The sequence below is a fragment of the Lepidochelys olivacea genome, assembly GCF_965140295.1.
Source record: "Lepidochelys olivacea isolate rLepOli2 genome assembly, chromosome: 1".
In the NCBI taxonomy this organism is placed as follows: Eukaryota; Metazoa; Chordata; order Testudines; family Cheloniidae; genus Lepidochelys; species Lepidochelys olivacea.
Genome location: NC_140411.1, coordinates 283,458,657 through 283,747,014, shown reverse-complemented (window position 1 = coordinate 283,747,014; position 288,358 = coordinate 283,458,657). Strand labels below are relative to the sequence as shown.

General features: G+C 42.8%; 2 protein-coding genes across 2 annotated transcripts; one reads left to right on the top strand and one right to left on the bottom strand.

Moving 5' to 3' along the window:
• Positions 1–73,186: 73,186 nt before the first annotated feature.
• On the top strand, positions 73,187–201,257 carry ZDHHC17 (zDHHC palmitoyltransferase 17). The gene is made up of 17 exons (XM_084635334.1): positions 73,187–73,304; positions 93,720–93,823; positions 116,163–116,285; positions 119,853–119,930; positions 121,359–121,503; positions 133,244–133,308; positions 133,963–134,125; positions 145,568–145,693; positions 148,570–148,712; positions 156,805–156,907; positions 173,016–173,138; positions 179,339–179,401; positions 184,940–185,033; positions 187,764–187,847; positions 188,488–188,645; positions 195,934–196,028; positions 198,150–201,257. Exons 1-17 carry the CDS (start codon positions 73,242–73,244, stop codon positions 198,286–198,288), a joined length of 1,869 nt encoding a protein of 622 aa, XP_084491460.1. The 5' UTR covers positions 73,187–73,241; the 3' UTR covers positions 198,289–201,257.
• An 11,763-nt stretch (positions 201,258–213,020) lies between these two features.
• Positions 213,021–227,748, bottom strand: CSRP2 (cysteine and glycine rich protein 2). Its single transcript, XM_084642746.1, has 6 exons — positions 227,592–227,748; positions 218,681–218,799; positions 216,067–216,235; positions 214,338–214,470; positions 213,705–213,798; positions 213,021–213,334 (listed from the first exon to the last, which is right to left on the bottom strand). Exons 2-6 carry the CDS (start codon positions 218,790–218,792, stop codon positions 213,258–213,260), a joined length of 585 nt encoding a protein of 194 aa, XP_084498872.1. The 5' UTR covers positions 218,793–218,799; positions 227,592–227,748; the 3' UTR covers positions 213,021–213,257.
• Positions 227,749–288,358: the final 60,610 nt, after the last annotated feature.

Below are 288,358 nucleotides of genomic sequence, written 5' to 3'. Positions count from 1 at the left end.
GCTGCCCCACCCTGACTAAGGGCCTGGGTTTATAGACTGTGTTACTCTGCCCTGACTGCAGGCCAGACCCCTAACTGTTCATGGCCTGCCCTGCCTGAGGGCTGGGGTTCATAGACTTGCTATTGCCCAGATCAAGCAGACTGAGCTCTAAAGACTGCTAATTCCCCACTAATTGATTGCAGTGCTAAGGGCTTGACAGTGAAGAGGTGTGGCCTCCCTCAGAGAGAGACCAGGAGGAATGGCTATGCAGGTTTACGGACAAAACAAATATCTTTTTTTCCCCCCTAATCTGGGTCTTGGAAATGGCTGAACTATTTTAGGTGAAACTCTCAGAAAAATTTAGCAGGAGGCAGACACCCAGCATGGAAAGTTTCATCTCAAACAGTTACAATTTGACAAAGTTATAAGCAACTGAAAATGGGATCTTGCAATGAGATGTGTTGGGCAACCTTAGCTATAGGTATCACCACTGGAGCTGGCTGGGAAACAGAATTTCTGTTTTTATGATTTTTTTATGATTTACGATTTATTTATCAATTTATGATTTTTGAGTTTCCAGCAAACAAATGGGGACAAAAAGCAAAAAACTCAAATTTTCATGGAACTGAAATCCCACAATATTTTGTTTTGGAAATGCCAACAGATTGTGTTTCTGAAATCAGATATGCTCCCTTGGAGCCCTGGCAACTGCTGACTGAAATTGACAAGAATCCTATAATATCACAGCTTATAGCACCACCTTATAGCAGTGGTCAGTTTCAGGACTGCCTGGTGCAGCAGGTGTGCACCACCTTATAGCAGTGGTCAGTTTCAGGACTGCCTGGTGCAGCAGGTGTGAAACTGACATGTCAATGTCAGTCAGCTGCTGCCTGGGCTTCCAGGGTCCCTGACTCCATGGTAGCCGCACCATGCTAACTGTCACCACATTGGAGATTGCAGGGTTGACAGATTCTCGGGACAGCTGGCTCCCTGAACTTCTCAACTCTTGTGGCAGCCATGTCCCCAGGCTGTGGGAGCCTGGTAGCTCAGGAAGCAGGCGAGTCCAAGGGTCTGAAAGCTTGGCTCCAGGTCAGTCTGATATAGGATCTGCTGTTCTGAGGCAGCCCTGCTAAGTACTGGGGTCCTAACTCCAAGATAACCCTTCAGGCAGGCTACTGAGGAGCTAGGCAGGTTAGCTAGCAGGAAACAAGCCTGGCAGCTGAGTTTCAAACCATGCCTGTGTTCTGTTAAAGATTTGTCAACTATTGACATGTTTCCATGAAGTGTTTTGCTTTCAATAAATTAGCAGTTTTGCATGGAAAAGCATTCCATCAGAACAGTTCTGGCCAGCTCTCATTACCAGCTGTGCCCTATAATACCCATCATCATTTGGTAGGGTAAAGGAGTACTAATTTAATTACTATGTGAGTTGCAGGACAAAGACACAGAAAAACACATTAGTGCACTCTCATTTTTTCCCCTCACTAGCTCCTTTGCTTCTAGTTTCTATCATTGTTCCTTCCACCTCCTCTACATGTGGGCTGTATTTCTTCTCCTCTCCGCTTCTTGTCTCTTTCCATTTTTAAGTGAAATTCTGGCCTCATTGAAGTTAATGGAAGTTTTGCCATTAACTAGTGGGATTGGGATTTACCCTTTCTATTTATTCTGAGAAGCTTGGCAGCTGGTACTTCTGCTTCACACTTTGAGAAACACTTTGCATGTATTCTTGCCATACTGAGCAAGCCTTAAGCAGTTCAATATCTCAAGTCGTGTCTATAAACAAAAGTTGCACCGGTTTAATTAAATGATTTAAATTTGATTTAATTAAACCAGTGCAAACCCCTTGTGTGGGCACACTTAAATTGGTTTATATTGATTTACTTTCAGCTGGTAATCAAGATAAGTTAAGTGTAAAATGATTTAACTGTGTCTACATAAGAACACTACTTTAAGTCCATATAAAAACATAATTTGATTAAATCAATGCACGTGTGTATTCAAGCTTAGTGATGGCTCTTCATTTACAATTTGAATTACCCAGGCTTGGGTGGCTAATATAAGAAAGCCTGGCTGTATGCGGTGTTGTTGTAGCTATGTGGTTCCCAGCGTATCAGAGAGAGACCATGTGGATGAGGGATATCTTTTACTGGACCAACCTCTGTTGGTAAGGGAGACAAGCTTGTGAGTCACACAGAGCTCTTCTAAAGGTGAAAAAGATTGTTTAGCATAAGTAGTTAATGCATTTCAAGGGACCATTCAAGGTGAAGTGGCCAGTTAAAACCATTGCAGTCATAGGGAGGGAAGGGGTAGGATGGGAGAAGAGAAGCAGTTGGGGTGGTTATTTTTGTGGGTTACAGATTGTTGTAATAAGCCATAAATCTAGTGTCTCTGTTCAGTCCATTATTTTTAGAGTCTAGCAAAGTTAAGCTCTCAGGCTCATCTTTTGAAAGTGTTATGTGGATTTGCTTTGAGGATGAGGACTGATGGCTTTGTGAAAAGTGCTCAACCACAGGTGATAGGGTGTGTTTGTCTTTTATCATTTTCAGGTATCAGTTCATTTGGGAGGGTGTAATGATTGTCTGGTTTCACCCACATAGTTGCTATTGGGCAGGGGCGGTGGGAATAATAGGCTGGGGAGGCCGGACCCCTGGTTGCGGGGTTTGGCAGTGAAGTTTTTGTTTTTATTATGCCCCATGCAGGATGTGGGGCTCCTGAGGAAGCACATACATCTCAGCCACGCGGAACCTGCATGGGGCATATCAAAAGCATCTTCTAGGTAACAGAAGATTTCCCCCAGGTGGGTTGGGTCCAGGGAGGGGAGGCATGGCGTGGCTTCGGCCAGCCTGGGGCTTCTTGGGGCAGGCAGGGGGCTGGGGCTTCAGCCAGCCAGAGAGTGTGGGGCTGCAGCCAGGCTGGGGCTCCTCCAGCCAACGGGGGTGTGTGCTCCAGGCTGTGGCCAGGCCAGGGCTCCTGTGGGTGGCGGGGAGGGGGCGCTCCTGGCCTGTGGTGGGATTGTGGCTCTGGCTCTGTGTGTGTGGGGGGGGGGGGGGCAGGAGGTCTTGAGGCTCCACCTGTGGGGAGAGCATGGGCGGAAGGGGCAGAGCTGGGGGGTAGCCGCACCAAAGGGGTGGAGTGGGGGTGGGAAGAGGTGGGGTAGGAGTTTGTGGGAAAGTGTTGGGTGGGGGTGGAGCCTGGGGCAGAGCAGGGTGTTCAGCATCTCTGGGGCCCAGAGAAAGCCAGTGCCTGTGGGGGGGTGTTGATCATTGTAGCCGTGGAGATATGCCTGAAGGTTTTGTATCTGTTTGTTTTTTCTGGCAGGGTCTGGTGCTGCTTTGAGTTGATGTGTCCTGGTCTACAACTTCAGCAATGGAACCCTACAGCCAACTATATACGAGAGACCCATGGATCACCACACCCACCTTCATAGAGCTAGTAACCACCCCAAACACACTAAGAAATATGCCAGGCATTCAAATACCAGAGAATATACTCTGGGGAGAAAGTCTGGGATATATGTACCTTAAGACATTCAAAACTGACTTCACCAAACAACGACGTTACCAGAGAAGTAGATTGCATCATGAAATGAGCCGCCCAAATATCCCGAGAGAACCTACTTCAATACAGAAATAAACCACCCTCTGACTGCACACCCCTAGTTGTTACCTACCACCCCATAGTGGAACCCATACTGGTGTATCATCAAGCAAATACAACCCATCCTCAAGGGGGACCACATCCTGAAATAAATCTTTCCTGAACCCCTGTCTTCTGGCTTTTAAACAATCCCCCAATCTCTCCAAGTTTACCATCAGGAGCAAGCTCCCCATAGACCAGAACACAACAACTCAAAGTGGCACCAGAAAAACAGATGCAAAACCTGCAGACATATCTCTGCTGCTACAATGATCAGCACCCCCACAACACACTGTTCAAGATCCATGGGTTTTACACATGCCTGTCAATATCTGGTATACCTCCTCCAAGGTGCTAAATGCCCTAATAGCAACAATGTGGTGAAACAGACAATCGCTTCTCTCTCATGAACTCCCACAGGAAAATGATACAGACAAAAACACCCTGTAACCTATTGGTGAGCACTTTTCACAAACCAGTTGCTCTGTCTGTCCTCATCCTCAAAGGAAACCTGCACAATGCTTTCAAAAGACGAGCCTCGGAGCCTAAATTCATAACTTTGCTAGACACTAAAAATCATGGACTGAATAGAGACACTGGATTTATGTCTTATTACAACAATCTATAACCCACTAGCAACCTCTCCCTCTTCCTTTCCTCCCTATGACCGGAACATTGTTATCGGGCCATTTTACCTTGAATGGTCCCTTGCAATGTGTTAACTACTTGTACTAAACAGCCTGTTTCACCTTGTATTTAGCAGTAATACTGTGAGCTGGCTTCCCGGATGTGAAGAAGAACTCCGTATAAGCTCACAAGCCTGTCTCTTTCACCAGCGAAAGTGAGCGCAATAAAAGATATTACCTCGTGCACTTTGTCTCTAATAAAAAAGACTTAGCAGATATTCAGCTTTACTGATTCTTCCACATCTCCCCTTTGTACACCTCTTTCACACATCCCAAAAGAAATTCCTAATTTGGCTAGATGGCTGGAAATGGGTACGTTTAAAATATTTCAAGTTACTGTACCGTCTTGGGGCAATACCAGCTTTTGAAGGTTTTAATTTGGTACGTTGTGTTTAGATGAGCTAATAGAAAGATAGCTCAAAATCAGTATATTTAGAATATGCCAGAGTCTGGTCAATCATAATCAAAACCAACATTCCCCTTGAGTAAGTAGTATCTCCTAACTGTGTATATATCCCTCTTAATTCTTTAACAATACCGACACTGCTTGAGTGTATGATGCTTCCATTAAGTGTACATACAACGCAGCTAAGGAACTGTTTTATAGATTGATATTTTTCATTTACAGGGCTTCAAATCAAAATAATTAATTATCATTCTAACCTATGGCACCACACGGGCCCTGTATTGTTTTTCTGGCTGTTCATGAGGCAATTATAATTTACAGCAGCAGGATCACGCTTGTGGGGGGGAGTGGGGAGGGGAATTGTCCTGTCTCAGGCGCCTTGGGTATTAGGCGGAAGACCATGAAAAATGCTAGGACATTGTAACTGTACAAAAGAGAGAGCAACTGAGGTGTACCACAGCTGCTACTACAGGTTAGAGCTTTGTGATAAAATTTCTCAGGCTCCTCATTCACTGTCAGCATGCACTTGACCTGTTGTATATAGTAAATTTGTTAGGAACTTCCTGGTCTGCCAGAGCTGGATTTGTTAACCTTCTGGGTACACTGGAAAGTCTGTCTTTACTCTATTTTCACCAGCTATTTAGGCGAGAACAGGCTGTGGATTGTGTTGGCTATCTTCATGGGCAGCCCTTTTGCGCTATTTTGTATTTTTAACCTAGGAGATAAGTTCCCAGACCATAGGATAAGCGCCTATAGCTGTATTTTGTACATTTGAAGAAATAAATAATAAATAGGACTGGTGCTACTTACACTACCTCGTTCTTTATTTTTATACTGTCCCTGATTGTTTTATTACTTCGTAACATAGGCAGTTGTTCATCAGGACATAAAAGATCTGAGTTTTTGACAGTTCTAAATGTGCACTAAGCAGAGTACCAATGTTTTCAACCTATGTAGCTTTAGTGTTTTGTTTGCTTGATTTACATGCCACTGGAGTGACTAACAATGTTTTTGATTTGAGAGACAACACTGCCACAGCGACTGCAAACAGCCATGTTTATGGTTCTGATTTAAAGAATTATTTAAGAATGGTACTTTTGGAAACTACTGAATTATAAATTAAGGTTTTCAGAATTGGGTGCCTGCATTTAGGCAAGTATAGGCACCCACCTGTTTGGCCTCTATTTCTAAGTTGTGGAACTGAGCGGGGGAAAAGCTCTCTGACCTCCTGAGGTCCCTTCCAACCGTGATATTCTTTGAACTCTCCATATGTCTAGCTGTATTGTTGCTGTTTACAGCATAGTTGGATGTTGCATCATACTGAAAAGCCAGGTTTATTTTGGGAGTAAATATCAGCAGTGTTTACAGAGAAAATAAAAGCTTATTTTGCATTTATATATGTGTTGACAGTATAAAGGGGCTCTGTAAGACTCTAGCAACCACACTCAATTTATCTCTATTCTTGGGCTTAGTACAGAATGGAGAATGACTCGCATTAAAACGGGTACAAATGAAACAGATAGAAGCCTGTAGCTGTCAAACATACATTACTGGGGGAGGTCAGACAGGAAACAGGACGTGTGGGTACACACGTGCCCTGTGTTTGAAGCACCTGCTTACTGAGGCAAATGTGATGGCTTCTGTTGTCTTTAATAAAGCTGTAGAATAATACCTGCTTTCTAGGGTAAACAGGGAAGCACGATTTAATATTTTTTTTCAACTGAACTCATGCTATAATCAGTGTGTTCTCCAGATAGCCTCAAAAAGTTTAAACAGATGCCAGATACCGTAGGATGGAAAAATCTATCAAGCCTGGTTTTTGTGCTTTGTCTATGGCACGTGCTAGCTTGAAGTCCTGCAGAAAGACAGTAGTGCCAGGGATCCCAAAAGAATTGGGTTCCCACTGTGAGAGCTCACTTTCTGAACTGGCAATACAAAACCAGTCAGAACCTACCAATCTTTTACATGAGTCACTGCATTGCACTGCAAATGACAGGCAGTATAAAATAAAGCCAGCCCTACGTTGGTCCCTGCTGGTTTTTGCTGTATTGCTTCCTAAAGAAAAGGCAGGTATAGTTTTACAGCTGGTGAGGATGTGCAGAAATTAGACCTATATTCCTTTCTTGGTTTTCATTCTTAGATAATCTAATGCATGGAAAAGCATATTTGCTGAAACAGGCACAGCTGTTCAGTTAAGCTGCTCAGCCCACCTGTACTGTGGTTGAACAAAGGATCTAGGGCAGCTCCGTTATTTCCATTGATGTACTGAGGCATCCAGAAACTACTTCTTCTTGCTCTCTGAGTGGTCTAAAGAGATGTTGTGGGTAAAGCCATTAATAAAGAGCTGTAGTACGTTGGAAAACTGCTCTAGGATATACGACTTTGGATGCTGTTCTAGTCAGCTTGACAAGCTGGTTTTGCAGGAATATTGTATTAAATTGATTCATGCTGTGCCTAAATCAGTATAAAGAAAATACTGCAACATAAGCCCTTTTGTCTATAACCACCTTACGGTCATGTTAACTGGATGTTTTATGCCCAACCACAGTGGAGAATTATGCTCCATGAATGTCCTCAAAGAGCTAATTAGTCCTGGAAGTTTGAGATTAGAGCAGAACATTTAAGACAAAATGTTAGTAGATACAGCACATAAAAGGAATTAATCAAGAAACTACACCCACAAGATGATAAAACAATCAGGAGTAGCACTGTAACTAATAACAAATAACTTACTTTTAAAAAAATCAAAATAAAAACTGTGACCAGAACATCTGGCTTTGGAGGAAAAAATAAGAAGGTACAACTGGAGACAGCAAATAAAAGGGAGCCAGAATAGATCTTCTGTCCAGTAGAGGGCAGGGTGTTCTCACTAACACAGCCAGCTAACAGAGGGCCAGATCCAGTTTCTTTTTCAATCAATGGGAGACTGCATTTGCTTTGGTAGGGATTGGATTGGATTCTCCAACCTAGGGATATCAGCAAGGACAAGTAGTTGCTTGTTAAGCCCACTGCCAGTCGACGTGCATTTCAGACTCGAGAGAGCAAGGAAAGCTTTTCTGATGATTCAAATGTTGTGCTCAAATCCTTATTTTAAGTTGAAAGCCACATTTCTAATTTTTAAAAAATCATTTACAATGATGATTGTGCAACTCTGATTATTTACTGGTGTTGTCCACTGTCTTGTGGCTAAGGCATTAAACCAAGACTCAGGAGATGAGGGTTTTAACTCCTGGCTCTGCCACAAACATTATTGTGTGTGTCCTCAGGTATGTTACTTAATCACTCTGTGCTTCAGTTCCCCACCTGTAAATTGGGAATAATACTTCCCTACCTCGCAAAGGAATTGTGTGGATATCTTAATATTTCTGAGGTGCTCAGTTACTACAGCAGTGGGACTATTCATTTCCTTGCTAGAATGATAACTATAAATTGGAACTCTATTAGGGCAGTTCCTTTGTATTTACTTTATTGCTTCTTAAATCTCTCTTTAAACCTCTTCTTCTGCAGCGCTGCTCAATGCTGGTCTGCTAACTGACAACATCTGCAACCCCTATCTCGCTAAAGTGGTATATCAAATATATCTGAACTAGACTGAAAACTCTTTACAGCAGTGTAAGCCCACTGGCATAAAACTGGTGCAAGAGAATGGAGAATCAGGCCTATAGTAAAGCACTATGTACACTTGTGGCATTCTATACACAATAGAGATCTTTATATATTATAAAAAGAAAAGGAGTACTTGTGGCACCTTAGAGACTAACCAATTTATTTGAGCATGAGCTTTCGTGAGCTACAGCTCACTTCATCAGATGCACGCCGTGGAAACTGCAGCAGACTTTATATATACACAGAGAATATGAAAAAATACCTCCTCCCACCCCATTGTCCAGCTGGTAATAGCTTATCTAAAGTGATCATCAGGTGGGCCATTTCCAGCACAAATCCAGGTTTTCTCACCCTCCACCCCCCCCACAAAAAAACTTCAAATCCAGACTCCAGCGAGAAACTGCTGAATTGGAATTCATTTGCAAATTGGATACTATTAATTTAGGCTTAAATAGAGACTGGGAGTGGCTAAGTCATTATGCAAGGTAGCCTATTTCCTCTTGTTTTTTCCTACCCCCCCCCCCCCGATGTTCTGGTTTAACTTGGATTTAAACTTGGAGAGTGGTCAGTTTGGATGAGCTATTACCAGCAGGAGAGTGAGTTTGTGTGTGTATGGGGGTGGGGGGGATGTGAGAAAACCTGGATTTGTGCTGGAAATGGCCCACCTTAATTATGCACATTGTAGGGAGAATGGTCACTTTGGATGAGCTATTACCAGCAGGATAGTGAGTTTGTGTGTGTGGTTTTTGGGAGGGGGGTGAGGGGGTGAGAGAACCTGGATTTGTGCAGGAAATGGCCCAACTTGATTATCATGCACATTGTGTAAAGAGTTGTCACTTTGGATGGGCTATCACCAGCAGGAGAGTGAATTTGTGTGGGGGGGTGGAGGGTGATATAAGCCTTAACTGTAAGAAGCATCACACTCCACCAACCCATACATGTTGCATAAACTGAGAACATGGATTGATTCTTGTCTCCTCTCATTTTAACCTCTAGGTTCTAATCTATAACCAATATAATCCCAAGACCATTTATAAAAGCAGCATTACATGGGGTAACAGCAGTCCTCCCTTATAATATTAGAGTTTTTTGTTCCAGCAATTTTAGAAACTCCAGCTATGTCTACGTTTAAAATGCCAATGACACAGCTGTAGCTGGGCCTCTGTAGCGCTTCAGCGTAGACCTGCAGTTGACGGGAGGTACTCTCCTCTTGCTGTAGGTAATCAGATGGTATCTAGGCTAAGGGAAGAATTCAGTCACAGCAGCTAGCTAGGAATCCACATTGTGGCCTGGACACTTCCTGGTATGCACCATGGATTTATATAGGGACAAGGAGCCAGCCAGGGATCACTAAGACCACTGTCAGTCAGATCTCTTGAGTTGGAATGTCCAGTAGTGTTGCACCTCTGTGGACTGTGGGTCACAGGGAGTAACAGGTTACAGCTGCTTCTGGGTGGCAGTGTGGTGCTATTGGTTGCCAGATCGCTCTGAGTTCAAGTCCTGATGATCCTTACAGTAACTTGTGCTGAAGGGGTTTTTGTGTTAATTGGTTTTACAATATGTGATAAATAGTAAAATACTTCTTAGTAGGGCCTGATTCTACTGTGCTTACTCACTTTAAGTACCTTATTTTGCAAGCTGTCACGTTAAAAGCAATAGGACAACTCAGAAAGTAAGGTGCTGTCACCTACACCCCTGTACACAATTTAAGAAGAATGGTGATAAATTGGAGAGGATTCAGAGAAAAGCCATGAGAATGATTTAAGGATTAGAAATGTGCTTTATAGTGAGAGACTCAAGGAGCTCAATCCATTGAGTTTAGCAAAGAGGAGGTTAAGGGGTGACTTGATCACAGTCTATAAGCACCTATATGTGGATCAAATATATATATAATGGGCTCCTCAGTCTAGCAGACAAAGACACAACATGATCCAGTGCTGGAAGTTGAAGCTAGACAAATTCAGACTGGAGATAAGATGTAGTTTTTTAACAGTGAGGGTAATTTAATAATTGGAACAATGTACCTGGAGTTCTAGTGAATTCTCCATCACTGGCAATTTTAAAATCAAGAGACGGTGTTTTTCTAAAATACATACTGTAGTTCAGACAGGAATTATTTGGGGGAAGTTCTGCGGCCTGTGTTATACAGGAGGTCACACTAGATAATCAGATTTCAGAGTAGCAGCTGTGTTAGTCTTTATCCGCAAAAAGAAAGGGAGGACTTGCGGCACCTTAGAGACTAACACATTTATTTGAGCGTAAGCTTTCGTGAGCCACAGCTCACTTCATTGGATGCATGCAGTGGAAAATACAGTGGGGAGATTTATATACACAGAGAACATGAAACAATGGGTGTTACCATAGATAATCAGAGTGGTCCATTCTGACTTTACAAACTAGGAATCTATAAGAAGATGCTAATTCATCCCCTTACAAATGTGTAGAATCTTACTCCAGCAGATAGCCAAGGGAGCAAGAAGGAAAAGAATGTGACTCCAGTGTGTCTCCAAGGCACAATGCTTCCTGGGACAGCCTAAGCCACTCCTTGCTCAGGGCTGTAGCTCTAGTCACAATGTAACCCTCAGAGAATGAAGAGGGGAAACAAGAATGAATTGGTTTGAGTTGTCCACCTTGTCTCAGCTGAGGGGTCAGATTGGAGACCTTCTAGAGCTAGATGTGGAGCTGGCTAGGGCACTGCCCTGGGACTTGAGACAGCCCAATTCAGTTCCCTTCTTCACCAGAGATTTCCTATGTGATATTGTACAGGTCACTTGGTTTCTTTGTGCCTCAATTGCCCCATCTGTAAAATTGGAAAGAACTCTTATCCCATCTCACGAGGGTGCTGGGAGGATAAAGACACCAGAGGCTGCGAGGCACTCCCATAGTGTGATAAAGGGGGCCAAGATAAGTAGCTAAGATAAATATTCAAGACAGGTGGAATTATTGTATGGGGAATAGGGAGTATTACAGAGTACTGGATCAAGCAATACCATGTGGAAAGGTTGCTGTAACCTCACCCTGAGAGATGATAAACTGATATGAGATGACCCTGGATCCAGGGATTTAAAAACAAGTTGGCTGAAGGAGTAGGGGAAAGATCTGGGAGACAGCCTGTCTGACTGAAGAGAGTCAAGGAGAGTAGACATTTCCCCCAAATTCTAGAAAGGTAATGTATTAACCATTTATTCTTCTATCACTAAGCGAAGAGTACTTTTAAGGGCTGGTCTACACTGAAAACTTTCATTGGCATAGGTATGTCTCTTGGGGGTGTGAAAAAGTCACACCTCGAGAGACATAGCAATTCTGACCCAACCCCTAGTGTAGACAGTGCTAGATTGACAGAAGAATTCTTCTGTTGACCTAGCTACTACCTCTCTGGGAGGTGAATTAACAATGGCAATGGGAGGACCCCCGCCCGCCCCCATCACTGTAATAAGTATCACATACTCGGCCGCTCTAGTGCTTTAAGTGTAGATGTACCCTTAGTTAGCGTAGTCATTTCACTTTGTGTAGTCATTTCTACCTGCGTAAAGTGGGTGTAAAACACAGACAATCTAATTTGGTATTGTTTTTACACCGACTTTGCACACTCATTTTCCACAGATATAAATGCCTATAAAAGATGCCAGGCAGAGGAGAATTGGGCCCATTGGCTACTGGTGGGAGGTCTGGTTCATGCATAAGCTATTTTCATTTACCCAATGCCCTCTCCTCTTCTTTAAAACTCACTTTCAAAATGTAGTAGTTTCCACCATTTTTCTCCAAAAGTGCTGTAGAGAAGAGGCTTCTACCCTAGTCCTCTTCGGATTCTGATGACTTTGAGGTAGATGCTCTCTATTCTAACAAGTAATGAATAAGCTGGAAAAGTTCAACAGGGCAAACTGCACCTTAGGGGGAAATGCCCATAATGCTGTTGGTGCACTTGATCATTGTGCAATAATAGTTTCTGTGTTTAACTCTTTGCATCTTTCCTAGAATCAGGGATCATACATTTTTTAAGATGTCAGAGGCACTACAAAAATACAAATTAATAATAATAAATATTGTATAGTAAAACTCCAGATAGCAGTTATAAATGAGGAAATGTGTACATGGTGTGATGCTGGTCCACAGACAAGACAGCACATTTCATTAACATGTATTTCTTTAGTAGCTTAGTTGATTTGTTAAAGGCATTTCTATCTTCGCTGAGTTCACCTTGGAAAACCTTTTGAGAAGTATAGCCAGCTAAGAGGCAGAATATTCAGTGATAGCATCTGCAATTGTGTTGTCTGACCATGGAATATGAGTTGCTTCTATGTCTATTGTATTAGAAGCTTTATAGGCTCAAACTGTGTTCCACAGAGCAATTGTTGATAGTCCATGGAGAGCTGTTACATAGTGCTGGTTCCTCCTCTTCATTTCCAGTTGCTAAGATGTATTAATAGACAGTTAAATTATATTACATACTTTCTTAAGGTTACTTTTCCATCTAGGCAACTGCAGTATTGCCGTGTGGATGTTAAGTGATTCTGAATGGGAGAGATGGGGGCTCTGAGACAAGTTCTCTATGAAGATGTGCTACCTACTACGAGAGAATTTGAAGCGCCCTTAAGCGTTTAAGGGAACAATGACCAATGTGGAGAGGGAGGAGGAAGCAAAGGAGAAAATACCCCCTGGTCTCAGCAGCCAGGAAGGTGAGGGAGATGAGTAAGAGTAGCTACAGCAATGAGCGGAGTTGCAAATGATATGGTGGCAATGCATTATAATACTTGTACTGGGGTAGTGCAGCAATATGGAATGTCACTGCATTTTGACCCAATTGTATTACTCAAATTCTTTATGACTGAGTACCAATGCTCTCAAGGTTTTTATGTAGGATACAGCATGGCAGTCTTCTGGTTTAACACGCTTTTTACTAAATCAATGGGCCAAATCCTTTCATCAAGCTGCCCTTAGTAATAGGTGTTGTCAGTGCATGGAAGGGACAGGCTTTTCCTGTAGCTATTTGGCTGGTCCTGCTAATGTTCCCTTTGGCGCTGAGACAGTCCAACTGCCCTCAGCACTACCTGGCTGAAGCACTGTATTAAATGTAAACACAACACTTACTCCTTCTCTTCCATATGTGGTGAAGTTTCCATCAATGGCATGGTTTAGGGGCTGATAGGCTGATGGGAAGGAGAGAGAACACAGAGGGGAAGCAATTGTTTTTTCCTTTGATCCCTGGGAGAGCTTGCCTTACACACTGAAGACTGTTCTCCACAGCTGCATTCATAACAGTCACCTCTGGTTGAATGTGCAAGGTCAGTTTTTCATTTAATGTGTCCAGTGAAATATTCAAAAGTAGCATTGTTCATTTTACCTGATCTGTGCCAGTGCAGTTCCCTGGGATTGGGATGTTAGACTAGACCCAAAGAGAAGTAGTGTGGTTGCAGTTATCCTGGCATTTCTAGTGTCTGAGTAGGATTTGGTCAGTTTACATTAAGATACGTCATTGCTAGAAATCTGCACATGGTCTTCAGGTCCTTGGGATAGCCAAACTGCAAGTGTTGCTACTGTACATGGCAGTGAACCACTCAAGAAATATCCTTCTGGCATGTCATAGACATGACCCCACCCAAATCTTTACAAAAATATTATTATAAGCATGGCCTTTGTCTTTACAAAATATGGAGGGCTCGGTCTTCAGCTGTGCTCAATAAGCTTTGGGATGGAGCCCCAAAGGAGCCACTTGCAGCTCCCTGATCACAGGGACAGTTTCCACCAGCCCTGGTATATTTTACAGCAGCCTATATTATTTCTGCTGGCTATGGCTAAGGATCAATAGAGTGCAGCAGCACTCCAGCCATGTTCCCATAGAAGCCTTACACGGTGGGTCAGGGAGGGGGCATAGGAGCCAGCTACACCAATTTTAAGCAATAGAGGATTTGGGGAATCCTCAGCTGGCCAGTTATGCCTCTTCTGTTGCCAAAGTGGTGTACAAAGAAGATGCAAAAGTGCAGTACAGTATGTACTGCCTGGGGACACCACCTACTCAGATAAAAGCAAACCAAAGCTAGGCGAGCTAAAAGCAAACCTTCCTAAGTTTTCTCTAGTAGTAGGGGAATGTCACTCATGACCAGGATGTTGGAACAAATACTGACTACACTGCCCCCAGAGAATCCATCCCAGGTTTTACAGCAGCTTGGTGAATCCTGGGGCAAGATATTGGGAGTTTGGTCTGTGCTATGTGAATATTCAGTACAAACATGGCCTGAGTTCTTCAAAGGAGCCTAAAGGGGTTAGGCACCCAACTCATTGAATTTGCTCTGACTGAAGAAGATTCCCAGTACCCTGGGACATAGATTGACATCCTCTTAGGCTAGTCACTATAGGAAAATAGGAGTACTTGAATGGGAGGAACATACTTCATCTTCACATCTTATGAGAAAAGGGGTCGGTATTTGGGGGTGGGAAAAAGAGCTGAGTGGAAGGGAGCACACAATCACTTTCTTTTACAGATCAATCACTGGATTAGACGATGACGGACCACAAAACACTCAGTCCAGTGTGATTCTGTCCAGCAGAGGGCAGTGATACACATCGACACAGGCCAGCACATTACCAGAGTTGGTATGATGAGCTTCCACTATACAGTGTGCTCTTTTTGGCAAGAAAAGTGATTAGAATTAATGGAGAGTCTGTGATTATCTCCTCATTTGTGCACTGGCTTAACTATGCTGATGAACTGTAGCCTTCTGAGATTTGAGTGTATAAGGCTGGTCTGTCTTCTTTGAGCTGCTATGACATATAGCAGCCCTTTATGGATTTTGAAAAGGATCAGATAAATGGAGGTTTTGTGTTACATTAACTCATTTTCCTGTCTCATTAGTTGCTGCCTTTGTAAACTTGTATACCTTGCCTGAGATTAATTGACTCACTTCACAGAAATTAGAGATGAAAAAGACTCATCAGGTCATTTTGTCCATCTCCGTGCCACTTTGAATACTCATTTGTTTCATTCTACTTGCCTTGTGACTAATGTGCATGGAACTAAATGGATTTCTAGTATACAAGCTCCTGCTCTGTACTCTATTGCCTTATTTAAATGTTTGCTGATTATTTTTCATATTGCTCAGAGTAATGAATCTTACTAATTATAGGGAGAGCTTATAGCACTGCTTATGGATAAGGCTGCCTGACACATCCTGTTATGAGACCCTGTTTACAGTGGGTTATAATGTTTACAGTGGCTTATAACGTTGCCAGATTTTACCGAGTCAAGCTAAAATTTTCCATGCCAGGTATCTGGTCTCAGGCTGAATTTTTTTTGGAAAGTTTCAGCAAAAATTGTTCAGCTGTTTCTGAGAATAAAGTTAGGGAAAAATACACTGTTTTGCTCAAGTCAAAAAAAAAATTCTTGATGCCAGTTTTTTGAGACATTCCAGCACCCACCTCCAGGCTTTGGAGCAGGGACTTGAAATCTGGCAAGGGGGCCCTGCTTATGTCAGGGATTTGTCGTGGGCTGTTTTTCACAGGACCAGCACAAATGTGGCCAGGCTAGCTGTCCCTGAAATATCTCAGTTCACAGATGCTCAGTACAGACTTCTTAGAGTTCAGCAGCTTAATTCTCCAGTCTGTCTGTCTGTGCTGAGGATGCTCCAGCCCAGGGATGCAAGGGCTGAGCAGCACACTCTAGACCAGAGGTGGGCAAGCTACGGCCCACGGGACCGTCCTGCCCAGCCCCCGAGCTTGTTGCCGGGGAGGCTAGCCCCCAGCCCCTCCCCTGCTGTTCCCCCTTCCCCCACAGCCTCAGCACTCTGGGTGGCGGGGCTGCACGCTCATGCAGGGCAGCGCATCTGGCTCCAGCCGGGCAGCGCGGCTCCAGACTTGCTGCTCTGAGTCACATGGTAAGGGGGCCAGGGCGTTGGATATGGGGCAGGGGACTCTGCGGGGCAGTCAGGGGACAGGGAGCCAGGGGCAGTTGGATAGGGCAGAGGTTTAGGGGGGCGGAATGGGGAACAGGGAGGGTAGGATGGGGGTGGGGTCCCGGGAGGGGGTGGTCAGGGGACAACTAGCCAGGGGGGTGGTTGGATGGGGGGGTATTCTGACGGGGGCAGTCAGGGGGCAGGAAGTGGGAGGGGTGGATCGGGGGTGGGGGCCAGGCTGTTTGGGGAGGCACAGCCTTCTCTACCCGGCCCTCCATACAGTTTTGCATCCCGGTGTGGCCCTCGGGCCAAAAAGTTTGCCCACCCCTGTTCTTGGCTCAGGGGCAGAGGGCGTAGATTAGGACCAGGAGCTAGTAGAGGACGGTAGGGGTTGGGAGCTAGGACTGTATGGATAAAGAGGCTAGGACTAGGAAGACATTTCAGGTGTCCTGAAAGATGATCCTGGGAAACAAGGAGATCATATGAAAAAGAACAGGACTGTCCTGGTAAAATTAGGACATAGGGTCATTTTACAAATAGACTAAAAATTAGTTTGCAAATAGAAAAAGTGGCAAAATTCATCAAAGTGTTTTTAAATGAATTGTTTACCTCACCCTACATACTAGACGAAAGTAGAGGAGACTAGAAACAGAAGAGTAAACAGAAAAAAGGCACAAAGATATAGGGGGGAAACATCAGGACTATGGGAAGAAAAGAGTTTGAAATTATAAAAAGGAAGACTGGCAAAGGAAATAAATGGAAAAATGGTTATAATAGTTCCTGTGAGACTTTAGAAAGTCAGTTTTAAAGTGAGAAATCGCAATTTGCCACACATTTAAAGACTGTGCCAAATAACATATTTTATACAAATGTTTCTTTCTAGAAGAATTTGCCCTCAAGATCCCTAGATTAAGTGCTGCTTCAGGACAATTATGCCTATTACTTTTCCTGCAATGTTGGCTGTGCTGAAGTAACAGTAATGTTCAATCATCAGTGAAATCATCTAAATTATCCATTCTATTCTGGACACAAAACAGAAAGGAAGACAGTTGAAGAAACAGGATGCTGGTAGTGCAAGCTTCATTACACTTTCTTTATGACTGTGGGATATTCCAGAGAGATTAAATACAATTAACAACAAGAAACAGAAGGAAGAGGGTCAGGAGAAAAGTGGAAATGGACTTCTTAGCATAAAACTATGTGACTAACTTTCAATGCCTAGACAAAATGCAAATTTATCCTTGGCAGAGGTGGACTAGTGCTGAATTTGTGGTCAGCATTCTAGAATCAATGTGTTCTTCTGTATCCAATAGTAAGCTTCTCAGATGGTTTTGTGTATGTTTAAAGAAGGTGGTGAAAGAGCCAGGACTCCTGGGTTCTGTTCCCAGGTTTGCTACTCACTAGTTACAGCTAGATTGTACCTAGCCTTCTGTGGATAAGGAGGGCTCAAGAAACCTTTCCCACCGTTGCACTCCAGCAATAGCACTCCAGAAGCAAACATGGCAGGATGGGGCAATGGTGGGATTCTGATTCTCCTGCCCGCTCCACTTTCCAAGAGCTATATTAGCGTAGGCAGAGCACAAGCTCACTCCGTAAAAGGATGTAGCCATAAGAGCTGCTGTGTGTGCTTCTCCAGTGCTCCTGGGGCCATTGTGATTGCTTCTGATGAAATGCCTCTTGGAACAGCCCCAGGCATACAGCTCTCCTCACCCCTGCAATTCAAGCAATGGCAGAAAGCTACTATTTTATCCTGAGCCTCTCTGTGCCTCAGTTCACCCATCTTTAAAATGGGCATAATAAAGCTTCCTTCACAGGAGTTTAGGATGATGTAGGGCTTATCTACACAAACATTTTGCTCTCGGCAAGCTGGGGTGTTAATCTGATCCTTTGTTTTCGATTATCTGACCGAAGGAGAGTTGTGTCCGTTTACTACTGTCAGCAAACCTCTTTTTCTCACACACTAAAATCTAGCTTCAGGCCTTCAGAACACCTTTGTCTAAGTCAAAAATGAGGCTTTATTTGTGCAGATTCACTCATGATATATTCTCATCTGACATTACGCAGTTTGCCATTTTGCATTTATCTAGCTATCTAGGGTTGCCAACTTTCTACTTGCACAGAACCGAACACCCTTACCCTACCCTCTGATCACTCCATCCCCCCTCCCTCTGTTGCTTGCTCTCCCCACCCTCACTCACTCATTTTCACCCAGCTAGCACACGGTGTTGGGGTGCGGGAGGGGATGAGGGCTCTGGCTGAGGGTGTGGACTCCGGGGAGGGGCCAGAAATGAGTTCAGGGTGTGGGAGGGGGCTCTGGGCTGAGGTAGTGGGTTGGTATGCGAGAGGGGGTGAGGGCTCTGGCTGAGGGTGCAGGCTCTGGGGTGGAGCCAGGGATGAGGGGTTTGGAGATCAGGAAGGGGCTCCAGGCTGAGGCAGAGGTGTGGGGTGTGGGAGGGATGTGGTGACTGCTGCTTCCCACAGCCCCTATTGGCCGGGAACAGTGAACCGCAGCCAGTAGGAGCTGCAGTCAGACGAACCTGTGAACGCTGCAGGTAAACAAACCGGCCCGGCCCGCCAGCGGATTTTCCTGATGGGCCGCGTGCCAAAGATTGCCAATCCCTGGTTTAGTGGATACATTTTTATATCACAAAACCACCACTACAGTTTTAATTAGTTGATTCCTCTTGTACACTTGGATGGTGGAATTTATGCTCATCTTTATCCAATAACTTCCACTAGCATTAACTGAAATGTGCTGCATAAATCTCCCATGCAACAAGGGGAGAGAGACCGTTCTTTAGACTGACTTTTTATTAGAGCCATTACTTTATCCATATGTAAGTTCTAAAGTGACATCAAAGGGTTTTAGTTTAAATTGTGTTTTATGAGAACCAGCCATTAAGCATCTGGTGCCTCTAATGACAGTAGGTTCCCCATGAAAGGTCATAGATGTCAGAGTTTTACCTTGGACCACCTCTGATACTACAATATTTAATGCAAGTGTATAATTTAGATATTCCCAAGGATCAAACTCTGAATTTTAACAGTAGACTCCAAATTTTTAAAAATGAAATCACTAGAATTTTTAAAGGGGGACCACCCTGTCAAAGGGTAGCTGGCCCTTTGAAGGAGTAGGGGCCAGTCTACCTCAGGCAGGCTCCACATAGGGGGAATGAGGCAGCTCAGGTTCACCTGGGAGTAGTTAATGTGCTGAGTAACTGGGAGGCAGTTAATTAGGCAGGGAAGGGCCTGGGCATGATAAAAGATTAAGGACCTCTGTTAGAGAGGAATCTCCTCAGAAGAAAGGCAGCTGTTAGAGAGAATGGAGAGGGAGAGGATCCCTCCAGCAGACTGGTGAGAAGCTGCCTGGGAAGTCAACCCTCCAAAGAGGAAGAAACAAAGAGGCTGGGAAAGCCCACAGAGGCAGAGAGGTAGGAGGTATCTCAAGGTGTGGCCAGGGACTGAGAAGGATTTGTTCTGGCTGTTCCAAAGAAAGGCCCTGAACTGGAACCCAGTAGAGTGGATGGGCCTGGGTTCCCCTACCTCCTTTAGCCAAGGACTTGGGAGAAGAAGCCTCTAAACCCAGGAGATCTAGGTCTGTCTAGCCTCCACTAGAGCCATGGAACTTCCAACTCCCCATTGTCCTGAGGCCCCGACCCAAGGGCCGGATGATGAATTTGACAAACACAGAATTGAGTGTGGCTGCGTACGGGGGGTGGAGTCACCTGGTGTAGCTCCCCATCCTTTTGCAAGGTGGTGCTAACAGATAAAGGCCCCTTCCTACACCCACAAACATTTATGATCCAGTGGAGTAGGATTCCACAATTCTGTTTCTTTTGTTTTTTGTTCTGTTTGTCAATTTCTCAATGAAGGAACAGTGACAGTGACAAAAATGAGAGCAACCTGAAAACCACTTAGGAACATCCAGAGAGGTTTAGAATCATAGAATCATAGAATATCAGGGTTGGAAGGGACCCCAGAAGGTCATCTAGTCCAACCCCCTGCTCAAAGCAGGACCAATTCCCAGTTAAATCATCCCAGCCAGGGTTTTGTCAAGCCTGACCTTAAAAACCTCTAAGGAAGGAGATTCTACCACCTCCCTAGGTAACGCATTCCAGTGTTTCACCACCCTCTTAGTGAAAAAGTTTTTCCTAATATCCAATCTAAACCTCCCCCACTGCAACTTGAGACCATTACTCCTCGTTCTGTCATCTGCTACCATTGAGAACAGTCTAGAGCCATCCTCTTTGGAACCCCCTTTCAGGTAGTTGAAAGCAGCTATCAAATCCCCCCTCATTCTTCTCTTCTGCAGGCTAAACAATCCCAGCTCCCTCAGCCTCTCCTCATAAGTCATGTGTTCCAGTCCCCTAATCATTTTTGTTGCCCTTCGCTGGACTCTCTCCAATTTATCCACATCCTTCTTGAAGTGTGGGGCCCAAAACTGGACACAGTACTCCAGATGAGGCCTCACCAATGTCGAATAGAGGGGGACGATCACGTCCCTCGATCTGCTCGCTATGCCCCTACTTATACATCCCAAAATGCCATTGGCCTTCTTGGCAACAAGGGCACACTGCTGACTCATATCCAGCTTCTCGTCCACTGTCACCCCTAGGTCCTTTTCTGCAGAACTGCTGCCTAGCCATTCGGTCCCTAGTCTGTAGCTGTGCATTGGGTTCTTCCGTCCTAAGTGCAGGACCCTGCACTTATCCTTATTGAACCTCATCAGATTCCTTTTGGCCCAATCCTCCAATATGTCTAGGTCCTTCTGTATCCTATCCCTCCCCTCCAGCGTATCTACCACTCCTCCCAGTTTAGTATCATCCGCAAATTTGCTGAGAGTGCAATCCACACCATCCTCCAGATCATTTATGAAGATATTGAACAAAACCGGCCCCAGGACCGACCCCTGGGGCACTCCACTTGATACCGGCTGCCAACTAGATATGGAGCCATTGATCACTACCCGTTGAGCCCGACAATCTAGCCAGCTTTCTACCCACCTTATAGTGCATTCATCCAGCCCATACTTCCTTAACTTGCTGACAAGAATACTGTGGGAGACCGTGTCAAAAGCTTTGCTAAAGTCAAGAAACAATACATCCACTGCTTTCCCTTCATCCACAGAACCAGTAATCTCATCATAAAAGGCGATTAGATTAGTCAGGCATGACCTTCCCTTGGTGAATCCATGCTGGCTGTTCCTGATCACTTTCCTCTCATGCAAGTGCTTCAGGATTGATTCTTTGAGGACCTGCTCCATGATTTTTCCAGGGACTGAGGTGAGGCTGACTGGCCTGTAGTTCCCAGGATCTTCCTTCTTCCCTTTTTTAAAGATTGGCACTACATTAGCCTTTTTCCAGTCATCCGGGACTTCCCCGGTTCGCCACGAGTTTTCAAAGATAATGGCCAGTGGCTCTGCAATCACAGCCGCCAATTCCTTCAGCACTCTCGGATGCAACTCGTCCGGCCCCATGGACTTGTGCACGTCCAGCTTTTCTAAATAGTCCCTAACCGCCTCTATCTCCACAGAGGGCTGGCCATCTCTTCCGCATTTTGTGATGCCCAGCGCAGCAGTCTGGGAGCTGACCTTGTTAGTGAAAACAGAGGCAAAAAAAGCATTGAGTACATTAGCTTTTTCCACATCCTCTGTCACTAGGTTGCCTCCCTCATTCAGTAAGGGGCCCACACATTCCTTGGCTTTCTTCTTGTTGCCAACATACCTGAAGAAACCCTTCTTGTTACTCTTGACATCTCTGGCTAGCTGCAGCTCCAGGTGCGATTTGGCCCTCCTGATAACATTCCTACATGCCCGAGCAATATTTTTATACTCTTCCCTGGTCATATGTCCAACCTTCCACTTCTTGTAAGCTTCTTTTTTATGTTTAAGATCCGCTAGGATTTCACCATTAAGCCAAGTTGGTCGCCTGCCATATTTACTATTCTTTCGACTCATCGGGATGGTTTGTCCCTGTAACCTCAACAGGGATTCCTTGAAATACAGCCAGCTCTCCTGGCTTGATTTGATTTAGAGCATCTGCTAATGAGGCTAATGAGGCTGCCAAATGCCTGTCCAGTTTCAGATGTTGTGATTGAAAACCCAGGTAATAAGGGCTGCCAACGGATTGTTAAAAATAACACCGGGAACCCACCCTTTCTAGGGGATAGCTGACTGTTGGACTGAGTGCACGGTAATTCTAGTGCAGTCAACGAATTACAGTTTGAGCTAATACCCTACTGAACTAAAGAGCTGTAATTACACAGAGATCTAATATCAGAAGGGCAGGATTTTCTGTGGTGATCAGACCGCATCTGGTAAAGCTAAAAGTCCAGCTTGGTGGTCACTGCAAGCCAAGGCTCAGATGGGCCAGTTTAAAATGTGGTAGCTAAAACAAACCAAGTCCTGTGCTCCATTGAAGAACAAAACAGGGGGGTCCTCCCTAGAGGAGGAGACCTCCATTGCTAAGTTTGATGTAAGGAAAAGTCTAGATGGCAAGAGCATATTAAAATTGCAGGCTCAGCAATGCAGGATCCAAGTGTGGAGGGGCTTAGTGTATGGGGATCCAGGTATGGGTTGAAAGGGCTCTGTGTGGGGCAATCTGGGTGCGGGCAGGACAGTGGGTGATCTGGGTGCAGGGGGAGATCTGGATGCACAGGGGCTTGCTGGGGGGGGGGGGGTTCTGGGTGCAGGGGCCATGGGACTGTGCAGGGGCGTCCCGATGAAGGTGGTTGGGGCTCAGTGTGGGGATGGGTCTGGAGTGTGGGGGTATAGAGCTCAGCAGGGGAGTCTGGGTGTGGGGAGCTCTGGGGGCGGTTCCAGATGCTGGGGGAGTGGGGCTCAGTGGGATGGGGAACTAGGTGCAGCTGGTTGGGGCTCAGTAGGGTGGGGATCCGGATGTAGGTGGCTCATTGGGGTGGTCCAGGGGCAATGGGACTTGATGGGGGGGAGGGGGGTTCTGGGTGTGGGGGCAGTGAGGCTTGGTGGGAGGGTCTGGGTGTGGGGGCAGTGAGGCTTGGTGGGAGGGTCTGGATGCGTGGGGATTGGGCAGATGGGTAGTAGCTCCCTATACCTGAGGGTAGCAGCTGACGTGTGATGGGCGCAGAAAGTGGGGGCATGGGGGGGGGAGGGCTTGCAGAGCATCGAACAGCTGGGGGAGAAATCTGCGGGAGGGGAACAGGAAGTCCCATGCTCCCCAGCTCAGCCGGGACTAGTAACTGAGTCCGGCACAGGGTAGGAGCCACCAGCTGGGTCTTCCCCAGTCCTGCCCTCTGCCCTACAGTAGTCTGCCGGCTGCCCTGTGCACCCAAAACATACTGCTGGGGTGGGTCATATGACTGCTTTTGTGGCTTCCCTGGCAGATAGTCATTTTCTGTGGGGAAGCAAAGAAATCTGTGGGGGACATAAATTCTGGGCATGTGCAGTGGCACAGAATTCCCCCAGGAGTAAAGATGTAGTTGAATTTATGGTAGCCTGGGAAGCACTAGGCATCTGACAAAGGGAGAAGTGGCATCCTACACACACACATGCTGTTGCTGAACTCATTGGCCATGAATGAGAGAACTGACTGGAAAGGGCTATGGAAAACAAGAATGGAGGAAAGAAAATGAAGACATTAGTGTCAGCAGGAGTTTGTCAAGGTTGTACAAGTCCCATAGGGAAACTAGACCCCTTTGAAATAGTGGTGCTTGGATTATACAGTCAAAAGTATCTTCACAATGTACAGGGTGAACAATTAAACATGCAGGAAGGTTGTCAGAGGCAGAATAACCCTCCGCAATTTACAAATGCTTTCTAAGCTTCCGAAAATAGTGATCAAACACTTTAAAACCCCTCATCCTGTCCTCCTTCTCACATCAGCTATCCATCTCTGTGCCCTCTTGCCTTGATCCCTAAGTCAGCACCTAGAAAAGCAGTTCCTTTAGAGTGATTGACATAAAGCCCTGTTTGGTGGTGCGGGTTTTACACAGCAGAAAAGCAGCAGACTTTAGCAGAGAAGGTGGGATGGAATAACAAACAAAGGCAGGAAAATGAAGAAGGCAAGATGAAAACTGGTGTCATCGGGCTCTTAGGACAATAAACCCAAGGACTGATCTCTGTCCCTGTCCTAAAAGATTCTCTAGGTGCATAGTATGAGGCATAATATTTCACATAAATCTCATTAACCCATTATAGTGTCATGACTTTCTGTGTGAATTTGATGCTCATGGAAAAGTGTTATTAAAAACACAGTCCAGAGCCATTATGAAGGCAGGGCCTACACAGATTCTCTCACACAGCTTAACTAATGTATCCCCAGTTGTGACCTGCAAAGCCCTTGGTACTCCAGTTCTGAACCTTTCCTAAAAAATAGTTGCTAGCCTTACACAATGGCGAGGGGATCATGTTTTCCTTCTCCGTTTTCCTGTCCTGAGACCTGGAGCATGCTGGTACCATTGGGCCCCCAAAATAGATTCTTTACATTGATAGACTTCTTTGGTCATCCTGAGATTCTCAGATGAAAAGCACTATATAAGTGCAAAATTTTGATCATTATTATCTTTTACTTTGTTCCCCAATCTGGTTCATAGTCAAAATATTCCTGACTGAAAAGCCTGCATCTGAACACCCTCAAACATTGTGGAAATACAGAACTGGGTTCAGACCTGAATCTGTAGCTCGGACAATTCTCTAGTTCCTCTAAAGCAGTGGCTCTCAGACAGGAGCCTGCAGGCCACATGTATGGTTGCCAACCCTCCAGGATTGTCTGGGAGTCTCGAGGAATTAAAGATTAATCTTTGATTAAAGATTATATCATCTGCTGAAACCTCCAGGAATATGTCCAACCAAAGTTAGCGCACAGCTCAGCTGTGCGCTAAAGGCCGGACTGCTTGGCGGGGTCCAGGTTCCTGGCTGTCCAGTGCCGTGGGGGCCGGGCTACCCTGCCACCCAGTGCAGCGGGGTCAGGGTTGGGGCTGATGGCCAACCCTGTGTGTGGGAGGGTTTCAGGGGCGAGGCTCCCAGCTGGCCCCGTGGGATTGGGAGTTGGCGGGGGGGTGACGAGGGGTCTGGGGCTGCTGGCTGGCCCAGCAGGGTCAGGGATCTGGGCTGCTGGCTGGCCCCACAAGCTCCTTTTTCCTGTGGGTTTTTTTTATCTTCACTCTTTGTACATTTCAGTCTTGGCAGCTAACTTGATGTAAAACTATCACCCATAATACAGACCCAGAGAAGTGCTAAATGTCTTTGTTTCACAGAGACAAGGTGGGTGAGAGCAACAAGATTTCAAGCCACACAGCGCTCTTCTTTGGGTCACAGTTTGTTTCACAGTTTGCTCTTGCTTGTGGCAGTTTGTAAAGTCAGTCTTCTGAGAACACTGGGCGGGCCAAAGTCTGATCTCTATTCCCTTAGTGGAAACCCATCAATTGTACAAGTTTAAAGGAAAGTAAAATGTAACCCTGCCAAGTTAAGAAACTTTTTTTTGTTTCTTTCAAAATTCCTTATAGGTCCATATTTTGGGGTCTCATGCCCTTATTTCAGGAGGGAAACCACTTTGATTAATAAGTTATTCTTAAAACGCCTCAGAATGATTCAGTCCTATTCTTTAAAGGGTACCGAAAGGACATCCTAGACTTCAATTGCAATTTTCTCTTCTGAAGCCATTGGAGGAACTGGCTTTGCTTTAGTGTCCTCTGGTGTTGAGTGAGAGCCACTGTTTAGAGTCCCTTTGCGTCACTGGCAATGCTATTTAGTTTCCATTTTTGGGTGCTAGCTTTTCGCTGTGCTTTTTATAACTTCATTTGATATCAGTCTCTTAGGAATTCAGAGTCAGATGCTGGTACTCTGGCTCACACTAAATGATACTGCAATCATTGCGCCTCATAGGGGAGTAATACGGCCATCAAACTCTCTTGAAACAGTCCCTAGTAGTGTGCCAGGCATATCATGTCTCAGATGAGCACTGTAGGCACTTCAGCTGCTAAAGCTCTAGCACCTGGTGAGTCACAAATAGCACCCAACCAAGCTGTCTGCAACCCCACACTTCTCCCAGGGCCCCCCTACCAGCCCAGGCTCTGAGCCCCACTCCTCCCTAGCCCCTTTCCAACTTGCACAGAACCTACCCTGTTGGTGAGCTTTGTCCTCTCAGAGCAGGATTAAGAGCGCACCAGCCAATTTACCCAGTGCAGATTCCTTGCAGTAACTTGTCCCACGAGTGGTCCCCGTTGACTTCAGCAGGACTACTCCTAGAGTAAGGCGCTTCTCATGGGGATTAACATCAAATGCACGGAGGTCTTGACATCTGAATGAAGGGGAGTGACTGAAAGTTCTTTATGTCCTGCTATCTTAGAGCTTTTATAGTTCTCCCCTTGGGCCCCCTAGCAGCCTGCCTGCATAGGCACTTCAGGCAGCCACAGCTATCCCTGCGAGGAAAGGTGGCAGTATCTTGCCCGCATTGATGTTGGTAGATTTGGATGTTCCACTACTGCATTTTTTGTTCCATGAGACAATGTTTCTCAGTATTGGCATATGTGTTTTTAGAAACCGATATCCTGTAAGCCTCTTTGTGCCCCACTCAGTTTCTGATTCTGTTTAATGATTCTTTTTCAGGACAAGAGACAAATCCATCAGGGTAGATGATCTCTTGGCCTATGTACTAATGCCAGAGTGTAAGGGACAGTAAGACTGCCCCGTATCCATAAGCCCCTGCATGGGCTACCTTAGATTAGGTTGCACAGGGATAAACAGGCACTGTGCATCTTCTGCTTCCCCATCTCCTCACAGAATGGGGGAGCAGGCAGGATCATGGCTGTCCCACCTTGTAACATGCCAGCTGGTAGAGTGGAGCAAAGACAGAAATCTACTGTGGAACAGGCCAACAGAAAACTACTGCGACCTTGGAGGCAGTGTAGAACTAGGCTGTGAACTGGTGGCACACGCTAGCCCTGAGATGCAGCTCGAGAGTCTCTAGGCATTCCGTTGCCTTAGGGTAAACCATCAGATGTTCTCCCCTCACCGGCCCACAGCTACCCAAACAAAACCAGTTGCTGAATGTTTTGTTGACCTGATGTGCTGCTGTCTGTTCTGCTTGCAGAGTAGTGCCACCCCTGGCACAAGCTAGCACGTGTTGTAACGTAACAAAAGGCACGAGTATGAAATTTACAAGAATCCAGATCCCCATAATGCTGTGCCTTGGACTAATGACCATTTGTTTCCATTTGCATGAAGTGTCTGAGGAGGTGGCAGAGATCTCAGGTGAACACAGACCCAAACCCTTGGATCTTAAGAACAAGGAAAAAGCAATCAGGTTCTTAAAATTAAGAATTTTAATAGAAGAAAAAGTAAAAGAATCACCTCTGTAAAATCAGGATGGTAAATACCTTACAGGGTAATCAGATTCAAAACAGAGAATCCCTCTAGGCAAAACCTTAAGTTACAAAAAGACACAAGAACAGGAATATCCATTCCATTCAGCACAGCTTATTTTATCAGTGTCAAGGTTCCTCCCCCCCCTCTGAACGCTAGGGTACAGATGTGGGGACCTGCATGAAAACCTCCTAAGCTTATCTTTACCAGCTTAGGTCAAAAAGTTCCCCAAGGTACAAAATATTCCACCCTTTGTCCTTGGATTGGCCGCTACCACCACCAAACAAATACTGGTTACTGGGGAAGAGCTGTTCGGAAACGTCTTTCCCCCCAAATACTTCCCAAAACCTTGCACCCCACTTCCTGGACAAGGTTTGGTAAAAAGCCTCACCAATTTGCCTAGGTGACTACAGACCCTTGGATCTTAAGAACAATGAACAATCCTCCCAACACTTGCACCCCCCCTTTCCTGGGAAATGTTGGATAAAAAGCCTCACCAATTTGCATAGGTGACCACAGACCCAAACCCTTGGATCTGAGAACAATGAAAAAACATTCAGTTTTCTTACAAGAAGACTTTTAATAGAAGTAAAGAAATCCCCTCTGTAAAATCAGGATGGTAGATACCTTACAGGGTAATTAGATTCAAAACATAGAGAATCCCACTATCAGAGAATAGGTATTCTATTCCAGCATAGCAATATTTTACAGCCAAGTTTTGTTTGTTTATTTCTAAACCTCAGGTGTAAAGTTAGTTAAAAACAGAGAGATTAGAATGACAAAATCCATGGCTCGACAAAAGCTGGAATTAGCCAGATTTCAGGCTGAGGAAAGACAAAGGGTTAAGAAGCTAAAGGTAACCTCACTGGCACCTGACCAAAATGACCAATGAGGAGACAAGATACTTTCAAAAGCTGGGAGGAGGGAGAGAAACAAAGGGTCTGGGGGTCTGTCTTTATGCTGCCTTTGCCGGGGATAGACCAGAAATGGAGTCTTAGAACTTTTAGTAAGTAATCTAGCTAGGTACATGTTAGATTATGATTTCTTTAAATGGCTGAGAAAAGAATTGTGCTGAATAGAATAACTATTTCTGTCTGTGTATCTTTTTTGTAACTTCAGGTTTTGCCTAGAGGGATTCTCTATGTTTTGAATCTAATTACCCTGTAAGGTATCTACTATCCTGATTTTACAGAGGGGATTTCTTTACTTCTATTTACTCCTATTTCTATTAAAAGTCTTCTTGTAAGAAAACTTTACATCATCTCTGCATTTTCCCCCAGTCCTGAGGCTGGCTGGGGTGCAACTTAGAGCAGCTTCCAGGGTGCTTAAAAATGTATTCAATGACCTATAATCCCAAAGGACTGTTCCAAAAGTCAAAGCACTGTAGAGAAAGGGGGCATGGGACTTTAGAGTTAGGTGTGCTTGCTCTACATCATCTGAGGATTGTTCTGCACTGGGGGAATCTTTAGGAGACCATTTAAACTGGTTTTACAATCCCTTTTTGCTGCTAGAGTGGTGCAAAGGGGATGTAATAAGCCACAGAATCTGTCCCAGCAATTGAAAGGTCTGAATCTGAGCTTTAAAATTACGCCCTTCCTACCTTGATATTCCAAATAGGTAAATAGATTTAAATTATTGGTATATATTTAATAAGAGATCTTGAAAGTGTTTCATTATTTTGAAATACAAGTGAGCTCTGTACAATCCCACCCCCTAGAATTGCTGTCTGATGTGCTTGCATGATCAGTGCTTCATCTTTGGTACACTAAGTAGCAGTGGCTTGTCTTAGCTCAGACTCAGTGACTGTATAAACAGTGCTTTGTTTAGAACACCAGGAAGAGATTTCTAATTCTTAGGGATGAATTTCACCCCTGTGCAGAGAGCCAAAATAGGGCTGAAGTGGGGCTCAAGTGGCTCATTGGTTCTTAACACCAGGGTGAATTTCATTCTAAGAACAGGTGTAATTCTGTAGTTTTCAAGGATTGGTGTATTTTGTTTGACACTCCATTGGAAGTTTTGCAGTGATGTCTACTTGGAAAACATTCATGTATTTGTACTAACTTAACCCTTTCACTGCAGATCCTCTACACAGCATGGTGCCTGCTGCTCTAATATGGTCCATTTAGTATGTCATGGAAATCGGAGACCAGATATATTCAGCAGTACAGCAGACAGATTCACAAGGAAATATCTAGAATAGTCAACAGCAGCAGTCAAATGGATAATAAGTTAAAGGATCCAGTGGAAAGGGTTAATCAATATATGTAATATATAGAGTCTAGGATCAGTGTGATTCTCAATCCTATAGCTTTCAAAATCCTGTCTACAGTTGATCTCATACTTTTTATATTAATCAAAATGATCTATTTGCAATTGGTTCAAGTACAGGAAAAATATTCGGCCAGATTCACTGTGCCTTGATGTCAATGGAGTTACACCTGGAATGAATTTGGCCCTCTGTCTTCTGCTGTCACCTGGGAAGTATACCAAACGCAATATCCCAATTAGGTATGCAATATTAATGAGCTATGTCTTTGTTTAAAGGATTGTTCTACATTAATAAATCCGATTTTTGTATTGCATGGTTAATGATTGTCAACACAATTACCATTACTAGGTTGGATGGATGACTCTGAATTACAATGACAGTTTCCAAGATTTGACAGAATTGCCTTAATGGATCATTAAAACTTATTTCCAGTTTTCAGTGAGTACAGTTACATCCCTTCCCCTCAAGTGTGCAATTTTAAAAGATCACAAATAGCAAACTGGAGGACTGGGAGACTGGAAATTGATTCAGGGGCTACTTCTAGTAATCCCAATGTCTCTGGTTTATCATTACTGCACCAGTTAGGACAAAACTCCCAACACTAGCAAGCTGTGTGTGTGGCTTAAAAAAAAAGTGACTTTGATGTATAAAAGATGAATAGTGTGACAAGTATATATTAGGGTTACCATACGCCCATATTTTCCCGGACATGTCCGGCTTTTTGATTCTTAAATCGCTATCTGGGAGGAATTCTTAAATATCTAAAAATGTCTGGGATTTTGCCACTATTATTTTTTCCCAAAGAAGAGTTGATCATTCAAGAAAGAGACTGAATGTTGATCACTTGAGAGAGTGCCCACTTTTTCACCCTAGCTCCCAGTGCTTGCGCCCCGAAACAACTGTTTCACATGGCTAGGAGGGAGAGGGAGGAGGGGGAACACAGCGCACTCAGGGGAGGAGGCAGGGCTGGGGCAGGGATTTGGGGAAGGGAGGGGGTGGAGTTTGGGCAGGGACTTTGGGGAAGGGGTGGAGTTGGGGCAGGGCTGGGGGGCACAAGCAAATACCCCTCACCCCCCCGTGGAGTGTCCTCTTTTTTTTTTTTTTGAATGTTCAAATATGGTAACCCTAGTATATATGTAATTATATAGCCCAGCTAGGTAAATCGGTGTAGCTCCAATTCTGTAAATGACCCCTACCCCTTTCTTTGACCATGTCCATTGTGTCAGTGGCTGAGAGGAGTAGTATAGGAGATACTACAGTGCAATTATGCTACTCACCAATTCCCCCATGTAGGGAGAAGTCTCTGTCAGCAAGACAGACTGGCATTTTGGCTGCCTGGCTGTACCCTAGGAAGGGTCCTTCAGATTATAATATGAGAACCATTAGAGTCTGATATGTGTTGTGCTTAAAACTAGTTTGGAGGGAAAATGCTTTGGACACTTTTTTTTCTTTTATAACTAGATTTATCACTTTGCTTTAGCCCACGTATGCCTTGTTTGTTGTAAATGGTTCATTATATATTTTCATCTTTTGTGCGTTTGCAATTAATATAGCTTGTCAAGCGGGAAATTTTCCCAACTCCCAAATGTCGAAAACTGCTTGTTTAAATCAGAAATATTTACTGTATATGGCTAAGGGAATCTCCTTAATTATATACAGAATTGTAGGAAGTATGTACATTTTTTATTGCATTTATTTTGTCTTACAAACTAAGGTTTTATTGTTTTCTTATCTACCTACCAGAGGTTTAATTTATTCTTCATTGGGCCTATATTGAACTAAGCTGTTTTTTTTTTTTTTTTTTTTTTGTTCAACACTACCATATAGGCATTTTAAACTCTAAGGGGGCAGTTTAATTTTCCACTTGCTAAAACTGATTTTTAGGATACTGAAAACTAGTTATATTTCCAATTTCTCCACAACTTAATTTGTAATTGGACAGAGCCACCTTTGTGACTAGCAGGAATAAGGTAGGAATAGTTTTGTTGTAGTTTAGTCAACAGTATTAGTGCATCTACCAAGTACTTTCACTCTATGAACTGAATGTCCCTAATTTTGAATTCCTCAATTTGTAAGGTGTATCACCTTAATAATTGAACTTCCACAGTGATTTCCATCTGAGGATATTCCAGTGCTTCACATATATTAATCAAATAATCCTTCTAAAAGCCCTCCCTCAGGTCATACCCGTAGTCGGTATCAGAGCTAGGATTAGAGTCTCCTGACTCCCAGCCCTATGATTTATTATTATTATTTATTTGTTTTTTGAGCACCAAAGCATTCTCAAAACTGTACAAGCCCCAAAGGAAGACAGAATGTGCCCAGGGGCCGGCAATTAGAAAAGCTGGACCACACAGATTGGACTCACAATACCCAGAGGATTGTTCTGTCTCAGAGTGCACCTTTTTAAGAAAAATGATTATTATATTTCGTAGAAATTTTATATTATTGGAGGAAACTGGTCTTAAATCTTATCCCCAAAAAAGGCTTGCTTGTTTGGGCTCAATCTACTAGCATTATTAGAACATGGACCAGTGGCTCTGCAATTACGTTGGCTCTCTAAATTTGTAGGCCTGGAAGCTGGGGGCTATCAATGAGCCTTTTGAGGCTTGCATTAGAGTAAAGGTTTGGGAAAGTTTCCAGTGATATTCCTAAGACCATGAGCTTAGGCTGTGAGCTTCCTAAGGCTCATCAGAGTAGCTGGAGGGAACTTGCATGGGGCAGGATTGAGCCCTATTGTTCTACATCTGGGTTTAGGAATCTAGTATAAATCTAATCCAAGAGATATTATGGACAGTTTTGTAAACTAAAGGAACTAGACTTGCTCTTCCAATTATTTTATTGTTTAATATTTATACTGAGGTATCACCTAAAGGCCCAATTTGGTAAGTGCTGCATAGTCATAAATTATAGTCCCTTCCCCAAACACCTTACAGTTTAAAGGCAAGATATAAAAGGTGGATGAGATGGGGTAACAAGTATAATAGGTTGTGCAAATTCTTAGCCATTTAACGGTAGTGATCACAGTTCGCCACCTGCCTAGTTGTTTTCAGGCTGTACGTTACCATAAGCATTCTATCCAAGGTGAGCTGTGAGGAAGGACTTGGAGGAGAAGGTAATGGCTCTGTTGATTTTGTCTGGGAGCTCTTCCATCTTGTAAGTAGTGGCATGGAAGTAAGTACCGCCATGCTTCTCAGAGATATGAAGGGTGATTGAGGTCAGCATCATTGGCAGCATAAAGGTGGAAATTGACCTTATGATAAGATAGGCAAAATTGTCCTTTCTTTCAAAGCCCTGCACAATAAGCTTGTGTTTGCTACATAGTAAGAAGGAGAGCCAATGGAGAGACTTAAAGTGCACAATGATGTAGTCAATGGTGACCCAAGAAGAGACTTTTAGCAGCAGCATTTTGAATGGATCTGAGGGAGAGAGGCAAGATTGCAGGGATTAAGGCCAAAGAGATGGAGATGACAGTAGACAAGATACGAGATGATCAGGGTTTGGACAAGTTTAGCAGCATGGGTAGAGGGGAATGGTTGTGTCTTGAAGATGTTGGGCAGGAAGAAGCAACAGGATTTAGACACAGTCTGGTTGTTGGGGTCTGAGAAGAGGGATAAGTCCAAGATGAAGCCAAGATGATGAGCCTGAGTGACAAGGAGGATAGCTTTGTTGTCCAGCATGATAGAAATAGGTGAGGGGAGTGCTTGGGGAAAAAATCAGTTAAGTTTCATTTGACACTCCATGAGGAGATGCCAGAAAGACAGGACAAGATTTTAAATTTGGATGGAGAACAGGTTGAGAGTAGAGAGGTAGATTTGTGATAGCATAGATCAGCATAAAGGTTGTATTTAAAACATGTTTGTGCCAGAGATAGGATACAGAGAGAGAAGAGGAGGGGGCCAAGAATGGAGCACTGAGGGATCCCTCCCTGAAAGCAGGAGAGGGGAGGAAGATGACCCATAGAATGAGACGGTAAAGGAGTGAATTGAGGAGAACCAAGAGAGGATGGAGTAACAAAAGCCCAGGGATGTTAGACTTCTGAAAAGAAGAATGTGGTCAACACTGTCAAAGGCAGCCAGGAGGTCAAAGAGATTGAGAATGGAGTACCACCCCTGAAATTTGTCCAGAAAAAGCCAAAAGGAGCTGTTTTGGTGCAGTGTCGGGAGCAGAATTTAAGATGGTCGAGAAAGGAATGAGAGGAGAGGAACTACAACTGCTGTCTTAAGACTACATGCTCAGTAACTTTGGAAAAGAAGGGGAGAACAGAGATGAGGCAGTCATTTGAGGGAGAGATGGAATTGAGGTTCATTACTTTTTAAGATGGGTAAAACCAAAGCATATTTGTTTTGTGAGGGGAAGGAACGTGATGAAAGTGAGAGATTAAGGAGAAAAATGAGGAGGGGTAAGGCAAGTTAAGATCTTTAGATAGAAACAAGAATTCTGTAACCATTCCTGAAGCTCTTAAACCTCTTACCATAAAATAGAGAGACCGTAGACATGTAAATTATTTTTACTTTGCAAGTTTATGTTATTGTTCCCTTGAAAGTTGCAGGAAAGCGGTATCTCTACCAAATTTAGGAGAAAGAGGAAATGGCAGTATATAGAATTAAAATCATCCTAACTTTATCCAGTCTATTTGGGCCACATTCTTCCCTGATTTGTAGTTGTCATGGGGTACAAGTCAGGATAGTATATGGCATATTATGTTTAATAGTCATTAAGAAGATGTAGCTATTATTTTATTCATAAAGGGCTAATAACCCATCCCACACGGAATGATGATTATTATTATTCCATGTAGACCAGGTAGGATGGAATCCTTATTAGGCTGCACAGTGTGTGCTTCTGCACTAATACTTCCATTCTCACTTGTAAGGACAATGACTGATGGATCCACAAACTTGCCCTACTCATTTCCCCCACTTGCCTCTACCCCGCAAACCCTAGTGTGTAAGAAGGACATACAGAGACATCCCTGTGGACTCCCTATGAGGGTTCTCTATATCTCTGACCCTCCTATCCCTCACTGTGAAGTAGAACTACACTGGTTCTGCTACATGTAGGGCCTTCTGCACTGCAGAGGAAGAAGCAGGATTTGCTTCTTAGTAGTTTCTCATTTAAATAAATGTTAGCGAAAGATGAAAATATCAGTGCCTTGTGTGCTCAATTTCAATGGGAAGGAGGACAAGTGGACTGGAAAAATATATTAATTTAGTGCAAAGCTTCTGATTTTTGTCTACTTCATTTGGTAACCAGTGATTTCAGAAAAGCTTTTATATAAACAAGAATATCTATGCAAAACTAAGGCTGTGTTAAGAAATCATTGACATAAAGTGAAATGGGGATCAGTGACCTGAAAATTCTGTCAGAATCCAGTTACATAATATTTGAACTAGAGTGTGCTTTTCAAAGGCTTAAAGAGGCAACTTTACTCCTCTGTTTTGGAAAAGGGCAGGATAACACACCAAAATTATTTACCCCGGCGGGAATTCTGTGCCAAAAAATTATGTGCACAATATTTTTAAATTCTGCATATTTTATTTGTCAAAAGAACACAGTATAATCATGCCAGTTTCAATTATTTTGGTCATTGATTTCAAAATACCTATCAGCAAGTATGTCTAACAGTATAGCCAACAAAAATTCAGGAAATGTTTTTTGACAAATAGATTCCTTACTAGGCATATTAATACAGAACTTTGACTAATTCATTTAAACTAAAACACAGAAATGTATTTCCTGCACCCCACAGAAGCAGTGCAAAGACCTGGGGGAGTCAGGGGAATGGAGGAGCTGAGGGAAAAGGAAGTAATTGCTGGGAAAGAGCCTGGGAGTGAACTTGGAGAGTTGTTGGGTATGGGTGGGAGAAGTATGGAACAGGGTGGGTTTTTTGGGGGTGGGGGGATTGTTAGGGAACTTCCCCATGTGTTCCTGCACTCCCTCCCCCTGTTCCCATGTGTTCCTGCACCCCACTCAGCCACCCCTCCTCCCCATCCCCATGTGTCCCTGCACCCCCACACCCATTCAGTCCCAGTCTGTCCCCCCAACTCGCCCTTTTGAACCACAGTCTGTGATCCCCCAGCAGCCCCATGTGCCCCCTGCAGTCCATCCCTCCATATCCCATGCCTCCTGACCTGGCCCCATGGTCAGGGAGCTGTGAGGAATGCAGACTGTTCTCTTCCCTATCCACAGCTGGGGCTGCTCCTGCCCAGGAAGGACTGGGTTCTTGCTGTTCTAACACTACAGCAGCCCCTGGTGGACAAAAGGCATAACTGCAGCGCTTGTCTGGCAGAATGTATTTTCTGCAGAGAAAAAAATTCTACGCAGGACATAAATTCTGCACATGCACAGTGATGCAAAATTCCCCCAGGAGTAAAAATTAGTCATATGAAAGTGTAGACTGGAAGATAATTCCAATTGATGAAAAATTTCAAACAAGATGTAACTTTTCCAAACTGACTTTTGGAGTGGAAAAGAGGCAAAATCAAAGCCACTGGAGAGGAGACATGCACACAAGAGCAGAGATTTAGAAGTTTTTCATTCTTTCTTTGCAGCCAAATTTATTGTATTTTACTAAAGAGCTACATTTTCCACTTATATAACTGCATTTTCTGCGTAAGTACCTAATCAAGGCAATTTTAATGGTGCATCAAATGTACCTTAACTCTTTGTTTAAAAGTAAATTGGGGAACTCAATTGGGGAACTCAATTGGGGAACTCTAAAATGTCTGTGGAACTCATTTTATGCTGAATAGTCTGTTTATAATTATCTGCATAGAACAAATGTATAATTCATTAGCTGGAGTGATGTAATCAGCATGTGTGTAGAAAGAACTTTAACTGAACCAAAAAGATTAGAGAGGTTAACTCCCTAAAACATGGTTCTTGGCAGGTCTGGATGGTTCACGCTGCAGTCCTTTTAATAGACGTGTGCATCACTGTACTTGTGTAGATAGCCATAAATGTCCAGTGAAATACAAGCCAATAAGTAACTTCTACTTCTCCAGATTATATTAAAATCTTTCATACTACAACATATTATAGCCTGCATGACACTTTTTTTCCTGGCTCACTTTATATTCAGAAATGTTCTTTACTCTAAGTTTGCAGTATTTTCAAGAGACTTTCTTCTTCTCTGTTTCATCTTTCAATGGCAGGCCAAAAAAATTTTAAGTGCAACTAGAAAAAGACACAAACTAACAGCGAATTTTTAAGTACTTCAGAAGCAGGAAGCCTGCCAAACAGTCAGTGGTGACTGGATGATTGAGGTGCTGAAGGAGCACTCCAGGAAGACAAGGTTGTTGTGCAGAAGCTAAATGAATTCTTTCCATTAGTCTTCACTGCAGAGGATGGGAGGGAGATTCCCACACCTGAGTCATTCTTTCCTTTTTTATGACAAATCTGAAGAACTGTCCCAGGTTGAGGTGTGAATAGAGGTGGTTTTGGAACAAGCTGGTAAATTAAATACGGCTGTCGGTTAATTTTTTTTGAGGTAATCGCGTGAGTTAACTGCAATTAATCGTGATTAAAAAAATTAATCCTGATTTAATTGCAGTTTTAATCGCACTGTTAAATGGAATGCCAATTGAAATTTATTAAATATTTTTGGATATTTTTCTACATTTTCAAATATATTGATTTAAATTACAACACAGAATACAAAGTTTTCAGAATACAGCACTCACTTTATATTATTATTTTTATTACAAATATTTGCACTGTAAATATGATAAACAAAAGAAATTGTATTTTTCAATTCACCTCATACATACAAGTACTGTAATGCAATCTCTTTTTATTGTGAAAGTGCAACTTACAAATGTAGATTTTTTGTTTGTTTTGTTACATAACTGTTTTGTTTTTTGAGTGCAATGTAAAACTTTAGAGCCAACAAGTCCACTCAGTCCTACTTCTTAGCAAATTGCTAAGACAAACAAGTTTATTTACATTTATGGGAGATAATGCTGCTGGCTTCTTATTTATGTCAACTGAAATTGGGAACATGTATTTGCAAAGCACATTTGTAGCTGGCATAGCAAGGTATTTATGTGCTAGGTACGCTAAACATTTGTATGCCCCTACATGCTTCAGCCACCATTCCAGAGGATATGCTTCCATGCTGCTGATGCTCATTAAAAAAATAATGCATTAATTAAATTTTGACTGAACTCCTTGGGGGGAGAACTGCATGTCTCCTGCTCTGTTTTACCCTTATTCTGCCATATATTTCATGTTATAGCAGTCTCGGATGATGACCCAGCACATGTTGTTCATTTTAAGAACATTTTCACGGCAGATCTGACAAAACACAAAGAAGGTACCAATGTGAGATTTCTTAAGATAGCTACAGCACTTGACCCAAGGTTTAAGAATCTGAAGTGCCTTCCAACATCTGAAAGGGATGAGGTGTGGAGCATGCTTTCAGAAGTCTCAAAAGCCTAACTTCTGTACCAGCCAAATTGGCTGAAACTATAGTAAAGAACAGAATTATCACACACATAGATGAATATAATATGTTGGGGAAGAGTCAACACAGCTTTTGTAAAGGGTAATTATGCCTTCCCAGTCTATTATAATTCTTTGAGAGGGTCAACCAACATGTAGACAAGGGTGATCCAGTAGCTCTAGCATTCTTGGACTTTCAAAAAGCATTTGGCTAGATCCCTCACCAAAGGCTTTTAAGCAAAATAGTCAGTCATGGGATAAGAGGGAAGGTCCTCTCATAGATCAATAACTGTTTAAAATATAGGAAATAAAAGGTAGGAATAATTGGTCAGTTTTCACAGTGGAGAGATGTAAACAGCTGGAATGTCCCATAGCCCTTGCTTAGCAAGTGCCTTTATCTCCTTTTTTTTATATATAGTTCTCTCTAGTTGTATAGTAGTTAGTTAGTTGGGGGTTTCCCCACCCTTCCAACTCTCCAGAACCAGGGTATGCTGTGGTCCCCAGGTTTCAAAACCTGTAAGTCTGCACTAAGCGCATGCCAAAGAGTGACCCCCACACTTCTTGTCTAAGGTGCCTAGGGCAAGGTCACCAAAAGGACCAGTGTAGGATCTGCCACGAGTTCCATCCCAGAACTCTTAAAGAAAGGGAACAGCAGCTTAAGGTTTTCCTAAGGGAGGCAACTCTTCACCCCCACTCAGACCCCAGGGTGGGGAATACAGCACCCAGCACGTCTTCGTCGAAGTGAAGTGCCCTGGCACTCAATCCTGGGAATCTGTGCCGAAAAAGGACTCCTCCCGAGATGGTTGGCGCTGGCATGGCTCCTCCTGTGGCCAGTTGGCCAGGCACCGGTCTCAGTCACCAGTGCCTTAGAAGAAGCTGGAGAGGGACCATTCTCCCACGGCTAAGTATAAGGAGCCAATGGCTGTGAGATCCCAGTTGGGCCACAGCACCAGGTCCCCGGGCAGGGCCACCTCGACTCCTGCCCAGGCGAGGCAGTTGAGTCTGGGCCCATCACAATTGCCGGACCCTACTGGCCAGCAACTGCCACTCCCCTTGACACCGGAGGTTTTTGAGGTGGTTCATGACTTGCTGCATCTCATGGTGCCGCTCTCGCCCCCTAGCACAGAGGTGGCTCCAGCCCCCTCTGCACCACCGCGACCCCAGGTGCAATCAAGAGGGAAGCCGGCGATGATGTCCCGGTGCTCTTTCACAGCACCCTCCGGCACCGACACCTCCAGAGAGAGAACCCAGTCAGTCCCTGAGCTCTGGACGCTCAGTGCCCTGAAGCACAGCTCCTCCGTGGTCTTTATATTTGGAGACCTCGGAGTCGGACTCCTACCGCTCTTATAAGAGCAGGAGTTCCAAGTCATGGCGAGAGAGCACTCAGGTTCTTACAGCAAAACAATCCTTTTCTAGAACACTATCACTATTCAGTTACTGGAGGAGTTCTTACCCTTGCAGTTATATTCCCAAGGTAAGTCACATATAGAGTTGGTTTTAAACACTTCATTACAGGTGAAATCCTGGCTCCGTTGAAATCAATGGAAGTTTTGCCATTGACTTCAATAGGGCTAGGTTTTTACCCTACAAATTTAGACCCTTTCTTAATAAGTGAATTTGTTGATAAAAAGACCTTTATCATCTTCAGCTGTATTCATTATTGGCAAATATTCATCAAATAGTTTAGATGAATAATTTTTAGGCTGTGAATTATTTCTACTAATCTGTTTGTGTTGTGTGGTTGGTTACCTAAATCACATCACACTGTTTCAACTCCCTGAATGGATGACTGAAATGTTTCTACCAAAAGAATAACTAATAGCAAAGAGTGACCATTATGGATAGTCCTATATTATTCAATGCATAAAAAACAAACAAGCCTTTCTATGGGTTGTTTTGGGCCATCCAATAGAATTTATGAGAAGAAAATTGGATCCCTTCTATAGGATGGCTTAAAAAATTAAAACTATAGAAGGGATTTCATTGTCTAGTAAACTATAGATTGTAAATTACTTTCATATCACCATATTAGTTTTACCTATATTACATTCTATAGGACTTTTCATTGTTCCCTTTACAGAAATAATTAACTACTTGTCTTAATTTTCAGACAAATAATTATTTGTGTTAAAACTTAGGAAACTTTCTGGATTCACAAAAACGTCCCACACAGCTGCTAGCAGTTTGAAAATTGACAAATAGCTTGACCCTTTGAATCACAGCCAAACAAATTCAACTCTTCATCTATCACATTCTTTAAACTATCCACCCAATTCCTGTTAGTTTGATTGAGACTAAGCCTCCCTCTTTCTGGTACTGTCCCTTCAGCAAGGTAGCCACGTGGCTCAATAACAGCCATGCAAAGTGCCTCTTGTGTCTTGGGGAGAGGCACATCCCTAATACATGTTTTATCTGCAAGTCCTCTCAAAAAGGACCCAGAAGTTGAGGGATACTTTCCTTATGTTGTTCCTGATAGGTCTATGATGCCTGCATCAGACCTGGGTAGTCTAGCCACCCTCTCCCTGCCAAAAATGTCCCCACAGTTTTTTCCCAGCCAACTTAACCAAATTCCTAAAGGGCTTCTGGATGTTTTACTCCCAATTAGAAAGCCACCTCTTCCCTGGAACCTTAGTGTGGTCCTGGCAGGCTTAAGACTCTTCCACCGCCCTCCCCCCACAAGCTTTTGGCAACTTATTCTTTGTTCCATTTTATCCATTACAATAGCATTTTCAGTTGCAATTACCTCAGCCAGGAGAATTGGAGAAACTCAGGCTTCTATGGCAGGGCCTCCCAAAAGGATAAAGTTACCTTTATGTCCCATCCCAAATTTTTGTCCAAGATAGTCCCTGATTTTCATTTATGAATCTAAGTCATTTACCTGTTTGTTTTTTTTGTTTTCTTCCCCCCCCCAGTGTGTGAATGAATCAAGGGGAGGCTAGGTGGCATATATTAGCTGTCCTTAGAGCACTATCGTATCTACACAGGACTAAATTGTTTAGAGTCTCCCTGACATTCTTTATAGCATTTATTGAAGGGAAGACTATTTCAGCCAAAAGGCTTTTGAAATGGGCATCCAGCTGCACTAGTGTCTGTGATGAGCTAGCAAGCGTAGATTCCCCCGGTCAGATTAGGATTCTTTCTATTGGAGCTCAGAGAGCATCTGCACCTTTCTTGAGGAGCATGCCCACCTCAGAAATACACAGAGCAGCAACTTGGGCTTTAATCGATGCCTTGAAGAAGCACTAGTCTCTAGTGGAAGCATCAGTATTTGCTGCTTCTCTTAGCAGAACTGTAATACATTTTCTGTTTGGGTAGACTACAAGTACCTGCTACCAATTTGTGAGGTCACTTGTGAGTCACCAAGAGTAGAATATTTATGGGCAACGACTCGAAGAAGAAGAAACACTTACTTAACTTACAGTAACTGTGGTTCTTTGAGACGTGTAGTCCATAGTGTGTGTGTGTGTGTGTGTATACACACACACACACACCGAGCATGACCCACCCAGCCTCCTTCCCCAGCACTACCAGAGTCTTTAACATTTAGATTCTATATTGGTGAAGGAGCTGAGGAGTATTTGGGCCCACTCTATCCTCTTTGCCCTTTGTATAAGCATGAGGATGCTCAGAATTCATGTGCAGCTCCAATGGATACTGCTGGCCAAAATATTCAAATCTAGGGCACATGATCACTGAGAGTGGAATATATGTGAACAACACATTTTGCAGAACCATCGTTACTGTAATGTAAGTAACCATCTCTTGTGTATTTACAGTATCATAATATTTGCATTTCCCTGCTGCCCTCTGTTTGTAAATCTCACAAGAAAAGAGCTATCCAAGTATTAATGAACAGGAGCAAAGAACAGCAGCAAACAGGGGAGTTTTGTGAGGGTGTTCTCCAGGTGAAGGCGACGAGACTAGATGATCGTTGGGGTGAGTCTGTCTGTCTGACTTCCTGTTCAGTTTTTGCTTGGTTGAAGATTAGTGTGGTCTGTTTTGGGAGCTGTGTGCTGAGCCAAACAGCCTGAAAAACAGGAGCAGCAAACAGGGGTTTTGTGTAGGAATGTGAGATGTATTCCTTCCAGGCCCCACTCTCAAGCAGACACAGCCCTATGACAGAGTGAGAGAGCATAAGACAGAGCAAGCTACCAATGTAAGGGGAGTTTGGTTGAAGTGAGAGTTCAGAAGCAGAAGGAGGAGGCTGAGGGACTATAATCTAACAATTAGAGTGCTAGAAAAGTCTCTTAAAAAAGAAACATGGGGTGGGGGAAGAAACCAATACACCTACCAAACATATTCTAAATTTAACCCAATAAACCTTCACATGTCATTTCCCTCCACCCCCACCCTCCATCAACACAAATCCCTGCAAGAGTAAAAATTAATGTAGCAGAAATTGAGCAGCAGAGTGAGGGCAATCCAGTTTATTGAACACAGCATGTATAATTACCTGCCTTGTGGGAAGGTGGCATGTGTGTGTATGTGGTGCAAGAAGCTCATGGCCCTCAGGTTATGTCTACGCTGCTATTTAACACCTGCTGCTGGCTGATGCCAGCTGACTTGGGCTTGGGATGAGGGCCTGTTTAATTGCTGGAGCCTGGGCTCTAGGACCTTGTGAGGTGGAAGCGTCCAAGAGCTCAGGCTTCAGCCTGAGCCCAAACCTCTACACTGCAATTAAACAGCCCCTTAGCCCAATCCCCAGGAGTCTGAGTCAGCTGGCACAGGCCAGCTGTGGGTGTCTAATAGCAGTGTAGACACGCCATCAAAGATACGGTATGGGCTCTTTACACCAAAGTGGCTGAACTGGAGGAGCTAAGGGGGAGAGAGAGTGTGCACAGAGGAGACTTTCAGGGATACAGTAGAGTGGTCCCAACCTAGTCTGACAGCCACTGTCCTGTTGAGGATGAAAGTCTTGGGGAAGGAGAACAACAAGCTGGAGTGGAGGGAAATGTTCCTATAATTGGTACCCTCCTTTCAGATGTCATGGTAACCTCTCGCACTGAGGTTACCTCTTTGGGAGGGAACCCCAGTTAGTAAGAAGAACCAGGTAATAGGAATAGGGAGATTTGATTATTAGAAATATTGATAATTGGATTTGTAATGACCAGGAGAAGTGCATGGTAAATTGCCTGCTGGGTGCAAAGGTTGCAGATCTTATGAGACATCTAGACAGATGTATGTGCAGTGCTCGGGAGGAGCCAGTGGTCGTGCTACATGTAGGTACCAGTGACATAGAAAAAGGTAGGAGACAGGTCCAGGAGGCCAAATTTAAGATGTTAGGTAAGAAATTAAAGTCCACGACTTCCATTGTAACATTCTCCTATATGTTTCAGAGTAGCAGCCGTGTTAGTTTGTATTCGCAAAAAGAAAAGGAGTACTTGTGGCACCTTAGAGACTAACCAATTTATTTGAGCATAAGCTTTCATGAGCTACAGCTCACTTCATCGGATGCATTCAGTAGAAAATACAGTGGGGAGATTTATATGCATAGAGAACATGAAACCATGGGTGTTACCGTACACACTGTAACGAGAGTGATCACTTAAGGTGAGCTATTACCAGCAGGAGAGCGGGGGGAGGGGAGCTTTTGTAGTGATAATCAAGATGGGCCATTTCCAGCAGTTGACAAGAACATCTGAGGAACAGTGGGGGGTGAGGTGCAGGAATAAACATAGGGAAATAGTTTTACTTTGTGTAATGACCCATCCACTCCCAGTCTCTATTCAAGCCTAAGTTAATTGTATCCAGTGTGCAAATTAATTCCAATTCAGCAGTCTCTCGTTGGAGTCTGTTTTTGAAGTTTTTTTGTTGAAGAATTGCAACTTTTAGGTCTGTAATCGAGTGACCAGAGAGATTGAAGCGTTCTCTGGCTGGTTTTTGAATGTTATAATTCTTGACATCTGATTTGTGTCCATTTATTCTTTTACGTAGAGACTGTCCAGTTTGACTAATATACGTGGCAGAGGGGCATTGCTGGCACATGATGGCATATATCACATTGGTAGATGTGCAGGTGAACGAGCCTCTGATAGTGTTGCTGATGTGATTAGGCCCTATGATGGTGTCCCCTGACTAGATATGTGGACACAGTTGGGAATGGGCTTTGTTGCAAGGATAGGTTCCTGGGTTAGTGGTTCTGTTGTGTGGTGTGTGGTTGCTGGTGAGTATTTGCTTCAGGTTGGGGGGCTGTCTGTAGGCAAGGACTGGCCTGTCTCCCAAGATCTGTGAGAGTGATGGGTCGTCCTTCAGGATAGGCTGTAGATCCTTGATGATGCGTTGGAGAGGTTTTAGTTGGGGGCTGAAGGTGATGGCTAGTGGCGTTCTGTTATTACCTTTGTTGGGCCTGTCCTGTAGTAGGTGACTTCTGGGTACTCTTCTGGCTCTGTCAATCTGTTTCTTCACTTCAGCAGGTGGGTACTTTAGTTGTAAGAATGCTTGATAGAGATCTTGTAGGTGTTTGTCTCTGTCTGAGGGGTTGGAGCAAATGCGGTTGTATCGTAGAGCTTGGCTGTAGACAATGGATCGTGTGGTGTGGTCTGGATGAAACCTGGAGGCATGTAGGTAGGAATAGCGGTCAGTAGGTTTCTGGTATAGGGTGGTGTTTATGTGACCATCGCTTATTAGCACCGTAGTGTCCAGGCAGTGGATCTCTAGTGTGGACTGGTCCAGGCTGAGGTTGGTGGTGGGATGGAAATTGTTGAAATCATGGTGGAATTCCTCAAGGGCTTCTTTTCCATGGGTCTAGATGATGAAGATGTTATCAATGTAGCGCAAGCAGAGCAGGGGCATTAGGGGACGAGAGCTGAGGAAGCGTTGTTCTAAGTCAGCCATAAAAATGTTGGCATACTGTGGGGCCATGCGGGTACCCATAGCAGTGCCGCTGATCTGAAGGTATACATTGTCCCCAAATGTGAAATAGTTATGGGTGAGGACAAAATCACAAAGTTCAGCCACCAGGTTTGCTGTGACATTATCAGGGATATTGTTCCTGACAGCTTGTACTCTATTTTTGTGTGGAATGTTGGTGTAGAGGGCTTCTACATCCATAGTGGCCAGGATGGTGTTTTCAGGAAGATCACCGATGGACTGTAGTTTCCTCAGGAAGTCAGTGGTGTCTCGAAGATAGCTGGGAGTGCTGGTAGCGTAGGGCCTGAGGAGCAAGTCTACATAGCCAGACAATCCTGCTGTCAGGGTGCCAATGCCTGAGATGATGGGGCGTCCAGGATTTCCAGGTTTATGGATTTTGGGTAGCAGATAGAATACCCCAGGTTGGGGTTCTAGGGGTGTGTCTGTGCGGATTTGATCTTGTGCTTTTTCAGGGAGTTTCTTGAACAAATGGTGTAGTTTCTTTTGGTAACCCTCAGTGGGATCAGAGGTGAGTAATGGCTTGTAGAAAGTGGTGTTGGAGAGCTGCCTAGCAGCCTCTTGTTCATATTCCGACCTATTCATGATGACAACAGAGCCTCCTTTGTCAGGCTTCTTGATTATGATGTCAGAGTTGTTTCTGAGGCTATGGATGGCATTGTGTTCTGCATGGCTGAGGTTATGGGGCAAGTGATGCTGCTTTTCCACAATTTCAGCCTGTGCACGTCGGTGGAAGCACTCTATGTAGAAGTCCAGTCTGGTTCGACCTTCAGGAGGAGTCCACCCAGAATCCTTCTTTTTGTAGTCTTGGTAGGAAAGTCTCTGTGGGTTATTATGATGTTCAGAGGTGTGTTTGGAAATATTCCTTGAGTCGGAGACGTAGAAAATAGGATTCTAGGTCACCACAGAACTGTATCATATTTGTGGGGGTGGAGGGGCAGAAGGAGAGGCGAGATAGGACAGATTCTTACGCTGGGCTAAGAGTATAGTTGGATAGATTAATGATATTGCTGGGTGGGTTAAGGTAGCCACTGTTGTGATCACTCTCCTTACAGTGTGTATGGTAACACCCATTGTTTCATGTTCTCTATGTATATAAATCTCCGCACTGTATTTTCCACTGAATGCATCTGATGAAGTGAGCTGTAGCTCATGAAAGCTTATGCTCAAATAAATTTGTTAGTCTCTAAGGTGCCATAAATACTCCTATTCTCGGATATGCTTCTGGTACCATGTGCAGGTCCAGAAAGACAGGCAGAACTGCAGGGTCTCAATGAGTGGATGAGGGTTTTAGGTTTATTAGCAACTGCCAATGGAGAAGCCTAGAGAGGAAGGATGGGCTCCACCTAAACCAAAAATGCAATGAGACTACTTATATATAAAATTAAAAAGTTATAGTGGATTTTTTTAAACTGAGGGCTGGGGGAAAGCCAACAGATGCAGAGGACCACATGGTTCAGGTGGAGACACCCCTAAGGATGACTTTATTAAAGATTGAACTCTATATCCTAGTAAAGAGGAGAGAATAGAAGTTGGTAAAGTACAGGTAGGAGCTAGTGAGAAACGTAAGAATCCCGTTTAAATATGTCAAAGTTTGACTCAGACTCACAATTTATCAGACCACTCTGTTTTATTAGCAAAGCTGCTCTGCTAATACATTTAGAAGTGAGCCCCTCGAGTGGGGCTTGTCTCTTAATTTATACAGTTTTTGGAGAACAAGTTACAGAGAAGTTACAGACAAAAGAAGAAAAAAGATTTTACTCACCACCCTTCGAGATCCCTGAGACCAGTCACGTATCTTCAATTACCTGCCACCCTTAACAATCTCCTTTAACAGCTTCCAGTTAACTTAACTAATTGCCCTTCACACCTTCCATTCTGATGCCTGCTTCTTAGACGTGCTGGCTCTATCTTAATTGCTTCTCCATTCAAAAGGTAACTGTCCCTACATGTGCTCCCTCAGATACTTTGTAACATGTTTTGGCATGCCCTCTCATATATCATGTATCCACCATGTCCCCTTATACAACGCTATACTTATACAATGTTATACTTCCACAAATATAACACATGAAGGCAAGCAAATGACTATTGACAAAACGTATAAGTGCTTATATATAAACACTAGCAGTCTAAATACTAAAAAAAATTATATTGGAATTGGAAATTCACACAACATGCAGTCAGCCTGTGGAACTCATTGCCAGGGAATGTTAGGAAGGGCAAAATTACAATTGGGTTAAAAAAAGAATTAGGTAAGTTCTTGGAGGATAGGTCCATCGATGGCTATTAGCCAAGATGGTCAGTGATGCAACCCAGTGCTCAAGCTGTTGCTAAACTTTCAGCTGCTGGAAGCTGGGACTGGATTACAGGGAATGGAACAGTCAAAATTACTATATATTGTTCATTTCCTCTGAAGTATTTGGCACTGGCCACTGTTAGAAGACTAGATACTGGGCTAGATGAACCATTGGTCTGACCCAGATGGGCATTCTCATGTAATTTTATAACAGGATGAATGGCAGGTAAGTATTGTTATCCCTATCATACAGATGACAAACTGTGGCATAGAGTAGGGTGACCAGACAGCAAATGTAAAAAATAGGGATGGGTTGGGGGATAATAGGAGCCTATATAAGAAAAAGACCCAAAAATCAGGACTGTCCCTATAAAATTGGGACATCTGGTCACCCTAGCACAGAGACTATAGATCAGTCCTGCTTTTAGTGAAGTTGATGGCAAAACTATCTCTGACATGGTTTCAGCCTAAATTAATAGAGATGGTCTTGTGCTGAAGATATATGTGAGAGTTATATATAAATTATATTCCCAGTGCTGCCACAGACTGTGTGAATTTAACCAAATCACTTATGCTTTTTGTACCTCACTTTCCTTCTCTCTCTCTCTCTCTCTGGAGTACTTCAAATTTATTCCTTCTTTGTTTTTGTAGTAGTTCATATTAAATACATATTGGATATGGATATATATTCTTATACACTAAGAGAAAAATAACAGAAGCCTTGCAAAAGCAACTTAATAAATGTGATAATGCCATACCTTGACATTGGTCATTCTGATTATCATCTTACTATACACTCACATACTTCCATTCCAGCATTATTTTAGCAGCCAAGATTCCCACAAACCGATAGAGCTGGAGGATAATACGATAAGTTTTCCGAGGAAGGGCCGTATTTTTTTCACATGCAAACCATTTTTGAGACAGCAGCCACTAAAATTAGGTCAGAGTTGATGTAAATCAAAATGGGAAGGGAAGATGGTATTCAGAGTGGCCTGGTTCAATATCTCATGAAACAAACTGCCATATATCTTTGGAAGACTGGGATTCTCCGTTTTCCAGTGGCCTTTAAATAGTCAATGATTCATCAGACCAAGCAAAAGTACAGGCCTTTTACTAGACAGAGCATGATGCTTTTAAGCATCTTGTGCCAGTTACCTAATTCTATCCCAACCCTGGCGAGATGACCAGGAGCAGATAGACTCTTAAATTAATATCTTTTGTTCATGCAGTTATGCATGAGATGTGTAAAGCTTTTTATGCACACGCTCCACCTCTTTTGGAACTGCAATAATCTCACACTGTGCACACAGTCCTTGGGTTTGATAACAGCTGCTTATGTGAAAGGGAGGCTCTGCTGTCTGCTTTTCTAATTCTATTTGCATTTCTTTGTAAAACATCATTTCCATCCTGAGCCATTTGGAAGAAGAGCAGCTACTTTTCAGTAGTGGATGCTGTGAGTTTCTGGAGAGGATGGACAGACCACAGCCACAGACACTATTCTTGGCATTTCAAAGTCAATTAAGTTTAAAACTCAAATACTGTGTAACCAGCAAAAGGAATTCTGACTCATACTCCCCATAAACTTAATGAGAACTCGTTATCTCCCCTGGCTACATACATTTCTATGTGAGACGATAGAGAGCGTATCAGAAAAAGGGCAGTGACTTTGACAGGAGAGCAACTGATGAAAATATAAAGGTTTGCACCATTAGACAGACTCTGACAAGGAATCCTTGTTTTCCTCTATGCACCACTGCGCTCTCTCTTTTCATTATTTCTTCCCCATATCTCTTACGGTCTGCCTTCTTTTCCTTTGGCTCTCTTTCACTTCATCTTTACTGATTTATTTTCTTCCCTGTCTGACCACCATTCTTCTGGTTTCTCTTGTGCTCACCTGTAGCTCTGCCTCTTCCGGATTATCTTATCCTTTCCCTGGCTTTACTTCTTGGCAAATTCATTGAGACGGAACCAAGACAATGCTAGGCTACTAGCATAGTGCAAGATCTGACTCCACACCAGAGGATGGACTCTTGAAGGCTTTAGCAGCGTAGTATACCTAGTAGACTTAAGTACTCTGCACTGTGCCCTTGTAGACAGAAAACTAAGCAAGTAACACGAGCATCTTGGAAAGTAAGTACCTTATCACAGAATCATAAAATCATAGGACTGGAAGGGACCTTGAGAGGGCATCTAGTCCGATCTCTTGCACTAATGGCAGGACTAAGTATTAGCTTGAGAAGCTCTGGTCTAGATATCTGATGTGGGGGACCAGCAATTTTTTTTTCCAATGTGCGCGCAGACCAGCACCGGTCTGCGGACCACCACTTTGAGTAGCACTGGTCTAGACCATCCCTGACAGGTGATTGTCTAACCTGCTCTTAAACACCTCCAGTGATGGCGATTTCACAACCTCCCTAGGAAATTTATTCCAGGCCTTAATTGCACTGACAGTAAGGAATTTTTCCTAATTTCCAACCTAAGCCTCCCTTGCTGCAATTTAAGTCCATTGCTTCTTGTCCTATTCTCAGAAATTAAGAAAAACAATTTTTCTCCCTCCTCCTTGTAACAACCTTTTACGTACTTGAAAACTTATCATGTCCCCTCTCAGACTTCTCTGTTCCAGACTAAACAAAGCCAATTCTTTCAATCTTCCCTCATAGGTCATGTTTTCTTGACCTTTAATCATTTTTGTCACTCTTCTCTGGACTTTCTCCAGTTGGTCCACATCTTTCCTGAAATGTGGCACCCAGAACTGGACACAATACTCCAGTTGAAGCCTAATCACCTTGAGAATGTTCTCCTTCTCCCTCCCTCACCCCCCTCTCCCCCACCCCTAACCTGTTTAGAATCCATCTTACTCTATCATAGCTCTTAAGATTGTAATTATTTATTAGTGTCTAATCTATTAAGCACAGATACCTAATAATGGTATTCCACTGGACTGGGAAGGGCAATGGGCAGCAGGTTCTGATCTCAGTACATCAATGTGAATCTGGAATAACTTCATTCATGCAAGTGGAGTCTCACTAGATTTATATTGGTGTAACTAAGAATTTGCCTCTGTATGTTAACTTTAAGAAAAGATACCGTCATTCACATCCTGAGCCTGATTTATCAGTTTTACACCAGTAACTCCATTGATTTCAATTGAGTTATTTTAGTTTACACCAGTGTAACTGGCCTAACAGTGGTGGCTCAGGCCCACCGATTTTTTTTCCAAGTATTTTCTAAAATTTTCATTGTGTTTCGCATGGGTTTTTATCACTTCAAACCATAGCAGTTAGATTTTACCCCAGTATTTATGTGCTTTTAGAGGTGGCAACTCCAGGTTCTGTCTCAAAAACAGAGAAGAAAAATAATCCTTAAATCCTTGGAGAAAATATTTGATCATTGCTTTCTGTTCTTTCAAGACGACTGACAAAATGAGACAAAATTTATCAGGTTTTAATTCATGGTTCAATGTATTATGAAACATCTCAATTAATTATGTCTGTTAAATGCAAGGTATTAGAACTATAATTTCATGCCTCATAACCCTACAGCATCCTCAGTGTTTTACCATTGCTAAACAGTTATCAGGATGTTATATTTTCTCCCTTACGGATTCAAAAATTTTTTCCAGTCACTAGATTTTATTGCGAATTTAGATCAGGACAACAGAGGCATATTGTTTCCTTGCAATTGTTCCCAATAGAAGTCACAACTATAAATCCAGAAAAAATGAACCCCAGTGATAAATCAGGTTAAAAAAAGAACAATGTATATGTCCAATGTTCCCATAAAAACACACTTCCTGCCATAGATTTCCTTTTTGTGGATTCATGACAGACAAGCAAATCACCTATTTCTTTCTTCTTCCTTTGCAGCAAGGACATCAGTCATTAGAACAAAAGCTTTCCATTTCCCTCTTTTCAGCCTAACTATACATAAGGGATGCTATGGGAAGGCAGTTCACTGCTTTTTAATTTTGACTACCATTTCTCCCTGTTCTAATAAATGTGTCCCCTTCCTATACTGTAAAGCTTCATCCATAGGGCACTTATGCTAGTGCTACAATAAAAAGCTCACACAAACACCTGCAGACAGTGTTCTTCCGGGGACAATCTTCATAACCTCTCTACAATTCTCCCAACTGTCCATGGCCAATACAGCAGAATTTCCAAGAACCCAACCTCAGATTCCCTGTTTTAAAATAAAGGCATCAAGTGTGACTGTGGTTAGAGTTGAATATAGAATTCCATCCTAAGCCCTAGTTTCTACTCTTCTCTAACTTTGGATGGCAATAAGTAATTTGTTTGGAAATTGGGATACCTAAAATATGTAGAAAAAGATTCCTCCGCTCCCCAAAGAATTAAGAAAACTGTTAGATGATTTTTTACTTAATTGAAAAATGCTTTGCATCTTATTTATTTCACATTGTGATATTTTTGGGCATTGCTATGTTCTCAGCAGTAATAATTTTCAGAATTCCCAGTGTCACAACGGATGCTCCTCACATGCTCAGCACAGGGCATGTCTCATAGATGCGGCATTTTCAAAAAGAGATTTTTAAGAATGCACATCCTACTGGATTACAGCCATATCACCTGGGAAGGAATCAGGCTAGACAAGCCATTTTCACGATCTTGGGAAACGTCCTACCAGTTAGAGAATAGTAGCTATGATTATGTTGTCTGATTGTAGAGGACTACAGAAGTTTATTAGAATCAGAGAAGAAGATGGGGAAAAGGCAGATAGCGGGGCAGGTGGGACTGGAGAGAGACACCTGGAGGAGAGAGGACAAGATGAACACTGGTTGAAAAATAAAGCTGCAAATCTTAAAAACAATAGCTATTCTTGCAATATTTTCAAAATTTCCTGGTTTTGGTAAGGTCAAACTTGCAAGAAGGTAGGGTTTTTTCGGGGGGAGGGATTATCTGGTCCTGGCCAAGAATAGAAAGTGGTGTTGTTACAAAATATATATTTTAACAAATTTTCTTTTGCTTTTTCAACCCTCAGAAAATTATTTCAGTTTGGTTCAGCTCAAGCTGTGGGCAATTCCCATTTTGTCCGTACAAATTTACTCATCCCTAATTGCTTTTGACCTTGTTCGCTTTGATTCATAGAGGAAGGATGGTGAAATTGATTAGGACTAGGAAAATGAGTGTGATCATTTAAGAACCTCTTGAGATATGACTCCAAAATAAAGTCTGGCCTTAATTCAATCCAAAAGCTTTTAGTTAGAGCTAAAATTTCAAAAGCATCTAAATGACTTAGGAGCTTGTCACTTTTAAAAATGAGACTTGGGTTCCTAAGTCACTTAGCTGCTTTTGAAAATGTTATACTATAACAGCGTTACTATTAATACTTGAAAGTTTGGTTCTGATATGAAGCTATCAATGTCACTAGATGGTGCGGCCAACCAATTTTGCTTTGCTTGAGGGAAAATGGCATATTTCGAGTGGTTTATAGTTACTTTATTCCGGAGATATGGATTATGCTAAAATAAATTGGATTGCAGTTTATTTTTCTCTCTGTTTAACTTTGGGTAACTTAAATATAACTGAATATTTTCCATGCACTTTGAAGATGAAAAGTGGAGCATCAAGTGCAAAGAGACCTTTAACGTCTATATCTAGTCAACAACAAGCCTGTCCATTTGCCAAGCGAGGAGAGGAGCTACAAGATTTGGGAACTGAAGATTCTAGACACAGGTAGACTGAGATTATAGAGGAAAATGAAGATATTTCTAAGATCTAAGAACTTGAATAACATAGAATATCAGGGTTGGAAGGGACCTCCGGAGGTCATCTAGTCCAACTGGTCCTTTAAGAGGGAACAGGGTCAATGCACCTGTGCCTTGTTAGCTGACCCCAATTAAGTTTAAAAGAGGGCAGCTGGGCTTGGAAGAAAAGGGAAATTCAGTGAGTCAAATATAGGAAGCTAAAGCACCAGCCTTCCCTGGGAGGAGCTATTCTTAAAAGGGGCCTTACTGGAGAAAAGCCTAGGATGGTGTTTTGCTCTGAGAGCATAGCATAGAAGCAGCACTACCAGAGTTGCCTGGGAGGGGAAGCAATGAGAGCCTGAGAGGTAAATCTTTGGGGTTTGTAGCCCAAGCTTAGCTGAGGAACTGTTTTTTTGTTTATGTTTGGACAATAAAAATGCTCAAGAGACTCTGGGCATGGCAGTGGGTTATTGGAAGCTGGGGAGAAGCCCAACCTTGTTACAACCTGGAGCATTTTAAATATGTTGATCTGTAGCTTTGTAAATGCCAGATTGAATTTTAATGAGAAGAAGGTTGACAGCAAAAACAATCTTCCAGTGCAGCTTTCCTTGCAGACATTTTTGAAAGCATATGTATAAGCTACTAGAAATTGCTACGCCTAAGATAAATAGGGAACAAACTAACAGCAGCAGGCTATGGTATAAAAATGCCAGTGCAATTATTTTCTATTACTGTACTACAATATATATCCATTTGTAACAGCTAAAAGTGCTATTATACTCTCCTCTGTTCAATGCCTGTGCTCTGTTCATGCAGTGTGCCAAACCTTGCAGTTACACTATCTGAAAGCCTAAGTGGGGGAGGAGGAGGCAAGGCCCAAGCTAAAAATAAAAGATTTAAGATGTACCCACAGCACAAAATGAGTGAGGGCCTGATCCTGCAAGATGGAGTGCTGTGAACTCCTATGTCTACACTGCATGCCTCCTTCAGCTGAGTGTAGAGTACCCACATGTCTAGCCCCCTTAGCATGGGTAAAAATAGCCATGTACACCATGAGGCATTGTTTAGGTGAGTAAAGACATGCCTGAAGGGTGGGGGTCTGAATTCAAGTACATACCCTGCATGGTTGTTTACTCACCCACAGTGTGGTTCCCCATAGCAGCGTAGTGTCCGGCTGCCTCCCTGCTTCTGAAGCTTTTCCCTGCCAGAGGGTAAGACACTCCGGCAGCAAGGAATCCAATGCCTTTCCCAACTGCCTTCCTCCACCACAGCCTTTCCCCACTGTAGTGAAAGGCTCCGCAGCAGGGTGCTGCCGAAGCCTTTGCCTGCTGCCTCCCCTCTGCCAGAGCCTTTCATCGATACATGTCGCTACACATGCTGCTGCCAGTGATGTGCAGTGTAGACATAGCCCATGTGATCTGAGAACAGCTAGCACATCTCAGGGGGTATTGCCTTACAGGATTGGAACCTAAGAATATTAAACTTGCCAGTGGTGCAGATTCGCTATTGAATAAAAACTTTCTTTCAAATTGTTTTGTTATAGTAGAATACAGAAATAGTACAAGACAGACACTTTAGTCTAAGCATATTGCTCTAACACATAGGCACACTTTCAGAAAAGCTGGGAAGGATAAGACAATTAACAACTAATTGTTTCTGGGATCAAATATTTTTTCCCTGTAGCTTTCAAAGTTTCTGATCATAGGTATTGTCTTGTTATCATCTGAAACAGTGAACTAGTTTTGGAACATGAGATTTATGGATTTCCATCATCTTGTGGCACTGATCTTTGTACTTAAGATTAGAATGTGGATCAGTATTGTCAGCTGTAAAGTGATAGTCAAGTTCTCTTGTGTAATTCCAAAAAGTGAGCCTCATGCAAATGGTTCATTTTCTGCCATTTCTAGTATGGAGTTGATTATCCTATGTGCCTCCTAAACTTAACATTTTAGTGAATTCAGTCTTTAGAGATCCAGAATACATTATATTTACACTACTATTTTTGTTCGTTTTACAGATGAGATATAGAAGTTGCATCATGTGTTAATGGTGATTGATTGTGTTAAAGTGACTGGAGTGAAGCATATGTTCTAACTGGAGATGCCTTTTATTTTAAAAGTGGTTTGATTTTTTTCTTAATTTAGCATTTTGAGCACTCTCCAAAGGGCAAAAAGATCGTTTAGCTACCACCAACTTTCCTTGTTGAAGCACAGCCCAGCTGATTGTGTTAGGGCCTACACATATTGTACTTGCCTGCATGCAAACATTTTAAAGAACAATTCTTTTAAATGAACTGGGAATCTATGCGACACTTTGCCTCCCATTTTTGAAAGGGTTTTGTGAGTAGTGTTGGCTTATTTTCTTTTTGTCCAACAATCTAAATAATCCAGAATAGCCAGCAGTTTTAATATAACAAATGCCTGGACCTTTTGCCTTACAGCCTCCTCCATTTTGTGGGGAGTGGCTCTGGGGTTGCCCAGATTCTATTTGGATACAGTGTTGCACAAGATGAGCCTTCCCAGCCAGAAGACAAACACCTTTTGAGAAGGCTTTTACTAAGCCTCTTACCTGGGCCCTCTGTTCTGGGTGAAGGTGAGCACTTGAGCCCTCAGGTCTGATGCAGGGGGATAAAGAGTGGTAAATAAGCTCTCTTGCTCCTTCCAGGTGTTGGGAGGTTAACATGGTAGACCTGAGTTAGTTTAGAAGTCAGTTAGTTTAGAAGTCAGGTTTAGAAAACTAACTGATCACACAAATCAGGGTTAGAAGGCTATACTGAGAGAGAGTCTCACAACTCAGTGAAGCTTGAATTGATTGGGGTTCCCAGGTGTTGATGGCAGCTGAGGGTCCAGAGTGCTGGAGACAGGCAGAGCCTCCAGCACGATCAGTCAGGAGAAGATGAAGTCCCAGTGGAACTGATGCAGATTTTGGATCCAGTTATCAGAGCACTTACTTGAGCATGGGTATGGGTTTTTGTAGGGAAAGAACAATGGTTCAAGGGAGAACACTAGATTTGTTTATGGGTAAACTGATGGCTCAAGAGAGCATACCAAAGTTGTTTTCTTCAGGGTAGACAGTAGGAACTGATCGTTCTAGGCTATGGGCGGTGTTCCTTCGAGGGAGCTCACAATGCAATTAGGCAGCTTCAGTATTTTGGATACCAATAAAGGATTCATTACTAGAACTGGTCTGATAACTACTGAGCTGGGAGTGTGCAGGCATAGGTTCATTAACATCTGGAGCAGAGATTCCCCATCATTTCCTGCTTTTCTGGTCCCAGAGTTCAGTGCGGTTCTTGCCTTGCATCTCTATAAGCATACAGAATGGAGAAGAGAGATTCCCTCCCTGTTCCATCTTTGATGCAAATGAGGTATGGGGAGCTTCCTTAAGCCTGTCACCCTTGTCTGGAGGGGTTTAGGTGAGTCTTCTACTGCCTTTTCATTGCTTTTTGTAAGTCTTTCTTCAGATCGGCTTTGGTTCAAGTAGAGGCTGGGCGGGGAGAAGGTCTTTCATCAGTCAGACAGACTGGATACTGCGCCCTGGTTCCCCAAGAACACAGAGCTCATAAGTAACAATACCCCAAGTTTAAATATAAACTGTAAGAGGACCCCCTAAAAAACAAGCCACTTTGGCTAAACAGAGTAAAAGAGGCAGTTAGACAAAAAGACATTTTGAAAAAAAAGGGAAATCAAATTCAACTGAGGAAAATAGAAAGGAGTATAAACTGTGGCAAGTGTAAAAGTATAATTAGGCAGGCTAAAACAAGCATCTGAAGAGTAGCTAGCAAAGACACACAAATTAAGAGCAATTTTGTTTTAACTACATCAGAAGAAGGAAAATCAGTGGACAACTGAAGTACTTTTCTATTGTGGAAAAGCTAAACAAATTCTTTGCATCAGACTTCACTGCAGAGGAAGCCATTCTTTTTAGGTGACAAATCTGAGGAACTGTCCCAGATTGAGGTCTCAATAGAGGTGGTTTTGGAACAAATTGAAGAATAAGTCACCAGGGCCAGATGGCATTCACTCGAGTCCTGAAGGAACTCAAATATGAAATTACAGAACTAATAACTGTGGTATGTCAGCTATTGCTTAAATCAGTCTCTGTACCAGATAACTGGAGGGTAGCTAATATAATGCCAATTTTTTTAAAAGACTCAAGAGGTGATCCTGGTAATTACAGGCCAATAAGCCTAACTTCAATACCAGGCAAATGGGTTGAAACTATAGTAAAGAATAGAATTCTAAGACATATAAATGACAATGATATGTTGGGGAAGAGTCAACATGCTGTTCAACATAGTCATAAATAAGGTTAAGATTTTGACATGGATATTTTTAGTAAAAGTCACGGACAGGTCATGGGCAATAAAGAAAAATTCATGGAAGCCCGTGACCTGTCTCTGACTTTTACTAAAAATATCCATGACAAAATGGGAAGGGGCTGGGCAGCTGTGGGGTGCCTGGGAGCTCTTACGGCCCCCACCCCCCTTGGGGGCTCAGAGCTACAGAGTCCCCCTGCCCTGCTAGAGAGCTGCAGGGATCCCGCTGCCACTACTGCAGTGGAGAGCTGCGGGGATCCCCCTTCCACAGCAGAGAGCTGGCAGGGTCTCCCTGCCCTGCCATGGTGGGGGGAGCTGCCCGGGTCCCCCTGCCCCACCGCAGCTGGTGGAGAGCTGCCAGGGTTCCCCTCCCCCGCCACGGCTAGTGGAGAGCTGTGGGTGACCCCCTGGCATGGCAGCATCTGGGGACCTGCAGGGATCCCCCTGCCGCAGTGACAGCCGGGGACCTGTGGGGATCCCTCTGCTACTGCCGCGCCAGGGAGCTGTGCGGATCCCCCTGCCACTGGCAACGACTGGGAGCTGCGGGGTACCCCACCGGGGCTGAAGTCACAGAGGTCTTTGGAAGTCAAGGATTCCATGACTTCCGCTGCCTCCCTGACAAAATCATAGCTTAGTCATAAATGATCTGGGAAAAGGGGTAGACTTTGAGGTGGCAAAGTTTACAGATGTTACAAAATTACTGAAATAATTAAGTCCAAAGGTGCCTGCAAAGAGTTACAAAGGGATCTCACAAAACTGGGTGACTGGGCAACAAAATGGCAGATGAAATTCAATGCTGATAAATGTAAAGTAATGCACATTGGAAAACATAATCCCAACTCTATATACAAGAGCCCCTGGGGTCTAAATTAGCTGTTACCACTCAAGAAAGAGATCTTGGAGTCATTGTGGATTGTTTTCTGAAAACATCTGTTCAATGTACAGCAGCAGTCAAAAAAGCTAATAGAATGTTATGAACCATTAGGAAAGGGATAGATAGTTTCTGTCTTATCATAATGCCACTATATAAGTCCATACATTGAGTACTGTGTGCAGTTCTGTTCACCCCAACTCAAAAAGGATATTAGAATTGGAAAAGGTGCAGAGAAGGGCAACAAAAAGGATTAGAGGCATGAAACAACTTCCATATGAGGAGAGATCAAAATGACTGGCACTGTTCATCTTACAAAAGAGAATGAGATGACAATGGGGGGATATGATAAGAGGTCTATAAAATCATGAATGGTGTGGAGAAAGTGAAAAAGGAAGTGTTATATATTCCTTCACAGAACACAAAAATCAGGAGCAGGGAGGACAGGACTAGTTGAGCCCAGATTTCCAGGACAGGGCAATCTCTTTCTTTTCCTCCTACAGCCCTGGTAAAAAGGGAATGAAAGACATAGTGATTAAAATCTTGCACTGTACTGGTGTTGGTAGAAGAGGTTGGAATAAGATACAGACTGCACATTAAAAGAAAGTGGGTCTGAGTGGTTTCTGGGACATCAGAGGAAGGGTACAAAGCATTGCCCTGTCGCGCATGGGAACAGCTATTAGTACTACAATGGCTCCCCAATATGCTAATCTCTTCATGGGTCATCTTGAGGAAAAATTTCTGGAAAAATGGACCAGGAAACCAGTGATATACCTGAGATATATTGATGATATTTTCACCCTCTGGACATATGATCTAAACTCCCTGATAGAGTTCCACCACAACTTCAAAAAAATACCATTGTAGCCCAAGTCTGTGGGAGTCCAGTCCTCCTCAAGATGTCTGTTTGTCACCTACCATGGGGAATTAGTGGGCTGACAACAGTTTACAGCTCAAGTCTATAGCTCAGGCCTGCGGTCAGGGCCAAATAACAAATACAGTTGGATAGCCCGGGCCCTTAATCAGGGCAGGGCAATGAGGATCTATTGCTCAGACCTGTGTTCGGGGTCAAGCAACAAGGGGTTCAGGCATCCTAGATCTGGCAGATGGCTGACAAGCACTGGCTTCTCAGCCTAGAGCAGGGGGAGACTGCCACCCCAGCCCAGGGCCCTAGTGTGGCAGTGGGATTTGCCACTGGGTCAGCAGGAAACGTGACAAGCAACATGCTGACCTAAGCTCAGGTGGTGCTGCAGCCAGACGAGGGTCTGCTGCTCCTGCGCCACTTCCTAACTTCCCCTCAGGGTGTTCTTGGGTCTGTAGAGGGTTGTCCAGATCATCAGGGTAGAAGGCTTGCGGTAGTCCTAGCAACTCCTCTGTCGTCTGGTCAGCAAACAGCTCTGGTGGCTCTGGCCAGTCCTCAGCTCCCCAGGGGCCTGCAGCAGTCTCCCAGCTCGGTAGCAAGCAGGAGGTGTCTGGATCCTCCAGCAGCTGCAGCCCAACTGAGTTCCCAGACCTGCCTTTTATACTTCCTGTCCCACCCACAGACTTCCAGCAGGAGGGGTGAGCATGGCCTGACTCTGCCCACCAGGGCTCAGTGAGGGGCTCGTCCTCCTCCAGGTCCGTGGGAGGCCACTCCACCTCACTGCACACACACACTCCCTCTAGTCCAGCTCCCGGTCTTCGGGGCTGGCTTCTTGTTTCCCCCCTAGGTGGGAGAAAAAGTCAGCATTGGCATTTTCCTTACCTGCCTGGTGCCTGACTGTAAAGGCATATTGCTGGAGGGTAAGGTACAAGCGCATCAGCCTGGTGTTGGAGTTCTTCATGGTGTTTAATCACTTAAGGGGTGCATGGCAGGTGATCAGGACAAAGGGCGCTCCCAGAAGATAGTACTGGAGCACGTCTATCACCCACTTGACAGTGAGGGCCTCCTTCTTGGTGACCGAGTATTTACATTCACAGGGGAAGAGCTTGTGGCTAAGATAGAGGATGGGATGCTCTTCTCCATCCACCTCCTGGGAGAGGACTGCCCTGAGCCCCACCTCCAAAACATCTGTCTGCACCAGAAACTCCTGGTTGAAGTTGGGGCTGAATAAGACAGGTTCCTGACACAGACTTTCCTTGATGGTCCAGAAGGCATCTTCACAGTCAATCAACCAGCATACCCAGAGTGGGCTGTCCTTCGTGAGGAGTGCTATGAGGGGCATTGCGATCGATGCAAATTGGGGTACAAACCATCAGTAGTACCCAGCCAGACCTAGGAACTGTTCTACCTGTTGCTTTGTCGCTGAGGCTGGGCAGGCCTGTTGTTACCAGAGGTTTGCTTTTACCTTTCTTCTTCACTTGTTTAACTTCTGAGAAATACTGACAACTGTGTGTGTGTGTGTGTGTGTGTGTGTGTGTGTAAAACACTAAACAATTCACCTCTCCCAATTAGCATTTCAAAGGTAGTGTTAGCATCAGAGTGCTTTAGTGTGCAAGGAATAGTAGTTAGTTTTAAGCTAGATGCTTTAGGGAAAGTATAATTAATGATAGTTTGTAGTTAAAAATCCACCATGGCCACCACTATTTTCTATTAGGAACTCCCAAGATGGAGGACGGACTAAACTGATGAATAGCAAATCAGAAACAAGGGTCGAACAAAGGAGTAGCTATGAGGTAAGGGTAAAGCTGACTGGCTGAATGAGTTGTCACCCATGCAGGGAGCAGGCAGCTTGAAAGGTCAACCATTCAGAGAACTGAATAGAAGGAGATAGCTGGCAAGCTAGAAGTTGTCTGGTAGGAGAAGATCATTGAGAAGCAGCAGCAGAAGAAAACTAGAGAGATCGGAGGAAGAGGAAGGAGATCGGAGACTGGAAAGTGCACAAGAATGACAGAGCGGAAGGACCTTAAGATGAATCAGAGGAACTGAGACAAGAAGTAAAGGAGTACTTGTGGCACCTTAGAGACTAACCAATTTATTTGAGCATGAGCTTTCGTGAGCTACAGCTCACTTCATCGGATGCATACCGTGGAAACTGCAGCAGACTTTATATACACACAGAGAATACGAAACAATACCTCCTCCCACCCCACTGTCCTGCTGGTAATAGCTTATCTAAAGTGATCATCAAGTTGGGCCATTTCCAGCACAAATCCAGGTTTTCTCACCCTCCACCCCCCCCCCCCAAATTCACTCTCCTGCTGGTGATAGCCCATCCAAAGTGACAACTCTCTACACCATGTGCATGATAATCAAGTTGGGCCATTTCCTGCACAAATCCAGGTTCTCTCACCCCCTCACCCCCCTCCCAAAAACCACACACACAAACTCACTCTCCTGCTGGTAATAGCTCATCCAAAGTGACCACTCTCCCTACAATGTGCATAATAATCAAGATGGGTCATTTAAGTCTGATTTTTGCTTAATTCAAAAGGACCGCTTGTGTGTATGCCTGTCAATAAAGCCGGATGCCTGCTGCTGAGTGAGAACTGCCCCACCCCATCTTGTAGGCCAGTGGTCTCCAAACTTTTTGGCTCGCGTACCCCCAGAGTGAAGACCAGAAGACCTGCCGCAGATGCGCCGCTGACGGAAAAAGACCGGAAGACCTGCCACAGGTGCGCTGCTGACAGAACAGGGCTGGAAGACCTGCCACTGGCAGTCCGCTGGAGGGGAACACCAGCCATGGACATGCAGAGCTGCTGCCGAAGAAAAAAAAAAAAAAGGCAGAGTACCGTCCGGCGGCGCACCTACTGCCGCGCACCCCCTGGGATCATCTCGCGCACCCCAGTTTGGAGACCACTGTTGTAGGCAACCTGCCACTGCTTGCAGAATGGTAATTGTTAATTGTTTCATGTTTGTTTAATGCTATATTGTAACACTGTTTTATGCATATGTATCAGCTACTTGCATGATACACTGTAGTGCATTTAAGGTTATTGTATTATAGGCCTTAAGCAAATGTATGAAAAGTTCAGAGTGTACTGATATTGCAACATTGTAGTTGTCTTAACAGTCTGTGTAGTCTCTTAAATACATGATTTTTTAAAGTAATCCAATTATGCCTTATTGCCTACATTGTAATTTATTTTTCTTTTCCTTTTTCCGCTTTATTAGATACATCGTAACAATCTAACTTTCCTTTAATAAATAAGACTCTGTTTTCGAAGTATTGCTGCTTGTATGCCTATTCTTGATCAGAGGGCTTATCCGTGTCCTTTCAAGGGTTAGCAGGATTAGTTTGCTCTGGGGAGTCCTCTGTGGGTCAGAGACAAACTTCCTGGTAATATCCTGGCAATTCCCTTAGGGCGGGTCACTACCTTTCTCCCCATTTGGACAGAATAAATTAAGAAATCAATTTATAATTATAGGAAGACCAATATTGAAGTGCCTTGGGTCAAAAATCTGGGGTAACACTAGCGCCTGTGCCTTTCCTATGAGGGGGCAGACAGGACCCCGGCCAAGGGTATATCCTAGGTACGTAGTCTCTTGCTAGTTGATTCAAAATTTTTTTTGGCAGCGAGTCCAACCCCTTGCAGGGTCCAGAGGACAGCAGCCACCTGGTTTGTTCCCCTGATGGCTGTAGATCACTACTTTGTCCAAGTAGGCCATGGCATGCTCCATGTGGGGGTTCAGGAGACGGTCCATCAGGTGCTGGAAGGTCGCCGGGGCTCCATGGAGGCCGAAAGGCATCTGGGTGAAATGATATAACCCACTTAGAGTGGCAAACACAGTTTTCTCCCTGGAGCTCAGGTCCAAGGGTATCTCCCAGTACTCTTTCATAAGGTCAAGTGTCGTGATATACCTGGCTGTTCCAAGGCAATCCAGGAGCTCATTGATTCTGGGCATCTGGTATGCATCAAATTTTGAGATCGCATTTACGCTTCAGAAATCTATGCAAAATCAGAGGGTCCTGGTGGGGTTTGGAATCAGCACGATGGGACTACGCCACTTGCTCTGTGCTCACTCTACAACTCACAGTTCCATCCACACTTCCTTCTCCCATGTCTGATGCAGGAGTGGGCAGGTGGTCTCTTGAACCACCTCCCCAGGGATGGTGTGCTGTACGACATTAGTCTGGCCTGGGAGTGCAGTGAAAGTAGTATGGAAGGCATTCAACAGGCACTGAGCCTCTTTCTGTTGTTCTGGTGAGAGTGTCCCCCAACTGGGGCTCCTCGGTCTTGGACATGTCTGGGACCTGGGGAGCTAAGGCTGGCTCAGGAGGATGAGGGGTGACCAGCACTCCTTCCCATGCATGCCAGGGCTTCAGAAGGTTCATGTGATAAACCTGCTTTTTCGTTCTTCGGTCTGGTTGGTGGATTTCATATGTGACCGGCCCAACTCACTGGACCACTTCATAGGGGCCCTGCCATTGGGCAAGGAGTTTTGACTCCTCGGAGGGAAGAAGGAGTACTCGGTCACTGGGCTCAAAGGTTCGGTCTCAAGCCTCCTGGTTATATTATCACTCCTGAGACCCTTGGGCTGTCTGGAGATTCTCCTGGGCAAGGGCCCCTGCCTGAGCAAGTCAGTCCTGCAATCATAGGATGTATTGTAGAAGCCCCTCTGAGGCTGACAGGCTGTTCCTAGGCCTCTCTCCTTAGATCCAGTACTCCACGGGGTACTGGTCTGGCTGCCAACCCGCGACCACTGTGACCCGCTCAGAGGTTACGAGGAATGCTTCGGGTCCCATCTTGGAAAGTCTTATAAACGGGGGGATTCACCACACCCCCTGATGGTGGCCCACTAGGTCTGGGCAGAAGAGTCACGAGTTGCTGGAGGCACTGTTGCTCCTGGTGTTGGGCCCCAATTCCCGGACCAGTTGCTGCTGTTGGGCCCCCAGCTGCTGCACCAGTTGTTGCTGTTGCTGGCTCTCGGACAGATATTTAATGAGTTTGTCAAGCTCCATTCTTTTTTCCATCAGGGATCTTGATGGTGGGCTGCTGCGAGACCCTTTATTGAAGGGATTGGACTGATGCCTGTATTCTCCACCAAGTGAGGTGGTTTAGTGGCAAGGGCTCTCCCCCCTCTGGGTCTGTGGGAGGCCAGTTCGCCTCACTACATCTGTGTTTGTTGCCAACAACAGTCTACAGCTCAAGTCTATAGCTTGGGCCTGTGGTCAGGGGTCAAGCAGCAAAGACAGTCAAGGAGCCCAGGCTCTTAGACAGGGTGGGGCAATGAGAGTTTATCGCTCAGGCCTGTGTTCAGGGTTGAGCAACAAGGGGTTCAGGCATCCTAGCTCTGGCAGATGGCCAACAAGCACTGGCTTCTCAGCCTAGGGTTGGGGTGGCAGGGGAGGCACAGGCCCACCCACTCCACAGCGCCCTGGCTCAGGGCCCTAACAGTGGCAGTGGGATTTGCCACTGAGTCAGTGGAGATCCTGACTGCAACACGCTGACATAAGCTCAGGCGGTGCTGCAGCCAGAGTAGGGTCTGCTGTCCTTGGGCCACTTCCTAACTCCCCCTCAGGGTGTACCTGGGTCTGTAGAGTGTTGTCCAGATCATCAGGGTAGAAGGCCTGTGATAGCCTGACAATTCCTCCATGGTCTGATCAGCATATGGCCCCGGCCAGGCCTCAGCTCCCCAGAAGCCTGCAGCAGTCTCCCAGCTCAGTAGCAGGGAGATGTCTGGCTTCTCCAGCAGCTGTAGCCCAACTGAGTTCCCAGACTTGCCTTTTATACTTCCTGTCCCACCCACAGACTTCTGGCGGGAGGGGTGAGCATGGTCTGGCTCCGCCCACCAGGGCTCACTGAAGGGCTACTCTCTCTCTGGGTCCATGGGAGGCCACTACACCTCACTACATTCACCCATCTATCAAATTATCCCTAGAGTGCTGGTTCTTCTTCGAGTAGATGCAGACATGTATTCCAAGTAGGTGGGTGTGTGTCCCTTGTGCACTGGAGACTTTTGCCTAGCAGTATTTATAGTGGGGCAGTGCTCATGCCTCACGCCTATATCCCTTCCCCTGGCTGTATGAGGCAATGCTGCTCTAATCACACCCCCTCAGTTCCTTCTCACAGCCTGTTGGCTGGAGTCAGAGATCTGTGCTGTTGTTGCTTGTAACCTCATGAATGTATATCTTAGGCTACCACAGTCGACGCCGCAAATGGTTCCTTGGAGGCTGTTGCTGCCCTCGACATCGAGGCACACAGTTGCCCTGCTACCATTGTTTGTACTGGGACCAACTTTGCCTGTGGAACTGACCTTTTCAGCACTCGTGGTGCTGACTACTACCTTCATCCACATCAGGAGCACCAATCCCGACATTGTTCTGGGCTACGTATAAGTCAGATTGCCTTCTAGATCTCTCTGGAGTCTCTCTCCCCATGTCTCCAAGGTCCCAGGACTCCTCTGCTTCAGAATCAGGCTCCTCATCCTCCCGCTCTACTTCACTGGGAGCAGTGTGGGGGCTACCGATGGATGAATATGGCTACCAAGGTTAGCATGTGCCTCAAGGGTGGGATGGGGGTCCCTGGTCCAGCGCCTCTTGGCCACCAATGCCTAACCCATACCAGTGGCTGCCTTGGGCCTAAAGGGAAGCTCCTTGTTCCCGGAGGTCACACTTGCCATCAAAGTCAAAAGCGAGATCCCCTGCCTATGCTGCATTGGTGGCTGCAGACCATCTGCAAGTACAGTCGCCTGTTGTTCCCATTCCCGTGGAGCCACAGGAGTTTCCTTGTCTGGAGACCTGCCTTTAATCCAGCCAACAGCCTCGTTCTTATCCCTGGATGATGTGGTGTTGCTTGGTTCATCCTCCCTGTCCACCTGGAGGACTTCAGGGCATACCAGGACATGTTACATCAGGTGGCCTCATCGCTGGGTATTTAGGCAGAGTTTCTCCAGGAGAATACCCATAAACTTGTGGACATTCTCCAGCCTTTTGTCCCTGTGGGTCTGTGAGTTGAAGCTGTGATGGCTGGATCTCGTTACATGCAGTTCTCCAGGGGCAAAGTGGCACATCTGAAGTTTGTATCCAAGGTGGTCTCTCAGGTGGCGTATTTGCCTGTATTTTTTCCCCAAGCCCCATTCCTCCCCGGAGGAGCAATGCCTCCATACACAAGATGTTAGAAGGCTAGACAGCATCTGTCTGAACAGTTTCATGCTTCACCTCACCTGTTCATATCATATGCAGATTGCACGAAAGGATATGCAGTCTCTGCGTGGACCATCTCTAGGTGGATAACGTCTTGCATCAAGACTGCATAAAAGATAGTGTCGGCTATGACTCCTCAGCAAACATGGGCACATTTAACAAGAGCACAGACAATGCTGGTGGTGTTCCTCAATGACATTTCAATATTGGACATTTGTAGGGTGGCTACGCAGTCATCCACGCACATGTTTATGGACCATTATGTGATCACAATTTTCCAGAGCAGATGCTAATGTTGGAAGCATGGTCCTGTGATCCTTACTCAAGTAGACTCCAAGCCCTGCCCCCATATGTGGGTACTGCTTGCTAGTCACCTACTTGGAATACAGGTCTGCATCTAATGGAAGCAGAAGAAACGGTTACTTATTGTGACTGTGGTTCTTCAAGATGTGATGCAGACATGTAATCCACGATCCACCCTCTGTCCTCTTTGCATCGGAGTCTTCCCTGGATGTTCAGTGCGAACAAACTGAGGGGGATTAGGGAGACGCTGCCTCACAGGACAGGGGAGGGGCTACAGGCATGAGGCACATACACTACCCATCTACGGGTACCGCTAGGCAAAAGTCTCTGGCTCCAGCATGCGGGACACGCATATACCTACTTGGAATACATGTCTGCATCACATCTCTAAGAACCATAGTTACAGTAAGTAACCATTTCTTCTGCACCAGCATTAACTTTCTGGACACTATAATCAGCTTCAACAACAGAAACCTAAAAACAACTATATATAAGAACCCCACAGATCACCGTACTTATCTCCACAGATCCAGCAACTACCCCAGACACACAAAGAAATTTGTTATCTACAGCTAGGCACTCAGATACCACAGAATTTGCTCTGAAGACAAAGTCTGGGATACACACTTAAAACTGCCTTCACTAAACGATGACACTCCACTAGAGAAGTAGATTACATTATGGAATGGGCCACCCAAATACCCTAGAGCCAGCTCAATACAGGAAAAAGAAACTCCACTGACTGCACACCCCTATTTGTCACTTACCACCCCACCATGGGCTGCGAGTCTAATAAGCAGGGGAAGGCTGTGCCTCCCCAAACAGCCCTGTGTGGCCCCAACCATACTCCATCCAGAGGCCCCCTCCGGCTGCTAGTTGGCCCCAGCCCAGCAGGCTGCTCCTCTTCTGGGAAGTGCGGCTAGGACTTGGGGTAGCTGGGGCTGCCCAGCTCCAGGGCTGACAGGGAGGGGGGACTGCACGCCGTTCCAGGGCTGGGGCGGGTCTGCCCGCCCAGTGCTCCGGGGCTGGGGGGCCTGGCGCCTGCCTGTTGCTCTGGGGGGCTGTGCACTGCCCTGTGCTCTGGGGGGGCCGCACGCCAAAAGGTAGTCTAGGGCTTGGGGGGGGGGGGAATGATGACTGTTGGCTCTGTATGTGTGTGGGGGGAGGAATCTGGGCTGGCAGGGAAAGGGGCCTCAGGCAGAAGGGGTGGGCCCCAGGCTAGCCTCTCCAAACTGGTGGTTCACCCCCATCCATGCAACCCACACTGGACCCCATACTGGGTATCATCAAACAATTACAACTCATACTTGATGGGGACCACATCTTGAAAGAAATCTTTCCTGAAACCCCTCTTCTGGCCTTCACACAACCCCCGCAATCTCACCAAGCTCATTAGAAGCAAGCTATCCACAGACCAGGACCCACCGACTCAAAGTGGCACCAGACCCCTGTCAGAACAACAGATGCAAAACCTCCAGACATAGCTACACTGCTACAATGATCAATACCCAGCCACAATATACCCTTTAAGACCCACGGGTCCTACACATGTGTATTACAACATCCAGTGCTTAAAATGCCCCAACAATTACGTATCTTGTTCTTTGTTTCTGTGACTTCTGTATCTCAAGGCTTCATACCTGTGGTTTTTGTCATCTTTCCCACCTGCTGTTTCTAAGTCTTATATCCTCCTTTTTCTTGACAGTTGTAAATATAAATATGTTTACGTAGCAAAAGGTATTTATAGCTTTAACATTATTAGAATGTTCTATATTTTTACTGATGCTTTTCTGCTACATTTTATGAAACCAGTAGTAAGTAATCAACAGTTGTATCATTTGTCTCTTCACAAAGACAAATGAGAGCACTGTAGATAGTAACAACATAAAGCAACAATCAGCAATAACATATTGTAATTAAAAAATAATTATAAAAAAGTTAATTTTAAAGGGTGTTGGTTTTGACTACTCATACAGTCTCAGAATTTCTACCATGGATTGAATGTCTATTGCTTAGCTCATAACAGAAAATATGAAAAATAAAAAACCTAGTTCCCAGAAGCTCTAATTTGACTCCTGAAATCTGCTGTATATATAGTAGCTTGGCGATATGGAAAGGATATATGACAGGATACAAAAAACAATCAGTTTAGTTAGTTTTGAAGGATCAGAAAGAACACTTTGTGGACCTTCATATAACTAACAGGATTTTAAAATCTATTCTTAAAGTTGATAAGGAAAATATTTTTTTAAAATTCTTTCTTTCTATGTAGACAAAAGATATTATAAGGGTTCATCAAGAGAACCTCAAGAGAAGATTGGAACGATCTTACAAAAAGGATTAATCAGTGAAATGAATATGGTAGTCTCATTTAATCCCTTGTGCAGTGGTTTCCAACCTTTTTTCATTTGCCGACCCCTAAAATATTTCAAATGGAGGTGTGGACTCCTTTGGAAATCTTAAACATAGTCCGCGGACCACAGGTTGAAAACCACCATTCTCATGGACATTTGTGAACATCACAAAACCAACACATAATTTGGCAGAATACGCTATGACTGCTGTCTTTTCCAGAAGATCTTCCAGAGTAGGTAGCCAGACATAGCTATGTGGGGAAGATGTGAAAGTCTGCCAGTAATGTGTCTGGCTCTAGTCAATGCTACAACTATCTGATTTGCATGAACACCAGATTTTTACAGAATAAAATATTGCCCCTTACTCTAAAAGAAACATATTTTAGAAAAATATAACTAGTTTCTAAAATGAGCCACTGCCTACCAACTTTCAGCCTTCAAGGGTAGCATGTTGGCAAATAAAATAGTTGCCTGGGGAAGTACAATTCTAAGTGAGAGTTCTTTCTTTCTTTCTTTCTTTCTCTCTCTCTCTGTAAGACCTGCAAAAGCCTTTTGCTTTCCAGTTAATCTAGATCACTAAAAACCTCTAATGATTGCATTATAAAATAAGAATTTAGAAACAGAAAAATAGGGCAAAAATTTTTAAACATGTCCACTGGCTTTAGGTATCCTCTATAAGAAACCTCAGACCTCTGAAAAGTAATAGCAGCTAGATATTTGTCAGTAGATCTCAAAGCACTTTACAAAGGAGGTTGGTAACATTATTCCCATTTTATACATGGGAAACCTGAAGCACAGAGAGGGGGAGTGATTTTGCCTTAGGCGGCACAGCAGACCTGTGGTAGAGCTAGGAATAGATCAGTGATCTCCAGTGTCCTAATCCAGGGCTCTGTTCACTAGACCACATTTTAGCCCTTTTAAACCTTAGATTTCTCAAGTTGGATGCCCAACAATGAGGAAACACAATTAAACCATTAACTACCATCTAATAATGTAACCCTCTACTTCTGCTGGGCTCAAAACATATTCAAACAGTTATAAATAATTTGCTCAAGTAGTTTTCATTTGTTTTTAAATTAATTTACTGTTCAGGAAAGATTTGACAGCCCTTGATGAAGTCCTAGCAGTATAGCGGAGAAAAGTATAACATGATCCAATGGCTAGAAGCTGAAGCTAGACAAATTCAGACTGGAAATAAGGCATACATTTTTAAGTGAGAGTAATTAACAATTGAATCAATTTAACAAGGCTTGTGGTGGATTCTCCGTCATTGGCAACCTAGTGACAGAGGATGTGGAAAAAGCTAATGTACTCAATGCTTTTTTTGCCTCTGTTTTCACTAACAAGGTCAGCTCCCAGACTGCTGCGCTGGGCATCACAAAATGGGGAAGAGATGGCCAGCCCTCTGTGGAGATAGAGGTGGTTAGGGACTATTTAGAAAAGCTGGAAGTGCACAAGTCCATGGGGCCGGACGAGTTGCATCCGAGAGTGCTGAAGGAATTGGCGGCTGTGATTGCAGAGCCATTGGCCATTATCTTTGAAAACTCGTGGCGAACCGGATGACTGGAAAAAGGCTAATGTAGTGCCAATCTTTAAAAAAGGGAAGAAGGAGGATCCTGGGAACTACAGGCCAGTCAGCCTCACCTCAGTCCCTGGAAAAATCATGGAGCAGGTCCTCAAAGAATCAATCCTGAAGCACTTGCATGAGAGGAAAGTGATCAGGAACAGCCAGCATGGATTCACCAAGGGAAGATCATGCCTGACTAATCTAATCACCTTTTATGATGAGATTACTGGTTCTGTGGATGAAGGAAAAGCAGTGGATGTATTGTTTCTTGACTTTAGCAAAGCTTTTGACACGGTCTCCCACAGTATTCTTGTCAGCAAGTTAAGGAAGTATGGGCTGGATGAATGCACTATAAGGTGGGTAGAAAGCTGGCTAGATTGTCGGGCTCAACGGGTAGTGATCAATGGCTCCATGTCTAGTTGGCAGCCGGTATCAAGTGGAGTACCCCAAGGGTCAGTCCTGGGGCCGGTTTTGTTCAATATCTTCATAAATGATTTGGAGGATAGTGTGGATTGCACTCTCAGCAAATTTGCGGATGATACTAAACTGGGAGGAGTGGTAGATACGCTGGAGGGGAGGGATAGGATACAGAAGGACCTAGACAAATTGGAGGATTGGGCCAAAAGAAATCTGATGAGGTTCAATAAGGATAAGTGCAGGGTCCTGCACTTAGGACGGAAGAACCCAATGCACAGCTACAGACTAGGGACCGAATGGCTAGGCAGCAGTTCTGCGGAAAAGGACCTAGGGGTGACAGTGGACAAGAAGCTGGATATGAGTCAGTAGTGTGCCCTTGTTGCCAAGAAGGCCAATGGCATTTTGGGATGTATAAGTAGGGGCATAGCGAGCAGATCGAGGGACGTGATCGTTCCCCTCTATTCGATATTGGTGAGGCCTCATCTGGAGTACTGTGTCCAGTTTTGGGCCCCACACTACAAGAAGGATGTGGATAAATTGGAGAGAGTCCAGCGAAGGGCAACAAAAATGATTAGGGGACTGGAACACATGAGTTATGAGGAGAGGCTGAGGGAGCTTGGATTGTTTAGCCTGCAGAAGAGAAGAATGAGGGGGGATTTGATAGCTGCTTTCAACTACCTGAAAGGGGGTTCCAAAGAGGATGGCTCTAGACTGTTCTCAATGGTAGCAGATGACAGAACGAGGAGTAATGGTCTCAAGTTGCAGTGGGGGAGGTTTAGATTGGATATTAGGAAAAACTTTTTCACTAAGAGGGTGGTGAAACACTGGAATGCGTTACCTAGGGAGGTGGTAGAATCTCCTTCCTTAGAGGTTTTTAAGGTCAGGCTTGACAAAGCCCTGGCTGGGATGATTTAACTGGGAATTGGTCCTGCTTCGAGCAGGGGGTTGGACTAGATGACCTTCTGGGGTCCCTTCCAACCCTGATATTCTATGATTCTATGATTCTAAATCAAGATTGGATGTTTTTCTAAAAGATGTACTAGAGGAATTATTTGGGGGAAGTTCTATGGCTGGCTGTGTTATACAGGTCAGACTAGAGATCAACAAGCCTTGGACTCTATGAATCTATTTGCCAAAGAAGGGGTAGCAGAAGCTTCTGTACACAGCTGTCAACCTGCCTCAGGCTGGGAGGAGTAAGTCAGCATCCTGTCCCTTTTCAGTCCTTGGTTTGCATGCTGAGCATGCCGACACTCATGCCAGTTACAATGCTGGGTGTTTGACTAGGCTTCAAGCCCCTGGAGAGAAATTTGGAGCCCTCCTACATCATATTCATGACGCCCCCACCTGTCCCGTTTTGGTTTAGTTACACAAATATCACAGACTAGGGGGGAAAGGGGAGGATGAGCACAGGCTCCTGGTACAATTGTTCCCCCTTCCATCGTCCCTGCCAGGCTGTGAGGCGGTGCTGGAGCCCCATCACTGAAGCCTTGCCAACAGTACACCGTTTTGTGGCCAAAACAGTGGAGGTGTACACACTGAGATGCTCCTCCCGCTGATGTAACTTCCCTGCTAAGCTGCCATAATAAAACCACCTCATCCAGAGGCGCAGGGCTTTTGTCGGTGCAGCGAGAGGAGGCGGGGAGGCCGTGTTCCTTACACTGACGGGGGACGGTCATTCTTGCCAGTTTCACGGCGGAGCCCTCAGCTGTAAGTCGACCTGACCTAGGTCGACTTACCTTTGCAGTGCAGACGTAGCCTTATAACTCACTGTGACAGGCGGCTGGGGGCCACCAGCTTTCTCACCGCCCCGACCTGGCGCACGCCGACTCCGGCTCGCCGGGAGGAAAGACCCTGGCCCTGCTCGCGCCCCCGCCCGCTGGGGTCGGCTCTTGGCTGGCCCAGGACCGCTGCTCCCGGGGGGCTGCCCACTTGCCCGCGGAGGGAGCGAGGGCTCGGGACCAACCGGAGCCGCGGGGGAGCAGAGAGCGGACCCCGTCCCCGGGCGGGTCATTGCTGGGCGCGCTCCCCACCCAGCTCGCGCCACAGGGGCTCGAGCCGGGGAGGGGGGGCGAGTCTGGGTCACCAGCTTCGCTCCTGCCGGCCCCTCCCACAGCGCAGCATCCCAGCCGCGGCCGCCCGCTGCGGGGCTCCCTCCCCGCCCCAGCGCGAGCTGGGGGGAGCGCGCTACCCAGCATGCAGCGGGCGGCGGGCTCGCACCAAGATGGCGGCGCCTCTGGAGGAGTACGAGAAAGAAGCGGGCTGCGTCCCCATCCTGCACCCCGAGGTGAGCCCCGCCGCGCCCTGCTCTCGCGCCGCCCGGGGGGCCGGGCTGTGGGTGGCGCGGCTGCCGCCCGTTCTCCGCTCCCGGCCCGGGGCGGCTGCTGTGCGGGTGGCTCGGCCGCCGGAGCGGGGGTGGAGGGCGCTGGCTGCGGCTGCCTTGGCCCGGGGGCCGGGCGGGGAGCGGGGGCGGCTGCGCTGCGGGAGGAGGCCGCCGTTTCCCTTACCCCGGGGCGAAGGGTTGGCGGGGCGGCGCCCTGTCACCGCCTCGGGACGCCGAGGGGGAGGGTCCCGCCGGGGTGCGCCCGGGGTGGCGAGCGGCCCTGCGAGCGGGGCGCTCGCCCGCTCCCTGCCGCGGGGAGAGGTGCGGGCTGTGGCATCCCTGCCCGGTCCACAGGTGAACGCTCCGCTGGGCGGGCACGGCCCTGCAAGGCCCTGTGGGAGACTCCGCACAGCCTCGCTCCCCGCCGGGCGGAGCTGCACCCTCCTCCCCGCCATCCGTGACACCGCAGGGCTTGTTTATACAGCATGGGAGGGTTACCGCTAAGCTGCTGGTGGCAAACGGTTCAGACCTGGAATAAACGCTTCCTGCTCTTCTTGAGCTGCAGTTCGCTGTAAGAAATTGGGCCTGGTCCGACTCAGTCCTGAACTTGCTGGGCTGTGTGTGTTTGTCTTTACTCCACCTCACCCCCTCAGTAGTATACTGGACAAGTGCTGGAGTAATTGTACAGATGCTCTTTTCTTAATCTTGTGTACTATATGTTTTTTAATATTTGCTTTAATAAAACTGTAACCTCTCTTGATAATATGTAGAGGTTACTTTCAGTAATGTATCATACTGAAAGAGAGTCCTTTTTTGTGTGTCAACCATGTATAAACATTATCCAAATCCCCTCTGATGGTTTTGAAGGACATTGTAAATAGTATAAACAAAAGTTTTGTGTGTGATCTCTTACCCACCTAATATGGTGAGGATTGTAAGACTTGTTTTCTTAGCCTATGAAAAGATAAATAGGTGTGCCAAGTACCAGGTTTTGTCAAACAGATGGTATTACTTTTCCATAACAAATATTTTAAAGATGCTTTTAGGTTTCTTGATATCTAAAGAGACACTATAGTGCTAAATGTGACTGTTTGTCCTTCTCATTTTCATCCAGGCTTTTGACACTTAGGAACCACTCACAGTCAACAGGAGTATGCTCCTAAATCTCATTTAAAAATTAGATCTAGACTCCGAAATCAGACATTGCAATGCCTAAGTGTCTTAAAAACTCTGGGCCTAAGTGACAAGCAGTGCTCTGCGAACGGGTCCTTTGGTGGTAGCTTGGGTGGAGTGCAAGTAAATATGCTGCATGTTGCTTATTGTTGTCCGTGCTAGGAGATCACCTCCTTTCTAACTTTGAATAAATACTCTTGGTATTAGAAGTTCTACGTCATCTCTTTTTATGAATGGAGTTTTCAAAGTTGGCCTAAGGTATTTGTCTAACCTTCTTCTGTAGCTGATACTTTCTCCTTTGGAGTGAGATGTAAAGGAAAATATTGGTCAAATATTCTAAAAATTGCAGAAAACATGAAGTCCTCAGAGAATTGCAAAGGTCTGCCCATGCTGATCGCATTGCAAGGTCCGAACCCTAATTTACAGACAAAATATGAAGGAACAAAAAAATAAAGCATGTTCAAATTGTTAGGAGAATCACTGCGAGCTGAAAATTGTTTGCTGATTTGGAATAATTATATTTGCAGAGTTCATAGTAAACAAAGGTATTCTCAACATTGCTTGCATATTTGTTTTATATGCCAAGGTGGTGGTGATAAGGCAGTAAAATCAGATACTGTTTCTTTGGTATCTGAAACTGAATAGTTTACAAAGTAATGATAGAATAAGTAGCGTAAACAATAACTATGCTCTTCCTCCTAGCCTCTACCCAAACCAAACTTTAAAATTTTACCAAAGGAGACTTCTGTTTAAATCCAAAGAAGAAAATGACAGTCCAGAATTACTTTGTATGGTTAGACTTCAACCAGAGGATTGAATTTTAGACTCTCTCTCCTTTAGTCATCTTGTCGTCTTTTCACTGATTTCCTTGGGCATTGGATCGGGTCCTGGAATCCTTAATACAGATGATTTTTAAAGCAGAAGAGAGATGAATATGGATGATGTTACTGGAATTGAAAAAGAGACATTCAGTAGTTGTACTCACAGGATCCTGTGAACCGTTTGCTTGCGTGACAGAGCTCTGCACAAGCATATCTTACTGAAGACAGTTGGGGCTACTTGTTCAGTGTTTGAAGGATAGGGGCCTAAATACTCAGATATCCCCAGGTACTTTTAAAAGAATCGTTGACTCCAGATCTTTAGAACATAAATACTGAAGTACATACTGCACCTTATAATCAATTTTTTTATTTGCGTAAATTCAAAATTGAATTGTTTTTATGTGAGAATGTGGACGATCCTTTCTTGTTGCTGAGATATATTTTTTCCTGCTAGAGTAATCCATTTCTAATAAGGGTCTTTCATATATTTTTCTTTGGTATTTTTTTATAATTCAGTATTTTTTTTTTTTGTACAACTTGTTTTGTTTTGTGTCTGTTGATTTCAATGTTTTGTCCAATTACCTTATGGCTAAGGACCGAGCTATGTTGGACACCAATGCTGCCAGCTCAGTATTAAGGAGGATTTTGTAGACTGTGGAACATTACCTTTACAGAAAAGCGTTGAAGGACACACATTCCTGTCCAAGTGACAAAACTTGATATTTTTGTGTTGACAAGAAGCTCAGCTGCAAAACAAGAGATTAATAATGAATTTTGGCAGAAAGGACGGAGATGGAGAAGAGTGCTTAAAATCTAAACTCGTTAGTTTGATAGTAAGCTCTTTGGGGGCAGAGACAAAGTGTTCCCTCTAATTTTTTACATCCTTGTGCGGAATGAATTGTGTTATGTGCATCAATATGGGGGTGATGTGTGGCGGGGGTGGGGCAGAGAGGTTCGGAGTGTGGTAGCGGGCTCAGGGCTGGGGCAGAGGGTTGGGATGCAGGAGGGGGTGAGGGCTGTGGGGTGGGGCCAGGGATGAGGGGTTTGGGTGCAGGCTGCCCCGGGGAGAGAGGAGTCCCCCCCAGCCCTCTCTCACTGCAGCAGCACTGGGGGAGAGGCACCTCTCCCTGCCAGCAGTCCTGCACCCCTCCCCATCCACCCCTTACCTCTCTCCTCTCCAGGCCCCTGTGGCTGCACACCTGTGCGGCCCTTTACAGCCTGCTGTGTGGCTGTGCAGCTTAGAGGGAACTTAGGCAGGGACCATCTTTTTGTTCTGTGTTTATACAGTGCCTAGCACAGTGAGGCTCCTTGGGGCTACACTATTAAAAAAAAATCTGCATCTAAACTAAAGAATTTTAGAGAAAATGCTCATATATTACTGCAAGTTCATCTGTGTCTGATAGAATATATTAATCACATTATTCTGTTACTCTTTTAGGGTTGACAGCTTGCTCAGTTCTGCCCAAGACCACAAAAAATAAAGGCAGTTCCTGCTTCAAGGAGCTTACAGTATAAGCAGTATAATAGATTCCTGTTTATGTACAGGATAGTATGTACTGCTTGACTGTAGAAATGTTGGGATTCTCCACTGGTGTGTTGCCACATCACTAATGATGCAGCAGCAAATTGCAAAAAAATGCTTTCAAATATTGAAGTGCTGTTGTTTCTAACAATAAATATTTCCCTCCTCCCCTCCACACATACACCTTAAATTAGCTGAAGTTAGCAGTTGGATTTAGTTTTTATTTCTAAATAGTTTTTCAGTATTTGGCATTTTTTAGGAGTGGAATTTGTTGCCATTGCCTGTTACTTGAAAAGATTCTTAATGGATTAGGTAATAAATTTACTTGAAGTACAGCAGTGATTTCATGACTGTCCAGGATTGCATTGTTTCCAAAGGCTTGTGTTAGCCTCTTGAGTACATTCCCAGGAGGTCAGGGGAGTATGCATTTGGGCTGCTAGCTGAAGCTGTTGCCTTTGCTACCCTGGCTATAGTGGTATTTTTAGCATGTTAGCTCAAGGAGAGCTATCACGGGTATTGCACCTCCCAGCACATATGTAGACGTTCGCTGTGGTTGATTGTGATCTTTCTTGTAATTAAAAAAAACAAAACAAAACCCAAAAGCAAAATACAGGGTATGTGAGAGAAATTCTCATGAAATAAAGAGTAAAATGTCTGAATTTTGAATTTTTTTGTAAAATATGTAATATTTCATAGTGTTCCTCTGTTTTCCCAACAAAATAACTTTACACTACAAAATTTGACACACATAAGTTTTAAGAAGAGGTAGTCTTCAAGGGTAGGGATAGTACAGTGTTTTAAAAATGGCTGTTGGAAAACTAGACACTGTTCTGTCATTGAAGTTGACAGATAGGGGAAGTAAATCTTGATGATGGATAATTTCATGACATTTCATGATAATGACATTTGCATTGTCTGGGGCTACTTTTCAAACCCTAAAAGAAACAGGATAAGGTAAAATTACTTTTCCTCACTCTCACGTTCCCTTCAACTGCCCTCTGACCTGAGGGAGCAGTTGCACAAGTCTGCTATAGGTGAGTGTCTGAAGAACAGAAGGATAATTGTCCAAAGGTCTAAGGGAGTTTATGGAGGAGCTCTGAACAAATCATGATTTCTAATGCCCAAAAAACTTGGCTTAACCATTATGCTACAGTGTCTCTCATGCAGTTCTGAGATCAAACTAATAATGCTTATCCACACTTGTAAAGTGCCCTGAGCTCTTCAGATGTACTAGGTATATGCATAGATGATTTTTTTTTTCTCTCCCCAGTCAAATTCCCCAAGAACAAAGAGAGTCAGTGGCTTGGTTCCACAACTTTGACCTAATCTATGGTTAGTTTCTCTCTGCCAGAAGTCTTTAAAGGGAGGATTTCAACAAAATTTTTCTCAAACTAATTGAAGAAGTTGCATTGGTGTTGGCACCTGTGAAAAGTGTTGTAAGTTGTTGCTATTGTAAAGAAAAATGCTGGGTTAGAATGGAGTAATCAGTTCATTTACAGTATTTTTTGGTGTTGAGCAGATGCTGCTGCCTTTGTATAGTTTAGTCACAATCCCAGGAGAGAAAGGGGACAAATCACGTGTACGGAGGGAATTTCTACAACGCTTCTCAGAACCTGTCCAACCTGGCACAGCTTCACCATAGTATTTTGTTGTTCACTAAAACTAAAACCGTGATCGCACTACCAATATATTTCTGAAGAAGCTTCTACCTCTCGTTAACAAAGTTCTGCTTTTAGCACTGTGTATTTTGTATCAAGTACCATACTTAAACTAAAGTTTGGAGACATGTTGATATGAAATACTGCGTTACTTACAGCCATGGCAAAGGTTTGATTCAGTTGCTAAATATTGCTGTATAAGTAGATTCCTGTTAAGTGAGGATTTGTGCATTGTTAAAATTTTAACAAAGCAGTAAATAACATACAAAATATTTTAATTCAAACTCATTAGGAGTTAATATTTTTGCTTAAACATTTTAAGATGAATATAAAGAGCTCCTGTTGGAAAATAATTTTTGATCTTTTATATAGTTTATAAAACACAATACTAATTTATTATAAAATACTATTTTAACTTTTTGTCTTTATTCTTTTGTTTACTTCCTAATTTAAAAAGAAAAGGAGTACTTGTGGCACCGATGAAGTGAGCTGTAGCTCACGAAAGCTTATGCTCAAATAAATTGGTTAGTCTCTAAGGTGCCACAAGTACTCCTTTTCTTTTTGCGAATACAGACTAACACGGCTGTTACTCTGAAACCTTTCCTAATTTAAATAGCTCAAGCTTTGTACTCAACTTTTAAAAAAAAAAATTGCCTTGCCTATGTTTGTAAAACTTCAATGTATGTATGTTTGTCTTTAAATAATACCTCACGATTCTAGTGTGTGCTCAAATATTGGATATTTTGGAAATACCATTTTAAAATGTCTTAACTTTTTTTGTGTATTAAAATGAATATTATCCTTTAATTCTGAGGTGCTTTTAAAGGCACTGAATGACTAGAAGTCAGCTAATCAGAATGGTCCAATTTTGGACACTTACGGCTTGTCTGCACTAACGCTTAAGTCAATGTAGCTTATGTTGCTCAGAGGTGTGAAAAGGCCATCCCTCTGAGTGACGTAAGTTGCATCAACTTAAAGCGGTGTCCACGCTGTGCTATGTCAGCGGGAGACACTCTCCTGCTGACATGGCTTCTGCCTCTCATTGAGGTGAAGTAATTATGCCAATAAGAGAGCATTCTCCCATGGTCATAGCTCATCTTCACCAAATGCGCCACAGGAACGTACTACTGTAAAGTAGACTATCCCTCAGACCTGGTCCGCACTACAAACTTATGTTGATATAACTGTGTTGCTTAGGGGTGTGGAAAATCCACACTCCTGAGTGACAAAAGTATACCAACCTAACTCCTGGTGTAAACAGAGCTCTCATGTCGGCGTAGGTGGTGTTTTCACTAGGTGCTACAGCACAACAGCAGCACCAGTGTAAGTGTAGACAAGCCCTCACTTTTGAACAAGCATGACTTACTCCTTCATTTCTTCATGAAATCCCATGATTTTTCTGACCTCCAAATACAGTGATTGGCTTAATGCAGGGGTGGGCAAACTTTTTGGCCCAAGGGCCATATTATGGTTGCAAAATGGCATGGAGGGCTGGGTAGGGAAGGCTGTGCCTCCGCAAACAGCCTGGCCCCTGCCCCCTCCCACTTCCTGACTGCCCCCCTCAGAACCCCCGACCCATCGACCCCCCCCCCCGTCCCCTAACCGCCCCCTCTCAGGACCCCATCCCTAACCGCCCCCCTGGGACCCCACCCCCATCCAACCCCCCCGTTCCCTATCTCCTGACCCCCCCCCCCACCTGAACCTCCACCCGATCCAACCGTCCCGAGTGCCCCCCGGGACCTCCTGCCCCTTATCCAACCTCCCCCCGCCCCCTTACCATGCCGCTAAGAGCGGCAGGACAGGTTTATTGGAAAGCATGGGAAGTAGACGGGTGCAAGCTGTGCTGCCCAAGCGGCGGCATGGCTGTGGGGGAGGAGGGACAGCAGGGGAGGGGCCGGGGGCTAGCCTCCCTGGCTGGGAGCTCAGGGGCCAGGCAGGACAGTCCCGCAGGCTGCATGTGGACCACCTCTGGCTTAATGTCTCCAGTTGAGTATCTTTATCCACCCATTTATAAAGTAAAAATTTGCATCTGCTTTGGGAAATGTGCAGGATTAATCATTTAGTTTGGTGGTTGACTTTGCTAAGAAGAATTTTTCCACTTTCAATTTTTGCATTCAGTGAAAGGATTATTTTGGAATGCTTGAAATAACAGAAGGCTTTTTCAAATACGTTTTTCTGAGTTCTTTTGACTTTTTTTTTTTTTAAGGAAACGCTGTCCACTTGAACTTTTTTTAGTTTCAAAAAAAAGTTAAATCTTGTTTCGGGTACAAAACTTTCCCTGCAACTTTTTTACAATCACACTTTCCAGCTTTAATTTTTTTTAAAAAGTGTTTTCCCTTATTGCTGTGTGAAAGACCCCCACAATTAAGAGAAACTGATGTACAAGGGAAGTAAGTTATACCCAAAGTGTTTTCAAATGCACAAAGTAAACAAACTGAATAATGACTATTGGAGAATAAAGGGCTTATTTTTTTTGTCATTTTTGCTACTCATCTTGTAGCAGTAAAAATATTGTGATACAGTAGGAAAAAAAATTCCCAATGAAAGTGTGTGCGCACGTGTATGCACGCAAGATAATGGTATCTCTTTAAACCAGGGTTTTATCTGGTTCAGTTTTAGCCGAGGCTACCCCATGACCAGCTAAAATCATGCTACCTTTTTCCTAGCATAGCTACAGGGTATGTTTAGGTCAGGCTTAAACCTGACCTAGGAAAAACTTTTTCACTAGGAGGATGGTGAAGCACTGGAGTGGGTTACCTCAGGAGGTGGTGGAATCTCCTTCTTTAAAGATTTTCAAGATCAGGCTTGACAAAGCCCTGACTGGGATGATTTTGTTGGGGATTGGTTCTGCTTTGAGCAGGGGATGACCTCCTGATGTCCCTTCCAACCCTGCTATTCTATGATTCTATTCTTTGGAGCTTTGCAGACCACAGTTTGAACTATAGTTTTAAACAATCAGGACATGATCATGTAATTGTACAGGAGCTGTGTTTCTCTAAAGGAAAAAAGAAAGGTCTACTGGCATATGAAATTACTAGGAATAGATTGAACATCATTGCCCATGGTTAGCCAAGGTCTATGTCCTGAGTCTGGGATTTAATTAGAATGACTAATGATTCAGGCCTGGATTCACAAGGGATTTAGGCATTTAATCCCCAGATTTAGGTGCCTATATCTGGGTTTAGGCAGTTAAGTCCCACTTTCAGGCTCCACTGTGATTCACAAAACTCCACTGAACCCTGTAGGTGCTTAAACTCATTTGGCACTTCAATTTTCAGAGCAAAAGCTCTCAAAGCACCTACGTTTCTGCCTCTGAGCATGTGCACTGCTGCCTCACTCTGGGAGTCTGAACAAGTATCTCTAGCCTAAACACCAGAGCAGTTTGCTAACCAGGGAGGATCAGTGTTTGGCTGCCTACTGGGTTGGGTCACATTAAAAATCTAGCTGGTGGAGGTGGTGGTGCCCACCTTATAATTTTTAACCCAGTGGGTAAAGCACTTGCATGGGATGTTGATGACCCAGGTTCAATTTCCCCCATCTGCTGGAGAGGGAGAGAGGCTTTGAACAGAAGTCTCAGGAAGGGGCTCTAACCACTGAGCTATGTGATATTCTGATGTGAGGCTCCTTAAGCATATGTCTACACAGCAATAAAACACCCGTGACTGGCTCAGGTTAGATGATTCAGGCTCAAAGAACTCAGGCTGCAGTGTAGACATTCAGGCTCTAGCTGGAGCCTGGGCTCTGACACCCATGAGGGAGGAAGATCCCAGAACCTGGGCTCCACCTTGAGCCCTACCATTTGCATTTCAATTTTATAGCCTGCAGCCCGAGTTCCAGGAGCCCAGTCAGCTGACCTGTGCCAGCCACAGCTGTTTTATTGTAGTGTAGACGCTCTTAATTTCTCGTGCTGCAGGTATTTCACTCTCTGTAAATAGACTCATCAGAGTAGGGGAAATGGACACTGGGTCTCCCAGGTGGATGCCCTAACTACTGGACTGTAGAGTTGTTCTCTCTCCCCTCTTCCCCCCAAGTATTTATAGACTGTGGAACAGTCATTAGGCCAGAGAATGGGATGGGTCAGGAAAGGATGAAAGGTAAGATAAAAGGAATGGTTAATCAAAGCAAGGTGCAGCATTAGGTGTGTCCTAAGTTTTCCTAAATCCTACCCAAATTTGAGAGGAGGAACTCTTGTTTTTGAGAAGAAAATTGCAAGATCTTCAGTAGTTCACTCTGCAATGCAGTTAATTGCTTTATGTACCCATTTTAGAGAGATTTTTACTGTGAGCATCTTACCGGTAGTATTGGTCCATGATAAGCAAGTAAATTTGGAGTTTGTAGAGTCAGTCATTTGTTCTCAGAAAACATATGATTTCCGTGCCTCCCTCCCCCCCCCTTTTTTTTGTAAAACTAGTGCATTCAGCTTCTCTGTACTTCATGGGTCACTTTGCTTTAAGGAATTCTCACTCCATATTAGGTAATGATCCACAATTTTTGTTTTTCACTCCTTAGTCCTCAGAGGCAACAGTTTTGAAAAAAATCGATTGTAACAAACTAAACTACACTTCTTGTAATTACTAGTTCTATTATTTATTTAATTAAGTGGTTTAATATTTTATTATGGTTGTACCCAGAGAAACTGGTCATGATCAAGTTGTTGTACAAAACACATGTGTAGGAACAGTCCCTGCCCTGAAGAGCTGATAGTCTTACCACAATCTCTCCTTGTTTCCTGGATTTCTTAAAGCTAATCTTCATCTAGTTATTGCATACCATGCCTTTATATGCAATTCTGCATTTTCACAGAAACTTTTAGTACCTTATTGGTATTTATTTGTTTTGTTAGGATTCCCTTTGAAAAGCATTGGTTTATTAACTCTGTCAGAAACCAGAATCTGACTGTACAAATTTGATCACATTACCCCTTGGCAGCAATATTACTTAACATTTTAAAGGAACAAAAGTCCTAGCCATCTGTTTTTGTCCTCCACAACCATATGTAACAGATGCAAGCAATAGTATTTCACTCCACTCCTTATGTCCCAAGCAGGCATGTTGACCTGCTTGTTGCCTCTTGCTATATATACTTTGGAGTTGCTACTGCTTCAGTATTCTGTGCTTAGACCACTTATTCACACAACCTTAAAACTTCTTTTTAAAAAAACATTTCCTATGGATCCTCTTCTATGTGTGCTTAGCAAACTTCTCCCCCTTCCTCATCTACTACTGGAAAATTGGGGAAATTTGTATTTGTCTTTAGATGGAAGATGGGCATGCAGGATTGTTTGTGTATTGTGTATTTTGTGAGAAAGGTTGATTTTTTTTTTTTAAATGCCAGTCACTTGTTTCTGTTTCTAAAAAGAAACAAGAAATGTGTCTACAGAAAATTGATTCAGAGTTAAGGTTGAAAGCTTAAACCCACACATGTCAGTAAATCTCCATTTAAACTGGTCCTACTCATCAGTGGTGTGTGAGATTTTCTTCATTCTCAGAAAAGTCACTTTGGATATGTCACCACTAGAATTAAATATCCAGAGCTGCTCCATGTCAGCTGACTAGGGCTTGCTGGGCACAGGCTGTTTAATTGGGTCTGTTTGTTTAATGGCTGTGTAGACATTTGGGATTGGACTGTGTCTGGCTTGTAAGTAGAAGCCCCACTTGTGTGGAAGGAAGGAGCTTCCTCCTCCATTCTTCCCCCCTTCGCCCACCAAATTTCAGAGCCACCTGGCTGGTACAAATTTGGGTGAGGTTCTCCATTTCTCTACCCTTCCCCCACATTTTTGAGTATTCCTCCCTGGGTCTGGATCTCGCACTAATGAAATTAGTGTGAGAATTTTTTCACTAATTCAGAGGGAGCAGGGTGCTACTGAGTAGCAGCAATCCTTGCCTCTTCTGCTGCATTGTAGTCTTCCCAATCTGCAGCAGAGTTCAACTGAGCTCCTTCTTGACAGTTTCACTGCTGCCCTTCTGACTATTAGAAGTGAAAACAGACAACAATCTGGTCAGTTTTAACTGTTGAAATTAGTAAAAGCTTTGAGCGGCAACAGATGGATTGGAGTTCTTCTGAATTGGGAAGGCAATACTGCATTGGTTGATTAATGTTTGGTGTTTTTTCTTTGTAGCCACAGAGTTAGAAATTGTTGGTTTCTTAATGGGCTTATGTTTCAAAGATGATTCTCAGAGAGAATATCTTTGTCACTAGATGTGGAAAAATACTGAGAATATCTTTTCTGTTTAGGTTGGAAAGGTTCTGAACCCCCTCTGTGAAGAGAGAGAGTGACAAAATTTTAGGGTAAAAATTTGACATAAATGTTGACTCACCATCAATTTGAAATGAATTCAATTATAAAAACAAGCAAAAAAAAATAGCTTCTGGTGCTAAACCTGCACCTTCCAGTTTTGTGTGTTGCAGCCATATTTTCTGGTTTTTAAAAATGTTTTTCTTTCCCATGCTATTGAGTAATAACCCACATAAAGCTGGAAAATGGTGACAGCGAAATAATGAAACTGACTATATAAAGAGCTGTCAAATGCAGAAAGTAAACAAAGTAGGGGGGAAATGAGAAGCTATTTTTTGTTAATCTTTGTTACTGTTGTCTTTCTTACTTTTAATAATGGTAGGTAAAACATTCTGAGAGTAGGATTTGTAATTTGATAGTTTCCTTTTAAGTTAACTGTGCGGAAAATAATCTGTATTTTCACATGCTTTAATCTTCCGTTCCACCATAAATAAAAACAGCTGACTAATTTATTGGGCCAGACTCAACCCTTATATAACTCCATTTAACTCAGTGACACCTGGGATGAATTTGGTTTATTATCCTCAAATCAGATTGACAGGCCGCTTCATTTGGTTAGCTTCCTATTAACTTCCCCAGGGCTCTTGGCAGGTTCAGGGGTCTGTCTGTGTGGGGCACTTGCAGGGTCAAGGTCATAATCCATATGATGGTGCACAGATACTGTGTTTTGACATCCCGTGCTTTTAAAATTGAAATAATTTAAAATTAAGTTTAAAAAGCCATATTAAAATAATCTCTCAAAGTATGAGAAAATGTTTGGGAAATGGAAAAGGGCTGTGCTGGCAGGGGAACAAATTTTCTAGCTTCTATGACTGTATTACCAAAAAAAGTGTAAAAACCTAAAAAGTAAATTTGTGACAATGCGCTTTATGTGATTTAATGGTTTAATAGCTGAAAACTAGCCATTACAATGCCTTTTATTTTAGTAAGCTTTTTTTTTTTTGAGAGCGAGAGAGAGTAGGTATGTATGGAGATGATGTGGTTACAGCTGATTTGATCTTATTGGTCTGCAGAATCCTCTCCTCTCTCTAAAATCTTAGACGAGGGTTAGTGAGAAGTCTCTTTTATACGTATTTTTGTACACTTTATACTGGAGAAATCTGTTTTTTGAAGTATCACTACTGTTCAGCAAAGATTTATTCATATTTAGATATATAATGTAATTAGATTGTATCCATAATTTTGTTAATTCAGTTCACTTTTTTTTACACAAAGAACGTAGCTAAAAAATTGCCTGCAAATAAAATAAAATTTTAAAGTAAGAGGGTCCTCAAGTACTTCTGTTCTCCCCTTCTCTTACACATTTCTCCCTATATTGTGTTCCAACTATTTTGACTTCAGAAGCAGGACCTAGCACAGGTCCAGTTCTGAAAATGGTTACAAGGATAGAGGCATCTTAATGTTAGTGGCACCAGGTGCAGTAATGTACTGTAAGTGAAATATCTGTAACTACAAAACAGGGCTAGGACTGCGTACTTGAAAGAGTGTAGCTGGCATTGCAAGGTATTTACGTGCCCGACATGCTAAACATTTGTATGCTCCTTCATGCTTTGGCCACCATTCCAGAGGACATGCTTCCAGTAGAAGCTGTGATCGGCTGAACCTGCGGATGTGGCAGGTAAATAAACTGGCCTGGCCCCCCAGTGGCTTTCCCTGAACAAGTGGCGTCCCAAGTCTGGGAAACACTGCTCTAGTTGGCAACTATTAAAATGTGTATTTACAAAAACTATAGCCTTTACAGTACACTAAATTTGTTACGACTGGTAATCAGGATGATTCTCTCTCTCTCTCTCTCAGTATACCTATATATATGTGTATACACGCATACATTTAAGCTATCATATATTCACATTTTTAACTTTTACATTTTCTTATGTTACATGTACTAACATTTACTAGATGATGATGAATTACTCATGAAATTGTGTCAAGCTGCATTTGGATGGAAATTGGAATTCAATTAAAACGCATAAAAACAGCGTTAGTTTTAACTAATTTTACTAGTTAAATAGAACTTCTTTAAATGTGCTGGATATATAAGAAAAAGTGAGTTTATCAAAACATATTTTGCATTTAAAACGAACTGATTTGTTAAAGCTGAAGCTAGTGAATTAAACTGTTTCTGGTCACCCTGACCTTCAAGACTTTGGCACTGTAGTAGCTGTCATTCTCTCACACCTAGTTTTTATTCATAGACTGGAAGAGGAAAACAAGCTTTCCTGCTTTTTCAACTTCCAGTCAGTTTCTCAGCTTTGAACTAGTCATTAAGCTGAACTCATTGAATAAACTGAAATGAAGAAAATATTCGTTCTAGACCTGCAGAAGGTGCTACTGACTGCTAAAAGCTGATTTAGCACTTCAACTCTGTTCCAGGGCTTCCATAAGTCCAATGATTTGACTTTCTTTAAAACTTCACCAGCAAACATGTACCACTTAAAAAAATATTCATGTTGTTTAAATGATTATTTACAGATTATAGTGAGTTTAGGCCCATAATCCTGACAGGTTTTATACAATAAGCAAAATTGGCGTAGTCATTATTTGAAGGAAAGGCTACCATGGAAAACTAAAGTGCTGTGGAAAGTGATATCTAGGTCGGGAAGACTCTTCCCTCTGATTTAATACTTAAGCTACATAGTTGCATGACTCCCCCCAAGTAACATCCAGGAGGGGATTGGGGAAATAGTGAAGTTTTCCAGCCTTAATGTCTGCTTTACAGCAGTTAGGAGGCTTGAATAGGAAAAAGAGATGGTCCATCTCTAAGCATCTGAGAAAGGGCAAGAAATAGGCTGAACTAGAGTACTGTGCTGGAATTCTATAGTGTCATCTTTTGTACTAACCTTTCTCTACTTGGTTTATCCTCACATTAGTATGTATCCAGTAAGCTTTTCAAGCTCTGATTACTATGATTTGTGGTATGCAAAATCCTTACTGCCTAGTGTAGCTGTAGGTGAACAGTGCTGATACAGTTACTGGCACTGTGATAACTTTGCATGGCATCACCTTTCAAATTCAAAGTAAAAAGGGCAACATCCAGCCATTTATGTTTGGATTTTGTCTTACTTTATTTTAGGCCTTGATTTGCATCTTACAACTCTTTCTATATTTGGTACTTTTTCTCAGCACTGTTCCTCCATATAAGAGAGCCTGATTTATTCTGAGACTGCAAAGAGAGAATTTCTGCAAAGCTGCCTCCTCCTTTGCAGACATAATGTGTCTCCCTTCCCAGACACCTAGAGCAACAGCTGTACTATGCCTGGTTCCCATTTGCTTTGGCAGTAGGTGCCCTGCTGCTATTATTAGGGGTCTTGCATAGATGGCAGCATAGCACTGGAATATAGAGATTTTAACCAGTTTTTCTGCTTAGCTTTCAGGCTAATGGAATGTTGAAAGGACTGAACTATGTTGAAGTAGTATGACGGTGAAATGGGAAAACACGTTCCATGTGTTGATGATTTGGGTACCAGATGCGTTTGCTAACGAATACTGCCAGTGTAAGCATAAGGTCAAGTTTATTTCGTAGATTCTCTACAGGTTTATATCCTTTGTCTTCAGAATGGCATTGAGGAAACAAAGGTGTTGTATTCTTGTTATGTTGTCATTCTGACTAATCTGAAAAGTGTAACAAACATTAGACATACAGTATAGTGACTAAGCTCTTACTCTTTCCCTATCTCTCCCCTCCCCTTCCCCCACAAGCATTATGGACTGTTTGCCCTATGGAACAAGGAAGTTCTATAGAAACATAAATTTAGATCATCTTGTGTGGTTTGGTTTGAGTTACTCTTGAGTATAGGTTTTAAATATTGTCTTTTAGTGCCCCTTGTATCTCTTTTAGGGCCTCCTCCTGGCTGCTCCTGGCGATTAGCTCCTTCCAGGTGCTAGACCCTCCTCTGGATATCTCTCCACCCATCTTCTCTCATCCTGCAGCTCCTCTTGCTCCAGGAGTTGCAGCTTCCTCTTCGTCACTTGGCACTCTAGCCATGTCACTGGGGTCCTCCCCTTCCTGGATATCAAAGCCTTCCAAGGAGAACTGTCCCAGGCAGTCTGCTCTCCACTGTCTGGTCTGCACTACTTCCCCAGTGGCTAGTAGGGGAACCTGGGACTGCCCTTTACTCTGGGTTCCAGCTCAGGGGCCCTCTCAGCAGCCAAGGTCTTCTGTACCCCATACCTTGCTGCCTTTACCCTTTCCTGCCTTTCTGGTTCTCCAGTCCAAGCTCCCTCCTCCAAGGGAGTAACTGCAGGCAACCTATCTCTAGCCCCAAACACACCTCCCTTCCTCCAGGGAGTGATTGCAGACTACTTCACTACAGCCCCCTTCTGCTCTCAGCTCCTTTATACAGACCCCTCCTGTTTTTGCCCAGCTGAGCTTCATTTAATCAATCCCTGCTCCCTGACTCCTCCTCCAGATGCAGCCTGGGGAGTTAATTGGTCTACCTGGCCCCTTCAAGCCTTCTGTGGGTTGCATGACCTATCACACTTATCGTGTATTTGTCCTATAAATTTATTGCCCAGAGTAGGGTTGCCAGGCGTCCGGTTTTTGACTGGAACGCCTGATCGAAAAGGGACCCTGTGCTGACTGGACTGCTAAAAGTTCCATCGGTGACGCAGTGGGGCGAAGGCAGAACTCCCTGCCTGCCCTGGCTCCGTATGGCTCACAGATGCGGCTGGCATGTCCGGCTCTTAGGTGCAGGGGCCAGGGGGCTCTGTTCACTGCCCCCACCCAAAGCACTGGCTGCGCAGCTCCCATTGGCTGGGAACCGCAGCCAATGGGAGCTGTGGGGGCAGAGCCCGTCAGCACAGACAGCACATAGAGCCCCATGGCCCCTCTGCCTAGGAGCTGGACATGCTGGCTGCTTCTGGGAGCCACTTGAGGTAAGCTCCGCCTGGCCGTAGCCCACACCCTGAACCTCCCCTCCCACCGTGCCAAAACTCTGAGTCCCCTCCTGCACCCCAACCCTCTGCCTGAGCTCTGAGCCCCCTCCCACACCCAGGCTCCTTCCTAGAGCCTGCACCCCAGCCCTGAGCCCCCTCCTGCATCTAAACTCTCTCCCAGTCCTGGCACCGCCTCCTGCACCCCAATCCCTCATCCCTGGCCCCACCCCAGAGCCCACACCCTCAGCTGGAGCCCGCACCCCATCCCGCACCTCAACCCCCTACCCCAACCGTGAACCCCCTCCCGCACTCCCAACCCCTCAGCCCCAGCCTGGAGCCCCCTCTTGTACCTCAAATCCTTCATACCCAGCCCCACCCCAGAGCCTGCACCCTCAGCCATTGCCCTCACCCACTCCTGCACCCCTGCCCCAGCCCAGTGAAAGTGAGTGAGGGTGGGGGAGAGCGAGTGACAGAGGGAGTGGGGACGGAGTGAGTGGTGGGTGGGGCAAGGGTGTTCAGTTTTGTGTGTTTTTAGAATGTTGGCAACCCGAGCTCAGAGCTGGAACAAGTTGATACTGATTTTTGCTTTCAACTTCATTGGTAACCTGCTAGGCTGGAACACTATCTGGCATTACCATAAAACTTTTGGAAATTGCCCTTGCAGTTTTGGAATAATCCATGAAGTTAAGGAGTTCTGTATATTCATCCTCTCTGAATATTCATGAATAAGTGTGGTAAAAGTAGTATCACTTGTACCATACATGTGCAAAATGCTTTTTTTTCCAGAGGCTTATAACTAAATAATTCAGGGATTTTCATTGTAAAGAGAAACACTTCTAAGTAAAATTTCATTTTTGAATCTCCAGTTGTTTCAGTGATAGACCTGTTTTAAAAAAAAATCCCTTTCAATAATTTTTGATGTGGAAAAAATAAGTTTTCCATCATGCTGAGATCATGAAAAGTTTTTGCTCAGACTTTCCAAATCATTCACCTCCAGAAAGAGACCAAAACTGGAAAATTTCTGCTTGCAGGGTGAATTGACTCATGTTCTGCGATGTTTGATTTCTGAGTCTTGCTTCATGGGAATCCCAGGTACTTGAGTAAAACAGGGTTGTGACCTCAAGTGGGACTCATTTCCACCAAGGCAGAACAACAAACTTTGCTGCAGGTATTATGATCCTGTGGTGGGACACATGGATACATTTTCACGGAAATGGGATTGGGAACTTATTTGTTTTGTATTTTCACTCCAGTTCTCCTGACATTTATCTCCTAAAAGATATGTTCTGGTTCAAGCCTAGGTTATTGGGCTTGGTGCAGAAATTTCTGGGTGAAATTCTATTGACTGTGTTGCTAAGGAGACCAAGTGATAATATTAATAGAAAAATTGCTAAGTAAAGCTGCATTCATCCCAACAATCTGAAATGTCACAAGTTAATGTCACTTCACCATGAATAAACTGAGATGATTTTTTTTTGCTTTAGAAGTTTAAAGATACAGTATGAGTAACTGAGCCTGATGCTGGAGGTTACCATTTTGCTAAAGAATGGCATTTACAACATTGTCCCATAAACTCAATAGAAGAGATTGGTAGTCCATTTCTAATCTGCTTTATTAGCTACTGGTTAACAATGAGGAAATTGAGTCATTAGTTTCTTTTTATTGTTAAACTATTGTTAAAGCAGGTTGGACATGTGTTCTTTCTAACACTGGTTCCCCTCTTTGTCACCTCATTGATTCATTTTTGGGGGGTAGGAGGGCTAGGAGTGACAATTTTTAGGCTGTACAGTTCCTCTCTTAATTTAACTGTCTGACCTCCAAAATGTTCAGTTAGCTGGAAAGAATAGGATGTCAGGACCTATTGAAGTGTGGTGAGTGAGCAAACAATCATCCATTACAAACTTTGCCCCAGGAAGGGAGCAGCTGCAAAATTATTAATATAACATTCCTAAACTGCTGTAGGAAAAGGTACTTTCTTGTCCGAATAGGAAATAGCTGAAGTTATTTGTGAAGCCTGTTTTCTGCTGCATTGAGCCCATTATACCTGCAGACTTGCTGAAAAGAATCACATCTTCTGTATTATCTAGCTGTTTAGCCATTCTTTTACAGCACTGTAGGTTGTAGTAAACTACATTTCTAAATGAAATAACTGACATTTAATCTTTCTTTTAAAATTTTATGTAAATTATAACTTAGAGTGGGGAAAGCAGTCTTTTTGTTTGGTTTGGAGTACTAAGTATGATTGTTTGCTTATCTGTATTTAATGTGCTGATGAGGATGAGAGTGAATTCGTGCTCTCCAGGATAACACTATAGTAATGATGGAGAACAAAAAAAACTTATTTAAAGGGAGGTGGCATGATATAGCTAAAGCGATTAATGGTTGAGAGACTCTGCAGCTGACAGTTACTTGCACGTTGACAATTTGAGCGCTATACCTCAGAGGAAAACATGGTCCCTGACTTAGGAAATGTATGTGCTAAATCAAGGCTGTACAATGAACAGACTAGGCCATTTTTGCTTTGAAGCCTAGACCTCTTAACTCTTTTGGTAGATCCAATTTTTATAAGGTCATATGTTTTTATATACTTGAGAATAGCTGTCTACACACACACACATTCTCTCACTCATTCTCATTCTTTCACTTTCATTCTAGGGAGGTAAAAGGATAACCAGTAAGTATTAGGCTTACTGTTAACCGACCTTAACCGTTAACCCCGGCAGCCCTGCACTGGCCAGAGGGACTCTAGCCCTGGTGGCGAGGCCGGGCTGGCTGGCTGGAGTGACTCCCGCCGTGAAGTGCCGGACGGGCTGGTGGGACCCCAGGCCCAGCCAGCTGAAGCGATTCCAGCCCCATCTGTCCTGGTGGGACCCAAGCCCTGGCTGCGTCAGCCCGGCCGGAGCGACCCTGACCCTAGCTGTGCTGGATGGAGCAACCCCAGCCGTGCCGGGCCGGCAGGACTGCGGCCCCCAGCCCTGGCAGCACTGGCTGGCGGGACCCCAGCCCTGGCCGTGCCAGCGGGTCCTCAGCCTGGCCAGAGTGACCTTGGCCCTGGCTGTGCTGGCCGGAGCAACCCCAGCTGTGCCGGGATGGTGGGACCCCTGGCCGGGCCGGGGCAGCAGGACCCCCAGCCCTGGCTGCCCTGCACCAGACCAGCTGGAGCAACCTCGGTTAACCTGTTAAACTATATAATTTTAATTGTTTAACTGGTTAACTTTTTTAATCAATATTTACATCCCTATTTCACTCTCACTCCTCCCCCCCAATTGAAGTAAGATGAGGATGTTTCCTGTTCGTTTTTTCTTTTCCCTTCCATTAGGTCTATAACAAAAGAAGGGAACTCATTTCATGTTAGTAGGGTATTTTGTGTGTCTCAGAGTCTTCAAATGTGATTTCTGTTGCCCAGTTGATAAGCTCCTAGTTATGATCAGAGAGCTACAATAAAATATAAAAACTAGGTTATAGTCACCATATTAGTAATTATCCCAAAAGCACTTTACTACTACGCATATAATAGGCATCATCTGTGGGGTAAAATATGGCAGCTGTTCAACAGCGTACAGTTACAGAATTCAAGACAAAAAGTAAACAATCATACATTTGATACTCATTTTTGATTGTGTTGATATATAATTCAAAAGCTATAAGGTGTCATATTTTACATACTTGTAAAGATGGCCATTACGGTTGAGGAGGCACTCTGTCTTCTAAAACAGTACTGAATGAATGCCTGCAGCATGGGATTTGGTGATACTGCACTGCTGCAGGTGTGCCATCTCTTGGATGAGACCTAAAACTAAGGTCTTGAAATGTATTTATTAAAGAATACAGTGGTACATTTCACAACATTTAAAAAGTTTTGATCATGTATCCTGGCCAGATTTAACTGATTTTATTCTATGTTCAACTGGATATAGTATTTTTGTATTCATATGGAAATATTTCAAAATAAATGCTGTTCAGTTACAAATATTTTAAGAATTCTAGCAGTAAACCTAAATCTCATGTCCTAATAGCAGATTTCCATTTTGTAGGAAATCAAGCCCCAAAGTCATTATAACCATGGATACAGTGATTCTCTTGGACGGAAAAGCCACATTGATGATTACAGCACATGGGACATTGTCAAAGCTACACAGTAAGTGCATTTTTTTGCAGTTTTAAATTTGTCAATATCTCCATTAGTGGAATGACAGTAAAATCTCTTTGTTTTAGTTGCATAAACTTTGAATGAATAATTTATTTTTTGTATCCTCAGAAACAGCAATCCTGGGCTGGTGGATTATAGTACATGATTTGAAAAATGAATTGAAAAAAATGCTTTTGAGGGAAATTTACGCACACTGTATGAAAATATACAGAAGCATTTATGCAGAGTTTTGAGATTTAGATTATTGCTTGGGTGGATGATGGAGAAGAGATTAAATGCTTTCCGAAATTAGTTTTTCTTTCTATTTATGGTGTTCCTTATGTTTTAAAATACAAATAAATTACTAGATGGAGTGGATCATACACAGTTACAAAATGCTTATGTGATTTTAGGTGCTTAGACCATTGGCGCACAGGTGGGATTCGCCTGATCACCTTTAAATCTACAATTTCAACACTGCCATAAAACTGTAAATTGGTTGCCAATCAGCACAGTAGCAATTAATCATTGTACGAATGAATGACTGGGATAAGTATTTTTTATATAGGTGCTAAATTACATAAAAAACAGATTATCTCAAATATGAAGCAGTTATTATTTTATATTAATACACAATGCAGAAAGTGGAGAGGGAGGCTGGTTGTTTCTCCTGCAGTTTGGGTGCTTATATGATTTTCATAATTATAATATCGGAGTGCATGCAGTACAATATAGAGTTGTGTTGTGAGTGGTATGAGAGAAAATATGAGAGTACACTGAGCCTTTTTGGCTTGCTGAACTGCTGTGGTTATTTTTGTTTATCTCCATGTGACAACAATGCAACATCTTTTCTGCAACACAGTGAAGATAACCTCACTTGTACTTTAGTTGACATGGTAAATGAATTGAAACGTTATTCTTTTACAGGTTTCAGAGTTGTAGCCGTGTTAGTCTGTATCAGCAAAAACAACTAGTCGTCCTTGTGGCACCTTAGAGACTAACAAATTTACACTTGCATGTGATTGAGACCTTGTCTACAGGTTGCTTCGATATAACTTACGTTGCTCACACCCCTGAGTGACATAAGTTATACCGACCTAAAAACCAGTTAGACAGCACTATGTCAGTGGGAGAGCTTCTCTGGCTAACATAGCTACTGCCTCTCATGGAGGCAGGAGTTATTAAGCTGACAGGAGAGAGTTCTCCCGTCAGCTTAGAGCATCTCCACCACACACTCTGTAGTGGCACAGCTGCGCTGCTGTAAGTGCTGGAGGGTGGATGTAGCCTGGGTAATTTCTTTAGTGAACTGTAGCCAGCCAATATTTAATTCTTTGTGAACACTGACTTTTTGGAGGTAGATGGGGAGGCTGAGATTGCCTATTTTTCTTAATGTAAAGAGGGAAAGTTTTATATTTTCTGGGGGAAACAATTTTTTAATAAGCTTTGGCTACTATTGGTCATTGTGCAGGAATAAGATATGGTTGTGTCAGTAGGGCCAGTGCCAGCTTACATGGGAGGCCAGGGAGAGGAGATCAGATCCCCACCAGAGGGATACGGTCCCTCAGATGCACAGAGGGCAGAGAAAGAGGGGCTCAGACCCTTTATATTGGCAGGACTCCCCTGATCCCTGTGCATACCGGGAGGCAGGGAGAGGAGCTCAGATCCCTCCCAGAGGGACAGGGGCATCTGTCCCAATGCATGTACTGGCGGGGAAGGAGAGGGGCTCCCCAAAGAGAAAGGACCCCCAGATCCCATCTTCCACATGGCAGGCTGAGAGATGGGCTCAGACAACCAGTGAGGCAAGGGCCCCCAGATCCTTGCACACATTGAAGGGGAGATTATGGGACTGACAGGCACCCTGCTCCTTACCTCTATATCACCCCTGTTCCAGTAAACAAAGGAAATTTGCAAGGTGGGGGCTTTGGACAACCCTGAAAGTGTGTTTTGTTTTGATTTTTGTAGTGTTTATAGTCCCCTCAAAACACAACTCTGGAATGTCATTTTAAATGATCGCATGACTATAATTGTAATCAGAAATACCATGTTAGCATAATAAAACTTAAAGCATGCAGCCTCATATTTGTTTTATTTTAAAAGTAAACCTGTAAAGCTGTGCAGGTGAAAAATATTTCTTACATTTAGGAGGGAGAAACGTGAGCTATTTAAATAATTATTTCATGATTTGCATTGCGTTCAGAAAATCTCAGTAGGCATACATATTCACAGTGGAGTTGAGCCATTTCCTATTATGTTGAGGGTGTGGTAAATAACCATTATTAACATTAGTTAAAAATGAATATTAAGAGTCAATGATATCAATGACAAATGCTTCTGTGGCTCCTGGTTCTATGTGATTGCTTCCTTGAGTGTCTTATTAGGGTTTTATAACTATACAGAGGTAATTTTTATAATACCCCAATTTTCACATCTTAAGGCCATTCAAGAAGAGGCTCTTACACACCTGTAAAAGGTACAGAAATGGTGGAGTGTACTATACATCTCTTACACTAGCTGGATACATACTGCCATATCAATAGTTGAATCTGAAGGCATGAAAGAAATGTGAATGGTTACAAAGAAACAGTGCAGGGAGGGATAAGGGTGGGGGTGGAAGATTACTGTTTAAAATGTGTGTGCATGTGTGGAACTCGATATTTTTTTCTTCTATAGAGTGTTTTTAAAAGTTAATTGTACAGCTTGTAAATTTGTTACTCTTTAAATTACTATAATAATAGCAACTTAACCCCTTTCTCAGAGACTTTCATGCTTTCTTGCCTACTAAATATTTGAGGCTCAATTTTCCCTTTTATCTGAGCTCTTCTTAGCACTGTGGAGGGGAAAAGGGGCCATCAGGGAGCCAGTTATGATGTTATATGTGCCTGGTCCAGACATGTTACAACAGCTTAGGTTTTAGAGGGTCCTTAAACCAATGGGGAGTAGCAGGGGAGAGGTAAACTGTGTACCTAGCAGCCCCATCTCTGCGTTGTCACATAGATGGGAATCAAAAGATGGCTGGCTCAGGAGCCAGCTCTGCTAGCTTTGTTGACGAGAAGTTCCCCTCAACTTGGAGAATTTTCCACTAGCTATTTAAAATCAGAATCCATCGTGTTTGCACCAGTGCTATGGGGTTGGAAGCACAAAAAAGGATCCAAGCTCTTTGTTTTATACAGAAGACGTGAGCAGTGATACATGATTGGACAGCATTTGAAAACATGTTAAAAATATCAGATACTGACCTAGATGGTGATAATTGATACCCAGGATTAAAAATACCATCTCATTTTACTATAGAGTTGCTGCTGTAGTTTATACCCTTTTAGTACGGAAATGTAACTTTCCCATCCTGGAGCCTGGCTGACTTACAAGTTTCACAGTAATCAGTGGTTTCACTGGATATTGCAAATGTACTGAAATTATTCGTTCCTTAACTGGCTTAACCATTAATATGCCTTATTACTGGACTAGTTAGTGTTTTTGTAGTAGTGGAAGTCTCAAAATCTGTACTTCTGGACTCAATGCCCAAAGATACATTGTGCAGTTGCAAAACAGTAGGCAAATAAATGATGTTGCAGTGATTACGTCTATCAGATCAGCCACTAGCTAGTATTAGGTTTGCTGGTGAAATCATCATCAACAACTTGTATTGCCTTCATCACAACAATGTCTCTGGGTGCGCTACAAATAATAATACTACTAATAATGTAATTTTCAGTTATTAACAATGATAAGGAACAATTAATTATATAATTATATATAATGATAATAAATATAATTATAAGGTATGTCCACACTGCAAAAAAACCCCATTGTGGTAGTGAGTCTAACAGCCTGACTCAACTGACTTGGGCTTGCAGGGCTCATGCTACAATAAAAATAAAAAATATGTAAATCTCCCCACTATATTTTCCACTGAAATGCATCCAATGAAGTGAGCTGTAGCTCACGAAAGCATATGCTCAAATAAATTTGTTAGTCTCTAAGGTGCCACAAGTTACTCCTTTTCTTCTTAATAAAAATGGGAGCATTAGATGTTCCTGCTAGGGCAAGAGCCCTGGCTCTGGAACCCAGTGAAGGGGCTTGGTCTCTAGCGCTAGCGGTAATGTCTTCACTGCTATTTTTAGTTCTGTAGTACTAGCCTGAGTTGCTTGAGCCCAGCTCTGAGACTCACTGCCATGTTTTGGTTGGTTGATTGGTTTTTTTCCAATGTAGAAGTACCCTGAGATTTCTTTACTCTGTCCTTAAATGATGAGACTGGCTGAGTATCTTTAGTTTCAGTAGGCCATGAATTTCACAGGTGAGACACCTATTGTAAATGGGAGTCAGGGTATTCCACTAATTTATATCTTGGACAAAGCAAATAACCTAGTGATTCAGACATCTGACTAGTGTTGGCCACTGTTGAAGGCAGGATACTAATTATGTGGACCATTGGAATAGTTTAGTATGGCAAACTCCATTTTTCTGTGAAAGAATGTTGCCACCCTTCAGCTCTCTTTTTATCGCTATCAGTAAAAATATTGGAAAGCATATTTCTATCTAAATTATTTATTCTTCTTTCAGTTTTCTCAGAATATTCCCACTCATGGGTTGTGCCACTGGTGTTGCTTTGATGGTGGAACCTTTTCATAGCAGTGCTGATTGGAGCACTCTCACATCCTCTGTTCTTAGTGCTCCTGAATGCTCTGAGGGTATGACCGTCTGTACCCCTGTGTTCACCCCTTTTACAAAATTATGATAAATTTCATACAAAGTATGCCTTGTGAGCTATCATGTGAAAACTCATAATTTACTGATCATTATTGTCCTGGTAAAATATGTGTAGCAACATTGCATGTAAAGTTGTAAGATTCCTTTGTATGGCATTGCTAGACTTGTTCCAAGTCTGGGGGGAGCAGCCACAAATCAGTTCCCCAGAGACAAAAGGTTAGCCAATGCCTCAGTCAGGTGTCAGCAAAATTAAATGGACTGTCACCTGATTAAATAGCTATTCTTTGGCAGGAAAGAGGATGTGGGTAAAATTTATATCTTGACAAAGAAACAGCTGGGTTCCCATCCACACAGACTTTCCGTCTTCTGAACCTCAGCTGGAGATGTTTCTCAAAGAAGAGAGAGAGCTATAAAGAGGAGAGAGGAGACACCCCAATTGATTCCTTCTGTCTCTACCCATGGCATCCACAACACCTGAAGAATAAAAGAAATAGCTTTGGACTGGGGGAGGGATCCTGATTGATCCCCTCCCTGTCCAAAGCTATTTCCTTCATTCTTCAGCCAGTAAGGCTGCTAAAACATGTGCTGAGAGAGACATTTGTTTTGAATTTACACTAGTTTGTTAAGTTAGGCATTAGTTGCAATTTACTTTTATTTTCTTGTAACCAATTCTGACTTTTATGCTTCATTACTTGTAATAACTACAGAAGGTATAAGTGAATAGACTTGTATTTTTGTTTTATTTAGACCAGTGTGTTTGGATTGAAGTATTTGGGAAGCTCCATTTGGGGTAACAGATTTATGCATATAATTTTCAATTAATAAAATGATGGACTTTATATGAGCTTGTATTGTCCAGGAGAGTGCTGAGCAATACAAGACACGCTTCTGGGAGGAGGTCTGGGACTGGGGATTTGCTGGTGTTACTTTGCAGTGTAAATAAAGGGTGGCTGGCTGTAGCACTCGGAGTATAACTGGGAGTAATTGACATGCTGGAGGCTGTGTGTGAGCTAGGCAGCAGTGGTTGCTCTCACAGCAAAGCAGTGTAAAAGGCATCCTAGGCTGGAGAACTGAGAGGACACAGCTGTTATCGGTCCAGATTTTACCCGGGATAATGTCACAACAGGTGAGGCTATAAAAGGGGGCCTGGTGCTGTGGTTACTGTAGTTCTTCCAACCTCCGCAGCTGGTGGATCGGGAACCATTCGGGGCCAGTGGCCAAGATCCTTATCTTGAACAGTGGCTTGTTATGCTTTTATCTTACATTTTAGATTAGATTATAGTGTAAATAGTTATTTAGTTTTAGTATTGGGTTTTGTTTCTTAAGGTTTTCTAGTTAGTTGTTAAGTGGAGCTTCAGTTCTGCCGTTGGGATCAGATGCTGGGTCTGAAAGTCAAGAGTCCTGGCTTCAAGAAGTGCGACCTTTCTTTGGTTCCAAGCTCCAAGAACCCTGTGGTATCTAAAAAGGATCTCGGATCTTTGTGCCTGAAATTGAAAAGCAGAGAGACTCCATTGGTGACGGCCTCTGTAAGCGGAGCCATTTTGTAGGAGCAACCTCCCTTAAATCCAGGAACTCGGGTTCAGGGGAGACTCGGTGTGTAAGAATGATTCAAAAGATACTTGAGGAAATTGGTGGATCCAGTGTCTTTTAATCCCAGATCATTGATCCTAAATTGAGAAAGAGGGATCCTGAACATCTAGTGCAGTTGGCAGTTAATGTGTGGTCCCACAGATCAGACTCAGTTCAAGCCTGCTCAGCAATCTCCTATAACAGTGGTAGTTCAAATCCACTGTAAAAATCCTTAGCCCTGTCTTATCTTGGATCTGGAGGGGACTGATAAAGACATGAGAGAGAGGAGCTTCTTTGGATCCACATAATACTACTTCCCCTCCAGAGAAGTGAAGGACAGAGGAGCTATTGTCTCTCACCACCTCTCCTGCCACCTAATGCTCCCCTTCCAGTAAAATGCTACTACTTCTAATCTCTCCTTTACTATCATGCTTGGATCAGAAATCGGATCTGTTGTCAGACTTGGAATCAGAGATTAACCCACTCAATTGCCACATTGTCCTTTTCTTAAGGGAAGATATATTGCTGAACAAACATGTGGAAAAGATGCATGCTGTAGCAGATAATGTGAGATTGAATAGCAATGGACTGTTGGCTGGATTGGCACCCACCGTGAGTTGGATGGCCCTATTGGCCCTCTCCCAGGCATTACCAAGAATGACAGCATATCCATTTTTCTTTTGAGAGCTTTGGGAAGATTTCATGCATTGAATCCAAAGCTCATGGATCTGTCTGCAGTTCATAGGGAAAGAGAGCAATCCCCAACTATTGCATCAGACATGCTCTCAGAAGAGGATGAACCTGGGGTGGTCGAAGAACATAAAGAAACAGACTGGAAGACCCGAAATCTCTGGATAAAAATATGGGAATTGCGTCTTTGTTAGAGGACGCAGTATTTCATGAAATAGCTGACGACTACTCTGAAAATTCCCTTGGTAATAGTAGAGGAGATGTCTCTTGCCGCATCTTTGACGTCCTTGGTTCTCCATCCAAAAACAGAATTACACTTCCTGTTTTAGAGAGGCTGCACTGAAAGCCCTTAAGGCTTGTCTGCCATTTACTGTATTCCATAAAGATAAGGTTGTCCTATGTCCCCATCCCAGGTTCCTACCTAAAGTATTGACTAAGTTACTAATCTGTCAGTATTGCTCCCTCCCATAAGACTGCATGGACATGCAGGTGAAAATAGGTTGCATATTTTAAATGCAAAAAGGGCTTTAAGTTTGTTATTTGAATGGGACTAAACAATTCAGAAAGTCTCCAAATCTTTTCATATTTTATGCTGATTATACAAAATGTCAAACAATCTCTTTTCAAACATTATCAAAATGATTGTGTACACAAGAGGCTTATATATTGACATCTATTTCTATCCCTGAAGGATTTTGGTCCCATTCCACTAGGGCCAAGGTGACCTCAATAGGATGCCTTCAGTGCATTACACTTACCACTCTCCCGATTTCTGTAACATGAAGCTCAAGATATTTGTGTACACAACGCTTCTATTTGGGCTTAAGGTTTGTCTACACATGAGGCTTAGTGCATGGAAGATCATGGTGTAAATACAGCACACTAACTGTTCATGTGGACCCTGCTACCACATGCTAAAAGTTCTGTAATGTACTTTAAAACAACAAAACACACTAAGGAAGTTTCATGTGCGGTAGCAGGGTCCACCTGGCCAGTTAGTACATGGCAAGGTAGGGTGTTGTAGATTTACAGTCCTAGATTCTTGCATGCTTAGTTTCCATATAGACAAGCCTTGAGTGTTCAAATTGGATGCTCAGTTTGGCAAAACAGTACTTCAATCTCTCTCTAATTAAGACTCCATGTTCCACCTTCCCCAAAGAGGAGAATTGCTGGTCAAACTATCCCATGAGTCAGAGATGTGCAGAGGACGCTCAGTCAAGAAACGAAGGTTACTCGCACTCAGAACATTCATGAACAGTGAGGGGAGGGGGCAAGAGTGGTTGCAGGAGCACTGCGACAGGCACTTCTGTCAAAAGATTCCAATGTGAGAGCTGCACCGTCATCACATCCATGAGTGGGAATATGCAGAGTACACCTTGAACTCCAGTTAAAGGTGAATAACCTTCATTTCTTGCTGTTTTAATAATATACCCTGAGCTTTTAGGGAAGGTGGGTTGTAGCAATGGCTGGTAGCAGAATATTCACAGCTCAATAAAAATAAAGATCTCTCAAGAAGCCACCAAGGCTTCATAACCATAGTTTCTTCTTCCTGTGCCTGGTTTCAGAGTAGCAGCCGTGTTAGTCTGTATTCGCAAAAAGAAAAGGAGTACTTGTGGCACCTTAGAGACTAACAAATTTATTTGAGCATAAGCTTTTGTGAGCTACAGCTCTCTTCATCAGATGCATTCAGTGGAAAATGCAGTGGGGAGATTTATATACTCAGAGAACATGAAACAATGGGTGTTATCATACACGCTGTAAGGAGAATGATCACTTAAGATAAGCTAATACCAGCAGGGGGTGGGGGGAAGAAAACCTTTTGTAGTGACAATCAAGGTGGGCCATTTCCAGCAGTTAACAAGAATGTCTGAGGAACAGTGGGTGGGGGGAGAATAAACAAGGGGAAATAGTTCTACTTTGTGTAATGACCCATCCATTCCCAGTCTCTATTCAAGCCTAAGTTAGTTGTATCCAGTTTGCAAATTAATGCCAATTCAGCAGTCTCTCGTTGGAGTCTGTTTTTGAAGTCTTTTTGTTGTAATATTGCGACTTTTAGGGCTGTAATCGAGTGACCAGAGAGATTGAAGAGTTCTCCGACTGGTTTATGAATGTTATAATTCTTGACATCTGATTTGTGTCCATTTATTCTTTTACGTAGAGACTGTCCAGTTTGACCAATGTACATGGCAGAGGGGCATTGCTGGCACATGATGGCATATATCACATTGGTAGATGTGCAGGTGAACGAGCCTCTGATAGTGTTGCTGATGTGATTAGGCCCTATGATGGTGTCCCCTGACTAGATATGTGGACACAGTTGGCAACGGGCTTTGTTGCGAGGATAGGTTCCTGGGTTAGTGGTTCTGTTGTGTGGTATGTGGTTGCTGGTGAGTATTTGTTTCAGGTTGGGGGCTGTCTGTAAGCAAGGACTGGCCTGTCTCCCAAGATCTGTGAGAGTGATGGGTCATCCTTCAGGATAGGTTGTAGATCCTTGATGATGCGTTGGAGAGGTTTTAGTTGGGGGCTGAAGGTGATGGCTAGTGGCGTTCTGTTATTTTCTTTGTTGGGCCTGTCCTGTGGTAGGTGACTTCTGGGTACTCTTCTGGCTCTGTCAATCTGTTTTTTTCACTTCAGCAGGTGGGTATTGTAGTTGTAAGAATGCTTGATAGAGCTCTTGTAGGTGTTCGTCTCTGTCTGAGGGGTTGGAGCAAATGTGGTTGTATCGTAGAGCTTGGCTGTAGACAATGGATCGTGTGGTGTGATCTGGGTGAAAGGTGGAGGTATGTAGGTAGGAATAGCGGTCGGTAGGTTTCCGGTATAGGGTGGTGTTTATGTGACCATCACTTATTAGCACCGTAGTGTCCAGAAAGTGGATCTCTTGTGTGGACTGGTCCAGGCTGAGGTTGATGCTGGGATGGAAATTGTTGAAATCATGGTGGAATTCCTCAAGGGCTTCTTTTCCATGGGTCCAGATGATGAAGATGTCATCAATATAGCGCAAGTAGAGTAGGGGCATTAGGGGACGAGAGCTGAGGAAGCGTTGTTCTAAGTCAGCCATAAAAATGTTGGCATACTGTGGGGCAATGCGGGTACCCATAGCAGTGCCGCTGATTTGAAGGTATACATTGTCCCCAAATGTGAAATAGTTATGGGTGAGGACAAAGTCACAAAATTCAGCCACCAGGTTTGCCGTGACATTATCGGGGATACTTTTCTTGACGGCTTGTAGTCCATCTTTGTGTGGAATGTTGGTGTAGAGGGCTTCTACATCCATAGTGGCCAGGATGGTGTTTTCAGGAAGATCACTGATGGATTGTAGTTTCCTCAGGAAGTCAGTGGTGTGTCTGTCATAAATATAAAGGGAAGGATAAACCCCTTTGAAATCCCTCCTGGCCAGGGGAAAGCTCCTCTCACCTATAAAGCGTTAAGAAGCTAAAGGTAACCTCGCTGGCACCTGACCAAAATGACCAATGAGGAGACAAGATACTTTCAAAAGCTGGGAGGAGGGAGAGAAACAAAGGGTCTGTGTGTCTGTCTTTATGCTGCCTTTGCCGGGGATAGACCAGGAATGGAGTCTTCGAACTTTTAGTAAGTAATCTAGCTAGGTATGTGTTAGATTATGATTTCTTCAAATGGCTGAGAAAAGAATTGTGCTGAATAGAATAACTATTTCTGTCTGTGTATCTTTTTTGTAACTTCAGGTTTTGCCTAGAGGGGTTCTCTGTGTTTTGAATCTAATTACCCTGTAAGGTATCTACCATCCTGATTTTACAGAGGGGATTTCTTTAGTTCTATTTACTTCTATTTTTATTAAAAGTCTTCTTGTAAGAAAGCTGAATGCTTTTTCATTGTTCTCAGATCCAAGGGTTTGGGTCTGTGGTCACCTATGCAAATTGGTGAGGCTTTTTATCCAACATTTCCCAGGAAAGGGGGGATGCAAGTGTTGGGAGGATTGTTCATTGTTCTTAAGATCCAAGGGTCTGGGTCTGTAGTCACCTAGGCAAATTGGTGAGGCTTTTTACCAAACCTTGTCCAGGAAGTGGGGTGCAAGGTTTTGGGAAGTATTTTGGGGGGAAAGACGTGTCCAAACAGCTCTTCCCCAGTAACCAGTATTAGTTTGGTGGTGGTAGCGGCCAATCCAAGGACAAAGAGTGGAATATTTTGTACCTTGGGGAAGTTTTGACCTAAGCTGGTAAAGATAAGCTTAGGAGGTTTTTCATGCAGGTCCCCATCTGTACCCTAGAGTTCAGAGTGGGGGACGAACCTTGACAGTCTCGAAGATAGCTGGGAGTGCTGGTAGCGTAGGGCCTGAGGAGCGAGTCTACATAGCCAGACAATCCTGCTGTCAGGGTGCCAATGCCTGAGATGATGGGGTGTCCAGGATTTCCAGGTTTATGGATCTTGGGTAGCAGATAGAATACCCCAGGTTGGGGTTCTAGGGGTGTGTCTGTGCGGATTTGTTCTTGTGCTTTTTCAGGGAGTTTCTTGAGCAAATGGTGTAGTTTCTTTTGGTAACCCTCAGTGGGATCAGAGGGTAATGGCTTGTAGAAAGTGGTGTTGGAGAGCTGCCTAGCAGCCTCTTGTTCATATTCCGACCTATTCATGATGACGACAGCACCTCCTTTGTCAGCCTTTTTGATTATGATGTCAGAGTTGTTTCTGAGGCTGTGGATGGCATTGTGTTCTGCATGGCTGAGGTTATGGGGCAAGTGATGCTGCTTTTCCACAATTTCAGCCCGTGCACGTCGGCAGAAGCACTCTATGTAGAAGTCCAGTCTGGCTCAACCTTCAGGAGGAGTCCACCCAGAATCCTTCTTTTTGTAGTGTTGGTAGGAAGGTCTCTGTGGATTAGTATGTTGTTCAGAGGTGTGTTGGAAATATTCCGTGAGTCGAAGATGTCGAAAATAGGATTCTAGGTCACCACAGAACTGTATCATGTTCGTGGGGGTGGAGGGGCAGAAGGAGAGGCCCCAAGATTCTTCTGTTGAGCTAAGAATATAGTTGGATAGATTAACATTATTGCTGGGTGGGCTAAGGGAATCATTGGTGTGGCCCCTTGTGGCATGTAGTAGTTTAGATAGTTTAGTGTCCTTTTTCTTTTGTAGAGAAGCAGAGAGTGTGTTGTAAATGGCTTGTCTAACTTTTGTAAAGTCCAGCCACGAGGAAGTTTGTGTGGAAGGTTGGTTTCTTATGAGAGTATCCAGTTCTGAGAGCTCATTCTTAATCTTTCCCTGTTTGCTGTAGAGGATGTTGATCAGGTGGTTCCACAGTTTCTTTGAGAGCGTGTGGCACAAGCTGTCAGCATAGTCTGTGAGGTATGTAGATTGTAATGGATTTTTTACCTTCAGTCCTTTTGGTACGATGTCCATCTGTTTGCGTTTGGAAAGGAAGATGGTGTCTGTATCTGTACGAGTTTTTTCATGAAGTTGGTAGATTTCCATTCCATACGGCTAAATGTAGTGCCTTGCATAATGACAGGTTTCAGAGTAGCAGCCGTGTTAGTCTGTATTCGCAAAAAGAAAAGGAGTACTTGTGGCACCTTAGAGACTATCCAATTTATTTGAGCATAAGCTTTTGTGAGCTACAGCTCACTTCATCGGATGCATTCAGTAGAAAATAAAGTGGCTCCCATGTACTGTGTCAGTTCCCTTGGCACAGAGGTTTGGAAGTTCAAATAGCAGTGTCCAGTAGGGGTTGTGCAGGCACCTTTCATGCTGACATGCCCAGGCATAAAGGAGGCAGTGCGACCCATTCACCCTCGGTTCCTTCTAACTGCCCTTCAAAGGTAAGTGGGAAGACTGTGTCCTTGTTCAGTTAGTTACTGTTACAAATTATTAATCTTTTAATGTAGTTATTAGTTGCCTTGTCATTGACAACTTTTTTTAAAAAAAAGACAGCTAGTTTATAGTGGTCTGTGAGGTTAGTCAATTACTTTGTCAGTTTCAGGCTGAGCCCTGTTTGCAGGTTTCAAATTCTGGGAGTGTCAATTTCAGATTTGATGCTGAGGGCCTGCTCATCAGGCTTCAAGTTCTGGCCTTCCTGCAGGAAAGTCATTCTGCTCATGGATGAAGACAACCATTGCCTTTTTTGTTCAGGGGAATCTCATAGTGTGCTATCTCAAGCGCTTTTAAGACCGCACACAAAGGTCCAGAGAACATGGACTGAGGCTCTTTTTAACTGAAAAATCTGAGACCCCAGTCAGATGCTGATCTACCACAGTAATAAGGAAAATACTGAACAGATCTGTGGATCTATATCTCCCTTCCCCCTTTTGGTTCCCACCTTTCTTTCTTCAGGGATACCTGAGCCACAATAACATCAGACTGTTAGGTCTTGCAGGTCATTCAATAAGCTTATGCCCTACAATTCTATACCATACACCTGATAGCCTCCCCATCTCTCTTCAGGGACCAGTTTCAAATAAGTTTCATGCACCAAGAGATATAATCTCTATTGGAGTTGGGTGCCATATAGCTGATACCACTTGCCTTCAGAGGAAAAGGATTTTAGTCTGCTTACTTTATGATACCAAAGAAAAAGGGAGGGTGGCAACCTATTCTAGATCTCAGGCTCCTCAACAGTTATATGTCCAATCCAAAGCTTTGCATGGTGACTCTGGCATCCATCATACCCGCATTAGATCTTATGGACTTGTTTAGTACCCTCAACTTGCAAGATGCTTATTTTCATGTGGCGATACACCCATCATTCTGAAACTTTCTCTGCTTTGCAGTACTAAAGGACCATTATCAGTTCAAGGTTTTCTTGTTTGGTCACTTGATTGCACCTTGAGTTTTTACAAAGTGCCCATAAGTGATTATTGCTCATTTACATCATCAGGGTATTTGTGCCCATATCTTGATAATTGGTTAGTCTGAGGCAAATCAGTCCAGCAGGTTTCCAACTCAGTAAGATTGATTCTGTGCCTGTTTTCAGATTTAGGAATGAAACTCAACCTAAAGAAATCTCAGTTGATTCCATCCCAAACCATAAAGTTTATAGGTACTTTCCTAGACTCCAAAACACAGAGTATGACCCAAGGACCTCTTGATGCTGGCAAGGGCACAGGAATACATAGGGGTACGATGACCCCATTGGTTCACCAAAGGGGTAATGCCACACTGGTGGTCCTTATTTTCTGACCATACATCTCTCAATGATATATGTGAGGAATTGTGTGTGTGTGTATGTATATGTATATGTGTATGTGTGTGTGTGTATATATATATATATATATATACTAAAAAAATAAGTTATCTCGGTCTGTAGTTAAAAGCGGGTCACTCAAAGTTAGCATGTCATGAGATAAACTCCTCCAGAAGGTGGGTGGGAGATGCTTATCTCCATGGTGGACCATTATGTATTGTATGTCATACAATAGGAGTGTACGATGAAGTGAGCTGTAGCTCACGAAAGCTCATGCTCAAATAAATTGGTTAGTCTCTAAGGTGCCACAAGTACTCCTTTTCTTTTTGTGAATACAGACTAACACGGCTGTTACTCTGAAACCTGTCATTATGCTAGGAAGAGGAAAACAGTGTGTAGGTGGCATTGTTTTGAGGTCAACATCAAAGATCTGTTCTGGTATATTTGGGGGAGCAGAAAGACACCCTGACATCCTTCATTTAGGAAGTTAAAAATTGACAGCAGGTTTGCTTCATGAAAAAGAGATCTCAGCCAGACTTAGCTGAAAATGCTGAAAAGAACTTTGTGTGAGATAAACTTGTTTAGATAGAAGGATAACTTATTAGTTAAGTTTAGTATCAGAGGGATAGCCATGTTAGTCTATAAGGTGCCACAGGACTCTTTGCCGCTTTTACAGATCCAGACTAACAGATGTATTGGAGCATAAGCTTTTGTGGGTAAATACCCACTTTGTAAGTTTAGAATGTGTGTTATGATTTTGTTTGATATGTAACCATTTGTTCCCATCTCTTAAACTAGTTTTTATTTTAATCTCTATTCTTTCTTAAATGATTTTTTTTATTTTATAATTGAATTCAATTGCTGTGTGTAATATAGGAGTGGTGATCTAAGGTAAAACTGGTAAGCTATGTTCCTTTGGGACCAGAGGATCTGGAATTTCTGTGGGTATCCTGTGATCAGAGGTTGGATTCCACATGGGGATACTTCGAAGGGACTCAGGGCCATCTATTGTCAACCTGAAAGGCAACGAAAGGGCTGGTATAGCCCAAAGAAGAGTGCTTGAGTATCTGACAGGCTGGTTGCATTGTGGCACTAACACCCAGCTAACACAGGCAAGACTCCCTTGCACTGGAGGCAGGTGGTAACAAAAGACTCGGCGCTGGGTGCCCTGAGAAGTGTCACCTTGAGGGCTTGCCTATGGAGAGATTTCAGAATCTTTCCCGTCTGATCCTGTTGCTTCAGTCACACCCTCAGTAGCCTTGAGGCTACTCGGTCACATGGCTCTTACACCCAGGTGACATCTTTTGTCAGATTGAGACTGAGACCTTTTCTATCTTGGATCCAAGCATTCACAGGACGAACCAGCAAATCATGATTCCCTCAGTTGATACTCTTTTGTCCCTTCATTAGTGGTTAGAGCCAGACAATATTTATTAGGAATGCCCTTCTCCCCCGTATCTTCCACCCTGATATTAGATATTAGCAGCTGGGATGCACATCTGGGTCAGTTCCAGACTCTCAGCCGATGAACCTCAGTAGCTCTATCAACTCACATAAATATGCTGGAGCTGAGAGCTTTTTGTTTTGCTTGCAGATCGTTTTACTGCTGTGGAGAAACCAAGCTGTACAGATTTTAACAGACCACGCCACAATAATGTATTACATAAACAGACAGGGAGGAACAAAATTCAGTCACCCTCTGTCAAGAAACCATTCTACTCTGGGAATAGTGCATCAGTAACTGCATAGCTCTCCTAGTGATATGTCTCCCAAAGGAATCGAATGCTCTGGCAGATGAACTAGGAGAAGTTGCTCCTTTCACTAGTAGTCTCTGAAGGAGTCGTTGCTAACACATATCTTCCAAAATGGGGATTTCAGAAAATAGATATCTTTGCAGCCAAGGATAAGAAAAAATGCCCTCTTTTGCTCTCGAGGGGTCTGGGTTCTCTAGCACAGTGGTCTCCAAAGTGGGGTGCACAAGCCGATCGATTGGGGGGCGCAGCAGGAGGAGCATAGCTGGAGCAAAAGGGTGGCATGGCAGGAGGAGCACCGCTGGAGGGGGAAAAAAGTGGGGGGCGGCCCTGAGTCCTCCAGCCCGTGGAGGAGCAAGGGCAGCCGCGCAGCCAGAGGCCAGAAAGAAGCGGCACTTTCCCCTTCAAAGCCGACCGGAGAGAAGTGGCACTTTGAAGGGGAAAGCACCCACTTCTCTCCATCCGCTGGCTGTGCAGCTGCCCCTGCTCCTCCTGAGTCCTCCGGCCCGTGCTCTCAGGGCCGCATTCCGAAAGGGGCTTTAGAGCTGCAGCCCGGGGCCCCCTTAGCCCAGGGACCTGAAGCTCCTAGAATCCCTGCGTTCCGGGTGGGCCTGCCTGCCCCGGGGGGGTGGGGGGCGGCTCCCAGAGTCGTGGCCATGGGGGTGGTGCTGCGCTGCAGAGAGCCACCTGCATGCCCCCTGCACCAAACAGAGCTGCCCCAGCCCTGAGCCTCTTCCCCCACCCCCTACCCTGAGTGCCCTCCCACACCCTAACTCCCTCCCAGACCGCACACTCCACCGTGGGTGCCCGCTGTATCACAAAGTGTTAAACCAAGATTTTCAAAAATAATAAAGCATATTCAATCACATTGCTCTCACTAAAAATATTATTATTATTAATTTTTAGTGCAAGCAAAAAGGTCTTTTGTACCGTTAATAAATAAAATATTATTTTAAAAATATTGTTTATTTCATCTTTCTCATTGTTTTTTAATTTCTTTTTTTGTGTTTTATAATTTACACAATATATTAGTACAGTAGTTCATGTATATAATTTATACATAAATAAATATACATATATTGGGAGTGTGTGCTCAAAAATTTTTTACTGATAAGGGTGTTCAATCAAAAAAGTTTGGAGACCACTGCTCTAGCAGATGAGTAATCTCCGGGTCACATCCCACTGTCTGTGTTCTCCCCCTCCACCCCCCCCCCCTTTACTTTCCAGGATTCTAAGTAAAGTGCAGCAGGACAGTGCTTAGATGATTCTTGTACCCCCAGGATGGACTCATCAGTTTTGGTATCCAGACCTATTGTAACTTTCCAATCATTTTGTCCAATAACTCTCCCATTTCTACCAGACATAATCTCTCGTGACTCAGAATGCATACTCTATCTCAGGGGTCAGCAACCTTTCAGAAGTGGTGTGCTGAGTCTTCATTTATTCACTTTTTAATTTAAGGTTTAACATTTTTTAGAAGGTCTCTCTCTATGTCTATATATTGTATAACTAAACTACTGTCGTATGTAAAGTAAACAAGGTTTTCAGAATGTTTAAGAAGGTTCATTTAAAATTAAATTAAAATGCTGATCTTATGCTGCCGGCCTGCTCAGCCCACTGCCAGCCTGGGATTCTGTTCACCTAGGCCGGCAGCGGGCTGAGTGGGGCCTGTGGCCGGGACCCTGGCTGGCAAGGGGCCGGCAGCCAGAACCCCAGACCAGCAGCGGGCTGAGTGGGGCCGGCAGCCGGGACCCCAGACCGGCAGTGGGCTGAGCGGCTCAGCCCACTGCCACTCAGCCCGCTGCTGGTCTGGGATCCCGGCCCTGCTCACACAGAGTGGGTACCTTCCTTCTCTGTAGTTCTAGCCCATTCTCTTCCTCTCTCTCAGCACTGAGCTGAGGGTGGGAGTGCACAGAGCACAGGGCTGGGGGTGAAGGAGCCTGTTGAGGTGTACGGTCTGACCAGGAGCTAAAATGAGGGAGGGGGCTCAGGGTTGGGGCAGGAGGTTTGGGTGTGGAGTGCTTACCTGGGCAGCTCCCATTTGGTGCGAGGGGTGCAGGTGGGAATGTGGGGTGGGGTGCAGGAGCTCCCGTTCAATGCTCAGGTCGGAGGTGGGAATATGGGGGGGTGCAAGAGTCAGGGCATAGAGTGGGGGGGTTGGGTATGTCTGGGGGGGTGCAGGGGTCAGGGCATGGAGTGGGGGGGGTTGGGTATGTCTGGGGGGGTGCAGGGGTCAGGGCATGGGGCTGGAGGCATGTGAGGAGGGGGCAGGAATAAGGGCAGGGGGCAGGGCAGAGGGCTGGGAGTGTGTGGGGGAGTGCAGGGGGCAGGGCAGGGCAGGGGGCTGGGGTTGTGGGCTATGGTCATGGGGGTGCTCCCAGCCCAGAGCGGCTCACAGAGGGGGCTGGAGGGGAAATGCCCTGATTCCACCCCCCTTCCCCAAGGCCCCGTCCCCACCCCCACCTCTTCTCTGTCTCCTTCCCGGAGCAGCGAGCATGCTGCGGCTCCGCTTCTCCCCTCCCCCGGCCCCGTCCCTCCCCTCCCCCGGCCCCGTCCCATCAGCTGATCAGCGGCAGGGAGGAGGGGCAGGAACCCAGCATGCTGGGGGAAGAGGCGGGGGAGTGGGGAGCTTGCCTGCCTTGCACCAGCAGGCAGGACCAAGCTTCTTCACCCTGCTCCTGGGGGGAAGGGTGGGGGGGGGATGGGGGCGGAGAAGAGCGGGCCGGGATGGGCAGGATTTTTAATGGCATGCTGCTGCCTGCCAAGGTCCCAGCCGCCAGCCCCCCTCAGCTCGCTGCCGGCCTGGGTTCGGCAGCGGGCTGAGTGGGACCGATGGCTGGGACCTGGCATGCAGCAGCGTGCCATCAAATATTGGTTTGTGTGCCATCGGTTGCCGACCCCTGCTGTATCTGGACCCGCTGTATCTGGACCCACTGTGTCTTCACCGCACGACCTGGAAACTTCCAAGTTATACTTCTGGGGCAATTCTGCACCAAAAAATTAAAAATTCCTTGCACAATATTATAAAATTCTGCAAATTTTATTTTTCAAAATAGCACTATATAATCATGCCAGGTTCAGTTATTTTGGTAATTTATTTCAAAATACTTGTCAGCAAATATGTCTGTAACAATACAGACAAACAACCAAATTTCCCCAGGAGTAGAGTTTAAAGAAACCCCTATGACAACCCAGTTCCTGCTTCTCTGCTCCCTCCGCCCCAGAGCCCAGCCATGGGGCCCACCCCAGCCAAGACACTCATACCCCCTACCCCCGAGAGTCCAGCCACACACCCCACCCCCTCGGGCCCAGACACACACCCTCTGCCCCCCCAGCCAAACACTCACACCCTCCAGAGTCCAGCTGCAGCCCAGACACTCCTAGACCCTACTCTCCTAGAGGCCAGGGATCCAGAGGGAGAAACAGCCTGATGCTGGGTCCCTGGGCTTGCAAGGAGTTCCTTGCATTCTGCCTCCTCCTTCCTTCAGGGCATGCTGGGAACTGAAGCTGCTGGGAACCCTCCGGTTCCCTCCCCCTGGCCTTGTCTTCTATTTGGGAGCTGGCCTCTGCCAGGTCCAGTGGCCCCTAGTGGCAGCCAACATCTCTGCAGCCCATTTTGGGGGCGGGGGGAATTTTGCATGCCCAACATTAATTTCTGAAAAATTCTGCATTTTGCAGTGGCACAGAATTCCCCCAGGAAAAGTTAACATGATTGGATAGTTAACATGTAAAGTTAATATGATTGGATAAAGAATTTTCCAATGAAGTCAAGAGAATTTTCATGGAAAGTTAGAAAAACTTTGACTAGGAAAACATACATAGCTCAATAAAAACATTTTTTCCTAAGGATATGGTCAAAATATTCTGATCGCCTCTGAACATCTAGTCCAGGATTAATGATATATCTTCTGTTGCTTAAAGTCAGGACTTTTGCTTAACTTCATCAAAGTTGCAATCTCAGACTTTCATCCTTTATTCAAGGTTCTTTGTGTTTTCTTATACAACTGACAAAATATTTAAGAGCCCTATTGTACTATCTTAGAATGAGATCTTTCAGACAATCTCTTAAACTCTTTACAGCAGTGGTTTTCAAACTTTTTTTCTGGCGACCCAGTTGAAGAAAATTGTGATGCCCGTGACCCAGTGGAGCTGGGGATGAGGAGTTTGTGGTGTGGGAGGGGCTCAGGGCTGGGGCAGAGGGTTGGGGTGTGGGGGTGAGGGCTGCGGCATGGGGCTGGGAATGAGGGGTTCAGGGTGTGGGCGGGGGCTCTGGACTGGGGAACGGGATTGGGGTGTGGGAGGGGGTCAGGACTCTAGCCTGGGGTTGGGAATGAGGAGTTTGGAGTGCAGAAGGGCTCTAAGTTTGGGGGGGCTCAGGGCTGAGGCGGGGAGTTGGGATGAGTGAGGGGGTCAGGGCTGTGGGGTGGGGCTGGGAATGAGGGGTTTGGGATGCAGGAAGGGGCTACGGGTTTGAGGGGGGGCGGAGATCAGGTCTGGGGCAGGGGATTGGGGTGCAGGTTTACCTCTGGCGGCCCCCAGTAAGTGGCGCAGGCGTGGTGCAGAGGCAGGGTTTCCACCTGTTCTAGCACTGCGGACTGCACTGCGCCCCGGAAGCGGCCAGCAGCAGGTCTGGCTCCTAGGCAGAGGCGCGCAAACGGCTCCACACAGCTCTTGCCCGCAGGCATCGCCTCCCCAGCTCCCATTGGCCAGTGCTCTGGGTGGGGGCAACACACGGAGCTCAATGGCCCCCTCACCTAGGAGCCTGACCTGCTGCTGGCTGCTTCCAGGGCACAGCGCGGTGTAGGAACAGGCCCGGTCGGCGGTGCTGACCAGAACTGCTGCAACTCAGTGCTTTACGTTCTGCAGCCCAGTACTGGGTCATGACCCACAGTTTGAAAACCACTGCTTTAAATATATCAAAATGTAGACAAAACTCATCTCAGATATTAACCAAATAGATTGTGAACAGTATCAAGATTTCATATGTCATCCATAAGTTACAGCTACCAAGTTGAGTGACTGCTCATTCTACCAGTAGCCAAGCTACCTCAGCAGAGTTCCAGTCATTGAAATTTGTAGAGCAGTGACATGGTCCTCAGTTTGCATGTTTACCAACCATTACTCTCTCGTATCAGCATCTGGGGTGTATGCTGAGTTTAGAAGACCAGTTCTACTGTCCATGTGCAGATGAGCTCCTATCTCTCACTGCTTAGCTTACCAAACTGCTAGTTAATCACCATAAGTGGGAGCCACATGCAGAGGACCTTGAAGAAAAAGAAACAGTTACTTACCTTATAGTAAGTAGTGTTCTCTGAGATGTTTTGTGCATGTGGATCCCACGACCCCATCATCCATACTTGCAGCTCAGAAACTCCTCTTGAAACTCTGAGTGGTGAAGGAATGAGAGAATGGGTCACTTTGCCCCCTGTGAGGAAGGGACACATGGGCATAATCCTTTAGCTGGCTGTGTGTTAAATGCAACAGTCTGCATTATGGTTTTTTATATTACCCCCCAAATGAGTTCAGAGTTGTGGTTCCAGCGCAGTTCTTCTTGATAAACTTTGTTGAGAGCTGCTGATAGGTGCATCAGCAAGAATGTTTGTGTTTCAGCTGTGACATTGAGAGAGACTAGTGCAACCTGAGCTGTCACGATTCCTTATCAAAGTCTGGAGCTTGAGCATTTAGGACTCAGACATTAATAGAGTACAGGTATTGTCATAATTTTCCCTGTAATTTTGCCCATGAAAAGGAGCATGGAGACAGGGTAGTAGCTAGCTGGGTTATCAGTAGCTAGTAGTAGTTTTTTGAATTCTGCCCAAGCAGCTACATGCTTCTCAACATTAGTAAACTTTCCTCCTGAAAGGAAGTGCTGATGTTGGTCAACTTTGGTCCCAGGTAGTATTGACTATCCATGAAGAACAGTAAGTTTTGCATGTGGTTGCACAGGGGTCACTGCTTTCAGTGCTTCTGCTTCTGCTTATTCTTCCATAAACTGAGATTATATTGTCTGTTTTTTTTTTTCCCAGGGAAGTGGGAAGAGAGCACTTCTTGGTGGAAAACTGTAGTCTCAGGTCGACCTAAACTGTAGTCTCAGGTCGACCTAGATTGATTAATTAGTTCAAAAATGAAATTCTATGGCAGAGGAGCAAAATCTTCGTTTCTTTCACAGACGTAATATAGTCTTTCAAGAACTCCTTATGCAGTTGACTGATTGTCTTGTCCTATTTGTGCACAAGTTTCCTGTCTTCATGCTTCTCCTATTAGCAGCAGGTGGAAAAAAGAAAACTTTGTCATGGTAATCCCTCTGCATAAGAAGTTTGCTGTTTCTTACTCACTTTTTGTTTATCTCCAGCAGGTGAGAACAATCTTGTAATTGCGTAAGTTCTTATACTGTGCTCATCTCTCTGGTATCTAAGTACCTGATTGTTTCCTATGTGTTGGTTTTTGCTTATGATAATAAGTTGAAATTTTTTTTCTTCTTCAAGGTATGGAATATATGAACGATGTAGAGAGTTGGTGGAAGCAGGTTATGATGTACGGCAGCCAGACAAAGAAAACGTTACACTTCTCCACTGGGCTGCAATCAACAACAGAATAGATCTGGTGAAGTATGTATTAATATATAGCTAAACATCAATGATGTCTTTAAGTAATTTTTGTGTTTGTCTATAATGCTAAATAGATTTCATAGTTCCTTTTTAAGCACACTCGTTCTCAATTTTAAGGGTAAAAAATAGGGCTGTCGATTAATCGCAGTTAACTCACGCAATTAACTAAAAAAAAAAATTAATTGCAATTAAAAAAATTAATCATGATTAATCACCCTGTTAAACAATAGAATCTCAATTTAAATATATTAAATATTTTTGACTGTTTTTCTGCATTTCAAAATATATTGACTTCAATTACAACACAGAATACAATGTGTACAGTACTCACTTTATATTAATTTTATTACAAATATTTGCACTGTAAAATGATAAACAAAAGAAATATTATTTTTCTGTTCACCTCATACAAGTACTGTATGTACACCAGTTTTGTACCAGTGTAAATAATTCTACATTTGTAAGTTCAACTTTCATGGTAAAGAGATTGCACTACAGTACTTGTAATGAGGAAATTGAAAAAAATATTATTTCTTTTGTGTTTTTTTTACAGTGCAAATATTTGTAATAAAAAATAGAATACAAAATGTATTTTAGATTTATCTTGTAACTGAAATCAGTATATTTGAAAATGTAGAAAACACCCAAAAATATTTAAATAAATAGTATTCTGTTATTGTTTAACAGCACAATTAATCGCGATTAATTTTTTTAATAGCTTGACAGCCCTAGTAAAAAATAAAAGCCAGAAACCCCAGTCTAGATATTTTGCAGAATCTCTGTGATGCCGTAGTACCCAAGAATAAGACCTGTTAAATGCTTAGTAGCCAGTTTTTTTTTTTGTCTTATACAATACAAGAAGTGATGACCAAAGAAAAAATCCTTTAGGTTTTTAGAACAGAGACTAAAGTAAGTAAGGAATAATCATTAGTGTTTGTTACTCTGCAAGGTCATAGGTGTGTGAATGGTACATATGATTCCTTTTGCATTAATTAAAAAAATGAGCTAAATGTATACACTAGATAGGTAGTCAGTATAACATGGGGGTTGGCAGGATGCCAAGAGCACTTGACATTAAGTTCACTGACTCAATGGCAGGTTTCAAAATAGTTCTACTGTGTTAATGTGCATGTGCAGCCACACACACAACCAAATATGAAAAGGCAAAAATGAGGCATAAAGAGATTCTCCAGGTAGTCTCTAGGTCCTATCTGTTGTTATAGGTTCTTTGGCCACCAGATCCTTCACGAAGCCACAGTTGTCATCATGATTTGCTTTTTAAGGGCACTTTTTTCCTGTTGCAGTTCATTTTGCCTTCCATTATGCAGAACCACTGACGGAGAAATACAGACATGGAAGTACATTAGTCATTGGTTTTGAAAGACAGAAGAACAAGTGTTATTGCAGCTCCCATGGCAAAGACAACTAATCTCCTTTTACACTGTCATGGAAAAGTGTAAAAGAATAACAAGACTGATTGTATGTCCATTTTCTTTTAGATAAAACAACAGGCAGTCTTCTACCTCTCCCTATCATTTTGAGGGAGAGTCTATGTACAGAACTGATAAAATGTAAGACACCTGATTTCTTTAAGCAACCAGGGCTCTTTTGTGAGAGAGGTTTTTGTCTTTTTCTTGCTCTTCTTCCCTTTTTTATACCCCTTCTTATTTTCCTTCTCCTTCTGGCTTGTCTGACAACTGCAGTGGCTGGAATGTCAAAGAAGTCTTAAACAACTTAAACTACCAACATATATGTATTTTTTTTTGTCTGGTATCTATATTGCTTTATTAAAAAAGGTACAGTAGCATCTGAAAGCCATTGTTAAAAAGTAATCTTACTTGTATTTTCTTATTCATTCAATAAATCCAAGGGGTTGACCAGTGTTGAGTTCTTGGATGACATGTGCTCGTATTACAAATACTCCCCTCTCAGTTGGCACTGTTCTTAATAGAGTCCAAAGGCTGAATGAGCGCTGAAACAGAACTATTCTCCCCTCCAAAAATGGAACTATTCTCCCCTACAAGGTCATTCCCTTGTCAGGGATTTGCTGAAAGTATAGAAGTGATGTAGGTGAGAATTGAAGTTAATGAGGAAGTTCTGCACAGTACCATGCCTGTATGATGGCTAGTTCTGAGTAGTGTAGTTATTCACTCACTTTCATAACCACTAAATTCACCTGCAAAGTTATATATAAAAAACCTCCCTCCTGACTATGCACTTGCTCCCCTCTTTCTTTATTAAATTTAAAAGCAAATGTAAACCCTGTAGTTATGTCACTCCTAACTGGCTGCATGCAGTTAGTGATATATAACTTCTCTTTGTTGGCATTTAGAATTTAAAAAAGAGACCCAATATTCTCCATGTTTCTTCTATTGTAGATGTTCTTGTAACTAGGTGTTTTGAGCCCTATCATATGATTTCTTCATACATGATTTACTAGCAAAATAACTTATTGAAAATTGAGAGGGTAATGAACCAAAATGACAGATCTGAAGATCCACCAGGTTAGGGATGGCTTGGAGGGTTGTTTTGGAGTCCAGATCAGAATTTTACAGGTGGTTTCTTGCTTTATACTGGGCTGAACACCTCCAAATTTTAAGATGCCTGAAATCTGGATCTGAGACCAAATTTTGCATGTAAGATTCAGTTTTAACTGTTAGAGGTTTCCATTGACCTGCACTGAAGTAACTGTATTGTTAAAATTTCTGACAAGACTTGTGCTTAAAAAAATGTTTGCCTTTTTTGTTAGTTAGTTATGACTTACATTGTCTTCTACATTTTACCAATTTAATCTCTTAGGGAAAGCATACTTCAGTAGGGAAAATAATTATCTCAGCTCACAAAAACTGCACATATGTTATAAATATGAATTGCTACAGATTAAATGTGGATAATTCAATTTGTCCTACAGGTGGTTAGTCTGCTAAAAAATGTTTTTCAGAAAAATTAATTTCTATCCAGTCATTTTTAAAGTATCTAATGTTTTTTTGTCCTCTGTCTAATAACTGTAATTGAGAAGCGTGTAAAATCTTTACACTTGGTTAAAAGCATAACAGAAACATTCATTCTTGGAACAGTGATTTCAGTAGGGACATTCCAGTGATAATACATGCTACAAATTGAATTGTCTAAAACTGTGTTTTACCTTCACTAAAATTCTGCAAGTATTCCTGTCTGTTTTCCATAGTCAAACACAAAGATCTCTTTTACTCCACTGAACTTAAATTATAACTTAGTTTTTTAAAAAAATATTGTAAATAACCTTCCATCTATTTATAATAATATAAATCTTTTTACATTAACACATATAGTGATAACTAAATTAGCAATCTTGCAGTTAATAAAAGTAATGTTAAAATAAGACTAGACCAGCAAAAAGCTGTGTGTATCAAAAATTCAAGACCGGTAATTTCAAGGAGAAGATCTGTTATAGGAAGGCTGGGCATATTTTTTTTAAACCTGCATCTTATGTCTCTTTTTAATTATATGTTTGTCACTTATCTTTCATGTTTATGATTGTAATCAAAACAATTTAGATTAAATGTATATTTTTCATTATGTTTTTAGATTCTACATATCAAAGGGTGCTATTGTTGATCAGCTGGGAGGAGATTTAAATTCCACCCCACTTCACTGGGCAACGAGGTGGGGAAAAAGTCTGGATTTTCTGTACTTCCAGTTTAATTAGACAGCAATTTGTTGTTTGTTATTTGAATTAGATTCCATTATATACTTCTATTATGGGTATGAGTTGTGTCTCCATGTACGAGTGAACTTGAGAAACTGGGTTGGTGGCAGTAACTGAGTACATTTATATGTTTGGTCTCTAAGGACGGGACATTCAGTTCATCTGAAACTAGCAAACTGGTCTATAGATGTGGAAGAGGCTGATCATTATGATAAGAGAGGATATATATTGTATAAAAATTTGAGTCAGTTGTCGCTTTGCGGCTCTTCACTGTTGCTTTGAGAATCTTGCTATTGAGTATCTGGTGGTATCTAGTAATACAGAAGTGGAGGATGACAGTCAGGAGACAGTTTGTGTCTGATGCTGTCCAGAGCATTGCCTCATAAATTCAGGAGATTATTAAAGGTGCATTTTAAACACCAGGAGAGACCAGAATTATTATGTAGGACACTGTCAAAGAATAAAAGGGGTGGATGAACTCCTGTGTACAGTACTGGACAGACAACTGTCTTCTAATAGTTACTCCTTCAGATACAGTTAAGTAGAAATGAATGGGAAAGGAAGTATATATGTACTAATATTCATAATTATGTACTGCAAAAAGAAGGCCTGGGATATTGGCCTTTGGAACATTTAAAATATTAAATTATGTTGATACTTGGCAATGAAAAATCCACTCATTAAGCTAATGTGTTCGGCTTAATTTTAAATATTAAAACTAATTTATTCCTTTTGGGTTAAAGATCATATTTGGTTATATATGTATTATAAGGTGAACTGTTAAACAGATTATTACTGCTCTAAATTAAATCAGGTTCAGAGAAAATTTGTGTCACTTTGAACACCAATTGACCAAAGCCATATTCTGATTGACTGTAAGGGCCTGTTTTGTGGTGTCGCAGCTGTGCACTAACTGACAACTGTGCATATTTGGCACCTTATCACAAAAATGGTGAGAACCCTGATGGCTATTATGCTAAAAAGATTTTGTGGATGCTTTTACTGCAGTGCAGGAAAAGTGTCGGTCCCAAAGTAGCACTCGTTTTCCCCGTAATAGAAGGATACGTTGCATCTCCTCCCTGCAAAAATAAAATAAAAAAAAATCAACTAATCTGTTCATAGACTTTTTAAAAAAAAAAACAAAACCCAAAATTTAAAATTAATTAGTCTCATACTTGGTTGTTCACATATTTGCAGAATCAGATGCATAGTGATCATCGTTTTCAAAGGAAAAGTTGTCTTAATCTTCAATTCAGAGTGATATAATGATATAATTATTTAATTAATTAAAAATGTTGGAATTTAACATTTTTCTTATCCAAATATGTTACCAAATTTTATATATATAATTAACCAGGTGTGTTTGTGTTCACTGTTATGTTTAGACAGGGTCACTTATCCATGGTTGTACAACTGATGAAGTATGGTGCAGATCCATCACTAATTGATGGGGAAGGATGCAGCTGTATTCACTTGGCTGCCCAGTTTGGGCATACATCTATTGTTGCTTACCTGATAGCAAAGGGACAGGTAAATTCAAATAAAATAACACATTTTAATAAATAGACTCCTAAAGAGAATATTTCAGTAGTAAGAAAATAGTTAAAAACTGTGCTTACAATTTGAGTAATGTTCTGTCGTTTTGGAAACTGTAATGTCTTTTTGTATTATTACTGTTTTGTAGTTTTAGACTACTGCATTTTAATTGAAGCATATACCATCTGTTAACAGTTGTGCGAGCACTTTAGCTTTTGTTCATATGTGTTTAATGCCAGTATAATATGTGTAAATACTAGTGAATTTATATATTATTTTCCTTACTTTCATTGAATGTCATTTTAATTAAGTATATTTCACTTATCCACAAATCTCCAAAACATTGAAACCTCACGTAAACAGCCAAACAAGGCAAAAGAGGCATGATGATATCATGAGACTGAACATTTTTGTTTTAGCTCCCTGTACACCTTTGTGCATACACCCAACAAAACAATTAATAAAACAATCTTCCCATCCTTGCTGTGGGATGTGTCAATACATCTATAAAAAATAATTTGCTTCTCAGATTAACTCATCTAATGTCCCACCATCCTTCATTTTGTGTGTCTGAAAGGTGGTATTAAACCAAAGTCACCATTAGTATTTTCAAAATAAATTATAGATAAGGCTAAGATTTTTTTTTTTTTTCACAGAGGTTGCAGAAGTCACGGAATCTTGTCACGGTTGCAGAAGTCACGGTGACTTCAAGCAACCTCTGTGAATTCAGCCCTAGCGGCCGGGAGTGGTGGGGGGACCTGAGAGCGGTCTCTGCAGCTGCCAAAACCTCTGCTGGCAGTGTGGGGACCCTGCAGCTGGGCTCCCCATTTTGTCAGGGATATGTTTAGTAAAAGTCACAGACAGGTCACGGGCTTCCGTGAATTTTTCTTTATTGCCCATGACCTGTTTGTGACTTTCACTAAAAATATCCATGAAAATATCTTCGCCGTAATTATTGGCTAGCTTGCACACATGACTCAGCACTGTTTTGTTCTTGGTAGAGGAGAGTTCAGGTATGGTCTCCATAACTCATTTAAAAAAAAATCCCCTCTTATATTTTTTTACTAGGTACTTCCAATTGTGTATCTTTGTTATGCTGCTGTTCATTCAAATCAGTCTGATGAAATTTAACATGACCATAAAAGTCAGTTACAAAAAATTAGTCTGTTACCACTTACGCATTATGTAAAATATAAGTTGAAATAATTTTAATAACATCCCAGCATTACATACTATAACCCATTCTTTGTAGTAACAATCTTTTAAGCAATACAACAAAATCTAGTGAATCTAACACCTCTATCCCTGTAGAATCGGTGTCTTTGTGCAAATAATCCTATAGCTATTAAGTATCAGCATATTGTGTAATTAAAAACAATACATTCCAGGTAAATGCTCTGTAGCAGGCAATGACTATCCAGGCATAACTGAGCTCCATCAACCTGTTTTCTACTTTATTCTTGTTTTCTGGCTGCTTTGACCTTGTAAACATATACAGTATACTCCCATTTATCCAAAATTCTATTATTCAAACCTCTGCATTTTCTGAATCCCGTTCTTGTCCACCATGTATCGCATGCTGGGGCATAAAGAAGGGATTCAGATAATGTGAAGGTTTGGATAATAGAACAGAGACCCCCTGAACAGGACTCTGAGGAAGAGGCGGAACTCCCGGCCATGAAGGAGGTCACCCTGCTGCTAAACAGCTCTTGCAGCGGCCCAGGGAACCCTCTGCATCCTGCTATCATGGGAGTGAATGAGTAGGACCATGACATCAGAGCTGTAGAGGGCTCCCTGCCCTGCTGCAGGGCCAGTGACACCCAATCCCTAAAGGCACAAGATAGAGGGAAGACTGAAGTCCTGGCAGGGCAGAGCAGAGTCCCAGTCCCAGAGTCTGTGCTCTGCCCCATACTTTGCCCCTGCAGAGACTGGGTGTCACCAGCCCTTCAATAATTCAGGGAGCCTTCTGCAGCCCTGTTGTCAGGGGAGTGAGTGAGTGGAGCAGGGCAGAGTAGAGACCCCTGGCCAGGACTGCAAGGAGGAGGACGACGACGAGGAGACTCCAGCTGCTGGGGAGGCTATCCCACTACTGAATGGCTTCTACCCTCTTGATTATTCACACTCTAGTTTATCCAGATAAAACCCGTGTCCCCCGTGCTATTTGGATAATTGGGAGTATATTGTATTATATTTAGTTCCTTTATAAAGTAGCTGAGATGGAACAGCAGATGGTGCTGTAGCACAGATAACTATCTTCAATCTCATATTGCTGTATATCAATCCTTGCCTCATATTTACTTTCTGCTTAGATTCTGCTGTATAGTGACAACAGTAGCAGAAAATGGTCTTGGTATATTCTTTCTAACTTTTAAAATACTTTTTCAAAGCTGTTGCTTTCAGTAATCAATTTTTAGGGCTGTCAAGTGATTAAAAAAAATAATTGTGATTAATCGTGCAATTAATCATGCCATTAAACAACAATAGAATACCATTTATTTTAAATATTTTTGAATGTTTACTACATTTTCAAATATATTAATTTCAATTACAACACAGAATACAAAGTATACAGTGCTCACCTATATTTATTTTTGATTAGGTATTTTTACTGTAAAAAAACAAAAAAAAAAGTATTTTTCAGTTCACCTCGTACAAGTACTGTAGTGCAATCTCTTTATTATGAAAGTTGAATTTACAGATGTAGAATTATGTACAAAAGAACCTGCATTCAAAAACAAAACAATGTAAAACCTTAGAGACTACAAGTCCACTCAGTCCTACATCTTGGTCAGCCAATCACTCAGACAAACAAGGTTGGTTACAATTTGTAGGAGATAATGCTGCCTGCTTCTTGTTTACAATGTCACCTGAAAGAGAGAACAGGCATTCGCATGGCACCATTGTAGCTGGCGTTGGAAGATATTTATATGGCAGATGTGCTAAAGATTCATGCGTCTCTTCATGCTTCAACCACCATTCCAGAGGACATGCTTCCATGCTGATGATGGGTTCTGCTCGATAATGATCCAAAGCAGTGCGAACTGAGACGTTCATTTTCATCATCTGAGTCAGATGCCACCAGCAGAAGGTTGATTTTCTTTTTTGGTTGTTCAGGTTCTGTAGTTTTCGTATCAGAGTGTTGCTTTTTAAGACTTCTTAAAGCATGCTCCACACCTCGTCCCTCTCAGATTTTGGATGGCACTTCAGATTCTTAAACCTTGGGTCGAGTGCTGTAGCTATTTTTAGAAATCTCACATCAGTACCTTCTTTGTGTTTTGTCAGTCTGCTCTGAAAGTGTTCTTAAAACGAACATGTGCTGGGTCATCATCCGAGACTGCTATAACAAGAAATACATGGCAGAATGTGGGTAAAACAGAGCAGGAGACATACAATTCTCCCCCCAAGGATACAGTCACAAATTTAATTGACACATTTTTTTTTAACGAGCATCATCAGCATGCAAGCATGTCCTCTGGAATGGTGGCTGAAGCATAAAGGGGCACACAAATGTTTAGCATATCTGGCATGTAAATACCTTGCAATGCTGGCTACAAATGTACCATGCAAATGCTTGTTCTCACTTTCAGGTGACATTGTAAATAAGAAGCAGGCAGCAGTATCTCATGTCAATGTAAACAATCTTGTTTGTCTTAGCGATTGGCAGAAGAAGTAGTAGGACTGGGTGAACTTGAAGGCTCTAAAGTTTTACATTGTTTTGTTTTTGAGTGCAGTTATGTAAACCCCCCCAAAAAATCTGAATTTATAAGTTACACTTTCACGATAAAGAGATTGCACTTCAATACTTGTATGAGGTGAATTGAAAAATACTATTTCTTTTGTTTATCATTTTTACAGTGTATATATTTGTGATCAAAAATAATAATACAAAGTGAGCACTGGGTACTTTGATTTCAATTACAACACAGAATACAATATTGAAAATGTAGAAAAACATCCAAAAATATTTAATAAATTTCAATTGATATTCTATTGTTATAAGTGTGATTAATCACAATTAATTTTTAGTTAATCGTGTGAGTTAACTGCGGTTAATTGACAGCCGTACAATTTTTATTAAACTGTTTGTGTAGTTAAACAGATAAAGTTTGTTATACTAATCACTATGCAGTAAGGTACACATGAAGATGTTGACCAAACATAGTAGATAAACGTGTGTTTGAACAGCATAAATGGTGTAGACAGAAATCAATAGAATTTTTATTAAGGATCTCGCCCTGCATCAGAAAATTCCATAATCATGCATTTTGTTAATGAATTTTTGTGTGTGTGTGTGTAAAACAGTGACTTTTGGTAAGGCTTTTTATGTATGTGTAATATATACACAGTGGTTTTTCTTTCAAAAGTCATTGGTTAAAGCAGCACTGTTGGGTTTAAAATATATATTTATTGCAATCAAACTACAAATTTATAAATAAATAAATAAAATCTTGTATATTAGTTGCAAAAACACCAAAGAAATGTTTCTTTATAATTGTTACATACTATATAAATAATAAACTTTTATTACATATGTAATATATGTATAAATATATAAATTTATTTCAAAAGAAACTGTGTGTATAGGGAGGTGTGAGTGTATGGATGTGTAGCTGTATTTTATTTCTTTTGGAATTAAAAATATCCTCATGGAAACATTTCTCCTGGTCATGAGTTTTGTAAAAGATTATTACTACTAAACCTAAAAATTGTGCCCATTTTGCCTTTACAATGTCTATTTAATATTACATGAAGAATCTGTAATCTGTATTAATTACTCTGGCTATTTTGGAAAACAGCTGAGAAAATGAAGTTGAAAAATTAAGCATTGTGCCTGCATATGTTATCAAAATCCATAGTAATTTAATCAATAAACATTGTGGTGTTATGTATTTAGGTATGTTTTTACATATTTATGGTTATTGAAGTTAAAATACTATTTCATGTTTTGTAATAGAGAAAGATAATGGAAAATTTACAAAACCACACTTCTATGTGTATTTTAAAAGCAAAAATTTTATACAACCTTTTATGAAACTATTCTGCCATTGCACTTGTAAACTCCCATCCTGTAAATGGATGCAAGTAACTGCGCATACGACTAGCCCCATTGAGTGAGTTCAATAGGAATACTCAGATCCAGGAAGTTAATTACTCATTTGCAGAATTGATGCCCTGCAGTCACTCAGCTCTCCCTGTGTTCACTCTGGTTCCCACCTGCTTCTTTATGGCACTGTCTGGGAATGGAAATTGCAATTACTGTTGCCCAGATAGGATCCTTATCTTGTTACTTGTGAATTTTGACCTTCCTCTACCAAGTGCTCAGTGTCTCTCCAAGACTCCTGTCACTCGCTGTCCACAAGTATCAGAATCTACAACCCAGTTTAGGTTGTCATAGATAAAAACAGATTCTTTCTACAGATCAATGAAATAGAGAGGAAAAACTTGAAGCAAGGTGGTTTTAAAATAAAACCACTGTACTTGTTTATCTTGTCACTACATAAAGTGGTACAAACCAATTTCAAAGGTTGCTTACGTAAATTGTTGAAAAATCATGAAGACGTTGCCAAGCACTAATTCATTTTTTTAACACTCATAGCTGCAGTACTGCTCAGAAACTCTGATTCTGAGCAGTGCCAAGGACTACTTGGCGGGTGGAGTGTGTGTGTATGTAACCTTTGCACTCATGAAGCTTGGGCCCTGTGTTTCTGGGCTTGGCCCTCTTGCACAACTAAAGTAGCTATGAGGCTGCTCTAAGCATTACTGGATGTCCCTGGCTCCAAGGACCATTCTGGCAGCCATGGATCAATGGGATATAAGCATGCCCCAACCCTCGTCCCTTTTCCCCTGGGCAGTTCCCACTGCACCATTAGGAGTAAAGATGTGTGGAAACTGGAATTTTTTCTTTGAGCGATTTATCCACACAGATTCCACTCTGGGTGCACATGTAACTCAGGCGTGTGAGGTTGGATTCCTTTGAATAGCAGTGTCCACTGGGTCCATGCTTCTGCCCTGAGTGCACTTTCGCTCCCTGAATCTGAAATGATAAAGTGTGGGCCAGCCGCAACCTGCACTTAGTTCCTTTTTACTGCTTGTGACTGTTAGACCTTGTAATATCCACATTCTTTGATCTTAGCAAGTAGCTAGCACAATTCTTTCTCTCACTAGGAAAAGTTTGTTAGCATTAGTTCTTGTTGATAAATTTTCTTTGCCCATTGCTTTGAAGTACTTAATTTTAGATACAGTAATGATAGTTCCCACTTCCATTCCATACAAGAGATCTCTCCTTTGTGCAGAGCCCCCTTGTACAGTGGTTAACCCTAAGTCACCGGCGTTAAAGATCTACTCCTGTGACATTGCTATGCCCATGAACAACAGATGCTCCTTGTGTCTGCTGTCCTTTGAAGAAGGCTGTGCTCTCGAGTGCTGCTTAATCTGCATGTCATACTTCAAGAGGACTCAGACGACAGAGGCAAAGCTGAAACTCTTCTTCTTGGAAAGATGCAAGCCTCATTGGATCCGGGTAGACCTTCAGAGACGCTCCAGGTGTCTGGTCAGCTCCATGCTGCCTATGCCCTGATGAATTGAGATGCCACTCTTGGTGGCTTTTCATAAGACCCACTTGTCAGCCGCATAGATGATGTGTTCAGAAACGGGCCCTAAAAAGCACCGCTTCAGGGACCAGGGCAGGCACCAATCCCACTCTCCAAGCGTGGGATGGAGAAAGCCTCTCCTAAGGCTTACTCCTCCAAAAGCCTTGAAGTGGAATCCTATACCAGCGCCCCAGCACCAAACCCAAAGTTGCTGTAGATGGCCTCTTCCTACACCAAGGACAGTGCTGCCTCCGGGTTTGATAGAAAGACACAGACTTTGGCACCAAATGTATCATCATTGAGCATCTTGGCACTGTTCACGCAGGCACTGGGAATTATGGCACCAAGTGTCTGTGTAATCAGATCTCTTTCCTTGACTTCAGTTTCAGCTGTGTGCCAACTCTCTTTGTCGGCACCACTACCCTCCACAGCACCAGTGAGACATCTCTCTGTAAGAATGGTATCGGACTCGCCTCTCATTGAGAGGCTATGGGGGGGTAGTTGCCCACAAGATGGAGTACACCTGATAGATCTGCCCCATTTTTGGAAGAGGCTTACGTTTTTTCTTTTTCCCCAGAGGTACACAGCAGAGCTTCTTCTCCGGAGTTGCTCCCACACCTCTGTGAGTGTCACAGTGAGAATCCGGCAGAGAATCTAAGGAAGAATATTTGAGGGGCACCAGAAGATCATCAGGGATCCATAGAGCACACCCCACCTTCTACCCACTCAAGAGCCATCCTCATTATCCCTATCAATTGAGGCTATACTGGTCCCTCAAGTGGGGGTGAATCCCTATTCCAGGAAGGTGGCTTTATCCAGTCTTGAGAGCCAGGTCCCTCTTGTCAAAGAAGCAGCTCCAGTCATCTCGGGTTCCACTTCAGTATTGAATTCAGCTTCTGGCAGGTGAGGTTATACTACTCTCCAGCAGTATATCAACCTCCAGTCAGCTCATTCTGTCCAGACAGAGTTGGTTAAGCCTCCATCCACCACTTCTGTGGATGAGCTAAAGGGACTTGCTAAAAAGATTGGTGGAGATGCTGCTTATCCTGTGGCAGGTTACCCAGGAGAAGCAACACAGACTTCTGGGTATAGTGCAGCCTTCCTCTATGGGACAGTCAGCCATGCCCATTAATAACAGACTGAATTGGCCAAAGTGATTTGACATAGGCTGGCCTTGGTCACATCACATCAAAAAGTGCTGAGAGATGTCTGCTGTAAGGTTGGAATATTTTCACCAACACCATAGTCCTCATGAGAAGTCAGGCTGGCTATGCTGCTTTAAGACCATCCCTTGGGAGAAAGACCAGAAGTTAGACCTCTTTGGGAGAAAGGTGTACCCCATAGCAAGCTTGCAGATGAGAGTAACGAATTATCAGGAGCTGTTCCCCAAATACATTTTTTTTTTAATATGGGACAAAGATTGCAATTTTATGGACAGACTCCTGAAAAACCAGCATGAGGAAGTGAAGTCCCCTTTGACAGAAGGCCAGCTCACAGCCTGAATGCCTCTCCAAGGAGCACTCAGTGTATCAGACAGAACAGCCAGGACAATGGTAGATGCCATGGTGATGAGGAAGTCTGCTTAGTTTTAAGGCATTGGGAATTCCAAGGGAGGTCAGGTTACCATTGAGGGCCCCCTATTCAAGGGCAATTACCTCTTTAATAGTGGTACATATGAATTGCTCCATATACTTTAAAGACTCCAGAACAACCTTAAGATTCTTGGGCCTGTATGTCCCAGCCTCCAGGGAGGAAGAATTCAAAACAGCAACTGTTCTACCGACAGAGACCACAATCTCAGTATGGTACTAAGCAACTGTCCGAGGAGACCCTGAGGAAGAAGCAGTGATTTTACGAGAGGCAACCCTCTGCTTCTTCCTTGGTTGCTTCACAACTTGGGGCTTCGGGAAAGAACCAGTTTTGATGTGTGTGTTGAGACTGTGGCTGGATCACTTTCACATCTTTGTTCGTCCAACACTCCTTTTGGCAACCGCCTGGCATGGGATAACCTCAGATCTGTGGCTCCTTCAGATAATCAACAAGGGATATCCTATCCAGTTTCAAAATGTTTCTGTCCGCTCCTCACCCATCCTGTCCATCTTCAGGAACCCTTCTCATGGGAGACTGTTTAAGCAAGAAGTGGACTCCTTCATTCAACTAGGATGGGTAGAGGAAATGCCACAGAGTTCAGAGGCAAGGGATTTTATTCCAACTGTTTCTTAATCAAAAAGAAGAAAGGGGTTGGAGACCCATCCTTGATCTTTATCTCAACCTTCTTTGCTTGTTTCAAATTCCATATGGCTACCCTTGCTTCTGTGATTCCCCTCTCTGGATCCCATGGACTGGTGGATCTCATGGTGCTCTGCACCTCCTAGGCTCCAGAACAAACTGGCGGACTGACTCATCAGAGAACCCTCAGTTGTGCCTCAAGATTGCAGCCCTCCTTAAGCGTCTTGCACAAATAGGGATTTACAAAAGTGGCCCTGTTTGCACCATGACACAAGTGCCTCAGCCTCTGCTCCAGGGAGACATGAGCCCAGGTTTCCTTTTGGATGCCTTCCTTATTCTGTGGGCTCCTGGTCTATTATACCTCTCTTCATCAATGCCCATGATACCCAGGTTCTTCAGGAAATTGAGGCAGTACACAGTTCAGGTCATTATGATAGCACAGACATGGGCTAGACAATTTGGTACTCAAACTTTATTAACCTGTAAGTATGGAGACCCATGACCTCGCTGGTCCTACTGAATCTGGTCTTGCAGAACAATGGTCCAGTCCTGCATCCAAATCAGACATCCCTGAATCTGGCATTTTGGATGTTAGCTGGCTGACATCTGTAGAAAAAGCTGCTCGGCTGTATTCTCAAGACATCTTGGTCCAAAGCAAGAAACCCTGAACCAGAGTGACATACAAAGCCCAGTGGAAGAGATTTTCTGTGTGGACAAGGCACCATTGGATTTCTCCAGTAGCAGCTCCAAATCCAGTTGTACTGGTCTATTTACTTCCTTTAAAATTATAAAGTGTATCCCTCAGTTCAGTAAGAACACACCTGGCAGTGATCTTTGTGAGCCATCCTCCTGGACATGACTACACCTCCCATGGTGGCAGAATTCCTCATGTTTTCCTGTCATCAGCGCACTCTGCCTCTCCAGCTCCCAGAGCTGGCTGGGATGGGGGTACGGGGGAGACAGGCAACAGACAGTGGGGGCTCTGTGCTTCACTAGTCCTAGGGGAAAGCTTTTATCAGTTTCACTAGCAGAAAGTGAAATTGACAAGAGCCTTTTGGACAAGCAGCCAAGAGGCAAACATTACAATTTTCCTGTTGGAAAATCAAAACTTTCATATGGAAAACTTCAGTTTTGCAAAAAGGACATTTTTAGCCAGAAATTTTTGACCATTTGTAAATGACTGGCGTATTCATCCAGTTGATGGCCTTTAGACCCTTTTAGAATGGTTTGTTGTCATACAAACTGAGATTTACCTTCTTTGCAGTTAACCTAAAAGCATAGCTGATCATAAACATAACTATAGAATACTAAGTATTAAAATTACTTAGGAGCCAACATTCATATTTGACAAGTTGGACACCATCTATCACAGATACAAAAAGGGAAATTAGGTTGTTTGAATTACATGTTTCTTATGGTGCAGTTTAAGGCAGCCCACATTCAAGAATTGAAGGAAAATTAGTTACAATAATGTCAAACAGCCCCAGTGGCTCAAAACCAATAATATAATTTATTTGGTGGTGATACAAAACCAAAAATATTACAGGAGTTGGGCTGGGGATCAAGTAACTAATTGGTCACGATACTTACTTTTTTTTTTTTTTAAAGTGTCAGCCAGACTCCAGACATTGTAGAAGGTCAGTCAGTTATCCTTCTAAGCAAATAGCTTGTTCAAATTTTTAAGAGAGAGAATATAACCAGTGATCTATGATATGTATTCTAGGGGTTATGTGTGTGGGCATATGTACACATAATATCTATTTTGTTTTAAAAAGCGATTTTTTTTGTTGTTGGATATAACATCCTTTTCCTACCAGTAAAGTTATTAAAAGCAGAACGAGGGGGGAAATAAGGTATTTTAAGTATTCAGAAAATAAAATGGCTGCTAATCTACAAAAATGAAAAAGAATGAAAGCATGTTCTTACTATCCATTTAATGATTGTCCACACATAATTAAACACAAATACTTTACATTTAGCCAGTATTTATCATTCTGAGAACCTAACATTGTCACTAACTACATTCTGTTGCCTCATTCATTTCATCTAGCTAAAATATGTTATTTATAACATGGTACTGTTTAGAATTGTTATATTTAAAAATTTCCATGTAAGGATTCTTTCTGCCAGTTAAAAACATTCGCAAGTGCACATTACTGCAATTTCGCTTTTTTTATGGACTTGCTCACTAATTTTACAGTTAATGTTACTTGTTCCAGTATTCCTCAACAATAGTTAATACAAATATCCTGGAGGAGAGAATGTTAATTCAATACTGATTTTTGTGGATACAAAACCTGGCGTTGTAAATACAAAAGATGTATTAAAATGCAGAAGTGCTTGATTATGCTTCCTGCAGGCATTCATCAAATCTTAAATATTAGGGCATTATCTTATTTATGCCAAGCACAGAGGGGGGAAAAACGTCTCTTGCTCCCAGGTTTTGCAATGCACAACTTCATTATATTTTGTTTTCTTGTGAATCATCAGTTTGGCTATGTCTGTACTGCACTGCAATAGGCACTATGTGGGTGTGAATTGCAGCACCCGCCAAAGAGTTGTGCTGTAATTCACCCATGTGGGCAGTGTTGGTATGAACTAAAAGGTACGTGGTTTGCATTAACGAAGGCCTTTCCAGACCAGTACTATGTTAATACAAACTAGGTATCTTTTGGTTTGCACCAGCAGAGATGGTGGGGCAGTTACAGCACAGCACTTTGGTGCGTGCTGCAGTTCATCCCCCTGTAGTCCTAACCGTGGGGCTGTGTAGACAAGCCCTCAGTGTCTACATTGAAGATTGGATACCAGACTTAAATGACCAATATCTGATACAGCATGGCAAATCCTCTGTTCCTATAGTATACTGAAATTGTAGCATTTTTTACTTCTCTCACTAATGCTTTTCTTTTTATCAGGATGTAGATATGATGGATCAAAATGGAATGACACCTTTAATGTGGGCAGCTTACAGAACACACAGGTAATAAACTCATTATAATACAGACCTGTTCAAAGCACTTTGCCTTAATCAGACAATATAAAATACAAAAACAAACAAGTCACTATCTTTTTAGCTAGCTAAATTATTCCCATAATGTCATCAACCCTACTATAATTTGCCTGATTTATGACAATTAGTGAAGAAGAGAGGGCATTGTTTGTTTAACATTATTACTGTGTTTTCTTCCCTCTCCTTCCTCTGCTGCTTCTTCTATAGGAGTTGTGTGATGATGAGGAACGAGAGAAGTTTTGTACCCTCATTGCTATGCATCAAATACGTAGACATTTGCATGGTATTATATATTTGTAATGATACTGTCACTTTTCTGTGATACATGGGAAAACAAGAATTTATGTGAAAATATGTGCTCTGCTACCATCTAGAAGAAGCTTTGTTACACTTATTAACTAATTTATAGCCCTGTGCAGATTCCATTGGATTCAAAAGTAGTTTTATAATTTATTTCAGTGGAAGCAGAATTGGCCATTAGTACTTAACACTATAAAAAAGGGGTATTCTGATTAATATTGTCTGAGTTGATGCACTAAGATGCTTAAGTAAATCAAACCCATAAACAAAGTGCATTGTGATTTTTAATTCTTTGTAGATCTAACCAAGCTTTTATTTTTCTAGTGTGGATCCAACTCGATTGCTGCTTACTTTTAATGTTTCCATTAATCTTGGGGACAAATATCACAAAAATACAGCACTACATTGGGCTGTGCTAGCAGGAAATACTACAGTAATTAGTCTTCTACTAGAAGCTGGAGCTAATGTTGATGCCCAAAATATCAAGGTAAACATTTTAATCTTTTATTATAAGTGATGTACAGTAATATTATTACTAGAAGTTAGATAATTGCTAGGAGGTGATGTGGGGTCATGATGATACTGAGGAAACTGTGCAACTATATTGTTTAAATTTGGGACCCATTTTTCAGCAAGAGTGGCCCATATCCTCTAATTCTGCATCTGCAAAAATACGTTTGTGACTATGTGTATCTGCAAAAACACATAAGCACTCAAAGATGTGCACATCAGTTTTTGTGGGAGCATATGCTTCTGAGTATAAAATTGAAAGAGTGTGACTGAAAATTTAATCTTGCTAAAAGTTTTGGGGTGATTTGAGGTGTGGGATGTTTGCTGCTTTCTGGAAAGAGGACAGAAGCTCCAATTTTCCATCGTCTCACAAGGCAGTCAGAATGTTCCATAACTACAGAATATTGGTTAAAGGAATATAATTGTCTCATTTTTCTCCCATGTGACTAAGTTTTGCTTGATGGTAGGGATGGGGTGGAGTCATTAGGGAGCCAGTTACAGTTCTGTGGTTTAGCATTAGAACCGCCAAGTAGCTGCTCCAAGTTATGCCACTGGCACAAAGGCACTATGTCTACACTGCAGTAAAAGACCCGTGGCACAGCCATGGCTGGCCCGAGTCAGCTGGTTCGGGCTGCAGGGCTATAAAACTGTGATGTAGATGTTTGGGCTCAGACTGGAGCTTGAGCTCCGAGACTCCCTGGAGGGGGGTGGGTCTCAGAGCCCAGGCTCCAGCCTGAGCCTGAACGTCTACACTGCTATTTTTAGTCCCCCAACCTGAGCTGTGCAAGCCAGAGTCAGCTAACCTGGGCTCTGTGGCACCCGTTTTTTATTGCAGTGTACCCTAAGGGATCAATAGATAATTGGAATAGTGGAGCTGCAACACCTCAGCCATTTACCAGCACACCATGTGTGCTAGAGTTGTGGCAGCTGGCATAAAAACAGGCTCCACTGCTTGTGCGTGCCAGAGGTGTGTTCATCTCCACAAGGGGGATTCTCCAGTGGCCATTTTTAGCTTGAATCCTGGGTGGCACAATAAGGATGGACAGACTGGAGAACCCAGCCCGATATTTGCAATTATTACATACTGCATGTGGTATAGGTCAGTTAATTTGTTCTGTGGGTTCACTCGAGGTGATAAAGGCATTTGTCTTATGTTGTCTTATGTTGTCAGCCGCAGAGACAATCAACTTATGAACTTTAAGTAATATACATATTTTATATGAATTCACACAGTATTGTTAAGGGTATCCATTTTCTTGGCCAGTGTAGGTCAGACCCGCAAGCAAGTGCAATATAAGTTTACAGCAATTGAAGCTATGTTGTTGCATTCTAGACGGTCACAAATCTTGGTATTCTTGAATGAAAATTCATCACAAAGTCTACTTTGCTTTTTCCATGCTTTGAACCAAAGTGGCTAGCCTCACACATTTGCTTGCATGACTATGCTGTAATACTCTACTAGTTACCTGTATAGTTAACCATGGATGAATTATATTTTCAGCCTCAACTCTTACAAGCCCAAACATGTGGCTACTTTCTGTGGCATCTCTTCAACTATTAATTATAAAATGACCATATATGCAGTGTATATGTAATATTATATATAATAAATCACTTCACCTAAAAATATTGCTTTTCATAAAGGGATATCCTTTAGTCTGGAACAGCATATTGTATCGTCTCCTCGGTTATTGGCAGGCAGCAGCAGTCAGACAGAAAATAGGCTTTTAACCTGCTGGATCATGGTATGTTCTCCACAGACATTCTTTCTCTATCACAGGTGCTTACTCCCTAGTCTATGATTTTCAAAGTCAAATATAGAAAGGAACTACAAATGGATAGAAGAAAATATGTAACCACTGATCTAAAAAGCTGGATAAACTATTGTGTAATAAAATAGCCAGATAGATCTTATTTATTAGAAAGAATAAGCTAATTGTGGTCATGAAAACAAATGATCATGACTCTTATTGCACACTTGATTCACTAATGTGAAGTTCTGTGGTCTTTGTAGTCAGTGTGGGTAGATACTGAACAGACGCAGCAGCTGTCCAAGTCTTGCAGCAAAAGCTCCTATTCTGTGTTACTTAATAAAATAATAGACTGAGAGAGACCATGTACATATCTCATGTACAGAAGTATCTCCTTTTTCTACCTAGGACAAACCCATAACTGTGACCTAATTAATTTTAATAGAAATTGGACAAGGAACCTTTTTTTGTCATAAATAGTCCTTATTAGTACATTATAGAACTAATCAGGCAATTTGAGTTTTGGAAATGATAGCTCCATTTTGTGACTCCTGCAAAATACAAACAGTCTTGAAGCGTAAATATTCAACTTTAATACTCACTCTAGGTATAAAGCTGGGGGTGTTTTGTTTTTTGTTTTTTTTGCGGGGGCTGGGGGGGATAGGAGAAAGGAGGGAAATAGGCATGGGCATGTCCTGATTTAAATGAAGATTTTAGTAAACTCTCAGAGTAAATGTAAGCTCTGGCCTTTGAACAACTTTTTCTTGCAAGAGCACTATAAAAGGAAATTTGCAGGAAAGGGCCAGCAGTTTATCCCCCTTCAGGCTGGGAAAACAATTCCAGAAAAATGCTTTCAAGGGTAAGAAAAACTGAGATCTTCTTGATTGCCTAATCTAGTGTGACAGAACTTTCTCAGGGGAAAGTTAGAACTCCAGATAAGTATAATAGATTTAAGGGAGTTATAAATGCAGTCTGTTCTGTAAAGGTGTGTGAGTAAAGGATCACAACTACATGTCGAGTGTAAAGACAGACAGTAATAAATATTGAACCCCAAGAGTGCTTGTAGCAACTTCTTACCTAGTGTCCCCTTGTAAGAATAATAACATTTGTATGTAATGTTGTACACATTGGGAATAATACTCTTAATATGCTTCCATGTGACAAATCATCAGACTCAATAATTTTCAGAGTTAGATTTTATGAGAGTCTCTCTAACTTTACTAGCTTGGTCCTAAGTGCTATCTTTCTGTAAGCTTTGGTAGTTCCTATAAAAGGGACATGGTTTTCAGGAGTAGAATTATAGAAGATCTCTGCTGATTAGATATAAATATGCATACCAAATCCATGGCAATTCTGTAACCACTAATAGTGGCTCAGGCTCTGTCTTAAGTTAATTTCTTATTTTATTGTGCATGAGAGTTAGAGGGAGAGGTGGGGCTCAAATACTTCGATAGCCACTAGCTGAAAAACTAAGCCTACTAGTAAATATCAGAGATGGGAGGGGAAGAATCTATCATCAAAGTCCAGGGTCTACCGTCCCAGTTAGATTCCCAAACCTGTGCACTTGGAAGTGGGTAACTATTGAAATTTTGCCATGTTGCTGTCTCTAAAGAGGTGGAGACTTTTTTGTCTTTCGTAGCAATCTTTGGTAATAGGTGTCAGATAAATGTGAAGTGCCTTCCCTTTATGGCAGGTGAAGAGGTTTGTCTCTTCATCCATTTTCCTCAGCTGTTGAAAGGTCTGGGTGAGCTTCTTTTACCCTCGGAGAATTTTGAGGAAGGCTAAAAAGTCTCTGCTATTCCGGATCTGGATACATTCTTCCCACCTCTGCTACTGTGCTCATAGCATGCTATTGTGCTCTTCCTCCTTGTGGCCGAATGGTTATGCTTGCTGCTCAGAAAAGGGACCAATGTGACTATATATAACGGACTGGGAGAGAACTTGCAGAGGCCCTAATGCCACCTTTGGCAGCATGACTGTGTCCTACTCTGGGCCCTCCCAGAGATGAACTGCCAAGTGGCTATAAGTGAAACCAAGAATAAGCTGTGATCCCTAGAAAAATCAGTAATGTACATTCAGATCTAGCAGTTGCTCTACAGTGGCTTTTGTCAACTTGCATTTTCAAGGTTATCTTTGCAAGGAAAAGGTTAGACCTTTTTGTCTAGAACTTGTCAGAAAATGTTGAAAAAACAAGATTTTGATTATTTTTCATATATTTTTTCCATCAGCTTTATTGGTTAAAACACGAAATCTGAGATTCTTCTTTGCATGTGTATCAGTTTGGATCCCTCCATAGGTGCACATTTGCTTCATGGGTGCAAGATCATTCTTTTGAATAGCACTGTCCATTAGGGCTGCACATGTACCGTGTGCTGCCTCATCCTGCTATGTGAGATCATAAAGGGCAGGTAGCCACAACCCGCCCCCTGATCACCTGTGACAGTGGAACAGAAACTAGCAAGTGTCCAACCTGCTACTTTTCTTAGAAGCATTAAAACCATTTCTTTCATTATGTTTGTGAAGAAAACATCTTCACAATCCTTTCATTCGCTGTACCACAAAAAAAGAAAAAAAAATGGAAGAAAAGTTAATACAGACCCCTCTGTACAGTGGGGCAAGGCACTTCGCACCATCCACCATGCCTCACGGCAGACTGCAAACCTTCAGGATTTAAACCCTGCCCGTACTATGACAGACTGATCCCTATTAAGGACGTACACGGTGGATGATAGGATAGAGTCACATCCTGGACAGGTGCTCTATGGGCAAATGCTTTTGGTCCAGGACCCACAAATCCAGGGATGCCTGACTCAAGCAACATGTGCTAGAGCAGTCCATATTGGACCTGGATGTGATGGTCACTACTAGACAAGCCAGAATTGGCCGATTCTCCCACAAGCACAATTAGACCCCAAGGTCACGCACTGGAAAGAAGGTAAAAAGAAGCACGAGTGGAGCTGGCATCAATTAATTCAACACCAGCTATGTCAACATAGACAAAGCCCTCAGCCCTGGAAATCTCAGCACCAAAAGCCTTAGTATTGACAGCCTTGGCATTGACAGCTATAGCACCTGCATCCCAGGCAGTTAAGCAAGCACCTGTGCCTGTATGTAAGGACAACATTCACTCATAGAGGCCAATTATAGCTCATATGTGAAGGGAAGTTCTGGAAGACAGACACACAACATCACTGTTCAAATAGTGTGTCTGATTCCTCAGTCAGACTGGAAGCAGCACAGGGAATGAGACCTTTGTGGCTGACCTCTGCACCAGAATCTGTGAAGGGGAGCCTAGCATGAGTGCGAGATACCCACTGGAGGAATTTGGATCATGTTTAGAGGTGTTTCCTGTACTGGAACCGGTCCTGATACTATATCTCTCTACAGCACTGACATTTAAAGAGGAGATAAATTCCTTCTTGTGGGCATCAAGTGGAGATCCCTCTCCTCTGCCTTAAGAATGCAACTCCCAAAGAGAGTACTGGGGTGTGAGGTGGCACTGATCTGGCCAGCACCCATATGGTATACCATCCTGGTCATACTGGAATTGTTGGGGACTGCTGTCTCTCATGTCAAGGAACAGATTTTCCCTCCCATATGTCCAGGAAAAGGAGATCCCATTCCCTGGTGGCCTCATTAGCCAGGCCACCCACATCAGAACTTGATGTGAGCCCCAAGGGTCAGCAATGACGGAGGGATCACAACAACTCCCATCTTCACACAAGATGTCATCTTCCTCATTGGACAAGGTGGTGACACCAGCCACAGCCTTCAAATAAATTGTCTTCAAAGCTTTTCAAGGCTTCCTGTCCTGCATTATGGAGGCCTGAGATATTGAGACTACATTTCTACATTGGTGAGAAGTCTCACAGACTCTTTGATTTGATGAAGGGATACTGGAACCAGTCAAAGGATTACACTACTCTTGCTCTCACTTCAGAAAAATGGAGGAGGAATATTAGATGTCACCAAAGAGCTTTGAACATTTTTATGCTAATCCATACTCAGGGTCCCCGATTGTTTCAACAGCACTGGAAAAAATCGAAGTCCACAAAAGTCACACCCAAGGACAAAGATCCGAAAAGCTGGATGGACCACTCCCCCCCACCCCGCCTTTTTTTTTTTTTTTTTTGAACAAGGCATATTCATCAGCTTTACTCTACCTCCAGGTGGCAAATTACCAAGCCCCGTTTACTAAATACAATTTTCTCACTTGGGAGAGGGTCCTTCCCTTCCTATCTAAAATCTTGTAAGAGAACGGGGTGAGTTAAAGGAAAAAATTAAGAAGGGCCAAATGTTTGAGAGACCATCACTACACGTGGCCATGGACACATGTGACAGAACCCCCGGTCAATGGGAATTGAGCATTTCAGACAGAAAGTGGACAACACGCCACTCCCTCAAGAACTTCATGGGCAGCACTACAGTCCTTCAGAATTATATGCTACTCCTTATAGGAAGTCTTACGAATACCAGCCCTGGCAGAGGACTCCATCATACTCAGAGAGTTGTCAGCCAAAGTATCCACAAGAAAGAAGGTAATGTTCTCTAGAAAGTGCCCATCTTCCACCTTCTCTACTAACCTGGCTTCCTCTCAGAGGCAGCAAATTTGACAGGAGAATCGAGTCATTCTGGATTCAATCATGTACATAATGCCACTTGCCAGGCTTCACCTGTGGCCACCCTAGCTCTGTCTGTTCACTGTTGAGACACCAGCTGAACAAGAATATTTTGGTTCCTTCTCATGTCATCACAGAACTGAGGTGGTGGAAGAAAACCAAGAATGTTTTTAGTGAGAGGATTCCATTCTCTTCTACTTCCCCAGCAAGAACTTTAATATTGATATATCAGTCGTGGTTGGGAAACCCATCTGTACCATCTACAAATTCAGGGGACCTGTTCTTCAGAAGACATAGGTCTCCACATTGTAGGAGAAAGAGAGCCTGGAGCACTGGGCTTGGTGAAAGATCTGAGGCCTGAACCATAGTCAGCAAAGTTAGGCCATGAACCAAAGTCAGGCCATGTATTAAAGCAGATCCTTATAAGTTTACTGTCTGATACATGACCTTGGCAAAGGTATTGTTAGTGTTGCTAAAATACAAGTATTCCTAAGAAGCAACAAATACTGGGTATGTGTATAAACACACTCCAAAAGATTAGCCCAGGTACCTCGCGACTTGACACCAGATAAGAGGGTTTGACAGAAATGATGAATAGGGATGTTTTGCCTGGGACATCTGTAAGCAAGGTACAACGGGAGGTAACAAGTGGATGTTATGAAACATGTAAGGGGGTACATAAGTTGTTTGTCTTAGTCTCTAAATGTTGGGGTACCTTGCCTTAACCCTTTGTGTGGCCTTGGGGACAGTAGAGACTCCTGCTGCTGACTGAACTGCTCCTTACCACAGGGCACTCACATTTTAGTGTACCTGTAACCGTGGAGCCAGGGTGCTGGGACTGTGCCTTAAGGGCAATAAACCTTGCCAAGTGCCTTTGTCACTGAACCATGCCTGGAGTTATTTCTGAATAACATCAGGGTTTGCTGAGTTAGCAAGCCGCATTCTATGCTGGTGTTAGTAACACTGGAGTTCCACAAATAGAAACACTGAGCAGCTGTAACAGCTCAAAGCACTATGTCAGCAAGCAAGGAGGTGTATGCTTGTCTCCTCTCTTTCTAGGGGCCATCAAGTTCTGGACATGGTACCACTGAAATGGGTTACCCCAACGGGTATGTCTACACTGCAAATAGACACCTGTGGCTGGTCCATGGCAGCCAATTTGAGCTTGCTGGGCTTGGCTGGTGGGGCTGTTTCATTGCAGTGTTGACTTCCGTGTTTCCGCAGCAGCCTAAGTTCTGGGACCCTCCCACCTTGCAGTTGTCCTAGAGTCTGGGCTCCAGCCTGAGCCTGGAAGTCTAAATTACAATGAAACAGTTCCGCAGCCTGAGCACTGGCCAACCACGAGTTTTTCATTGCAGTGTAGGCATACCCAATGGCTCTATACCTCCTGCAAATGAGCAGCGACCTGACAGACTTCTGGAACAAATAGTCTATTGCTAATCATGAGTGGTCCCTGTGGAGATCCATCATAAAGCATATACCCATCATTAGAGGTTTCCATAATAGATCTTTGTGCCACGCGGGACAACACTAAATATCAGAATTTCTGCTCCAGAGGCTTTGAAATGCAAGGGAAGTGAGAAAGGGTTGCAGCTGCTTCTCCCTTGATGCCCTTGTCTGGGAGCAAAAACAGGCACACGCTCATGCATGGTTTCAGCAGATACTGCTATTTTATAGAATCCAGTCTCACACACAAGGCACGTACATGCCTACATGAGGATCCACACTGACCACACCATCTCAAAGAACAACAGTTACTGTAAAATAAATAACTGTTCTCTCTCTTTTACATTTATAGGTTTCCCTTATTGAGTTTGAGGAGGCCTGGTCACAAAAATCTGGCTTTCTATTATAGGAACGTTTTCAAAATAAAAGTTTGTTTTAGAAATGTAGGTTTAAATTAAGTTGATGCTGTCCATAATAGAAGAAAATTGCCCCATCTTGTTCCCAGTTTTTCAGTTGACTAATGCTTCAACTTTAGATTTTCCTGCCTTTTTAATCATAGCTAGTTATCCTTAAATCAGATTTTGATTTTTTTTCAGACGTTTGTCAATTCTGAACTGTTGATGTGGAACAGATGGTGATCTGGACATATCCATAACCCTGTCTAGTAAAGTTCTTTCCTCAGAGAGCTTGGAATTGACTGAAAATGTAGTATAGCTAAAGTATTTCTTGTATTTCAAGTATTTCTTGAATCCTCTGGATGGAAAACCCATCTTATTTCCTGATTTGTTAGAGACTGAAATGTTACAAGTGAGCTCAAGCTTTTGGAAAAGTTTGCAGTCAGCTCCAGGCACTAAAAATGTTAGTAAATGACATCACACTACCCTTTAAGCTTTTTTGAGGGAGTTGACCCAGGTCAGAACCAGTTATCCAAGTAAGGCAATGGTTTTCTTTTGAACAGAAAGACTACCTCCAGGATTTTGGTTAATGATCAAGAGACAGTAGGGAGAAAAATCAGTGCTCTCTACTGAAATAGAAAAGCTTCTAGAGTGAATCTAGTCAGCTTGATATTTAGAAACATGGAGACACACATCTTGGAGATCTGATGACACTAGGCAGTATACTGGGTTGATGATATAGCATCAATTTGCCATTTCTAATTTAATTAATATGGGGTTGTCTGTTTCAACTCTTTTTTGAACAATAAAAATAAGAAGATAAATAACTCTTCCTGGTGGTAAGATCATATTCTTTTCCTTTGAGGATTGGATTGGAAAGGAGATAGAATGACTTTCATTACTGAGAGAAAGGACTGAATCTTAGGCAGTAACCCCATGTTATAATGATTCTCTCACAGTTATCCAGTATTTTTACCCATAATTTATTGAACGGACTGAGGTAGTCTCATAGATGAGGCAAGTATTTTGTCTATTAAAACAAATCAGTGGAAATCTTATTTGAGTACTTGTAATGTCTTCCATTTCCAAAGGAAGAATGAAAGTAATAATTATGCTATTAAATCATGAATTTCTAAAATAAGGAGAGCATTTACTGAAAGAGGAATTAACTGACTCTACCAGTGAATCTTAGAGTGGATCCTTGATGTGTTTTCTTGGTATGAGGTTTCAGTCATATCTTTTAAAGGCTTGACTGTGAATGTCCCGTTAACGTGCCCTTAGACTATTGTTTTCTGATCATTAAGATCACACATGATGGATCACATCAAGCTAAATAGTTATTACTTACTGGCACAGAGATAAGTGTATTGATAGACCAGAATTGATTTCCCTGATGTAGGTTATAAATATTAAAATGTATTTAATAAATCAGTTATGCCTCCATATTAATAAAAGGAATACACTAAAATGGCCAGTTGATTAGAAGGATAGTCAAAGGATTTCTTTAAAGCTCCTGCAGTCTTTTTATCTAAGCAGTCACTAGGTGTCACATGGCCCTCTAGTAGAAGGGATGATCAGCTGGAAATGGGGCAACCGCAGGATTTACTTAGGAGAACAACTCCTAGAGGGGATTACTTGTCCACAGGTAATCTTTATAATTTGGATATGTAAAATGACACCAAAAACTTAGTGTCTCAGGGTTTTCCAGAGATTAGTGATCCAAGAAACCAATAGATCTGTGAGTAGACAGGGTATTCACTGTGGTTGATCCCCAGAATTTTCTGTTTCCTCAGAGGGTTGAGCTAGCTTAACCTATATTTTAATACTCTGGTTGAGTAACAATGAGAATAAAGATAACTTTTGGTGTAAGTTTCTGATGGACTAGGCTGGCTCAACACTCATATATAGGACGTGGAAGGAAACTCCCCAGAGGAGCCACAAAAATGCACTTCAGGGTTTCCATAATGTACTACTTAATCCCTTAATGGAGACTCAGGATGAGACTTTCAAAGGCTCAAATGGAAGTTAGGTGCCCAACTCCCACTAGCATTCAATGGTAGTTAGGTGACTGTCCTATGTGGCTTTGAAAGGCTCCTCTTCAGTTGCTAGTACACTGTGCCCTTTCTGGGTAACTTCAGTTTCTGGTACCTGTCTCATTTTTTTTTAGGCATGGCCGAGTGATGGAGGATTCAGCTATTTTTCAAGCCTCCATGAATGCTTTGTTTAGGAGGGGAGTTAACTCCAGTAGAAGAGAGGAGGAGTCAAATGCGAAACTGGAGCTGGAGGTACCTACAATTGGTTGTCTCTTGCCTCCGCTATAACATCTGACCCTAGTCATGAATTTTCACTTAGCTCTTTTTCTTGGAGTAGAAAACAGATGTCAATCTCTGTGGATGGAAATCCATTTAGTCCGTGCGCTCGCTTGCTCTCTCACTCTCTCTAACTCCCCTCCTGAGTGTGCAATGAGAGAGAAACTAGGACAATGTCATTGCTGCCTTGGGACCCTTCAAGATAAGTGAAGAACCTGGCACAAGCCAAGCATAAGGACCTCATAATGGTAGGATAAACTGGATGCCAGCAATCCATATACTTCCTGTCCTTCTCCATTTTCTTCCTAGGACCACAAAGGCTGGGGCTGACCTAGTAACATTAAATTGTGAGAAACTTTTCTCATAGAAAACATTTTGTAGTACTAGTGACTTCTAGTGATGATGTCTTCCTTGAGGTAAAGAAGTAACCGAGGAGTAATCATATACAGTGGAGAGTTTCCATGATCCAGTGGGCAACAAATGCTTATGTTTTTGGTTTAGTTTCTGCTGCCTGTCAATAGTTTGGGGGGGCGGGAACACAGATAAGGAGACTGAGTGTTCAGGACATTTAAACACAGATTTGTTTTGCCAGAGGATCCCTAAAGGCAATAGTTGTTGTCGCATTTGAGACATAGAAATTATGTCATGAGCATGGATTTAGCATTGTGCTCATCACTCACGCAGTTATAAGGGAAGTGAAAAGAAAAAGACTGGAGGGAATGAACAGTCTATTTGGTGTCAAAGTAAGCATCAGAGTGAAATAATACCAGAATATTATTTAATGTCTTTTCAATATGATGATAATTTTATGTGGGTGATTTTCTATTTTAAAAGTAAAACTGTTCTGAATACTTTCTATTTTTAAATTAAATTTCTCCCATTTTTCAAACTCCTGGCAGGGAGAATCACCGCTTGATTTGGCAAAACAGAGAAAAAATGTTTGGATGATCAACCACTTACAGGAGGCAAGACAGGCAAAGGGATACGACAGTCCATCATTTCTCAGAAAGCTAAAGGCTGATAAGGTGAGAAGAAACCTCACATTTTTCATTATGTAAAACCATATTTTTGGCATATTCCTCCCTTTTCAAAAAAGGTGCTTCAATACTACAGTGGCTGGCATGGCACGAGAGCTCGTGTAGATAGATATTAACAAGAACTTTTTCCCATGTTTCAGTTCTGGGATTATCTCATATCGTCGTCTTATATACATCTTCTATATCAATGCCATAGCAGCCTTGTAGTTTTTTCCAAGGGTCAACGGCAATGTTATTGCATTGACTGAGCAGCAGGGAGAGTGCCTTCGGAGCAATGCGGTATGCTTCCTGCGGAGAGCCAAGATACTTTGACAAATCTGATTCTCAATCACCCTCAGATAATAGAAGTTTCAGGCTATTTCCTAAACTTTGCTCTCCTGTATAACTGCTGGTGAGTGTTGTATGACAAAGTGAAGGAACACAGAGGCTGACTGCGACAGTATAATGGTGGCATATGAAGCTACCTAGTTTTCAAAGGCTTTTTATTTGATTGTAAGATAGAATCCTAATTGGAATATTTAACCTTAGCAGTGGTATTAGATTGATGGATAAGCAATTCACCTGTCAGCCTTAAAAATAAGCAGCTCAATTTAACAAAAACATACATTTTCTACAAAAATGAACTGCTTTTAAAAATTGTTTGTAGTGCACTGGCGTGGTGGGCTAATGACATTTTAATCTTTTGTTACCCAGGGAATGACAATTTAGAACCTAGGCTTATTTTCGAACTCTGTGCACAGGAAGAATATTGGACCTGAGCTGAGTGGTGTTTACTGACTTAAAATCTTACAGAGGAAGAATGGATGGAATACATTGTAGGATCTTTGAGGAGGAGTGGGAAATGGAGGTGTCTAGGAGAGAGATCTGTCAGTCTCTGTAATAAATAGCTATCTATATAAAATATATACAGGGGATTTCCATCTAGAATTAATTTTCATCTGTTAGCGAGATGGCTGTGATGCCAGATATTCTCTAAATGCGGCACATGAGGCTTGAAATTATTGTTTCTTGGTTCGAAGATAGTGTATCTTGGTAATGAAAACCTTAGTTACAGTCTTTGAGAAAATCTTTTCTCCGGCATTTTTAAGTTAACACTTGTAAATACTTAAATTGTTAGTCTTTATTCATATTGTGGTAGTGCCTAGAGGCCCCAATTAAGGATTGGTATACCAGTCAGTAATTGAGTCCCCTCTGTGCTTGGCAGTATAGACACACACGACTAAAAGATGGCCCCTGTCCCAAAATGCTTACAGTCTAACTATATGAGATCAAAGTTACATGAATATTAGGTAAGCAATTTTACTTTTTGTAAGCTTCATAGCATTTACTATGTAATATATAGTAATTGCATAATTCTGCTGATTGCTTGATAACTTGAATGTAGCCTGTATTCTGACCTAACTGCGTATTTAAATTGTAATTGGCTATTAGTTACCGCCTACACTTCGCTTATATGTCAGATCATCAAGAGTTACCATGAAAGTAGTGTTCTTGTGTGATATTTGTGCACCAAAATGAACCACTTTCATCTTTTTATTTTGTTTTTACACATTAGTTGTTACTTTTCTCGTCATATATACTAAACTCAGAGTTATATGGCCTCTTGTAGATAGTGTGGCTAACTCCCTTTTTGAGTTATTGAGCATGTCACCTGTGCTTCATGTCACTGTCTAGTACAATGCAGAGAGTTGTTTCCACCCATCTCTACTGGGGTATCTTTATGTAATTTCAGTGTACTGGCTCTGCGCTATTGGGATAACCGAAATAAAAGGTTTGCTTTAAACTGTGGCTATTGTCACAGAGACAAAAGTGAAAAAGGTGATTATGTAAACGTAGAACTTTCTCATCCCACAAACCTGCTTCCTATGTGTTAGATTAGCCTACTGACAGCAATAAGTTTCTACTATTCTTCTGTCCTGCTAGGATAGCAGAGCCCCTATGGTGCTGATAGTGAGCTGGATTTTGTTCCCACTTGGGCATGATCAGTATAATTGTTAACTGAATTCCAATTGGAGAATATTTACCTCAAGATGTATAGAGCTATACATCTCAATAGCTCCTGTGCTACACGTAAAATATATTTTAGTTGGGTAAAGGTTACTGGAGATAATGTGCTAGTCAGAAAGAACATAACTTGACTTTATATCCCAGAGTGAGTTTGCAACTATGGCATGTATAAAATCTTTTTAGTTCTAATCTTAGCACTTTTTTGATCTGAAGGTGATTGAGACACAAATGTGGAACATCACGGTACTATTTTTAGCCATTTTCCACTCCACTTTACTATAGTTGCTTTTACCCCTTATTTATCAATCTACTCTTAACTAGATTTCCATATGCAATGCTGCAAATGATTTTACAATCTTCCATGTTTTAAATAAATTACTTTCTTAATTTGTCTCTAACTTCCAACCTAATTGCATTATGGCTTTTATGTTTGTTTTTCTTAGTGTGTAAAACATAGTTGCCAATTTGAACGACTCAGGTATCTACAGAGGTCAACCGTGTTACTTGATTTGCTCAAAAATTATGAATTCTGAATTTGGTCTTTAACTAGTCTAATTGAATATAAAGCATTTTACACATGAAAATTGTTTGACTAATCACTGATGCTAGAAGAGAAATCAAGACATCTTTTAGTAGGAAACCTCTAGTTTCCATTTAGGAAAGAAATGGCTTGCATAGTATGAGCAGGCTTAAAAGAAGAAAAATACATTTAGAAAAAGCAGCTTTTTTCCCCCTTCCCATACTAAGGCTCTTAGACTTAAATGAGTTATGACTGTTTTAGTTAGATTGTTAAAGAACTGTAAAGAAGAAACTAAAAGAACTGTAAATTGCTTACTGAAATATTTGTTTCTGTGCAGGAATTTCGTCAGAAGGTGATGCTAGGAACTCCATTCCTAGTTATTTGGCTGGTTGGGTTTATAGCAGACCTAGATGTTGATTCGTGGCTCATTAAAGGGCTAATGTATGGTGGTGTATGGGCTATGGTACAGTTTCTTTCAAAGTAAGTATTTTATCAGGCAACTTTTTCAATCTAGTACACCCAGACAAATGTTTAAAATATGTCTTGTTCATTTACTTAATAAAAGTTGTATTAGATTTCTTTGACAGATCTATATGCATCTTTTGGATATATAGCATTCTTTGCAAGAACTTCTGTTTTATCACTGTTACATTTCAGAAAAAGGTCTGTGAGATTTGGCTCTCTAATGCTGTGTCATCTCAGAAATGTAGCCTTTGAATTAATTTTAGATGAAAGGCACTGAGCTAATAAGGCTAGGAGCAGAGAAACATTCAGTCTCCAGAGGGAGGGTACTGAATGTCTGTTAAACCATTGGTGTAAACTGTGAAGGGAACAGTCAAGAGGAAAGTTATTAGAGAGGGATAGGGGAAGCAAGGTAGAATTGTAAATAGGTTAATAATTAATTACTGTTCAGAATTAAAATTCTGAAACATTTTGAAAGTCATTCAGAAACTCATACAAAGTGGAATATAACATCAGGAATTATTGCTGTGGCCAGAAGAGATGACTGTCAAACAGAAAGTTAGTTAAATCTGTTGTTTTAAATCTGTCATCCAGTCATTAAAATAATTATGTTCTATGTTTTGAATAATGACTGTAAATATCAATATCCTCTGAGGCTCTCCAGAGGACTTGCAAAGTATGTGGACTGTTTGACCCTTAATTTACTTCTCAGTACTATACATTATATTCTTTGAGTAGCCTCTGAATATTCCCACATGTGAGCTTGGTGCTCCCTGGCACTGAGTGACCCAGTGTCCTCTGTGTCCACTTTCTTCTTCCTCTTTTGCCCCATGTGGAGGATTTCAAAGGTATAAAACTGTCCCTCAGTTCCTCCTTAACTGCCAAAAGAGGTAGTGAGTTTGGGTCACATGCAGTGTCCTCGCTTCTTTTGTCAGTGGTTTTCTTTTGCCCTTTCAGGGCTGTTTTAGTTAAATTATCACTATGGGTTTCTTTATTTAAAAGAAGAAATGGTATCTGTTTGCACAGGTGTCATCTAGAACTATGTGGACCACAAGGGCTGCCTCACACATCCCTACTGCTAAAAGAGATTCCTCAGGCCTGGTCTGCTAAGTCTGGCAATGTGCTAACCTAAGTGGCTCTGTGTCTGGCTTACATATTATCCAACTCCTCAGTCTTAATTGGTTGGCAGTCATTTCCAAGGTTCTTAAACCATGAACAAGGCACCAAGATCCCCAGATTCCTCCAGGTTGATCTAATTCAGTGCTGTGGTCTCAGTCCCTTAGATATGGCTCTGGCTGGATTGGCATAATTCGGTATGAAGGTTCTGGCACCGTCACAGTACCAGAGTCCACGTGGAAATCTGGACTTGTCTGCCTAATTTGGTGCCGAAGTCTTGGCACTGGCACCAAAATTTTGGCACCATAGACTAGAGAACAAGGAGTGGTTCAGAGCATACTGTATGTGGCACTCAGATCTCTGGATCCATCTCGGTCGACTGAGTCCAGCATGCTGGACTCTGGTGAACTTCTCAGTGAAGTGATCCAGTACCAGTACAAGTGACATCAGTCCTCAGCAGGGCTGGCCCAAGATATTTTTCCTCTCAGGATAGTAAATGTTTTCGGTGCCCCCTGAGAAGCTTAGGAGGAGGAAAAAAAAAACCAGGCGTAGTGATGAGGTGCCTCCAAAAGTTGGCATCCAGGGCAACCATCCTGCTTGCCCTCCCCGAAAATCTACCTGGTCTTTGGATCCATTTAGGTTGACTGAGTCTGGTGTTGAGGTTTCAGCACGATTGACTCTGATAAGCCACTTGCCTGAAATGGTTTGATATATGGTATAAGTGGCAACAAGTCCCTGATTTCACAAGTTTCTAGACTTTGATCCACAGACACGTTTTGTAACAATGTAACTAGGTGATACTGCTATCCAGGCTATGTCTGTGCCTCCATACAACTGATAGCAAAGGTACTGCTTCTTATTCTACTTACACCTGACCCATTAATGTCTTGGTTCATAGAAAATGCAAAAGGTGAAAGTAGCACAAGCTTATTAGGGGATTCTCTTCTCACCTCCTTTACCTTTAGTGTGTTGTTTCCACATAGTGGACTGGCATGTTCTCCTTGTTTTTCAGTCTTTTTTCAAGGTTTGTGGACTCTCTAGGAGTTGTCTACACATCATGGTTCTGGAGTTGAAAGCTGGTTGCCTAGCCTGCAAGACTCTCTCCCTTTGCTCAAGACCAAAACTTTTTGCCAGAGAAAAACTATGTCCAGGCAGATTATTTAAACAGAATTTTTGTACAGCAGCACAAATGTCTTAGGTATAAATCTGGCAGTATTTGTTATACAAGGGGAGTAAGTCCCAACTAGATCTCATTATTACCAAGGACAACACCCATTATTTCCAGTTCTGCTTCAGGGTCAGCAAAGACCCAGTGACATTGGTAGACTCCCCTATCTTGGACTGGAGGTGCCAATCCCACAAGTGTGAATACACAGAGGCGACACTCTCAAAGAACAGCAGTTACTGGTAAGTAACCTCTCTTTTTAAAAACAAACTTAAATAACAGTAAGGATATGATCTGTTGTTGTTTGCAGTGTTACTGTAGCCATGTTGGTCCCAAGATATTAGAGAGACAAGAGTGTGAGTTAGGTAATATCTTTTATTGGACCAACTTCTGTTGGTGAGACAAGCTTGTCTCTTAATAAAAGATATTGCCTCACCCACCTTGTCTTTCTAGTGAGAATATGAGACAAACTGAGAAGAAAAGCAAGATAATGCATGGATAACAGTTGACTAGAAGAGAAACGTAATTGTGTAAATCCAAGATGTAGTACAAGTTTCTTTCTCCCATTCTGGGTAAAGGAGAGGTAATGAAGAATAGTCTCTTAGCTATTGGAGGGTGGGTATTAACTGCTGACAGAAATGTTTTGGTGATAAAGTGGTGGTCAGACAGCAATATAGTGGAACAGAAGCTGGGATTGTTCTTACTGGATGTCTTGGTAAACAGGTGAGTGAGCTTGCGGGAGTAGGCTGGTGGATATGTGAAAGAGTTAGGTTGAAAGGGTATGAGAATTGGTGATTGGGTTAAAGTTAAAACCAGGTGTATACCAAACTATTATTATTATTATTACATTTTTCTTTGCCTTTTTATATAATTATCAGTGGTTCTTCTATACTGTAAGAAGAAAAGTTAATGTGTTCTGTAATATTAATGCTGCCATACTATATGTTTCACAGGCACTTAAAATGATGGGAAATTGCAACTAGAATTAATTAATCCAAATAATTATAAGGGTTTTTTTTCTTTAGACTTATATTATTTTGTTAGTTTTCAGGTTAAATACAGATTTTATACACCAATTTTGTCTCAATACCACAGAGCAAACAGGTTACCAAATTAAAACAGAAAACTCTCAGTGTAAATTTTGGGTACGGAATACCTTTAAATTTGAAGTCCTTACGTTCTATTGATTCGTTATAATTGTAATATTATTAAATTAACCTCTTTGTATTTAGCTTCCTTGTTTGTTTTTTAAGGAAAGAATATTTTATTGGATGGCTACAATATAATATTACTGCTAGAATATTTATCTGATTCCTGTGGTGGTGATTTCTCTGTGTCTAGATAAACTTACATAGCATTATAAATTCTTAACCTAAAAACAAACTCCCAGATCAATCTGTAAGTATGTATTCAGGAAAGTTTAGCAAATGCATGTGTAGCTTGTTTTCCTAAGAAAGATGTTTGGAAGCCCTTTCAGTCTGCCCTGTAGATAGTTTGTAGGACACGTACTGTGCTAGATATATTTAGCATTCATATAATAATTACTTATGGAAAAAGTAGTTTTTACTTTTCACAGTTACCACTTCAGTAAGTTTCTGATTGTCTCCAAAGTTGCCTTTGAGAGTTATAGTGTTCCTCAGTCTAGTGTCTGTTTTATTTCTGTGTCAGAACTCTGATTGAAGCATGCTAATTTCAAGAGGAAAGCCTCAGAGCAGTTTACAAACTGATTATAAAGCACCCCAGAAGTAAATTTTTGAAAAAAACTAAAAGCTAATTTTCCTTTTAATCATAAAGCAAGATTCTTCTAAAGATGGGTGTCTCCACCAGAGAATCCCCTTGGTGTAAATGTGTGATGTAGATGAGGGCTAAGTTCCCTCTAAGCTGCGTGGCCGCTCAGCAATCTATCAAGTGCCACGCACTTCAGGTGCCCCTCCTGCCACTAGCGCACTGCTCCTGCCTCTGCGTTGCAGCCCCTGGCCAGCTGCTCACAGGAACCTCCCGCTTGCTTCGCAGAGTGGGGAAGTAGGAGGGGGGCACTGATGTCAGGGTGTCCCCCCGTCCTGTACCCCATCTCCACAGAGCTGGGGGACAGGACACAACAGGGCTCAGGAGTGGGACGGAGAGAGCTTGCTGGTAGCTGCTGCTGTGTCTGAACAAGCAGGCTTCAGCCTGGTGAGTGTCAATCTACTTAAAGGGGCAGCATATTTAAAGGGGCAAGCCTCTCTCTCACACACACTCACACAGAGTCTGTGTGTGTGTGTGTCTCTCTCTCTCTCTCATCTCCCAACACATACTGGTGGTGGTGGTGGTGGTACTTGTTGATACTGTTTTCAAAGCGTGCTTTTTTAGTTTTTTGACTGATCTGTGCATTTCATAATTTTTAGTTCTCTCTTATGCTTAAATTTAATTGTTTGAATAGTGAGTTATAAAATGCCTAACCTGTCCTGGCTGGAGTAATTATCCCCATAGTAACTTTTTAAAAATATATATTATATCTAGGTATTTTGTTTCTACTGGTGGCACACATCTGCACATTACCTCAATATAGTGCACATAACCAAATTCATTCTGCATGTGGATGGAAAAAAAATTAGAGGGAACATTGGATGAGGGTGACTATTTTATGTAGGTATGATGGAAGGCAGGATGTGGGAAGGTTGTTTAAGTTGTTCAGTGTTGTGGAGAGGAACCTTGAGGTGTGTCCTTGAATGGCCCGCTTCCCAGTGATTGACCTATTCTGTGACAGGTAGGCTCAATTTTTTTCATTAAAACGTAAGAATGGCCATACTGGGTCAGACCAAAGGTCCATCTAGCCCAGTATCCCGTCATCTGACAGTGGCCAATGCCAGGTGCCCCAGGGGGAATGAACAGAACAGGTAATTATCAAATGATCTATCCCGTCGCCCATTCCCAGCTTCTGGCAAACAGAGGCTAGGGATACCATTCCTGCCCATCCTGGCAAATAGCCATCGATGGACCTATCCTCCATGAATTTATCTAGTTCTTTTTTGAACCCTGTTATAGTCTTGGCCTTCACAATGTTCTCTGGCAAAGAGTTCCAAATGTTGACTGTGCATTGTGTGAAGAAATACTTCCTTTTATTTGTTTTAAGCCTACTGCATATTTATTTCATTTGGTGACCCCTAGTTCTTGTGGTATGAGAAGGAGTAAATAACACTTCCTTATTTACTTTCTCCACACCAGTCATGATTTTATAGACCTCTGTCATATCCCCCCTTAGTCATCTCTTTTTCCAAGCTGAAAAGTCCCAGTCTTATTAATCTCTCCTCATATGGAAGCTGTTTAATGCCCCTAATTATTTTTGTGCCCTTTTCTGAACCTTTTCCAATTCCGATGTATCTTTTTTGAGATGGGGCAACCACATCTGCATGCAGTATTCAAGATGTGGGCCTTCCATGCATTTATATAGAGGCAATATGATATTTTCTGTCTTACTATCTATCCCTTTCTTAATGATTCCCAATATTCTGTTAGCTTTTTTGACTGCCGCTGCACATTGAGAGGATGTTTTCAGAGAACTATTCACAATGACTCTGAGATCTCTTTCTTGAGTGGTAACAGCTAATTTAGACTCCATCATTTTATATGTATCGTTGAGATTGTTTTTAATGGTAAATGTTTTCATAGGTATTCTTAGCTGGAACTCAGGACAGCTCTTGAGAATTAGCTGGCTTATATGCAGTGTTTAAATTTCTTTTTGGCTTAATTGAAGAACTAGCTTCCTGTCATAGAAATAAGTGAATTAAATGAAATGGAAAACTGACTCTACTGTTTTCCTTCTGATAATGTTTCTGTGAAGAATCTCTGTCTGAAGCTGTAATGAGAGAAAAGCAAGAGATAGGAGAAAACAGGCATTTTTGTGGTAACTACAGACTGAGGAAAACAAGGCATATATATTTCCTTTTTTAGATCTTTTTTAAAAAGTATATTTTGTGTTGTATGGTTTTCTTGAACACTCTGACATTGGAATCTCTTGTGTAAATGTAATTCACAACTTCTGTCCATTCTCTTGGCTAGGAATTCACTTCAAACTCTATTAAAATAACCGCAATGTGAATATTGCTGAGTGAGCACTTTAGCAGTGATTTCTAACTGCTGTCAGCATGTGGCTTTAGAGTAAACATTTGTTAAGACTTCTCCATTTCATCAACAGTTCTAAAATGGTGTAATGTCAGTGGCATATGAAGTATTGTATTATAATCTAAGCATGTTATCCTACTAAAAATATTTTGAGTCACTGATTAAGGCAACATGACACTTGTGTGAGCAACTTTAAAATAATCAATTCAAAGATTTTTGTTGATTACACAGAAGACTGAATGCCTTTTCTTTGTTTTGTTGTTGTTGTTTCTGTGGTAAAAAGTGAAGAGCCTGATCACTGATTACACATGTAATTTATAAGATTCAGGTGGCTAACTGATAAGTCTCCAAATATAATTGTAAATGGGGAGTCATCATTGAGCGGGTATGTTTTCTAGTGGGGTCCCGTGGGAATCAGTTTTTGGCCTTATGTTGTTTAACATTTTTATCGGTGACTGGGACAAAAACATAAAATCATCACTGTTAAAGTTTGCAGGTAACACACAAATTGGAGGAGTGGTAAATAATGAGAACAGGTCATTGGTAAGATGGGCACAAGCAAACAATACATATTTTAATATGTCTAAATATGAATATATAAATAAAAAGTATAAAGATAAATATATGTCTCTAGAAACACAGAATACAGGCCATACTTGCATGATAGAGGACTCTATCCTTGGAAGCAGTGACTCTGAAAAAAAAATTAGGGGGTTGTGGTGGTTAATCAGCTGAACATGAGCTGACAGTGCGATTCTCTGGCCAAAAGGGCTAATACAGTCCTTGGATGCATAAACAGGAATCTCAAGTAGAAGCAGAGGTTATTTTACCTCTGTATTTGTCATTGGTGGAACCCTTGCTGGAATATTGTGTCCCGTTCTGGTGCCCACAATTCAAGGAGGATGTTGATATATTGGAGAGGGTTGAGAGAGTAGCCATGAGAATGATTAAAGGATTAGAAAACATGCCTTATAGTAGTAGACTCCAAGAGCTCTATCTATTTAGCTTAACAGCGAGAAGATTAAGAGGTGACTTGGCCATAGTCCATCAGTACCAACATGGGGAAAAATATTTGATAATGAGCTCTTGCATCTAGCAGATAAAGATATAGCACAATCCAGTGGCTGGAACTTCAGACTGGAAGTAAGGCATACATTTTAAACAGTGAGGAAAAGTTCTATGACCTCTGTTATGTACAAGGTCAGACTAAATGATCACAGTGGTCTCTTCAGGTCTTGGAATCCATTAATAGGAAATGATATGATGTCTATGAACATAGAGGAGAATGGGGTAATTGAGTCCAACTCAATGCAGATTGAGTCCAACCATTAATATCTTATTTTAGACTAGGTTTAAAATTGTTTTTTTAAGAGTTTATGTATTGACCTAGGGATAGCATAAAACGTTAACATTATGTTTGATTAAAGATTCATATCAGCCCCGCTTCCCTTGTGTCTTATATTACACCATAGTTACCCCTTTGACCATCTGAGGAGTGACATTAACTGACTCTCATCCATCCTTCTGCATCAGGGCATCTTGAAAAATGGGACTTCTACAGACTCTGAGGACCTCCAGAAGCAAAATCTTTTACTAACAGTATTGGGAGATCTAATTCTTATTTAATGTATTACATTAAAAGGAGGTTTTTCATGTGTACTGATACTGAATTTAAATTATGTATAAAAGAACATACTATATGATGACATCACTTCTGTTGTTTTACAGATCATTCTTTGATCACTCAATGCATAGTGCACTGCCTCTTGGAATATACCTGGCAACTAAATTCTGGATGTATGTGACATGGTTTTTCTGGTTTTGGAATGATATCCTTTTTCATTTTAGTGATTTGTATATGTTTAACGTCAGTGCTGAGTTCTAAATATGACCTCAAAAGTAAAGAATGAATAGTAATTTTAAAAATAACTACAACCGTTTAAAATTCTTAATGCTTAATTGGTTTTATTAAAATAGAACTTTACTATGCCATAGTAATCAAAACTCTTAATGGTTATTTTTGTACTGCTTTAAAATTACATTATTGCTTTATACCAGTAACAATGTTTTCCTCAAACCTTTTCCTTAAAAATGTCTATCCAAACTTTCTCTGTGTTTTTTTCATTTCTTTAGCAGAGAAATGCAAGTGGCTGTATAGACATGTCAAGGCCATATGTTGCCAAAAAGGTTATAATTACATGAACTCACCGTGACCTATAGTCTTTAAACTTCAGTAGCATATATGCTTTTCCTAGGATAAATAGATAACTTCATTTTCACTGTTCACTCATATTTATCACTTCTGGCATTTTTACTGGCAGTGCAGCCATAACTAGCTATTCCTAAGTAGTTTGCAAGTTCCATTTTATATGGACTTAAAAAATGTGTTAAATAAAATATTTCAAACAGCTTATGAAACTAAATAGAGTATATTCTACGAAAATAATTAGAATTGCTGGGATTTGACAACATCACATCTTTATAAATATTAGCCACTGGACAGAACATATAACTAGATCTGCCTAGACATAAACTTGCCATGTTCAGAAAGAAAGTAGAAATTGAGTCAGATTTCATCAAAAATTCAGTTTACCATATTAATTGAGTTAAATTTCTGTTCTACTTTCTCTGGGATCACACATTTTAATAATATTTTATCATTTGAACAAAGAATCAACCAACACATTGTATTAACTCCTGTTTAATTTTTACTTAATGTTCCTAGTTTTAAGTATTTTTAAGTGAATGTAATGCTTATGAAAGATATTGGCTCGACAATCCAATATCACTGCAGTCACTGATATACCTTTGATTACCACTGCTTTTTCATGATTAAAGAGTGATCTGTTACTCCTAGATACTATTTAAGCCCAACTTTGAAGTTAAAAAGTAGTGTTGCAAATTTTGTTTTTCTTTTTGGGTCTTTCATGTCTCTTAGGATGTAAACATACAAGTTTGAGTGCCACTGTGCCTAAAATCTTTGAGAATCTTGTTTAAAAAGTGTTGTCTAACATAATCAGTCAAAGATATATAACATTAAGTTCTTCTTTGATTGATGGTCCCTACTGGATTGCACTGAGGGTTTACACATCTAAACCACACATCTGGAGCTGGAGATTTGTTAAGTACTAGTGTCTGTTGGTCTGTGCATGTGCCCTTGGCTCCCTCATGGTTTCGTCCGAGGTGATAAAGGGCAAGGCAGGCAGACTGCGTCTCCAGTTCCTTCTCACCGCCTCATCGTCTGGGTTGGAACTATTAGTGTCCTCTTACATGTGACATACTTAAAAAATATACAGTTAATAATTTTACCATTTTTATTGTTTTTATAGTAATCTTTAGTAGTTTGATAGTTTTAGGAGCAGGATTGGGGCTCCTTTTTGGGGGTAGTTTTAGCAAGGAAGATCAATACTTCCTCTACTGCTTGAGAGAAGCCCACATTTCATCCAGGTGCAGTATCTGCCAGCCCTTTCCAAGTCATACCTGAGAATGCCAGACTCTCCGATATGGAAGCACCTCGTGGAAGTCACTATGAGACCTCATTCGGACCCTGGCCAAGCAACCTCCCTCTCCCCCCGATATATTGGTTTGAGGTTGCCAGGAGTGCACCTCTAATTACAAAGTCTGAGGCAGGCACCAACAGTGCCACCATTGTGGTCCCTGCGCCAGGGCCTAGTCAGGAGGTAAGGTTATAAGTCTTCCTCTAAGCCTAAGAAGGGAGAGACTCCTTCCATGAGTTCCAGTCATAGGGATGGAGTGCCCTAAAGCACGCAAACACAGAAAGAAGCCACATAAATTGATGGATCCACTGGTATCAAGTGGAACCAGCACACACATCAGCATCCCTCAGGGTCAGAGAATCATCCACTCTGGGTAAGACTGTTGCTCCAGTTCCAGGGACTTGACTCCGGGGAGGTTGGGAAAAGTGCCAGAGCTCCAATCAGGTTTGCCCTGGAGAGCCAAGGTCTCCACACCTTCTGGGGCCCTCTACTTCCAGGGAGATATTATCTCTGGCACCAGACATGCCATGTTTGAGGCATTGCTCGACCCCCCACTCTGACGGTGTGCACAATTCTGCCGATTCCACCAGTGAACCAGCCTCTGAGGGTATGTCTACACTATGGAATAAGGTCGAATTTATAGAAGTCGGTTTTTTAGAAATTGATTTTATATATTCGAGTGTGTGTGTCCCCACAGAAAATGCTCTAAGTGCATTAACTCGGCGGAGTGCTTCCACAGTACCGAGGCTAGAGTCGACTTCCGGAGCGTTGCACTGTGGATAGCTATCCCACAATTCCCGCAGTCTCCGCTGCCCATTGGAATTCTGGGTTGAGATCCCAATGCCTGATGGGGCTAAAACATTATTGCGGGTGGTTCTGGGTACATATCATCAGGCCCCCCTTTCCTCCCTCCCTCCGTGAAAGCAAGGGCAGACAATCGTTTCGCGCCTTTTTTCCTGAGTTACCTGTGCAGATGCCATAGCACGGCAAGCATGGAGCCCGCTCAGGTAACCGTCACCGTATGTCTCCTGGGTGCTGGCAGACTCGGTACGGCATTGCTACACAGTAGCAGCAACCCATTGCCTTCTGGCAGCAGACGGTGCAATACGACTGGTAGCCGTCCTCGTCATGTCCGAGGTGCTCCTGGCCACGTCGGCTGGGAGCGCCTGGGCAGACATGGGCGCAGGGACTAAATTTGGAGTGACTTGACCAGGTCATTCTCTTTAGTCCTGCAGTCAGTCCTCTTGAACCGTCTTATGGTGAGCAGGCAGGCGATACGGATTGCTAGCAGTCGTACTGTACCATCTTCTGCCAGGCAGGCAAGAGATGAGGATGGCTAGCAGTCGTATTGTACCATCTTCTGCCGGGCAGGCAAGAGATGAGGATGGCTAGCAGTCCTTCTGCACTGTCTGCTGCCAGCCAAAGATGTAAAAGATAGATGGAGTGGATCAAAACAAGAAATAGACCAGATTTGTTTTGTATTCATTTGCCGCCTCCCCCGTCTAGGGGACTCATTCCTCTGGGTCACACTGCAGTCACTCACAGAGAAGGTGCAGTGAGGTAAATCTAGCCATGTATCAATCAGAGGCCAGGCTAACCTCCTTGTTCCAATAAGAACAATAACTTAGGTGCACCATTTCTTATTGGAACCCTTCATGAAGTCCTGCCTGAAATACTCCTTGATGTAAAGCCACCCCCTTTGTTGATTTTAGTTCCCTGAAGCCAACCCTGTAAGCCGTGTCGTCAGTCGCCCCTCCCTCCGTCAGAGCAATGGCAGACAATCGTTCCGCGCCTTTTTTCTATGCGGACGCCACACCAAGGCAAGCATGGAGGCCGCTCAGCTCACTTTGGCAATTAGGAGCACATTAAACACCACACGAATTATCCAGCAGTATATGCAGCACCAGAACTTGGCAAAGCGATACCGAGCGAGGAGGCAATGTCAGCACGGTCACGTGAGTGATCAGGGCATGGACACAGATTTCTCTGAAAGCATGGGCCCTGCCAATGCATGCATCATGGTGCTAATGGGGCAGGTTCATGCTGTGGAACGCCAATTCTGGGCTTGGGAAACAAGCACAGACTGGTGGGACCGCATAGTGTTGCAGGTCTGGGACGATTCCCAGTGGCTGCGAAACTTTCGCATGCGTAAGGGCACTTTCATGGAACTTTGTGACTTGCTTTCCCCTGCCCTGAGGCGCATGAATACCAAGATGAGAGCAGCCCTCACAGTTGAGAAGCGAGTGGCGATAGCCCTGTGGAAGCTTGCAATGCCAGACAGCTACCGGTCAGTTGGAAATCAATTTGGAGTGGGCAAATCTACTGTGGGGGCTGCTGTGATGCAAGTAGCCCACGCAATCAAAGATCTGCTGATATCAAGGGTAGTGACCCTGGGAAATGTGCAGGTCATAGTGGATGGCTTTGCTGCAATGGGATTTCCTAACTGTGGTGGGGCCATAGACGGAACCCATATCCCTATCTTGGCACCGGAGCACCAAGCCGCCAAGTACATAAACCGCAAGGGGTACTTTTCAATAGTGCTGCAAGCTCTGGTGGATCACAAGGGACGTTTCACCAACATCAACGTGGGATGGCCGGGAAAGGTACATGACGCTCGCATCTTCAGGAACTCTGGTCTGTTTCAAAAGCTGCAGGAAGGGACTTTATTCCCAGACCAGAAAATAACTGTTGGGGATGTTGAAATGCCTATATGTATCCTTGGGGACCCAGCCTACCCCTTAATGCCATGGCTCATGAAGCCGTACACAGGCAGCCTGGACAGTAGTCAGGAGCTGTTCAACTACAGGCTGAGCAAGTGCAGAATGGTGGTAGAATGTGCATTTGGACGTTTAAAGGCGCGCTGGCGCAGTTTACTGACTCACTTAGACCTCAGCGAAACCAGTATTCCCACTGTTATTACTGCTTGCTGTGTGCTCCACAATATCTGTGAGAGTAAGGGGGAGACGTTTATGGTGGGGTGGGAGGTTGAGGCAAATCGCCTGGCTGCTGGTTACGCGCAGCCAGACACCAGGGCGGTTAGAAGAGCACAGGAGGGCGCGGTATGCATCAGAGAAGCTTTGAAAACCAGTTTCATGACTGGCCAGGCTACGGTGTGAAAGTTCTGTTCGTTTCTCCTTGATGAAACCCACCGCCCCTTGGTTCACTCTACTTCCCTGTAAGCTAACCACCCTCCCCTCCTACCTTCGATCACCGCTTGCAGAGGCAATAAAGTCATTGTTGCTTCACATTCATGCATTCTTTATTCATTCATCACACAAATAGGGGGATGACTACCAAGGTAGCCCAGGAAGGGTGGTGGAGGAGGGAAGGAAAATGCCACACAGCACTTCAAAAGTTTACAACTTTAAAATTTATTGAATGCCAGCCTTCTTTTTTTTGGGCAATCCTGTGTGGCGGAGTGGCTGGTTGGCCGATAGCCCCCCCACCGCGTTCTTGGGCGTCTGGGCGTGGAGGCTATGGAACTTGGGGAGGAGGGCGGTTGGTTACACAGGGGCTGTAGTGGCAGTCTGTGTTCCAGCTGCCTTTGCTGCAGCTCAACCATACACTGGAGCATACTGGTTTGATCCTCCAGCAGCCTCAGTATTGAATCCTGCCTCCTCTCATCACGCTGCCGCCACATTTGAGCTTCAGCCCTGTCTTCAGCCCGCCACCTCTCCTCCCGGTCATTTTGTGCTTTCCTGCACTGTGACATTATTTGCCTCCACGCATTCGTCTGTGCTCTGTGGGAGGACAGCATGAGCTCGGAGAACATTTCATCTCGAGTGCGTTTTTTTTTTCTTTCTAAGCTTCACTAGCCTCTGGGAAGGAGAAGATCCTGTGATCATTGAAACACATGCAGCTGGTGGAGAAAAAAAAAGGGACAGCGGTATTTAAAAAGACACATTTTATAAAACAGTGGCTACACTCTTTCAGGGTAAACCTTGCTGTTAACATTACATACATAGCACGTATGCTTTCATTACAAGGTCGCATTTTGCCTCCCCCCACCGCGTGGCTACCCCCTCAACCCTCCCCCCTCCCCGTGGCTAACAGCGGGGAACATTTCTGTTTAGCCACAGGCAAACAGCCCAGCAGGAATGGGCTCCTCTGAGTGTCCCCTGAAGAAAAGCACTCTATTTCAACCAGGTGACCATTAATTATATCTCACTCTCCTGAGGATAACACAGATAAAGAACAGATTTTGAACACCAGCAAACATACACTGCAATGCTTTGTTGTACAATGATTCCCAAGTACGTGTTACTGGCCTGGAGTGGTAAAGTGTCCTAACATGAAGGACGCAATAAGGCTGCCCTCCCCAGAAACCTTTTGCAAAGGCTTTGGGAGTACATCCAGGAGAGCCATGAATGCCAGGGCAAAGTAATCCTTTCACATGCTTGCTTTTAAACCATGTTTAGTATTTTAAAAGGTACACTCACCGGAGGTCCCTTCTCCACCTGCTGGGTCCAGGAGGCAGGCTTGAGTGGGTTCGGGTGGTACTGGCTCCAGGTCCAGGGTGAGAAACAGTTCCTGGCTGTCGGGAAAACCGGTTTCTCCGCTTGCTTGCTGTGAGCTATCTACAACCTCATCATCATCATCTTCTTCGTCCCCAAAACCTGCTTCCGTATTGCCTCCATCTCCATTGAAGGAGTCAAACAACACTGCTGGGGTAGTGGTGGCTGAACCCCCTAAAATGGCATGTTTGGGGCTCTGACCCGGAGCGGCCATTCGCCTCTCTGGTTTTCTGGTAGGCTTGCATCAGCTCCTTCAGTTTCACGCGGCACTGCTTCGGGTCCCTGTTATGACCTCTGTCCTTCATGCCCTGGGAGATTTTGACAAAGGTTTTGGCATTTTGAAAACTGGAACGGAGTTCTGATAGCATGGATTCCTCTCCCCATACAGCGATCAGATCCCGTACCTCCCGTTCGGTCCATGCTGGAGCTCTTTTGCGATTCTGGGACTCCATCATGGTCACCTGCAGCTTGCCACACTGGCCAAACAGGAAATGAGATTCAAAAGTTTGCGGTTCTTTTTCTGTCTACCTGGCCAGTGCATCTTAGTTGAGTGTGCTGTCCAGAATGGTCACAATGGAGCACTCTGGGATAGCTCCCGGAGGCCATTACCGTCGAATTGTGTCCACAGTACTCCAAAATCGAGCTGGCAAGGCCGATTTAAGCGCTAATCCACTTGTCAGGGGTGGAGTAAGGAAATCGATTTTAAGAGCCCTTTAAGTCAAATTAAAGGGCTTCATCGTGTGGACGGGGGCAGGTTTACATCGATTTAATGCTGCTAAATTCGACCTAAAGTCCTAGTGTAGACCAGGGCTGAGTTTTCGTGCTTGGAGGACTTGAATGAAAGTCAGGGGGCATCCATCTTTTCCTGCCACTACGAGTACCAACGGAGGCTTTCTACATTGTGGCAGTATCCTCCACTCCAGCTGCTGCAGAGCCACTGGTTTCCTGTGCCATAAGGCCCTCCTCAGCACCCTCCGGATCCATTGTGCTGGCCCTATTGTGGATCCCCGTGAATACTCCCACTGCAGTACCCACGTGCGGGTACTGGACTATGCCAAAAATCCAGGCTTTAAAAATCTGCTCCTCCTGCCTACGTTCCTTCTAGGTCAGCAAGCAAGATCAATACTGCCTCTACTGTTTCAACCACAGCCATCCTCCATGATGTGCTGCCTCAGAATATATGTAGAGCGGACACATGGAGTTCAGTGCATACCTTTGCCACACATTATGCCTTGGTGCAGAACTCTGCGACAGATGCCTCATTCAGCACAGTGTCCTACGCTCAACTGTTCTCGTCCTTGCACCCTCTTCTGGCTTAGATACTGCTTGTTAATCACCCTCAGTGGAATACAATGGGGTCATCACTCGAAGAAGAAGAAGAAGAGGAGGTTACTTACCTGTAGCTGGAGGTTCTTCGATATGTGTGGTCCCTATCTGTATTCCACTTCCCACACTCCTTCCCTCTGCTGTGGATCTGTTGGATTTGCGGTAGAGAAGGAACTGGAGACGCGGTCAGTCTTCCCCAGCTTTTATCACCTTGGTATGCACCCGTGAGGTGAGCCACAGGTGCATGTGTGGATCAATGAACACTATTACAAGAAAAATCTCTGGCTCAGGATGCATGGTGCATATCCATAAACCCTCAGTAGAATACAGATAAAGACCACGCATCTCAAAGAACCTCCGATTACAGATAAGTAACCTCCTCATCTATAAGTGTAGAAATTAAACATCTAGTATAAAAAGTAGTGAGAAGAATGAATGCTGGATATTAGAGTGTTTGGGGCAAATTATTTTACCTCAGAACACATGCTGAGAATCCGCAATGGATGATCTATGTAACAGAAGCAGTCCTGAACCAAATAGAAAATGTTTGTGCAAACCAAGGGAAAGAGAATTTTAGGTCTGTTTTTTCGGATGATTGTACTAAATAACTGGCTGTAGTATCATGTGGCTATGTTATGAAAACGGAAGCAGACGTGTAGATTAAATCCTCTTTAAAGCAAATGAATGCACATCAGCTGGATAATGTTGCTTTATGCAATTTGATGACTCTCATTTCCAGATACAATATGGAAAAGAATGAAGGCTACACACTAAAATTTTAAGCACAATGCACATTCTATAAAGTTATAGAAGGCTCTTTGATTTGTATCTGAAAATCATGATGAACTGTCTTGCATTCAGCACCATTACTAAAAAAAACACCTCTATGAAATGATATGCTGCACATAGTATCTTTGTTCCCCTTTCCCCTGCAAAACTTATCAATTTAAAGAGAAATTTCAGGTCCCTTTCTTTGTCAAGTTAAAATACACAAATGGGAATGCCTTTTCATATCAGTGGAGAAATTTAACTACAAACTTCTTTTGGCCTGGAATTAACTTGGCTCACATTCTGTAAGCTGCTTTAAGTTATAAATCTTGCATTGTATAAAAGAGAGGCTAGAAAATATCTAAAATCAGTTGCATGCTATGTCTATACAGAGAAAAATGATACTATGAACAGTTTAGTTTATGAAATGCAGATATCCTGGAAAATTATTCCTATAAAAGAGCATTTTGATATTTGTTAGGGATTTGCAAATATCTTACTCAGCTGTATTTGAGAAGAGATTGCACAAACAGCTTTATTATTCATACACTACTGTATATCCTGTATTTTTACAACAGATATGGGGTGAAATTCCACTTGTAAACACACAAAAGACACAGTGGGACACATGGAGCCATTTTCAATTACTGCTGGGGGGTATATGTCTCCCTCTTAGCTGTTGTTTTGTATATCCATCACTCATCAATAGGGGAACGTGTTCCAATTCACATCCGTCCCAAGCCGCATATCCATCATTTGCAGTAAGTTGTAAACGACGGATGTGCGGATTGGGACTGATGTGGATTGGGACTGATGTAAATTGGAACACGTTCCCCTATTGATGAGCGACAGCTATGTGTAGTCATGGGTGGGCCGCAGTTCACCTACTTAACATCCAGGCCCACCCCTCCCCAGTTCCGGCTCTGCTCCCGCTTCAGCGCTTGCCCCACACCGCCCGCCCAGCACTCCAGTTGAGGAGCGGGGTCGGGGCACCAGGGCTTGCCTAGCTCCGGCGCTCCAGTCGCGGAGTGGGGTCTGGCTGGAGCGCGGAGCGGGGCAAGCCCCTGCACCCTGATCCCACTCCCCTCCCAGTAGGAGTGCCAGGCAGAGTTGGGCAAGCCTCGAGCACTGCGGGGTGGGGGAGGCAGAGCAGGTGGTGGTGTGGGGGTGCATTTTTACGCCTTCCCTCCATTTTTCCGGGAGCCCCTGGCCAGATCACTCCTACCCCTCCGGCTGTCACCCGAGTGTCCCATTCTGCCTATACCACTGTTCTACCAGCAGGTCCCCGGTATATGTCATTTCGGTATCCGTCGCCCTTCTCAAGAACACAACCCCGATGTATACTGGGGACCTGCTGTATCACATATTACTATAATAATGTACTTTCAGGTAAATTACTTTTAAATTATTTCAGTTCATTTCCACAGAAATAAACATAGATTTTGTTTGCATTGTGTGATCACTCCCACCACTTAGAGCCACATCAGACAGGGATTGTAACAAACAAATCAGTTTAAGATACAACAGAAAGCCTAATGTGTGAAACCTTGTGATTTAGCTAAGTTGCTTCACTTTTCACGTGACTACCCTGGAATTGCAGAAAATCAGCTGTTAATCTTAAAGTTTTTAAATATTTGTCATGATATTCAGTTTCTTAACTCACTGGCTTCTGAAGTAGAAAGTTGTATTACCTTAACTGGACGTTGAATTGTGTATACTGAATTGTTATCTATATAAATAAGAGTGCTTATTATTAAACATATCTGGACTGTTAAATGTTACTTTATAACACTTTCAGAAATGAACATAAATTTAAAGTAGAACAGATCTTGAGATCATTAGATAGAAGGCAATATGGAAATGCAAAGTATTATTTTTACTTAATATTATTGCTTTGAAAGTCCCCATAAAGCAACTTGATGTGTAATGAATCCTTTTGGAAGTGTTTTTGAGTAAAATGACTTGCCAGATTCATTTAATGAAAACTGCCACAACGAGGAATTTCATCAGATATCACTTTACCGACACTACAGAGAATAAAGAAATATTGTGCTCTGCTCTAAGTAATCATGTAAAGCTGTAAAAATATAAAGATTCTTACTCTGACCACAGTTCTCTGTCTTATGCTACAAAAATAAAGCAGGCATGTAATTTCTTTTTTTCAATAAAGCTATAGGGCAATTTGCCAGAAGAACTAGAATGAATTTGGCATCTTATTACAAAGACTTCTAACTTAAAATTATCAATTAAATTATGACAGCTTACAGAATTCAGTCTCTCAACTAGGTTGTCACAAAACACTCATCCCTAATGAAAAAATACTAATAGTAACTTAGTTTTCACAATGTCACTTTTGAATACAATGAGGTTGTTGCAAAGGCTTATGGGGCACTTACCTTTAAATGTCAAAATGACTCTTAATGATCTACAACTTTAACTTTTTAAAAATCAATATAATACTAGCTAAAAAAGAAAAGGAGTGGCACCTTAGAGACTAACCAATTTAGTTGAGCATAAGCTTTTGTGAGCTACAGCTCACTCCATCGGATGCATTCAGTGGAATACATCCGATGAAGTGAGCTCAAATAGATTGATTTGTCTCTAAGGTGCCACTATTACTCTTTTTCTTTTTGTGAATACAGACTAACACGGCTGCTACTCTGAAACCTATAATACTATCTAGTTTCTTGTGTTTACTATGTTTATTTGCCAGTGAATGTTCTTACTCGGCATGTAATTCCCAAGTAAAGATCTAACAAGTAAACAACTAAAGAAAAACCAAAAGGAAACCTGTAAGGAGAGGGAAACAAATCTGAGATGGTTTAGTGTCTAAGGATTCTGCATTTTGGCTCTTATTTGCCAAAAATTGAACATGATGCTATCTGGCTTCCAAACAACAGATGAGTTTCATTTTCCACCATATATTGATCTTACACTTCATGTGTGCACCCTACTAAGCAGTTAGTCTTGCTTCACCAATCTGAAAGAATTAGGAACAATATTAAGTCTATTTCAAGAAATGCTGCTTGAAAACCCTTTTGTTTATACAGCAGATCTGCCTTTCTAGTATAATTTTTACTCGCAAGTCAAAAAAACAAATCAATGGCAATCACTAGTCCAATTAAAAACTGACTACATTATATCATTTTTATGCCTTTCTTCACCTTTGATATCCCCTCATGTTATAATGGTTGAATGTCGGATTTTGAGAAGCAGATAAGGGAGTTAGGCATAAACTTTCGTTCACGTTCAATGGGAGTTAGACCTCTAGCTCCCTTAGATGCTTTTGAAATTCCCTCCCTAAATTTCTACTAGTTGGCCAGTTAATGCTGATAGCTGAACAGATAAGACGATCATAGTTTTTTTAAATAAAACTTTACAAAATGAAGTAATCACACATACATACAGTCAAAATTATAGAGACAAATCCAAGAAAAGAACAAAGGAAGACTTACATTCAAAAAGACAAAGAGGCTACTAGTTATGGAAGTGTAGATTTGAGACCTGTTGAGTAATTGGATTTCTTCAGAATGCTCTGGGGGAGTGTCCTGATATGTCGGTGTTTATATACATACACTTACGTACACACACTCTCTCTTTCTCTCCCCCCTCTGGCCCCCTCCTTCAATGTACAGCTCTGGTTCCAACCAATATTTTGCTTGATATGTAGTTATAAATTAACAGCAATTTGTGTGTAATTGAAGCCACTAAATAGGTTGCAGTTTTGGATCGAACTTAGCTAATCAAATATTCACATCACCATTTATGTATTCTGTCACTTAAATGGGACAATAATAATTGTTCAGACTGCTCTGATAATTACAGTGAAAGGTGTTACTTTGTAGTAAGGTAATAAATGGGTCATGGATTTTTGCACTTTGTCTCACACAGTGAAAACCGGGAAGTGTCTTGGTTAAGTTCATTTTAGTATTTTGCTTTAGGGTTAAGACCTAAATATTTCTGGAACCCTTTACTGCATAGAAAGTTGCCGAGTGGGAAATCTGCAGAGGGGCAGTTGCTGCCAACATTATGCTTCAGCTTTGCAGCCACCCCTACAGCTGTGTACTTCTCTTTACTTGGGTCTGAGTAAGGAAAATATTAGGGCTGAAAAGTGAGGCCACAACTTTTGCTGGGCAGATAACAGAGTTTTGAGTTCATTGGGAGTTTTGAAAAATAAATAAAATAGTTTCAGCTTGATCCAAAAACAGTTGTTTAAATTTTTCAGTGCGTAGAAATTAAAAACAAAACAAATAAAAAAAACGGTTAATCACAATGTTTTAATGTTACCAAAATGAAAAATTTCAACACAAAACTTTCTGGTAATGTCAAAAGGAAATGTTTAGTTTTAACCTGAAAAATTTCGTTTAGACTTTCAGGCATTTTGACGAAAGCAAACAAACAAAAGTGGCAGCAGGGAAGAGGTGGGTGGGGCCTCCCTTATAAGCTCCTTTAAAGAAAAGAAAAGAAAACAGCTTCCAGAGGGGAGAGTGAAAAAGCCCCATCTCACAATATCCCTTAGCACAGTGGCTAGGGCACTCTCCAGTGATGTGGGAATCCCAAGTTTAAATCCCTTTTCCTCATCAGTTTCAGTTAGTGTGTGGACTTGAACCTGAGTCTCCCTGCCTCCCAGAAGAGCATGTTAACCACTGGGCTAACTCTTTTATGGGGGGAAAGACACCATCTTTGTGAATCCTTTGCTTGCTGTGAAAATGTCTGTCTAAAAGTCCAAACAAAATTTTCATTTTGATATTAACAAAGCATTTTGACTCTTTTGGTTCCATCAAAATTAGTCCATGAACTTGACATGAATTCACAAATAGTTTGTAGACCTGAAACTGCATTTTCTGATAAATAAACTCTTCATCCAAAAAATTTCATCCCGCTCCAGCCATCAGTGCTTTGCCTCCAGGTAGAATGTCACCTATACTGTAGATGTTTCAAAGTGTCATGTATTTTTCCACATACACTGCAGGTGTCCGTAAAAGTTCTGTAAATTGCCATAGGTCTTCCTTGAAGTAAATTACTCTAATGTCCAGAGTGTGCCTGCCCTTTTCCCCAGGAGGCTTCTGAATTGCCTCTGTCAGCATAACCTTCCCCCACTCAGATTCTTCTTTGTTCACCTCACTTTTTTGCTCCCTGTTTTCATTTTCCCAAAATTCTCTGCTGAGATTTGACCTACTCCCATCCCCTTGTCATTCATCCATAATCCTACTGCCCCATTCAGCCTTCCTTTCAGTTGCAGTACGCATATGGCCTATTTTCTGTCTTCACGAGGATAGTTTCCCTATCAACGCTGCACTTATCTTATGGAGTCCTCCTAATAAAGGATAGCAAGGGAGGGGTTGAACTTTGCCATTTTATCTTAGAACTCTTAGGCCTGGTCTACACTACAGAGTTAGGTTGATGTAAGGCAACTTACATCCACCTAATTCTGTAAGTGTCTACACTAAAATGTCACTCCCACCGATGTAACTTGCCCACTACACTGACTTAATAACTCCACTTCCACAAGAGGCATAGAGTCAGTGTTGATGTAGTTAGGTTGATGCAGTGTCAGTGTAGATACTGCATTGCTTACGTTGATTGTTGCTGCCTTTCAAAAGCCGTCCCACAATGGCAAACACTTGTCAGATAAATTGGTGCAAGTGCTCCTGGTGAGAATGCACACCACAACCCAAGGAGCGTAGTGAGGACATGCCCAAGCGATTTAATTACTGTGGTGGCTACACGTCGCCATAACTTAGATTGACATAATTTTGTAGTATAGACATATCCTTAGACTCTGTCCATATAATCTGTGTGAGTGAAGGGTACACAGGGTGAGAGGAACATGCAGAAAAAAAATATCTCTGAGTTACTGCTTGTGGGACCCAGGTGCATGAGCAGTGTTTTGGTCACAGGAACATACTGTCCAAATTTTATACAGTAGATTTAATACAGTGGATTAAAAGTAAGGCCACAAATTGAAGGTTATAAAGCAATTTTACTGGACAGAAAATAAATTGTCATTGTATTTCTTTTTAGCAGTCTAGACGTGACATTTAGTAATTTGGAATGAATCGTAATTTTTTTCAGTTGTACCTTATTGTTCATAGCAGATGTCTGTTTAAGGGATTTTAAATAGAAGATGTTTCAGTTGTTCTGCTTTTTTATTGTTATGACACAAATATCAGTGAAAATAGTAAGTATTTTAGAGAAAATGTAAACCCTTAAAGCAATATAAATAAAGTGAACTTATTTTTGGCAAGAGCTAATTTCAAAAAATGCACTTAGCAAGAAACTGAGTTAGTAAAAAAAAGATTAAACTCAACTTTTAATCAGTAGAGATCAAATGCAGTGGGGCATATAGTAAGTTATGGTGTACATGGAGGTATGCTAGTTATACATTTACTAAAAAGAGCTTGTTCTATTCAAGCTTAATTAGTCTTTATAGTGAGCTAAAATGCTAAGAGGCTACTGTGAAGAGCACAATATTAAAAATTAAAATTAACTTATCAAACATTTTCAGTTACAGTTCAAATCTACAATGAGTGTCTTCCTTCAGAGAACCGAATCAGAGCAAGGAAGTTTGTTTAGAGTATGATAGGGTACAAGACATACAGAATTAATGAAATATACTTCATTTCAGCAAACAATTGTTTAAATACTGTGGGCTTGACTCTCAGAGTTTTCCATAAAATTCCTCACATAAAATTTTACAGATTATCAATGCATAAAATGTTCAGATGCCAATTTTAGTACATACAGCCATGTAAAACACTATGCTTATCAATCCATATTCAGGGTTTGATGCTGCAAAAATGTACATAAATAACAAACTTTACTCATATGGGTAGTCCCAATGACAACTGAAGTCAGTGGGACTTCACACATGAGTGACTTTACTCATGTACATGTTAGTCGGAATGGTACACTAACGTGCCAGATTTTTGGCTCCCTCAGAAGTGCTGTACTTCATGCTCATTATTGGGTATTACTAGGAAATCTGTTAATTCTATTATTTAAACCACTATAAAGCTGTGTATATTCTAGCATAGGAAACATTTTTAAACTAGTGGTTATTCCTTGTATTTGTATTGCTTTTGAATTTATAAACACTTTCAGGAATACTAAGAATTCTTATTTTATAGGTATTAGATTATATATTTTAAAATGGTTTTCATTGGTCTGAAATATGAGTATTTGCTTATAAGAGGATCATGTTTCAAACAGCACCCAAAAAACCCAACAGTTTTGCTTTTTCAATTATTTTGCTTTACACTGGGAGAGCTTTCAAATTAGTGTATAAATTCTGAGTTGAGTATCTTGGAAATGAGCATAGGTTGAGGGATTATGGCCATGTAACATCATTCTCTGTTAGACAATCCCTTATATGGTTAAAAGCATTCTTTTTGGTGATTTTACTGGAATTTTAAGACAATGAAAACATAAGCAGACAAATGAGCATCTTATAAATAGAACTTCTAGATGTTTACTGTAAAATTAGGAAATACTTCAAGGAGATAATATTATATGGAATTTAAATTAAAAACAAATAACAGATAGGAATAACTGAATTATGATAATTCATATTTTAACATAGTGTAAATAGTTATGAACAGACAGTCAAACTGCCTTAAGAAAACTTCTACAGACTATAGAGTGCAATAGATGTCCTTAGGACACAATATTTTGTGCTTATTTTAAGTGTTGTTGATTTTGGCAACTTTTTAGAACAAAATGATTCTTGGTCATCTTATTTCAAGTTGACAGATGGTGTTAATTCAGCCCGGTTTGGTCTTTCTGTAATTTTTTTCATTTTGAACTTCTTTAGATTCCTTGACTTTAAACACATCTCAGTTTTCTCTTTATACATCTTCCATTCCTTGCCAATAGTGTTGCACTTTTCTACAATTTTGGAAAATCCTGGAAATCAGACCCAGGAATCATTAAAGCCACAGAAGAACAAAAGAAAAAGGTAAAAAATACGACAGACTTTTTTAGGAGGATGGGGAGAAAATACCATGTCCTTTTTGAAGGATGTTACCTGTGTGTTTCCAAATGTTGAGTCACTTGCTGTTTAGCACAGGGAAATAAGAGTAAATTGTTGTGAAACAAAAGCATAGCAATATCAAAAGGTTGATTCTGCATTTATCTTACACGTTCCCTTGTCTTTATTTGCAAGTAGTGTGCAGTTCTTGCTTTCTAAATTTAACATTCATGATGTTTTAATTCACAAAATAAAATTGTAGTTTAAATTTAATGAGATGGTAGTGTGTGTAAGTCTTTATATTAGGCTCAAAAAGTGAGGAGATGAGGTTAAAAGTGATGATAAATTAGGTAATCCAGATTTATTTATGGAAGCCTAAAAATCTGCTCTGTTCTATGTACGTTCTTGTACCTCTCTCATTGCAGTAGTACCTGAGTGCCTAATGTACTTAATTATGGGACTAACTTAATATTAGCTGTATACAGTGTTATAGCCATGTTGATCCTAGGATATTGAAGAGAGAAGTTGGGTGAGGAATATCTTTTATTGAACCAATTTCTGTTGGTGAAAGAGATGAACTTTCAAGCTTACACAGCTCTTCAGTTCTGGGAAATGTACTCAGTGTCACAGCTAAATATAAGGTTGAACATATTGTTTAGCATGAGTAGTTAACATATATTTCAAGGGACCATTAAGGTGAAGTGTCCAGTGAACACCTCTCCAGAAGAAAGGAGGGGAAAAAAGCTAGGGGCGGGAGGTAATCAACACCCCCCACAACATACCTATCAAGATCCATGCGTCTTACACATGCTAATCACAACATGTGGTGTACCTCACAATGCACTAAATGCACCAATAGCAACTATGTGGGTGAAACCCAGCCAATCACTATGCTCTTGAATGAACTCGCACAGAAGAATGACAAAAGCACTCTATCACCTGTGGATGACCAGTTTTCACAAAGAGATCACTCTATATCAGACCTCTCAGTCCCCATCCTCAAAGATGCACAGCACCTTCAAAAGACCAGCCTGGGAGCTTAAATTCATAACTTTGCTAAACGCTAAAAATCATGGACCGAGTAGAAGCACTGGATTTATGACATATTACAACAATCTATAACAGGAGTGGGCGATAATTTTCACAGGGGCCACTCCACAAATTTTGGTAAGTCGTCATGGGCCGCACATTTCTACTATATTAATGGAGGGGGCTTGGGGTCTGGGAGGGAATTTGGGTGCAGGAGGTAGCTCCGGGCCGGTGCAGAGTGTTGGGGTGCAGGAGAGGGTGAGGGGTGTGGACTCTGGAAGGGAGTTTGGTGCAGGAGGGGGCTCCAGGCTGAGGCAGGGGATTGGAGTGCAGGAGAGGATGCAGGGTCTGAGAGGGAGTTTGGGTGCAGGAGGGGATTCCGACCTGGGGCAGAGGAGAGGGAAGGGGGTTCAAGGTGCAGGTTCTGGCCGGGAGGTGCTTACCACAGGTGGCCCTCCCGGACCGCAGCTCAGCAGGGCTCAGCAGGCTGCCTGCATGCTGTGTCCCCACGCCACTCCTGGAAGTGGCTGCGGTCAGCTGCTGCTGGCACGTCTCTGCGTGCCCATTGGAGGGAGGGGGGCAGCAGGTCTCCATGCGCTCCAGTGCCCACAAGCACCATCCCCTGCAGTTTCTGGCCAATGGGAACTGTGAGGACGGTGCTGGGGGTAGGGGTAGCACACGAAGCCACCTCCTCCGCCTGCCAGAGGCACACAGAGACATGCCAGCAGCAGCCGGCCACTTCCAGGAGTGGCATGGGGCCACGGCAGGCAAGCAGCCTGTCTGAGTCCCCACTGCACTGCGGGACTTTTAGCTGCCCAGAGTTTGCGAGGGAGCAGCCAAAGAGCCTGGTAGGCTGGACAGAAATGTTAGATGGGTCAGATCTGGCGCACGGGCTGTATTTTTCCCACCCCTGATCTATAACCCACTAACACCCGTCCCAGTTTTCCCCCTATTACTGGAGAGGTGTTAACTGGCCCCTTCACCTTGAATGATCTCGTGAAATACGTTTTAACTGTTTACGCTAAACAATCTGTTGCACCTTGTGTGTAGTTGTGACACTCATGCCTACGCTGCAGTTAGACACCCGCAGCTGGCCTGTACCAGCTGACTCAGGTTTAGGCCATATCTACTGAACCACTTATGTCAGCAAAACTTCTGATGCTCAGGGGTGTGAAAAAAACACGCCCCTGAGTGACAAGTTTCTCCAGCATAAGTGGTAGTGTGCCCAGCGCTGTGTCAGTGCGAGAGCTTCTCATGCCAACATAGCCACCACCACTCTTTGGAGGCGGTTTAATTATGTTGACAGGAGAGCTCTTTCCCGTCAGCATAAGTTCTCTAGTGTAGACATAGCCTAAGTAGCTGTTCAATTGTGATGTAGACGTTTGGGTTCAGGCTGCAGCCCAAGCTCTTAGATTTTCCCACCTTGTAGGGTCCTAGAGCCAGGCTCCAGCCCAACCACAGACATCTACACCCCAATTAAACAGCCCCTTATTTCAAGTCCTAGGATCCTGAGTCAGCTGATAAGGGCCAGCCATCAGTGTCTAATTGCATTGTAGACATACCCTCTGAGTACATTTCCCAGTCCTCAAGAAGAGTTTTGTCTAAGCTTGAAAGCTTGCATCTCTCAGCAACAGAAGCTGGTTGAATAAAAGATATTACCTCACTCATCTTGTCTCTAATACTAGTCTATCCCACACACCTTCTGGGTGTGGTGTTCTGTCCCATCAAGTGGCACCAAGATCACTTAGAGATGAGTCTAAATGAGTCTGCTGCAGAGGCTCATGCACTAAGCTCCAGAGGTCCCCAGTTTGATCCTGCCCGACGACGACTGGGGTCTGTCTGCGTTCTAAGTAGGGGCTCGTCCGGATTTCAACTGGGAAGTCTCTGAAGCTCAGGATGCGCTTCCTCACCTAAGGGAAGTATGTAACCCACACACCTCCTGGGTGTGGTGTTCTGTCCCATCTAGTGGCACCGAGACCACTTAGAGTTCAATGAGTCTGCTCTATAGCTGTAGCTAAAAAGCAGTTGTCTTTTAGTTCATGCTGTAGAGGCTCATGCACTAAGCTCCAGAGGTCCCAGGTTCAATCCCGACGACCGGGGTCTTTCAGTGTTACACTAGCTGTCACTTTAAATGTCATTGCTTAAAGATTTTGCCAATTCTGTTTTAAAAATGAATAAAACTTACAAGTTACTGTAATTTAAATATACTACACCAATAAAGCTAGAGCTTCTACTGACAAAATATTGACTTCTGTTAGAGTTAAGCTTCTTCTTTGGTTCTGATGCTGAGATAGACATCTGAGATTAGCTTTCATTGGGATTTGAGAGTAATTCATCTTGGCATATAATTTATGACCAGATGCATTTATAATCTTTTACCATAATCATTTTCTGATACTCAAGCCCGTTACTCTTAGCAGTTCTAACTTGCCCTTTTTTGAAATGAAGTTTTTGAGCAATCAAACCTAGGAATCCCACTCTCCAGCATGCTATGCAACTCTCTGCAAATCACAGCGGAATGACATCAGGCTGCCTGGAATTATATATTTGTCCATGTGCTGAGTAGTAATCTCTGATGAGGTTGTGATTGGTTAGATTATTTTTGTTTACATGATAGATCAGTTGTTTCTTTAATATCAGTGAATGTGCAGATTCAGGCATACAGAACCGCTTTTCCGTTACTGTACATCCACCAAGTTGGATGCTGGGTTAGTCCAATCTAAGTACCATTCCTTCAGCAGGACTAAATAATTATGGTAAGTAGAATTTTAACACTTTGTCGAGTAGTAAGTAAGCCTCCTTGTGGCCTCAGGTCAGCAAACCACATAAACACAGGAGTCCCACTGAAGTCAATGGGACTGCTCACCTACTTCAAATTAAGCACATGCTTCAGTGCTTTGCTGAATCAGGGTCTAAAAAAATTAGCCAGCTTCCAGTCTTCTTCCATTAGGATTTTGTCATTGTGCTAATGTTATGGATTTTTTGATGCACACACTTTGCAACTAATTCAGCTCTAGAATGGACCATCATAAAAATGACCAGCTAAAATATTCTGGGCATTGTAGTAGTTTCCCCACATTGCTTCGTAACTTACCTTAAAGTGAACCAAAGTCAGGGCACCAAATAATTTGTGCTTCCCCTCCCTGTTGAACAAATAGGCAAGGCAATCCAGCAGACCACGGTAAGTGTATCTGGAAATGCCAGCAACATCAGAGTTTCCAGATGTTTTTTCTTTTGACATGCTTGCCCTTTTCAGTGACGTATTTCTGCTTCCTAGACTAATTTGAAGTAGTTCAGGCAATTCCCCACTTTCCAAACTGTATTCAGATTATTATTAGGTGTAGTAGTAGCAATTTATTTACTTTTATTCTGGTAGTGCCCAAAGGCACCAGTCAGGATCTGGCCTGGATTGTCTCACTGAACAAACATACAGGAAAACAGACCCCAAAGAGTAAAAGGCATGCAGTGTATTGTATAAGCAACAGACCATGTTGAATCGTGCTTTATTCTACAATTACTCCCATTGAATTCAATGGAACTACTTTGGAGAGGTCCCAAACATGCAAGACGGTATCAAAAGCCAGCCCAAAGTGATCACAGTGATGGTGGACATGCCTCCTGTTCTGTGTATTTTGTTTTTCATCTGTTTGTTTTATTTATATTAGTTTTTTGGAAGAGTCACTTGGAATTGAAGTGTAGCGTAGAGGAAGGGATTGTTAGAGAGAGGAATGAGGAAGGGGAGAAGGAAACTGCTGCTGCTTCCCGTTTGGAGGAGGGAGGAGAGGCTACTGGTCCTAGTGCCACATTTAGTTCCTCTGATTTCTGCAGAGAGGACTAGAAGGCCCTGGTTTTTCCCTGAACCATTGACTGTAGCTTTTACTGGCTGCTTTGGAGAAGGAGCCCCAGGGTCTAGTGTATTTCCATATTCACCCCCTGCCAGTTCCTCCGTGTAGTGTCTTGGAAGAATTGAAAAGGCATTTGGGGATCTTCGATTGAGGTATCCCCCTTGGTGGCCATCATCTAAACTAGGAAGTAAAGGTAAACCTTCTTGCATACCAACTTCATTTGGCTTGTTCCACTGACAGAATAGTCGTAAGTACCTTCTGCTCCTTTTCTAATCGAGAGAGGTGAGGAAGGAGTTAAAATCATATGGATCCAAAGACACCAACGTGACAGGGCACTTAAAACCCAGAACCATGGTTAAAATATATTTTGTGTACTATGGCTGAAGGTACACATTAGACAAGCGTATTGGTCTTTAATTTTATTCCCTAACTATTCATGCTAATCAGAGTGAATTCTTCCCGGGCCAAGAAAAGTAGCTTTGGCAAAAGACATTTTCAGGACAATTCCTGTGACTATACATTTTCCAGACACTGCAGACTTTATATAAAAGCCTCTTGTGGCACAATCTTCAGCTGCTGAAATATAAAGTTTGTTGGAAATGTAGACTATTTTCATTTCCTAGAGTAATAACTCACCACTATTCCAATAACAAAATAGATACTGGAAGGACATATAAAATGAAAGGATCTAATTTAATGTAAGGAAACTGGGATCTTGTAACTGAAATCCACCGTTGTATATCACTTGAGCCATAAGCGTAGCATGATGCATAGTGGGTTGGAGGTTTGGCTTTTATTACTACTTTTGTGGTTACGAAAAGAACATTCTATGGAGTAGGTAATTGCAGCTTTGAGACTTTGGACTGTATACCACTGAATTTAAATGTCTCCTTCTTGACTGATGGGTCCTGACTGGAAGGTAATCTCTGAGGATTTATCAAAATGCAAAATAGTTTGTTTAAATGTGTGATTTTAAAATCAATTTAGTTAAACCTGTGTGCTAAATTCTGTGTGGATGTTCTAAGTCAGTCTAAACCTGCTTTATATCTGTTTAGCTTAAATCAATTAAGAACAGGTTTCAGGTAAACTAAATAAGCCACTTTTAATTGGAAATAAATGTCTACATAGAGTTTTGCTCCAGTTTAAATAGGTTTAAAATTTATTTAAATTAAATATTCCGTGTGTAGGCAAAGCCTGAGATAGTCTGAGCATACAGGCCTGAATATGAGCTACAGAAATAATTTAACATGGGAAATTTGATGGGTATGTGTTTAAAAGTTTAAATACTAATTTTATTTCTTGTTTCTTCTGAAGACAATAGTTGAACTTGCAGAGACAGGAAGTCTGGACCTCAGTATATTCTGCAGTACCTGTTTGGTAGTATACTTTTTATTTTTATTTATTTATTTTTGTTTCCACTTAATTGACATGTAAATATCAGTGTTGGGGGTGGGAGGCTGTGTGCGGTGGGCAAAACTGGATATTTATATAGTAAATGAGATACCACCACCCCTTTTCTCCACGTTATTTCAGAGATCGACGTTATTTAAAAAAACTTACATCAAAATAGTGTTTTCCAAAAAGCTCAAGTGGGTCTGTTCATAAGAATTACGGTAATGTCAGGGGGAGATAATTTTGACTTTATGCAGAGAATTTGTTAATCTTAACACAATGCTAGAATCTAAGTGTCTTTACCCAGTAAAAAATTATTTGCTGGGCATGCTACATATTATGAAGATTGTGGGGGTGAAATTCTGCTCTCTCTGTGCAACCAGTCTGAAGTAAATGGGATTGTACTGACTGATATAAATGAGAGCAAAATTTAGCCCAATATTTGATCTCATTGACTCACATCTAACTCGCTTGTTTAGTTTATATATAGGTTGGCTCATTTTTCCTTCTTCAACTTGATACTGTTTCCACCTTTTAGTCTTTTGCTTCCTAAATTCACTGACTTGTGAAATTTCAGTAAAACTAACTAAATTAAATGCTGTTGATAAATGTCGTAGTTAAATAGTTTCTTCAGTATCCTGATTGCCTTGAGCTGAAACATTTATCCACAGAATTTAGTTTAATAGTTTTTTCGCTTCTGCAAGTTGATTAATAATATCCAATTATTGGGTTGCAGTCAAGAACTCTCATCTCATTTTTTCTTGTGTTTAGCTAATGCACTGATGAGAGAGCTTTGACCATCAGTTCACGCTACTGACCAATGTATTTTGTACTTCCAGGCATACTTGCCGATGACTTTATAAGCATTATTGTTTTCTTAATACCTGTACGCTTTTAAACCCTTTTGTGTTTTGATAATTATTTGGAAGAGCATACTTTTTAATCAATAATATTAAAGGAGTGCTTTGATTAGCAGTTTCCATATGGCATACAATCATTTATGGAGTCATTCAGTATGAGGAACCATTTTTCTTTAGATAATTGTCTGACAGTAAAAAAGATGACAACTTTAAATTATGCCTTTGTATAATGTAAAGTTGTTTTTCTCATTAATGAGGTATTAGCTATTTCTATAGATAAAATGATAGTTTCTATAGCAGCAGGTAAAATCAAGGAACAGCATGGGGTAAAAATTGTGATGGAGAACACCCTATGGATTGAGTTTTGCTAACTTTGACACAGTCCTGCAACTGATAGCGTGTAAATAGATAGCTGCATCCATGCAGAGCCCGCTGGAAGTCGGTTAGCTTCCATGCAGGCTCAAAAGTGTATTCCCCCATGCTCTTAGTTGGAGGATCAAGGTCTTTGTTTTAACTTCATGTTTATTAGGGGACAAAATTTGCGCTAAATCTTGTATCTTTGTGAACACCTTAGTTTAACTTTGAAGGATATCTAAACCAAACCAGACTAAATGTAATTGCTTCAGTTTTGGAAAACTAGTGAACCATTCCTAGCTCTTCACATTTCTAGGACTTTCAGATTGTTAGGCAACTAGAAAGGACAGAGGCTTAAAGGAAATATGTGTGTTACATTTTTTATTAAAAAGAGAATTGGATAACTAATTTTATACAGTTTTTAAATGCGCTATTCAGTTGTGTTTTTTAAAGTTTCTAGAAACTCAATAATATTTTACATTGATGTGTCCATTTTTTTTTCTGGTGTTGGACTTTACAACATTCTATCTGGCATTGCCATAACTAAAATAATCTCCTTTAGAGCGTGAAAATAGTTTCTTTCCAAAGTAAGCTGGACTTTTTAAATTTGGCTATAATCTTAAAAAGAGAAAATACTAATTTTCACACCCCCCTCAAAACATTTTAAAATGGAAATCAGCTTCAAGAAAACAAGGGCTGCTATCTAGTTCCACAAGAAAACATAATATGCACATTCCTTTTAAAGTGTGATTAGCAAATATAAAAGACTATAAAGTCTACTAATAGTACATACTCATGCTTTGCATGAGATGGAATACTAATAACAAAATGCCAACTTTTAAAAAAATTGTCAAATCTTCTTAAATATGCACACATACAGTACCGTTTTATTCATCCAAATGGCCAAGCATTGGCCTTTTGCTGCTATTAAGAGAAATCACTTAACTAATAATCTTAACCCCATTTTAATAGTAGTGGTTCTATCTGAGCTGCAGAACCCATCTTGTTACCTAAAATTCCATGCAGTTGGGAGTAGGAGCTATCTGCCATATAACAAAAGGCATGCTGCCTCCCTAGTGCCAACAGAAGGGACAGCTGAATAATATCCTTTGTAGCAGTCTGTTATGTGGCATTGGCGTGGAAAAAGCAAATCAAGATCAAAGAACATGCAAAATTGTATTATTGGTATTGGAAATTATTTTCTTAATAAGTTTATTAAGGTTTACCACGACTCAGTTTCCACACAAGCATTCCTTCATTAATTCAATGGCCGCTTAGTGATAATTACACCCAATGTACGAACATAAGCATATACTCTTGTATTATGTACCCAACAGCAATACAGTTATAAATACTGGCCAAAATACTCTCAACAAGATCAGGCCTGGGAGGGACCTTCCCATCATGGGGTGACTCCAGAGGAATACGGAAATGCACTGACAAAGTACACCGAGAAAACCTTGCTTTTTTAATACACTATAACAAACAGGTGATGTCATTGTTTGTTGTCAGACCTTACTAACTCCAGATGAAGGAGCTAAGTTTGACCCTTGTCCTCTGCCCCGGTCAAGACAAGATTAATGACTGGGCCTCTTTCTTCAAGGTTTGCATCTTATCTCATTTGGCTGTATTTCTCTTTGACTACCAAACTCCACATTTCTTTATACTAAACTAAACAAACCAATTATTTACCATGCCTGGTGCCCAATTAACTATATTTTCTTTATTTCTGTTACCTCAACCCAAACCTTAAATGAGATAACACTGGTATTTTTAAGGGTCACTACAAGATTAACACAAATAACTTGTGTTTTCTCATGATCTCATCCTTTTACATGCTTCAGTCCTACCACTCATGCTAAAAATACAAACTCAGTTTGAAACCATAGCCTGCTTAAGCCTAATGTGGGCCTATTTTACTACAGTTGGCAACCTTTTCAAAGTTGGCTGCCTTAATCCTGGGCATCAGAATCCATATTTAGGCAGATCATACAAAAACTGGGGGAGCTATAAATAATGAAGAGCAATCTGGATCGCTTGGTATTCTGGGTGTGAACAAACTATGTATTTTAATACAGCTAAATGGAAACACATAGGAGCAAAGAATGTAGGCCATACTTACAGGATGAGGGAGACTATCCTGAGAAGCAGTGACTCTGAAAAAGATATGGGGGATGTGGTAGATAATCATCTGAATGTGCGCTTCCAGCATGTTGCTGCGGTTAAAGGAGATGGGAATCTGGAGTAGGAGTAGAGAGGTTCTTTTACCTCTGTATTTGGCACTTGTGTGACCCCTGCTGGAATACTGTGTTCAGTTTTGGTGCCCACAAGTTAAGAAGGATGTTGATAAATTGGAGAGGGTTGAGAGAAGAGCCACAAGAGTGGGGAAGTTCTATGGCCTGTGTTGTACAGGAAGTCAGACTAGATGATGACCGTGTCCCCTTCTGGCCTTTATACAGGACACATCTTGTGAGAAGCTGCAAAGTTTTGACAAATAAAAATAACATTTTATAAAAGGTTTATTGAAATAAACCAATGTGATTGGTTGTTGCATCCTTACAGCAACTTCAAGCTATGTAGCAAAACTCTTATAGTTTGAACAAGCATTCAGTTTCTCCCAAGTATCCTGGTTGAAGAAGTTTTGTGTTATAAAAAAGAAAAGTATGTTGAGAAGTTTATGTACCTTTGTATTCTGTGATTTTTTGGAGGTGGGGGAAAGGGGAGAATTATGAATATTTGTAGTAAACATTTCAGTTTGACTCAGAATTGCCATTGCTGGTTTAACAAAAAGTTTAGGCCTTTTTCTACTGAATCATGAGAATTGTAATGGTTTTTTAAAAATTTTAATACTTTCAGAGGTTTTGTGAAACTGAAGTACTTTGATTTTTCTGATGTAATGTAACATGATGTACGTACGTATATACATGTGTGTGTGTCTACATACAGTTTAGTCACATGGGGCTTTGTCTTTTGTTGATCCGTATAGGCAACATCACAAAATCATTATTAGTTATTGTGAAAGCTTCTTGAACTGTTGTGTTATACTCCCTTCTACCATACAAAGGAAAACCCCTCTGGGTATATGCATTTCAGATTAGTTGTTTCAGGATCTATGTACAATAAAATCTATTTGGGGAAGGCTCTTAAGAGATAAGTAAGCTTCACAAAGCCTTTCAAAACTATTATTTTATTTTAAAATGGGCTAGAACAAACTTTGGGTTAAATGACACGTTGAGCCTGAAAAAGAAGTATCTTTTCTTTGTGTCATAACTGTCTAGATATTTTCCAGGTTAACTGGAAAGTTTCTCTAAATCCTGAAGTGTTTTAACATTTCCTAATTGTGGATTAGTTGCTTAGACATGCAAGTTATGTTTACATTTTGAAACAAACTGTTTAAAAATAATTTCTTCCTGCATTTACCTACTGAGACCTGAAGTATGCATTTTGTTTCCCATGGAAGAATTAATGACATGACAAACAGCTATTGGAAGTACTTTTTCTATAATGTTTATGGTGTCATTAATTTTTGTATAATAAACATAGAACTTTAAACTCAGATTTAAAGGGATAAGTAATTAAGTTTTTTTTTAAATATTTAGTTTTAAAGTTTAAATGTATTTTAATGTCAAGGTTTGTTCATATATTTTGTATTTCAAGGTTTGTTCGTGTATTTTGTTCTTGATTTTTCATCATAACCATGTTATATTTAATTTACAAAATATACTCAGTTTGGGAGTGGTTTTCAAAATTGTCAAAGTGAACATTGGAGCAAAAGTCCCATTGGAAGTTCTCTTTAAATTCATATTCTTGTCTTTGGTAAATAGGCTTCATTAACAGCATTCTGTTTACATTAGGGTTCATTTATGAATAATGCCCAAAGAATCATCTCAATCATAATGTCAATACTCTGTCAACATAAAATAGCTGAAATGAAACAAATCTGCACCCAAAACTCAGATACCTAGAGGATTTAGAGGGCTTGGGGTGGATGGAAAGAGAAATAAATATTTGATACTTTTTATGATATGACATTTTTATTTAAGGGAAAAGATTTTAAATAGATTTTTATACCATGCATATTATAGCTGACGTATGATGAAATTTTAAGACACTAATTGTTTAATGGAATCTGAATTACCCATTAGGCTTTTAAATTCCTGTTGACCTTGATCTAAGGGATTAACAGCAGCAAAGTATTTTAACATGCATTAAAGTTCATTTTTTTCTGCCAGTCTAAATGTCAGACTTTTATTTTCGCTTTGCTGTAAAGCTTTTTGTAATTATATGTCCATAAATATCTGTCAAACAGATACGGAAGCCAGTGAGGTCTAAACATTGTGGCGTGTGCAATCGATGTATAGCAAAGTTTGACCACCACTGCCCATGGGTGGGTAACTGTGTAGGTAAGTGATTGCTCAAACATAGAATCTTAACAAATAGAGAGGGGAAAAATACAGTTAGGTCAGTTTGTCCACCCCTTTCTCAGTGCAGGATCGTTCTCTACAGTATATTCCTCTATACATTGTAAATTCTTGTTTTAAATGACCACAGTAACATGGTTTCTGACAACTTCCTGGGAAAGACTATTCTAGGTCTTCAGTTTCACCAAAAGCATCTTGATGTTCAGCCTAAATTTTCTTTCTTTCTGATTCATTGCATTATTCACAGTTCTCTTCTCTGTTACCAATCCACGCATAAGTACTTCTAGCTTTGTTTCTGAGGGCTTATCTATATGGAGGAGGGGTGTGCACTAACTGACCCATGGTATTCCTGCTGACATGAACTAAAATGTTTGCATCACCAGGCTTTACACAGGCCAGTTCGAATACGACACGTAAGTGTCCTTTAGAAAGCAGACCCCTCTGGTGCACATTTCTGCTCTGTGTAGACAAGTCCTAAGTAAATTGCTTTCATCCCTATTTAAACATTTTATTTCAGCTATAATTATAACACCACATAAACAGTATGTAAGTATGTTTTTGTCAAATATGAACTCTAAAGCAAATCGTTAATCACATTTTCAGATACTTATCAATACAGCAGCTTTTTCATTTGCTACAAAAACAAGAGCGCATATACTGACTGCAGTGGTGACTATTCTCTTTAATATATATATGAGGTGAAGCGTGGAGTACTAGGAAATTAAAGCCTGGGTAACAGAGAAACTCACAAACAAGTATTTTCCTTTAGGGAACTGTAGTCAAGTGCTCAATTAATTCTTGCTATGTGTCCGTAGATTCAAAATGGCTTCCCATCTAGGTGGATTTTCTACTCCTGGGGAATTTCTGCACACAAAAAAAAAAATTCTGTGCACAATATTTTAAAATTCTGCACAATTCTGAATAGTTCTTTTGTCAAAATAACACGATATAATCATGCCAGTTTCAGTTATTTTGGTAAATTATTTCAAAATACCTTCAGCAAGGAAGTCTGAAATAATACAGACAACAAAAAAGATTCAGGAAATGTGTTTTTTTTACGAATAGATTCCTTACTAGGCATATTAATACAGAACTTTGCGTAATAATTCATTTAAACTACAATACAGAACTGTATTTCCTGCACCCCTCAGAAGTAGTACAAAGGCTTGGGGGAGTCAGGGGAGCTGAGGGAGAGGGAAGTAATTGCTGGGAAGGATCCTGGCAGTGAACCTGGAGGGTTGTTGCGTGTGGGTGAGAGTATAGAACAATTCTTTTGACTCTCATTCAGTCAGGCACATCTGCCCCCGTACCTCTACCCCATCCCATGTTTCCCTGCACCATCCTGTCCCCATGTGGCCCTGAAACTGTTCTTTGTAAGTTGCGCACTTGGGTGGCTGCACAGGAGAGATTAAAGTGCCTCCCAGCTGATCAGCGCGCAGGCACACACACACACACACACACACAGTCTCTGTGTCTCTCACATTCACCTTCTAACATATACTTGAGGTACTTCCAACATCATTCCTCATATATTCTTTGCTTATAAAAACAACATTACATGTTTACAGATGAAGGAAGCTGTTTGATTTTGGAGGAAGGAAGTGCCTTGTGTGCTTGTTCTAATTTGTATGTTTGGGTTTTCTGCTTCTGCTTATTTATTTGTTCATTTCACTTGTTAAAAGCACTTGATTATTTTTTGCCTCTGGAGGAAGCTCTTGGTTTAATCGGCAAAATATTTGACATAAATGACCAATTAAGTGCTCTGCTTCTTGGATGCTGAGGGACACATCTTTTGTAGCCTATTATCGTCTGCAGTGTCTGTGTGATTAGTGCACATCCTTGGGTCATTGGAGTGCTGTACTAGTGAATGTATTCTACAAATTGAGGGAAAGTTGAGAAGTTCTGAATAGTGTATATATACAAATAAACGTATCACAATATTAGAAATGCATCTATCAGGTATATTAACACATGTAAAAGTGGTTTCATTTTGAGCAAATGCTGTTATGGTATGGTATGGGTCATTCACTCAATTTTAAATTCCATTACAAGTAGAATTTTTTAAATTTCATTCATTAATATAACCAGTTTTTTTAACAACTTGTTTAACCTAAATTGTTGTCTATCCATCTTTTGTATGTTTTCTTTTCAATTGGCTGTCAAGCAGTTTAAGGTCAACTTTTCCTATACCTTTAATTGTCAAAACAGGATGTGGATTTTTGTCCAGATTTCTATTTTCTGTCCGTCTTATTAAAAACACCTGCCCTCTGCTGCCAAGAAACAAAAGTAATTCAGTATTTTTGAGACATACCAAAACAGTTTTTGAGCTCTTCCTGGCTCTGCAACAGCTGTTAACTAACCAGTTCCTAAAGCTGTGTTGATATCAATAAAGCAGATCGTAAATTACACAAGCGTGTGTGAATTTCAGCTGCAGTATGGTAGGAGCACAGAAAAATAAAACAATGTTTGGCCCTACTGAAAGGGCAAAGTTGTAAGGGAGAAAAACACCTATTTTCAAGCTTCTAAGAAGTCATATAGATTTTACAGACTAATGTAATGTTTCTGGAGAGTAATGTTTCCATATAAAGTAATTAGCAGTGTTGTCTTAAAATAATTTAAATTGAATTCACATGTACATCAGCCCTCAAGCGTATTACTGACCTTTTCTCAAGGTGGAAGAAATTAATTCCTGTTGTTTGTGTTCATCTTTAGGGGCAGGGAACCATCGCTATTTTATGGGCTATCTGTTCTTTTTGCTTTTTATGATCTGTTGGATGATTTATGGCTGTATCTCTTGTGAGTAAATTTTTTCTTAATTGTTTTTAAGTACAATATTTCATTTAGTTCCTCCTATGAGTGTGTGCACTATCAGAGTTATACTTTGATACCATTTTTGTATTGGGATCATAGAATATCAGGGTTGGAAGGAACCTCAGGAGGTCATCTAGTCCAACCCCCTGCTCAAAGCAGGACCAATCCCCAACTGAATCATCCCAGCCAGGGCTTTGTCAAGCCTGACCTTAAAAACCTCTAAGTAAGGAGATTCCACCACCTCCCTAGGTAACCCATTCCAGTTACCTCCAGGAATTGAGGTTTGCTTTAGTAACTGCCCAGTTTAGGTGTTCTAGAATAGAAGAATACCTAGTTATTACAGAAAAAATATCTAATTAAGAATTCTATGTAGTCCTTGTTACTATTATCCCATGCCCTTCATTAACTTTCTATCATCTCTGCGAATTTAAATTACAGCTGCTTAGAAAAGGAGGGAGAAATTGGGAAGATTTTTGCAAATTATTTCCATATTTCATTAAAAAAATTGCCCTTTGTCAGTTTTCTGATCAGTTCAAATTTAAATAGTACATTGATATATAGAAAAAATGAGTGATCTGAGGATTTTATATGATTTTTAAATCTATAATTTTTTTTCTTCTTCCAGACTGGGGAATCCACTGTGAGACTACTTACACAAAGGATGGATTGTGGACATATATTACACAAATTGCCACCTGTTCACCTTGGATGTTTTGGATGTTTCTAAATAGTGTGTTTCATTTCATGTGGGTGGCTGTGTTACTCATGTGTCAGATGTATCAGGTATGAAAAGGCACTTTATTTGTTACTTATTATAGTCAACCCTGAATATTAAAAGTAAATTTGCATTCCCATTACATCAAATATTCCTTTTCAGTTTACTTAACATTGTTATAAAACAACGTTCAGTGATCACAGAAACAAGGTTTGCAGAGGGAATAGAAAGCTGATTGTGTTGTCAGTCATAGGGGTTGCCTCATTTAGGATAGGGAGGGGATCTAGGGTCACCAAGCAAAAGGGGAATTGTTTTATTGGGATTTGAAAGAGTGTGAAGTTCTTTGTATACATGTACAAATGATCATTTTAGTAAGAGTGAAAGGGATCAGAAGTCTCTATTCAGTAGCTCCCTTGACAGCCATACAAGTGAAGATAGTTTAAATAGGACAGTCATTGAATTAGATTATAAGGCTTTCTTCAATCACTTTTGGCTGACATTTTCTTGGTTTGAAACCTTGGATAATTTTTTTCAAAAGTGCCTAAGTCACATTTTTAAGAGCAATTCAGGCACTTAGGCTCCTAAGTCCCATTGACTTTCAATGAGACTTAGCCTCCTAAGTCACTTTTCAAAATGGGACTTAGGCTCTTCAGTCACTTAAGTGCTTTTGAAAACTGTACCCTTATTTCATATTACATGGTAAAGCCTGTTGCAAATTATTAGTGCTTCTAAATGGCACTCAAAGAGATTTAAATGCTGATACTCTTTCACTTATCACCTTCATGACGCTCCTAGCTTTTAGTGGAGCAGTCATCAGGAACTTGAGACTGCTTGGCTTGTCTACATGGCACGGCACAGCTCTCTAGAGGGGTGTGATTTATAAAGCACTCTAACATGTTGTGGTCTAATTGCCCCAGGTAGACCCTGCTGGCATGCTCTAAAAGGTATCTAATTTGCATCTGCATAGTCTTGTTTCAAAAATTCAGTGCAATGGTTTATATGTCAACAGTAACTGTTCATTGTTAATGATTTTAGCAGAAGCTTCCAGCTAAATTGACTCCCACCGGGGTCCTCCCAGGTGCTGAGGTCCCCAACTTACCAAACTTCCAGCTTTTTCCTCTTACAACATTTTCCATGTAGTTCCTTGTCATAAAAAAAAACTAGGACTGTCAAGCGATTAAAAAAATTAATTGCGTTGTTAAACAATAATAGAATACCACTTATTTAAATATTTTTGTATGTTTTCTACATTTTCAAATATATTGATTTCAAATACAACACAGAATACAAAGTGTACAGTGCTCACTTTATATTTATTTTTAAAACAAATATTTGCACTGTAAAAAACAAAATAAATTCACCTAATACAAGTACTGTAGTACAATCTCTTTATCATGAAAGTTGAACTTACAAATGTAGAATTATGTGCAAAAAAAACCCCTTCATTCAAAAATAAAAAAATGTAAAATTTTAGAGCCTACAAGTCCACTCAGTCCTACTTCTTATTCAGCCAATCGCTCAGACAAACAAGTTTGGTTACAATTTTCAGGAGATAATGCTACTGGCTTCTTGTTCACAATGTCACCTGAAAGTGAGAACAGGCATTCACATGGCACTGTTGTAGCCGGCGTTGCAAGATATTTACGTGCAAGAAGTGCTAAAGATTCATATGTCCCTTCATGTTTCAACCACCATTCCAGAGGATTTGCATCCATGCTGATGATGGGTTCTTCTTGATAAAGATCCAAAGCAGAGCAGACTGAAGCATGTTCATTTTCATCATCTGAGTCAGATGCCACCAGCAGAAAGCTGATTTTCTTTTTTGGCATTTCAGGTTCTGTAGTTTCCGTATCAGAGTGTTGCTCTTTTAAGATTTCTTAAAGTGTGCTCCACACCTCGTCCCTCTCAGATTTTGGAAGGCACTTCAGAATCTTAAAACTTGGGTCGAGTGCTGTAGCTATTTTTAGAAATCTCACATTGGTACCTTCTTTGCATTTTGTCAGATCTGCTGTGAAAGTATTCTTAAAATGAACATGTGCTGGGTCATCATCCGAGACTGCTATAACATGAAATACATGGCAGAATGCGGGTAAAACATAGCAGCAGACATACAATTCTCCCCCAAAGAGTTCAGTCACAAATTTAACAAACACATTAATTTTTAATGAGCATCATCAGCATGGAATGGTGGCCAAAGCATGAAGGGTTATACGAATGTTTTGTGTATCTGGCATGTAAATACCTTGCAACTCGGGCTACAAAAGTGCCATCCAAACACCTGTTCTCACTTTCAGGTGACATTGTAAATAAGAAGCTGGCAGCAGTATCTCCCATAAATATAAACAAACTTTTGTCTTAGCGATTGGCTTGACAAGAAGTAGGACAGAGTGGATTTGTAGGCTCTAAAGTTTTACATTGTTTTGTTTTTGAGTGCAGTTATATAGCAAAAAATTTCTACATTTTTAAGTTACAGTTTCCCGGTAAAGAGATTACACGATAGTCCTTATATGAGGTGAATTGAAAAATACAGTTTCTTTTGTTTATCACTTTTACAATGCAAATATTTGTAATAAAAATAATAATATAAAGTGAGCACTGTACACTTTGCATTCTGTGTTGCAATAGAAATCAATATATTTGAAACTGTAGAAAAGCATCCAAAAATATTTAATAAATTTCAGTTGGTATTCTGTTTAACAGTGTGATTAATTTTTTTAATCACAATTAGGTTTTTTTAGTTAATCATGTGATTAATTAACAGCCCTAAAAAAACCCTGTGGCACAGGGAAAATATAGAGGAATAAAATAAATTTAATTTGATATCAAAATAAATTATAGATGCAATACTGTACTACTTGTATTATTCAATTTCATCTTAATTTAGTAAAAACATTCATCCTTAGTTTAGCAGAAACTGCCACAGAATTTCCAGTTTCTCCTACTGGAGCACACAGATATGAATGGCTTTGCCACAGAAGTTGCATTTAGCTTGCAGCAGAGTATGTGTTGCCTACCCCTAGACTATAGGTTTGTCTACATTGGGAAACTAGCCCATTGCTGATAGTGGTTGTCAGTAGTAGGTCTTCACTGTCTCTTTTTCAACTCGTGTTTGCAAACTGTTTAATTGCTTGTGTAATGGGACAAAAATATTTAACACCATTGCAGAAGGCAGGAGTGAAACATGATTAAAACAGTTCAGTACTGTGAGTGCATACAAGTTGTGTAAGTCTGGTCTCAGTTATGCATTGTATAACTAACTGGACAAAACCTTTTCAATGGAATCTACACTAATAGTTAAACAGTTTCCAGCACCAGTTGAGGGGACCCATTGTTGTTAACTATTGTCAGCAGTGGTGATTTTCCTAGTACATATATAGTCTAAAAATAGTAAGTTGGGTCTACATATTGTTAGCTCAATGCAAAATTAGTTCAGGCTCTTGGCTGGTTACATAAAATAAAAGTAATAGAACTACAAATGCATATAATAAAGAAATAAATTGTGTGTATTTGCTGTAGATCAGAGTAGTTACAGATGAGATCCAGTTTTGTAAACCTAACTTTACTCTTCCAAAAAAGTCTATGTATACATCTCTGTAAAGTACAATACAAAACATCAAAGTTGATATTATTATTATTTCTTATACCAAGAACTATATTAATTTTTCAAAGTCAATAGGTTATTTACGTATATTTTGGTATAGTTTGTGGAAAGGATGGTGGCAGTTATAAATCCATTCTTAAAGCTCTCAAAAATGATAATGGGAGGCATACACATGCATGGGAGGGTTGAACAGACATCTAGACAAGGAAAGAGCTATGCAGCTGTTCCATTGGGAAAAGAGTACTCCTGAAGGGATTCTGCGCCAAAAAAATTAATAATCCTGCAAAATTCTCCATATTTATTTGTCAAAATAATGCAATATAATCAGACCAGTTTCAATTGTTTTGGTAATTTATTTAAACTACAATACAGAAAAAAGTCACAATAACTATTCAACATTACCTGAACACATGAAAGATAAGTTACAAACACTTTGTAACTGATACCCTGCATTCCAGTTATAATCCTGGATTATCATTTAAATTACATTACAGAACACCAAACGGGGGGGTGGGGGAAAGAAAAAGTAGAATGTCATTTTAAATTGCTCAGACTTTCACACATGAAAGTCATTTAGCTTTGCTAATCATTGTCCTGGACCTGGCTGGGTACTTTGGGAAGTGCTTGGTTCTGATTGTCCTGACATTGTATTGACTGCTTGGTAAATATTTTATTTGCCCTCAGTCTTTTTTTTTTTTTTAATCGATAAGTAAAATAAATTCTGAGCTGTAATCTAACTAACTCCATTGTGCCACTTTGGCACAGGAAAAAACACATAGATCTTCCTAGCTGATTCCCTTACTGTCACTCTGGCAATGTAGTGGCCTTAAAACTTTTAGAGGTTTTATGCTCCTGGGGGAATTGTCTGAGAATGGGAACAGTTAACTAACAATAGGAACGTTAACAATATTACTGTGCAGGCAGGCTGCTACATTTCTGCCTCCAGGACAGTCTACCTCATGCATAATAAAAAGCCCTACCCCTCCACGCCAGGTGAGCCTTAGTAGCAAGTGAGAGGGACAGAGTTCCTCTCACTTGTTGGCAGGCACACACGCCTAGCCCCACCCACTGATGGTGATCAACGTCTCCCACACAGGCACCTCTTTCCCTCCCCAGTGATTTGCATGTCTGAGTCTGCTACAGGCACACTGGAACACACACGTTGCCAGGGAAGAGGTGTATGTCCCCCTGCAGATTTCTTTTGCATTTTTCTGTGCCCGGGGGGGGCACAGAAATATGCGGACCATATAAATTCTCTGCCCCTAGAGAGGTGCAGAATTCTGTCAGGAGTAAAAGATGCACTATACTGAAACAATTTTCATGCATTTTGTGCGTTTTCCTCACTAAGAATCACTGAGTATTCACGTATCCCACTGAAATCAATGAATATGTTCACATAATATGTAATTCTAGAAATAGAATTAGATTCTTTGAATTTTCTCACACTAAAGATCTCTTGTGATCAGACATTTAGCTTTTCCTTTGAATGTAATTGTCAGTCTTCCTTCCCAGATACCTCATTACCATGTCTGACCAGCACTCTTGTAACACAGACTGAAACTCTAACCAATACCCAAAACAGTAGCATGGATGAACAATCTGTCTGAGTAGTCTTGGAATGAGCCAAACAGTTCAATATGTTCTGTGGGGGCTGGGATCTGTATTTCAAATGTTCCCATGTCTGCCCATCTAATGAGACCATTGTGTGTTTTGCACAATCTGTCAGTACAAAAGCCAAAGGAGGAAAGTTTATTAAAATATCCTAACAAAATCATAGGCCAAGTGTTTGTAGTTAATGGAATTATCAACTACAGGTTTAGACAGGAAAATAATATTCAAATACATCACATTAGCTGTATTTTCCTTATCTATTCTAACAGTAAAGAACAAAGTCTTATCACAAGTCTCTTCACAAGGGCTTAGTTACCACTTCAGTGTTTCCCGTTATATCAGAAATAAGATCCACACTCCAAACTTTGAAGTAAACTATCAGGCATCTCAGCTTTTTCCTTCTCTCCTGTAACGATGATTTAGAGCAACCATGAATATAGATTCCAAGTTTATACTTGTGAACCAAGGCCACCACACTACCTTCCAGTGGGATTTCCTGCCCAAGATAAATGAGCCAGGGTGACCATATCTATTCAGTGTGGCTTCCAAACCAATATAAAGCACCAGAGTACTAAAGCAATGTGAACATACAACTTTCCAATGTGCCTTCCAATCCTCAATAATCCCAGGATCCATTAAACTCCATACATAAATTACTTTAGAATGGGATATGTTGGTAGATATTTCTTCAAATTCTATGGAACCTGGAAGAACACTTTTCTCATGGTGCCTCATGAAATGCTTTACACCCTTAAATGTGATGAAGACAAAGTTATTGTAATTGTAGTATTTAATACTATTTACAAGGCAGAAAACATGCAGTGTAGGAAATATGAAAAATGAAACGTGCAATAACTTCATTATTAAATGTGTCCAAATAATTATTTTTACGATTGTGTGAAGGAAGATAAAAGGTAACTTAAAAGAACTTGCCAAAATCTGTTCTTAGAGATCCTAACTTGGCCTTTCTTAGGAGCTTTGTTCTCTGCTTTTTTAACTCCACAGCCCGTCTCTTGATTCCTCTTTGATGGCTTGAAAGTAAAGTTGACTGATCCCTTGGCTGACCATTCTGATGGGATCACTCTCCTATCATTTTTTACCACTCTCTGTCCTGTCTTCCAAACAGCTTCCTTATTCCCTGGAGAAGATTAAAAGACCTAGCCAAGATTTTCAAAAATGGTTTCCTAAAGTTAAACTCCTAAATAAGTGGCTTGATTTTTTAAAAGAGAATATGAGTACTCAGGAGTTCTCATTCATTTTTGAAAATCAGGCCTCTTCCTGGAGAACTTGGCCATAGGTGCCTAACTTTAGGCTTTCATTTTTTTTAAATCATGTCCTCTTTCTTTAGATACCTGTCTGTTAAAGGGACAAAACTTCAGTATATCCAGAAAAGGCAAGTAAACCTGAGTGTAATTTCCTGAATGCTCAGGATTCTCAGACCTGGCTTGTTGATCCCATAACATGGGGCTGAGTTACCATATGACACTAAGAATTCTAACGTTTTAGCTTATGATAGTGCTCCTAATTGTTAAGGGAGTTCTACTACTTTTGTTTCCAGTGTTGCACATGCAATACACTACAGTAAATCCAGGCCTTGCATAATTGAAGACTTCTTCAGACTCCCCCTTTTTAAGACAAAATGGTGGAGTAGTTGCTGAAAACTGTTAACACTGCTTGAGCCAAGTGACCCATGCAGAAGGTGTTTTCAGCCCAATTTATTATTTCTTTTAGGGGAAAAAATTACAAAAATATCTCACAGTTACTTTAAATATCAGCGCCAAGAAGGAAGAAAAGTTGTTTCAAAATTGTTTAAGATAATTCCTAAATATCTACTATAATAAAAATAATTGCTTATCTTATTTATTATCTCCAATATAGATTATTAGGGATTTTTCTTCTGGATATCAAGATTTATTAAAAATGAAAACTACTACACAATTTGACACAGCTGGTTCTGTTCACTCAAGAAAGACTCGAATAACACAGGTGGTTGAAATGTACAGGCAGAGTGATGCAGCTTGCATTGTGTGTGGTCCCACACTAAACAGCCCTGTGGAGTTTTTTTTCCAGCCTTTCTCTCTCCTGGTTTGCCTTTAATTTTGGAAATTCTAAGTGTTTGTTTGCGTATCTCCCATCTTTTCTAGATATCTTGTTTAGGTATCACTACCAATGAAAGGATGAATGCAAGACGATACAAGCACTTTAAAGTCACAACAACATCTATTGAAAGCCCATTCAAGTAAGTTTATAAAAATGTGTAAAACGCTATTTCTCATATGGATAGCCAAACCACAAATGAACTTCACAACTGAATGCTGAAAACTGTCTTCCATATGCTGATAGGATCCCAAAATTTCAGTTTTTAAAAGCTGAATTTGAACAGCTATTTTTACCATAAGCTAATGTATCTGATTATGGAAAGTGACTTATAATTACTATTAATATTTCTAAATGAATCCAGCCATTGATGATTTAACATAAAATAATTTTTGCTCCCAGGAGGGTAATAGTCTTTCTCTTGGTAAAAAAAATAGAAAGCACCTTCCTTGTAGGGGATGCTGCTATTTCACTAAGTTTGTTTTTGTGCTAGTAAAAGGACTTGCCTTCAACATTTCTTCTCAAGTCCCACCATGCAGACGAAATTAGCAAGTGAGACTAGTAACATGACTTCTTGTGGTCATGACCTTTCTAGAGATGCAGCACAGCCGCAATCAGATTTCTTTTTGTCTGGGGAACACAAGGCTGTGCCCAGAGCAGATGCAATGTATTGCTTTCCTCATGATTTCAAATTCCACATCCTGTAGCCATTTCTATCAGCTTAGGAGCTTTTAGAGGATGTGCTTCTTAAAATGATGAAACAAGTGTTTGAACTGACTAAATAAGCACTGCCTACAAGATGGAGCAAAGGTGTCAACCACGGTTTGTTTACTCAATGTCCTTTCAGGAATTCAGATATTCTCGTTGTTACTTCTGATCTTTCTAGTCTACATCCTGTTACCTAAGTTTTAATTTCCAGAAAATCAAGGCCTACTCATCTTCAGTGTAATTACAAGCAAAAAGAAACTTTCTCATGAAAAATCAATTTCCTTCCTGAGATTTTTTTACATATTAGAGACTGTAAAACTTTAAGAAATTGACAATAAGCTCTATGATGTAACAGCTGTTGGACTTGGAAGCTATCACTCTTGTCTAGGTCCACAGAGATGTGTATACTCTATATTTTGTAGTGTTCAGGGGTTCACACTGATCTTTGATCTGTAGCCTATGAACCACCACATAATCTGAAGACCAGTATTAATTAAATTGAAGGTGATCCTGGGAGGACAATCACTTCATATTCATGTCTGGCACTTCTTAATGATGCAACGATTCCTTTTGGATAGGGGACTTACGAAGTTATCCATGCCTTTGCCACTTCCAGAATGGAACCATTCTGCCACTTCCAGAATGGTTCCAATACACTCTGTGTGGGACTAGCTTTCAAGACCACTCTGAAACTTCAGCTAGCGTAAAATGTGGCCGCTAAACAGTTAGCAATGTTTGTGGCATGGAATATATTACACCTGTGCACTGCAGATTACCTTGGCTTCCAGTTCATCAATGGGTGTAGTTCAAGGTGTTGATTTTTGTCTATAAATCTCTAGATAGTTTGTGTCTTAGCTTCTTCATACTCTGTACTTTGGAAGCTCTTGTTCTCATATTTCCCTAAATTTCAATGTTATTTGTGGTCTTAGTGGATGGCACTGATCTCTGAACTTTGCTTTCCTGTTGGTTCAACAGAGCATGACCTTCAGGATGCATTGTAATGCCTGTTTTATTGGTTCAAACTATTTATTGCCTGTGGTGGGGTAGAGATTGGTTCCTGGTTCAGGAATTTCTCTTGAGCTGATTCAGTTTTGTTATTTTTGAGTTCATGTAATTTTACAGTCTATGCTTAGAAGTTGTAATATTCACATATTATAAAATGGAAAAAATAAAATAGGATTATCTGAGATTAAAGGCAGGATAATGCTGCAATTCTTTTTATTTAATGTTCTGTTGTTGCTATTGTTTGCTTTGTCTATCAAATATATTCTAGTAAGTCTTTATTTCCCTCTCATTTTTTCTTAACTTTAAGATAGGATGATGTCCAGTCATTGTTGTATAACCCTGGCATACTTGGGGAATGGCTGATTTAAGGTTAAAGAGTCAGTTGTGCTCTCAGAGATTCAGCGTCCACTTTGGGTTTTCTACATTTGGGGAACTTTTTGGAGAGCAAGCAGACATGGTAAATTTGGAGGTAGACAAACTTGCACTATGCTAAGTGAATTGTGATGTTACTTACTAACATATGTCGTCTTGTTTGTTTTTTTTTTTTTAGCCATGGATGTATAAGGAATATTATAGACTTCTTTGAATTCAGATGCTGTGGTCTTTTTCGTCCTGTTGTTGTGGACTGGACAAGGCAGTATACAATAGAATATGACCAAACTTCAGGAGCAGGCTACCAGCTAGTGTAGCACCACCTTCGTCCTGTGAGCCTACGATATCTGAGTGGTGCCTGAAAATTTCTCTCTCTCGAATCCACATCCTTTGAACTGTAGCATGCTATGTGTAGGGCTAATGATGAATCTTACGATACCTTCTCTTTATCAGAGTTTTATTAACAAAGGTAAAAATGGACAGAATAAACTGCCAACCCTGATAAGGAAGAGGAGGAAGATCAAAAAGGGATTTTAACCATTCTTAACATGAGAATTATTCACAACAACATATTCACTGCATTTGTTGTTGGATTTTTTATTTAACACCTTTTACAAAGGAGCATGAGATTATTAAAGTATTGACATACCTAGTCATGTTGTGCTGAACAGAAATACTAATTTCCCAATTTGAATAATTCCACTGGAGCAAGAATCTGGAGTCTAAAACTAAATTTCACAATGCAGTCAGACTTCATTAAGATTGCTGCATTTAAGTTCCTGTAATGTGATTTTATATTGATTTTCTGTAGTATTATGTACATGGGAAAATGTGCATTTCAATACTGTGATTAAAATCATGTGGTTTTATTGGGGATCCACTGTAATGTGTTAAGCTTCGGAAGCAGGGCACATGAGGATAATATAATGTTCACAAATAAGTGTGTTACCTATATTTTATGGCTATCAGCAGTTATGGCCATCTGTTTCCGGTACAGTGAAATACTTGTAATAACCTTGTTTCGAGGTTGTATAGTCTGAAAATAAACAGTTGCACAAGTAAGTAAAGCTCTTCTGTCGAAGTTAAAGCCCTGCTTAAGTGCATGATATACCTTTTAAAAATAGACCACAATATATACTATATGATATTCAGCAAAAAATAAAACAGAATTTAATTTGATATCTTTGAACAAATGATATAAGCCATTTAATACTAAGAGTGATCCAGTATAATATATTGCATAGTGACTGGAAAGGTTTGAAGAGAAGTTGTATAGGGGTACCAAAGATGTGAATGCAAAATCTTAGTAATGGAAAAGAAAGGTTTATAACCGTTTTAAATTCCATGTGATTGCAAAACAAATTGTGAAAACTGACTAAAACACTCATTTTCTTTGCATATAAAATGATTGAATCCAAGCTTAAGTAAAGTGTGATCTCTGTTAAGAGCACATATGAATGGAAAATTTAATAGGACATTCTGAAGAAGATGGTATGTCAGCAAGTCGAAATCACCCTTGAGATTTTTTTCTGTTAAGTTCTCACACTGCAAATATGTTTGAAAGGTAAGGAATGATCTGAAATCTCATTCCAAATGGGCTTTTTGTTTTTGAATGTGATGCACTGATTTTCTGTTATGGCGTTTTCCTATACTCATGGTGAATTATTCACTGTTTCCTTAACTATTGTTTACAGAGAGACTGAGACTTGGATTAGTTCTCTTTTAAGTGCTGTAGCAACCTAGTGGTTCGAGAAATCTGTGAAGGGAGTTTTCAGAGGGTACCTGAAAGTAGTTGATGAGACCACTGTAAAGAATGTGTATCTGTATATAAATAATTTATCAAATAGTTTTCTCTTTGTGAGTGCGTGTTAGTATATTTAAGGTTGCTCATTTCATTTTATCAACCAAAAAGTGTAGGAAGATATCTAATGAGCTTTTAGTGATGTTCAATATTGCTGTTAATAGGCGTTATACCCTGCAAATTCACTGCATGTTTGATGCTTGGCAAAATTAGCATTCTCTGTAATATGCAGATTACAAGTATAAAAGCAATCTAGTGGTATTCCAGCCCCTTGCCTTAGTAAGAGGAGCAGTGAAACTGTAAATAGGTGATGTTCAGTATTTGCAAGTAGACATTTTTTTCTTTATCTGTTTCTTTGAACACAAGACACTCGCATAGTTTGCAAGTACCAGATATCAAGATTTACAGAAACGTAACGTTAGTGTACTTGAACGTTTAATGCTGGGGGAAAAATCAACATTATCTTTTATACAATATTTGGGAGGAGTTGGTTACAGGGTGGCAAGAGGTTTGTGCCATTTTGTCAGAATTTAGAATTATAACAATTATTCTGTTAACATGAACAAAAACAAATGACACCATTATTCATCTTTTTAATTTTTAAATGGGAAAAAAAGCAGGAATAAGCCTTCAAAATTTCATTACTTATTTTATAATCAAAGGTAATGTTCTGCACCTCCAGGAAAAACTTTTTTCCCGTTTCTATTTGGGGTTGGCTGACATAAAGAACTTCAATCAATTGACAGTGTTTAGTAAATACCTTTCATAGCACCAGTCATCTGATGTTTAAAGTACATTATTATTTTAGTTGTCCAATTAACTAACAAAGTCTGTGTACCAGAATGTTTGCAAAACAAGGGTGGACTTTGGTGGTAATATGAGGTTAATTTTGCAGTTTTTAATTGAGCATAGCTCCCTAGTGGGAGTTATGCTTCATTATGCTTCATTCACAGTTTGGCTAATAGAAAATATAATAGGTTTAGAATCAACTTACAAATGTCCTGGATTTAGGGCATATAAATAATTCTAATACAAAGAGTTAATTATCTTGAGGAATACTGAGACCTATGACCTGAAACCATCAGAATGGGAAAAGCCATCTTTGCAGCCTTTTTCTGTCAAGTAAACTATTAAACTTACAATTTGCGTATTACAGCAAAACTACATCACTTCCAAAACTTCATGAAGCTGATCCAGACTGAAATCAGATCAGCTTTATCTCATCTAGGTTGAGTAAATGGAAATTTTGTCTCAGCCCTAAACATGTGCTGTTTCTTTGCAGGTTTCTGTGTTCTTTGGTGTCCACCAGATTTTCTTTTTGAAAATTAATATGCATAAAACAGCATCATTACATTTTAAGCTTATGGATACATTGTTTTGTATTTTATTTATAACTGTGCCAAGTATCATTTTACTACTGTCAGGATCTTGATGTATTACATGGTGAACAAAAATCTGTAAAATGTTTAATAAATTAGCTCTCCTTACATAAATTAAATCTGTGAAATTTTTGTAAGTTATTAATCAAATAAATATTGACTCTTAGTTTCAGTGTTTGTCTTGACTTTTTGTGTCACACTAAGTTTATTCAATAAGCTGTCTAGCTCCATCAGCAATATGGTTGAACAGTTGTCTCATGACAGGGTCTAAATGAACTTATGGTGCAGCACAACACATTTCCAGATGTTATTTTGTCCAATGTAATTCTGAAGAGAGGATAATATAATTGTTTTCTACAGTGTTTTGAAAAAGAAAATAGCAATATCATAATACTGTAATATCTTGTATTTACTTTCGTAGCACCTTTCCAAAAAGATTCCCAAGTGTTTTACAGATAGCATGAGCCAAATTCTGTACTAACATAAACATTGGCACACCTCTCTTTTCATCTGTGGGGTTGCATCAAGTAAATTTGCTCTGTGTTTTAAAATAAATACTATCCACCAATGAATTGTATCATTCTCTGAAGTGGAATATGCTGGCAACACACCATTCCTGTTTTTAGGAAGAACTGGGTTCTTTTCTTTTAATAATTTAACTTTGCAGAGACGGAAAGTAAATTAGAAACTTCCCCTGCTTTTGCTTATAATAAATAATTTATAATAATAAACCCACCTATAATAAAGACTGGAAACAACTTTAAGGGCATCTTTGGTTCAGCCTCACTGGTAGATACAATAACTTGTTTTCATTCCTGATGTCAGATTCTGAGAAGACACAGAAATTAGTGGCGGTCTGCATCTCTTCTCACATCAGTTCTTCTCACATCCACTGGGCCTGATTCTTGTGTATATTGGGGCAACTTTGTGCCATTCTGCTAGCACAAACATGCCCTAAAGCCAGCTTAGCCAGCCACTGGAATTTAAGTGCAAAGTTGAGTAGCAAATTAAACACACCCCTGGCTCCTGAATGTGAGGACATGGAGGAGAGAAATGGGTATGGCCCAGACTTTCTTATGGTTGCCAGATCCTGGACTGACAGAATAGTTCCTTGAGGCTCCTGACAGACACATTAAATTTGCCCAAGATGTTGTCATTTATATCAGGGACCAAACTAATGCTGGGATGGACCTTGGGATCAGCACAGTGCAAAGGTAGCTTATGACCACAGCCAAGCATTTGACACACTGACTGAAATGCAGTTAGTCCTATTTTCACTAATATGAGATGAGAATTGGATCATGATATCAGTTGATCAAAAATAAAATAGAAGGGGTAAATTAGTGTAACTTGCACTAGTCAGGCATTTTAGCAGATGAGCAATATAAATGTAATTTACACTCTGCAGCAGCAAAAACAAGGTGTGAAACAGAGGATGGACCGTGCTGTATCTTCCATCCTCCTGTTCCTGGTATACCTTTATTCCAGCTAGCCTGCATGTGTTACACATGTGTAACATACCCCAGGCTGGATTAGCCCCTTAGAATTGCACATGGAAGGGACCCTCTCTGCACTGATCTTCCCATCCCACAGGGAAGAAATGTAAAGGGACAGCATCTCCAAGGCAGTGCACTCCCCCTTTTCCTTGGACCTGTTAGGAGTAGAATGGGTTGGCTGAGGCTGGGGCCAGAGCCTGCCTTGTGGTCAGGGAGGAGGAGGTATATTGTTCTTGTACGAGCTCTAGGAAGATCAGGGAGGAAAGATAATGACCCTTCCTATCATAGGGCACTCTTGTGGAAAGTCCCATTTTAAAAAGGAGATAGGCGGTGGGTAGTTCTGAGACAGCTGCCAGCAATGAGAATTGCTGGGGAGAGGGTGGCTGTTTAGGGCTTTGAGGTTGATTCCTAGACCTGTCATTTGGTATAAAACCTACCCTCCGCAAACTCCCTATGGAATGTCTACAATTTGGAATCTCCCAGGGGCTGCTTTCCCCTTAGCCCACCTAATGTCAAATTAGTCCTAGTTACACAAGTATAATTCACAATCGTTTTCTGAGCAGCTTACACCACTGATTGCCACTTAGGATATGTCCACCCTGCAGCTGGGAGCGAGTCTCCCAGGCCAGGTAGACAGACTCTTGCTAGTGGGGCTGAGCTAACATGCTAAAAATAGCAATGTGAACCTTGCAGTTCAGGTGGCTGCTTGGACCCGCTGGGTGTGGTCTCAGATGGCTAGTCCAGGTCTCCGTTGGAGCCGCAATGTCCAGTCTGCTATTTTTGACACGCTAGCTCAAGCCTTGGTAGCACAAGTGTGTCTACCTGGGCTGGGATGCTCACTTCAGCTGCAGTGTAGACATAACCCTAGAGACTTAGATTCATAGATACTAAGGTCAGAAGGGTCCATTATGATCATCTAGTCCGACCTCCTGCACAACTCAGGCCACAGAATCTCACCCACCCACTCCTGCGAAAAACCTCTCACCTATTTCTGAGCTATTGAAGTCCTCAAATCGTGGTTTAAAGACTTCAAGGAGCAGAGAATCTTCCAGCAAGTGACCTATGCCCCATGCTACAGAGGAAGGCGGAAAACCTCCAGGGCCTCTTCCAATCTGCCCTGGAGGAAAATTCCTTCCCGACCCCAAATATGCCGATCAGCTAAACCTTGAGCATATGGGCAAGATTCACCAACCAGATACTACAGAAAATTCTTTCCTGGGTAACTCAGATCCCACCCCATCTAATATCTCATCACAGGCCATTGGGCCTATTTACCATGAATATTTGATTACCAAAACCATGTTATCCCATCATACCATCTCCTCCATAAACTTATCGAGTTTAATCTTAAAGCCAGTTAGATCTTTTGCCCCCATTGCTTCCCTTGGAAGGCTATTCCAAAACTTCACTCTGATGGTTAGAAACCTTCATCTAATTTCAAGTCTAAACTTCCCAATGACCAGTTTATATCCATTTGTTCTTGTGTCCACATTGGTACTGAGCTTAAATAATTCCTCTCCCTCTCCGGTATTTATCCCTCTGATATATTTATAGAGAGCAATCATATCTCCCCTCAACCTTCTTTTAGTTAGGCTAAACAAGCCAAGCTCCTTGAGTCTCCTTTCATAAGACAAGTTTTCCATTCCTCGGATCATCCTAGTAGCCCTTCTCTGTACCTGTTCCAGCTTGAATTCATCCTTCTTAAACATGGGGGACCAGAACTGCACACAGTATTCCAGGTGAGGTCTCACCATAATCATCCTATGATCAACCAATACTCCAAGGTCCTTCTCCTCCTCCTTTACTTCTAATTGATGCGTCCCCAGCTTATAACGAAAATTCTTGTTATTAGTCTCTAAATGCATAACCTTACACTTCTCACTATTAAATTTCATCCTATTACTGCTTTTTCTTAATCACCTCTCTGAGATGCTTGCTCATCCAGCTTGGTCTACAACTCCTGCCTATGAATTTCTTCCCCTTTCTTGGGATGCAAGCTTCCAATAGCTTCTGCAGCTTTGATTTAAAGTAATCCCAGGCCTCCTCTGCCTTTAGATCTATAAATTCTTCAGTCCAATCCACTTCCCTAACTAATTTCCTTAATTTTTGAAAGTCAGCCCTTTTGAAATCAAAAACCCTAGTTGCAGATTTATTTGTGTTAATCCTTCCGTTCAGTTTGAACTGAATTAGCTCATGATCACTTGAACCAAGATTATTCCCTACAACCATTTCTTCTATGAGGTTCTCACTACTCACCAAAACCAAATCTAAAATGGCATCCCCTCCAGTCGGTTCAGCAACTACTTGATGAAGGAATCCATCAGCTATCGCATCTAGGAAAATCTGAGCCCTATTATTATTACTAGCACTCGTCCTCCAGTCTATATCTGGGAAGTTCAAGTCTCCCATGATCACACAGTTTCCATTAGTATTTACTTTATTAAAAACATTAAAAAGGGCTCTATCCATATCCAAATTAGATTCAGGTGGTCTATAGCACACCCCAAGCACTATCCCAGGGGAGGCTCTAATAGTTTTCTTCCCCAATGTAATTTTTGCCCAGATGGACTCTGTCTTATCCATTCCATCGCTTGTTATTTCTTTACATTCTACCCCGTCATTGATATACAGTGCTACTCCACCACCTTTACCTTTATTTCGATCTTTCCTAAACAGCACATACCCTTCAATACCTGTACTCCAGTCATGACTACTATTCCGCCATGTTTCTGTATCCCTATAATATCTGGTTTCACTTCCTGCACCAGTAGCTCTAGTTCCTTCATTTTGTTACGTAGGCTCCTCGCATTGGTGTACAAACACCTTAATTTTTGCTGTTTGGCCTGGCTCACATTCTGTACCTGTTTAAGCATGGTCATTCTACTGCCAGTATAACCTATTAGACTGGAATCCACACTGCCCTTCCTCCTTATATACATTCTCCTACCCATGGCTGTATCCTTTCTTACTTTGTTTTCTTCCCTCTCAGTGCTAAAATCTGGCGTGGAGATTACTTGGACATCTCCCAACCATCTCCCCCAAATTCCTAGTTTAAAGCTCTCTTAATCAGTTGTGCCAGCCTCCATCCTAGAAGTCTATTTCCTTCCCTACTCAGATGAAGTCCATCCCGAGAGAACTGTCCTCTGTCCATGAATGCCTCCCAGTGGCCATACATCCCGAAGCCCTCCTTATAGCACCACTGCCTAAGCCATCTGTTGATAGTCATCATCTTATCACACCTTTGTTGCCCTTCTCAGGAACAGGCAGAATCCCACTAATGATCACCTGAGCCTCGATTTCCTTAAGCGTCTTCCCCAGCCTAGCATAGTCTCCCTTAATACTTTCCAGCGAGAATCTAGCTGTATCATTTGTTCACACATGAAGGATAATTAGGGGATTCTTTCCTGCTCCCTTTAGGATCCTTTTCAACCTCAGGTCTACATCCCGTATCTTAGCACCTGGAAGACCACATACCCTTCTATTCTCTGAATCAGCTCTGGTTACAGGCCTGTCTATTCTTCTCAGTAAAGAGAACCTGATCTCATAGGCCTGCCTTTTCCTGGTGACGGAGCTATTCTCCAGTCTATCCCCTGTTCCCTCTGGCTGCAAGTTCTTTCCATTCCTATTCTCCCTTGTAATCCTCTTCAACCCATCTTGTATCCTCCTGGGGCTCATATTTGGTGTAGTCTCCATTGACTCTTCCCCTTTTCCTATAGGACTAGCTGCTCTTCTCTTCTTCCTTGCCTTTCCACCTTCTACCTGCTGAGCCCCTTCTTCATTTTCCAACTCTGCAAACCTGTTCTTGAGCTCTATTTCTCCTTCACTAGCCCGTCTTTTCCTCTGCCTGGTTCTTTTAGTTACATGCTTCCACTGACCACTTTCCTCACCCAGTCTCCCTTCAGACTTCCTAACTCCAGGCTGAATTTAGTTCTTGGAATTAAATTACTTTAACTTTTGTCCTGTAATTATATCACCCAAACTCCTAAGTACTGTTAAGAGCCTTTTAGACCACAAACCGATGTCATGTTAATTACTGCTCCTGGGTCTAAATTTTTCTTAATTTACAGCAGTATAAATCCAGAGTAACTCCACTGAAGTAAATGGGGTTACTCCAGACGTAAGGTGAGGTGACAGAGCAGATTTTCATAAAAAGTTTTTGTTGCTGCTGAAACGTTTGGAATAAGTGTGAAAGAGGGATGAAGTCACTTCAATGGTAGTCTAACTGTATTACATTGAGAGGCATAATTTCGATCATTACGGTTATATTTTGCTTCCTTGCTTTTCTGTGGTTTAAATAACATAATGCCCTGGGGACTAGGAGCAAAATGGAGCCATAACTAATCATTGTGACTTGCCATAAGGCATGTCAAGAAAACCCCCAATTTTTGTGATGTAAATCACTTCTGATTTCCTTTCCAAGACTTAAAAGCAGTGTTATTTATGGTGAAATGAACAATGCACAATATGCCAAACTGTGCAGCTATAGACCAAGCATCCCCTAATTTTGCTGATGCTGTTGTCTGTGAGTGTTTGTGTCTACTTACTGTAGCTACAACAAATAATGAAAAGGACTCTTTGAACTACGCTCTGTTTAGTCTATATCAGATATGTTTAAGTATACTCTTTTGACTCTCGGTAGTGTACAGTGCAGCATCTGCATTTCAGCATGCACCTGAGAAGGTGAAGGGCTTCACTCCATGTATGGGTGTAAAGAATTAATGTACAGTTAATAAATGTAGCCTGTGTACTCCTGCCCTCTGGAATACAGATTATGTGGAGACCAAGAATTAATCCAACCTAGGAACCATACTAATGGTTCCCCAGTCAAGTTCATGTTGAAAATAAATACACTCCTGGCAGAGGCAGCTTCATGGGTTTTCTGCTCCATGGAGCTATTTTATAGTGCAAGGTACTTACCACTGAGCCTGAAAAATCCATCTCACTTAAGGTCTACCAATGAGGTGAATTTCCCAAGTTGTTAATGTACCTTGGGAAACTAAGAATGATGCCCCAATTAACCTTTTGGGGCCATATCCTCAGTCATACTAAGGCTGCTTCATGCACTCTAGTAGCACAAAGCAGCCATAAAGCAGGCTGACCAGCTAAAGGAGGATCACCAACCCCCCTTCAAGTAGTTTTTAGTGTAGCTGGGCAAAGGGGGTATTAACATGCCCTGGCATTCCCCAGCTGTTGGATTGGCTCCTTGTGAGAACTGGCAGCCAGGAGTTAAATTACAGCAATCCTAAGGCTGTCCACACTTATGTTGAGGACCAGATTGGTGCTTGGCCTGTCCCAGGATTGGGGGTGTAAAGGACCTGTCTCCCCTAGCACTGTGCATCTTGGGTACAGCCCAGGATGGGACCGTGGTCTGGTCTCAGTGCATTTTCTCTCTCTGGCAGGCAACCCTTGATGTACATTTACAAAGTATCATTGGTTGAATTCTGCCTTGCCGTATAAATTCAGGATTGGCAATACTGGCATTACAGAGGCTGCATGTGGGGCTGGCACAGAAAGTTGAAGAAAGAAGGGGAAATGTTTCTGACCTGTAAAGTTTTTTCCTCAGGGTCCCCTACACCAGTCATATAGATCCCTGGTTTTCAGATTAGCAGTTTTGATTTCAGGCAGGGAGTGAGTTCTATTTTGTAGACAATTTTTCCCGAATTGCTTTTGGCATCAACTGAGCCAGCCTGAGAAATATGAAGGGCTTGTGTCAAAACTGAAAGGGGCTGTCGCCATCTTTTGGGATGGAGGAATTATGCCCAAGTAGGTGGACTAATATAAGAAAGCTCCAAAAATTCAACAGGTGTGGAAATGGCATACATACACACACACACTTCATGGTAGGTGAATAAAAGGATTCAGGTACTGTATTGGGTACGGTAAAAGGAACTAATGAGGAGGGAAGATTAACTTTAAGTTCTTTTCTTTTCCCATAAATCCATACTGTCCATTACAATAGCCATCTTTGAGTCTCAAATGAAACATGCTTTTGTGCAACTATCAGAATATTTTGACTTGTTAGACTAGATTATACTTCAACATGAGTGAGAACACCACTGCAGTCAATTTATCAACATCATGGGAAGCATTAGATACGGTGGCCCAAAGCCCCAAAGAAATGTGGGTACCTATCTCCCATTGAAATCAGTGTGAGGTAGGTGCATAAATTGTAGAGATAGAAAGGGTAATGAAACTGACTGGTGCCATGAAAAAGTTAGGACTAATATTTCAGGGAGAGGTGACACGATAGCAATATATAACTGTAGAAGCACCCATGTACTACTTCTTACAACGCTAGAGCTGGGCCATGCCCGGTGAAATTGTCAGTAATTTAAAAAGGGGTACACAGAATGCATAATTAATTTATGATACTGCTACCAGCTATTACTGAGGCCAAGAACTAAGCAAGATTCAAAAGGGTTAGACACTTTGAAACAGCATCATCCACAGTTCTGTTTTCAATGGCAAAGCTTTAGAGGGAATGTAAATCCTCCTGCATAATCCACCCACTAGTTGCCTTGGGGGTAGGAGGAAACTTCCCCTCAGTTGGCAAGTTATGCCACCATTGTCCATTTTTCTTAGTGCACTTTCAGCTGGGCTGTGGGAGGAGGTAGATGTCTGCTTTGAGCTGCCATAGCACCACCTCCTCAGATCTATTTTGTAAATGCTGTTCTGCCTCACCCTACTCACTCTCAGTGATGAATATAGCTTATTCCAAGGGCAACCAACCAATGCATCCTGTTGGGGCTAGCTTTAAAAAAAAAAAAAAAAAAAAAAAAAAGAGCTGGGAGAAGAGTAAGAATGAAGCCTTCCTTAGAGAAAAAAAATCCTAGCTCCATGAATCCACCTTATGCTTCCATCTGGCGCTGATACCTGGACTGGGGGTGTGTGACTAAGTTATTTCTGAAAACCAGGGAAAACATAGGCCATGACCACTGTGCATCTTAAGCTAAGTACCTTTGATGGCTGTTCCAGCCGGTCTAGAAATTGTCAAATAAAATTCTGCTGCTGGTGGCACAGACAGGATAAAGAGGTGTGTGCGTGATAGAAATGACTGTGCTGGGGCTCAGATTTACTTGTGGCAGGGGTGTACTACAGAGCTGCAGGCCTGCTCCTGTCCTCATCCATGGATTAGTCATCCATTGTGTGCCTGCTGAGCAGGGCATAGAAGAAAAGGGGATTTTGGCCCATGCATCAGTTTGCTCCTTGAGGGTTTGATTGAGTCATATGCATTCCTTGCATATTACTTAATGTGAACTGGTCAGATGAGCCCAGTAGAACCATCTCAGGAATATGCCCCCACTCAGTGTAGGAGCCTAGCTCCTGTTGTTGGAGCTTCCCAATCAAGAGCCAGGGAGTAGGTGTTTGCACTGGCTAGCTTTGATGTTAAGTCTGCAACTTTTGACATTTTATTTTTGAACTACAGCACCATCCCTAGGAAAGAATAAGTGATAGTATTAAAAAAACCACGAGTCAGGGGCTTTGTAAGCCTCCTTAAGAAAAGCCAAATCATAAGTCCCCTCTGCTGGCTTCACCTCAGAAGTTAATAACTTAACCTTGGTCTGCAAGCTGGCCTGACATCAACCTTTCCCCTGGGGCTGGTGTTGTTTCAGTTTGCGTACAAACCACCTTGGAAGGCCCTGGGTGGAACCAGCACTTAGCTAGTGTTAAAAGGTGCCATTCTGTGTACAAAATACTTTGCTTTGTTAACAAACATGCTGAGATGGTTCCTTGTGTTACTGTTCCTTATGCAGAGGGCGCAGCAAACCAGAGACTGTGTTCCAATAACAAAAAGGACAAAGAAGCATTAGTATGGAGAATGCTTTCCCAGGTGTTTGGCTGCTAGGTCTTGCTCACATGCTTATTGATTTAGGGGGTTGGCAGAGAAGTGAGGAAGGAATTTCCCCCCAGGGCAGAGACCCTAGGAGTTTTACACCTTCTTTGGCAGGATGGGGCATGGGTCACATGCTGGCTTGAACTAGTATAAATGGTAGATTCCTTGTAATGTGACATGTTTAAATCAGGAGTTGAAGACTTCAGTAACTCAACTGGTGGTTAGGGGGGTCTAATATAGGGGGAGGTGTGTGATGGTCTGTGGCCTGCAATGAGCAGGCAGTCACACAAGATGAACTAAGCACTTGGCTTTCTATGGGTTGCTGGAAGCTAGAAACAGCGATGCATCCTTGGACTTGGAGAAATGGCTTTAATCACATACAGTGCTTTCACACAGTAGGAGTGGTCACAGAGCCACTTCAGAGTAGTTTGTGATTGCTACTATCTCCTCTTATCAATTAAAAATAAGTCAGCTTCATTTTATTCCTCTTCCTTTCTCCACCATGTCTGGCAAGCAAGGAAGCACTTCATTTTAAATTACGTTAGGACCCTGTAAGTTTTTCCTTTCTAGACTGATTACCTACATACTAAAAGAGATAAGAATGAAAGGATTGGACTTTACCGTGGCAACCTAAGACTCTAGAGTAAGAGACCATGGTAGTGTGGAAGACTGAAAATATTAGTGGTCATTACATGTAGAGACAGTGGTGAAAGTTCCTTGATAAGATGTGATTGAGTGATGCCCTTTTAATATTTTGGCAGTAGCAGCAGAGGTCAATCAGTTTTTGGCTGCGTGCACAAACAATGCAGGAACATGCCTATCTTCTCTAGACTTTTAAGAGGTTCCATCAGTAATGCTTGTTTCCTTCTTCCCCATTCTACACAACTTGCCCTCCCCCAACCTTTGGGGCTGTCACATAGTTGATTACAGAGCTGCAGGATTTCAAAGACTACATCCATTAACTGCATTAACTGCCTCATCACCTTTTTTTTTTTTTTTTTTTTTTTTTTTAAGAAAAGGGAGGGGTTCTTGTTTGCAAGGCTTACTTGCCAACTTGGTCAGTTCAATTCTAACTAGTTTCTATTAACTCATTATCTGTTTTTCAAGCATTAGAACAAGACTGCAGTGTTCTCCCAGGCATGTTTTAGAAGACTGCTAACAATTTGTTTGAACTTTAAATGTTAGTTTGTGCAGTGAGAGATAAAAAGGAATCTTTTAAAAAAGTGGAAGTCAAATCCTAGTGAGGTAAATAGGAAGGAACAAACACTGCCAAATTAAATGTAAAAATGTAATATGAAAGCCAAAAAAGGAGTTTGAAGACCAGCTAGCCAGAAACTCAAAAGGTAACAACAAAATGTTTAAGTACATCAGAAGCAGGAAGCCTGCTAAACAACCGGGGGGGGGGGGGGGGTGGTCCTGGACGATTGAGATACAAAAGGAGCACGTAAAGACGATAGTCATTGCAGAGAAACTAAATGAATTTTTTGCTTCAGTCTTCACAGTTGAGGATGTGAGGGAGATTCCCAAAGCGGAGCTATCTTTTGTAGGTGACAAATCTGAGGAACTGTCACAGATTGAAGTGTGTACTTTATGGAAAGATGGTCCTTTGTGCCCTGTTGTGTTTTTTTTTTTGCTTGAAAAGAGTTTGGAAAGGGGCTGTCAGCCCAGTTTGGGTGGACAGAGGTGCTTATGTATCCCACTAGTGGGAGTGGGTTGTGTCCCTTTCTGTGCCTGAAACACAGAGGCTATCCGTCTAACACACTTCACCAACAGAGCCTGGTGCTTGAGCTCAAGCTGTGGAGACCTATGCTTTCAGCTCAGGAAATCAGCGACTCAAGTTCTTTTCATTGTTTCTTTAGAGCTTTGGCAAAAGAAATGGTCACTTCCCCAGGTTTTTATTCTTCTGATGCAGTGTCACTAGTTCTCCAAGAATCCTTCAGGTCTAACACTGTATACCCTATTGGTGAAATCCTGGACCCACTGAAGTTACTGGGAGTTGTGTCATTGACTTCTAAGGAGACAGGATTTCACTTAGTATTTCTACAGTGGGCAGGAAACGGAAAAGTAGACAGAAACATGACTAAATTAAGGCAAACCCAAGGCCCTAGGTACACTCACAATGCTCCCCCACAGCTCTGTCTCCATATGGAATACCTAGTAATACCCCCTGCATCCTCTAGTACTTACCCATGCAGATGCATTCTAGTTATGGGGTAAGTGAGCAGGGCCCACTCCCCACTTCTCATGCCAGAGTCCATTGCTGAGGAGGTGTTGCCAAGGGTGCCCCTATTCAGCAGGACTCTGAATGAAACCCCCAATGGCATACACAGGGCAATTCAAGGCTCTTCTCCTTCCCCCAGTCATAAGGGCTAGAAGCTTTTTAAGTTAAGCAGAAACTGGTGTAACCACATGACTCCAGGTGCTGAGGCACTAGGTCCAAGTGCCTTCATCCAGCACTGGTCTCAAGCTCTTTATACTGGTGAGTCAGAGGGTAGCAGTTTTTACCTGATAATTTAAAGATAAACTAAACAAAAAAAAGTCACAATATGCAAAGCTTTATTGAAGTGGAATGACAGTGCTAACACAGTGTTCATTAACATGTGGTCTACAAGAAAAATAGAGAAATATATAGTGCTTTAGTATTTGGTAAAAGCTTGATCTAAGCAATATTATAATACACTAGTGTCAGTTTCACAGTAACTAGTAACACTTAAGCTGTGCCTTGTTGCAGAGGAAGAGTCTCTATGAACCATGATCAGTCTTGGATTTTACTCTTTCACTGAGCATGAACAAGGGCACCTGCTCCCTGCCCATATCCAAATCCTTTGGGGCCAAAGTTCTTTGCATAGCAGCCTGAAAGGAAGGGGGAAAAAAAAGCAATGTTTTCAGAAAAGACATGTTAGGATGCCTGCAAGTTACTGGACTTCTATTGCTCAGGACTGCTCAGCAAAAGCAGTGTTCATGGAAGGATGCTAGAGAATAGAGCATTTAGAGCCATTTAACTATTCCTCAAACAGATCAATAAGTAATATTGCACAGTTGCAGAACAATTTTTAGCAATACTGCAGTGCTAAATGTCAAACCCTGTCAAAAGGGAGGAATCCTTCTGAGATGTCAGCACAGGATTCCCACTCCAGATCCGAACTGGAGATCTCTGCTCCTTAGAACACATGCTACTCTGAACTGTAGACTGTTAGGGTTCCAGCATGTTTCTTCAGCTTACCTTTACAGTAAATTTCACCTTCTTTCTCAGTCAGGGTTGTGGATTCTAGACTCTTCCCACACTTGGCACATCGGAAACAGTTTTTATGCCAAGGCTAAGAGAAGCAAAGAGTATAAGTCATTGTATTTACTAGACACTCTTGAGAGTAACTTTTAAATAGCAATAGGTACACAGACTCCTGTAGCCTAAAGCAGACAAGGATCCTACTCTAGGAGTTTTCTGTTTCTCACTTAAATAATGCAACGACATGATAGATGACAGACCAGCTCTTTTAACAGATTTTTTCAGATGCAAGTCAGCAAAGAAATATTATGCTTTAGGTAAAACACTAAATACATTTAGGTTTTGCCAGAATCTAACAACTGCAGCCCCAGCCACATGCACTTATCTTTAAAACCCTCCCCCACCTTTATCTTGGTTTAAAGGACACTGAACTGGTTTGATTAAATGGTGTTTTCCATGCAGAGAAGCTGCTATACAAAGGGAATTTTGCATCACAGTAATTGGCCTACCTGACTCTTTCTGGCTAAATATGCTGAAAAAACGGTTTGTAGCCAAACCTTGCTTCGATTGTGTGTGTCCCTGCCCCCCCACATCCTATTCAGCAAAGAACTTTATCAAAATCTATTTTACCTTTCCAGCTCCTATTACTTTCTCAGCAGCATAAACAGAATCACCACATCTAGAGCATTTCTCTGCACCTCCAAATTTCTGAGCAAACTTTGAAGTATTTGGACTTGTTGTAGGTCGGTGAGGAGATGGTGTGCTAGAAGGAAGAGGTATATAGTAGGTCAGTCTTGTGTGCCTATTTACCCTCTAAAACAGTGGTCCTCAAGCTTTTCATGTCAAAGCCCCCATTGCCCCTGTCTATACCCGCCTTCCTCAAGCCACAGTCAGGAACCAGGGCCAGGAGTGGGGCCGCAACTCGAGGGGAGGGGTGGACAGGGGTAAGGAGGCCTAGGCTGGGGCCAGAGCTGTAGTCGGCTAGGAGCCAAGGGCCAAAGTCTAGCTGAGGGCAGAACAGGGCTGGGTGGTGCTCCCTCCCAGCCCTGTCACGTCCCCTGAACGTTCCTCCATGCTCCTCAATGAGGGCACACCCCCAGTTTGTAGACAACTGCTCTAAAAAGAGGAGAGCGGGGGATATCTGAATACAGGATACAAATAATTATTTGTAACTATACACACCTAGGTTTCGCCAGAATCCATAATAACTGCAGCCCCAGCCACATGCATTTGTCTTTAAAATCCACCCTCACCTTATCTTTTTTTTTTTTAAATCAAGACACTGAAGTGGTTTGATTAATGGTGTTTTCCATGCTGAGAAGCTGTTATTTTAAGGCAATTTTGCATAATAATAATTGACCTATCTGACCCTTGTATTTAGTTAATGACAACATGATAAGTTTCCTCCATGCCATAGTACTTCCCAGTTACCCAGAAGGTGTAAACACCACAAAGTAGTATCTAATACCGGATGCTGACTTGGTGAGCCATTGCCCAAGTCAGTATGCCAGTTTCTAAATTAAATTTGGAGATACTGAATGAACAACCTCATGAGAATTTACATCTCAACTGTTAAGATTAGAAGCTGGAATTTTAGCAAGACTGAGCTACGAACAGTTGAACTTTAATGGAACTAGAAGTCATTAGAAGTGTGTACTAGTTATGGCATTTGCTGTTTAGATAGCAAACTCCTGCTCTGAACAGGTTTTGATATAGCTTTAAGTACTTTTACCTGACCTGCTTTAAAGAACCAATTCTATCACACTTTTGCTACTGCCTGGCCAACTAGTTGCTATACCTGACAGACTGAAATGCAGTAAGGCACTTCAATTTAGAGCAGGATTAAGTTTTCCATAGAGACAATAAATCTGTATACCACCTCAAATCCTCCTTTATTTTAATTCATAAAAAGAACACAACCTTGTCAAAGCTTAGTGTATGAGCCTATCAGCCAATAAGTCGGATTTGAATACTAAACAAGACATGTTCAGTAATCTTTAAACTTGCATAAAGCCAGTAACCAGCACAATATAATTTTTCATAATCCAGAGAGATTAAAAGCTTGATCCTAAAGTCTTGCCTTCAGGTAACTCCCACTGATAACAGTGGAAGTTGTGTGCAGCAGGACTGCAGGAACACGCATCATGGGTTCAGTGCACCTCTGACCTACAGTGTCTCTCTACTTCAATATTCTGCTGTGGGATATGCTGGCATTTTAGTGTGTTTAGAGCATAGCCACATTATACATCTGTAAGAGCATTTGGCCTTTAACTCCTGCATGAAGAATCTTTAGCACAACATGAAGATCACATGCCAACTGTACATCTTGCAGTGAGATATAATGAAGAGTTGAACTTACTTGTCATGCTTGATGCCCAGTCTCTCGCCTCTGTCCATGTTGAGTGTACCTGCTCCTTGGCCATAGCCATAACCTTTAGGACCATACTTTTTTCCATAGCAGGACTTGCAGTAAACCTCATCGTCATGAATTGCTACAGTTGTGCTGTCTAAGTTTTTCCGACAAACCACTGGGGAAAAAAAAAGTTTTAAATTGCCAGAAGGGGCAATTTTCAGCCATAGCACATGCAGTAAATCAAAAAAAAAAAAAGTCAAATGCCAGATGTCATGGGTTCCCCTGTCCACAGTTGTTCCTTATGAACTCTTCCTAATGAGCTGTGGGACTGCTGAAAATTAGAGGAGGCAGCTTCTCTTTTGAATTGGTGAATTATGTTTAGCTTCATAAAGAGGCTCTATTCCCTCCCACCCTCATGGTGATATTTAAAGAATGGAAACTTGTTGTAGTTTGATTAATGAGGTTACACAGAAAACCAGATACTAAACTCAGCCATTTCCACTCTTGCTTCAAGTTACATGGAAACAAGCATCTGCATCAGTGCAGAAGCATTTAATTGTCTGACAGTTCAGGGCCCTCTGTTCACATGGGCAAGCTGCTTCTCCACAGCTTTTGTGCTGCTATTTTAGACCCTGGGGTTTGTTTTACTTTTTATGGATACCAGACTAGAACTGTAAACCCAAGAACCAGATTGCTTTCAGTAACCCAATAATTTCATCAGAGGCATCTTTCTATTGCAAGTGGCTGATCCTCCTTTTCGGAGGAATGCAGAACTTCAGGAAGAATGAAAGCATGTGTGAACGGCAACATTTTAGCAGGCAAGAAAGAATTAGATGTATTATGCAGATTGATCGGAGGACAGAAGTTAAGACTTGCCCAAGGTCACATTGTAAGGACTACAGCTATTTCTGCTTCCCTCTTCTAAACATTGCTTTTGTAACTAAGTTTAGTGCCCTTTCTCCAGTCATAGCATTTTGATGCCTGTACAGGGTGCAGGTTGGACTGAAAGCCCAACTACAACCCAGTTCTTTAAGACTTTGTTTAAAAAAAGCTGTAAGAGCTTCAAAATACACAGAAACCTTTGTTTATTGCATGGATTCTGTAGACCAGCGGTTCTCAACTGTGGGTCGGGACCCCAAAGTGGGTCATGACCCTGTTTTAATGAGCTTCAGCCCCCCATATCCAGGGTGGCAGGGCTCAGGCTTCAGTCCCCACTCCTGGGGTCATGTAGTAATTTGTGTTGTCAGAAGAGGGTGCAATGAAGTTTGAGAACCCCTGCAGTAGACAGTTGATACATGGCATTTTATAGTAATTAAGAGCAATTAATCAATTTTAAAATACAAGTCTTTAGTTTTGCTGAGTTTAAAACAAAGACTTAAAGACATAAACATGACCTTGGCTTCGCTCATAGTGAAATATACTAAACCAACCAACTGTTTGACTGCATGTTCCAAGTTTTAATAGAAGAAACTTCTATAAAAACTGAACTTAAGCCAACTGAGCCACAGCCAAATAATTTGCTACAATTGCTGTAGAGTACCAGGAAAAGGAATATAAACACACCTATATCCCATCACCACACATAGATGGGATGTTGCAGATATTAGTGGCAAGCTAATTTTGAAAGTCTTCCTGTTTGTAACTGTAGTTTCCTTAAAGCAAGGCTGAACCCTAATTCTGTCCCCAGATAGTTGAGGCCAGAAAGCTGGGCAAAGTGACACTGCATATTTGCAATAAGTTGAAGTACTCTGATTTTGTTAGACAGGCAGTTTGTGAATTTATAAGAATACCTTTTTTCCAACTAATAAACAATCTTTACAGCAGAAAAAGCTAGTTTTGATGCCTGAATGAGTTGGTTAGACTGAAAAATAGTGACTTGGACTCTGTTCATCTGAAATAACCCACAGCCTCCTATGCCAAGGGGGGGGGCTAGGATTTTCGCTCCGCTAAACGTATTAGTTAGAAATTCAGCCAAACTACTGATGCTTTAATATCCTACGCAATCTACATGGACCTGGGTAAAAGAGAGAAAGGGAGGACTCATTTAATTATTCCTTCAGCCCTCCATCTACTTTCCAACAGATACAGAGGTAGAAGCTTGGCTCTACAAAACTGTATCGAAACAAATCAAGCCTTCTTGCTGTGCCATTACCTGTTTGGACAGAATTCAAATGTAGATTTCTCACTCTAAAACATGTTCCTTGCCTTTTTCCAGACATAAGGTTGTGAAGGAGAGATCTAGGCTCAGTTTAACAAATCTCTTTAGGACCTCTCCCACACCAGAGAGGAACACCTTTCTTCAGTGGTTCTGGATGAGCTCTCCCTCTACTGACATGGAGGTCCTTATGAGGCATAAGGGAAAGGGTGACAAGTTAACCTAAATCTGACAGCATTCATAGCATTCCTGGGGGCCCCCAAAACTAGACCACTCTGGTAACTTGCACTGCCATTCAGTTTCCCACATGCCAACTCAGAGCCTTTATTATGTAACCCCTATGGATACATTTGTAGAAGAACATCTTGCTCTGACACTGTTCAGTCAGACATGCAACAGAGCCACTGAAACTTTCATTGACAAGAGTTGGCATGACACGAAAAGCAGCATGTGAGGAATACTTACTGCAAAGAAAGCAGCATCTGTGGAAGCTCCTCCCATCACACTGAACCTCTTCAGCATGGTAGACTGTTCGTCCACAGGCACCGCACTTGTTACCCCCTCCCCAGTTTGGCATCCTGACTCTGTGAAGATACATCAGTAATCTGAGACAGAGCAGCAAGATCAAGATTGTTCACTGAATTATTTCACAGGTACAGTTCTCAAAGAGTCAATACAAAAGAGTCTGAGCTAAGAACTGTAGTAATTTAACACAATGCTGCCAGTCTGCCAGATTTTTGGCCGTTTTGAGCCTAGTTCTATAAGAAAGTGTCTATAGTAGTCAGATTGTGAGTACTAAACACATTCTACATCCCAGATAGTACTCATAGGGTCAAACAGCCTTTATGGGCTTATCTGTAATGCTGCAGGAGCCTCCAATTAAGCATAAGGAACAAATCTTTAAACCCTTAAGTTCCCACTGTTGTATGCAATATGGCTTGGTGCATTAAGCAGGAGACCTGGAAACAGAAGATAATGCCTCCCAAAAACCAATTTTTTTTTTACATTCCCTGTTTTACATTGCCTGTTCAGAATTTTGAAAGTTACATGAATTGGATATGCACAAAGTTGCATGCATAATGGCTTTACTGTACCTTGAATGAACACCCTCCCAGACGGATGTAATTTCAGTTTCTATACTTCATTAATCCGGTTTCTCTCTTCTGATGGAAGCCAACCAATTGTGCCAACAAAGGCATTTTGTTTTTCTGCAGAGTCTATGCCTTGGAAAATGGCATAAACCACAAGGTTTGCCTAACTGGAGAGCAATTTGCTATGCTAAGAACAGTGTTTTTCTGAACTAGTGTCTGAAATTTAGTGGTTAATGGGGATCATTTCTGAGGCATCCTCGTGCTAGTGACATAAAATCTCACCTTCACCAGGCAGGCATGTGCAGTGAGCCCAAATATTCAAAGTAGTAATTTTGTGAAAGAAAATGGCTGACAACCACAAGCATGTAGTATTATTTCTTGTCACGTACTAAGCTGCAGTAAATTTTAGGAACACCATCATTATTGCACTTACTGGTTTGATACTTAAATATTTGCTCATAGAGACACTCCACCCCCTACAGCTGTAAAGGAAAACTAGTGCTGCTAGGATGGCACTTCTGTGAATGCCAAAAGCTAACTGCTGAAAAAAATTCCAATTTAAGCAGAAGAGCACTACAGTTAAGGTAGACACTGGGAGGCCCTTGGGACAACTGGATTTTGTTTCTCAAATGAGACTGTTCATTAGATGTAATTTTCCAGACAGTCAAGATAAAAACATTGTTAGTTCTTAAATCTTCTTTATAGAGTGCTGTTGCAGTGAGAGGTCAGGATTTTTAATGAGAAAATAAATCTTAGAGTTCAGCTGTTTCCTCATGCTCCCTCCCCCTACTTTTTTCCATTTGTTGGCTCTTGTTCAAATGGAGACTGTGAGCTCTTTGGGGCAGGGCCCAAGACTGTACGCTGAACACCACAGAGGAGGCCCAGTTGTTAGTTTTTTAATGCAGACCCAGAATTCCATTGATGTTGTAGTTTTAAGACAAGGATTTCACCTATGTGTAAATATTACGGCAGTAGGGTATTGACATAGGGAAAGTTTACAGGGCCACAAGGCCTGCCTAACAGCCCTTGGTGCCTTTGAAAAGTTCTCCTATACGAATCAGAGGTAGACATGGAGGGGGGGAAAAAAGTGGAGGCTTCTCTGGCACAACTCAGCCTCTCTTGCTACCTCCAATTACTGAAAAGGCAGACCTGTCCCTGATCTGTGCTTTGGACTCCATCTGATTAGTCAGAGGTTGATAGGAATGACATCTGAAGCTCCCTCACACTCACCCATCCAGGACCTTCTGTTCAGGGAGGATGTGAAGAAAGAAAAGTGGAGAAGTATTTTTCTCCCACCCCCCCAACTTTCAAACCTGCATTTGCTGTTCCTAGTAGTTCCCCCAAAGAGCAGTAGCAAGTACTGTAGTCAGTACGACTCCTGACCATGGCCAGTGGGTATAATAGGCCAGGGGAAGCTCAGCTTCCCCTAGTGCTGGCACTCCCAAGACTCCAGAGAGGTTACTGATGAACCCAGAAAGCTGAGTGGCAAATTCTGCCTCCTCAGCCACCCTAGAACCTGCATGGGGCATATGAAAAGTTTCTTCCGATGACAGTGAGACCTTTGATTGGGGTCTGGGGAGGGGAGGAATGGCGCAGCTGCAGCTGGCCCAGGGCTCCTCCAGTCAAAGGAGGAGTGCTTGGGCCTCCAGCCAGCCCAAGGCACCCCCAGCCAAGGGGGGGCAGATGCTCATGACTCCTCCAGGTGGGGGGCTTGTGGCTCTGGGGGCTAGCCTCTCCAAAGGGGGGCTCCACCCACCACCCATGCTCTTGATAGTTTCACTGCTGTCTGCAGGGTTTTGAATTGGAGTTGTAAGGCTGACTAGTGTCCTATAAAGGAATGCTTCCGAGTCACTATCTTTGGGAAACCAGGCTGTATGAATGGCTTCTGTATCTTTGTAGACCAAGGATTGTGTCTCTAGGGTTACCACAGCTCCTTGAGGAACTGAAAACAATAGCGGGGATGATTAAGGCAAAGCACAGTGGTTATAAACACCTCCAGAGAAGTACCACCTTCTTAGGAGGCTCTCAAACCAGATTCTCCAGAGACCAATAGACAAACGACTTTGGGATAAATGGACTAACCTTAAACTGACTTGGGGTCTTCATTCAGATTCCTGATCTAGAGACTGATCAGAACTTTAACCACAGGGAAAACCCAGTGGTGGGGATTTGAAGGACTGACACCTACTAGAGCCCCAGACTGTCTTTGGGGTGACCCTTGGTGTGCTTTTAAACATGCATGTAGGTTCTTTTACTGTTATATGCTATCGCTGTAATGGTTTTTCCCTTAAGAGTAAATGTGCTTGCTTAGAAGGAGCTGTGTGGTAACTTATCACAGCTAGCAATACACTGTTCACTGCCCTTGGAGAGAAAGCCAAGTGTAGACACTAGACTTTAGGCAGACTAGTGTGCTGGGGATATCACAGCATAGATCAGGGAGCTGTGCAGCCTGAAAAAAAAAATCCAGTCAGAAGGGAGTGAGATACACGTCTCTGCCCAGAGAGGGAAGGACTGGGAGCTGGAAACCTTTAAGTGGGTGCCCTTGGGGGGATCACAGAGGGGAAAATACAGTTTCAGGACAAGGGTGACAGCATGCCCTTCAAAAGGAATGTTGCTTAGTAACTGCTAAGAGACCTTTGCTCAATGGGGGGGGGGGGACACAGGACAGGACAGCCACTAGTGGAATGTGGGAAAACAAGATTAACTGCTGATTAACTCAAATTGGGACATCTTAAGCAAATTCTTAAGCAGAGGTTTACGGAAATGTTCTGTTTAATACAGAAGTGGCTTAGTAGCTGTTCCATTTGTGGTGGTGACATTAATTTAACTACTGAAATATTTCTTTGTGCACCCTTTCCAAGAGGTTAGCACAGTTGCTTCTCAATGGGTTGGCAATAACTAATACTCTGAGCGGGCTAGTAAGATTTGTTTTATGACACCACTATTTGTCATTCTTGGCATCATTCTTGGCATTGGTAGAGTCTAAAAATTAAGATTCCATTTCTTTTATTCAAGTGTTTGGCTGTGTTACCACACAGCAGCTGACATCAATCATGGCAAACAGGGTCCTCTGAAAGAGGGATACAGGCTGCATTCCTCTTCCAAACCCTTGTACATTAGCTGCAGAATGGAGAAGAGATTCCTTCCCACTCTGTATGCGTCTGAGAACAGGCCAAGTTGAAATTTTGTTTATTAAATAAGCTTCTTTCTTGGGCCTCTCAGGGCTTTGGCACTGTTACAAGGCACTGACCTGCCTTTTGTTTTTGTTTTCACATTTGAACCCCCCTATGTACACACACATTATTTAATTGCCTCTTCTTTCTTATAAAAATATTTAGTAAGAAGGATAGCCCCAGTGATTGGGTACAGGGACTGAGACCCAGGTTCATAGCTCAGTTACGGCCTTACTGGGAGAGTCAATTAATCTACCCTGTGTCTCTGTTCCCCAGCTGTCAAATAGGGAAAGCACTGCCATACCCCAGAGAAGCACTGGGAGGATAAAATCCATTATGAATTACAAGATGCACAGATACTACTGTGATAAAGGCTATGCAAGTATCTAGACAGAATTTAAAGGAAGTCAGAATTTGATGTTCTTAAGGCTTTTGATTTTCAAACTTCAACAAAGGTTAGTGCTTCAAGAAGGTGGGTGTCCCTGAGGAGACCAAGGCCAACTGTCCTCCCCTTTAACATTTCCATAGGAGCTTCTATAGCAGTATTCCTTGAGCTATCAGCACAAGTCATCCCCAAGCAGTCAAGATTAGAAGACGGACTTCAGTGAGAAGCAGTCTGTTAATCTGTTCCACATACAGCACCTCGGAGTGGTCAGATAGCTAGAGAACACGGTATGTAGTCCTGCCCTAAAGATCAATTCTTTCCACTTAAAAGCTAGATATCATGTGTTCTGTCTACATTATTCCAACATGAGCTATGCTACACATTAGAGCCCCACAGGCAGATTAATAGCATTCTGATTTCAGTCCTCCGAAGGGTAGGGAGGATGTTGTAGCTCATGAAAGCTGCTTGCAGAACTTGATAAAACTTCTGCTCGTTCAGGCAGGCCTTTAATGAATTTAAGAGCCATTGACGTGGTACTAAGTTTTCCAGATGTTTGTACCAACGGTACCCTATAATTCTGAACTATTTTGTTTTTAGGAGTTCTTGGCAGCCACCCTCCTCTCCACAGGAGCATACACCTGGACTTGCAGTATGCGCCTGCCAAGAGGTACTCAGTTCTATACCCTGCACCCCTTCTCAGAGTGGTGCTCTGATTTACGCCACGTTGAAAGCCATGACTGTACTACCCCGCTCCCATTCCCCAGTTCGGTGCCATTCTCTGATGGGAATATAGGGTTAAGTCAGCAGTCACTAATATTTAAGCAATTTTTTTAAAAATAAAACAATGCAAGTGTTTGAAATGTTTCATTCTACATTAAAAAAACACCTTATCTTAAAAGGTGTTCCTTGCCCTTGCTCAGTGATTGGTCTAGAAACTCACATTTCATATTATGTTAAGTAAAGCATTTGTCCGAGGGTTGGACAAAAATTCTGTAGGCAGTTGACCTTAAAGCTTTGATTCTTATTGAAGATTGGACTCTTGTTTTGTGCATTTAAACATGCACAGTCTGTAGAGTCACAAGTAGGACATCTTGCCTAAGCAGCAGTCCGGAAAAGAAGCCAACTTTAACCCTTCAGAAGTTTTAGCCATGATGACAGAACTCAATGTACTAGTGAAGGACACAAGAGCCAAAAATTGATTGAGATATTTTACAGGCAATATGCTAAACAGCAGCATGTGAGGAAAGTGCTAAACCATACTCCTATGCAATTCAAAGGGATCAAGGCAGTGAGGATGCCTCAAGAACACCTAGAGGCAGCTACTGTGCCCTGCAATTAGGCGACCAACCCTGTTTGCTACCAAAAGAAGAGATACGTACACACAGTAGTAGGTGCATGGGTAGAGCTGTGCCTTCCAGGCAGCTCCCCATCCAGGAACCTTATACATTATCTACACATTAAAAAGGATACCTGGGTTTGAGTTTCCACTGGATGCAGTCAAAAGACTAGAGTTTTGTCAGAGCCAGCCAGAAGCAGAAAAGCTATAAAATTAAAGCAATAGGAACTTAAAGAGTGGGGTTACTCCCCTGCACATAATATTTTACACAGAGCTGCATGAAATGTTCACATAGCTGAACAGTTCACAACCAAGTTGCCTTCACAAGCGAACTGCAAACAACTAACTGTTCCTGGGTTTTGGAGTCCTGGCCCATGGGAAAATGCAGCATTTCTTTCCTTAGTTTCTCCTGCTCAGCTCTGCCCCCCAAACTGACACTTTCCATTTTCCACTTCAATATTTATCCCACTTCTAGAACTAGTTGTGGGAAACAGGCATGCAGATACTAGGATTATCACTACAACACTTCCATATACGAGCACGCACTAGTACAATCTCCCTATGGCACAGAAGAGCCCAGTTAGCCACCTGCGATACTAAACCACAAAACCAAAAAACTCCACAAACACGCACTACTGGTTGGATACGTCATGGGGCAGTGACCTGTTTGGAATCCTGTTAAAAAAGGCAGGGCAAAACTAAGATGCTCTCTGAGCCAATGGAGATTCCCCCATGCCCTCAACACCCCAAGAGGACTGTTGCTTCACAATGTTCTCTGTCATTCCACTGGATGAGAGGACTGTCTCCTGCAAAAGCCCTGCAAGTTTATTTGCTGAGCGCTCTGAGCTGGTTCAACCATTCAGTCATGGAACCTGACAAAATAGCAAGAGACCTTACCCCAACTGTCCAAATCTGCACAAAACTTAGCTACACTGTACAAAACTGCCTCAAAAAACAACTCACCTTAGAGTCTGGAAAATGTTGCACTACTTTTAGAGACACTCCCCCCCCCCCGATGCAGTGTTTTAAAAAAACAAACAAAAAAAACTCCATGATGCTTTCATAAAATGGCAACCTAGAAACAGGGAAATGTGAAGCATTTACTATTTAGTGTTTAGTATTTATAGTTTCTACTGATAGGCCGTTGTAGCATGAGATTCCTCCCCCTCCAAAAAAACCCATGCAACTTTCTTAGGGCAGGAACTGTCTTGTACAGCATTGTCAGCACTTAGCACTTAATAGTCAGATAATCAAGTTTTACCTGCTGTGTACTTGAACTTCTGGAAGTAAACCCTGCTTCAGGGAAGTGAGCCCCTGCTTATGAAGAACGCTGAGGGAGGGGGGAGAGAAATCTTTCAAGCTACTAATCTTACATCAAGCCAGTTTTAGATGTACATCGGACTAGCTTTTCTAATAGCTTTAATAAGAGACCCCACCAAGCCATTCTAGTCATGTACTACTCCAAATTTGTTAGTGTAACCATTGTGACAAAAACAGAATTGTTGAAAATGGAATTGTTTTGGCCAGGAACATAAGTAATCAGCTTGGCAAGCTAATGCTATGTGCACACATATCCACTACAGTGGAACCTCACAGTTATGAACACCAGAGTTTCGACTTGACTGGTCAACCACGCACCTCATTTGGAACTGGAAGTACACAACAAGGCAGCAGGAGAAACAAACAAACCAACCATCCCCTGCACAAAATGCAAATACAGTACCATACTGTGTTAAACGTAAACTAACAAAAAAAATAAAGGTAAAGTTTAAAAAAATTAGACAAGGTGAAGAAACTCTTCTGTGCTAGTTTCGTTTAAATTAAGATGGTTAAAAGCAGCGGTTTTCTTCTGCATAGTGAAGTCTCCAAGCTGTATTAAGCCAACGTTCAGTTGTAAACTTTTGAAAGAACCACCACAACTTTAGAAACGTTTCAGCGTTACCAACACCCTCCATTCCTGAGGTGTTCGTAACTCTGAGGTTCTACTGTATGTGCTTCTTTTCCACAGGTATCAGATAGCAAGTGAATTTAGATTGCTTCATAAACTGATGTTTTGAATTTATGTACGTTAGTCCACTCACACCTTCCTGCCTTCCGTCAACTCAAACTTTGAAATGCAAACCCTCCAGACCCACTATTCTTAAGTGATTTTGAAGCAGCTCTTTGCTCTCTTGCCCTCCCGGCCCCCCAAGATGCTGGAGATTCATAGACAGTAGAAGATATGGTTGAACTCAGTACCCCACAACAAGCTGGGCTACTGATTCTACACTACCATTACCCCACAGAAACTGCCAGTTAGTTAACTTAGCTAATTTAATGCTATATAGCATAGTTTTAGGAGATTAAGTTATTGCAAGTATCAATCTAGTGTATCCAAACAGATGTACGTGTCAGGGTCAAGGCATTTCTAGCAAACTACTAATTAGTCAAGCACCCACCTATATCCGCATTATTTAAACCATCCAATATCCAGGGATTTAATTTGGCCAAGGAGAAAGGCAGGGCCGGATTTCCAATTAGCCAGGTGCCTAGGGGCACTAGTGTTCTAGGGGCACCTGACCCCTCTAAAACTCTGTGCAACACGAATGTCAGCTGTAGGCAGGGTGGGTGCTGTTCCCAGGGGCACGCATGGCGTAAATCCAGCCCTTAGCCTAATTAACCCAATATATTTTTGCAGAAATGCCCGGCATTGGGGGCACATACTCAAGTTTACTGGGAGACCACAAAACCCGCACAGGTGGTATTTTGGTCTCATGAGGTAGCGAAAGCCATTTCGCTGCCATTTGAAATCACTGCCCTACTCACTCGAGGTGCATCCGCCCCCAGGGCTGGTTGGGCCAGCTTCAGGCTCCAACACGAATGCACCGCCCCAAGGAGTCACTGCATCTAGGAGGTCCGACAGGCCAGGGATTTCCCAACCCGCAGGGGAACTGGCAGAGAGTGGCTCGGCTTCAGAGGCCCTGCACGGTGCCATGAACCCTGACGCTCTTCGGTGAGCCACCTGTGATGACGCCCGGCCTCGCACGGAAAGCCCAGCGTCCGGGGCTGGAGAACAGGCGGCAGTACGGAGGAGCCCCGGCCAGGGCAGCGGGCCGCCCTAGCCCGACCCCGCGGGCCCCCGCTCACCACCCAGGGAGTCAGTGTGCGCTGGGGTCGCGTCTCTCTCGTCCCGCGCCGCAAGCCGGCGGGGGGGAGCGCGAAGCCCGGCACGCGCCCAGCGGCGGGGCGCTCGGGCTGTGAGGCAGCCCCGGGGAGCGCCCAGGGCAGAGCAGCCGCCAGCCCCCGCGCGCTGCCCCCCGGACCGCCAGTCCCAAGGCGGGGCCCCGCTGCAGCGCCAGGACGCCGCCCGCCCAGCCAGGAGCCGCCGGCTCCGGGGCAGCTGGATACTCACCGCAGCGCCTCGGCTCGCAGCAGCTCGGGGAAAGGCGGCGGCGGCCGGACTCACTCTCCGTAGCCGCCGCTGGGGCGACCCCGGCGCCTGTTTAAAGGGTCCGAGCGCGGCCGGGGCGGAGCTAGAGCGGGAAGCCCAGCCCCACCCGCCCGGCTCCGCGCGCCTCCCCGGCCAGTCCCCGGCCCTCGCCCCTGGCCGGCCGCAGGCCCCAGCCACTGGGGACCTTGAACCAGCGGCCTCCGCTGCAGCCCCTGCCCCCACGCCCCGGACGTCTCCTGGAGGAAGGTTGGGGTCCCGCTTTGCAGGAGCTCAGCTCGGGCGGCTCGGGGAGTGCTCAGCCGGGGAGCTGGATTTCCAGGCTCCGCGGCCGCAGGGGGGGAGTGTTAATCTAGGGCTGGGCGTGCAGGTAGTTTGGAGACGGGGTCTTATTCCCAGCCCTCCCCCTCTTCTCTCCCCGCTCCCAGCTGTGTCACACAGCTGAGCTCCGCTAGCTGGTCTGAGACTGAGCGTCGCCTACAACTGCAATCCGGGGTGACCACAATAAACGGCACGTTTCACTCTGCTTTCTGCCATAGCAACGCAGGCGTCTGGAGTAAGTGTTGAGGCTGCGTTCGCAGCGATCCTTCAGAACCCACTTCAGAGGACGGTGGCAATCAGATGGTAGACATCTAAAAAAGAAAGCCGTAAAGCAGAAAATCTGTCTAGGAGAAAACCCTTATTTTTTGATAAATGTGTGAGGAAATAATTGTGCGAGCAGCACTTTTCCGGCTCTTGAAAGTCAGTAACCTATAACCTCTTGTTACTAAAGAGAGAGGTTTGCTAATAAGACAAAGCAGCTTACTTTTCTACAACACCTTTCACCCAAGAGGATCCGAAGGTGTTTTACAAAAGGCATATGGCCATGAATCACTTCACCCAGGTTTGAAATGCAGCCGCTTCTGGAGCAGAGTGGAGCGTCTGAGTTACAGGATAGAAGGACAGGATGTGAAAAATCCTATACGTAATAATGATATAGAAAGGTACATATCCAAATTACAATTTAACCATGGCTAACAACTCCATACTCTTGCACAAATGCTGAGGGATCTTTATTGACCACAAATGGGCACAGCCTCCTATTTATATCTGATCAGAAGGATTGCACCTCCATCAGTGCAGCACCTCAAGATATCATCCTGAATTCTTAATTGAATTCTTGACTAGTGGTGAACTTGGGTTTTGAATAATGTTTAATTCTGTGTTAGAAAACAGTTCTCTGGGAGCCATGTTTGAATTGTGTTTTAATGTCATTTTAAACATGGCTACTTCTTTAGTATCAACAGGACCTAGTGCGTTGATTGTTTTTGATTCCTCTCTATCTATAGTGTTTTCTCTGATCAAGAAGAAGCCCTGTTTATTAACCAAACACTAAATCAGCAGAGTATTCAGACAAAGGTGCTCTTTATTTCAGCACAGGGAGTACTTTCTCAGCAAACTCTTATGTGTGGACATTTTCTTACAAAACACTATAATTATTCTAAAGTAAAATGGCATTTTTGATAGCACCACTTCGTGTAAGCCCTAAATCACAACACCTGCTGCACATTCAGAGACCACAAATTGTCCGTATTATAAGATTAAAAATTACATGCACAACAGGCATGTGAATAACAAGAACAAATGCTAGCTGGCCTCTCCCATTAGAATGAGATAATAGGAGCACTTAGTGTTCAGAGGTTGCTGCCTGTGTTTGTGATGGTTACTTGCAGATATTTTCCTTCGTTATTATTATTTTTCTTTCTCACTGCAATGAATGATGAAGGGCCACATTCTGCTGCCTTGCTTATGCACTCCTTAGAGCTTTACTCCATGATCAAACTCATTGCTTGCTCTCTTGTGGAGTAAGGTAGTACTCATTGTAAGTAACCATGGCAGCCTGTCCCAAAGTGATTTTCCACACTGATGCAGCACAAAAAATGCTAGCATTTATGTTATGAGAGGCCCTATGGGCTTTAGAGAAAAAGAAAAAAAGAAGTAGTTGTTAGCTGACTTTCATGTCCTTCCTTTGACACTGCAATAAGAGAAAGGATCTCCTCTGAAAGAACAAAAGAGGTGGACAGAGCCAGAAGTTTGGCTACTGCAGATTCTGTTTATCGTGTCTAATGCACATTTCCTCTAGTCTGACCAATCCCGCTCCCAGCCCCACAGTGAGCTAGCTTGGAGAAAGAATATTTATCACTTCACCATGGTTCTCCTCCATATGCTAAGAAGTTTTTTCTTTTGATAAAGCTTTCTAAAGACTATTATAAATATAAACAAAGGAAATCTAAATTAGAATAAAATGACTTTACAGTTCTGTTAAGATTCTGAAACTACCTAACACAAGGAAATTCAGAAACCAATTGGCACTGTTTTTAATAACTTGTCTTATTGTAACTAGAGGCTGAGACCTGTACAATAGCTTGACATTATGGAGTGAGTTCACATAAATTAGCTGACCGTCTTAATTCCAAGACTAAGTTTCCCCACTTTTGATCTTTTGTCAGTCTAATGTAGGGGCATAACTATGGGGGAAAGGGAGACAATCATAAGTTTGTTGACACATCAATGACTGTGTTGACGCACAGCAAAATCCTCCAGAAAAAAAATTAACAGTATTGTATATTTGAGAATTTTGTATAGCTCTGTATTCACTATATTTTGTAGAATCACTGTCTGAAAACAAGAATCAGGACTCATTTTCACCTGTGTTTCGCTTTTCTCCAAATAATATATTTGTTTTGATTCTGGCTGTTCCTGTTGATAAACATAAACTTTCCAGTCAAGGGAGCAAAAATTGAGATTTTTCTGTTCTTTCAAAGGTCATATAAAGGGAGGAAATTGTATATTCAGAACTTTGTGCAGATAAAATTTGCATCTGATCCCCTAGCACCTTGTCTCATTACGTTTCCCTCCTTGTTTAATCTGCAACCTTGGATCAGGTCTTTATTGCCCACAAATGGACACAGCCTCCTACTTATATCTGATCAGAAGGATGGCACCTCCATTAGTGCAGCACCTCAAGATATCATGCTGAATGGTTAATTCCTACTCTTCATTGCTGAATTCTCTATCTGACCTCCACCCTGACTCCTTCAACATTGCTCATCTATCCCCTCTTCCAGGCCTTCTGTAACTTCCAGTCTATCAATGACCATGACTCCTCTTCTGCTCTAAGACCCTCTCTCTTTCCTTTCCTCCATTGTCTAGTCATTGACACCTCCTTTGACCCTCACAAGGTCTGCCCAGCCAAGCTCAGCGGTAGCTCATTCCCTCCAATCACTGCTTATTTGAATAAACAGGATTGTTTTACTGCTACTTGTTCTCTCTGTTTGTTTGTTACACCCTATACTAGGATGTAAATTCTTTGTGTGGGAAAACTTTTTAAAGAAGAAATTGTCTTTTTAATTATATATGTGTACAGCACCTAACACTTGGGTGGGGGGAGGCTACTTCCTGTTTGGGGCCTCCAGGCACCACAGTAATATAAATAATGATAAAATCATAATTGACTCCTGTGCCATTTTGGGAACTTGTGAGTAGGAGCTCCTCTTTCAGACAGATAGTAGCATGGGGCAGTGGCCAGGAAAATGAAACTGGCAGCCACTGGAGCCTGGGACAGGGAAGAGGAGGAGGAGGAGTTGGTGGGCTGGAAGCTTGACTCACAAACCTGGACAGCCAACCCCATCTCCTCAATAGCCTTCACAAACATGGTTAGCGCCATCCTGACATATGCAGCCAGGCCAAACCAACATTTGGAGAATGATTTTGCTTCCCAGCAGCAGGAACCCAGATGATGTAAAAAACACCCAACTTCATAGGGAATGTCCCCAACCCAGCTAGCTGTCCCCAAAAGTCTCAGCTACCATAGACATCGGGCATAAAGAGAAGTCAGATCCACCAGCCAGCAATCACCACCCACTAACTAGAGAGGATAGCCAGCCTGCCCAAGTCTGGACATAGAAGAAGAAAGAAGGAGACTCCAGATTCCAATGTCCAGGGGGTGGGGGTGAGGCCTGGCTGCCAGGCTGGAATTCAAGAGTAGGCCAAGATTTGGACCAGCTGTACTCCAGAGCGATGTGTTTGCCTTGCAGTGGAATATCACAACTGTGAGCATTGTCAGCTATGAAAGAGTTCTGGGGTGAGTTAAAACCTGGCCTGTGTGTGCCCACATGAAGGTTTCCTGTGGATTGTAAATACACCTTTGTCATTGTAAATAGACCTTTCTTCAATCAGTCGTATAGAACTTCAATGCAAAGGACAGTGTGTATGTGCCCAGTCACTCTAAAAGTAATGAAAAAAGGCTTTCTTTGTCCATCTCCTATAAATCAACATTTAGATTCACTGTGGTGCGTGTGAAAGGCAGGGGGTTTTTTTGGGGGCGGGGGGAGGTGTTTTTTCATTTGTTTAGGGTTTTTTTTGCTTTTTATTTTTTTGTAAGGGGAGCTTTATTATTTCCATGACACTGAGTCTAGATAAAACTGGATCCTGCCAGTGTTTGGCCCCAGCCCCCAAATTCCACTGCTTAAATCAGTGGTGGGCAACCTGAGGCCCGCGAGCCACACGCAGCCCGTCAGGGTAATCCACTGACGGGCCGCGAGTCAGTTTGTTTACATTGACCATCCGCAGGCACGGCCGCTAGCAGTTCCCATTGGCTGGGAACGGTGAACTGCGGCCACCGGGAGCTGTGGGCAGCCGTGCCTGCGGACATTCAATGTAAACAAACCGTCTCCCGGCCCACCAGCAGATTACCCTGACGGGCCGCAGGTTGCCCACTACTGGCTTAAATGGAGAACAAATCTGGCTGCTGCAATTGCACACACAACCCTCCCTCCCCCTCTTCCCCAGTAAAAAAACCCCCAACCTAACCTTTGACATGCCTTGGTGCAAGAGTGCCACAGCCACAAAAATCCAGATCTGGTACCTGGATCCAGCGGCCAGTCTGACTTCAGCACTTTATAATTAGAAAAATGGTTTAAGTTTGGATAAAAAGATTTGAAAACATCTACTGATTTTTTTGCTCCCTTTATGGCAGTGGCATATATAGGTTTAGATTGTTGGTAGGGAAGTATTATTCTGTTTCCTTCTGATTTCCTTGCCTGTGTTGAATGACTTTATAAAGTTTCTGAAAGTATAAACAAGCAGCACTCTCCCGTCACTTGTAAAACCGTTGAAACAAAGCATGCGCACTCTCCCCAAATCTTTGGTCAAAGCTGTGCTGTAATATATGACAGTAGGTTTTGCTTCTTTTTTTTTTGAGGCTGAATAAATCACAGTTTGTCTGACCTAGTTTGCTTCCAGAACATTTGTTGTATGTCGCAATCTTTAGCCTTTTTACAAACCACTAAGGTCTTTCCACGCACCTGGGATCATCTTATCCTGGATTGCTTTTATAAATGTTGCCCCAACTTCTGTCTACTTAAAACAAAGAATGTCAATCTGCTGTTCTATTACTGCTCCTTGTTATTATTTTGTATGTGTGTCTGTGTGGTGGGGAATTATTCTGCTTCTCCCTTTCTGGATTTTAATGAGCCTTGATAGTTATACCCTGACATGGTTATTATTCAGAGTATCTTGTAATATTAATAAAAGTATTCTTGTGAATGCTGAAATATTGTAGTCAGTAAAACAACAATAAAAAGATTTGTAAGTCATCCCTCCCCCCCACTTAATATGAAAGATTATTTTAAAGCCAAAGGTAGGCCTTCTCATTGCTATAAACCTTAAAGGCCAAGTATTACACAGTGATATCCTCAGTATCTCAATTAATTTCTCAAAACCTGTTCATAGCAAAGGGGGATTGTAAAGTAAGCTTTACACAGTATTAGTGAGAAAGAGAAGCGAAAGCAATTCATGCTGTGACTTTTATTTGCCCCTCATCAGATATGCTTTTTCCTTGTCTAAATTTGCATACGTTTTAATACTGCTTTCCTCATACATAGTGCTTTTCAGTCGTAATCTCAACCAACTGTTTAATTTATTGAACAAAAATATAAACTAATGATAAATCAACAAAATTTGAACAAATGCACAAAGAAGGAAGCACAGGCAACATAATTGTAGAGTTTACTGTACAAAGACCTATGATTATGACTTTTGAATGAGCTGTTAAGTTCCAAAATATAGAGTTAGTTAGAGATATATGTCCAAGGAAGCTTCTGTATAAGTAAGTTACATTTTTAAAAGTAATTCCCCTAACCTGAGAGGTTCTCTTTGTAAATTCATACAATTCTAGCTAATCTAAAAAGCCCTGTTTGTTTACATGTGTTTCACCTGTATGGAAATCATTATCACCTAGTGACAATGAGCACTTACTTTTTTAATGATTACTGAATTACATGATCTTCCGCTCCTTAATCAATACAGTTCTATCAAATCTACAAACAATTGCTCAGGGGTTTGAGCACTGGCCTGCTAAACCCAGGGTTGTGAGTTCAATCCTTGAGGGGGCCATTTGGGGCAAAAATTGGGGATTGGTCCTGCTTTGAGCAGGGGGTTGGACTAGATGACCTCCTGAGGTCCCTTCCAACCCTGATATTCTATGATTCTATGAATTGCATCTTTGTTTACCTGTATATTACCTACATGAAGATCATTGATGCTACTCAACATCAAGGTCATAGGTCAGATTTGTGACCTTATTTCAAGTCTATGCAAAGTGACCTTGCGAATGACATACAGCATGACATTCAATGCCTAATAGTTTCAAAGGAGTTTGTTATTCACACATTGGCTCTCATTGAAGATTTGCCTGCTTTTAAGATTAGAAAAGGTTATTTTTAAGGTTAAGCTTTGTTCTAAATGATAACTAATGCTGACCTGCATCTGTACTTAGGGCCTGATCTAAAGGCCATGGATATCAAGGGGAATCTTTCAACTTTGGATCATATTCTCAGAATCCAATTCAGCAAACTGTTCTGCTCAGTTGTCCTCATGCCCTGGTGGATTGCCATTGACTTAAACGGGGTCATGATATGTGCAGGGCTGTACACATACAGGCCAGCCTGCAGTCACAAGACCTCAGTTTTTCTGAAACATGCCTGCAAATAGGCTGTACTGTTTTACAATCCTTAGATGTGGGCTTTCAAAACATTTTCAGCTAAATTTGATCAGGGCTGTAAAGGAATTCTTGTAAATGGCTCAGCTCCTCATTAAAGAAGCGTGAGTGGAGTGAAATTCCTTGTTTAAGCAACTCTTTATAAGACATTGCTTGAAGAGGCAGATGTCTTATATTTATTCTGTTTTTTCTACCCCATGTTTAAATCCTGGTTGAGGTCTCTGTAGGCTTATCAAAAACCCACAAAGAAGATGAAAAAAACATACAATTTGTATTTAATCCTAAATACATCTAGTGAAGTAACTTGCCATGCAGACCGCTGGTGCTGATGCTATCAGGGTCATTGAGCTTAGAAGCTGAGCAAAATATTGAAGTTATTATATTCAAGTTCTGAGGTTTTCAGAAGAGCTCTCAGAAAAGCTTAGCAAAACTTGAACTCCATTTAAGGTGCCAGCTCAGCAGAATGCTAATACCTGTATTAGTAATGACATCACTCTCCTGGCAGGGAACATAATTTTGGTTGAAAGCATTGGTTTCCTTAATAAAGGTTGACTTACTCACTGTGCTTACAGGGCCAGATTGTGCCATGGAAAAACCTGTGGGTGAGGGCTTAACTGGTCTCAGAGATTTACAGGAGCTGTCACTGTCTGACAGAATTTCATTAGTTGCAGAACTAAAGCTGAGGTCCCAAACAGCTTGTTTCAATAATGCTGTGACTTTCTTTGAAGACAGAAACAAAGTGCTTTTAATATTCGATAGCAGACACAGAGTGGCTATCAGGGTGAAATGGGCTGACTTTGCCACAATGTGGCATGACTGCTGAGAGATTTGCTGGGGATGGGCCCAGACTGGTCACACAGCAGTGTCTGATATGGGACCATCTGATTAGCAGATGGCAGTATTGCCATGAGATGAAAAATCAGAAGACAAACCGAAATATATCGATGAGATTGGAAATAAATCTCATATTTACACAAACTCTGTTCCCAGTATGAGCACCCTGTGGCCTTCCCAAGCACTGTGGCACCATTGCATCTAGCTTCATATCCTGTAAGAGCAGAAAACATAAAAGAAAATACCCCAGGGTAGGGGATTATTGTTGCATTCTCTGTTTGCCAGCTAGAGAGCATCACTTCAGGCTTGGTTGTGTCACCCCTCTTTTGCTGGCAACCAACCCCTCTCATACCCACCTCAGATCTAATTTTCTTGGCTGACTGTGAGGTCCTAGGTGACCCAACCCACTGTAAGCTTTGGTAGGAAAGGAGAGGAGGGACCCAAGGATCCCTTTGGTGCCAACTGGCAGAGGGCACAGGGAGTCCATAGGATTTTACAGGGATCCCTGGATCAGATATCTGCATAATAGTTCACCAAAGGGAGGCATGTGAGGTCTCTACTGAGAGCCAGTAGCCCACTGGTCATCATAATCATTGTGAAATGTATGGGTGGATAATATTTAAGGAATTATGTAGTTTATGTTGTTATGGTCTTGGAGTTAAGGCTGGTTACCTCGAGATGAGGTAACTTGGAAATGTTCCTTTCAGGCAGAAGGTAAGAGACACCTATCTTCTTGTCTGGCCATTTGTGTATTGTATACCTCACACTGTGTACCTATTTACATACTGAGCCAGAGGCTGAATGAATGAAATACTGAGAGATCTGCAAGAGAAGAAGTCTACGGGATTAAATGAACAACAGGGAGTGCCCTGTTCATGAATAAAGATACAGGATTAGTCTGGTATATCTGGGAATACAAGAAGACACACTTAATACTTCACCTGGCAGGCATACTCACAGTATGCTTATCTCATGAAAGGAGGGTCACAGCCAGCCAGGCTGTAAAGCACTGGAAGGATTTTGGGTGAGCAATACTCTACAGACATGAGAATATCTTGCTAATTAAGTCTAGGCCCTAGGAGGCATGTTATAATTTTATTTTATAGGTATCCATTTGTTTCCAATTCTTGTATTTGCTACTTCTTGAATCTCTATGCTTTGTTTGTTCAACTTATACTTCATTTCACTACAAACATATCTAAGTGCTGTGTGTGCTAAGTGAAGCAGTGATCTGAGGTGGATCTGGTAAGCTGGAAGAAGTGAATCTGAGTGTCCAGTGGACCAGGGGCTGTACACTCCAGGCAGAACCTTGGAGGGCTCGAGGGTTGGGGTGTGCCAATTGCTAAACTGTATTGTGACAGCGGGGCCCGTGAGGCCTAGAGGGGAGTGAATGGTGTCGTGGTTGCCAGTGGAGTTGGGGAGCTGACTCACAGCAGGCACAGACAAGGCTTCCTCATGCTAAGGGCAGATGGTAGTGAAGTGCCTCACAACCCTAAGTGCTCCTGGGAACTGTCACAAGTTCCATTCAAAATTCCATGAGATTCTCCTAGTGGAATTTCCTTTGCATCTTTCCATAAAAGGAGAGGGACTCTGGACCTCACAGAAGAAGCCAAGGGGTTGTAATCTATAAACTCAGCAGCATTCTAAACTTCACTGGAAAATCATACCTCATCTCTGTGGATTCTGGCCTCTTCATACTGTTCCTTTGGCCTCCCTCCCTTTGGCAGCATGGCTTGCTTATGATCCATGACGCCACTGTCTTTTCCCCACAATGACCACACCCTTACCTCTCCCCTCCAATGCAATGGAAAGGGAGGGGCACTAACTCCCTGAATAGACTTCTGGCAGGAAATCTGCCAGGTCCTAAGGGGAGTAAACTGAAGTGAGAGGTTGCTCTGTAACTCCTTTGTTCCCAAGCATGTCTCCTCATACTTATAGAGTTTTAATGACGTGGAGTTTCTATAGAGGAGCTTGGTGGGATCACATCCTGTTTTGTCTCTTCCACCTGTGATAGGGAGCATCAGAGGTACACTACAGAAATCCTTCATTTTCAGTTCACAGTAACAAAATATTGAAGGGTGGATGTTCTCCATTCTGTGGAAAACCTACTGAAGGAGAACACTTATGCTCAAAGATACAAGGGCTGCTGATGAGCCAGAATTGTGCTGCCTTAATCACCTGGCAAAGCTGAATATGTGGCATCGCAGAAAGGGCTTTGTTGTGCTTCTTATTACAGCATAGGGAGCTTGTTTTTATCAATTCGGTTATTTTTATTTAAACTTTACCTAACAGCAACCAGAACCTGCAGCCGACTATTGTCTGTTGTGTTCCCTGACATCTGGGATGACCAAAATGGAGGATGACCTTTGGTCTCTGCAGCCATACTCCGCATCCATATATAAAAATAGCAGCGTCCCCCCACAAGGGCAGTGGGCATGGTCTCCAGTCCATACTGATTGAGGACGTGTGGCTAAGAATTGCTCAGATTCAGGGGAGCTCAGTCTTTATGTGCACAGCAGCTGTACCGCTGCTTCTCTCTGGCTTCCTAGTGGTACAGCAGGCTCAGTAGCCATGCGCCTGGTGTTCCCCCAGTGTCACTGCATTCCTGTGGCTCTTCTGAGGGGGTTGACAGGGTACACACAGGCAGCCCATCTGGCATAAATTCCACTACTTTGGGACAAGAATATATGAGAGCAGTTGTCCCCCTTTTCTGCCTGTGCTGTCTGACCTGTATAGTTGGTGTGCAGGGTTAGTGGTAGCTATCACATGATGACTCCATTTAGCTGTATTTTCCCAGGTATAACTTAAACTCAGCGGCGCCCATCAATGCTGTGTAATGGAAAGAAGCATATGATCCTCAAGTCTTAAGTCTGTGTTATAATTACTATAGTTGGTGCAGGTATTTTAATGACTTCTTTTACTAATTAATTATCTACTTTTACTGGTGCGAATAATTAAATGTACCCTGGAAACATTGATTGTGTGTGTGTGTGGCGGGGGGAAAGAAGGGGAGGTTTCAACAGGAAAAGCATTCAGGTCAAGACTGAATGCTTGCAGATGTCACTGTGTGGTAATTAGCTAATGCTGACATATAGGCCAACATAATCTACAGTGCGCCCTCATTATTGTCAACAGGACACCTAATCCGAGGCATGCAGCCCAGACTGTGTACCACTGAGTAACCAGGCATCATAATGCATTCTTCTCTTGTGTGGTTTCTTTGGATGATAATTTATATCACTCCCTACCTCACATATTGAGAAAAACTAGCTGTGCATCAAAGAAGAGTACTAAGAGCTACGGTCACTCAGCATTGCAGAATCTTGGCAGTGATCTTCATATCCTGGCACAGGACCACAGCAGCAGTATGGCTACAAGGGCATTCAGGGCCACTTCTCCATGCTGTTGACGGTTTGTTTTCAAGCCTTTGCTTATTAATTGTCTTTAGCAATGTGCTCCACTTTGAATGGACCTGGTTACATAACACACACTGAGTAACAGCGCACAAACCTAGTTTTCCAAGACAAAACAGGACATGTCCAGTACACTCGTCACTAGCTACAAAACACTCATGTACAAAAGAGAAGAAAGCACTAAAGAGATTTCTATAGAATGTTGTTTTCTTTTTTCAAGTGATATAAAATCTTCAGATAAAGGGAAATTCCTCACATAAAAACCACACAACCTACAAGGTTTTCCTTACCTGTCTTCTGGCAGCAACTTTGATTATTGAGATTGAAATAGTTTTTTGAATCAATTATTCTTTTATGTCATTGGTTTGCTTTTGACATTTCATTGGGCCTGGAGAGTGAGCATAGGTGTTCTGCGTCTGATTGATTTTGCTCTCTGTTGAAAGTCAATTTATCATTTTGATTGACGTGCATCAGCACAAGGCTGTAATATTTGCTTTTCCAGCATTGCAGGGGAATGTTTAGTTTAACAAACTGAATTTTATTTGTATTTGCTTACAGTGCATGAAAATAATTAATTCATTGCAATTTCTCGCATGGTGGGGCATTAATCTTGGTTGGGACCTCTAGGTTCAACTGTAAATAATAATAATTTTAAAAGTTTAAAATTTTAAAAGACCCCATAAAGTCGATGGCCTTGTACACATGTAGAAGGACACGCACTGTTCCCCAAAAAACTTGCAGTGTAAATAAAATGAGACACAAGGACAGGAGTTCTGGAGAGGGTGACTATGGGGATTATTGCTTGAAAAGGTGGGATTTAAGAGGGGACTCAAAGGTGATGGGGTGGGATCTGAGTTATTACAGGGAATTCTTTCCTGGGTATCTGGCTGGTAAATCTTGCCCATATGCTCAGGGTTCAGCTGATCGCCATATTTGGGGTCGGGAAGGAATTTTCCTCCAGGGCAGATTGGCAGAGGCCCTGGGGTTTTTTCGCCTTTCTCTGTAGCATGGGGCTTGGGTCACTTGCTGGAAGATTCTCTGCACCTTGAAGTCTTTAAACCATGATTTGAGGACTTCAATAGCTCAGACATAGGTGAGAGGTTTATTGCAGGAGTGGGTGGGTGAGATTCTGTGGCCTGCGTTGTGCAGGAGGTCAGACTAGATCATCATGATGGTCCCTTCTGACCTTAATATCTATGTGTCTATGTGTGATGAGGGAGGGTGCTTGGTGGGTGAGAACAGGGGGAATATTATAGGCACCGTGACGGGTTGCCTTCCTTTAAGTTGCCACCTGATATACTGGGATGCCACTGAGCCCACTTGTCCTGCCAGCCTGGCCCCCCTTTACCCTTTTTTGCTGAGCCAGGCTCTTAAGCCTCCTCTAGCACACACACAGGCAGGGCCACACCCAGCTGCAGAAAGAGACAGACACTGAGATCAGCTCTGGGAAGACTCAGCTCAAGGGACTTGCCCCAGCACTCAGGTGCCCACCTCCTTTGCAGTGCAGGCCCAAAAGTATATTGTCTTGTGCTGTATAGAAAAATCTGCACAGCGCAAGTTCATAAAAATTCGCCCTCTCCCTCAATGTGAAGAGAGATGTGCACAGCTTCTTCCCACCCCCCCCCACCCCCCAGATATTGATTACACAAACTGGGTTATGTTATAAACAAGAAATAAGTTTATTAACTACAACAGACAGATTTTAAGTGATTATAAGGGATAGCAAACAGAACAAAGCAGATTACGAGGCAAATAAAACAAAACATTCAAACTAAGCTTGATTCACTGAAGAAACAGGTTACAAAATGTAATTTCTCACCCTAAATGTTGAATAAGGCCAGATGCAGAGTTTCTGTAGCTTAGAGTTCCAGTTATCTCTTCTTATAGACGGGACCCCCGTCTCAGTCTGGACCCACCCCTGCCTTTTTCCTCAGGTACTTTCAGCAGTCTTTCTTCTTGCGTAGGCAATGGAGGAGAGTCCAGATTAACTCCCTCCCCAGCCTTAAAAAGGATTTACCTAAGGCGGTAAACCTTTGTTTGATCCCTATCCTCCTACAGAGGAAAAGTACCAGCAGTGTCCAAGGTGGTATTTTGTATCAGGTGATCTTACCACCTGATTTAATGGTGTCACAGCTATGTCCCAGGATGCCTCTCAGGAAGGAGAGAGATTAACGTCTTCACAGTCTTGTTGTTTCTTCCTAATGGCTCATCAAGGCTGAGATGGCCCGTTGTCTGGTGTGTGTTTCCCAAATACACACACAGTTGTAATTGTTACATAGTCAATATTCCTAACTTTAGATACAGAAATGATACAAGCATACAAATTGGATAATCACATTCAGTAAAATATAACTTTTCCTATGATACCTTACAAGACCCATCTTACATAAAATATATCGTAGGCCATATTCATATCATAACCATATTTCTATGAAGAATATGGGGTGTAACATCACAGGAACAATAGAAGGTATGAAGAAGGCAAGAGTGGCAAAAGAAGACAAAGAAAGCAAAAATGTAATAGGACTGGATAAGAGCATAAATGGCAGAAAGAAGAAAGATGGGGAGTAGGGGAGTAAAAGTAGAAAAGTATGTAATGGAAAGATTATGTAGGGCCTTGTAGATGCGGAGAGGCAGCCTACATCTGATACAGTAAGAAGCAGGAAGGCTGAACAGGGGCAAGTTACAGTAATCAATGGAAGAGATGACCAGACCATTGATAAGGGGGTTAGTAGTAGGGACAGTAAGATAATGGTATTTTGGAAATAATAAAAGGAAATAATACCTACTTCTATTAATAGTAGGGTTGTAAAACCTTTTCTATAGAAAATGAAACTTAATTTTATAGCCTCAGCCTCCTGGTCTCAGGAAGTAAAAACATTTTCTGTAAAGCACAGGGATGTTCTATATTCTTCCCAAGTGCTGCATGCCAGCTGTGTTGTTAGAATAATTCCCCCGGTACTCTGATGCTTCTCTTAATGTATCTGGAAGTGCATTACCTGTATTCTTAATAAAGAGCCCATTGATTTATATTCTATTACCATCAACAATGATTTTTATTAACTCATCCCCCAAAAGTATATCTCCTGAATGCAAAAGTATTTGTCTAAAAATAAAGTTTATAGAGACTGACTTAGCAGGTAGAATTTTAAGTAGGATTTGGTATATACATAATGAAGTCTCATTCACCATAGTCACATACAATGTTATTTATTCTGCCCAGCAGACTTTAGTGGAAACAGATGTGGGCCATTTAAGTAAAAACTGTCTTCTTCTAACCCAACCCAATGGAAATATGACTAGTGCCACTGAAAATCTTTTTTCTGAGATTTTATCTATTGTTCCCCATTCATTTTCTTCTCTAAATTGCAGTTCCCTTTTGGCTAAAGTATGAAATTATGGCCTGCAATATTTCCCCTTGCATCTTCTGTACCTTTACTAGTGTTTTCTTTCCTAAAGTAAAACATTCTTTCCTGCTTTTACTTACTGAGTCATTACTACTCCAAGTATAAATTCATAGATTCTCAAATTTCTTCAGATGTTTTCCTGCTTGTTTCTTTCTTCTTATTTCCTTTCTGGCTGCTTTGAACAGACTGTTTAAAACATACAAAACCAGATTTTCCAGGTAACTCTATTCTAAGCCGCTTGTGCTATAATGGATGTGGGCTATAGAAGTTTGAACCATAAAAGTGGTTTTACAAAGGTAGATCATGCCAGACCAACCTGATCTCTTTCTTTGAAGAGATAACTGATTTTTTTTTTTTAGACAAAGGAAATGCAGTAGATCTAATCTTCCTGGATTTCAGTAAGACATTTGATAGAGTTCGACATGGGAAATTATTAGTAAAATTGGAGAAGATGGGGAGTAACATGAGAGGTGAAAGGTGGATAAGGGGAAACTACAATGGGTTATACAGAAAGGTGAACTCTCCAGCTGGAAGGAAGTTACTAGTGGAGTTCACCAGGGATTGGTCTTGGGACCAATTTTATTTAACATTTTTATTAATGACCTTGTGTGACCAGAGTCCCGGGGAGCTGCACTGAGGTCACTCAGTTAGGGTGAACTTCAAAGAATGGGACAGACAATCCCCAAAGCTGGTGGATATTCCAATACTTAGATTCACCAAGCCAGCACAAAACTGCTTCTATAATACCTCACCGGTTACCCTGAAGCCAACAATACAGTTCCCTTAAAGCAACCCAACATCAGGCTCCCACGCAGACACCCAAGTCAAATATGATGAGGATTACTGAAAATCTTATTCATCATATAAGAAAGTTCTACCCATCCCAAAGGATTGGACACATTACCTCCCAGATCTTACCCAAATGCACATTTACAGCCAATTCTTATCAACTAAACTAAATTGTATTAAAAAATAAAAAAGAGAGAGTACTGGTTAAAAGATCAATATACATACAGATATAAGTACAGTTCTGAGATCAGATTCATAGTAGAGATGATGAGCTTTGCAGTTGCAAAGAGTTCTTTCAGAATTAGTCCATTAGTCCAATGTCCATGTTCAGGGCAATCCAGTTAGGACTGGAGATCTCAGCCTTATGACTTACACTTCCCCTGCATGAAGCATCAAGCAGATCTGAGGTAAAAAGGATCAGGACCCAAGGGGTTTTTATACAGTTCTAGGCCTTCTCTTGACAGGTCGGAGTCCTTAAGTGAACAATAGGCAATCATGGAGACTTTGAAGTAGACCTATTTCCTAATCATCAGCAATAATTAGCTACCGGGATTAACATAAGGCAATTGTCTGTTTTTCCACCATTCACAGGTGATTTGCTATACATTTCAAAGAGAGATTAATACAGTGATATTACTATGTTTACAGTTCATTTAAATGTTAAGTTGTCCTTTTGATCTCTGAATTAACAGAATACAGCCTAGACAGGGACTGTTTGATTACATTGTTAACCTCTAACAGTATATATGTAAATACACAAAAACACAAACATTATCTACCAATATGTTCCTAAAGGTTGAATCTGGGTCAATTAGCCTGCAAGCTGCTTAATCCTTTCTGGCCATGCGTCACACTTTGTATAAGATTCGTTGCAATTATATAACAGTGGTAGCAATAATGATTTGCATGGTCATACTCTAATCAGATAATGTCGCACCTTGGCACAAAAAATGGGAGCATGCTAATAAAATTTGCAGAGGACACAAAGTTGGAAGGTATTGCCAATATGGAGGAGGACCGGAACATCATACAATAAGATCTGGAGGATCTTGAAAACTGGAGTAATAGAAATTTAATAGTGCAAAGTGCAAGGTCATACAATTAAAAACTAATAACAAGAATTTTTGCTATAAGCTGGGGATGTATCAGCTGGAAGTGACAGAGGAGGAGAAAGACATCATCTGGAATACTGTGTGCAATTCTGGTTTCCCATGTTCAAGAAAGATTAATTCAAACTGGAACAGGTGCAGAGAGGGATGACAGAGGAATGGAAAACCTACCGTATGAGAGGAGACTCAAGGAGGTTGGCTTGTTTAGCCTAACCACATGAAAACTGAGGGAGAGATATGATTGCTCTCTATAACTACACCAGAGGGATAAATACCAGGGTGGGAGAGGAGTTATTTAAGTTAAGGGCCAATGTGGAAACAAGAACAAATGTATATAAACTGGCCATCAACAAGTTTAGGCTTGAAATTAGACAAAGGTTTCTAACTATCAGAGGAGTTTCAGTGATGTTCTGGACTAGCCTTCAAAGGGGAGCAGTGGGGGCAAAAGAACCTAAGTGGTTTCAAGATTGAGCCTGATAAATTTATGGAGGGGATGGAATGACGAGACTGCCTACAATAGCATGGGGCCCATCTGCGAATGCTAGAAGCAAAAACTCCCAACGGCGGAGATGGAATTGTAGATGGGCAGGGCTCTAAGTTACTATGGAGAATTCTTTCCCAGGTGTCTGGCTGGTGGGTCTTGCCGAAATGTTCAGGGTTCAACTGATCACCATATTTGGGGTTGGGAAGGAATTTTCCCCCAGGTCGGATTGGCAGAGACCCTGGGAGTTTTTCACCTTCCTCTGCAGCATGGGGTACAGGTCACTTGCAGGTTTAAACTAGTGTAAATGGTGGATTCTCTGTAACCTGAAGACTTTAAACCATAATTTGAGGTCTTCAGTAACTCAGCCAGAGGTTAGGGGTCTATTACAGGAGTGGATGGTCATGGTTCTGTGGCCTGCAAGGTGCAGAAGGTCAGATTAGATGATCACAATGGTCCCTTCTGGCCTTAATGTCTATGAGTTCATGAGTTGAAGTGCCTGTTGTGACCATTCTGCAGCATGCTATTATTTAGAGAAGCAGTGTGGTGCCGGGAACACACACAGGTCTGGGAGAAAGGAATGCCTAAATTCTGATCCTGATTATGATATTAACTTCATGTGTTTTGTTGAGCAAGCTGTAGGCTTGTCTAGACTAAGGGTATGTCTACACTACAAAATTAGGTTGATTTTATAGAAGTCAATTTTTAGAAATCGATTTTATAGAGTCAATTGTGTATGACACCACTAAGTGCATTAAGTAGGTGGAGTGTGTCCTCAATACCGTGGCTAGCATGACTTACAGAACAGTGCTCTTTGGGTCGATATCCCACAGTTCTCGCAGTCTCTGCTGCCCATTGTAATTCTGGGTTAAGCTCCCAATACCTGATGGGGCAAAAACATTGTCGAGGGTAGTTTTGGGTACATGCTGTCAGTTGCCCTTCCCTTTCTCCCTCTCTCACTCTCTGAAAGCAACGGCAGACAATTGTTTCACGCCTTTTTTCCTGGGTTACCCACGCAGATGCCATAGCACGGCAAGCATGGAGCCCACTCAGCTCACTGCTGCTGATGTGAGCATTGTAAACACCTTGAGCATTATCCTGGAGTATGTGCAGAACCGGGCTAAGAGACGCCAGCATGAGGATGATTGTGATGAGGACATGGACACAGACGTTCCTGAAAGCATGGCCTGTGGCAATTGGAACATCATGGCGGCAGTGGGGCTGGTTGATACAGTGGAACACCGATTCTGGGCCTAGCAAACAAGCACAGACTGGTGGGACCACACAGTGTTGCAGGTATGGGATGATTCACAGTGGCTGCGAAACTTTCGCATGCATAAGGCCACTTTCCTTGAACTTTGTGAGTTGCTTTCCCCCACCCAGAAGCGCAGGAATATCAAGATGAGAGCTGCCCTGACAGTTGAGAAGAGAGTGGCGATAGCCCCATGGAAGCGTGCAATGCCTGACTGCTACCGGTCAGTCGGTAATCAATTTGGAATGGGCAAATCTACTGTGGGGACAGCTGTGATCCAAGTAGCCAATGCAATCACTGGCGTTCTGCTGTCAAGGGTAGTGACTCTGGGAAATGTTCAGGTCATACTGGATGGCTTTACTGCAATGAGGTTCCCTAACTGTAGTGGGGCGATAGATGGAACACATATCCCTATCTTGGCACTGGACCAACTTGCCAACCAGTATGTAAACGTCAAGGGGTACTTCTCAATGGTGCTGCAAGCACTGGTGGATCACAAGGGACGTTTCACCGACATCAACATGGGATGGCCGGGAAAGGTGCATGACACTCACATCTTTAGGAACTCCGGGCTGTTTGAGCAGATGCAAGAAGGGACTTACTTCCCAGACCAGAAAATTACCTTTGGGAATGTTGAAATGCCAATAGTTCTCCTTGGGGACCCAGCCTACTCCTTGCTCCCATGGCTCAGGAAGCCATACACAGGCAGCCTGGACAGTAGTAAGGAGCAGTTCAGCTATAGGCTGAGCAAGTACAGAATGGTGGTAGAATGTGCCTTTGGATGTTTAAAAGCTCGCTGGTGCTGTTTGTTGACTAGGTTAGACCTCAGTACAACCAACATTCCCATTGTTATTGCTGCTTGCTGTGTGCTCCATAATATTTGTGAAAGTAAGGGGGAGATGTTTATGGCAGGATGGGAGGTTGAGGCAAATCGCCTGGCGTCTGATTTTGAGCAGCCAGACACCAGGGCGATTAAAAGAGCACAGCTAGGCTGCACATCAAAGAGGCTTTGAAAATCAGTTTCATGACTGGCCAGGCTTCGGTGTGACAGTAGTGTGTGTTTCTCCTTGCTGCAAACTTGCCCCCTTTGTTGATTTTAATTCCCTGTAAGCCAATCACCCTCCCCACTTCGATCACAGCTGGCAAAGGAAATAAAGTAACTATTGTTTTGAAACCATGCATTCTTTCTTTATTAATTAAAAAAAAAAGTGAGATAATTGACAAGGTACCCCAGGTGAGGTGGGGTGCTGGAGGAGGGAAGGACAAGGCCACATTGCTTATTGTAGCTACACTAGAAATCAAAACTGTTTGAATGACAGCCTTCTGTTGCTTGGGCCATCCTCTGGAGTGGAGCGGCTGGGTGCCTGGAGTCCTCCCTCCCCCCGCGTTCTTGGGCATCTGGGTGAGGAGGATATAGAACTTGGGGAGGAGGGCAGGCAGTTATACAATGGATGCAGCAGGGGTCTGTGCTCTTGTTGGCTTTCCTGAAGCTCCACCAGACACCTCATCATCTCTGTTTGCTCCCCCATTGGCCTCAGCATCACCTCCTGCCTCTGCTCATTGCGGTCACTTAATGCTTTTCTGGCCTCTGCCACTGAATGCCTCCATGCATTAAGCTGTGCCCTATCAGTGTGGGAGGACTGCATGAGCTCAGAAAACACGTCATGGCGAGTGCGTTTTTTTCGCCTTCTAATCTGCAATAACCTCAGGGACAGAGATGATAGGGGGAGCATAGAAACATTTGCACCTGCGGGGGGATAAAAAGGGAGAGTAAAATTTAAGATGATACATTTCTGAGAACAAAAGGGAGACTCTTTCACAGTGAATCAAGCAATTCACAGCTGACAGCACATGTGCTTTAGGTTCAAGGTCGCATTTTGCCTTTTATATTGAGCACCTGCCGGTTTGGTGACACATCACAAATGGCTGGGCAACAGAATTCGGTTTCCAGGCAGCCATGGTAAGCCTTTTGGTATGCGGGGTTGGCTTCTTACACCTTCATAACATGTGGGAATGATTTCAAACTGCAGCGCCATCCTTTCCCATAGCAAGCAATGGATTGGGTTTCACATTTAAAAGGAGGGGCTGTGGTTTACGGGAGGATGTGCAGCAAACAGCTTCCCCCCACCCCACCGTGTGGCTATTCTCTGGGATGATCCCTTTTAGCCAAGCACAAACAACCCAGCATGAACAGGGTCCTTTTACTGTTCCCTTACAAAAATTCCCTTATTTCAGCCAGCTGACCATGAATGATATCACTCTCCTGAGGCTGATACAGAAAGATAAAGATCGAATGGTGCTTGACATTTCCTGCCACGTTTTGTGCTGCAATGATTCCAGACTACTTGCTACTGGCTTGGCATGGTAAAGTGCCTTACCATGGAGGACGAAATAAGGCAGCCCTCCCCAAAAACCTTCTGCAAAGGCTTTCAGAGTAAGTCCAGGAGAGCTTCATGGAGATGTCCCTGGAGGATTCCCGCTCCATCCCCAGACACATTAACAGACTTTTCCCGTAGCTATACTGGCCGCGAATGCATCCCAATTCTTCAGGGCAAATCAATCATTAAACACTATTGCTTTTAAAGCCTGTACTGTAGTTACCAATGTGCACTCACCAGAGGTGCCTTCTCCGGCTTAAGGGTCGGGGATCCCGCCTTGGGAGGGTATTGGCTCCAAGGTGATGAAAAGGTCCTGACTGCCAGGGAGAACGGATTCACAGCTTGCCTGCTACACATTCTCCTCCTCCTCCTCTTCCTCATCCACAAAGTCCTCCTCCCTGTGCAGGTGTCCACGGACAGTGGTGGGGTAGTGGTAGGGTACCCCACTAGAATGTCATGCAGCTGATCATAGAAGCGGCATGTATGGGGCTCTGACCTGGGGTGACCGTTTGCCTCCTTTGTCTTTTGGTAGGTTTGCCTAAGCTCCTTAACTTTAATCAGGCACTACTGTGTGTCCCTGTTGTAGCCTCTCTCCACCATACCCTGTGCAATTTTGGCATATATATTAGCATTTCTTCTTTTTGATCGGAGTTCGGCCTGCACAGATTTTTCTCCCCATACAACAATCAGTTCCAGTGTCTCCCATTCACTCCATGCTGGAGCTCGTTTGCAGTTCTGGGGGGAATGGTCACCTGTGCTGCTGAGCTTGCCACACTGACCAAACAGGAAATGAAATTCAGAATTTCTCGGAGCTTTTCCTGTTTACCTGTCTAGTGCATCGGAGTTCAAAGTGCTGTCCAGAGCGGTCACATTGGAGCATTCTGGGATAGCTCCCAGAGGCCAGTACCGTCAAATTGTGTCTGCACTACCCCAAATTCGACCCAGCAAGGTCGGTTTTAGCACTACTCCTCTCACTAGGGAGGAGTACAGAAGTCGATTTTAAGAGCCCTTTAGGTCGATGGAACGGGGTTGGTTGTGTAGATGCAGTCATTTTAAAATCGACCTAACATGGCTAAATTCAACCTAACCCCATAGTGTAGACCAGAGCTAAGATTTCAGAGTATGTTGTTAGAGCATGCTACTTAACACATTAGCTAACATATTTTAAAAGTCTAGAGTAGACAAAGGCACATGCCATTTAACACATGCTTAGCCAATTTAACATGTGTTAAAGTCTATACTGTCTTGTCTACAAAAGACTTAATATGTTTCAGCAAGCATGTTCTAACAATACATTCCTTTAAATCCTAGTCTAGACAAGACCACAGAGCCTAATCCAAAACCCAGTGAAGAAAATTAGAAGACTCCCAATGACTTCAGTGAGTTTTGGACATCCATTAATCCTTTTCTTTGTCAGTTTCCCCCATCTGTAAAGCGGGAATAATAATAACCAACTTCACAGGAGGTGTGGTGAGGCCTAAGTAGGTAGGGCCAGATCATGAGACCATATGCAAACTGGTACTCTGAAGTTGTAAAGTGCTCAGGGTTATTCTTATGGTACCATTCCTTTAGCAAACAGCCTTTTGTTTTTCATTTCTGGTCTGCAGTTTCAGATTTTTCCCCCTCCACTGGCCACATGGACAACATTCAAAATTTAACAAACTTGGAGTATCTTACAAAATGGAGCATCTCATAGCTAAAATAATGGGGCAAAAGTATAACCATCAAACAGGATTTTGCAATATTAAAGCTTGTTTTGTATTATTTTTGCATCCTGAAATCTAACCTATACATTTCACTGTACATTATAACACAGGGACTTTCATTCCAGACTGTTCTTACTTGGCAATAATACTCCATCTTATGCCCACCAGGCACTGTATATATTCCTTCACAACTAACTTTGAATGTTAAGCAAATAATTATCTGTTTCTGAAATTCACAATTTAAATTATTTTTTTATTTATTTACACGTACATTCCTTCTAGTTTGTCTTGCAGTCAGATATCTTTTTCAATTCAGTATTATTTTCTTAGCCAAACATGTTAACAAAATCAAAACTGAGCAACTGTTGCTAAAAGGCAGGCATTTTATGTGGAATGTAATACAAAGTACAATGATTTCTTATTTCAAATAAACACAAGATGGACTAAAACTACTTTTTATTGTTTGATTGTACTTTCTATGGACCAAAGCTTATTGAAATCAATGGAAAGACTGAGTAATTTCACTGGGCTTAGGATCAGGCCCTATATAAACTGGGAAAATCAGCTGAGAGATAAGCACTTTAATTGTTGGTGATACTGTATTTGCTGACAAATACAAGTAGTAGCCATTCACTTGTGCTATCTTTGAGTTCAAAGAGGGCTTGGCAAATCCAGTGCCCAGCAACAGAGCCTCTGATGTACTGACCACCTGCTCACTCAGCACTGTGTGGTTCATCCTTCCTGTTCAGCATCTTTGGGTACAATTTTCAAAAGTGCCTATCAGACTTAGGAACTTAAGTCCCATTTTCAAATGGGGCAGGCACTTCAGAGATTAAGTCCCACTGATTTTCGATGAGACTTCAACTCCTTAGGTCCAGATTTTCAGAAATATTAAGATGCTTACAGATGCAGATTGGTACCTTGCTAGATTTTCAAAAGCCCAATTAGCTGCCTAGGTCCCATTTGTTGCAATGGGAATTAGTTGCCTAACTTTCTCAGGAACTTTTGAAAATCCCTCTAGGCACCTAGCTGCATCTTTAAATGCCTTCGAGAATCTGTTCCTAAGTGCCTGAGTGTCTTTTGAAAATGGGGCTTAGTCTTCTAAGTCACTTAGGGTATGTCTACACTATGAAATTAGGTCAAATTTATAGAAGTCGGTTTTGTAGAAAGCGGTTTTATACAGTTGATTGTGTGTGTCCCCACACAAGTGCTCTAAATGCATGTAGTTGGCGGAGTGTGTCCACAGTACCGAGGTAACTGTCGACTTCCGGAGTGTTGCACCGTGGGTAGCTATCCCACAGTTCCCGCAGTCTCCGCCGCCCATTTGAATTCTGGGTAGAAATCCCAGTGCCTGATGGGGCTAAAACACTGTCGCGGGTGGTTCTGGGTACATATCATCAGGCCCCCGTTCCCTCCCTCCCTCCGTGAAAGCAAGGGCAGACAATCGTTTTGCGCCTTTTTTCTTGAGTTACCTGTGCAGATGGCATACCATGGCAAGCATGGAGCCCGCTCAGCTCACTGTCACCGTATGTCTCCTGGGTGCTGGCAGACGTGGTACTGCATTGCTACACAGCAGCAGTTTATTGCCTTTTAGCAGCAGACAGTGCAGTATGACTGGTAGCCGTCATCGACGTAGTCCTGGGTGCTCTTTTAATCGGGCGCCTGGGCAAACATGGGAGTGACTCAGCCAGGTCATTTCCCTTGTTTCGTCTCGTGGCGATTCACGTACCGGCAGTGTGCTGTCTTTTAACCTCCAGCCAGCAGAATACGATGGCTAGTCGTCATACTGCACCGTCTTCTGCTGAGCACCCAGGAGACGATGATGGCTAGCGGTCATACTGCACAGTCTGCTGCCAGCAAGATGTATAAAGATAGATGAAGTGGCTCAAAACAAGAAATAGACCAGATTTGTTTTGTATTCATTTTCTCCTCCCTCCCTCCTTTCCTCTGTGAAATCAACGGCCTGCTAAACCCAGTTTTGAGTTCTATCCTTGAGGTTTTGAGTTCTACCCTTGAGGGGGACATTCAGTTTCTCGCAAAGCCACCCCCTTTGTTGATTTTAATTCCCTGTAAGCCAACCCTGAAAGCCATGACGTCAGTTGCCCCTCCCTCCGTCAGGGCAACGGCAGACAATTGTTCCGCGCCTTTTTTCTGTGCAGACGCCATACTACGGCAAGCATGGAGCCCGCTCAGATCACTTTGGCAATTAGGAGCACATTAAACACCACACACATTATCCAGCAGTATATGCAGCACCAGAACCTGCCAAAGCGATACCGGGCGAGTAGGCGACGTCAGCACGGTGACGTGAGTGATGAGGACATGGACACAGACTTCTCTCAAAGCATGGGCCCTGGCAATGTGGGCATCATGGTGCTAATGGGGCAGGTTCATGCGGTGGAACGTCGATTCTGGGCTTGGGAAACAAGCACAGACTGGTGGGACGCATAGTGTTGCAGGTCTGGGATGATTCCCAGCGGTTGTGAAACTTTCGCATGTGTAAGGGCATTTTCATGGAACTTTGTGACTTGCTTTCCCCTGCCCTGAGGCACAAGAATACCAAGATGAGAGCAGCCCTCACAGTTGAGAAGCGAGTGGCAATAGCCCTGTGGAAGCTTGCAACGCCAGACAGCTACTGGTCAGTCGGGAATCAATTTGGAGTGGGCAAATCTACTGTGGGGGCTGCTGTGATGCAAGTAGCCAACACAATCAAAGATCTGCTGATATCAAGGGTAGTGACCCTGGGAAATGTGCAGGTCATAGTGGATGGCTTTGCTGCAATGGGATTCCCTAACTGTGGTGGGGCCATAGACGGAACTCATATCTCTATCTTGGCACCGGAGCACCAAGCTGGCGAGTACATAAACCGCAAGGGGTACTTTTCAGTGGTGCTGCAAGCTCTGGTGGATCACAAGGGACGTTTCACCAACATCAACGTGGGATGGCCGGGAAAGGTACATGATGCTCACTTCTTCAGGAACTCTGGTCTGTTTCAAAAGCTGCAAGAAGGGACTTTATTCCCAGACCCAGAAAATAACCGTTGGGGACATTGAAATGCCTATATGTATCCTTTGGGACCCAGCCTACCCCTTAATGCCATGGCTCATGAAGCCATACACAGGCACCCTGGACAGTAGTCAGGAGCTGTTCAACTACAGGCTGAGCAAGTGCAGAATGGTGGTAGACTGTGCATTTGGATGTTTAAAAGCATGCTGGTGCAGTTTACTGACTCGGTTAGACCTCAGTGAAACCAATATTCCCATGCATCCAATGAAGTGAGCTGTAGCTCACGAAAGCTCATGCTCAAATAAATTGGTTAGTCTCTAAGGTGCCACAAGTACTCCTTTTTTTTTGCGAATATTCCCACTGTTATTACTGCTTGCTGTGCGCTCCACAATATCTGTGAGAGTAAGGGGGAGACGTTTATGGCGGGGTGGGAGGTTGAAGCAAATCGCCTGGCTGCTGGTTTCACACAGCCAGACACCAGGGTGGTTAGAAGAGCACAGGAGGGCGCGGTGCACATCAGAGAAGCTTTGAAAACCAGTTTCATGACTGGACAGGCTACGGTGCAAAAGTTCTGTTTGTTTCTCCTTGATGAAACCCACCGCCCCTTGGTTCACTCTACTTCCCTGTAAGATAACCACCCTCCCCTCCTCCCTTCGATCACCATTTGCAGAGGCAATAAAGTCATTGTTGCTTCACATTCATGCATTCTTTATTCATTCATCACACAAGGAGGGGGATAACTACCAAGGTAGCCCAGGAGAGGTGGTGGAGGAGAGAAGAACAAGGAGAGGTGGTGGAGGAGGCAAGGACCAGGCCACACAGCACTTTAAAAGTTTAAAACTTTAAAACTTATTGAATGCCAGGCTTCCATTGCTTGGGCAATCCTCTGGGGTGGAGTGGCCAGAGGCCCCCCCCCCACAGCGCGTTCTTGGGTGTCTGGGTGACGAGGCTATGGAACTTGGGGAGGAAGGCAGTTGGTTACACAGGGGCTGTAGCGGCAGTCTGTGCTCCTGCTGCCTTTCCTGCAGCTCAACCATACGCTGGAGCATATTGGTTTGATCCTCCAGCAGCCTCAGCATTGAATCCTGCCTCCTCTCATCATGCTGCCTCCACCTTTCAGCTTCAGCCCTCTCTTCAGCTCACCACTTACTCTCTTCAGCCCACCACTTACTCTCTTCAGCTCGCCACCTCTCCTCCTGCTCATATTGTGCTTTCCTGCACTCTGACATTGTCTGCCTCCATGCATTCATCTGTGCTATGTTAGTGTGGGAGGACAGCATGAGCTCAGAGAACATTTCATCATGAGTGCATTTTTTTCGCCTTCTAATCTTCACTAGCATCTGGGAAGGAGAAGATCCTGTGATCATTGAAACACATGCAGCTGGTGGAGAAAAAAAAAAGAGGCAGTGGTATTTAAAAAGACACATTTTCTAGAACAATGGCTACACTCTTTCATGGTAAACCTTGCTGTTAACATTACATACACAGCACATGTGCTTCTGTTCCAAGGTCGCATTTTGCCTCCCCACACCACGTGGCTAGCCCCTCACTCCCCCGCCCATGGCTAACATTGGGGAACATTTCTGTTCAGCCACAGGCAAACAGCTCACCAGGAATGGGCACCTCTGAATGTCCCCTTAAGAAAAGCACCCTATTTCAACCAGGTGACCATGAATGATATCACTCTCCTGAGGATAACACAGAGAGATAAAGAATGGATGTTGTTTGAACGCCAGCAAATATACACTGCAATGCTTTGTTCTACAATGATTCCCGAATACGTGCTACTGGCCTGGTGTGGTACAGTGTCCTACCATGGTGGGTGGAATAACGCTGCCCTCCCCAGAAACCTTTTGCAAAGGCTTTGGGAGTACATCCAGGAGAGCTGCAAATGCCAGGGCAAATTAATCATTAAACATGCTTGCTTTTAAATCATGTATAGTATTTTAAAAGGTACACTCACCAGAGGTCCCTTGTCCGCCTGCCAGGTCCGGGAGGCAGCCTTGGGTGGGTTTGGGGGGGACTGCCTCCAGGTCCAGGGTGAGAAACAGTTCCTGGCTGTTGGGAAAACCAGTTTCTCCTCTTGCTTGCTGTGAGCTATCTACAACTTCATCATCATCATCTTCCTCGTCCCCAAAACCTGCTTCTGTATTGCCTCCATCTCCATTGAAGGAGTCAAACAACAGGGCTGGGGTAGTGGTGGCTGAACCCCCTAAAATGGCATGCAGCTCATCATAGTAGCAGCATGTTTGGGGCTCTGACCCGGAGCGGCCGTTTGCCTCTCTGGTTTTCTGGTAGGTTTGCCTCAGCTCCTTAAGTTTCACGCGGCATTGCTTCGGGTCCCTGTTATGGCCTCTGTCCTTCATGCCCTGGGAGATTTTGACAAATGTTTTGGCATTTCAAAAACTGGAACGGAGTTCTGATAGCACGGATTCCTCTCCCCATACAGCGATCAGATCCCGTACCTCCCGTTCGGTCCATGATGGAGCTCTTTTGCGATTCTGGGACTCTATCATAGTAACCTCTGCTAATGAGCTCTGCATGGTCACCTCTGCTGATGAGCTCTGGCCAGCATGGCAAGCTGCAGGTGACCATGAAAACAGGAAATTGAAATTCAAAAGTTTGTGGGCCTTTTCCTGTCTACCTGGCCAGTGCATCTGAGTTGAGAGTGCTATCCAGAGCGATCACAATAGAGTACTCTGGGATAGCTCCCGGAGGCCAATACCATCTAATTGCATCCACAGTATCCCAAAGTTGACCTGGGAAGGCCGATTTAAGCGCTAATCCACTTGTCAGAGGTGGATTAAGGAAATTGATTTTAAGAGCCCTTTAAGTCGAAAAAAAGGGCTTCATTGTGTGGACGGGTGCAGGTTTACATTGATTTAACGCTGCTACATTCGACCTAAACTTCTAGGGTAGACTAGGGCTTAGGCACTTGTAAATTTTATCCTTTGTTTCCAACCTGTCCATTCAAAGTCTGGCAATGAGGCCACAGGCTAGTATGTCACCATGCCAGACACTTTTTCCAGTGTGCTCATGTACCTGTTTTACTGGTTGTGCTCCTGCCTTGGTAGCTGGATTGTATGTGTTCAAGCAGCCTTTGTGTTCACTTGTGGAGATATCACCACCACCACAGAGACTGGAAACCTAGTAATAGGTGGGGAGAGGCCCATTATGCCTTAATTCGCCTAGGGCCCTGCTCTGATAGTGATACTTAACAGAGTTTTACATAGTCATTTAGGGCTAGATTCGCAAAGGGACTTAGGCCCCAACTGCCACATGAGACACATAAGTCTCAGATTTTGGTGCCACCACAAAACTGCCACTCAGCTGCCACCTAACCCTGGAGTCACCTAAACTCGCTTGATGCCTATATTTTTGCAGTAAAAGTTCTTTGTGTCTATAAGCATGCACACTGCTGCCTCAGTCTAGGTATCTAGATGCCAAAGCCCCAGTGCAATTCGCAAACAGGGGGGAAGATAGGATTTACTCCACCTATCTTGCATATAGGGCCTTACCTAGTAGGTGTACGCAGAGGCCACCTAATTCTACAAAAAGCAGCTAGCGGAGAGGGGGAAAAGACTTTCCCTTTTATAACTTTTAGCCCAGTTAGACTTTTTACCTGGGCTGTGGAAGACCACTGGTTTCAAGCCCCACTCTGTCAGATGGGGCAAACATGGATTTGAACTTGGCTCTGCTACTTCTCAGGTGAGAGGCCTAGCCACTGGACTATGGAATAGTGGGATGGGCTTGTCCCTCAATCTCTTCTGTTGACATAGGTCTGCTTGGATGGATAAATAAATCATCACTGGGCCAGAAAGAGAGTGACTCTGTAGTCTGGTGGGTAGGGCACTCATTGGGGCAGTGGAGGATCCAGTTCTCCTGTTAGAGACTATTTAGTTATCCAGAGTGTAACATCTTTAACAGGAGAGGCTGAGGGAGCCCCAACATCAGAGTATCCTATAGCTCAGTGTTTAGAGCACATCAGCTGAGAGGTGGCAAATCTCTGTTCTAAATCCCTTCTCTTCCTCCAGCAGACCAGGGACTTGAACCTCAGTTCTCTCATATCCCAGGTGAGGGCTCTGATCACTGGGCTGAAAGTTATGAGGGAGGTTCTTGTCATGCTCCTCCTCAAGTGGGTTCACAGCTGAGAATCCCAAGCAGACATGGGCACCTCCCTTCAGGCTGGCCTTCGGTGCTGCACTTCCTGGGCAGCGTGGGGCTTAGGACACACCCTCCCACTGGCTAGCGTAGGTAGCTCCGCCTGCTGGGTTTTTATGACTTCCATTCTTAGGCACCTATCTCCCTTTGTGAATCCCCATAGTTTTCTAGGATATGTCTACACTGCAATTAAAAACCCGCAGCTGGCCCAAGCCAGGTGACTCGGGCTCACAGGGCTTGGGTTAAGGGGCTGTTTAATTGTGGTGTAGCCATTTTGGCTTAGGCTGGAGCCCAGGCTCTAGGATGCTGAGAGGTGGGAGGGTCCCAGAGCTCAGGCAGCAGCTCAAGCCCAAACCTCTATGCTGCAATTAAGCAGCTCCTTAGCCCATGCCCCGCAAGCCCAAGTCAGCTGGCATTGGTCAGACACAGTGTAGACATACCCCCAGTTGCCTAAAAATTAATCACTGCAGCACTCAGCATCACAATGCCTATGCTCCTTTGTGAATTTAGCTCTTATGGCTCACCATACCAATGGTTGACATAGTCCAGCATCCTAGTTAGATCCTTAGCTGGTGTGAATTGTCGTAATGCCATTGGAATCAATACTTTCCTGTCTCTATATGTTGCATAATTGCACAACACTATATGATGGGACAAAATTCTTCTTGACTCCAGTGGGTGACCATGAAGGAGGAGAACTGGTAGCTTTTTGTAATGATTCTTCTAGCTACTGTATCTTCAGATGTTGTTTGTATTCAGATAAGTCTAACCCCTTCCTGACTCTTACTAAGCTAACTGCCTCAGTATTGTCCATGGCAATTTGTTATAGTGTTTATTTATTTGCATATACTTCTATATACTTCTTTTTATCCATTTTACTTGACTTTTCTTTTAATTCCATGAAATGCTCTGTTGTTCTTGCATTATGGGAAGTGCAGGGCACATTACGGTACATTGGCTTTTAAATCCCTCTTTGTGGGAGAGCTCTACCGCTCCCTCACCCACACACCTGTAAGCCCTTCTTTGGCTCTTTTCTAGTTTTGCTATTCCCAGTTTGAGATGAGATGAAAAATCAATGCCATATGTACTGTGTTCAGCATTTTCATATGGGCTGTTGGGACAGCATGGGTCTTTACAGCATAGCACATGCTTTACCAAGTGCTTTAATGCAGCGCCTATCCAGTGCCAAATCTAATCTTAGAACACATAATAGAAGAAAAAGAGGTATTCTAGAGATCAAAGTTGGTCAGGAAAGATCTGGACCCTCATTTCAATTTGAAACTGAAATCCATAGCTTACATCTAAATTATTAAAACTAAGCTGTTGTTCCTATGGCTTTCCATTCCCTTTGCAATTTATTCATTTTTTCTTTGTATAATGAAATGCCTCTAGAGCCCGATCTATTCTTAGTTTGTGCCCTCTTATTCTTGTAGTGAGCACTAGATCAAGTCATCCTCTAGCACACAATCCTTTTCATTGCTTTCGCAGTTTTGACTAATCCCTTTTCTCCAATCTAATTGCATTGAACTTTTTGAATAACTCAGATCAAATCTCTGTATTGTTCTGATTTGCTTCAGCAGCACCTTTTCCATTCCATTTTTACAGTTTAATTCTTATTTCATGTTTTAGATGTAGAACAAGAAAGAACTATTGGAAGACTAAATATATAATGGAAAACAGTGATGCAGGATATTACTGGTATGTTAGAATTTAAATATACTTATAAATAATTGGATGCGTTGATTAAACACAGGCATGTACGATTTACTAAATTTTATCTTAGTCATATATAGTAAATCACTGTAAGGAGTTCATATTTTATTAAAGGTGTCTATTATTGTTGGCATTAAATAATATTTTTTCCAGAAATGCTAAACCATTTATGGCACTAGACCGGTTTGTTATTTTGGGAGTAGATAAAGTCTTTCATTTAGTTTTTTGGCACTCAACATAGCTGTTAAAAACATTTTGCTTTGTTATGATTTAGATTTTCTGTTGCTGTTAGTTCCTAGTATTAGGTATAATCTTTTTTGGATGTCTTCCCGGAAGGTTTAATTTTTTTGTGAGGGAGGGGATGGCATTTATAGGTCATGTGCAGCAATGTACCTGCTTCATTGCAATGTCAGCATTTATAATTTGTTCCAAGATCAGTGGCTGTCATTGTTGCTGTTCACTAGATATCAAATATTAATTTTCATATAACACACAAACGGCTCAATTATGGCTTTTTTTTTTTGGTCACTGGTGCAAGTTTTGTTCCATTTTCTATGTGGCGTGTAAGTATAAAGAACTTGATTCCTAAATCTATGGGTCCAATTCAGCAAGACACTCCTTATGGCCGGACTCTTGTGTCTGGGTGAGCCCCAGGAAGTCAGTGAGACTTTAAACGGTGTAGGGGTCAGCCTGCAACTTGCTGTATTGGTGTCTCAGTTTTTATGTTGTCTTGATTCCGGGAATTCCCATTGATATCCTTGTGAGTTTGCTTGAGTAGGGATCGAGTAAGGCCCCAGTTCAGCATATGCTTGAGTCCTATTAGCTTGAATGAGACTTAAGCAAGTGTTTAAAGTTAAGAATGTACTTAACTAGTTTGCTGAATTGGGCCCTCACTTTGAGGCCCCAATACTGTAATCTTTGTACATGTGTCGGAGTCAATGAGACTAATTACTCAAGTGCTCCTTCACTTTAGTTAGGGTTGCAGAATTGCACCCTGAAGGAGGAGCTCAGGATTTGACCCAGTAAAGGGAGGGAAGTTTATCTCCTGTTGCCATCTATACATCAGAGAATCCTCAATGCCTTTGGTTTCGCTGGGTTCCACATTTTCTTGACAGTTCAGTAAAGGTGGTAGGGTTGGGATAGTTTGCATTTGGGGTCTGTAGTTCTCTTGGGTAAGCTCTGCAGTCTGACATAGTTATGTGATTGGAGTGCTACTAAATTGAAATGTTCCCAAGTTTTGCCACACCGTTATTTTTTAATATCTGAGCAACCGACATGAATCCCTCCAATTGTCCAGTTTTGCCATAGAGATATTTTTTTGGTTGATCCCTAATACTGAGTTTCCCTGCATAGGGCCTAAGCGTGCCACACTTATGCATGTATTTAACTTCCCACCTACAAGCAGTCTCACCGGAACTATTTACGTGCATAAAGTGTGTAAGTGTGTCCTGGATCGGTCCCATAGATACCTGTTCATGAAAATATTTAAAACAGGCTGGCATTGTTTGCCTGATATTGCCACATTCATAGCTGGTAATGATTATGCTGGGAAATAAGTGGGTTCTACCTGTATTGCCAGTGTTCATTAAGGGAAGTGGGGGTGGCTTGAGAGAGAGAGAGTGGGGGGAAAAAAGATGGAGAATTTATTTTGCAAATGAAACCAAACCTCAGGAAGGGAGCAAGTTTTGATCTGATCTGCTGCAACTTATGTGAGGTGTGTTTAGAGCAGAGGAGGGAAGCCAGCTTAAAATGAAGAGCTATCCCCTATCCATAATCAGTTTTCACGTGGGGCCTATGCAACAGTTCCTGGACTCCCTGATTCTCACCTAGCTCCCTAACAATGCATCTGCAACTGTGCAAGATTGGGGGTAGGATGACGTGGATAGTGCTCATAGCATATACGTGTACAGTGTACCTGTCACCATTGTGCACAGATTCTTGATCCATTAAGGACCCCCATAGGATGGGAGCCAAGAATGAGTAATCAGTGCCAGGGGCAATGCTCCCCCAATATTGTGTGTGGAAGAAATCTGCAGCTTCAGGGACCCCTCTGTGTGCATTTCAGGTGGAAGAGCTGTCCTAATTAATTTATAATCTGAGTTAAGACACAGTCTGAGGAGAGAGGGTAACAAGCACTTGGGGCAGGAGGTAGGGAAGGTTGGGAAAGGGGTCCAACAATAAGCTCATGTGAATGTTTTGGTTATTAATTCACAGTTGAGTGTTAGTAAAATATATACACATACCACTACTGGGCCAAATCCTGAGCACTTTACTCCATTTGTACTCAGTCAAACCTCCCACTAACTTCAGAAAGTTGCCTGAGTACAGACTAAGTATAAGTGGAGAATTTCACACATTATGAAAGGAAGACTAGGGCTGAAATGTCTGACAAAAGAAATATGATTTAAAGACCGTTTTGAAGGAGAAGAGGGTGGAGGCATGGGGGACCTACGCAGGAAGTGGGGGGAAGTCTTAAGCATACGGGAAATACTAGATAAAAGCCAGCTAGATTCTAGTAGAGCGTACAAGATAAATGTCAAAATAATAGGCTCAGATAATGTTTCTTCATGGCTCAGTTGTTTGGCTGGCTTGTGATTGGCTCCATTGCTGTAGTTATTTCCAGGATAGTTGTCACTGCAGGCTCGTCAGTTTTACTTAATTCTCTGGCATGTTCAAAGAATGGATCCCAATTAAGGCCATTTTCTTAAACTTCATCATTGTGGTCATGGCTCAATTTGTGCATTCCAGCTACATGACAAGCTTGGCAGAGCTGTTCTGGCGTTGAGGGAATTGCTTGTAACTCCCATTTTCAGACAATCAGGATTTTTCCTATCAGCATGAGATGGTCTGCTAGTTTTAGCTCTGATCCGAATTTGCTCAGACCTGAAAAGGCTCCCAAGAGGAAAGTTGGAAGAGTAACTGGGATCTGTATTTCTTTTATCTTAAATACATCTTCATGAACTGTCAGAAGGGAGCTTTGAATCACTGGGAGTTGAGGGCACTCAGCACCTCATAGGAGGCATTCAGCAATGCACAGGATCAAGTCCTAATTTGGGATACAGGCAAAAGAAATGTGTCAAAATATTGGTCTCTCCACACCGTAACAAGCTACAGTTCTGCTAGTCACCAATCAGTTGTAGGCTGCAGGTTTTGAGCCCAGTGAGGTCAGGGACTTAATGGATCATACTGTTTTCTGCTGTCTTCCTCTATCATGCAACTCAGTTCTTACTCTGATATTAACTGGAAAAATGGCTTTTAAGTTCTTGCACTAGTGTTCTCAAAATCCATACATTAAGTGTTTATTTCCTGTTTACTATCAAATAAAGCCATTTCAAATGAGGCTAGTTCTTTGCTTGGTTTTTTGGGGGTTGCTGTGTACCTAACAGTATAAATTTGGCAATATAAGTTATATCAGGAAGTGCAAGAATACTTTATGTAGATACTTTATAAATTCTGAAGGGAGGAATATGCCACTAGTAAAGGACTGTTGATAACTGTCTACCCCTATTTGCAAGATTTCCCAGTAGCTAATTTTTGCTGGACTGAAACATGAGTTGCCTTACATTTGGGATAGGGCGAGAGGTTTGTGGTATTTCCATCTTTGCGCTGGCCACAAACATTGCTTCTCAGGAAGTTAAGATTGAAGAACAGAAATGATGCTTCCTTAGATTCACTTTGTTCCATAATGAACTGAGGAGATTTTAATTCCAGCTTCTTGCCTTCTGAGAGTCCTGCGAGACAGGAGATGTCTATTTTTCAGTACAGTAGAATCCCTCTTGCCTGTAAACAATTTGTGTTATAATTTGTTAAAATGTGCCTATCCATTACTGCAGGGACATATAGTTAATACATATCTCAGAAATGCAAAATGTCTTTACTACCAACATTAGAGAGCTCTTTTCAGCCACCAAAGCCATCAGGAACTACCATCCTCTCTCCTCAACTCACTGACATGCATTCAGTGGCTCTCTTCAAGGAAAACCTTCTTAATCCAACTCCCACATTATCTGAATGTAGGTACAAACCTCCTTTTAACAAACAAATTTCATGTCTTCTGTTCCAAAAAGCTAAATGGGGTTGTAATCTACACTATTGCTCTCAGCTGAGAAGCTTCTTAAGAAGAAAGGGAAGGGTTTTCTTGCCATTAGCAGAACATGTTCTTGGTTTTAGAAGTTTGGATTGAGATTCCTGTGTTGAATAAATGGTGGGCAAAGAAGAAAAGAAGCATTGCTTTAGATGGAGTTAGGGGGTTCTAACCCAACAAGATAAATTGAACTTGTGTGTGATTTGGCATTTCTCTCAGACTGCTGTTTTATGACTTACGGCACTATTTTACTCACACTTTGGATCAGTCTACACTACTAAATTTACTGTGATGGGGAAAATTATTATAATATTGTAGTGTTATAATAATTTTGTTTTGCTTACCAGGACACTAGGGTTGTGGAATGGTTCAATAGCATTGTTGTTGTAACATAATTTAGATGTGCTCACATTGGCAAGACCAAACTGTATTGCTGTATATTATTATATAGTCAGAGAAGACCATGTTATAACGTACTGTCACAATATAGTAAACCTTGTAGGGCTCTTTCAGAAAAAAGAAACCAGTGACCAATATTTCTTCTTTGAATAAGGTTTAATTTCTGAAATTTTGAATAATTTTTGTGTAGTACAGGGAAATTTTTTTCACCGAAGCCCACATTCAACTTCAAAGCCAAACTGCTCTCACTGAAACAACAATGTACATGTTGTAACAATACTTGCCTGCAGATGCTAACTATTTAGAACATTTTTTTCCATGTGAATCATCCATTCACTCAGGAATAAAATTATCCTGTTAAATAGAATCTAGCCCCATGACAAAAAGCTTTACATGTTTGTTGTAGGTTTGTGTTTCATAAATAGAAAAGCATCTTTTACTATTAAAATTGTATTAGTTTTCACATTACTAATTTATGATTACTTATTTTTTTCCTGTGTACACAACACGTTTTCTTTGAGACATAAAATAAGACCATTTCCTCCCTCACACTAATGCGAAAATGCCAAAGTAGAATAAATGTCAAAGGCCTTGATCCTACAATGAGATAAAAGCAAGGCTGATCTTAGCATGAGGACTGATTTCTATGGGGCTACGGGTGGACAAGGAGCCAGTCTGCATGCATCTTGTTGCAGGATAAAGTTCTAAAAGAGAAACATTCATTATTAATCATTCCCATTCCCTTGCTTTTATAATTGAAATATACAGAATTGTGTGTTACCAGAAGTCTGTGTTATGCTTTAAAAGTAGAGGATCATCAGGTAACACGAAAAGTACATTTTTTAGTCATGAGACAGGCAGAGTGCTAAGCGAGCCCCCATTATCAGATGCTGAGTCTCACAACTAAACAGAATGCTGCTTTTCATAGATATTATGTTGGTCCATTTCACAGCCCAAACGAAAAGTAAACAAGATCACCAGTTCCAGGAGTGATTAGTTCTGGTAATTGTTGTGCTGCTTTCTTTGTGCAGTTTACTTCTATAAATACACACTTGGGGAATAATTTATCTAGTGTACCAGGACACAGTAATTTCCTATATAATTTCATCCAATTGCTACAGGAACTCATTTTGGGTTAGCAGCAGTTCCTCATAAATCATTAGCAACCATTAACTTTGTGATTGCTAATCAAGATTTCCAGGCTACATTCTCAACCTCTAAGTTCTTCATTAATCAAATTACTGACATTCTTAAAGGCAGCAGTCTACATCATGTATTTTCTGAAAAAATGTTAGGGACATCTTGATGTCTTTTAAAAATTATCTGCTTCACTCTGACTGATCCATAGGAAAATCAAAAGCTTTCTGCAGTTTGCTGTATAAATTGCATTCAGGTATTTTGCACTTTGTATTGATGATGATGATCATTTCTCACGGTCTGTGATACTAAGACTAAGAATTACATTGTTATGAACAAAGCTAGACAAACATTTAAAGAAGAAATTATATCAGGCACAGTATTTCCCCCATCTGTGTGCCTCTTCAGGCCAATGAAGATCCTACCTATTTATATAACTATTAATCGCATCTTTTCCTCAAGGCCCTATATGGTAGTAACCTAACTTCCTATTGAAGAGACCTTTTGGAGCCCCTCAGTACCACTCTTGAAACAGATGAAGGCATTGCTGCTAAGTGACATAAAACCTTTCCTGTCTTCCAGTCACCTGGAGATACAATCCCAATGTCCTGTTCCACTACGCCAATAGCACAAAGGGGACAGAAAGCCAGGGGATCTGGCCAGCTGAGAATTCCCCCAGTACATCGCTGGGAGAAATGGGGGTCAGCCAGAGTTTCTCTACACTCTTCCATCTGTCCCCTTGGGACCATAGTCAGCTGAGCATAAGTTAACACAGCCCTTTGAGCTGTTCTAGCTTACACTGGCCCCAGAACTGGGGAGCTGCAAAACTGATGTAACCACAACCTCTGCCCTTAGTAGGATTCTGCACCAATTATAGCTTGGCCAGACCCCAAAAGCAAGTCTACCGTGTCTATGGTTTTCCTAGCCTCTGCTGACACAACTTCAAGAAGCCAGACCTGAAAAATCAAGATCAGGTCTCTTATGGAGTGTGAAGTAAAGGGTTAGTACAGAAATCACTTATTGGGGGGTGGGATGTTTTCTAGCACTGTGCCCACAAAACTGCTGGGCAGAAAAGCCCAGATCCACAAAGGGATTTAGGCTCCTACCGTCTGTTAATTCCTAAATATCTTTATGGATCTGGGATAAACTTCTGAACCCTAATCTGTGCTCTGACACTGAGACCTTAAGTGAGCAACTCAAATTCTCTCTTTCAGTTTTCCCACTTGCAGAAAGGGGATCCTAACAATTATCTCAAAGGGCCATTGTGAGGATGAATTTGTTAAAAGCACATGGAAGAGGAAAATGATGAAAGTAGAGACAATTTGACGAAAAATATTTTTTACCTATGATTGACTAGGACACACAATAACATGCTACTTTAACAAACAATGGCAAAGGAACTACTCAGTGAGGTGAGGATTTCTGAATTACTGTTCACTGCCCTTTGGCCGGAGCCCTGGCCCACCACTTTTGCATGCCAGCATTGGAGGCCTGGCCCTCTGGAGCCATGTACTCCTGTTGCTGCATGTCTGTGCTGGAGCCTTGCCCCAACCACTGCTGCTTGTTGGTATTGGAGTCTTGCCCCAACTGTTCTTGCGTGCTGACCCTGGAGTCCTTCCTTACCACTTCAGCACATCAGCTCTGGGGCCCTGCGCTGTGGTCCCTGCCTGGTAGAGAAGAAAGCTGATCACAATGTGATTCGAGCATCAGGACTGATTAACTTCGGGTATAAATTTAGTAACGGAGATAAACTACTTACATGTGTACCTCACAGGGTGTTGTGATGATTAATTGGTTAATGTTTGGAAAGTCCTCTGATAATGAAAACATTACATACAGTGCAAGGTTTATCATTGTTGCTTACTATATGAATCCCTTGCCATTACATTCGCTATTAAAACAGATTTCCCATGAAATGGTATGTTATAGCCACATGAATAAGATCAGGCCCTGTTCAAAGTGGGCTTATGACAATGAATTCCAAAGGAACGAACACTCATTTGCCACTAATTGTAAGGTGACTTTAATAAAAGCTTTGAACAGATTCCCAACAGCACATATTTTCCAGAGACTGACTGGTAATGTTCAGTAAAACTGAGAACAATATGACCATTAACAGTATGTCAAATGTCATCCAGAGTTGCTCACATGATTCATCACTTCACTGCCTCTTTTGTGCCTGTATTTTCATACTTTCGAAGGGAGAGGACTCATAGACCAGACACCATTTGATGGGACTGACACAAGGAAGAGGATTTTCATAATTGTGGTGCGTGTCAAAATTTGGACTCCCTGAGCAGTGTTTTTGTAGAAACTTACAAGATTCAGTTCAGTAAACCCCTAAGGATGTGTGATTAGTCTTTGGGGAAATGAGAATTTCACACCATACTTTTCTTAAACAAGTACACAGTCACCTTCATGGTTGCGGTTTCAATCGTAAAACAGATTGTAACAGCACCAAACCCTTAAATTTAAAGATATAAAACTATACCTCAGAAAAATACTTATTTTCTTGACTGATGAGATATCAGTACTGTCATCATTTGAACTTCATAAAGAAATATCATTATTAATAATTTACTGTTTATACAGCCTTAAAATATTCATAGCTCTCTCAATGAATCTGTTTTTTTTTTAAAGGGGGGGAGGGGAATTGAGCCCTGATTATGCAAATTTTATTCAGGCAAAATTCTCATTGAAGTGCATAGAAGTTCCTTTCTGCATCAGGTTAAGACTGTATGTTATTGTTCCGAGCCTGATCCAAAACCCATTGAAGTCAGTGGGAGTCTCTCCATTTTCTTCAATGGGTTATGTATCATACTATAATTTTTTAGAGCTGTTTGAAGTGTGTGTTTTTTAAAAATGGTTTAGAAACATTCTCAATCAATAAAAGTGCCAAATTTGATTAGCTAGGGTCATGTTAGTTTATAATTAGTCAATATTCTGACAGATGCCAGCTACTTATGAAAACGTTTGACAAGTTTCATGAATGTCAGCATGAAAGTTTGTCTGAAAATGTGTGCTGGATATACAGTAGAACCTCAGCGTTACAAACACATCGGGAATGGCAGTTGTTAGTAACTCTGAACTGTTCCTAACTGAACAAAATGTTATGGTTGTTCTTTCAAAAGTTTACAACTGAACATTTACTTACTTAATTTACTTAATACAATTTGGAAACTTTACTGTGCAGAAGAAAAATGCTGGTTTTAACCATCTGAATTTAAATGAAACAGTTTCCTTACCGTGTCAAATCTTTTTTTTTTAAACTTTCCCTTTATTTTTTTTAGTGTTTATATTTAGCCCAGTACTGTATTGTATTTTCTTCTTTTTTTTTTTGGTCTCTGCTGCTGCCTGATTGCGTACTTCCAGTTCCAAACGAGGCATGTAGTTGACCGGTCAGTTCGTAACTCTGGTGTTCGTAACTCGGAGGTTCTACTGTAACTTGTTCGCTATTCTCCTGTTTTTAGAGTTCCAATCATCCAGTCAGAGAGCAGGAACCAACACCATGTGACTTAGGTGACCAACCACAAAACAAAAATAGCCAATTTTTGAAGCAGTTTGCGAATAACTCATTAGCTGAAAATGATTTGTCCAAACTGTTTTGCAAATACTTACAAATAACAAATACATCTGAGGAAAACCAGGAGTAGCTTGTGGAGGATTTGCTTACAAAAAATGGTCTAAATTTGTAACTAATATTCAAAACAAATAGTTCAACCAGCTCGTGTTTAATCTGTGACAACTGGCACATTTTTCCCTGGTGATGGAGAAAGTGACAAATGGATGAATGTATTATGATGCCCAAATTCCCTATTTAGGTTAAAAAAAAAATTCAAGGCACTCCTTGCTGTGCTGTCAATTCTCTTCAGAAGTTTAGCAGATGTTACTCCAGTCTGCTCCTGAACCCGTTTGGAATGACAATTGTCAGTGTCTGAAAGCCTGGAATTATCCAAGCATGTTGATCAACAGAAATCACTTCAAAATAAAGCTATTGGTGTTTTGCAACTGCATGGTGTAGAAGACATCAGAGCATAATAGGTACTGGGCCAAATACATTCCTTATGTAACACCACGGAAATAAGTAGAGCTACAAAAGGAATGAAACTGGCTCTGTAAGAATCTAAAGACCTCACAGATGAGACTCCTTTATTCCCAGTGCTTATTTCAAAGCCAAGAAACAGCTAGGATCAACCATATGAAAATGGAACATTTTATAGTGATGGTCCAGAATATTAAATTTTAGTAATCTTTGACTCCAACATAATCTTTGCTAACAATATTATATTGTGGCTGTAGTCTCTTCATAGTTAAGGTTGCAACTAGTTTCTGTTAAGAGGCCCTATTTTACGCATTCCATTTCCCCCATAACTTTGGCTTGGAAAATTGGTTTGACCAGAAAATTGCCAGAGTTATTCTGAAGACCAAGGAGAGAGTTCCTGCAAAGTTTGAAGATTATCGGAAAAATGAGTTATGGGTTGTTGAGTGGTTCACGACTGTGAGTGCCAACCTCAGGACAGACTCTCAATAAGAGCGGGTGAGGCCCCAAGCTGGTTGTATGTTCTATGATTAGAATTGTAGAATCGTAGAACTGGAAGGGACTTCGAGAGGACATCTAGTCCAGTCCCCTGCACTCGAGGCAGGACTAAGTATTATCTAGACCATCCGTGACTGCTGTTTGTCCAACCTGCTCTTAAAAATCCCCAATGATGGAGATTCCACAACCTGCCTAGGCAATTTATTCTAGTGCTTAACCACCCTGACAGTTAGGAAGATTGTTCCTAATGTCCAACCTAAACTGCACTTGCTGCAATTTAAGCCCATTGCTCCTTGTCCTATCCTCAAAGGTTAAGAACAATTTTTCTCTCTCCTCCTTGTAACAACCTTTTATGAACTTGAAAGCTGTTATCCTGTCCCCTCTCAGTCTTCTCTTCTCCAGACTAAACAAACCCGATTTTTTCAATCTTCCCTCATAGGTCATGTTTTTTAGACCTTTAATCATTTTTGTTGCTCTTCTCTGAACTGTCTCCAGTTTGTTCACATCTTTCCTGAAATGTGGCACCCAGAACTGGACACAATACTTCAGTTGAATCCTAATCAGCGTGGAGTAGAATGGATGAATTACTTCTCGTGTCTTGCTTACAATACTCTGCTAACACATCCCAGAATGAGGTTTGCTTTTTTTGCATCAGCGTTACACTGTTGACTCATATTTAGCTTATGATCCACTATGACCCCCAGATCCCTTTCCGCAGTACTCCTTCGAAGGCAGTCATTTCCCATTTTGTATGTGTGGAACTGATTGTTCCTTCCTAAGCGGAGTACTTTGGATTTGTTCTTACTGAAATCCATCCTATTTACTTCAGACCATTTCTCCAGTTTGTCCAGATCATTTTGAATTTTAATCCTATCTTCCAAAGTACTTGCAACCCCTCCCAGCTTGGTATTGTGCGCAAACTTTATAAGTGTACTCTCTATGCCATTATCTAAATCATTGATGAAGATATTGAACAGAACTGGACCCAGAACTGATCCCTGCAGGACCCCACTCATTATGCCAGTCCAGCATGATTGTGAACCATTGATAACTACTCTCTACTTTTCCAACCAGACTGGAAGGACTGAAGGTCCTGTTGGTTCTGCTTTGAGCAGGGGATTGGACTAGATGACCTCCTGAGGTCTCTTCCAACCCTAATATTTTATGATTCTATTATTCTAAGAAAACACCACCTGCACTCCAAACTCTCTCACCCTTACTCCCAGAGCCCTGTAGTCACTTCTGATCTGCTGAGGGTCATACATCACAGTATCATTAGTGTCCACATGGATGAGTAGCATGGGAGAATAGTCAGAGGGCTGGATGATCCTCGACAATCCCTCTGTAACAGCTTGGATATGGGCCCCTGGCAGACTGCATACCTTCCAGCAGCCAGTGTCCTCCCTGTACCAGAGCCTTATCCTCCTCCCCTAGTGGTGTGACAGCAATCCTCTCTTGCTGGATAGTGTCCTCAGCCTTGGAAGTCTCCATATAAATACTGTCAATGAATTCCTCATGCGCACGGATGCTCCTCAGCCTGGCCACCTCCTCCTGTACCTCTCCCACCTGCTTCCTGAGAGATTCCACCAGCAGGCACCTCGCACACTGGATGGTCCCCCCAGCCTGGCTTTCTGAGAGTGGGAAATGCAGGCCACAATCTCTTCAAATCCACACCAGGATCTGGGTAGAGTCATCCGTGGTTAGGTTCTCTGTCTGGATACAGGCGCAGGTGGAGGAGACAAGAGCTGTGTTGGCACTGGCAATGCAGCCCTTCCTAACCATAAGGATTATATTACAGCTCCAACTCCCTCTCTCAAACTCCCCTCTTCAGTCGCTCCCTTTGGTTGCTTAGCCTCTGGCTTTTAAGGCCTTCCCTCCTAGGTCAGCCTTCCCCCCTCGTTAATCACACAGGGGGAGGGTGATCACAAGGCTGATTAAGGCTGATCAAGGGAAAAACGTCTCAAACTGTCCCCAAACACACAATCCCAATTGACCCAATTGACCTTGTAACTGAAAAACCTGAAAGAAAAAGAAAAACATGAACACAAACTGCCAAAAAAACTCACTCACCCCAAGGTTAGTACTCGCACCTTGTTCGTTCAGCAGGGGGATCTCCTTCGTCCTCTCTCAAACTCCCCTGTTCACTTTCACCAAATCAGTAACCAATGTGAACTCCTGACACACTATAGCAGTCTTACCATGGAGTCACAGACAGTCTGTTTTGGCATTCTAATCTATCTTGCCACCCAGGCAAGCTGGGCTTAGTGATTGTTGGTTTACATACACCAAAGATCACAAAAGATTCAGGTTGCTTCCAGTCACTTATCTCTGGTCAATTTGTTCCTCAGATCTCACATCAAAGTCAGTGCTTTAGCCACTACAATAACAAAACAACTAAGGATTTATTAAGTAAGAAAAGAAATGGGAGAGTTATTACAAGGTTACAGCAAGCAAACATATATACACAAATGAGTTACAGGCTATAGTTTTAAAAGGTGACAGAGTGCTACAATCTGTCAGCTCTCTGTGTCTTTGAGGACTAACCCAGTTGACCCTGGGAATCTCTGTTTCTGTTTCATAGCTTCGGCCCTGCCAGAGTCCAAACAGCAAAAGAGATGAATTTTTTGTCAACTATTTTTATTTCCTTCTTCCAGAATTCAAGCTGATAGGATGAGCCCTTCTGCACTCTTCATGGGTGTGCAGGGGCAATTAGCAAAATCTTTGTATTGTGGTTTCCCCCAGTGGCCCATTTAGTTTTGACAGTCCTTTCTGATGGACAGGAGGTAATACCTTTCATAGGGATTTAGCATTTTGCACTAAGGGCTTGTCTACACTGGCAATTAACAGCGCCGCAACTTTCTTGCTCAGGGATGTGAAAAAACAACTCATTTTAATAGTAGTACTCTGAGCTTTCCAATGTGATGGATCTGACCTCTCTCCCCCGCCACGGCAGCCCTGGAACTGGGGTTGGGAAGGATGGGGGGTCTCTCTCTTTTCCACAGCAGCTACAGAGTTGAGGCTGGGAAGGAGGGCTCTCTCTCCCCGGCAGCCGCAGCCCTGGAGCTGGGGAAAGTTACCTCTTTCTCTGGCCACTACAGTCCTGCGCATCCCAAATTCCCCCCACCCCATCTTCTCGCCGCACTGCCCCCTCCCAACTACCCCCTATGCTCGCCCAAGGCCACCACCTCACCTTACCTGTGCATCTGCTCCAGTGTCTAGGCACCTAATTAGTGGAGCCGTGCAGGTGTGGCTCCACTAATTAGGTGGGTGGCCTTTCATTCTCTCGTGTGCGGGTGCACACCTCAGAGGGAAGTATCTGCGGACCATGTGAATGGAGCTCACGGACCACTGGTGGGCCACAGACCGCAGTTTGAGAACCTCTGCCCTAAACCTAAGCTAAAGAAAAAGCTCCTTGAGGGAGCTTTATGTTCTTGCTAAGCTGCAACCAGTCATTGTACATCAACACTGTCACATTAAAATCAATGGCAGAATTAGGCTTAAAACTATCTGCAATAAATTTAGTCAGTGCAAGGTTTTCAGGGAGATTTAACTGTACAGAAAACTTGAAGATTCAGTACCAAGCTGTTTTTCAGCTAGACTACAACAAAGAACTGTTGGACAAAATTCAAAATTTCAAATCAAGGAACATTTTTAAATGACCCATGTGATGCTGGCAGACCAGATGCCAGCTCTTGCCAAGGCTTTTGGCCTTAGTTGAGCACTGGCAAACTTATTTCTGGAAACCAGTCCAGCTCACCTGTGTGTTAGGATGGTTAAGATGGGTATTGGACTTATAACATGTTTAGTGCTTAGACTTTATGAAATGCTTATAGTTGCTACATGTATTTATCCTACTTCTAATGTCTGTATTCCATGCTCTAAGGAAGTGGTCACCAACTGGTCGATCGTGATCTCCGGCGGCGTAGCAGGGCTGCTGCTAAGGCAGGCTCCCTGCCTGCCCTGGTCCCATGCCACTCCCGGAAGCAGGCAGCGTGGTCCTGCAGTCCTGGGGATGGGGGGGGGGGCAAGGTTTTGTCTCCGCTGCTCCTGCCTGCGAGCCCTGCCCCTGCAGCTCCCATTGGCCAGAAAAGGGGAGCTGTGACCAATGGGAGCTGCGGGGGTGGTGCTTGCAGAGAGGGGCAGTGTGCAGAACCATGTGCCCCCTCCCTCCCCCTGGGGGCCACAGGGCACATTAGCCTCTTCTGGAAGTGGCGTGGGGCCATGGTAAGCAGGAGGTTGCCTTAGCGGCAGCCACACTGCACCACCAAGCAGGAGCTGCCGGAGGTAAGTGCTGCCCGGCAGGGGGCCGCACCCCATCCCCCTTCTGGAGGCAGCACTCCAAACCCCTTCCTGCACCTCAACCCCCAGCCCTGAGCTCCCTCCCACAGCCAGCATGCCAGAACCCCTCCTGCACCCTGAACCCCTTCCTGTACCCCAAGCCCCAGCCCTGATCCCCCCTCCCAGAGCCAGCACCCTTTACCCTCTCCTGCACCCCAACCTCCTGCCCCAGCCCAGAGTCCCTTCCTGCACCCAAACGCCCTTCTAGAGCTTGCACCCCTCACCCGCACCCCAGGCTCAGACCAGAGTCCTCTCCCACACTGTGAACCCTTTGGCCCCAGTCCAAGCCTGCACCCCCTCCCGAACCCCAACCCAGTGAAAGTGAGTGAGGGTGGGGGAGAGCTAGCAATGGAGAGAGCAGGGCAGGGCTTTGGGGAAGGGGTGCGGCCTCAGGGAAGGGGCAGTGTAGATCCTGGGTTGCCCTTAAATTAAAAAATGTGATCCTGGACATAAAAAGGGTGGAAACCACTGCTCTAAGGTAACACAAAAGTGTTTGCTATATAGGTAGAACAAAAAAACTTTTATTAAGTTTTTTTTTTAATAAAGTGCTTTCATCCAAAGCACTTTACAATAGTTAGCTAACAGTACAAAGGAGCTGTTGGGGCTGCCACTCGCTGTTTACCTAAGCAAGACCAACGACAACCCCGGAACCCAGGTACCCGCAGACTGGGAGTGTAGGAAGGAGCCCAGGGAAGCTGAATAGGGTTCAGCTAAGTTACTGGCTGCAAGCTGGCCAGTGTGTTGCAGCCGGATTCCCTGCTGACTCAGCGGTGGACCAGTCCCCCACTGTTAGGGCCCTGGGCTGGGACACAGTGGAGCAGGTGGGCCTATGTCTCCCTACTGTCCCACAGTCAGGGCTGGTAGCCTCCCCACCTTTAGGTCAGGAGGCCTGCATTGGTCTGACGCCAGCATGAGCTAGGACACCAGATGGTTTAGCAGGCTCTCCCATCAGAGAACTAATCTCCCCCTAGACTGCTGAGCTGCTCTGCCTGACAGCAGGCTAGAGCCCCCTTACCTGATTACTGCCCTGCCCTGATTGGTAGACAGATAGGCTGAGCAGTAGTAAGTCTATCTGCCCGCGTAAGTCTGACTGCAAGCTAGAGCCATTAACTGATTATGGCCCTGTCCTGAGTGAAGGTGCTAGGCCTAGAGACTTGCTGTCAGCTGGCCCGACTGTGGGGCAGATCCATTAACTGTGTGCTGCCCCACTCTGGCTGAGTGTCGGGGCTACCAGACCCAACTGATACCCAGCCTGGACTGAAGACTAGGGCCTATTAATTGTTGGCTAATTCCCCCTGAACGGAGTCGCTTTAGAGCATTGCAGTGAGGGGCATGGTCTCCCTCCCTGACAGGTGGAAAGAGAACTGCAACTGCCTTACAGGAACAAAGTAAACAAAACTCTAGTGTATGCATATCCAAGGTTGTAGCTACAATCCTATTCTAGAAAAAGCGACAGAGTAAAAAAGCCAATCTTATAAGGGTAAGGGTGTCTACACTGGGGGATATACCAGTATTACTAAATTGGTTTAAATTCACATCTGAGATTATACCAAAAATACTTTGTAGAGAAGTTCCAAATCTGATTTTGATCAGCCTTATAACTGGGTGGGGGGATAGGGAAGGAGAAGATTTTCATGATTTCAAATATTTATGGCTAAAACTCATTGACAGCTGGAATTTTTCTTCTTTTTTTTTTTTAAACTAAATGACGTACGGTTTGAGACTAAAGGATTTAAAAATGGCTTCCTTCTGAAGTTATTGCAAAGGATCCATAATTACTTTTATTCTTTTATCTGCCAAGCAAAAAAAAAAAAATCACATTATACCACAAGATTTGAAACATGGATAGATTTTGACACTGGTTTATGCAAAATGCATTTTTCAAGGGAAGGAAAAATAAATACTTAGGAAATTGCTATTTCCATCATTTTTGTTTAGATCACAGAGAGGAAAAAACCCATTGCAAAGAAGAATATACATGTTGTGGTATGACCCATCAAACCAGGCTATTTTTCAAACGTGAAAGGAGACGTCGGGATGTGGTGAAATAACTCTTGCAACTGGGAAATTCTAAAACCAGAAAGATTTTATTTGAAAACAGGATCGAAATGTCTGAGTAAAAACAATGCAGCTACCTCCCTCATTGTTTACAAATAACATTCCTGGTATTTTTGGCCAGCTACTAAAATGAAATTTTCAGTTGCAGTGGTGGTGTATGCTGCAACAGTTTGATCATTTGTAATGACAACACTGGAGTCATTACATTATGAACCAGTTTTGCTAAAAGTATAAATCTTGAGAAGTTAAGTAACCCGATATTCCTTCTCCACTAAGCTGATATTCTTCCATTAACTCAAAAATCCACTTTCATTTCTTCTTCCTTTCTGCTGCTCTTGCACTAATTTACATATGTTTTGGCCCTTCCAAAATACTCTGTTTTCCAATTAGATCCCTCCATTACATAATAATTAAAGACAAATCAGATTATGGTGATTAGCATAAATTATAAGCCATTTTGTTAATTTCTGAGGGCATATTTCTACAAGGGATAACATACAAATTAGAATGCTAATTAGGCCAAAATTACCTTTGCTAATGAATCTAAGTAGTCATTAAATCTGCTAACAGAAGGGGCATTTTTCTGCATTGGAGGCTGAAGGTGTAATTTTTCAAGTACCAACACTAGCAGTAAAATTCTTGAAGTTTCAGGAAGATTAAACTAAGGGCTCAGTTCCAAAAATATATTATTTCTATAAGAATCTGATTTTTAATCTTTATACTTTGAAGGTCTGAGGAATGACTAAGATCGTTCCTTTAAGAGAAGAGGACAAGTCTTCAAGTAGAGAAGTTTCATTTTTGCTGGGGGTCAGGACAAAGAAAGAGGTTCAGAAGAACCCATATGAAATTTTACATCACAGTGTAAGTGTAAACTGTACATTATGCAGATATCATGTAAGGTTTTAATGTACCTTAAAATGTAATGTCCTGGTCTATCTCTAAGAGAGGCCATGCCTCCTCACTGTCATGCCCTTAGCACAGCAATCAGTTAGTGAGGCAATTAGCTGTCTTTAAAGTTTCAGGCCATGTCAAGGTTCCTCCCCCACTCTGAACTCTAGGGTACAGATGTTGGGACCTGCATGAAAAACCTCCTAAGCTTATCTTTACCAGCCTAGGTCAAAACTTCCCCAAGATACAAAATATTCCACCCTTTGTCCTTGGATTGGCCGCTACCACCAAACAAATACTGGTTACTGGGGAAGAGCTGTTTGGAAACGTCTTTCCCCCAAAATACTTCCCAAAACCTTGCACCCCACTTCCTGGACAAGGTTTGGTAAAAAGCCTCACCAATTTGCCTAGGTGACTACAGACCCAGACCCTTGGATCTGAGAACAATGAAAAAGCATTCAGTTTTCTTACAAGAAGACTTTTAATAGAAATAGAAGTAAATAGAAGTAAAGAAATCACCTCTGTAAAATCAGGATGGTAGATACCTTACAGGGTAATTAGTTTCAAAACATAGAGAACCCCTCTAGGCAAAACCTTAAGTTACAAAAAAGATACACAGACAGAAATAGTTATTCTATTCAGCACAATTCTTTTCTCAGCCATTTAAAGAAATCATAATCTAACGCATACCTAGCTAGATTACTTACTAAAAGTTCTACAACTCCATTCCTGGTCTATCGCCGGCAGAAACAGCATATAGACAGACCGAGACCCTTTGTTTCTCTCCCTCCTCCCAGCTTTTGAAAGTATCTTGTCTCCTCATTGGTCATTTTGGTCAGGTGCCAGCGAGGTTACCTTTAGCTTCTTAACCCTTTACAGGTGAGAGGAGTTTTCCCCTGGCCAGGAAGGATTTCAAAGGGGTTTACCCTTCCCTTTATATTTATGACAGGCCACTTGGGCTGGGCTGAACAATAATGAATCTATGAACCTCAGCCCTCAGGCAGGGCTGGGCAGCAAATGGGTAGAGGGCTCAGACCTGCAGCCAGGGCAGAGTAACAAAGTGTCTATGAGCCCCAGTCCTCAGCCAGGGCAAGGCAACAAACATTCTAAGAGTTCATCCCTCAGACAGGGTAGAGTATTACAGGGTCTAGCATCCCAGCTCTGGTGGACGGTAAACTAGCACAAGATCCTGGCCTATGGTGGGGAGGCTGGGTAGGAGGACCTGGGCTCATTCATCTCCACTGGGTCCCAGCCCAGGGCCCTAACAGTGGCAGGGCATCCCATCACTAGGCTCAGGGGGGAGTCCAGCCTCAACACACTGACCTATCTGCAGGCAGCAATAAAGCCAGACTACAGTAAGCTGTCCCTGGGCTACTTCCTCCCCTCCTGCATCCAGGGGTCATCCTCCATTTTCCCAGAATATATTGCCAACAGTAGTCCCAGCAGCTCCTCAGTGTCAGGAATAGCAGGGCACTCTGGAAGCTCACACAAGTCCTCAGGGCAACAGTAGTCCTCCTTGCTGTCCCACTCCAGTAGAGGGGAAAAAGCATCTATCTCCCATCCAACTGAGTTGCAGGGCCCGCCTTTTATACTTCCACTTCCTGCCCTCAACTTCCAGCAGGGTAGGTGTGGCTATCCTGGCTCTACAATCCAAGGGGTGGGTTGTGGTCCCTTCTGGTCTATCTCTGAGGGAGGCCATACCTCCGTGCTACAGTACTACACCTGCAATTGTTCCCTTGAGGCCTCCTTCTGTATAGTAGAACGGCTACAATTCATCTCTTGGCCTTGTCAAAATGAGTTGGGTTACTACTGAAATCTGTGGGGTTCCATGCAGGTGTTGGGTCTGCCCAAAAAAAGCTCATTGAAGGACTGGTGTTTGGCTATCTTTTGATAGTTTATGATCCAAGCCCTCTTATTGTGGGAAAACTCCTGTTGAAGTTAAGGGAATTAGTCATGACAGGAAGGATAGTCCTGTTGTTAGAGCACTAGTCTAGGACTCTGGCAACCCAGGTTCTTTTTCTCTTAGATTTCCTGTGTGACCTTGCACAAGTTACTTTGAGACCCAGCTCCTCAAAAGCATTTAGGTGCCTAAATGGGAGTTAGGTGCCTTAAAGGATCTGTTCCTCAGTCTCTCTGTGCCTCAGTTCCCCACCTGTAAATTGGGGATAATAGCCTTTTATAGCAGTGTTATGAGTATAAATGCATTAAATCTGAGCGGCTCAGATACTACACTATTGGAGGCCACATGAGTACCAAAGAGAGAGTGAGGATGGCAAGAGTTGGAGCTATTTTATTTACAGGTCTGTAAAAGGTATTATTCAGAGCTTTTTCACCTAGCTTTCAATGGAGAGCCTTGGCACCATATATATATATTTTAGTTGAAGTGTTATAGTTACGCTATTTCTGTTTTAAGACCCCCTTTTTCAGGTGTTAGTTACTGCTGAAACTTTCAACCTCTGAGCTGAACTTTTCTTCACCTGGTCTCACCCCAGGATAAATGTCACTGGAAAGTTTAAGTGAAAATGCCTCAGCTGTTTCTGAGGGTGAGGAAAATACTCGGCCTTTATATTTTAAAAGAAAAGGCAATAGCTGTAGATCTTTTTGAACAGCTCGAGTGCTGAAATGGGTGTGGGGTGCAAACTGAAATGTGACAGGAAAATAGGCCTTAAGGACAAGTGCTTTCAGTATTCCAGTGAAACTAGACAAGTTTCAAAGGCTGTTGAATGATAGTTGTTAGTTACAGTATGCACAACTGTTTATATCTCCCATGTCCTAAAGAAACGTAGGTTGCACGGTGCATGGTTGTATGGTTAGCTAGGCTGCATACTGAAAAATGTTGTGATCTAATGCATTGCTCCCTTCCTCATTCACTCTGCAGCAAGTCAGAAAACAGTAGGCCGCAAAAGTGTAGTAATGAATAAGCAGTAAGGTCCAGTAAGTTGTGAGTAGCTCCCTGTCTCCTTTAGGTTGGCTTGGCCTCCAGGGGGCACTAGTGGGAGCACTCAGGAGAGTTGAGGGACAGCAATTGTGTCTAGCCCCCAGGTAGGGAGAGAAAGCTCTTTATACTACCGCAATGGTCAGGCACAAGTAGGCCATGGCTGTGCACTATTTGAAGTATTTGTTCAGGTGGGCCTAGACCCACCCAAAATTAAAGGCCCTCCCCCTCAGCTGAGGGAAAGGAGCCACTAACCCAGGTTTTAATTGATTTCTTGGGGCAACAAATGAAAGTGAGTGTGACCAGAGGTAAGGCATCAGAGATCCAGAGGGGAACAATGAGAAAAGTACCCCTGACAGCACCTACTGCTCCTCAAAGGTATTCAGGGAGTCAGTGGACACTGCCCAGAGGAACTCTGCCTGGATACATGATTGGATTAGGTACCAGACATAGGGCCCACAGTCATAGAGCACTGCCTTCATGGAGCTTTCTCCTCCTGGAGTGATATATGGCCATCTTGGCCAGTGCCAAGAGAAGGTTGACGAGGAGGGCTCAAGACTTTGGGGGGCCACAGATGGGGTGTGTGAAAACCAGGTGGTGTGGGGAGAAGTGGAGCCAGTAAGTAAGAGTTTCTAGAGGAGCTGGAAGAGGCCATAGCTGTGCATCTATTGCAGTTTCCGGGAGACAGTGGGCCTAAACCTGCCCTTAGGTTAGGACAAGGAAGGATTCCCAAGCTAGGGTTACGGTTGCCAAGAGTAGGGTTCCCTGGTCTAGGGTTAGGGTTGTCATTTGTAGGCCTCCCTGGGTTAGGGTCCCCAGACTAGACTTAGGGTTGCCAAAGGTAAGGTTCCCCAGGGTATGGTTAGGGCTCCCAAAGGTAGGGATCCATTGGTTATTGTTTGAGTTGTGAAGAGTAGGGCCCTCAGGCTAGGGTTAGGATTAGGGTAGCCAAGTGCAGAGCTTCCTGGGCTACAGTTAGGGTTAGGACAGGTAGGGCTATCTTGGCAATCGTTAGTGTTGTGAAGGGTAGGCCTATTTGGTCCCTGTGTACATGATAGATCTGCAAAGGGGATCCAGCTAGTAAACAAAAGGGGAAGGCCCAGAAAAAGTACAGATCATCAACTGACAACAACTGAAAAAACAGGAATGGAGGTGAGGGTCAGTGCTTTATAATCAGGGTTCCAGAGGGGCACAGCGAGCAACTGACAGTGCCTTTTGCTCCTTAGATGAGTCCAAGGAGCTAGTGGATGCTGCCCAGAGGAACTCTGCTTGGCGACAGAAAGGAAAGGATTCAGAAAGGAATCGAAATAGGCCCCACAGTTGCAGAGAAGTCCCTCCCACCCCTTCCAGCTTCCTTTTCCTGATATGGTGGATGGCTGTCATGGCCACCGCTCTGAGGAGGTTGACAAGGAGATCTGGCAACTTTGTGGGGCCATGGATAGCATAGGTATAGTTCAGAAAGTGCAGGGAAAAGTGCAGCCAGAACCTCAGTAGGAGATTCTGGAGAAGCCAGAAGAGGGACTGCAACCTGGCTTAATCAGTGTAGATGTGCACGAGTGTCTCCCTCTCACTACAAAATGGAAAGGTGTTGAGGGAGTTCATGTACCATGCCAGGTACACACCCATGCTCACAGAACTGTGAAGGCACCACCAGCTAACATCCCCAGCAGACCACGGAACCAGAGCAGAGTACATGCTGGCCCACCAGGTTCCTCGCCATCTGCAGGTGGTAGCAGGTCCTGCCACTTGGTGTTGGGGCAGGACATGAGGGCGAGGAAGTGGATGGTATGAAGCATGAGCATGCACAGATTTTTCTGGGCACGGTCTGGTGGCGGACCAGCAGGATGGTGTTCAGCTGGCTCAGATGGCATGTCAGGCACTGCTGGGGAGGCTTGCGGGGCAGGGGCCTGACAACAAGGTCTGGAGGGCCAGGGTTGAGAGGCGGGCGGGGAGCACCTACTCACAGGATCTGCTCAAGGAAAGCAAGAAAAGTGGAAGGCAAGGCTGCCCTCCTCAAGCACATAATGGGCGACACACTGGGTGTGACATGGACAACCCCATGAACCAGCCTAGCTCTGGAGGGTCCACCCACTCCCTCCAATTGTAGCAGGAAGTCCTCCCCACTTGGCAGCTGCTATGGATCTGGTTGCCAAAATTAGCTTCCAGTTCCTGAGGAGGTCCTGGTAGAAGACCAGCAGCTCACAGAGGTCTTAAGGAAGACCTCTAAGGTGGAGATAAGAGTTGCCGATCATATCAGAGTGTTTGGAGGTGGTGGAGGAAGGCGTGTGCCAGCACGCTGTATGCCAGACTACCTGCACTGTAAAGGAGTCTCTGGAGGGCTGAAAGGCAGAAGGCATGGACCTGTCTGCAGCTGCTGACCAAGCCCCAGCTACCCTCCTCCAGGTGGAAGCTCAGGACCCCAAGAGAGACCCAGTGCAACCCCAGCCAGAAAAACTCCAGGATATTCTTTTGGAGGCTGGCCAGGGTTCCTGGGGACAGGCTCAGGGTGTTGAACTGGTGCCAGAGCATGGACAGGACCAGCTGGTTGAGCACCAGCACCCTCCCTCGAAGGGAAAGGCACTGGAGCAGCCCTGTCAACCTCTGCAACCAGTCAGCCATCCTGACCTCAAGCACAGACCAATTCTCCAGCAGGGAGGGATCGATGGCAGAAAGATAGATGCCCAGATAGAGCAGCAGACCCATGCCCCACTGGATGGACAAAGCATAGGTGGGAGGGAGCTCACCTCACCACCAGGCCAGAGTTCTAGAGCCAGGTGACCGGGGTGGAGGAGGCTGCTGAGTAGATGAGGCTTTGGCAAGCCTCCACCTGCACCAGGTCTTCTGGGTGCTAGGCCATGAGGAGCATGTCGTTGCCATATGCTGACAGGATCACCCACAAGTCTGGCTCTCGCAGTGCCAATGTCATCATCCTCTTGTGGAGGAGATGGAGGATGGGCTTAATGGTGATGGTCTAGAGCTGGCCAAGCAGTGGGCAGCCCTGATGCACCTCTTAACTGAAAGTGATGGGTTCAGTCAAAGCCCAGGTGAGCTTGACCAGGCCACAACTTCATGGGGACATGGACAGGGTGTGAATATATGAACAATTGTAGGGAAAAGTGCAGCCAGAACCTCAACAGGAGGTTCTGGAGGAGCCAGAATAGGGGCTGCATCCTGGCACATTCTAGGTAGGTGTGTGACAGGTTCTCTCTAATGCCGCAAAAGGAAGAGGCATCAGGGATGGGGGTGAACTGCGCCAAGTATACACCCATGCTCACTGCTTCATGGAGGAGCCGCCAACTGATATGCCTGGCAGGCCGTGGGACCAGGGTGGAATAGAGGCTGGCCCACCGGGCTTCCTCACCCTCTAAAGATGGTAGATAGTCCCGCCACTTGGTATTGAGGCAGGACATGAGGGTGAGGAAGTGAAATGTATGGAGCACGAGTGTGTATAGGGCACGCAGCCGGCTCGGGTTATGGAAGGGAAGGGAAGGGGTCAGGGGGGGCTCATGGGACAGGGGCCTGATGAAAAGGTCCGGAGGATCTGGAGTGAGGGGTGGGCGAGGAGTACCCTCTCACAGGACCAGCTCAAAGAAAACCCGAGAGGTGGGTGATAAGGCTGCCCCCACCTCCTGGAGTATGTGCAGGGGGGTCTGAAGGGTGGAAAGCTCCATGCACCGACCAAGCGCTTGGGGATCCACCCAGTCCCTCCAGTCGTAGTCCAGGAGGTCTTTGATTCTAGTGGTTTCTGCCAGGACCAGCCTCTGGTGCAGTGAGGGGGACTCTGCCACCTGCACACAAAGTTAGGGGTTGTGTGGCAGGGGTTCCATGAAGAGGTCTGCCCCCTTGGTGGTTGCAACGGAGCTGGTTGCCGAGAACAGCTTCCAGGTCTGGAGGAGGTCCTGGTAGAAGACCAGCAGCTTGGAGAGGTCTCACAGAAGACCTCGTGGGTGGAGAAAAAAGAGCTGCCAGTTGTATCGGAGGCCTCAGAGGTGGCAGAGGAAGGTGTGTGCCAACGTGCTCCATGCCGGACAACCTGCACCATAAAGAAGTCTCTGCAGTGCCTTGGAGGCAGAAGACATGGACCTGGCTGCAGAGGCAGACCAGGCACTGTCCTCCCTCCTCCAGGGAAAGACTCAGGATCCCTGCAGAGACCCAGTGGAGTCCTGGCCAGAAGAAATCCAGAGGTACCCTCTGGAGCCAGGCCAGGATCCCCCGGGCCAGGCTCAGGGTGTTGAGCCAGTGCCAGAGCATGGACAGGACTAGTTGGTTCAGCAGCTGCACCCTCCCCTGCAGGAAGAGGCACCGGCTCAGTCCTGTCCATCTCCGCAGCCGCTCACCCACCCTGGCCTCCAAATCCTGCCAGTTCTCCGGCGGAGAAGGTTGCATGGCAGAAAGGTAGATGCTGAGATAGAGCAGTGGACCCAAGCTCCACTGGATGGCTTGAAGCACAGGTGGGAGGGAGCTTGTCTGCCACCTGTCACTGACCATCAGGCCAGAGCTCTTGACCCAGTTGACCCAGGCGGAGGAGGCCGCCGAGTAGATCACCTGGCAGGCCTCCACCAGCACCAGGTCGCCCGTGTCCTGGACCACAAGGAGCACGTTGTCAGCGTACACCGACAGGACCAGCCACAACTCTGGCTCCCAGAGCACCAACCCAGCCAACCTCCAGTGGAGGAAACAGAGGAAGGGCTCAATTGCCAGAGCTGGCCTGACAGCGAACACCCCTGACATATCCCCCGCCTGAAGCTGACCGGCTCAGTCAGAGTCCAGTTGAGCCTGATCTAATACTCTGCAGAGGCAGACAGAACCCAGAGAAAGCCCATGAAATAGGGCCTGAAGCCAAATGCCTGCAGAATGCAGATGAGGTACTCATGATACATCCTGTCAAACACCTTCTCCTGGTCCAGAGGCAGGAGTGTGAGCAACAGACCATTCCTACTCACCAGTTGGAGTAGGTCCTGGACCAGATAGAGGTTGCTGAAGATGGTCTATCCCAAGACACTGCAGGTCTGCTTGGGGTATATCATGTCCGCCAGCATGAACCCCAGTTGTAGTGAGATGGCTTTCACTACAGCCTTGTAGTCTGTGCTGAGGAGCGAGATTGGGTGCTAGTTCCTTAGGTCGCAGAGGTGCAACTACTGCAGCTTGACGCTATGAGGAAGAGGGGCCTCCTTCCCCACTTGAGAGTGAGGGACCACTACACTGCTCTAGCCAGTCCCAGTTGCCCTCGCTGACCATAGAGAGTTCATCCTATAGGACCCCACAGGCGTTGGTGTAGATTGAATCTGGGGAGAGGAGGCTGGCATAGAAGGCCCTGGCCTTTCTGCACATCTCCACTGGATCTGTGATGGGGGTGCTGTCTTCTTCCAGGAGGCAGCTGACGTGCTTCTTGGCCTACCTCTTTTTCTCTAGGGCATAGAAGCGGGACAAAAAAATCCATCTCCTGAAGGAGCTGTATGTGGGATCGAACAAAGGTGCCCTGGGCTCGATGGTTAAGAGCCCAGACCTTGTCCTGATTATCCTGATGCTCCCTGCAGAGAGGGAGATCCCCAGGGCAAGCTGCCAGGTGCACCTCTAGCTCCAAGATCTCCCTTTCCAACTACTCTATTGCTGCATCCCTCTTCAACATGGCCCACCGGGTATCGTTGCGACAGAAGAGGCTGTGACTGAAGTGCCAGTAGGCTGGCTTCGGCCTGTCAGGAGTCAGCGAGGCCATCATGGCCACCAGGTAGGGCTTGCCTGATGCTGGAGGAGTGGGCCTGCAAGATGTGAAAGCAGTAGATGTAAATATGGTCCAGCTGGGAGCAGCATGACTGAGTGTCCTCCACCCAGACAAAGGCAAAGGTGGTGGAGTCATCCAGGTGGTAGTTATGCCAGACGTCCACCAGGGATTGATGGTCAACAATCTCCCTGAAGACATCTGTGGTGGCCTGGCTCTTTGCTCTGAGAAAGTCTCACCCATCCAAGGTGGTGTTAAAATTCCTACCCAGGACAAGGCATTCCTAAGGATCCAAAGTGTCGAGGAAAGCAGATACCTGCCGTTAGATGAGCAACCATTCTGTCCCTGGTATGGGGCATAGATGTTGACCAGATTGAGAGTCAGTTCCTCTACACAGACATGAGGTGCAGCAGCACCCGCAGCACCTCAGCCCAGAGGTCTGGGGGAACTGTATAGCCACACTGCCTGAGAGTGTGGTGGCTGAAGTATGCCCTGTCTCCTCTCTCCAGCCATCAGCTAGCTTCAATAGCCGGCTTGCTGTGAATTTCCTCCAGGAAGAGCACAGAGTACCCTCCTACCAAAGGAAGGAGAGCACCTGGCACCTATGGAGACCCACTCTACAGCCCCTGACATTTGGGGAGGCAAAGATGGTGGGCCTCATTGCTGGGGGAGTGAATCCTTAGGGCCAGGAGCACCAGCTGCCTCCGCAGAGCCACACAGAAATCCATGGCCCATCCCAAAAGCAGTCAGGGAATCATGGAAGCTCTGGGCCTGCTGGTAGGCTGTGGTGTCCTGCTTTATGGTCCCCTTGCCTTCCCTCACTGCGGCCCTCATGGCCTGGAGGAGAAGATCGAAATCCCCCTCTGCTGGAGAAGAAGCTTACCTTTCCCTTGGAGCTGTGGGTGTCTGCCAGGAACTAGTGCAGGGACTGCAGTGCAGTGCAGTGGGGTCGAACGCTGTGGACTCAACTAGTCAGCCCACTGACTCCCAGTCATCCTCCAGCTGGGTCCCCTCAGCATCATTATTGCCTTTAGGCAGGGGTGGGCATGCCCTTCTCTTGAGGGTAGTGGACCCTCAGCACAGCCCCATTTCTTTTAGCACTGCATTGTCTGCCTTTCACCCTTGTGTCAGGGACCATGACGAGGGAGAATAGCAGCCCTAGGTGGTACAGGGAAGAGATAAGCAAAAAAATCATCTTTCCAGGGTTGTCTCCCAAAAAAGGGAAGAAGACAACCTCGGGGGTGGCACCAGCACAGGAAGTGCAAGAGAAAGGGGTGGGAGTGGGATTACAGTTCCCTGGCGGCCAACCCACAGAGGTATGCCACCAGCTCCCTGGGCACCAGGGGCATTGGGCTAGGCATGGGAGGGCCCATCAGGTGGGGTGCACTCTAGGTTGGGCCCCCCAAACTGCTCAAGTGACAACTGCTCTGCCCCAAGAAGGGATGCCCCAGAAAGCCCCGAGCCTGTCTACTCGGCACTGGCCATTGCCTCAACAGGCTCAGTGGCCTCTGACTGTGTGCCATCTAAGGCCAGGCAGATGGAAGAGGCAAGGGGGATGCACCCCAAGGATGAGGATGGGGACAGTGTCCAGGGCAGCAGCTTGAGGAAGAGGAGAAAGAAGAGGAGGCGGAGGGGGCACTTTGACAGAGTAGGTGCCAGACTAGCAGAGAGTCATCCATCCCCTGGGTGACAGGGATTAGACCCAGTGACTTGATCTCCACAAACATAGCCTGGGAGACCCTCACCTGCCAAAATGGGGTCCTCCCCATTAGCAACCATGGCAAATTCCACCTCAGCACCAATGGGAAAGGGTGGGAAATGGAGAGATGGAGGGGCTTCCTCTGAGGCCTGCTCCATACAGGACTCCTGGAGGGAGGAGGCAGCATCACCACCCTCTGGCAGCTCCAGCCACTGGATTTTCTCAGGCGGTGGGTGGGTGGGTGCAGAAGTAGGCCTAGAGATGGCGGCCCCCTTTGAGGAGGTGCTGGACTCTCGACTTAGCTTGCTGCATTTACCCTGAGCCAGGACCCAGTCCTTCGAGGTGGTATTGGTGGAGGGCTGGCAAGCAGGGGCCAAAGGCAATGGAGTCAGGGCTCGGGGAGGCAGGTGTGGGGGAACAGGGTGGTCTCCTTCGTGGGTGCCTCTTCCAGGCCCTGAGCTATCTCAACATCCCTCTCCTCCTTGGGCCTTACCTAAGAGCTGGCATTAGGGGGAAGGGATAGCTCAGTGGTTTGAGCATTGGCCTGCTAAACCCAGGGTTGTGAGTTCAATCCTTGAGGGGGCCATTTAGGGATCTGGGCCAAAAATTGGGGATTGGCCCTGCTTTGAGCAGGACGTTGGACTAGATGACCTGCTGAGGTTCCTTCCAACCCTGATATTCTATGATCAGTGGCGGGGCCTACCTGTTTGGCTGGACACAACTGTGTGGGGATTGCCCCAGTGTCGCCAGAGTGGGATCACTTCCAGGTGGGGCTTTTGCCCCTTTTTTTCCCCTGGCCTTTTCCCCTAGGCGAGGGGGCTTCCTTGGTGATGGTGGAGGAGGTTTGTTAGCATTGTAATCCCTCCTAACCTGTGCCTGCTGCTGCCATTGCCCCATTGCAGGCACTGATGATATCTGTGGTTGTGGTCATTGTAGGAGCTGTGGGGGCAGATGGGGGGAAAGCCAAGATGAGGCAACAAGGGTGACCAGGGATCCCTCTCCTCAATCTCTTTCCCTTCCCTGCATGCGTGGAGCTCCAGAGCAGAAGCCCTGCACATTGCTGAGTTGGGGTCCACCATTAAGGACGGTGGCGGGAACAGCCACCAGAAGGGAGGGTGGGAAAGGTACAAGGAAGGGAACTCTAAGCTACATGTGGGGGAGAAGGTTTCAAATGAAACCTGGGGGTTGCCAAGAGAAGCAAGGAAGGTGAAGGGCACAACAGGCACTGTGTATGTGTGGGTGGGGGGCACCAGTTCCTCTGGTTGCACCAGATGAGGGACAACTGTATCAGTGAATGGGAGATCACAAGTGCAGGGGAGTGTGCAGGTGCATGGGGTGAGTGGGCCAGGTGGGGCTACAGCAAGCAACGAAGGGGGAAACAGAACAACAAGGAGTTGAGGGCTTGGGCTGGGCAGTGGAAGCAGACAGGTGACCTTCTTGGGACTAGTGCAGGCAGAGAAGCAAACAAACTTGCGAGGGGACTGGGTGGGGCAGGCAGCAAAGGGGAAGGAGGCAAACTGTAAGGGGTGGGGGCTGGTAGGCAGAGTGGGGGAGAGAGTTGGGGGACGAGATGGGAGGGCTAAATCCAAGAGCGTGGGGGGCATCACATTCCTCACAAGTACATGTGGCAGTCTGCTGCTGCAGTCCAA

Excerpts from the sequence above, each read along its gene's own strand:
- ZDHHC17 (XM_084635334.1), top strand. The coding sequence starts at position 73,242 with ATGGCGGCGCCTCTGGAGGAGTACGAGAAAGAAGCGGGCTGCGTCCCC. Across the intron at positions 116,286-119,852 it reads AACAGAATAGATCTGGTGAA|ATTCTACATATCAAAGGGTG; the intron begins GTATGTATTAAT and ends TTATGTTTTTAG. Across the intron at positions 185,034-187,763 it reads ATGGGTGGGTAACTGTGTAG|GGGCAGGGAACCATCGCTAT; the intron begins GTAAGTGATTGC and ends GTTCATCTTTAG.
- CSRP2 (XM_084642746.1), bottom strand. The coding sequence starts at position 218,792 with ATGCCAAACTGGGGAGGGGGTAACAAGTGCGGTGCCTGTGGACGAACA. Across the intron at positions 216,236-218,680 it reads CAGATGCTGCTTTCTTTGCA|TGGTTTGTCGGAAAAACTTA; the intron begins GTAAGTATTCCT and ends TTTTTTCCCCAG. Across the intron at positions 214,471-216,066 it reads CTGGGCATCAAGCATGACAA|CACACCATCTCCTCACCGAC; the intron begins GTAAGTTCAACT and ends TCTTCCTTCTAG.